Here is a 249,056-nt window from a genome sequence, read left to right on the forward strand (position 1 = left end):
CCCCACCAACATTGTCCTGCCTTTCTCCTCTAGTTGCATCTTCTGACTTCCATTCTTACACATTATTTTCTGAAAGTTTCATGATTACTTGTCAAGCAATTGCACATAAAATAGATATAAACCAGGTGTGATCGGGCACACTTGTAATTCCAGTTCTTCAGGAGGCTGACGCAGGAGGATTACAAATTTGACCCCAGCTGGGCAACTTAGAACCAATCTTAAAAATAAAAGACAAAGAAAGAGTTGTGGATATAGTTCAGTGTGAAGGTCCTGGGATCAACTCTCAATACAAAAACAAAATAAGGCCAGGAATTTAGCTCAGTGGCTTAAGCACCTGCCTGCTAGACACAAGGTCATGAGTTCGATCCCTGGTACCAAAAAACAAAACAAAAAAATCTAACCAAAATCAAACAAAATAGTTACATGTTCACACAGCTTTTTTTTTCCTGTATCATAAATATGGAAATACATTCAACAAAAATCACTTTTATTTTAGATCTCTTAAGTAGTATCTTCTTTTTTTTTTTTTTTGGTACCAGGGATCCAAACTCATAACCTCACATTTGCCAAGCAGGCACTTATGCTGCTAAACCCCTGTCCCTTAAGTAGAATCTTGACTACTTTTCTGTACTGAAAAATACTGATCTTGGTGCGTGCCTATACTCCCAGCACTCAGTAGGCTTGTTGTGAGTTTGAGACCAACCTGGGTTACAAAGTGAACTTAAGGCCAACCTTAATGAAATGCATAGCGAGGCCTTGTCTCAAAAACACAAAAAAGGAAAAGGAAAGAAAAGAAAAATACTGATCTGAGCCAGATGTGATGGCATATACCTATTAGCCCAGCTCAGGAGGCTGAGGCGGGAGGATCATCACAAGTTTGAGGCAGCCTGGGCTACCTAATGAGTTCAAGGCCATCCTTAACTACATAGTGAGACTGCTTTTCAAAAAAAAAGAAAGAAAGAAAAGATTCATTGATCCAAACTGCAATCAAATCCCAAAGGTAAAAAGCACAAAAATGTTCTTCAGTAGATAAGCTGCTAGGAGGAGAAAGGGTAGAGAAGGCTGCTTATGAGTCAAACTTAAATGGCAAGGAATGGGGCAAATTATGGCAAAAGCTGCACTCCTGGGAGAGAAAATTGTAGGAATTGTGGTTTCCAAAAAATCAGAATAGACTTCTGGGAAGACGGTGAAGTGGTGAGCAGCAGAAAAACAGCCTCTCCCAGATGTGGGGTCGACATTGCGAGGAAGAGATGGGCGGATGTAAGTCCCTGCGATCCCCCTCGGACCTCAAGCAAGAACTGACGCCCATAGGGAGAAGGAAGAGAGAGACTTAAACAAAGAGGAAGCAGGGGCAGGCAGTGCTTTCTCCGGAGCCCTGACTCCCTGCAAAGGAGGGGCAGCTCCCACCTGCACTTGCACGGTGACTACTGGCGCCCCCAGAGGCCTCCATGGAGAACGCACCAGTGGAACTGAGGAGCAGAGTGTACTGCAGGGGCCAGTGAGTTATTCCGGTTCAGCGTCCCCCAGGAGAGGACGATTGGTGGGAGTGGGACCCACTAAGCTCAGAACTCAGAGCAGCTGCGGCGGCCTGACCATCTAGCGGCTCCCAGTGTCAGGTGAGGTGGAGCTCGGTTCAATCGGCAGGAGGTCAAGAAGCCGAGTTCAAGCCAGCGGGGAACTGAATTCAGCCAGCATGAGGCACACAGAGCATTGCAGGCTCAACAAATCGGGCTCCGGCGTCACAGCCAGAAACCAGCCTGAACCTCCGTGGTACTAAAGGCGCCGGCTTGCTGGGCTGTCCACCACCCCGCTGTAAAGCTGCGGCTGGCTGGCTGGATGAACCACCGTGATCCGGACTCTGTCTGCCCAGGTTGTCTACCAGTGACAGCTGAGGCTGCCTTGAAGTGGAATTCTTTTTTTATTATTTCTCTTCTCCGTTTTGTTTCTTCTTGAGTGTTCTTGTTTTTATGTAAGTATGAATTGTTTCTAGTTTTTTGTTGTTTTTATTTCTCCCTTCTTTTCCCTCCTGACTTCTTCACCAGTTTCCCTAAGTTTCTGAGACCTTCCTTTGTCCTTCAGCCTTGCTTCTCATGTCTCCTTCTGTTTCTGTCTTCCCCCTTAACTCTTTTTAAATATCTCCGCATGCCAAGGGCATATTTGCTGTATACAATTTTCAGGTTTGTTTTAGATTTCTGTTACATAACCACAAATCTAGTTCTTATGGTTAAAGGTGGCAAATCAGTAGTTACCACAGTTTCTCATTCTCTAGGCTGTGTTTGATGCTACTGTTACTGCTGACTGCACTGCTTTAGCCAAGGTGACATAGCTGTTCTAAATCAGTTGTTCTTCCGGTGTACCAAAACTGAGATTGCTTAAGGGTCATAAATACTACTATAAACTAATGGAAAAGAACCAGAGCTAGGTCAAATTGGCAACAACTTCTCATTCCTAATAAATTGAAGCATTTAAAAAAAATTTTTTTTGAGACAGGGTCTCACTATAGTAGTCCAGGCTGGCCTTGAATTCACTTTTTTTTTGTCTTTTTGAGACAGGGTCTCGCTATGCAGTTCAGGCTGGCCTTGGGCTCACTTTGTAGCCCAGCCTGGCCTCAAACTCACTGTCATCCTCTTGCCTCAGCCTCCCCAGTGCTGTGATTATAGTGTGAGGCACCGTCCCCAGCAACCTGCTTGTTTTGTCCCATTCCCAAAGGATCTTTTGTCATTCTCAAACGTACCAGGCAGCAGTCTACCACAGAATGTTTGTGCCTACTGTTTTTAATCGAGTCAGGACCACTTAAAGAAAAACACATACAAATGTAATGTACCAAAAGAATTCATTTTAAATAAAAATGACAATCATGATTTCCTGTCTCCAAATATGTGCTGTCGCAGGTAGTCCATGCGAGCACCCCTGACTGACAGCGCCATGGAGTTCCACTCGAAGTGAGGAATCTGGAAGGTAAGCAAGGGAGCAGGAGTGAGCCTTTCACAGCAGCAACTAAACACATCAGGGGAGACCTAGGGACCTCGCACTGGGGAAGATGCGGAGCCCCGTGGAATCGCTTACCCAGCATGGCCTGCATCCGTCAGCAAACTGAGGGTCTTCCCTCCCCGCTTGCCCTGCACCATTTCCTAAGCCAGCTCCTCTAGCCCGGGGCTCTGCAGTAGCCAGGTGGACACAGCACCGCGCCCACACCCACACGTTAGCCTCCCCTCCCCAGCGGGTCCCTCTCACACTGCCTCACTACGCGTAAGGTGAGTACGCAAATCAGCAGCTCTTCTAAAGACAACAAAGGAAGTCAAGTTTTTGAAGGGGGTACTGGCAATCAAATCCAGGACCTCGCGCTTGTCAGAAAGGAACTGAGCTAAATTACCGCCCCCTAAAGGAAGTAAGTTTCACTTCTTATTCTACTAAGAATATGTTCTACATCAGATACCCTAATGTAACATTTTTAATATGAAAAATTTTCATATTAAATGTGAAATATTTAAATTTTCACGTTAAAAGGAAATACTTGTGTAGCCACTGTCTCTTTTTTATTTTTAATTAATTAATTAGAGACAGGGTCTTGCTAGATAGGTAAGGCTGGCCTTGAAACCACTATGGGCCCAGGCTGGCCTTAGATTTACATCTATCCTCCTGCCTCAGCCTCTGGAGTTCTGGGATTACAGGAGTGTACCACTGCACCTGGCCTCTGTGTTGTTTAGAGGATGGATTACATGAGTGTATCCTACCTGGATTAAACGATAGCCCAAAATTTCTAAATGTCGTTTTCTCATAGCAGATTTTCCTTGCAAGTGAGGAATGTTTGTACAAAAAGATTTTGAGTCCAAATATTTGATTACAATCCTAGATAAGAAAAAAATAAATACTATATTTCCAAAATTAAAGAGAGAAACTGAGTAATTATAAGCCTTTCAGGAACAAGAATGTATAAGCTAATGAAAACCACATCAATATAAATGAGTATACCATTTTATTTTTCTACTTAAGAAATTAGTAACTAGGGATGGGACCGTAGCTCAGTGGAAGAGTGCTTGCCTAGCATGCACAAAGCCCTGAGTTCAAGTCCCAGTGCCACCAAAAATAAAAAAGCAACAGATAACAATTAAACCTATTTGTTTAAACTGTATTATATTAAAATAGCTACCTGCTTTCATCCATTTCTCTGTCCAACAAACACTTACTTTTTTCAGTGTACATGTGTTACACACTCACTGTCCCTAAGGAGCTCACCCATGAAGACAAAGTGATGTGGCCTCGTCCAGTGAGCACACAGGGTGAGGGGGAGTGGCAAGGGCTCCGCCCAGCACAGGCATGGGAAGGCTGAGGGGGAAAACGCCACTGCCCCCAGTGGTGCCACTGCTCAGCACCCGAGGCTGTGGGCTCGGGCAGAGGAAGTAACAAGCAGGCGCTGGCAGAGAGGTGAAGGTTCACCGGGAAACTGCAAGTTACCACAGGCGCAGAGGCTACTACCACTGCACCTAGAAGGCCCAGGTCCTAATACAATGCCAAATTTTACATTTAGGTAAATCTGAAATTAAAAAAATACATCACCTTTCAGCTCCGGCAGGAAGACTTGGTCCAACTATTTGAATGTTTGAGTCTCCATACATTTTTGCTGGTTTTCCCAAAGTTGTATTATGGCCTCCATAAGAAAGAGGTTGTTTTCTTTTATCCAAGATACATTCAAAATCTTAGGGAAGTAGAGAAATCAACAGTATAGTTAGGTAACTTCTTACAGGCAAACGCTGAAGGTCTGTTTTTACTGCATAAACATATAGAGGTATATATACACATGGAGAGAGGAGGGAGCCAGAAGAACTCATCCAAAAAGAAGTAAACAGAAAGATTCAATTCTACTGTTTGTGGAGCTGCCATCCCAGGCCTGGCCGCTGCACATACGGGAGGGAACAGATGTGTAATTTAAGTATCTCCTCTTTGTGGGTTTTGGTTTCTCATGGCTAAGCCCAATCTTGACTAATACAAAAATAAACAGCAGCGTGCAATATATGTACCATTGTTGCCCCCTCATTGACATGTTTTGAAATTATTTTTTTCTCTTTGAAATAGATTTTTTAAAAAAGTAAATAGGAGAGGATGTGTCTTGTGCAAAATGAAAAAACTTAATGATTACTTAGTTCACCTGCCCAGTGTGGCGCGCACACACACACACACACACACCCCTCCATTGTCATCCGGCCTCTGCCCCCTTATTTGTTTACAAGGCAGCCCATTATTCTGTTCGTAATGCCTTAAAATCTGCTTCCATCATGTTTTGTTTTTGTTGAGACAGGGTTGCACTATGTAGTTCAGGCTGCCTTTGAGTTTACTGTGTACTCCACGTTGGCCTTGTGCTTGTGGTAACCCTCCTGTCTCAGCCTCCCAAGTGCTGGATTACAGTTGTTGGGATTAAGTGTTAACATTTTTTCATCCCTGAAATAGATACCATACCTACTCTTCTTCCACATACCAGTCCTTCAAAGGTCTTCTATTGTTGGATCTTGGGTTTTATTTGTTTGTTTGTTTGTTTGTTTGTAGAACAGGGGATCGAACTCTTGACCATGCGTTTGCCAGGCAGGCATTTATGTCACTGAGCTAAATCCCCAGCCTTTTTCTGCTTTTTTATACTGTGGTCCTGGGGCAAACATTTTAAAAGTTACCTTCCCGGGCTGGGGATTTAGCTCAGCGGCATAAGCGCCTGCCTTGCAAGCAAGCAGTCATGAGTTTGATCCCCGGTACCGAAAAAGACAAAAAAAAAAGTTATCTTCCCCATAAGTCTTCTGCTTTTCAGACTAATCATCCCTAGACTTTTTTCCACGTAAAATGTATTGAACACTTACTGTGTTCCTCTGCTAAATGCTTTACATTAAATGCTGGCTTGATCCCACACTAAACAGGCATTATTATCCTCATTTTACAGATAAAGAAACTAACAAGGAACCAGGAAGAGTGACACATACCCAAGGTCCCAGTTCCTCCAGAGGCTGAGACAAGACGATCACAAGACTGAGGCCACACTGGGTAACCTGGTGAGACCCTGACTCAAATAATATTTCCAGAAGGGCCGGGATGCAGCCCAGTGGAAGAGCACACTTGCCTAACAGGCGCACGGCCCTTGTCTTTGATCTCTAACACTGCCAAAAGAGAAAAACTAATAAAAAGAAGCTGCTCAAGGATTGAAATCCATGTCATCCCGCTCCTCTCTAATTCTAAGCCCTGATTTCTAGGTCTTTCCCCTCCTGTCATTTGTTTCTATTTGTCACTGTCTTTCATAAAGGGCATCGTGCCGAAAGGGCAAAAAATGTGAAGGACAGAACGCAGTGAGGTTACCAACTTGATTATTATTAGTATAGTAAAAATAGTTATTTGATTTTAGCAACCATTATATGAAGCAGATATTATCTAAAAAGTTTATGCAATTCTCTTAAAAATCTTTTCATTTAAGCCAAGCAAGCATCTCCCCTCCCTGGTAAGCGGTGGTGATCTGGCAAACTGCGGCCCTTCTAGGGGGACAACCAGCAGCAGCTCCTGAGATCCGCACCATGTTGGAACTTAGAATGCTGTGAAACTAAACAACCAGCCTGCCTCCTTGCTAAGCAATAGTGAACCTACTGATGCTGATGCACGGCCTAGAGCCAAATATCCCATTCCCCTATCCTCCTCCCCCCACCCCCCCGCCCATTAGCAAATGGGAACCAGAAATCTGAGTGTCTCCTGGGAGGTTGACATACCAAATAAGGGGGACTTCCTTCTACCATCTCTTTGAAGGCAAATATTTTTATTACTGTTTTGCTCTATTCTGATTAATGGTACTGCTCTATTCAATATTCTGTTTTAATAAATTCTATAGTGTTCTATATTTCATCTCATTTTGATATATGTGATTGAAAGAACAACTATTATAAAGATAACAAAATATGCTGTGATACCTATTACTGTTATCCCGGTAACCTGCTGTGAAGTTCTGTACCAATTTCACTGTACGATCTTAGTTGGCTTTATTCTGTCTTGTTCGGTTGTATACTTTCAAAATAAAATTAAAAAAAAAATCTTTTCATTTAAGGAACCAGTCAGGATCATGTGCACAGTATCTTTGGGAATCTTAGTCCAGGTTGATAATTCAAGTTAGTTTTTGAGATGAATTTAAAATAATGAATCATCAATACAAAAATTCATTTTCCTGACTTTAGCCCACTGATAGAGGATAAAAATCTCTGGCAATTTAGTCAGTCTTCTCTGTTTGTTTTGTCTTTTTTGAGACAGGGTATTGCTATGTTACTTAGGCTGGCTTTGAACCTGCTATATAGTCCAAACTGGCCTCACACTCACAGCAATCCTCCTGCCTCAGCTACTGAGTGATGGGATTACAGGTGTGCACCACCATGCCCAAGGATCCATGAGTCTTATTCTGGGTTTTACATACAACTGACTTTAAATTTTTTCCTGGAAAGCATCAAAATGCTAACGGTTATCCACACTGGGAGGATTAATTATATTCTTTCAGTTTGAGTCTGTTCGTAAATTTGTATAACAACTAGAAAAATCTTTTAAAACTTTTTTTTTCTTAAATTCCAACCACTGAGATGAGTCTTTTCAAATTAGTTTGGTCCTCAGAAGTAGGTAACTCCTGATCAGTGACTTACCTACTCTGTGGTAATAAGACGAAAGAACCAAGGCTTTTACAAAATTGGGTCCTCCTAGTACCTCTGACAGAACTTTATAAATCTGCTGTTGTGCTCCACTCATGTGGCCAGTACCTTTATGAAAACAAAAATAGACAGTTCACTTAAGTTAATCAGATTCTGAATGACCATTCCAATTCTACAAACAGAAAAATAAAGACTATTTCTAATACTCCAATAAGAACTTTGAGGTAATACCACCAAATACAAGTTCTTGCTCTCAAACAAAAGGTTTAGCATACTAATTAAGATTTTTATTTTATTTTTTTTGGTACTGGTGATCAAACTCATGACCTTGAGCTTGCCAGGCAGGCGCTTATGCCACTGAGCTAAACCCCCGACCCATTTTTGTTGTTTTTTGAAACAGGGTTTCAACATATAGTTAAGGCTTGCCTTGAACTTACTTTGTAGCCTGGGCTGGCCTTGAGCTCAGAGTGATCCTTCCTGCCTCAGCATCCCAAATGCTGGAATTACAGGCAGCACCACCATGCCCAGCAAGAAATTCTTTTTTTTTTTTCATACTGGGGATCAAACTCAGGACTTTGCTCTTGCCAGGAAGGCGCTTATGCTGCTGAGCTGTATCCCCAGCCTGAAATCCTTATAACATAAGGGTCACCTGCAGCATCTCACCTAGAACATAAATAGGTGATGGCCTTCTTGGAAATTCTAGTGTCATGTTTAGATTTAACAATAATAACAATGTCCTCCCTAAAAATTTACTTCATAATTAAATTTCACTATCTCACAAGAAGAAAACTCAAACCTTTGATAATCTGTTGTTGACAAAAGTCGTCATGAAACCATGGGATTTGAAGCTCAGGACATTCCAAGCAGACAGCTCTATTCAACTCCATCAGACGAAACTGGACGTTGGTACTCAGAGACGAAGGTAAGACTGAAATGAAAAATAAAACACTGATGGACTTTCATGGTTTGGGCCATGGTAAAAACAACTCATTTTTTCACACCATTTATCTCCACTATTTGGGAAATTTTTATTTCCATATTATATGAAATCACTTCATTGCACACAAATGCTTTATAGTTTAAAATTACTACATTCAGTAGCATGATCAGGTTGAACTTCTGCACTATTGTCACTAATTGTACATTTTAAAGCTACTTTTTTTTTGAGATGGTTTTGCTGTACAGTTCAGGCTGACCTGGACTCACTACACAGCCCAGGCTGGCCTCGACCTCATGGCGATCCTCCTGCCTCAGCTTTGCAAGTGTGGGGATTAGAGATGGAGCTATTTTTTGGTGGGGTTTTTTTTTTTTTGGTACTGGGAATTGAACTCACGACCTCAAGCTCGCTAGGCAGGCACTTGTGCCACTGAGCTGTACCACTACCCCCTCTTTTTTTAAAGAGAAAAAAGATAAAAACAACAATGAAACAGAGTTTCAAAACAGTTAATAGAACAGTTGCAGTAATTAATGCATTGCATATTACTGTCTTCATAGTAGTTATTCAAAGTACAAGATTTAGGCGCATCCTGTCCAAATAATATTAGCATACACCTTGCTTTTCAACTAAGAGAAATTAGTAGTATAAGTATCTTAACTATCTTGTGTGTGTATATTTTTTTCCTTCTTTTCTCCTGTCCCCCCATCTCAGATTCTCTTTCCTTTTGAACAGTTTCTTCCCATTTCACATTATCTATTGTACATTTTGGATCTTATTTACTCTTTCAGCTTCTCACACTAGGAGACAATATGTTTATATATCAGTCTGACTTATTTCACTTATAAGTATGGTCTTGAGCTGCATCTATTTATCTTTTTATGGCTGAGTAGTACTCCATTATATAAAGAAATCCACATCTTATCTATTCCTCAGTTGATGGGCATTTGGGTTGTTTCCAAGATTTAACTATTATAAATTGTGCTGCTATAAACATGGGTACACATATATCATTGTGGTATGATGTTTTTAATTCTTTGATAAGATATCTGGAAGGAGTCTGGTAATATATTTTATTCTTTTCTTTTCTTTTTTTAGTACTGGGGATTGAACTCACAAACTCAAGCTTGCCAAGCAGGCACTTCCACTGCTAAGCTAAAACTACATTTTAAAATATTAAAATATTAAAATGTAGTTTTAGCCAGGCATGGTGGTGTACATCTTTAATCCCACTGCTCAGGAGGCTGAGGCAGGAGGACTCCCGAGAGTTTGAGTCCAGCCTGGGCTATACAGTGAGTTCAGGCCAATGTGAACCACATAGTGGGACCCTGTCTGAAAAAACTTTCATTGACCTAATATTTTATACTCAGGAGTTTATCCTGAAGAAACAATGATTCATGTATAATGGTTCATTACATGTAATAATAAGAACTGAAAATAACCTATACCATAACAAGTACGTTTTTTATTTTTATTTATTATTTTGAGAGAGGGTCTCACTGTGCAGTTCAAGGTGACCTTGAACTCACTTATGTAGCCCAGGCTGGTGTCCAACAAGTAAATTTTATTACATCCATATAATAGTATATTATATATCCAATAAGAATGTAAAAAAACTTAATGACATGAAAAATTATTCAAAATGTAATTAGACAAAGAAGGCAATATTCAAAAGTGAATATGTAAATAATACAAATTTTTATATAAATACATGATACATGAGAACAGAAAAGAAATACTTCAAAAGATGGGGTGGTAGAATACATCCTTAGTATGTGGCGGGCTTGAACCCCTGCAGACAAACAAGTGGAGGAGACAGAGACAGGGACAATGGAGAAAGAAAGAAAAGGAACAGAAGGAAAAAGGAAAGGAAAGCAAAGGAAAGACGGCATAGTGTGTACTCCAGTAATTCTAGCACTCAGGAGGCTGAGGCAGGAGGATCACTGTGAGTTCAAGATCTGCGTGGGCTACATAGCAAGACCCTGTCAAAACACACACACACACACACAGACAGACACAAACACAGAGAGAGAGAGAGAGTAGAAAATAAAATAGAGAAATTAAGGGAGGAAGGAATTAAAAAAAAAAACCAAGAACTACTCTAAAACATTCAAAGTGGTGGCCGAGGATTTAGCTCAGTGGCACATCATCTGTCTGGTAAGTGTGAGGTCCTAAGTTCAATTCTTGGCACCCCCTCCGAAAAAACAAACTGAAAGCAGTTAGGCTGAGAATGCAGCTCAGTGGTAGAGCACTCACCAGCATGTGTGAGGCCCTGGGTTCAGTCCCCAGTAGCAATCAATCAATGAAGTAGTTTACTTCGTGGTAAAATTATGGTATTTCTGTCTTTCTTTCTTTCTTTCTTTCTTTCTTTCTTGTTTTCTAAGACAGGATCTCACTGTATAGTCCATCCTTGGCCTTTTCCTCAGTATGTAGTCAGGATATGTGCTCCCCTAGATTTGCAGTTCTCTTGCCTCACTCTCCTAAGTGCTGGGATTAGAGGCAGTTGCCACAACACCTGGCTTTTACTTTTTGTTTTATATTTCTGCATATTTCCCAAATTTTCTTTTTTTTTTTTTTTTAATCAGTACTGGGGATTGAACTCACGACCACACACTTGCAAGGCAAACGCTTATGCCACTGAGCTAAATCCTCAGCGTCAATTTCCCAAATTTTTTACAATAATCACGACAAGAAAAACTTTTTGGTGGTGCTTGAAATCAAACCCAGGACCTCACAAACATTAGGAAAGTTCTCTTCGCTGAGCTACAGTCCTAGCCACCATGAAATACTTTCATTAACAGAAATGCCCCTAAGATTTAAACGCTTCAGTATGAACTGGTGTATTGGCACACAGGTATAATCCCAGCACTCTGGGAGGCTGAGACAAGAGGACTGCAAGGTTAGACACAGTCTGGGCAACTTAGGAACTTGGGGAGATCCTGTCTTAAACTGTGGAAAAACTGAAAAAAGGGTTGGCAACAGTGACTGTGAAGGCCTTGGGTTTAATTACCAGGACAAGGAGGAAGAAAAGCTTTAATAGGAATTGAAATTTGGATATAAAATAGAAGGGATAGATGGGCAAACCAAACGTCATTGAGAGCAGGACTGGCAGGGAGCTCTGCATCGACCTGTGGTGAGTGAGAGAAATGGGGACCCTTTCATAGACTAGGAGGCTCCAACAGAGGACATTCTGGGAACGGGCAGACTAGCTGGAACAGGACGCTGCAGTGACTTTAGTCGCATATTCCCCTCTCAAGCGGGATTGGTGGGGAGCGCTTGGCCTGGTGACGCAGCAGACTAAGATCCAGTAGGCTAGCCCAAATCAGGTCCCTGTGCCTGGCGGTGCACCCTAGCAGTGAAGCCTTCAGTAGGTTGATCTGGAGGGACGGGCCCAGCAGAGGCTGCCCAGGTCTGTGTCTCCCTAGTACACTGCAGTAGGCGGGAACACCTAGCCAGCGGACTCAAACAAACTGTAACAGATAAAGAGAGAGAAAAAAAAAAAAAAAAAAAATAACTGGGCCTCCTACATATGCTTGTATGGAAGGAACAAAAAGTATGGGAAAAGGGAGCAACAAGAAAGGCTCCTCAGTCCCCAATCCTGAGAACACTGATCCAGGAAAGGTAAATGCAAAAAGAGAATGAAGACAGAAAACATGCAATATCAGACACAGCACCAATAGACATAAAGCAGTATCTCCAGAGCCTCATAGACGAATTAAAAAATGAAGTATTTAATGAAATAAAGCAAGAAATAAGTAGAATAGTTAGAGAAATGCTAAGCACCGCCCAACAAAAAACAGATGGTGGAATGGAAGAACAGAAAAAAAGGGGAGAATTGTTTGATGGAGATAGAGAAAAACAGAATACGTGAAGCAGATTACCATCAAAGAGATTACCAGGAAACTAAAAACTCTATTGAAAGCTGGCATAACAGCTTGAAAGAAACTAAGGATAGATTATCAGAACTGGAGGACAGATTTGTAAAGTGGGAGCATGAAATGAAAAACTTCTTAAAAATAACAAGAAAACAAACAGCAATAATACAAAGGCTAGAAGATGATAAGAGGATCTATAACTTAAGAATTAAGAACATAAAAGAAGAAGTAGGGACACAAACAAATGAACTACAAAAGCTATTCACAGAAATAATCCAGGAGAATTTCCCTAGTTTAGCAAAAGGTAAAGATACTCAGATGTATGAGGCATACAGAACCCCAGCCACCTACAACCCAAACAGAGCAACACCCAGGCATATAATAATCAAAATTCCAGAAATCCAATATAAGAACAGACTATTAAAAGCCGTCAGAGACAAGAAACAGATCACTTACAAGGGAACACCCATCCAAATTACAGCAGACTTCTCAGCACAAACCATCAAATCAAGAAGAGGATGGGGGGAAAAATTCAAGCTTTGAAAGATAATAACCTCTAGCCAAGATTGATATATCCTGCACAACTGTCCCTAGAAATTGATGGAAAAACAAGGTGCTTCCAGGATAAAGAGGAACTAGGGGAATTTGCAACCACCAATTCAACTCTACAGAGATTACTACAGGATATTCTAAAAATGAAAAATACCAAGATTCCAGAAACAGTGGCAGAGAGGCCACTATGAATGGAGCAGAAAGTGAAATGAAGAAGACAAACTGACAACTAACAACAGAAAAAGAGCTCAACAGAAATGAGGCAGAGAAGATTGGATGATAGGAACAGCTATTTTGGAGAAAACAAGACATTATAATAGCTAGTGCTGATTTAATATCCTCTTGTTTTGAAGTCCCATCAAGCTTTTGTTCTTCTGTCTCCATCAGTTTTAACCTGTTGTATCTTATTGGATTTTATTATATGTGATAATATAAACAAAAACTTTTATAGACAAGGAGATTATACAGAAACCATTGTTCATTTTCTGTTAGTTGATTCTAAATACCCTGTAATACTGTCATTCTCTTGAACAGTTTTACATTGTCTTGATATGTTTGATGCTATGGTATATGAAGTTATACCCAAAGATTTTAAGGGAAGAGACACTATGGTAACTACTATAATGTTGAGATTATCTTGTGGTGAAACACTATTTTGCTTAAATGGCTATGTTTTAACCTGCGCTGTTTTGTTGTTATGCCCTCTTTTTTATTTCAATCTCCTTTTTATTATCTACTTTTTCATTTTTATCCTTTTAATTAAGGAAAAAATAAATACAAAATAGCAGGATATATTATAGTAACCCACTTTGATTTCCTATTAACTTGATTTGAAACCCTGTATTGCTCTCACCATCTTGTTTTGACTGATTTTCCTCTATTCTATCTTGCTTGCTACTACCAAGTTCGAGAGTATAGGCAACAACTCTGAAGACAATAAGATTCATTATGACGCCCATTCTGGTTTGACTATTATCTTCTTTTGAAGTCCTGTAATGTCTCCAATATTTTGGTTTTATTGGTTTTGTTCTTTACTGTTTTGTTCAATTTTATTATAACTGATGATATAGGCAATTCTTTTTAAGATAGCAAGAGGCATTATGGTAACCAATGTAGATCACTTTGTATTTTGTTTTTACAGTATGTATTATGTCCATCCTTTTGTTTTGACTGACTCTGTTTTGTAACGTCACAGTTGGTTTTATTCTCTTCAAAAAAAATAATAAGAACTGTGGGAGTAATAAAACCCAAAATGTGTAATTGTCATTGTACAAAAGAAAGGAAAAGAAGGTGCTCTAAAGGATATAACTGCATGTATATATATATATATTTTTGTTTGTTTGTTTTTATCGGTACCAGGGATCAAACTCACGACTGCCTACTTGCAAGGCAGGCGCTTATGCCACTAAGTTAAATCCCCAGCTCCCAACTGCATGTATGTTTAAGTGTATAAGATAGATAACCATATTACTGAGTTTTGCTGGATCATTGAACAAAACTGTTTGCAGTCTCACTGTTTGAAAGTCTCCTCTATATGCTTTAATTTTGTAACTTGAACAACTATTTCAAAGATGACAATATGTAATTAACTAGTGGTTTCCTACTGTTTATTTTTTCTGAAATTCTGTATAACTTGTACCCTTTTCTGTTTTTTTTTTCTTTTTTCTCCTTAAATAAAATTTAAAAATAAATAAATAAATAAATACATTTAAAAAAAATAGAAGGGATAATTCAGTTTATACGTACTTTCAAGCTGAGAATCTAATCTGGCTAAGAACTGGATGTTAAAAATTGCCTTCAGCAGATCTTCTGGGAAACATTCTAGTATGGCCAAAGAGTGACCAAGATACACTAACATAAGCGGATCCAATGTATCTGAAAGAAAATTAAGATTGGAATAAAATTAGGATGTACAACTGCCCTGCAGACACATGGATCATTTATCCACATACAGTTAAGTTTCTAAAAAGTGATAAACATGAACAAAACTCATGCAGTCTGCTTTTGAGTCAGCAAGAGGTCAAGTGTCACCTTTGGGGGTGGCAGAGTAAGCACAGGAGACAAGATACTATGTAACGAGTCCCTGAATGATTCAATTTGTGAAAATTCAAACTATTACACTAAGTTAAGTGAATGTTACTGCTATTATTACACTTTAACTACAATTTTCAGAACTGCTTTGAAAAGACAAAAAGATCCCAAGGAGACGCGCTGGGGGCCCTGCGCCTGGTGACAGTGAGGTGCTCTGAACGCCTCAGGTCCTGCTCTAAGTCCCGGATCCGTCCTGAGGAGCTGCACATGGGAGTGGTGGCCACAGCCTCTGCTCGGAGTCTGCGCAGGCTGCAGAGTTTGCAAGCGGGTCAGACAATTCAGGAAGACCAACTCCACCACATACAGCTGCTCTCTGAGGACTCAGATCCAGGTTGAGCACAGGCTGAGGCTTGGGTTTTGGCTTAGGGTCTCCCCCTACCTGTCACCCACAGCATGGCAGCTGAGATGAATATATACTTCTCAGATAAAGAAATACAAACAGCAAATAAATACAGGGAAAATGTTCAACATCGCTGGTCATTCGAGACATGCAAGTTAAAACAACACTGAGATTTCACCTGACCCCAGAAAGAATGGCTGTTATCAAGAAATCAACCAACTGGGAAACCAAGCAACCAGACTGCTTCCCTGGTAAGCAGCTGTGAACCTATCAGCACGAGGGCTGAGAATCAAACATCCCATTACCCCCCCCCCCATATCCCACCCTGTTAGCAAATGGGAGCCAGAGGCCTGAGCATATGCAATATAGCAAATAGGGGATTTCCTTCTACCACCTCTTTGAAGGCAAATATTGTTATCACTGTTTTGCTTTATTCTGATTAATTGTATTGCTCTATTCAATATTGTTTTGATAAGTTCTATAATGTTCTGTATTTGGTTTGATTTTACTATACCTGATTGAAGAACAACTATTGTGAAGATAACGAGATATACTAGGGTACCTATTACTGTTATCTCGGTAACCTGTTGTGACGCAATTTCACTGCACTGTTTCAATTGGCTTTGTTCTGTCTTGTTCTGTTATATTTCACTAAGTTCAAAAATTTTTTTTAAATCCCTAAAAAAATACAAAAGAAATCAACCAATAACAAATGCTGCAGAAGCTGTGGAGGAAAAGGAACCTTTCTGCACTGTTGGTGGGAATGAAAACTGGTGTAACTACTATGGAAATCAGTGTGGAGATTCCTCAGAAAACTAGGATTAGAGAACCCGTGGGACCCATTTATTCCCCTTCTGAGTATCTTCCCAGAAGAATTAAAAACATCGTACCACAGCAATATATATGCACCTATGTTTATAACAGCATAATTTGTAATAGCTAGATCTTGGGAACAACCCAAATACACATCAACCCAAGAATGGATAAAAAAGATGTGGTATTTTTATACAATGAAGTGCTACACTGCCATAAAGAAGCATGAACCTGAAACATTTCTAGCTAAATGAACGTAACTTATAAGTTACATTATACATATATATATGTACTTATAAGTGAAATAAATCAGACTCACATGTGTAAACACTATATTGTCTCCCCAGTGTGAAAAGCTGAAAGAGTAAATAAGATCCAAAATGTACAATAAATAATGTGAAATGGGAAGAAACTGTTCAAAAGGAAAGAGAATCTGAGATGGGGGGAAAGGAGAAAAGAAGGGAAAAAATATACACATACAAGATAGTTAAGATACTTATACTACTAATTTCTCTTAGTTCACTGAAAAGAAAGGTTTGTGCTAATATTGTTTGGACAATTAAATGTCTATGTCTTATACTCTGAGTGATTAACTTAAAGTTAACAATATACATTGCATTAACTATTGTTACTCTCCTATTATCTTGTTTTGAGATTATTTTTTTCTCTTTAGAATAAAATTTTTAAAAATGAATCAATCAGACAAATCCATACTATGATACAATCTATAATAAATGATCAATTTCTATTATGAAAAATATCAGGAAAAAATGGGAAAAAGAACCATAAAAGAAAAAACTAACATAGACTATGGGCGACAAACAGGTAACAACCATAATGTGAATTTTGCCTGGAACCACTCTAAAAAGCATTTTGGGAAAAACTAGGCAGATTGACGCACAAGCAGTCTGTTAGATATCTGGGGATTATTAAGTTTCTGAGGGGTGCTGGTGGCACGTGGCTAGCACAGGAGTGTTATTCTTCACAGCTGTGTGCTACAGTCAGTAGTGGGGAGGGCTCATAATCCCTACCAGGCACTGAAATGGTAAAATGAGGGTATTACTGGACCTCCAGTGTGAGCACGCAGGTGTTCCCTGTGCAATTCTTCCATATAAGTTTATCACTTCCCATAATAGAAAAGCTCCTCCCACCCTCAATATAAAATACATTTATTTTGTCATGTTTTTTAGGGTTCAGAATCCATGGCTATCTCAGTCATTTGCTCATTGCTGAGACACAATACCCAACCCTCGGTTAAGAGGAGGAGAGGTCTATTTGGGCTCGAGGTTCAGTCCATAGTCAACTGTCCTCAAGGCACAAAGGCACAGTGGAGGGACCTGGTCCAGGCCAGGTCGGAACCACCTGCCGGGTCAGCAACCAGGAAGTGCAGAGTGAAGACAGGAGCCGGGAAGGGAGATGCACCTTCCAGGCCACACCCGCAGCAACTGCCTCTTCCAGCCAGACTCGCCTCCTCACAGCAAGCCTGCCCTCGGCCCAGAATCCCATCTTCTTCCAGTAGCCTCACCTCTGAGCTCAGGAGGCTCTAGGGGGCATCCAGGAATAAAGCACAACAACGGCTGCTATGGTTTCCCCGTGTTGAGGGACCTCTCTCTAGCTCAGTACCTGTGACCCACTAATTCAGTCCACTGCCCAACAACAACATACCTAAGTGAGAATGAAGGCACTGCACGCACAGTCCCAAAAACTTGTCCCTTTGAGGAGGGTCATAGTTCATGGTGCTGAATGGTAGAATAATAGCAAGGATTGAAAAAGGATGGATCTGCATAAAGAGAACAGAATTCTTAGCGTTTAAAGTTCAGCAAAAATAAAACCAAGTTTTAGCCTGATTATTATTTTATTATTATTATTTATTATTATTTCTAACAGGACTATAAGTGATAACTGAATCACTCTACTCATTAATTATTCCATCCTGTATAACTAATTATACCTATGACTAATTATTAGTAACTTAGAACATGTTAATGAAAAAAGATAATGTACAAATTAATTTGTTACATGAATTTCCAGAATATATTACTCATGAATTTAGGAAATGAAATATTACTTATTTCTGTGATATCAGTATATTTTATAGTGTCACCATACAATACAAAGTTTCTTAATTTATAATGATCACTGTTTATTTTTCTTTCATTTATTATTTTTTCATTATTCACTCACCAATTCAATACTTAAGGACTACCAAGTACTAAGCTAAGCAAATACTTTTCATTTTTGAGAAATACTGCCCTCTAAGAGTCTTATCCTGATATACATACAATAATGGTTTTGTAAGTGACCTGCTTCTCACGTAATCCATAAAGCAACATTTTGCAAGTTAGTTCCAGAAAGGAATCAGTAAAAGTATACACAGATGATTTAAGAATAACAATACCAGTAGATACCTTATCAATTTCTAAATTTTCATGCATATCTCGCAACTTTGTGGTTTTAAACACTGCTAGATTACAGAAAATAAGAAAAAGCAAACATACACCCTATCTTGCTACACCTCCTATCATAGTGGGTATTTCCTTCTTATTCAAGGAATTCTGATCCCTGATCAAGACAATATTACAGAGGCAACAGATGCCTGCTGACTCAGCCACACCTGCAGCATTGGAGGGAGAAAGGTGATTTAAGGCAAAGGCTGTAACAAACTGCTCAACCAGAAACCAGTTTCATTTTTAAACCTCAAATTCTTATTCAAGTTCCCAAAAGTACTTATGATAAAAAAAATTGTGCTTGTACAAGCTGGCAACTATATAAAACACAGAAAAAAATTTAAAAGGTAAGTAAATAATAAATAAAATTAATATATAACATTTAAATCTCACCTTTTCAATCTGCTGAACAACCACTGCTGCTATCCTATCAAGTAGCGAAGTACTAAGATAGTTAGTTTTAGAAATAAAACATGCAATCTTTGCAACATTTGTGTAATTAATTTCATCGATCAAACGCTGCAAAACCGCAATTGTTTCTTCCAGAATTGATTCTTGAAACCAGTCTCCTTTTACAAATTGGAGGTCCTCCAATAAAAGAGGTAAATTGTTGCTCTGACGTAAGCTCTGACGACTGTAGTGATTTAGTTTTTGAAGTAGATTCAGCTGTTTCCCAATAACTCTACCCAAATACATGTGATCATACTGAATCCATCTTAAAACAGATGAGGTGCAGTCAACGAGGTCCCTGAGATCACACTGTGGTATAAGTGCTTCAACCCGGGTCATTGTGGCTTGGTCCAGGCTAGTGGAAGGCAGCAGAGACAGGGCATAGAGCAGACTGACAGTCTCGCTCTTGCGGACGCTAACCTTGAAGGAACTGAAAAATAAGCAGAGGAAAGGAAAACAAAACTTAACGGACCAGCAGCAAACAATACATATTAAAATACGAATCTATCATTATCCTTATAATTAATAAGTGAGCTAGGCCTAAAATACAATTAAAGAAGATTTTGATGAATTCAAAAAGATGAAAGGTGACGAAAGAAAATCTAAGATGTCCTAAAGTATGCTCAAAACAGAATTCTTTTTTCTCCAAAATAAAACCATAGTCCCTGGCTAACAAAATGTCAGTGTTAGAACAATGTTCCCTGTGCTCTTTATTGCTGGAGCCAGAATCTCAGTCGAGTTTCTGACCTTCAAAAGCTGATACAACCTAGTTCAGGCCCTGGCACACAGTGGTCACTCAATAATTTTGTTTTTATCCCACGTCTAGTGTATAGAAAGCTCAACCTTAACACACACACACATATGTGCACACAACATACAACAGAGCCTATCTCTGTTATCCCCAAATCCCCATGTAATGGTTCTACCACCAGGACAACACTAGTCAAACCACAGCTTTAAACTAGCAGCTTTTGAAGAATCTTTATTAGTAGCAGATGGAATAATCCAATTTAAAACAAAATTAGGCTGGTATAGTGGCATATACCTGTAATTCCAGCACTCTAGGAGGCAGAGTCAGGAGCATTATAAATTCAAGACCAGCCTGGCCACTTTAGGACCCTGGAAGACCTTGTCTCAGAAGAAAAATTAAGGGATGTAGCTCAGTGCAAAGGCCCTGGATTCAATCCCTGGCAATGAAAAAAAACAAAAAAAACTGAATAAAATAATCATAATATTCAGTAGTAGGCCAGGTGTGGTAGTACACACTAAAATCTCTGCTCTCAGGAGGCTGAGGCAGGAGGATCGTCATGAGTTCAAGGCCAGCCTGGGCTACATAGCAAGACTGTATCTCAAAGAATTCAGTGCTAGAAAGATGCATTGATATAATGCTAGAAGGGCACATTGATATAGGCATTCTTATTTTCTATTAATAAGCTTAGAAGGGTGCTATAATGCTTCTTTAAACAGTATGGTTTAAGTATTTAAAAGTAATTATATAATTTACATGAAGAAGCCCAATCTAGGAAACAAATCTAGGGAAAAATATCTAAACTATACATAATCTGGACACAAAAATAAATCATACTGTATGATTCTGTTACAGGCAGCTGAGTTAGATAGAAATATTATAGGCAGTCAGACAGGGCTGGGCCCTCAAAGGAGCCAGTGCAGGAGACCAGATATCTTGCAACTGTGGGGGAGACAGACACCTCCACTGTAGGCCAGACCTGAAGACAAAAGATAAATCAAATGCACCCACATACTTCCCAAGGATAAGTACCAGGAACTGATATTCCAACTAGGTCTCTGTCATCCTGAGGAAGCCAGGAGTCACTATCCCAACCCCCTTCAGGAAGAGTCACTGTTCTTTAAGCCTGCCTGATTACTAAGTGACTCACTTCCCCATTTGTTCCCGATTTAATCAATTTCACCTGAGTAATTAATCTTATTGGTTGGCTATAGTTCTGTCCCACCTTATGCCCAACTTGTGAGTTCCTATGTTTTCCCCACCTTAGATCTGCCTCAGTTTGTGGTTTTACTCTATAAAGTCCTAGAAAAGAAGACAGAGCCTTTGGTAATCTACTTAGGATCCCATCTCTCTCAGACAGACATTTTCTTTCTCTCAATAAATATATTCTACTGTTAACCTCCGTTGTTCCTAAAATTCATTCTTCAATTGTAGAGAACACGAACTCATCCTGGACATCTAATAGGCTGGCAGTTTTGTTTCCTTATATCAATTCCACTTATATAAACATAGAGACATCCAGGCATGTTGGTGCACACCTACAATCCCAGATACTTGGGCAGCTGAGGCAGGAGGAGTCAGGGTAGGATGGGCAACTGAGAAAGTGTCTTAAATAAAATAAAAGGATGCAACTCAGAACTGTCTAGTTTAATTCCAAGGCCTGAAAAATCAATAAATACAAAGGCCAAGCTAATCCATACAGTTAGAACTGGAAATAGTAGTTAACCATAAAATGAGAGCAAAGTATTGAGACAAATGTACATTATAAGTAATTATACTTAAGTTAAAAAGAGATAAGCTGGGTGTGGTGGCGCAAGCACTAGTGGAAGATGGAGGGAAAATGCAAATCTGGTTTGAACCTCATTTCATCTCAGATAGTATTTTAGCTTTTGTTTCTTTATTTTGGGGAGAAGGGTGCTATGGATTGAAGCCAGGGTTTCAAGCATGATATGCAAGTTCTCTACCACTAAGCTATATCCTCAGCCTCATTCTAAATTTTTGGGTTTTTTTTTTTTTGTTTTTTTAAAGACAGGGTCTCAGGCTAGGGATTTAGCTCAGCTTGCCTGCCTGGCAAGTGTAAGGTCATGACTTTGATCCCAATACCAAAAAAACAAAACAAAACAAAAAAAAACTTATTTAAAAAAAAAAGTCTCACTATGCAGTTCAGGCAGGCCTCAAACTTGCGGCAGTCCTCCTGCTTCAGCCTCCTGATTGCTGGGCTTACAGGCATATGCCACCATGCCTGACTCATTCTAATTTTTTTTTTTCTTTTTTTCGGTACCGAGGATCGAACTCAGGAACTCCTGCTTGCAGGCAGGTGCTTATGCCGCTGAGCTAAATCCCCAGCCCCAACATTCTAATTTTTAAAATAGAAGTTTTCATGGGTGGGGCTGGGGGTGTAGCTCAGTGGCACAAGTACCTGCCTGGCAAGTATGAGATCCTGAGTTTGATCCCTGGTACCAAGAAACAAAATAAACCAACCAACAAACAAAAATTTCATGGAAAATTCCATTTCAGCCTAATAATAAAAGTCAATGAAATACTTGAATAGGGTCTGAGGATTTAGCTCAGTGGCACAAGCACCTGCCTGACAAACGCAAGGTCATGAGTTCAAACCCTAGTACAAAAACAAAAACAAAATAAAACCCCAACTGAATAACGTCTTAGTAAAAATAAAAATAAAATTGTTACCTCCTTAGGAAAAAATGATTTTACATTATAAAGGAAAAATTCTGCATGAATTCTGCATGGAAACCTTTTTCACTAACACCTCTGTTACTCAGTTATCTTACTGTAAAAGCGAGCTAATTAAGCTGAATGTGACGACACACGCCTGAAATCCCACTGAAGTCCCAACTACTCAGGAGGCAGAGGCACAGGGACCACAGGGTGAAGGCCATGTCCAGCAGGCAGCCAGATGCCCCTACCCACAAAGGAGCACTCACCAAAAGAAAAAGAAGTGAGCCAGATTGTGAGGTGCTGTCATTACTGAGCTTCTATGTGGAGTTTGGCCTTTCAGAGCAGCCTCCATCTTTTAGTTGTTATTCCATTCCTACAGCAAAGAAGAGCCTGGCTGTTCATTCACTGCTTCCCCCGACGGGGGACTCAGTCACCCAATAGGCTTAATTTCCAATTTTTCTTTCTTTTTTTAAGACAAGGTATCATTATGTAATGCAGCCTGGCCTTGCATTCTTTTATGTAGCCCAGCCTGGCCTCAAACTCACTGCAATCCTCCATCAATTCAATGGGTGGCAAGGCAAAGGTCACAGAGAGAGGTAATTGTCTTAGCATGTTTAATGGTTTGATGCTATCATTGTTTTGTTTTGTTTTTTGAAGTTTTGTGGTGGGGATGGAACCCAGGGTATCAAGCATGCTAAACAAGTGCTCTGCCATCCAGCCTGATACTCAGCCCTTCACATTTTAATAAGTGACCCAATTTTGACTCCAAAAGTTTCAGCAATTCTGCATATAATTAAATAAACAAATATTGCAGCTAGTTTATAAAAGGAAACATTAACTGGACACTTCTTTTTTAAAAAAAAATCTTACCTAAGTAGTAATTCTCTGAGTTTCGTGAAAACTTCTTTATTTTGAAACTGGAGAAAAATTAATGCTTGAGTTATCTTCGACAGCTCCATTGGACTATAGTTTTCCAAATTTTCATACAGAATTGAAGCAATTCTAAAACAGAATGACAAAACATATTAAAACAAACTCATTCTCTTATTCATTAAACATTGTGAAGTTTTTATGCCAGCCAATATTTCATGCTAGAGAAATTCAGTAAACGAGACAATGTTTTCTATTTTTTTGAGGCTATCTCAAAATTGAACACAAACATAAAGAAAATAAAATGGACATGGGTGTGGTGGTGCAAGCCTGGAATCCCAGCACTCCAAGGGCTGAGGCAGGAGGTCTGCTGTAAATTTGAGCCCAACTTGGGCTCTAAAGTAAGTTCAAGGCCAGACTGAACTACATAGTGAGATCCTATCTCAAAAAGACAAAAAGTAAATAAATAAATAAACAAAAAAATAAAATACAATGACGTAGGATCAATGAAGTACGAATGAAATATTCAATTATAACAGTAAGAGGAGAAAACAACATGTGAGTTCCAGACCAGTCTAGGCTACAAAGTGAGCCCAAGACCAGCCTGAACTTGAACAGTGAGACCCTATCTCAAAAAGACAAAAAAAAAAAAAAAAAAGGTGTAACAGTTTTTGTTTTGTTTTGGTACTGGGGATCGAATGGCAACCTGACGCTTGCCAGGCAGGCGCTTATACTGCTGAGCTAAAACCCCAGCATAAAAAGTGTAACAAAAGAAGAAAGCCCAGGATACGATAGCTTCATTGCTGAATTTTACTAAAGGTTAATGGAGAACTAATTTTAATGTTTCTCAACTATTCCAAATTATATGAAGCCAGCATTGCCCTGTTATCAAAACCTGACAAGCACACAACCAAAAAGAAAACCATAGAGCCAGGGATGTAGCTCAGTGGCATAAGCACCTGCCTGGCAAGTGCAAGGGCCTAAGGGGGGTTATCTCCAGTAACCCCCCCCCCCAAAAAAAAAAACCCAAAAGCCAAAATGCTATTGACCAGTGGTGGCAAACCTATGACACACGTGTTGCAACAGGCTGTTTGTGTCATTGAAAGCTCTAAAAAATGCTCCACCACAGTTACAGACTGATATCCTTGATGAACACAGATCAAAAATACTCAGCAAAATACAAATCACATTCAACAGCATTTTACAAAGATCATATACCATGCACAAGACAAAATATCTCTACAGTATTTGCAGATATACATGAAAAACCTAAAGACTACCAAAAGACTATTATGAACCCTATAAAGTAGCAGCAAACAAAAATCAGCATATATAAATTACTAGCTTTTTCTATACTTCAACAATGAACTTGTTGGGAAAGAAATTAGGAAAGTGCAATCCTACTCACAATAGCCACTAAAAAATACCACCCAGTAACAAACCTAAGGATGTGAAAGATCTCTACAATAAAAATCATAAAACACTGAAGAGTTCAACAAGACACTCAAATGTAAAAGGACCTCCCATGTTCATGAATTGGGAGAATTAATAGTATTAAAATACCCATACTACTCAAAGCAATCTACAGACTTGATATAATCCCCATCAAACTACAGCTAACATTTTTAACAGAACTAGGAAAAAATAATAGTAAACTTTATATTGAAGCACAAAAAATCCCATACAAAGAAATTTTGAACAAAAAGAATAAAACTGATTTTCTGATATACTACAGTCACAGCAAAAACAAAAAACAAAACAAAACCCCAGAATAACACAGTATTGACATAAAAACAAACATGTAAGCATTGGAAAAGAAGACCCAAAAATATATTTTACACATTTTAGGTCAACTGATTCTTGACAAAGATGCTAAAAATGTACACTGGAGAAAGAACAGACTTTTCAGCCAATGGCAATAGGAAAATTGGATACCCACATGAGTTCACTGCAACTCAATAATCTATACAGAAATCTACTCAAGGTGAGTGTGGTGGTGCATGCCCATAATCCCAACATTTTAGGAGGCTGATACAGGATGCTTACAAGTTCAACCCCAGCCTGGACAATATGGCACCTTAAGGAGATCCTGTCTCAAAATAAAAAAATTTTTAAAAACTATTAAGCATATATATAATTTAATTATATTTTTTCTTCTTAAGTCTCAAGTTACCAAAAAAACCAACATGTAACAATATGGATTTAAGGTAACAGTATGATCTGAGACAATGCAGATTCCACATATGGATGTTTTCTTTTTGAACAGAAAGGACCTTCCCACTATGCACTGCACTTCCAAAGGTCATCATGCACTGCTTGAGCATCAAAGCAGTAAAGGAAATGACAGAAGCATGTTCGGTGGTGTTTCCTCCTGCTGCCTCCTTTTGTCTTGCTTTTCCCCCTTTCACTGGCCCAAGCTCACTCTGCAGACCCATTTCTCTCTTACTTTTCTCCTGTACTTTATCAAATAAACTTTGCTACCATGAAAAGAAAGACAAATAAATAATTTCCTCAGCCCTCTATCGTGAAAGGAAATTAAAACATGAAACTAATGGCTCAACTGCTCAGTCCTTATTTTTCCAAAACAAGCTGGGGATGCAACTGCGGGCCTTGCCCGTGCTGGGCAGGCGTTCCACCACTGAGCTGCATCACTAGCCCTAATGCCACGGCTACAGAAAATCACCCTTTACTCAGAAAAGCAGCTACCTAACTTATAACGACAACTACATTTAACAACATGAATTTTAGGAAAGACTACTTTTTAATCAACTGTGAATTTCTGCTTTCCATTTCTTCCATTACTGTCACCACCGCCAGGGCTTGCTTGCTGGTCAGCTGCTCCGACATCAGTAATAGAGTTGACTTAAGTCTGGAAGCAAAGAAAAATAATTTTATGTTGAAAAACCGAAAATTAGTTTGTAATTTAAAAAAAAAAAATAACAGTTTCCTGTTAACAAGCAGAGAAGACACAGATAAAAATTGAATTCAGTATGTAATTCCAATTTTCTGCCCACATACTTGGGGATAATAGATAATTAATTCTAAAACTATGTATTTTCTTCAAAGCAAGTAAAGTCATATATAGGTCAATCCTTAACTGTTTCTTTAAAAAACACAAATAAAAGGTCTTTGATAGCTTTTCAAATAAGAAAGTTATAATGGTTATAAAACATTATTATTCCATTAAATTATACAGTATTAGTCAGCAAAGGAGTTAATAACATCCCAATGTTTTAAAATTCAGTGAGATCTAACCAGAAAGTCAATTTACCTTCATATTAACAAAATTAACATACTAAATATCTGCCAGAATGCTATGAACTGAAACTTAACAAGATGGTCCATTTTGAAACTGTAATCGAAGTGCTACAGTAATGAAAGGATCAGGATTGTCTTTTGGAACAATACAGAAGGTAAATCCAAAAGATGACATCTGAGGATACCAGGATAAGTGTTCTATTCATACTGGATATTTCCATGTAATCCTTTTCACCAGCCTGATCAGTATTTCAAACGCATCTTCTCACCAAAATTTTTCCTAACCACTTCAGTCTACATTTTTCTCTTGCTTTTGCTGCCCACAGCACTTATGATCTGTCACACTAATTTTAGTACTTGATCATACACCATGTTGTGATGTGATGGAATTTACATATTTCAATTATTTCTAATATTAGCAAATTAAATTAAATTAAAGTATTTAATTTCATTTCTTCCTAACTGAAATATAAATTCCGTAGACATAGGAACTTGATTAAATTTGATTTCTGTACTGCTTTAGCATGTATGAAATAAACAGTGCTTGGTGACAAAAAAAAAAAATGATTCCAATAAGGTCTTAAAATAATCACACGGTAGCCAGGGTACTGGCACACCTGTAATTCCAGCACTTGGGAGGCTAAGACAGGAAGATCACTGCGAATTCGAGGTCACTCTAAACAAGAGTGAGACCTGGTGTCAAAAATAATTTAAATAAAAGAATCATGTTGTTTTCATCTAGATACAATCTCTTAAAATGTGCTCTTAAATATTTTCATGTAATTCAAAGGACTCTTACAACTAAATCCTCCAAAAAGTCTTTCCTAATAGAGTAATGACGCAGATTCCTCTGTTGCACAAGTTCCTAGAAATGCTGCTTAACTGAATCTACTAACCCTAGTTATCTATAAGGACCACTCTAATTCTTATGGACCAGTCATAATAATCTTATGTATTAATTTAGTATTTGTCATTTTTACACCCTAGGAATTTCTTCTTCTTCTTTTTTTTTTTTTTAATCAGTACCGGGGATTGAACTCACGACCCCCTGCTTGCAAGGCAGGTGCTTATACCGCTAAGCTAAATCCCCAGCCCCCACCCTAGGAATTTCTATCTAAATCAGTATCTGGCAAAGCTGGAAACTCCTCAGAGAGATAATCTAGATAAATCCACTCAAACCTCACGTGGGGACAGATGGCCTAAGTACTGTGGGGATGAATGTGTTGAAGACAACAAAGTATAAACCGGTCCACGGTTAGGACTCCTACAGTTCTAAATATTCCATACAATCATGCTGGTAGGAGAGGGGCTTGCACAGGAGAATAAAAGAACTTCAGTGGTGTTTTATCTCATCTTTTTCTGTGTTGGTCCAGTACCATGGATTTCTTGGCCAACTTCAGACGAAGGGCAGAAGCTTTAAATGAGAATAACCAGATAGAGAACCAAGGAGCACAGCATGGTAGATTATTTACCTTTCAACAGTCTAGTGAGGTCATTTCTGTGCTTCCTGTCAGGGGGACAAAGTTGAAGACTCCATGTACTCCAAACAAGAAAAACAAAGCACTTTAAGCTGAACTTACTGTTTCTTTTCTCGAAGTCCCGCCACCGGTCCCAATGCCACAAACAATTTTACAAAGCTTTCAGGGTGACTGACCAAAGGAATCATCTCAGCAAGCCTCTTTTTAGCCACTGAAGTAAATTCAAAACTGTAAAAGTGCAGAAACTGGTATACAGCAAGTATGTTACTGATGCCATCCAAATCAAGGAGCGTCACATTGCTTAAAAACACTTTGTCACACCGCTGTAATAGTGGGTAATGGGCACATTTAACATTTCTAAGAAACTGTACTATTTGTCTTGCAGTGCTGACTTGAGAAGAATCTAGGGTGTCAAAAAGAAGTTCTGTTTTCTTTACTAATTTTTCTTGAAAATGTTGTGATATTAAAGAAGATATGCTGACCATCAAGACAGACAAAGACCTGAAAAAGGGAAAAGACACAAAAGATTTACATTACTAAAAAAAATGACCTAGTCTAAAACTAAATAGTTGGATACAGAAAAGAACTGATAAAAAGATTGTTTTATACCATAAAATCTTCCGGGTTTTTGTTTTTGTTTTTGAGACAGCGTCTTTCTACATAGTACATTATGTAGCCCAGGCTGGCAGTTCTCTTGCTTCAGCCTCCCAAGTGCTGGGATTATAAGCATGTGCCACCACACCTGGCCAAAAAAATTTTTTAATATTGGTAGAACTTAAACTCAGATTTCATAGTAATCAAACACTTGTAGACAGAAATAAGTAAAACAATCTTTTTCACTAACTGTGTTAAATGCCTTGTTTTATAGACAAACTGTCAATGGAAAAAAAATTTTAGTAAAATTTACAAAGCAACAACTTTGGGCCGATAGCCCATGAAAGTCTTGTTTTGTATTTTCGCAAGGTAACTTTTTTTTTGGCTGTTTGAGACACAGTCTCACTCTATAGTTCAGGCTGCCCCTTAACTCATTGTTTAGCCCAGGATGGCCTCAAACTTGTAGCCATCCTCCTGCCTCAGCCTCCTGAGTGCTGGGATTACAGACCTGCACCATCATGCCTGGTTTTTTGGTTAAAAGTTGACTTTTTTTTATTAATATTCAATCCAAGACCTCTGCATTGAGTTGCATTCCCAGTCCATTATATTTTTTACTTTGAGACAGGATGTTACTAAATTGTTAAATTGCCCAGGCTGGGCTTGAATTTGCAATCCAGGTCCTCCTTCAGCCTCCCAGTGTGCTGGAATTACAGGTATGTACCACCACACCCAACTTACTAATAAAACCTTCATGAATGATTTCATGTTTTAGTATTTCATGCCATACTGGTATTTATACAACAGTAAGACAGTACTGCACGTGGAGTGGCACTAAACATTCTTTCACTCGATAAACACTTAAAGAGCATGAGTCATTTTTCTAGGTACTATGAAAGACTTCAAAATTACTAAAGTGGTTACCAGTTAATGGGTCCCAGAGAAATTTTTTCCAGGTTTTTGGTGTCCTAAACAAAGACTTGGACGAGCCACACAGAAAAGGCTGCAGAGATGGGACCTTTAATGAAGAGAGAAACAAGCACACTCTGCTGTGAGAACAGACGCCAGCAGCCACAAGGACAAGGGATGGGGTTCTTTTGTACCTGAAATTCCTGGACTGGGTTTTCTCCCATGCAAATAAGGAAAGGGGACCACTGTCTCATCAAAAATTCACCTGGCCTGGCACTGTCCTACCAGAGACCTGCTTGGTTTTGCTCTCTGTGTAAATGAATGAAAATGCACTTTGCTAGTTGGTTGCATTTTCAGAGCTTGGGAATCCCAGAGGCATCATGGATCCTGTGTTTTGTGAATGTACCCTGTGTTTCCATGATTTTGACAAGATTATGCCAAGCTGTTTCACCAGTTTTGTCCCAGCCCTAATTCCTACCTCAGCATGGTTTGTATTTCAACAAATTATTTTACATAATAGGCTTACAAAACCCAGAAAACTATAAATACATGGCTGGATGATAATAAAGTATGCAAAAATGGAAAAGACATAAAGTAAATTCTTGGGAATCGTAATGAGGCAGGAGGATGGCAGGTTCAGGCCCAGCCTGTGCAACTTAGAAAGACTTTGTATGAACACAAAGCCTGAGTTTCCTATGCAGCAAATGAAGCTATAAATGCTGATCTCAAAAGGATGTTTACAGTCAAATATCTGCCCTCTTTTCTCCCCCTTTCCCTCCCCCTGCCCTCTCTCTCAGACATAAGAAACTAATGCCTTCTGCCCGCACACATGTTAATGTGGCAGATGGGGTGGGGATGTAGCTCACCGGTTATGCATTTGCCCAACATTCATTAAGCCCTAGATTCCAGCAGTGACAACAAAAAATTAAAAAATTAAAAATAAAAAGGAAGAGGAGGGAGAGGCAGAAAAAGAGGAAAAGAAGAAAAGAAAATGTGGCAGGCAAATCTGCTAGCATGTAAGATAAAAATCAACAGACCTTTCATAGATCCCTTTGAAAGAGTGTTATACTTTGTGTTATCTCTGAACCCAACCACAAAGCAGACATTACTGTTTTATAGATGAGGAGAATGAATTAGTCTTATGTCCCATAAATACAACTGGCAAATCTTATTTCTGCATCCAAAACTCGAGTAAGACCTTTTACCATAATAGCAGTCCCTAAATAAATTTACCTTAAGTCCTGTATAGACTCCAACTTCCTATTTACAACATCAGCTATTTTTCCCATTAATGGACTGCAGTGCAACTGTTGATCTGCTAGGCAAGCAGAAAACGTTGACAGTGCATTCATATCAAACCTAGTAAGAAAAACACATAAAAAATTAGAACATTAAAAGTATAAAAAGTAACCAACCAATAATAATAGTAGTAGTACAAATCTTTCTAAAATTTTGATTACTGATTATTAAAAAAGTAACAAAGTATAAACGGAAAATTATTCAAAATCATTTGAATCATTTACTTATCATTTTAAGATGGCAATTTTGAAACAACCACTGTAATAGTTCTGTGAAAAACTTCAGCCTGTACACCACACACAGACCCTGCCCCTAGCCAACTCCATGCCAGTGGATTTTACTCCCTGGTCGTGGCCATCCACCAACTCCAAGAGCACTTGTGTTTTGTTTCCCCTGGGAGCCTGTATCACGGAAGCATAGCCATCAACACACAAACAGATAAAGAAAAGGAGGTTATTTATACACAGTGGAATAAGTAAGCATCCAAGTTGCGAACTGTCACAGATGCGAAGGGACCTCACATTACAAAATTCACAGACGAGAACAAATTCTGGAAATAGCTCGCGTGTGAGCCTGCTGGACACTGTCACAGTGGTGCTGCTGGGTGCCTACCGCAGTGAGGAAGTGTACAGCACTGCAGTGCTGAGAGCCCCGGGTATGCATAAGTGAGAGGAAAAGCAGTGGTGATCCGCTGGTGGTGCTTCCTCAGGGCCCACCGCTGATTAAGCCAAGCTCACACAGAGTGAGTCAGCACTCTTCCGCAACAGTAATAAAATCAAAGGACCTAAATTTTTAGTAAATTCTGTGGCAGTTATTAAAGTTTAACTGCTATAGTCAAGTACTGGGCATTCTCAGTACTTGAACAATGGAACATGTACACAGGGAAAAGGTAACATTGTCCTTTGTAAGCACTGTACTACAAGTGGAAATGCAGTCTTCAATAAAACTATTTAAAATTGGCACCTAAAAAAAAAAGCAGCGATGATGTGGAAGGGCCTACTAGGAAGAACAAAACAAAACAATAAGCATGAAACAAAAGGGAAAATATCAAGAGATCGGACAAAGGTGAAAAGATCGTAGGTGATGATCATTTTTGTAACATGAATTGCTCAACCCTTGGCACAGTTCTAAAGCACAAGGACAAAATCATGGCACGTGCAAAGTCTGCTGTGCCACTGGAGTCAACACCAACATCCGAAAAGCATGACAATGTGATAGAGGAGATCCAGAAACTTCTCAGTGTGGATACAGGATCTGCAGCAGCATTGAGTTCCACTCAGCTTTACGTTTCCTCAAGAAAATGCTAAAAGCCTATTTGAAAACTTGAAGAAAAAAATGGGTATTCAGGTGCATCTTTCACTGGCAGCCAGCACTGGTTTAACAGATTCAAGGCCAGAACTGAGCTTTAAGACCGAAAGATATCCTAGCTACCCAGGAATTTCCTGCAACACTTACAGAAATTATTGATGAAGGTGCTTTTTTGCCCTAATAGGTTTTAAACATCAATGAGACGGGACTGTCTTCAAAGAGGACACACGAACAAAGTTACATCAGGAAAGAGGAAAAGTGATGCCAGGCTTCAAAGCAGTAAAGGACAGACTTCCTCTGCTGTTTGGCGGCAGTGCTCCTGACAGTACGAGACTAAAACCTCTTTTAGCTTCCCACTCAGAGAGCCCAAGAGCCCTCAGGAACTAGCCAAGAGCTCTCTATGTGCTGTATGGAAGAGTAACTCCCAAGTCTGGGTGACACAGGCCATCTTCCAGGACTGGTGTTTTTACCACATTATCCCAGACATAGAGAAACATTGTTTGGAGAAAGATATCCCTTTCAACATTCTTTTGCTACTTGACAAATGTGGCAAGTCACCCCCAATTCATGGATGACTTTCATCACAACCCCAAGTAGTGTAACTGCCTCCAAACACTATGGCATTCATCCAACCTATGGATCGACGAGTTATTGCGACTTCCAAGAAATATTATTTACATCATACTTTCTGCCAGGTAGTGAAAGTAACTAATGAAACAGGAACAACCCTGTAACAATTCAAAAAGGACTATAACATGTACAAGGCTATAACAAAAATTCACTTCGCTCGGCATGAGGTTTTAGCGCAGTGACGTAAAGCGCCTGCCTTGCAAGCGCACAGTCGTGAGTTTGATCCCTGGTACCAATTTAAAAAAAAGGTGATTGGACTATGTAAGCACCCTAATTAAACGTGATGTTAGAAGGCAAGGTCTGGTCAGAAGAGGTAAATCAGGGTAGGTGGGCCTGCTAGGGTGTGATTCCCTCCCTGGCTGATCCCTTCTCTCTCTGCTTCCTGAGCACCAGGACCTGAGCAGCATTGTCCGTGCCAGCCCCTTCCACCATGGCATCAACCCTGCGGAGTCTGAAGTATCTAAAACAAGCCGAAACAAACTTCTCCTCCCTGAAGTTGTTTATTATAGACAATCCTTTCTATTCTAACTCAGTTTCTCTTTGGTTTTGTAGAATTGTTCTGTGGTTTTTCAAGCCCTCCTTTCTCTTCTTCACATTGACTTTCCTTTTCCTCACTAATTTGCCTATTTCACTAATAATGGCCTTTAGCCACTGAGAATTCCTAGTGTAAAAAATAATTCAACTAAGTCCCATTTGATCCAGCTATTTTGTTTCTGGATATCTTCCCAGAAGAATTAAAAACATCACACCACAGCAATATATGTGCACTCATGTTCACAGTAGCACAATGTGTAACAGATTTTGGAATCAACCTAAATGCCCTTTGACTGAGAAATGGATAAAAAAGATGTGGTACTTTTACACAATGGAGTACTACTCAGCCATAGAGAAGGACAAATGAGACTTGGATGCAAGTTGAGACCATACTCATAAGTGAAATAAGTCAGACATGTACGTGTAAACATCGTATTGTCTCAGTGTGAGAAGCTGAAAGAAGCAATATATGTGTGTGTTTGTGTATATATATATATATATATATATATATATATATATAAAATAGTTAAGATAGTTATACTATTGATTTTTCTGAGTTCACTGAAGAGAAAATTTTGCAGTGGTATTGTTCAGAAAATTGAATACGGATGTCTTGTGCTCTGGGTGACTGATTTGGAGATGGCAATGTGCAATGTATGCACCATTGTCCCGAGTGTTGTGTTTTGAAATTTTTTTTTCCCTCTTTGAAATAAAATGGATTTGTAAAAAAAATTTTTTTTTAAATTTAAAGTTTTCAAAAATAGCTGAAGCTTTTCTAAAATAAGTTATTATCTCTGCTAGATCTTTCCATACAGACTTAAAGAATGTACTTCCCTATAGTGATACAAATACCCTCAATGAATTTCTCACTTTTCTAGATGATTATTGATTATGGCAACATGCTAAAAATATTAACGTGTATAGTACAAAAAATAGATCTCAATGAGTACGTCCACACTAGTGGATCTGAAACATAGTCTCTTTACTCCATTTATATTCTGATTATTTATGTGGAAAAGTACACTTTTGAAGTATTTTCCTTTATTTAAGAAAGAATGTACATGGGTTGGGGATTTAGCTTAGCGGGCCTGGCAAGTGCAAGGTCATGAGTTCCATCCCCAGTACCAAAAAAGAAAAAGAAAGAAAGCAAGCACAAGCTAAGCATGGTGGCACACACCTATATCTCAACATTCAGGAAGCTGAGGCAGAAGGATTACTGTGAGTTTGAGGTCAGCCTGGGCTACATAGTGAGGCCAGCCTGAACTATACTGCAAGACCATCTCAAAAATCAAAACAAAAGGGCTGGGGATTTAGCTCAGGGGCACAAGTACCTGCCTGGCAAGTATGAGGTTGTGAGTTCAATCCCCAGTACCAAAAAAAAAAAAGAAAAAAAATCAGCGAGACAGAGAGAGAAGGGAGAGAGAGCAAGAGAGAGGGAGAATAAATTGAACTTAAATAGGCAGGCAACAACTCCCCAGTATTTTCCTATTAAAGAGAAAATCTAAAGCCTAATGCCTCCAAACCCATCCAAACCCATTTCTACAAGTTTCTGCCTCCTGCCCCAAGTGCAACAGGAAATGTTCTGTTTGTTTAATATGTTCACAGGAATGTTCCTGTGAACTTCTGTCCTGTACCTAAGACCTCCCCTACCTGAAAAATGTAACCTCTGTAAAGTGATCCTGCAAAATTGCACTTACTTCCTCTTATACCCTCCCCAATTTAAACTACAATATAAAACTTCCCAGCCCCATGATTTTTGTTGCCATAATTTGGAGAACTTATCTCCTCTAGGTCAGAGCTGGCTTAATAAAGAGTTTGGTTTTCTCCATCTCTTCAAGTGCCCACTCGGTTTCTCCCGCCCCTGGAGACTTGCAATTCCTGATTCCACAACACTATAGGATTCACTTGTGTACCTTGAAAAGGATAAACCTGATTTTGGATGACGAACCCAGAATACTTGCCTTTCCACTCTTTTCCATGCTTCTGTCACTAGTGATTCAATCAGCGGATCATGGACTGCAACAGCAAACCTCAATAAAAACAAGAGAAAAGAACTCCACACATGCACACTTTAAATTGTAAAAAAGTCATGTAATAAGTTACAAAGAAAAAGCAAATTTCAACTTATTTTCCTTTTACACAGGCAGTCCTCATTTCTGCTCTACTCTTCGACACTCAGATTTCTTGACAGTTTAATTAATATCTATATTTTATCTCATTACCTGTTATACTTTATCTGCTCATTTCAATGCTTTCCTCTGAACAAACAAAATGTTCATCCAGGTATGGTGGCCTATAATACCAGCACTTAGGAGGCTGAGGAAAGAGGATCACTGCAAGTTCAAAACCAGCTTGAACTACATAGCAAAGACCATGTCTCACCAAAAAAAAAAAAAAAAAAAAAAAAAAAAAAAAAGTTCAATGGTTCATATTATGCTAAAAGAACATGTAACATGTATTACTTTATTCTGGTTATAATAAGAGAAAGTGCATAAAATACAGAAAAACGCTGATAGCCACGTGTTGACTTAATCATTAAGTATTCCCTTAATGTACCTTGGAGAATAAACTCTGTGATCTTAGAAAACCAAATAAAAAGAAATTTTTTATTTTTCAGTCTAAATCAATCCCCAATGGAGTAAGGCCTAAAGTCACTTCCCTATAAATACTGATCTTCTTCCCACCCATACCCCTAAAACGCATCTCTCTGACTTGTGTAATACCGACATTTACAACTACTTAAATAACTCTGGAAGGTTGGGCTGTTGTGTAGAAAACTGCTGTTCTTCCATCAATGAGATTAATACTTTCTTGTATGCCTTCTGACTCTTTATTTTCAGAGAGTCTAGAAAAAAGAATCCTGAAAACTCACATTTCTTTGCAAACAATGTAAAATTTCTCAATGCTTAATTTTAAGCTTTTTTTTCTAATAGGGAAACTTTTTTGTTTTGTTTTGCATGTAACACTGTCAATAAGCCACGGAACACAATTTGTGAAACACTTACCCAATATAAATGGGTCTACCAGTGGGGAGGGGAGCACTGAGGATTGAACTCAGAGCCTTCACACTGAGCTACCTCCTCAGACCTTTTTTAATTTTAAATTTTGAGACAGGGTCTTGCAGAATTACCTAGGCTGGGGTCCAACTTGCAATCCTCTTGCCTCAGCCTTCTAAATACTAGAATTACAGGTGTGTACCACCATGCTTAACAGGTAATTCATGTTCTCTTTCCCTCTATTGGCGGGAAGCAACTTATTGTACCCATAGCCCCTAAAATATATATATATATATATATATATATATATATATATATATATATATTTACCATCAATTTAATTGTGAGAAAGATACAATTTATTAACTGCTTGTCATATACTCTGGTTTCTCTTCAGATGATATAAATCTTTCACCTTTTACTAACTGCTTGTTTGTTATTTGACATTCATCTTAAGTTTGATTATCTATTATATTTCATTATCATTAGCCAATCATATTTCTACAAAGTTCTATAATTATCCAGTTTCATATATCCAAAGTTAATCATTTCCACTTTCATGATTATATTCTAATTTTTAAAACTATAAGACTACTGCTAGTCTCCAAAGAATATCTTCCAAATATCTTCTCTTTTTGTATGTTTTAGTTTTTCTTTTTTGTTTTTTTGAGACAGGGTCCTCTATGCAGTTCACACTGGCCTTGAACCTACTATGTAGCCCAGGTTGGCCTTGAACTTGTGTTGTTTTGTTTTTTTGAGACAGGGTCCCCTATGCAGTTCATGCTGGCCTTGAACCTACTATGTAGCTAAGATTGGCCTGGAACTTGTGGTGATCCTCCTGCCTCAGCCTCCCAAGTGCTAAGTTTAGAGGTATGGATTACCGTGACTGGCAAAACTATTTCTAGGAGAAAAAAAGTCACATTTTCAGCCCTCCTGGTAGCTGAGGACTATTATTCCAGCTAATCAGTAGACTGAGGCAGAAGGGTTGCAAGCTTAAAGTGAGCCTGAGCAATGTAGTGAGACCCTGTCTCAAAATAAAGGATTGAAGATGTAGCTCGGTATATATAAAGCACTCGCCTAACATGTGTGGGTTCCTGGATTCAATCTCCACTACTATAAGAAAAGAAAATACACATTTTTAGCTTAAAGACATTTTTAGGAAATTAAAACATAAGTTACAATCATTTCCATCAAACCCACAAGTAACTTACCGCTGGGCAATGTATAACACGTTCACCAGGGTATCATCACTCATTGATTCGATTTTATTTGTAGTTAAGTTACATAGAGTAGGAAACATGGGGTGGTGTCTGATATACTCAACATTTTGTAACGAGTTTGTTTTCTGCCTTTGAAGCCGCCAAAGTATATTAAATGCATGTCCTGCTTGCTGTGCCGAAAGTGTGGCTTTGTTTCTTTCAATGAGATCAAATATTTTCTCTTCATCTGTACACTTATTTATCTGAATAATTAGTCGTTCACAACTGAAGGGTTGAAATGGAAACACTTTGCAGAAGAATGGACAAGTAGCTCTTAGACGAAACATATTTACAACCAATGAGTCTAGTATCCTTAGGTAAAGAAAGCCATCTGCAACCAGCAATCTGCTGGCATTAAAGTAATTTCAGAATTTTGTTTCCTTTATGATGACTAAATTCATTCCAATATGTAGTTTCTGTAAAAGAAAAAAAAATTAGTTTGTCATCTTATCAGTACCGGGGATCGAACTCACCACTGCCTGCTTGCAAGGCAGGCGCTTATGCCACTGAGCTAAATCTCTAACTCCTAAAAAAAAAAAGGTTTAAGTCTGACTACTTAAAGTTTTCAAATTTGACCATAAAGAGGGGGAAGAAAAAACCCTAAACTTGGAAACTTGGAACAGTCTTCCTCACCCACCCATTTCATGGTGCTGGGGAATGAACCCACAGCCTTGTATATACTATGTAAGTGTGCTACCCTCAATCCCTGAGAGCTGACCCTTTAAGTAAAACTGTTGGAAAATATACTACCTTTAAAGATTCTAAAGAGTAGCCATTCAAGTTTTCCTTTGTTTTAATTTTGGGGGGAGAGTTGATACAGGGTCTCTCCATGTAATGCGGGTGGTCTTAAACTTGCAGCAATACTCCTGCCTCAGCCTTCCAAGTGCTGGGATCACAGGCATACACAACCACCATGCCTGGTTTAAAAAAAATTTTTTTTTAAAAGATGATCTCTGGTATTTAACTTTTGAAATACTTTCTTTTTCCTTTCTTCTTGTATCCTAAAAGAACTCAACAAACAATTTAATCATTATTGGGCGAACAAAGGAGACCCTTACAGCACCAATCAAGAAATATTTTAAAATCAAGTAATGTTTCATGATATGTAGAAACTATGTAAGAATCAAAGATTGAGGCTGGGGATTTAGCTCAGCGGCATAAGTGCCTGCCTTGCAAGCAGGCAGTCGTGAGTTCGATTCCTGGTACCGATAAAAACAAAAACAAACAAACAAAAAAAAAAAATCAAAGATTATGAAAAAAGAATTTATTTTAAAAATATATTCTATTTTGTTCCTTTATCAAAGTTGTTTACATTATTCTGAGTCTTTTGTATTTTTACAGAAATGTAAGAATCAAAATGTTAATCTTTAGGAAAAATGATATTGGCGTTTTGATATGGGATTGTGTTTTCTGATCTTTACTATTTTTCTTTTTTCTTTTTTGGTCTTTTTTTCTGAGACAGGGTTTCACTATTCCTGCCTCAGCCTCCAGAGTGCTAGGATTACAGGCATGAGCCACCACGCCCAGCTTATTATTTTCTTCTATTTGTAAAAGAAAAAAAAAAAAATATATATATATATATATATATATATATATATATATATATATTCAGCTAGGCGTGGTGGAGCATGCCTATAATCAAGCACTCAAGAGGCTGAGACAGGATTCAACTGAGCTACATAGTGAGTTTGAGGCCAGCCTGAACTACACAGTGTGATCGTGTCTTAAAAAACAAACTCTCTTTCTCTCCATGTATTTTCTAAATGTTTACATTTAGAAAAGCTGGTACTACAACCATAATACCTGATACATCTGCAACATGTTAGGACTTTCGTTTTTAGACCTGGTCTTACTGTATAGATCAGGCTGACCTTAAACTCATGCTCCTCCTGCCTCAGCCTCCTAAGTGCTGGGATTACAAACTTGCACCACCTTGACCCACAAAGAATTTCTAGAACACATTATCCGATTAAATTCTCTCAAACTTTCGGGTATATAATATTTTCATTTTACAAATAAGAAAAAGTTTTAAAAGTTTGAAAATGAAGTTTTTAAAGCACTCTAGTACTAAAAAAAGATGGGAACTGCAAGTCATTTCTTTCCACTTAACTCTTATTATATCACTAAAAATATACTTCAGACCCTCTCAGTGCCTGTGACTAGCTAAGTGTTCACAAGGCAAAAACTATACTTCGTATGTCATGGAAATCAGTACCTCCTGTCCCAAACTGACCTGAGTTGCACGCCTACATAAAAAATACTGCAGAAAGCAAAATAACATCTTCAAGATAGTACCCATTCACAAGTGAAAATAAAGGTTATAAAATAAAGGGGTATCTTCCGCTCTCCCCAAGCTGCGCGAGCTCAGCGAACTCACTTAACTAAAGGAGGGCGGGTAGGACAGTGAGACCCGGTAAGAGTTGTGAACAGGCATGGTGCAGGATACCCAATGGCGCGGTCTGCAACTGACAGATAACAGATCAATGCTCTCTAATGACTCCAGCACCGAATGGGATCAGCTCTGCCCCAGTCCTCTAGGCTTCAGAGAACTCAATACCCAAAAGGTGTCTCCATTTCTCGGCCGAACCCTCAATCCCAAACATGCCGAGGGGGAAAAGAAAATCCGCCGCCGCTCCCCGGCCCTGACTTGCCGGCAAATTCTCCCCTCCAGTGTCCGCCGACTTCTCCGCAGGAGTAGGTGGATTTTTATGGGTACGAAGTCGGGTTTACCCCTGGTGCCCTGCAAGGGAAAAACAGGGATGGTTCTATCGCTCACTTCCCACGTCTCGGGGTTCTTAACCTCTCCTTGAAAGCCATCACCTTCCCTGGGTCTCCGAGCTGCTGAAGCTTGAAGGCCGAGGGCAACGTGCAGAGCAAAGGCACATACTACATGTCCCAGAGGGCATCGCGCGGCGTAGGGGCGGGGTCACGGTGTTTACGCACCCCGGGGAACTCTGGGCTTCGGGTTTTCCAACGTGAGGGGTTGGGGCTGCGCTTACTGTACTGAAGAGAAAGATGTGAGGGTCATCCAGCTGCGACGTCTATTATCCTACTGATCGCTAGGGATAATTCAGCTGATGTAGCTGGCTAGACGGGTGTCCCCTTCCTCCCTTATCGCTCCATGCGCGTCCTTCCGGAAGCTACGCGCGCGCTCGGTCGATCACCCGGATGGAAGAGGAAGCGTTTCCTTAGTTAAGGGTACACCAGTAGCTGTGCTCCCCAGCTGAAACCTCCAAACAAGCCCTCAAGTTACTGGAAAGGATAGAGAGCCGTTAGGTCAGTCCCCCCCCTTCTAATTTTAGTATTGGGGGGACTTCCTACTACATCCTCAGCCCTTTAAATGTTCTATTTTAAAGTAAAATGTTCCTGAGTTACTAAACCGCCCAGGTTGGTGTCAACTTTTGATTCTCCTGCTATTTTCCAGTCTCACCCAGTATTGACTGCTGAACCCAGGGCCTCTGCTCTGAGCTTCACCCCTAGCCTTTTTTTTTTTTTTTTTTTTTTTTTTTTTTTTGAGTCGGCCAAGGTGGCACATGACCGTAAATCCCAGCGCTCAGGAGCCTAAGGTAAAACGATTGTCTCAAGTTGGAGGCAAACCTGGGGCTACTTTGTGAGTTCAAGGCCAGCCTGAATTACACAGCAAGACCTTGTCTCAAATATAATAATAATAATAATAATAATAATAATAATAATGAAGGAAACCAGACTCCCCCGGGGGTTTCCCTTACTTAGCAACCCATGACCACATTTTGCAAGAGGGCATAACCCCCCTGGAAAGTCCTGCCAGAAATTCTCGTGTCCCTTAAACGCTGTTTTGCTTCTGTATCCTCCGCCTGACATCTCCCACTAACAGTGTAAGGGAGAAAGCAAAACCCGGTTCGGATCTCACTGTGGGATACGAGTCCCACGCTGGGACAGCAATAAGGTTGCTGTTCGCTCCTACTCCACTCCTACTCCGTGTCCCGGAGTGCTATGCACGGGCGCCCCTTTTTCCTGCTTCATCTGACGACCCAGATGGGACTCTCGAGGTCCATCACGACCCACTCCCCCAAACTCCCGGCTCGCCCCTCCTAGAGCCCCCGTCTGACTGTCTGAGGAGGATGGGAGGGCCAAACGCATTTGGTAGACATCTGAATCAATGTAAGGTTCAAAGACCCCAATTCAGAGGAAAATCCAAGGTAGGATTTTCAGGGTGCTGATCATCCTCAGTGTCTCCTGAATAGCTACTGAGGTACAGTGAAACCGGACCGCTTTAGGCCACTGTTAGTGGATGGGAGTCTTGGACTGTGGCAGTGAGTGAGTGAGTGTGAATGAGAGGACAACTCACTGCAAACTCTGGTTTGGGTGAACCCGGCAAAAGCTAGTGTTCCAGGGCTACCTCATAGAGCTTAGAGCAGCACTAGAATAATAGTCAGGATCACTGGCTTGCCAGTACTAGGAGGGGCCTGAAATATCTCTGGGAGGGAGGGGACCAAATGCTTGGTGTATGTCTTTGTGGATGGTGAGGATCACCAGAGGGACTAAAGGGAGTCCTCCCACCTAGAGTCATGATCAAAAATTTCAAAAAGAGGGCCAGGGATATTGCTTAGAAGCATAGTGCACTTACCTGGCAAGCACAAGATACTGAGTTTGGCAGGTTGTGGCAGGGAATTCCAGACACCTAGATCAGTTTCCCTATGTGACTTCATGGTTGCCCCCTTTTCCAAGTTCTGCTTGCCACTGCAGCCTGCTCAACAAATGAGACCCCTATAAGACATGTCCCTCCTCTTAGGCAACTCAGAGGACCCCCGCTTCTAAATCATCCACCCCCTTTTCCCAGGGAACACTTCAGGATCCCCAGCATCTGGCCCTGAGGCCAGTCCAACACTTAAGTCAGGAAGTCTTCCCTCCAGTGCTTCCAGAGCCATCCTGTGTTCCCATTCCACCTCACACCCAGTTGGGAATGCATTTTGGGCCTAAGTTTCTACTGCCAAGTTCTCCTGCTTCCTTGGAATCAACTGAGACTTCTGGGTAGAATTCCCAAAATGGGACTTCATAAGAGGATAGAGCCTCCTGACAGTTGAGAATGATAGCTCTATGACTCCATGTTGCCTGGTCTTTGTTTACCAACCCTTTACTACCACTGACCATCATCAACAAGAAATCTGTTAAATGACACATGGAGTGCAGAGAGGCCAACAAACAAATGAGGAAAAAGGATGATCTTGTTGCTATGGCCCTGGCAGACAGGCTGATGGAAACTCATGATACAAATAGAAAGGGAACTAGTTTCGGTTTTTGTTTTTCGTACTGGGGATCAAACTCACAACCTTGTGCTTGCCAGGAGGTGCTTATACTGCTAGTTAAACCCCCAGCCCAAGGGAACTGTTCTTGAAAGCCACATCCACCCCTCGAAAAGTACCAGTGTAGGGGCTGGGGATTTAGCTCAGCAGCATAAGCACCTGACTTGCAAGCAGGCGGTCATGAGTTCGATCCCTGGTACCGATTAAAAAAAGAAAAGAAAAGTACCAGTGTGCCTATTGTAAGGGAGAAGTCTATTACAAGCACAAATGTCCCAAGTTAAAGAAAAAGATTGCTGAGTGATAGCAAAAGATAGGAAAGATAGCAGACGGCAACGTGCTCTGCTTCCACAGCAAGAGGAAATTCTTGCTTTGTGGATCAAGAAGGACTGCATTCAAGAGCACCCCACCACCACCATAGTCTACACGAAGATGGGAAACAAGCCAAATAAATTCCCGACAAAGGGGCAGATTCTTCACAGTTGTGACATCTGCTGGCCCTTCAGTCACAGCTCTGCTACTAGCAGTGGACCCACAAGGCAGTCAAAACTCAAGCTTTTTGTCATCTGCATTTTTAAGATAGGAGGCCATGAAGTGATGCACTGGTTCCTGTACATGCTAGATTGCCCATTTTCCCTCTTAGAAGGGATTTGTTGGCTAGCTTAAGAGCAAAAATTGACTTCAGGGACAGGGAAATGTACCTCAAGCTGCTGTTGCTGTGATTGATCTTGACACTAACTGTCCCTCAGGAAGAGGAATAGAGACTCCATGACTGGCAAACTGAGATGATCCCTGAGAGAAAGGAGGACTTGTTTAAGCAGAGATCCTAAATGTGGATGGAGGACAATCCTGCCTGCATAGCCACTGATCAACCTCTAGTCAAAGTGGAATTTAAAGCTGGGCCCAAACAGGTTTCCCAGTGACAGTACCAGATACCACTGGAGGTCCAGTGAGTAAATCAAACCCCCACTGAGAGACTGAAAAGCTATGATATCTACGTTCCTTGCCAGTCACCCTGGAACATGCTTCTTTCACAGTCAAGAAGGAAAACACTGAGGACTACCACCTAGTCCAGGACCTGCAAGCAATTAGTAAGGCTATAGAGACTCCATATCTACTATGCTGAACCCCCATACTCTCCTAGGACTGTTGCCAACCTCCGTGGAATGATTCACCAGCTTAGATATAAAAAATGCCTGCTTCTGCATTTGATTGGCCCCAAAGAGCCAGCCCACTTTCATTTTCCCATGGGGATCAACTGACACAGAACAACATGGCCAGTTCACTTAGACTAGATTACTGCAAGGTTTCAAAAACTTCTCTACCATTTTTGGGAAACCCTTGGCCCAAGAACTCCATTTGTTTCCACTATGAAACTTAGAATGTACTCTTTTTGCAGTATGTTGATGACCTTCTCTTGGGGCACCAGTTCCATGAGGATGCAAGAGAGATATGGAAGGGGCTGGGGATTTAGCTCAGCGGCATGAGCACCTGCCTTGCGAGCAGGCAGTTGTGAGTTCGACCCCTGGTACCGATAAAAAGGAAAAAGACAAAAAAAAAAAAAAAAAAAAAAAAAAGAGAGAGAGAGATAATGGAAGAACTTCTTGGATATCTGTGCCAGAAAAGATATAAGGTGTCTCCGAAAAAGGCACAGTTGTGCTGCACTGAATTCAAGTATTTGGGATTCCATCTGCACAAGGGAGAGAGGATATTGGAGGTTGCCTGAAAGACAGTGATTCAGAACATGCCTGAGTCCAGACTCAAAGGCAACTGTGAGAATTTGTGGGGGCCTCAGACTTCTGTAGAATATGGATCCCCAACTACGTCATTCTGGCCAGACCCCACCCCAAAGCTACAAAGGAGAAAAAGAACCTCTGAACTAGGAAATAGAACAACAGGTTGCTTTTAAGACCTTAAAGGATAAACTCTAAGAAGTGTCAGCACTGAGTCTCCCTGCCTTAACTCTTTACTCTTTGTGTAACTGATCAAAAAAAAGACAGCAGTCGGAGTATTTGTTCAGACTGTGGAGTCTTGGGAGAGACCAGTGGCCAACTGTCTAAACAACTGGATAGAGTTGCATAAGGCTGGCTCCCTTGATTGAGAGCTCTTGCTGCATCCCAGCAAGGGTCCAGAGAATGAGATCTGTATCATTTGAAGACAGGTCAATTTTCACCAAATACCGCAAATATGGGGGCTTTTGATCAAAAGAGGCCAACAAGCTAACCTGGGCCAAGACTTGCAGGTACAAGTCCCACATGCAGTAATTGCTTTTATGAATTGCTAAAGGTCACCACAGCTCACCAACTCATACTTCAGTACTGGAGTGTACTCTGTGGGAACCCCCACATCCAATAGAGGTTTCCAACAACCCAAACCCCACCACCTTCCTTCCCCAACCAGAAGGACCGCTACATAATTGTGAGGAGGTCATAGAGCTGGTCTGTTCCAGGCAACCGGACTTACATGACCAGCCTGTCCAGCAGCCTGATATACAACTGTTTGTGGATGGGAGCAGCCACGTGGTGGAGACAGGAAGGCAACAGGCTGGATATGCAGTCATTACCCTAAAAGAAGTCATAGAATCCGAACCATTGCCACAGGGAACCTTAGCATAAAAAGCAGAATTGATCACCCTAACCCGAGCATTGGAATTAGGAAAGGGAAAAATACTGAACGTTTACACTGACTCTTAAAAATGCCTTCCTAACCTTACAAGTACATAAGGCCCTGTATAGGGAAAGAGGCCGGCTTTCTGTGGGGTGCAAAGAAATCAAGTACTCCCAAGACATCCTTTGGCTTCTAAAAGCAATCTGGGTTCCCAGAGAAGTTGCTGTTGTTCACTGTCAAAGACATCAAAAAAAGAAGTCTAATGTGCAAATGGGAAATGAGAGAGCTGACTGGGTGGCAAAGACTGCTAGCATGAGGCCAAATGCCACACTTCTTGCTACCATCCCTTGGGAGACAGATAAAAACCAAGGTACACGCTGGAACAGATCCAATGGATGGAACTCAAAAAAGGAACCAAGGGGGCAAACAGATGGTATAGGCTCCTGGACAGTTGTAGTGCCAGCCCACTAGCACAGGCAGCTTATGAGACCACACACTTAGGAAGAGAAAAACTAGGAATCCTGCTTGCCCAGTTCTACATCCCCCTAAGACAGTCCAGACAAAATAGACTGTCCAATGTTGTGTCACTTGCACTCAACATAACCCTAAAGTGGGCCTGGGGATCCCAGCAATGATCCAGAGAGTGGGATCTGCATCATTTGAAAACAGGTCAATTTTCACCATATATCCCAAATGTGGGGGCTTCCATTACTTCTTGGTCATAATCTGCACCTATTCCAACAGGAGAGAGGCTTTCCCTTGCCAAATGGAAAAGACTCACGAAGCGACACAATGGCTGCTCCAAGAGATCATTCCCCACTATGGTCTCCTTCAGCAATGGGGTCTGATGATGGACTTAGCTTTGTGACATCAGTAATTCAGGGAGTGGCATGATCATTGGGAATTAATTGAAACCTGCATGTGACCTACCAGCCTTAGAGCTCAGGAAAGGTAAAGAAGATGAATAGGACCTTAAAGACAGGGCTAGAAAAACTTTGCCAAGGACTGGTCCAAGCTTTGCTAATTGTGCTCCTCCAGGCATGATGCATCCATCATAAGAATACCAGATATTCCCCTTATGAGACCCTGTACTGCAGGCTTCCTCCTGTCCTGAAGGGTTAGCACACCCAGTAAGAGTAATGGAGGAATCTTTAGAGAAATGTCCAATGCCTGGACATTAGAGAGAATAAACCCGCATTAGCACATCAAACGCTCTACAGCCCTTTTCTCCTGGAGATCCAGTGTGGATAAAGGCCTGGCATCAGGAGAGTCTTAAGCCAGAGTGGAAGGGACCACTAATAGATATTCTGACAACCCTCCCCAGCAGTTAGAGTGGAAAGAATTCCCACATGGATTCACCACAGTTGAGCAGAGTTCTGTGACTTAGGACACAACTTTGAACCCTTGTGTTTTGACCCCAGACCACCTACGATTTGGCAGTTCGAACACCACTCATAAGTCAAAGAAAACAACTAGCACAGAATCCTGTGGCAGTCCTGACCTTTGATACATGCAAGGCCCTTAGCTTTGCTTCTTGGAATCCCATGTATGACTTTTCATATAAGAACTTAATGGTGGAAAGACGATATACCTGTGAGGATAAATATATGTACTAGGAGACACTGATGTGGCATGAGTGTAGTTCCATATATAAAAGTTCTGTTCCTACTGGTCCTGTGTCACCTCAGGGACCTTGGAGAAAGGCATTCCCCTCCTGGGCTGCCCTACAGGGGAATATAAGTCACTCAAACTCGGCATCAACAATCCTGAAGACCCTAAATAGAAAACAGGCAGAGGATATAGACTCTGTGTTAATGGCCAGTGAAAGACCCTGAGGTGACTGACTTCCTCAAGAAATGGGCCTGCATCCCACATGCATCCAGTTTCCAGGTGTTCCACTCCTTTAACAAGCAGTAGACATGCCGGGGCGTGAAGACTCGCGCCTGTAATCCCAGCACTCAGGAGGTTGAGGCAGGAGGATTGTTGTGAGTTCGAGACCAGTCTGGGCTACAAAGTGAGCTCAAGGCCAGCCTGAACTGCATAGCAAGACCCCATCTCAAAAAAGACAAAAAACAAACAAACAAAAAACAAGCAGTAGACTCGGTTATTGCCTTAGATCCCACAAGTTTCTTGTAACCTTCTGAGGGAATTATGGGAAGCATAGCTCTTTCATTAAATATCACCTCATAATATATATGTGGGGAAATGTTTAGGGAAACTTAATGGCCATGGGAGACCAATGGCCATGGAAGGCTAAGGAATGGGACCCTAGAGACAACACAACCTTGGTGGTTAGGGGACAACAAAGATAAGGATGGTATAATGCTTGAATGATGGTGTCAACTTGAGAACTTTAGTTAAGGGAAGTTAATTAATTGACTCAGCAATTCTACACTCCAGGCAGCTTGTCACCTGGATGGCATAGAGGAAATTAGGAAGGACACTGCTGCTTCTACTCTTCAGTTTGGATACCACCCTCTGCCTTCCACCACAGACCGTCGGGCTTCCGTTGTAATCTACAACAGATTCTTTGGCTTCTGCTACAAAACCTTTAGCCTCCCACCGTAGACTCTTTAGCCTTCTATCACAGACCCATCAGCCTCCTGGTCCAGACTAGTATGGGACACTGCAGTGAACTCCAGACTGGACTGGCACCCCCTGCACACTTCCTCATCTGACTCTGTGGGTGACCATAGTAAACAGATCCTGTAAATTCGTATACATTTATATATTTGTGTTATATCTGTTTCTCTAGTAAAACACTGACTGATACAGACGGTGACAAAGAAAAGCTCTGCCAAAATGGTACTAACCCCTGGTCTTTGAAAACTAACAGTGTATGTGATCCAATAACCTCACTCCTGGCTAATTTATAAACATCAATGTAAGGATATATGGAAAATGATATTTATTATGGTTTCTGTGTAGTAACTCAAACTTGAAATAACTAAAATGCTTTCTAGGATAATGACTGGATAAATTATATCTATATGAAATGGTATTTGGATAGTAACAAAGATGTCAATTACATTTTTATATGAATAAAAGCAAATTGCAGGACAAGTTGTGTGATATAGCCTTATTTTTTGTCTGAGAAAGGAAGAAACAGAGGGAGGAAAAGAGGGATATTAAACAAGAATTTTTAATGGTAATACATATGGGTATTTGGAATCTCAAGAGAATGGAATTTGAAGGTATGTTAGCTTTCCTCTTGTTGGCCCACAAAAGCCACAACTTAAAGGAAGACAAATTTATTTTGTCTTAGAGTTTCAGTCTATGGTTGGCTGGCTCCAAGACAGAAACATCATGGCAGAAGAATGTGGCAGAGCAAACATTCTCAGTTCATGGCAGTCAGGAAGCACAGCAGAGGAACAGTGCCAGAGAGGAAGGGGTAAGGTCCTGGAGACAGACTCTCATACTTCCACGACGCACCATGCCTACTCCAAAGTATGCTTTACTAATCCCCTTGGTGGTTTCCAAGTCAATCAAGTTGCAAGCCAGTCAACCATCACAGAAGAAATTAGTGGCAATTATAGAATGCTCAGACTTTTACTATCAGCCTTCACTTCTTGGAATGCTGAAGTAGGAGGATCAGTTGGTCCCACAAAGTCCAAGATCAGCCTGAACAACACAATATGAACTTGTCTCAAACAAAACAAATTTTTGCAATAGTTCATACTATTATAAAAAAATATAAAAGATGCATTTTTAAAAAAAGTTAACCATACTATGGGTGATAAGGTAGACAACTGGTACAAATAATAGTTTGTTGAATAGTGGGGAGAAGTAAAACAAAAAAAAAATGACCTGGGTGTGGTGGTACATGCCTGTAATACTAGCACTCAAGAAGCTGAGACAGGAGAATCACTGTGAGTTGAAGGCCAATCTGGACTGCATAGCAAGACCCTGTCGCTAAAAAAAAAAAAAGTTCATTATTTTAAACTAAAGGTTAACTGGAGCACCCTGCCCACCTATATCTCTTCTTTGGTTCCAGATTCCTTCCTCATACTATAAGGACTACAATGATCTGGGCCAGGCCAAATCTAGTACTGCAAGTCCATAGGTTTTTAGATGGGTAGTGCTATCTACTTGAGTAAAGCCAAACATCAGTGTTTTTAACTCATAGCACTGGACTTACCTGCCACGCGGTATTCCAGTGTAGATACACCTGGCCAGTGAAGAAAACTCCACACAGAGATTCTGGTTTGAATACAGGTTGTTTCCTCCAAAATTCATATTACAGAAACTTACTCTGACTTAGGTGTTTAGGAGAGAAACCTTTGGAAGTGATTAGCATCAAATGGTTGTCAAGGTGTCTCTCATGAATGCATAGTGTGGAGTATCTTTGTATTGTGTTCCAGTAAGGGAAAAGCTAATACATCTTCTGCCTTACTTTCTCATTGCTGTAACAAAATACCTGACACCCACAAGTTAGAGGTGGAAAGTTTTATTTCAGCTCACAATTTGTAGAGGTTTTAGTCCACAGTGAGGCTGGCTTCAAGGCAGGTGGCATGTCAGAGAAGAAACAGGTCATGGCATAGACAGGAAGCAGTGAGCCTTCCTGTTCTCTTTTTATTCCACTCAAGCTGCAGTGGGTGTGCCACCCACATCCAGAATGTATCTTCCCTCTTCACTACATTCATTATCCACATACAGAACCATGCTAAACCAATTGGGTTTATGCAGTACCAGTGGGCTAATACAGTATCATGCACCTACAATCCAGGCACTTCCAAAAGCCTCACCTATAAGCATATAAAGCTTTAGGGGACATCTAGATATAAGCCAGAACACCTTCCAATTCCATTCCCTTGATATATCAAATTCCTATATGTATTACCACTAAAAATTCTTATTAACCTTACTGTCCCTTCCTTTCTTTCTTAGACAAAAAAAGAGACTAGCACAGACATATTACTTTGCAGATTGCTTTTGTTTACATAAAAATTCATTGGCATTTTTATGCTACCAAAATAATCTTTTTCCAAACTTCTGCAGATTTATTGTTGAGTAAACTTAACTTTATAGAATACATAACAACGCTAACCAAGTGCAATAGATAAATCTGCCAATACACTAAATACTATTTCATAGTATAGGTAGGCCATAAATTACCCAGCCATTCCTCTATTAGACATTTTTCTTTAAGAAATGATTAATATAAAGATACTATATCAGGTTGAAGCCTCATGAATGTGTACTGGGGACATTATTTTTTTTCTTTTTGTTGTATGTTTTGTTTTCTTTTTTCCTTTGTTCTGAGGTACTGGGATTGAACCTAGGGCCTTGTGCATGCTAAGCAAGTGCTCTTCATTGAGCTACCTTCTTCAGCCCATTAACTATAAGTGACATTTAAACAGGATGCCAGGCAGATACACATAAACTCTTTATCTGTCACCATAGGATAACCTGCATCACTTTGTACTCTTGGCAACATACATGGCCCCTGTACTTTGCACTTTCAAATAAGCCAAATGAGCCAAATGAGCCAAAATAAACTTTTCTTTGACAAATTTACCAGTGTATGGTAGTATGTTGATAGCAACATTATACAGACAAAGACATAGGCTTCTTCCATAATTGTTCAGGCCTTAAAAACCTCTGAATCCAGCATACATCTGTAATCCAAGGCTCTGGAAGGCTGAGGCAGGGGAAACAAAGTTGGAGCTCAGCTGGGGCAAATTAGTGGCTCAGTGACAACTTTTATGCAAATTAAAAAGAAGTATAAAGGCCCTGGGGTTGTTTCCACCCAGTACTCTTCCCCCGCCAAAAATCACTGAAAGCCCAAATTTTTCTTCATGTTGATCCAGTTGACAAAAAAAGACACAGCACACTTTATAAACATTCCTACCTCCATGTAATTCACAGCATTTCCATTCATTTTCCACTCACCAGAAGCATTTATATATCCTTACTTAGATGCAAGAAGTTTGCTAGAGGGGCTGGAGATTTAGCTCAGTGGCATAAGTGCCTGCCTTGCAAGCAGGCAGTTGTGAGTTCGATCCCTGGTACCGAAAAAAAAGACAAAAAAAAAAAAAAAAAAAAGAAGTTAGCTAGAAAACCATTCTTAGCCAGAGGAACATTTCCCAATGACATCCTCTCAATGTAAGTAGGAGCACAAATTTCTGGGCTGCCATTGCTATGCCAATCAAATAATGTTTTGACATTTTAATTTTTTTTTTCAGACTAGCCTTAAACTCACTTCATAGACCAGGCTGGCCTCAAACTCACAGTGATCATCCTGCCTCAGCTTACTAAGCACTGGGATGACTGGTGTACTCGTCACCTGGTTGACATTTTATTTACTGTGGTGCCTTATTGACCCCAGGGCTTTGAACCCAAGCTAGGCAAGAACTCTGCCACTGAGCGATTGATCTCCAACCTGGGCTCAGATTCTTTCTGTTGTTGTTGTTGTTTTTATACGTTTTTTTTTTTTTGAAAGTATACAACAGAACAAGTCAGAATAAAGCCAACTAAGATCGTACAATGAAATTGGTACAGAATTTCACAGCAGGTTACCGGGATAACAGTAATAGGTATCATAGTATATTTTGTTATCTTTATAATAGCTGTTCTTTCAATCATGTATATCAAAATGAGATGAAATATAGAACACTATAGAACTTATCAAAACAGAATATTGAATAGAACAGTACCATTAATCAGAAAAGAGCAAAACAGTAATAAAAATATTTGCCTTCAAAGAAATGGTAGAAGGAAGTCCCCCTAATTTGTTATGGTCAACCTCCCAGGCGATGCTCAGATTTCTGGTTTCCATTTGCTAATGGGCGGTGGGGGGGGGGGGGGAGAAGAAGGAGGATCAGGGAAGTGGGATATTTGACTCTAGGCCATGTAGCAGTAGGTTCACTATTGCTAAGCAGGGAGGCAGGATGATCATTTGCTTTCACAGCGTCTTCAGTTCCAACATGGCACGGATCTCAGGAGACACTGCTGGTTCTCTCCCTGGAAGGGCTACAGTCTGCCACCCTGTCTCCGCTTACCAGGGAAGGGAGGTGCTTGCTTGGCTTCCCAGAGTCCGAAGTTCCATCATGGCGCAGATCTCAGGAGACAGTGCTCTGAGCTCAGATTCTTAAGATGTGAATTATGCTTAGATAAATAAATCTGGGGAAAAAAAAGCTAAGTAGGATTAGGAAAGAGATTCTATAACATTATTATTTTCTGTATCAGTTATCCATTTTTTTTTAATAAGTCATCTAAAACTTAGTGACTTTAAACATTTCTTCCATAATTTCATGAGTCAGAAATTAGGAATTAGCTTAATTGAATGATCTTGGCTCAATTTTTGTTTCTTGTTCTGTTTTCTGTTTGTTTTGTTTTGTTTTTGAGCAGAATCTCAACTCTGTAATTCAGACTGGCCTTGAACTTACTGTGTACCCCAGACTGGCCTCAAACTTGTAGCAATCCTCCTGCCTCAGCTTCCTGAGTGCTAGGATTACAATTGTGTACCATCATGCCCAACTCAGTTTTTTCTTTTGGTTTTTGTTCCTGTGAATTTTATTGTGTTTAAAATTTTTTTGTTAGTATATGTTTGCAATATATAATATTTACATTCCTTTTCTAGAGTTGGTACATGTACATAATAAATTTTAGTTCCTGTTTTTATTCCCTACCCCTCCTTCCTCTATCTCTTGATCCCTTTCCATTTGAAAAATACCTGTTTCTCTACTTCCTATTATCTTTCATGCTGGGAGTGGTGTCATGCTAGCACTTGGGTGGCTGATGCAAGAAGACTGTCAGGAGTTTGATGCTACCCTGGGCTACGTAGCAAGTTCAAGGCCAGCCTGAACTACATAGTGAGACAGTCTCAAAAAATTAAGAATAAAAAGAAAATCCATACCTATTGTCTTTGTTTTGTTCTTTCTCAGATAGAAGAAACCATGTGGCCTCTATAAACTATGAGCCAAAATAAACCCCTGACCCTTTAAAAAAAGAGATATTTAAGCTTGTATGTCTGGTTTATTTCAGTTAACCTTTGGTCTCAAGGTACATTCATTTTTTTCCTACAAATGACCCAAGTATATCTTTCTTATGACAGAATAGTACCCCATTGTGTATGAACACCACATTTTCTTTATCAATTCATCTGTCAAGGGACATACAGACTGCTTCCAAGATTTAACTATTATGATCTGTGCTACTATAAACATGGGCATGCATGTATCACTGCAATATGAGGTCATTAACATTTTTGGGAACATTCCTAGAAGGGAAATAACCTGATCAAATGGAATTTCTAGTTTTAGTTTTCTGAGGAATCTTTACACTGATTTCCACAATGATTATACCAGTTTATACTCTTATAACAATGCTGAAGGGTTCTTTTCCCTATAGCCTCACTAGCATTTGTTACTATTGATTTCTTAATAATGGCCATTCTCAATTTCTCACTTGATTGCAGTCATGCCTACAGGTACTTCAACCTTAATTGAGGCTGGAGGATCTGTTTCCAACATAACTTGTTTACATGGCTGTTGGCTGGAAGCCTCTCTTCCTCTCTGGCTTTTTCAAGATTCCTTTTGAATGTCCTCACAACATGGCAGATTACTTCCTCTCATTTAGTAACCCAAGAGACAATAACACAGAAATAAGTGTCCTTGGGGCTGGGGATTTAGCTCAGTGGCATAAGCACCTGCCTTGCAAGCAGGCAGTCCTGAGTTCAATCCCCGGTACCGATAACAATGAAAAAGACAAAAAAAAAAAAAAAAAAAAAGAGTAGAAATAAGTGTCCTTTATGACCTAATCTCTGAAATAATACTGTCACTTCTGCCTCATTCCAGACATTAGAAGCAGGCCATAACAAAGCATTTGTGGGCAGGGGATATAGCTCAATAAGTAGAGACTTTCCTTAGCACATGTAAGACCCTGGGTTCTCTAGCACTTAAAAAAGTGAATTCATGGGCATATTTTCAAGCCATCACATTATCAGTTTTTGCTTATGAAGCAATATATCCCTTTTACCTAGGCTGATTGAAGCTGGGTTTTGTTTATTTGGAAATGAGATCTCTCACTAATACTGTCATCAGAAGATATGTACAACAAGAGTATAAATTGATAATCACGTTGGAAAACTCTTGGGTAGCATCTACCAAAGCTGAACCTAGCCAGACGTTAAGCTCTAGCAATTCCATTCTTGTTGTATTATGTATCTCCAACATGTGTGCAAAATATTTGTGCTCCAATACAGTAGGTTAAGAAAGTTCATGGAAGCTGGGCATGGTAGCTCACACCTGTAATCCTAGCATTCGGGAGCCTGAGGCAGGAGGATCATTTCGAGTTTGAGACCAGCGTAGGCTACAAAGCGAGCTCAAGGCCACCCTGAACTGCACAGAGAGACCCTGTGTCAAAAAGACAAAAAAATTCATGGAAGCTTAATTCATAATTAAAAACCTAAAGAACTGGAGTGGTGGTATAGGACTGCAATCCCAGCTACTTGGGAGGTTGAAGCAAGAGGATCACAAATTCAGAGCCAGTGTGATAGTCAACTGATTGTGTCAGTTTTAGTCAAAAAAAAAAAAAAAAAAAAGCCCAACTAAATTGGCTCAGCAGAGTTCTGGGTGTAGAAGACTCTCTCCCTAGTGAGAATTATCACCAGAATGGTATAAAACGGAAACGAAAGGATTGCTTCTGTTTCTTTAGAGGAGTTCTAGTCTTTGCTTTCAATTTGGACTTTGTCTTGTGGCTTGCAGTGCAGACTCTTCAGCAGCCAACACAGACCCGCTGGCCTCCTGACACAGTGTAATATTGCATGTGATAATACACTGAGCTCCAACTGGATCCTTTGGATCTCTAGTGTGCACAGAAACTTTTGCATTCTTCCACACCTGCCTCTCTGGAGTCCACTGTATGCCAGTCTTGTAAATTCTTACATATTTGTATATCTTTCATTAAGTCTTTTTCTTTTTTTTTGAGACATGGTCTCGCTCTGTAGTCCTGCATATCCTTGAGTTCAGTATGTAGCCCAAAGTGGACTTAAACTTGCAGCAGTCCTCTTGGCTTAGCCTCCTGAGTGCTGGGATTGCAGGCATGTACTACCACACCCAGTTATATCTGTTTCTCTAGTAAGCACTGGCTGACACAGACTTTGGTACCAGGAACGGCTCTAAAGAAACAAAATTGTAAAGATAAAATTCTTTAATGGCTTGCATACCAACTACCAGATGATGTTAGTCTGCTCAAGCAAGCACAGCACATCCAGTCACAAAAAAAAAAAAAAAAAGTAAAGGGCTGGTGAAGTGGTTTACATAGGATGCATAGGTTCTAAGTTCGATCTCCAGCACCATAAAAACAACAAATTTCCTGAAAGCAACAGTACAGACACATAAATCCATTTATATAAGGTTCAAAGCCAGGTGTAGTGGCACCCATAATCCCAGCACTGAGGAGGCTGAAGTAGGAGGATCACTAAGAGTTCAAGGCCAGTTTGGGATACATAGTGAGATCCCATCTCAAAACAGTAACAGCAAAACCAGGCTCAAAACTGGGCAAAACTCACACCTCTAGGCATAAGGATTGAAAGTCATAGGCTAGCATGAAAATTTTAGGATAACCTGCCTCAAAATAGGATATAAAAGGACTAGGTATATAACTCAGTGGGAGAGGACCCCTGGATTCAGTTCCACAGTAAAGCAAAATCAGTCAATAATCTAATATGCACTGCAGCTGAAAATTTGAACAGTTATCTTTAGTGGGGGTGGGAATGGGGTAGTGGCATTCGTAGGAGGGAACATAAAGAAGGCCTCTGGAATGTTGATACTGGTTTTGCTGTATGTCTTAATCTAGCAGAGCTTCAATCTGTATGTTCACTTAGTAAAAATGTATTGAACTATGCTCATGACTTATCCATACAGATTAAATTAGGCATGGTGGTGCATGCCTGTAAGCCCAGCACTCAGGAGGGTGACTGCCACAATTTCTAGGCCAGGCTGAGCTAGTGAGTTCAAGGCCAGCCCGAACTGTAGAGGGAGATCCTGTCTCAAAAAAACAAAAACTTACGTTTAAAAAGGCTCTTAAGGGCTGGGGGTTTAGCTGAGCAGCAAAAGCACCTTATTGCAAGCCTACAGTTGTGAGTTCAATCCCCGGTACCAAAAAAAAAAAAAAAAAAAAAAGGCTCTTAAACCACCATTTGAAAAACCAGGATTTGATGACCATAAAAATGTTTTTTTGTGCAAATATCTATTTATTAATGGGATCCTGTTAATCTTCCACTGAAATACCTTTATGTTTTCTTCGTACATGCTAAGCAACCAGAACTTTGCATTTGTGATTGCTTTTGTGAGTTAGTCTTTCTTATCAATGGAATGACAGCCAAAGTGGCATGAGCTACTTCTGGGTTTAGGTCTTGAGACACTGCCCCTTACTTTCTGTTCCTGCCAGCTGAAAACTAAAGCAACACAGTCATCATTCAATGACAAGACCCTGGGGCATGATGAAATAACATAATGGAAAGAATCCAAGTCCCTAAATAACTACCTGATCAGAGATGCCCTTTCAATTGTCCCAGTCTTCTAAGATCTCCATAAGAAACACATCCTTTAAAGCCATAGTATTTTTGGATATTACACTATTTCCTGTTACTGGGACAGCATCTTTCTTGACAATACACCCATGTCAAATCAATTTGGGAATGTTTGAGATTTCACAGACCAGTTAAATTTCAACATACAGTACTAAATATAATCTATATAGCGTGAGAACAGTAACAAACATTAATGCCTTTTGTAATTCTTTTCTCAAAGAGAACTTTATTGATTACTGGTTTTTAGACTTTGTGTTGTAGAGCTTACTATAAAAACTGAAATTGCAAGCGTCTTCTAGTAGACGGTCCTTCAAAACACCCTAAACAGCGCATCAGTACATGTTATGAAGTACTTTATTTCAGGAACGATATACTGACTGATCGTCAGGATCTCTCCAAATTGTCCAGGCTCGGTTAGAATTTGAGATTCTCCTACCTCATACCAGGCACGATATGGCATTCAGATGGCGACAAAGAAATCGGTCAACTCACAAAAAACATTAGGACACTAAATCCTACAATTCCAAGGAGGGCGTGGTGACACAAACCCGGAAGGCTGAGAGACGCCATCCACGAATCCGTGACGCATTTCCGGCGCGACGCTTTCCCTCCACGCCGGGACTGGGGTGTGGGGGAGGGAGGCGGTTAGTGGGCTTTAGCGCCTTTTCTGAGGGCGGTAGATTTGAAGCGCTTTGAAGGACCAGGCCGGGAGAAGAGGAGATTCTAGTGACACAGGTTGGTAGCGCGAGAAACATGTTGTTTTGGTGGCATCATTTGCTGCAGCCCCGGTACGAGAGCGGGAAGAGCCTGGGCGGAGGGGCGGAGCTGGTGCCTATGGCCGGCTTGAGTTAACAGCCTTTCCCTCGAGGTATATAGACTGCTTGGGCCCAGAGGGGGCCCCGAGGCCCGAGGAACTGTTTAGGCATCTGTAGGCGGCTTCCAGCCCAGCCTGCGGGGCCTAGGAAACGGCTCTTCCTCCGCCAGCCCCCGCCCTCTCCACTGGGGCGCGCACCTCGCTCCCTGACGCATTTTGCTGCACAAGCTGTAATATGGCGGCAGCGACGGCGGCCTGAACTCCGGGGAGCTAGGCCGATGTTTGATGCTTCAGAATCGTAAGACAGTACTGCAGCGGGGGAGGTTGGGATGGCTGGTGGGAAAGGAGGTGGCACAACCCAAGGTGCTGTCAAATTAGGGTCAGAGAGGGCGGGGAAGAGTCTGAATCGCAGGGATTAAAATTGAGTACAGTTTTCTCCTACCTGACCTTTTCCTCTCAGAGGACGGCTACCTTCGTGCATACTTAAGTGTAATAGGGCACATTGTTAGACATTCTTGTAAAAGTCAAGTTCAAAGCCTTACCTTAGCTCTTTCGAAGTTTTCCCACGTTTTCGAGGAGCTGCGAGCGGCGCAGGCCTGGTAGGACGACGATACTCTAGCAGGAAGGTGATGGTTTCCGAGCTCCATATGCCTTAAAGAAAAGTGAACAAATTTGGCCTATCTTTGGCCTTTTAAGGCCCAAAGTCTTTATTATACTGGCAAGAAGAATACCTACTCGTTCTGCAAACGTTATTAAAGGACCATTTTGTGTATTGAATTTTTCCACAAAGGTACATTCAGTGTAGCACTAAATTTTTCCATTAGTGATCACAAATACGTCTCAGGAACAACTAGATGTTTTGGAAATTTGTAAGGCCTTCTAACTTTTGGAAGTTAAACAAAAAGGCGAAAAATATGTGTGTTTATGTTTTTCCCATATTGTGGCCGAAGATAGTGATTAATTGCTAGTTTGTAACAGCATTTGGGGAGATGGGAGTGAACATTTTTAAAATATTGAACTCACATAAGATTCAGAAAAGAGGCGGCTTCTCTTTCATGTTTTTCATAAACTTGAAACTTTACCTGTTTAACCACCCGCCCTTCAACTATTTGAGATGCAATTATTTTTATAACAGTTTACATTTCTGTCTTTAACAGAGGTCATTGGGCATTGCTTACCAATTTCTTTATAATTTAGGGCTTTTCGTTAGTTTTTTTAAATAGGATCTCACTTTATAGTGCAGCTGGCCTCGAGCTCACTGTATAGACCAGGCTGGCCTCGAGCCCTTGGGGATTCTCCTGCCTCAGCTTAGAGCGCTGCAATTACAGGCGTGTGTCACCACAACTGGTTTATGAAAAATAAATATTTTGGTTTGTTAAAATTATAAAATCATCTTTAAGTGACAATTTGGTTTTCCTGGGTGGAGCGTTTTTTCCTCTATCTTTGGGAATTGATTTTCTGTCAGACAGCAAAAGAAAATTGGTAGCCATTCATAATACCGTAGAAGGATGGACTCTCAGTTCTATTAGTTATCATAACACTATCTGCACTTCTCTAAATTGTTGCCCCTTTTGGGAAATACATGTCCTCCCTCCACCTTGCTTTCTCAGTGGGATATTTCAACAAAATCATAACAATGTTTCTTTGTAGTATAGTAATGTGTTGAAATATCTCGGCATTTGTAGAAGAAATGACACATAATTATAGTGAAGCACTTGTTGCAAATCTTTTACATTGTAGTGTTGTGTGTAAAGAATTTTTAGTATTAGCTCTAAGCTTCCATTTTTATTTTGCTTACATGTCAGTGATCTTCCCCTAGTTTTACGTATATGCAACTACCATATTCTTACGCCATATTCTATATTTTTATTTCTGTAGGGCAAGACTTGGATCTTGACATTTTTTGCAGTATTATAAATGGAGAAGTTTTTGATGTAAGAATGATTAGATTTAGTAACATGGATGCAGCACCACATCCAACTACTATATTTTTATATCCCTGAGATCATAAATGTATATGTGTATAATGTTTGTATTTAACATTGAATTTAGCAGATTATATATTTTCTCTAGTTTTCCAGAAGATTTTAGAATTTTACAAGTACCTAAACAGGTTGCTGTTGCAATTGATTTTGTCTATTAAAAATAATAAAGGAAATCACATTAATTGAAGACCACAGTTGCTCTTCCTGACATCTCAAATACTAGCGCTTTTTTTTTTTGTTTTGTTTTTTTTTTGTTTTGTTCCTTTTTATCGGTACCAGGGATCGAACTCACGACCGCCTGCTTGCAAGGCAGGTGCTTGTGCCGCTGAGCTAAATCCCCAGCCCCATACTAGCGCTTTTTTTTAACTGATTTTATTAGCAATCTAGTTTTCATAAGTGTACTTTTTTTTTTTTTTTTTTTTTTTTATCGGTACCGAGGATCAAACTCATGACCGCCTGCTTGCAAGGCAGGTGCTTATGTCGCAAAGCTAAATCCCCAGCCCCAAATGTACTGTTATTGAAGCAGTCCATTCTCATTTCTCCTTTGATCTATGTGAACTATATCAGGAGTATATCAAAGAGGCTTGTGTTATTGAAAAAGTAATCTTTCCTTGCTTTCCTTGAAAAAGTAATCTTAAAGATCTGCTACATCATTAATTAGCTTATATGGCTACACTGAGAGGTGGCAATTTTGCATTTAAAAAAAATCACCTGTTGCCAGATGCCATGGCAAATGCCTATAATCCTACTGATTTAGGAAATTGAGACAGAAGGATCCCAAGTTTGAAGCCAGCATCAGCAATTTAGCAAGACCTTGTCTCAGAATTTAAAAAAAAAAAAAAAAAAATGTTAGGGTTGAAGCCCAGTAGTAAATGCCCCTGAGTTCCAGAGAGAGACCACTTTCTCAATAGAATGCATCCCCACAGAAAGATTTAGGAAATGAGCTTCGTTTTAGTGGTGGGTGATTACTGGCAGGCTCTGAGAGAATTTAGAAGCTGAAGGGATAAATGTTAGCAATACCTCGTGAGAGAAGCCCTACATATGACAGGGAAAACTCTGGAAAAGAGCTTATGCTCTCATTAACTAGCTGCTGCTTCTTTGTCTTTTTTGAGACAAGGTTTTGCTGTGTTGCTGTGCATTTTAGGCTGGTGTTAAACTCACTTTGTAGCCTGGGCTAGCCTGAAACTCACTGCGATCTTCCTGCCTCAGCCACCCAAGTGCTGGGCTTGCAGGCATGCACCACAACGCCTAGCTCCATTAACAAGCTTTAAACAAACAAACAAAAATCTGGTGATATAGTCCTGGACCAGGCACTGTGCTTAGTATAGAAGTTTATGATTGAAAGATTCAATGTGGAGCCAGTTCAATTAAGGTATGGAAATACACACTGGTAATCCTTGCACTGGAAAGGCTCAAGTAGGAGAATGGTTACTTTGAGCCTAGGCTACAGAATGAGACATTGTTTCAACAAAAGGAAAAAAAATCAGTGAGGGAGAATCTTTTAACCCTTAAAGAATCAGAGTAATGTTCTGAAAGCTGAAACTTAAAACACATGTAGGAATTAAACAAGGGAGTCAGAAGTGGCAGGCTCAGTGTATTAGTGGTTGAAAAGAATTTACTATCTGCCTTTTAAAGACTGAGTGCTGTGCTGACCATTGAAATTTTCAAATGACTATTTGAATATAACAAAGTTACTACCTTTTGCTGAATTACAAATACTATGTCATTTATCATATTTAATAATTGGTTACTGTATCCTTGTACACTTGCTAGGCATCCTTCAGTCTGCTTATTTTAGGGTATGGCAATTATTTTCTGTACAAGTTGAACCTGATACTTTTGAAATGTATTTGCTATAGTTTAGAAATCTTTGCATTTAATAATATAAAATGTTACTACAAAGTGACTGATAAACATTAAAGGCTAAATATAATCGTTTGCATAGAAAAAAGTTAATAAATAAGAGTATGAAAAAATTGCTTTTAGGATTTTGTGCATTTTCTTATGACCTGTTTCCTTATTTTGTGGAGCAGGAGATTGGAACCAGGGCCTTTGCACTGAGCTATACTGTGGGCCCTTTTTATTTTGAGAGTTGCCATATTACCCAGGCAGGTTTGAACATTATAGATGTGGGCCGTCATGCCAGCTTGTATGAACTAGTTTTTTAAGTGAGCTTGTTGACTATTTCATTAACTCAGTATTTTCATTATGAAAAAAGTAGATCAAATGCAGTGTCACATACTCAGATTTGTGAAATCAGCCAGATGAGTTCATGAGGTCAGAGGAGATGACAAATGGTAATAGTTACTAGGTAGTAGTGAGAACTAGGTCAAACCAGAATATACATACTTTATTTTATGGGAGCAGGCTATGCTTATTGCTATACCAAAATTGCACACAATACCAGGTGTTATAATTTTGTTTCAAGGAAAATTCAAATCTGGATTTTGTGTATCTAACTGTAGATCATTCAGATCAAATCAATCTGTAGTTACTGGGCATGATAGTAGGCATCTGTAATCCCAGCCCGTAGGAGATTGAGATAGGCAGCAAGTCTGAGGCCAGTGTGGGCTATTTAGTGAGGCTCTTTTCTTTTCTTTCTTTTTTTTCTTTTTTTGCTACCAGGAATTAAACTCAGGACCTCATACTTGCCACTGAGCCAGATCCCCAGCATGAGACCCTGACTTAAAAAAACAAAATGAGCCAGGGATTTAGCTCAGTGCCATAAGTGCCTGCTTGGCAAGCACAAGGTCACAAGTTCAATCCCCAGTACCAAAAAAAGAAAAAAGAAACAATTTGCTGTGGCTAACAGATCACCTACTGGTGACTGTCCAAAAGCTTTAGTTATATTCTATGTGTTTTTAGACAATTCATGATTTTATTATATTGAAAACGTTTTTTGTACTACTGTTTTGTCTCCTACTCTTTTGCTGGGAGTTGAGCTCAGCGTCTTGTACCTGCAAGTACTGTTCCATTGAGCTATTTATCCAGCTAATCTTATATTTAGGGTGGTTGAGGTAGGGTCTGGCCATGTAGTCCAGGCTGGCCTTAAACTCGGTTACTCCTGCCTCAGTGCAGGGATTGTAGGTGTGCTCCACCAAGCATACCTACCCTTGATTGATTAATTGATTGATTGACTTGGCTCATAGTCTCACTATGTAGTTGAGTCTGGCCTTGAACTCAATATGGAGCCCAGGCTGGCCTCGAATTTGTAGCAATCCTTCTGGCTCAGCCTCCTGAGTGTTGGGATAACAGGCCTGCACCACCACACACAGTGATTAGTTTTAGCAAAGCAATTTATAAATTAACCCTTGTCAGCGGTGCTTTAGTATGATATTTTGTTGAACCAAGAACCATAATTTAAATGATTTTTGTAATACGAGTGAGTAGTAGGTTGCTTCCGACATGGTATATATGCCACTAAAAACACATGAAGATTTTCTAAATTTAGGATAGTTCTTTATAATTTTTCTTCCACTGTAAGATTTGAACACAGGGCCTTCTACTTGCTAGGCAAGTCCTTTCACTGAGCTTTACTCCAACCCTTTTTGTTAATTTTTAATTTTGAAGTAGAGTCTTGCTAAATTGCTCAGGCTGGGCTCGAACCTGTGATCTTCTTGCCCCTTCTCAGAGTGCTAGAATATACCACTATGCCCACTTTGTTAGTTCCTTATGGTAGCTTCCCAGTTGTTGAATTTTATTGGTTCAAAGTTAAACTACTTAGGAATTTCCAATATTAAGTTTCCAGATGAGTTGAATACTGTCACTAGTAGTATTATCAATTTTTTCTCCATTTGTACATATATTAGATATTATCCTTGTAAGGGTATTTATCATTGGCAAACTATCTCTCTCTCTCTCTCTTTTTTTTTAGTAATCTGAAAATATATTTTTTCCTAAAAATAAGGGTATAATGTATAAGAAATTACTTTCAAACCCATGATCCAAAAATAATCTTTGTGTACCATTGTTGCCCCTTATTGATGTGTTTTGAAAATTTTAGTTTTTTTTCTTTTTTTTCCTTTTTCTCCTTGAAATGAATTTGGAAATTAAAAAATCATCATCATCATTATTGTTTTGGTGTAACTCCTGAGTTTTTTTTCCTCAATACTAGTAAGAATGAAAATGGAATTTTATAGTCATTACTGCTTATTAGATGACTTGCTTTTTTTACCTAATACAAATATCTTAAGCATAAATGATCTTCAGTTATTTCTTACTGTTTTATTCATTTTTCTCTTCCTTTTTTTTTCCTTGTCTTTTTGAGACAGGGTCTCACTATGCAGTTCAGGCTGACCTTGAGCTCACTTTGTAGCCCAGCTGGTCTTGAACTCCCAACAATCCTCCTGCCTCAGCCTCCTGAGTGCTGGGATTACAGGCATGATGAGTAATCACGCCCAGCTTCTCTTCCTTTATAATTTCACATTTTATCCATTTTAAAAATAACTTTTTATGGGTACTGTCTTTGTATGTTAAAAACTTGGAAAAGTATGAGGTTATAAAGTACAAAAGTTTTTTTCTAGCTACCCCCTTTTTTCTCACCAGATACTTCCCTATTAAATGAATATATATTATTTTGCTTCTTTGAAAAATAGACAAAGAACATATCTTATTGTTTCCTTGCCTTTTCTTTTTTTTAATCTAGGAGATAGCAGTACAGCTCCCTCAAGTGTGTACCTGCATATTTTACTGGTGATTGAATTTAGAGCCTTGAACATTCTAGCTGAGACATCTACTGCTTAGCTACCTCCTCAGACCTTAACAACAGTGTCTTGCTAAGTTGTCCAGGCTGACCTTGAATTTGTGATCCTTTTACTTGAGCCTAGAGTAGCTGGGGTTATAGGTGTGCATTTACCATGCCTAATTGTTTTTTAAGCTTTTTAAGTTGTATAGATATACAAGGATTTGTGTAGCCTATACATGTACATTGTATATTCTGTAAATACGATTTAAGTAATCTTCCTTGATGGACAGTTAGACTGTTGATATGCACAGTCTAGGTTGGCTTTTGGGGGAGGGGTACCAGGAATCAAATTTACAATCTTGTTCTTGTCAGGCAGTCTCTGTGCTGCTGAGCGGTATTCTTGGTCCTAGGTTGGCTTTTGAATTCAGTCCTGTGTCTGCTGCTAGAGTTTAGGGATTATAGATGTGACAACATGCCTGACAAAGACAGTTAAGATTAACAACCTTTCAGTACTACAGATGATGGTGCATTGAGTAACTTGTGCATACTTTATTTTAAAAATGTGTAAGAATGTACATAAAACATTTCTAGAAGTGTTGTTACTGAGTCAAAAGTTATTGATGCATTTCTAGTATTGATACACTATTAAATTGGCAGTGAAAAGAAAGATTCTATTATTTCTTTACTAGAAACAGCAGTGTATTAAAGTCAGTACTTTTGTTAACCTAATAGATAAAAATATTACTGATGCAATTATGATATGTAAGAAAAAAAGTTCTACTGGCTTATGAATATTTCATGAGATTATAATTTTTAAGCTGAATTCTTATTACTAGTATGCACTTTTTTTCTTTTCTTTTGGTCTTTTTGAGATAAGGTTTTACTATGCAGTTCAGGTTGCCCTTGAACTAACTGTGTGGCCCTGCTGGCCTGGAACTTTTAGCCATCCTTCTGCCTTACTTGGCCAAGTGCTGGGATTACAGGTATGTGCCGCCACATCCAGCCACTTTTTAAAATTTTTACTGGTGTGGAAAATTCTACAGTAACAATCTGTATATAGTATATGAGCTTTTAATACTTACAATTCTAAATATATGACACTGATGTATTTTATTTTTTATTTAGCATTTAATAGACATTTTTCTATGATGTTAAAAAAAAACTTGTACTAGGCATCATGATGCACAGGTGTAGTCCCAGCACTCAGGAGGCTGAGACAGAAGGATCACCACAAGTTTGAGGCTAACTACATAGTGAGTTCAAGACCAGCTTGTGCTGCATAGCAAGACCATCTCAGTCCCAAAATAAAACAAAATTAAATAAAAAATTTAAAATTTGTGTTTTCAGACATAGGTAGTCTGACATATGAATTGGTTTACTTTATATTGTTTCTAATTACTATTATCAAAACAAACTCAAATCTGTTTCATTTAATGTTACTTTTGTAGAAATTCCAATACATAAAGTCGGTACTCATAGTTCTTAGTTTGTAATGTCAAGTCGCTTAACAGAATTGCAGTTGCTATTTTGGTTATGCCACTTTTTTCTTATGGTAGCAAAGTTTTTATTAAAGATAGGAAAAGCAATAGGCTCTGTAGAAAGAATTTGGGCCAAGTAAAAGTAGAAAAATAGGTACACTTTACAGAAAAGAGCAAGCCACAGTGAAAGAACACAGTAGGGTAGTTATTTTAGTTTCAGTGAAAAGCTTTTGTACCCTTTTCATGACCATGCTGGGGATTAAACTCAAGGACTTTGTGATTATTTGGCAAGCTCTGTACCACTAAACTATATCCTGAACCTTATGTTATTCTTGAAATCAGATTTTGATAGATTTCCAAGGTGGACCTCAAACGTTCAAACCTCTTGCCTCAGCCTCCTGAATATCTAGGATTACAGGTATGTACCACCACACCTGCTGACCTTTGTGCTTTTAATGGTTCGATACATAGAACCTCCATCAAAGTGGGGGCAGAAAGACATTGAGAAATCTTTGGCTGACTGTTGATGCTTTGTTTTGTTTTGTTTTGTTTTGGAGACAGGATCTTGCTGTGTACTTTAGGTTGGGCTTGAACTTACTATGTAGCCTAGGCTGGCCCCTAACTGATGGTGATCTTCCTGCCTCAGCCTCCTGAATGTTGAGATTACAGGCATGTGCCACCATGCCTGGCTTTGACTCTTGATACTTAATAGATCTAGGATTGCATAATGTTTTAGTGTCCCTATTCCTATGCATTGTTCTATAGTAAGGAAATTAATACATTGATCTGTTTGTTTAAAATGTTTCCTTTTTTTTTTTTTTTTTTTGTGGTGCTGGTGGTAGATTAAACCTAGGACTTGGAGATTTCCAGTCTCTCTTTATGTTTTTTATTATGAAATTAGGTATCCCTTAAGTTGCCCCAGAATGGACTTGAACTTGTAATTTTCCTTCCTCACCTCCCAGATCCTAATTTCCTTTAGACATACAAATAATAAACTTTTCATTATTTCAACTTTTTATTTCCATTATTTGATTTTTAGTAAATATAAAATATTATTTAATATGTAGCATTTATGTAAATATTCACACATTTTTTTGACCCATTTGCAGGGTTGACAAGTTTTTTTGTTTTCCAAATCTATTTTATTTCAAGGAGAAAAAGAAAAACCTAAAAATTTCAAAACATGTCAGTCAGGGGGCAACACTGTGTATTGTTATCAGGGTGACAGTTTTGTGAAAAGAAAACAATCATATTCTAAGTTCTTGTAGACTTAAATTTTAAAATTTAAAAAGAAAGACTTGAAAAAAAAATTTTAGGATATGGGGGCTTAGTGGTAGAGCAGCTGCCTAACTGTCAGAAGCCCTAATTTCCATCCTAAGTACAAAAAAAAGGAAAGTGTAAATTACTGAATGTCTCTGTGTTGCCTAGGCCAGACCTAATTCCTGTCTTACACACACCCTCCTGTCTCAGACTCCCAAATAACTAGAACTACAGGTGTGTGTGACAGATCTAGGTTAAAGAATAGTAATCATGGAGAGTGGGATAGTTTTTTAAAAATGTATTATTTAAGATTTGTCTTTTTCCTTTTTATCAGTACCAGGGATCGAACTCATGACCGCCTGCATGCAAGGCAGGCGCTTATGCTGCTGAGCTAAATCCCCAGCCTCTAGATTTGTCTTTTTTTTTTTTAAGACAAGATTTCACTGTGTAACTACACAGCGAACTCACTATGTGGCCCAGGCTGGCCTTGAACTCACTGTGATCCTCCTAACTCAGCCTCCTAAGTGCTAAGACTATAGACATGTACCACCATGCCTATAGTGCATTTAGTGCTTTTTTTTTTGGAACCGGAGATCAAACTCAGGACCTTGTGCTTGCGAGGCAGGCACATAGGCCGTTGAACTAAATACCTGTTCTTGAGTGCTCTATTTAATTTTTAAAAATTTCTTTTGTAAGTCTGTTCTATTAAACCTGGGAAATTAAAAAACTAATGAACAAGGGGCCGGGGATTTAGCTCAGCAGCATACGCACCTGCCTTGCAAGTAGGCGGTCATGAGTTTGATCCCCGGTACCCATTTAAAAAACAAAACAAAACAAAAAAAACCCCTAAAGAACAATCACCTATAGCTTATACACAGAGGTAGGTTCTTCATATATTTTTGTATATTTCCTTTCTTGTTGGCTGTGTTTTTGTGTTTGTTGATACATTTTCTCGGTAGTTCGGGCTGGTTTAGAACCTTCAGCAGTCCTCTTGCCTCAGCCTCTTGAGTGCTGGGATTATAAGCCTGCATACCATGTCCAGCTTTCTTTTACTATTGACTAACTTTAAGTTGGGAAACTAATATATGAGCATATTCTCATTGGAAAAAATTCAAACTTGTTGTAATTAAAGCTGAATATGTTATTGACTTTTGTCTTTAATTTCTATTACCTTTGCAAATACACTGTTTAGAATATATATATATATTCCCTAGACTTTTTTCTTTTTTCTTTTTTTTTTTTTTGTCTTTTATCGGTACCAGGGATCGAACTCATGACTGTCTGCTTGCAAGGCAGGCGCTTATGCTGCTGAGCTAAATCCCCAGCCCCGCTCCGTAGACCTTTTTCTGTAGGGTGTTGGTGTTATTTTATCAGGTATGAGAAAAGAACTATGCACGGGGAGGGGATGTCAACTAAACAGATTTTCAATCCATTGCTTTCTGGTGCTGGGCATAAAACCCAGGGCCTCAAGCATACCATGTAAAGCTTTACCACTTAACATCCCCAGCTCTGAACTGTATGTGTGTATGTATGACTCTTTAAACACTTCTATAGTGTTAAATAATGTATGCCTTACTTTAAACTATTCTCCCACTAAGAGATATTTTGGGGATTTCCGTATGTTATTACTTCTGTGTTTCATTCATTTTTTCTTTTCTTTTTTCAGTGGTTTTTGTTTTTTTTAGTCAGTCGTGCTGTGTAGTTGAGGCTGTCTTGAACTCTGTATGTACCCAAGGCTGGCCTCAGACTTGGAGCAGGCTTTCCACCTCAACTTTCTGGTTGCTTGGATTATCAGGATGTACCACCACTTGGGGACAATATTATGTCCCCATCCTCTTACATATATTCATTCATTTGGTAAATTTTGATTACGTACCATATGCTAAGCATTGTCTGTAGCTTTAGGAATTAAGAAGGGAGCAAGGCTTGAAAACTGTCAGACCATGAAGCTAGTGAGACGAGATAGATATAAAGTGTTAGAGAATGTGGTTTGTTCTTAGTCAGAGATGGTCTCTGAACGGGAGGTGATATTTCAGTAGCGAGTTAAATGAGGAAATGATTGTGTGAAGATCTAGTGTCAAAAAGCATTCCACTTACAGGGAACAAAAAATGCAGAGAACATTAGGGAATGAGGGGGGGGGGTGAAGAACAGCAAGCTTTACAATGTAATTGAAGTAAAGTGCAAGAAAACAAGTAGTAGGGTTCAAAAGAAGGTAAAGTACTTCTGTTGGGCAGTACTAGTTCAGATCCTTAAGATCTGTGGTATGACATTTCAGTTAAATGTTGATGAGGACATTTTTTATTATTTAGAGACAGGATCTCACTATGTAGTGCAGGCTTGCCTTGAACTCACTTATGTAGACCAGGCTGGGCTGAAACTCATGGTGATCCTCCTGCCTCAGCCTCCCAAGTACTAGGATTCTAGGTATACACCACCATATTCAGCTGGTAAGTGCATTTTTAGGCAGGGTACTGAAACAGGTTTCATATTTTAAATGATTTACTTCTTTCTGGTTGTTTTGTGGAGAGTGGGCAGTAAGGAGTAAATAAAACCAGAAAAGTCATTTGGAAGGCTCTATAATAGTCCAGATACTAATGGTAGTAAAGTCTATTTGAGAAAACTTTGGAACCAGAGCTGTATACTTCCTAGTGTGGTTTGGATAATGGAGCCTTCTACTTGGTAAATGTTTGAATAATTGGGTGTGAGGGAGAGTAGAAAACAAAGATACTGTATTTCAAGTATTCAGCCATGGTGGTTTGGACAGGGATAATATTTACTGAGTACTTGAGAGCATGAAGGTAGAATAAAGAGTTTTATTTTTAATATTTTTAACAAAGCAAACCTTTTTTTTGGGCGGGGAGCAGTACCAGGGTTCAAACTCATGACCTGACACTTGCCAGGCAGTCACTTTCTCCATTGAGATAAGTCCCTGACCCAAAATGGAATACCTTTCAGGTGATTTATTTGTTTTTTTGTTTTGTACTGGGGATTGGTCCTGTGCTTGCCAGGCAGCCACTTATGCCACTGAGCTATATTTCCAGCAGCAAACCTTTTATTAAAATAAAACTATTCTGAAAAGTACCCTCATTCTTAAGTGTCGCTCAATCTTTTTTTCTAGTTAATTCACCTATCAGCAGCATACATCTAAAAGAAATAGAATAAACCTACTGGTAACTCTTAAGATTTTGTTTAAAAGCATATGGGTATTTAAGAATAATTTTTGTCAGCTTTTAATAACTTTTGCCAGGCTTTCAAAAACTCAGTATATAAGAAATGAACTATGATAGTAAATATTTTGTGTTTTTGGCAGTGCTGTACCTAAACACATATGAAGGAAGAGAAATCTCCATTTGGGACATTGTGATTAAGTAACTGTAGAAGTTTGTGTAGAAGAAAACAATGTAAATAATAAAATTTCTCTTTCTTCAATGTGGAGATTTTAAGAGAGCCTGTAGCAGTTATTTGGATAATAAAAGATGGTGATATACTAAGTATTGATTTAATGTTTTTCTTTAAAATAGGATAGTTTTCTGAATCACATTTGTGGATTCAGAGTATCCCCATCCAGATGGGTAGCAACTGAAATATTAGCAGTGTAACCAAGCTGGCAGAATATTAATGTTATAATTTTTCTTTTAAAAAATTTTAATTTTTTTGCAGTCCATAAAGATTACCTCATGAGGACTTGTTATATATGCATGACACATCTTAATTCTTCCTTCCGCTAGCTTTTTCTCAAGTAATTTTGTGTGTGTAATATGTTAGAGGATTGAAAGATATCTTTTCGGGGCTGCCTTGCGGTCGTGAATTTGATCCCTGGTACCGATTTAAAAAAAAAAAAAAAAGATATCCTCTCTAGCTTTGTTTTGTGCAAAACAAAATTCTATTTTTCATTACATTTAGAAATTTAAAATGGAAGAAGTTATGAGAAAATGGTACTTTTTTCATGTGATAATGCCAAAAGGGAATGTTACAACACTTGGGCTGATTTTTGAATACAACATAATCTTGTATAAATTTAATCCTTAATTCATATAAGCAGCATTAAACAAATGGATGAGTACATCTAATTTGTATTTTTCAAATTGTTGGTAATTTGGGCAAGGGGATTATTGTCACTCTCTCTCTTGCTTTTCTTCCATCCTTGGCATTCCTGTGTTGAGGATTTTAACCTGGGCCTTGCAAAAATGCTGTATCACTGCTCATCTCTGACCAGTTGTTGAGTGCTGTGTTTATCAAGTGGTCTGGCTTATATTTGTGGGGTTTGTAAGGGATAGTGGTAGATCTATGAACCCACATAAAAAATTATGTAGAGCTACCTGGCCATAGTCGTGCACATCTGTACTCCCAGCACTTGGGAGGATGAGACAGGAGGATTGCTTTTATTTACTAGGAGTAAAAATATTGGCTTGACTCAATTATCCTTGGTGTTTTTGTTTTAAAGGTAATCAACCTGTTCAGTTCACTAGTCATGTTGACTATAATATAATTTTGGTTGGGGTGATGGTCTCTATTTGGCTGATACAAAATTCGATTATATGAAAATGGCTGAGCCTCATGTTTCTTATTTTGTTCTTTTTTGTTTTTGGAAACAGTCCCCCTATGTAATCCAGGTTGGCCTTGAACTTACTGTTGTAGCTCAGGCTGCCCTCAAACTTGTGATCTTCCTATCTCAGCTTCTCAAGTGCTGGGATTCCAAGCATGCACTACCACGCCTGGTTTTTAAGCCTCATCTTTCACATTGTTTCTGTTTTCCTCACAAAATGCAATCTGATCTCTGCAAAGCAGGTGGTGATCATGTTTTACCTCATTGGAAATATAAATTTAAACTACATTTCTAGCTTATGTGCTATAGGACTTTTTTTTTTTTCAGGTATGCATGAAAAATCTTTACTGGTTTAGTCTGTTTGCCTGGAACTGTTTTCGCTCTCAGATTGAAGTATTGAAACCATGGGAATAAAGGTTCAGCGTCCTCGATGTTTTTTTGATATTGCCATTAACAATCAACCTGGTAAGACTATTAATGTTACTACTGCAGTTAACATTCATCAATTAATATTTAGTATTTTAAATTAGTAAAGAAACCTAAAACCAATTACTTTCTTTTACAGCTGGGAGAGTGGTCTTTGAATTGTTTTCTGATGTGTGCCCCAAAACATGCGAGAACTTTCGCTGTCTTTGTACAGGTTTGTTTAAATTTTCAACTGGCCTAATAATTCTTAGAAATATTGATTATAAGGGGATGTTAGCTGAAATTGATTTTTCCCCCAGATTTTATTGGTACATTTTACATACACATAGTGATCATATTCTTCATAGAGAATTTGTTCCTATACATGTTATAACTTGATTCTTTTTTCTCCATTATCCTACCCTCCCTTTCAGTCCCTCTTCCCCTCTGAAATTGCTTTCGATACTCTAGAAAAACCTCAAGATTTTTTTAATGAATTTTCAAAAAAATTCTGAAAAAGAATGAAAATTCTTTGATTTAAAGGTTTAGCCAGGCGTGGTGGTACATGCCTGTAATCCCAGCACTCAGGAGGCTGAAGCAGGAGGATCACTATTCAAGGCCAGCCTGGGCTACGAACTGAGTTCAAGACCAGTCTGAACTGTGTAGCAAAACCCTATCTCAAAAAGACAAAAGAAACATGAAGAAAAGAGAAAGGCGGGGAGATACAGCTCAGTGGCACGGTGCTTGACTGCAAGCAAGCGGGAGGTCTTGAGTTTCTGATTTTAAAAAAATGTTCAAAAGGAAGTCTGTTTTATAAAATAAAATCTTTCATGATTATGTTTTTACATATTGTATTAATTTCTTATTTACTGAATGCTGCACTAATTTTTTTCTCTACAGGAGAAAAGGGGACAGGAAAATCAACCCAGAAGCCATTACACTACAAGAGTTGTCTTTTCCACAGAGTTGTTAAGGATTTTATGGTTCAGGGTGGTGACTTCAGTGAAGGTGAGACTGAGTCAACAAAGGAAAATAGTATATTTATATTTTTATTAAATATTATAGATGGTAAAGATAGACAAGTCTTGAAAAGTCTCATTCCAGTTTTGTTCTCACTCTATGTAATCTTTGGTCAAACTCTTAGAATATATTTGGAAGTGTATGAAAGAAGAAAGCTCAAAGAAGGTAATTATACTTTTCGAAGGGGTAGTTTTGAGGATTTAACCCCGATCCTCTGTGTGTTACCCCATCCCTCTCCCATTGAGCTGCTTCCTAGCCCAGTTAAAACTTTGTTATATGAAGCACATTTTATTTTAGGAATGTGCTTCTGGATACAAAATACTCTAAATTGGTCACTGTATATGTTTGATTTTTGTTAAAACTAGTAATCTATACTGTGCCAGCATACTTGGTTTTTAAGCCTTATCTTTCAAGTCTTCAAGTTTCCTCACAGAATGCAATCTGAACTATGCAGAGCAGGTGATAATCATATGATTCACCTATGCCTTTTTATTATATAACTATTATCCTTATTAAAGACATTTTGAAACAAATACCATTCATTGCTGTTAAAATACTCATGACAAAGCTGAGCATGGTGGCTCACGCCTGTAATCTCAGCACTTGGGAGGCTGAGGCAAGAGGATCGTTGCAAGTTTGAGACCAGCCTGGGCTACAAAGTGAGCTCAAGGACAGCCTGAACAGCATAGCTAGATCCTGTCTCAAAAAGACAAAAAAAAACCCAAAACAAAAAAATACTTGTGACATAGTCATCATTACAATTCAAAAGCTCTTGTGCTGATGAGTGCTTAATAGGCCTTGTATTATTGCCATAGTATCATAAGAGCCAGGGTTGGTGCATATACCTGTCTTGGGAGGCTAAGACAGGAGGCTCACTTCACATTTGAGGCCAGCCTGGGATAAATAGCAAGATCCTGTCTCAAAAAAAAAAAAAAAATTGAGATCTTGTAATTATAGACATTAGATCATATCTTCGTGAGGGGAGCAGTGCTGGGAATTGATTGCACAACCACATATGTACTAGACAGGTGCTCATTGCTGAGCTGCATCCCGGTTGTTTCACTCATTCCCTCTGTTGTTATCTGTGTACTTCAGCCTCCCCAAGCCAGAATCACACTAAGGCAGTGCTACAACCTGTAAATTACATGGTTCACTGTGATTTTTATGAATCATTGGTTCAGAATCATTCGAAGTACTTTGTAGGCAATGTTTTGTTTGGGTAGGACCTTCAAGGAGTTTAGTACCTTGTGAGTTCTAAGAGTCTTGTGTTTTTCATTCTTAGGAAATGGACGAGGAGGAGAGTCTATTTATGGAGGATTTTTTGAAGGTAAGAATATTTACATTTAATTTATAATCTTAGTATTTTATTTATTTGATTACCCTTTATTAAATCAGGATTATTCACTAAATAGCATACTAATATCCAGTTACATTCTAATATGAAAGTTCTTTTTAGTTCATTTTTTAAGAGTTATATATATACTTTTCATACAGATGAGATTTATTTTGGTTTTAGGCCATTAGTACATCTTATTGTTTGTTTTTGTTTTTAGTGCCGGGGATCAAACAAACTGACCTTGTGCGTGCCAGACAGGTGCTAATGCCGCTAAGCTAAATCCCCGGCTACATCTTACTATTTGAAGATGAGTTTAATAATGTGTTCTGAAGTGTTAGAATTGTAGTTAGTCCCAGCATCCAGAAGACTGAGACAGAAGGATCTTAGCAAGTTGGACACCGGCCTGGGCTACAAAGTGAGTTCAAGGCCAGTCTGAACTGCACATCGAGACTATCAAAAAGACAAAAAAATAAAAAAAGAATTGTGATGCTAGCATAGGAGCTTCCATAGTGGTGTCTGAACCTTTATTAAAAAAGATTCACAGATATCTCTTAATAAAAATACTCGAATTGTTTAAGTGTTCTTGTTTTTGTTTTTTGTGGTTTGTTTGTTTTGAGACTGTCTTACTATGTATGTAGTTCAGGCTGGCCTTGAACTCACTTTGTAGCCCAGGCTGGCTTTCAGCTCACAGTAATCCTCTTGCCTTAGGCTTCCAAGTGCTGACATTACAGATGTGTACCACTACTCCCAGCCAGTGTACTTGTTTTCTGTGAAAAGTCTTACAAAATCTTTTTGATACTCTAAAATTTGGCCACTTCTTTTAAATTTTAAGTTTTCTGTGATGTGAATTTCATATGAAATTGTATAAGGATGTGCATGTGTGACTAATGGCTTCCATCTTTCCCATTTGGTATTCAGTGAAATTTTGTTTCAAATTTCACATGCCTTGTTCTCATATTCTAATCCTAGTTTGGAAGACAAGTCTCTGTCTTTCTAATGTATGATCCTATAGAGAGTTTAAAGAGTCCAGTTTTAAATAGTATTATGTGTGCTTCTCCCCTTTCACAAGTAGGTGAAAAATAAAGAATCGTATTGGATTCTGTCTTGCTTTGTGTATGTGTATGGTTCTGGGATCTAACCCCAAGGCCTTGAATGTGGTAGGCAAACAAGGAATAGACAGCTTTAAATAATATTTTAAAAAAGGAGAAAAAGTTGACTTATTTGGTTTTTTATAACCTATGTTATCTAACTTACATTTTGCACTAAAAAATACATCTGTTAAAAAATGATTTGAAAGCTGGGGGTTTAGCTCAGCGGCAATAAGCACCTGCCTTGAAAGCAGGCAGCCGTGAGTTCGATCCCCGGTACCGATAAAAAGGAAAAAGACAAAAAAAAAAAAAAAGATAAATAAATAAAAATTTTAAAAAAATGATTTGAAAATGAGTTTTTGGAGATGATACTCAAGTTTAACTGGAAATGTTGCATCCCTTTAGATGAGAGTTTTGCCGTTAAACACAACAAAGAATTTCTTTTGTCAATGGCCAACAGAGGGAAAGATACAAATGGATCACAATTCTTCATGTAAGTATTTATGATCTGATGACCAAGTACCTCAAGATTGTTATCCTTGTGCCCTCCATTGATCACTAATAAATAGGAGAGGATCCCTTAATTGGGGAAGTGTTTAATGGGGAGGAACAAAGAATTACTGAAGGGAGGAGAGAAGCTGTGCTGTTCCAAGTTTTCAAATGATGGAGCTTTACTCCATCTACAAAAACATGAGAGCTAGCTTAAAGACACAACTACTGGCCAAATTAGGACAGTTTGCCCGTCAAAATAAATAATATTAGATTATAATCAACAAAGTAAGAATCTTGGAATAGTCCTATCTTACATATGGGTTTACTTTTTGTAATTTATTTCCCATTGTCAGTTATGGTTGGTAAATACTAAATGGAAAATTCTAAAAATAAACAGTTCATAAGTTTTAAATTCTGCTTATTTAGGTTTTTGTTTTTGAGGCAGAGTCTTGCTAATATAGTTCAGGCTGACCTTGAGCTAACTAACTATGTAGCCCAGGCTGGCCTCAAACCTGTAGCTCCTGCGTCAGCCTCCAGAGTGCTGGGATTATAAGCATGCACCATGATGCCCAAGTAGTTTTAAATTCTAATGACTTCATGAAATAGCATACTGTTATACATAGGATGTAGATCATCCCTTTGTGCATTCTGTTAGTCCTGGTATTGACTACCTACCTACCTACCTGTTAGTTTCTTGGTAACCTTGGCTTTTCATTCATTTGTCAAGCTATTACAAACTTGTGTGTTTTAGTAGCCCTTACTGCTGCTCTAAGGCTGCATCATAATGCCTCTACATCATTTACTTCATTTCTTCTGAGCATGTAGGCATCTTATTACCTTACATTGTCACAAAAAAGATGAATACAGTAAAATATTTTGAGAAGCCATTATCTCAACAGTATATTACTATAATTTTTGTATTTTTATACTGTTAATGTCTGTCTGATTTATAAATTAAAATTTCTCTTAATGTCTACATACAGCAAAAAGTATTTTGTGTATATAGGATTTATGACTATCTGTAGTTCGTGGCATCCACTTGGAGTCTTGGAATATACCCCCTGTCATTAAGGGATTATTCATTAAATAAATGAATAAAGCAAAGTAAAAACCAGTCAGTCCTCATTCACAGATTCTATATTTGTAAATTTACCTGTGTACCAAAGTTTACTTGTGATTTCAAATTCAGTACTTTTCTAATTGTGATTATAAAAAAATTATGATCAGGGGACCTGTAATTGCTCTAGTATTTACTTAATTGTCATATATAGGTCTTAACTGATATTTTCAAATGCAAACAACTCTTCTGTATTTTTAAATGAAAGCAATACTTTCATTTCTCTTTGTTTTAGAAGAATTAGAAAGTGGAGATAAGGGAGTAAAAATCCTCTCTGCAGAACTCCTTTCTGTAGAATAAATAAGGTGTTTCTGTATAACAAAAAACTACTATCAAGTGTGGCACATGCCTGTAATTCAAGCACATGGGAGACTGAAGCAGCAGGATTGCAAATTTGAGGCTGGCATGGGCTACATAGTGAGACCCCTTCTCAGGAAACCAAAAAATACATTGTATTTCCACAACTGTTCCATTATTCCATAGACTCTGTTATCACTCTTCTCTCCCCATATCTGGTTAGTCTTATATCTATTTTCTGACTATCAATTTACCTATTCCAGGTAATCGATTTGGTGAAATCATATAATTAGTTGTCTTTATGTTTGGCTCATTTAACTTAGCAGGTTTCCAGGCGTCTTACTATTATAACATATAACGGAAGTTGTTCCTTTTTATGGTTGAGTAATACTTGACCTTTTGTTTGTCCGTTCAGTTGGTACTGTTTCAACCTGTTAGCTAGTCATGAATAATGCTGGAGTACTTGGGTCCTGTTTCAGTTCTTAGGTTATATAGCTAGGAGTGAAATTTCTGGGTCATATGGTAAAGTTTTTCAGGAACTACCAGTTGTTTTTTTACAGCAGCTGAACCATTTTACATTTCTACCAATAATGTACAGTATTTGTTTTTGGTACTGGCAATTGATCCAGGGCTTTCTCACTGAGCTACTGCCCAACCCTTTTTTTGAAACTTATTAAAGTTCTTATTAAATTGCCCAGCTTGGCATCAAACTTGTGATACACTCCTGTCTCAGCCTCCCAGAATGCTGGAGGCATGCACGGGCATGTACCCCCACTAGTACACCCAGGGCTTTTATAGTTGTAGATGATTATAAGAAAAGTTTGTAGTGTTGTAGTGAGTTAACTTCAAAGTTAAATAAACATAAAAATACACCTGTGCTATAATTTTCTTCAGTACTATTATTTGTTAAATGATGAAGTTACATTCCTTCCAAATTTTAATGCCTTTTGGCAGGGAGGGGTGGGGACAAGGTTTCAATGTGGTTCACAATGGCCTTGAACTCACTGTGTATCTCAGGCTGGCCTTAAACTCATGGTGATCCTCCTGCCTCAGCCTTCCAAGTGCAGGGACTGCAGGCATGCACTACCATGCCCACCCTGTAATGCCTTTTTGATGTGATTTCTTTTTGAAGCACTAATAAATCTTAACTCATACCTGTCTTATCTGTTGTTTTTAAGGACATAAACAAGTAGCAACCTTCTTTTGCATAGTTTTAAGATTGATGGGGGAAAATTACTAAAAATGCATTTGTCAAAACAATGTTTATTTTAAATTTTGTTAGATTTGGGGTTTTGTTTTGAGAAGAGGCTCTTGCTGTATTTAGCAGACTGGTTGAATGAACTCTGGGGCTCAAATGTCCTCTCACTTCAGCCAGTAGCTGGGATGTTAGGCATGTGCCTCTGCACTTTTGTTTTAGGTTTTGGCCCAAGTTCTAATGTGGGAGTCTTCAACATGAAATATACTTTATGTTAGAGTAATAACTCAAAGCCTAGACAAGGTATATAGCATAAATAATCCTATTGGGACAATAATTTCTGTGTTGAGACAGTGTAGACATGTCTGTAATATCAGTTACTCATGAGGCTGAGGCAAGTGTACAGCTAATGTGGACAACTTTGTGAGATACCCTTTAACAAAAAAAGGAGAAAGGGCTGTGGGCATAGCTCATTGGTTATGTGTCCTGGGGTTCAATAACACGATATCACCCCCTGGCACACACAAAACTGACTTCTATCAGTTAATTCCCATGTTACTGCTACCCGAAGTAAACATTCCAAAGAGATCTGAAACCTGGACTGTCATGTGAAAAGTTACATTTTTGTTTGAAATGGAGTTTCACTATGTTGTCCTTGTTGATCTTGAACGTGTGATATTCCTGCCTTAGTCCTCTAGGTTGCTGGGATTCCAAACATAGACTACTATATCTGGTGAAAATATCCAAGTGTTTTTTTCCTCAAGATTTTAAATGTTGGCAGCAAATTTTAAAATTTAAACACTATCTGTATCACTGTTCAGGATATGCGTGAAGGGCCATCAGAACATGACCAGTTTACTTCCCCCAATCTTCCCATTTTCTTCTCTGCAGCTTAGAAGGTTTAGAATGAAAAGTATTGATGCTGAACCCATTAGCTATTAGGGTGGTTTAATAAATTTAGTTATTACATAAGAATTTACAGATTGAAAAAAAAATTTAAAAAATAAATTTAGTTCTGTTTTTACTGCGAAACATTTTGCAAGTATGAATATTCCATAACAACTCAGCTATATGCAAGAAATACAAATGGACAATGGAAACACCAAAATGTCAGCTTTGCACCCAAGGTTTCAACGAGTAAGTTTTGCTTTTGTATTCAGAATAAGTTTTTAAAAATACATCATATCAGGGGCTGGGGTTTTAGCTCAGCGGCATAAGCACCTGCCTTGCAAGCAGGCAGTTGTGAGTTCCATCTCCGGTACTGATAAAAAGAGAACAAGAAAAAAAAAATTTAAAAAAAAATATATCATATCGAAAACATTTTTATTGTTTTACTTAAGATAATATGGTTCTGTTGTTAAGTGTAGTGTATAATTTATATTTTCAACTTTGTTTCCAATGCAGTTATTTTTTTTTCCTTTTTAGAGATGCTAACTTTGTTTTTCTCTGACTTTGTTTTTATTCTTCTGTCTGATGACTTCCAAAAGAACAACGAAACCAACTCCTCATTTAGATGGGTAAAGTTTATTTGAATATTTTATAACTTAATTTAATTAATATCAAAGCAGGAAGCCTTTATTTAATCATCATTGCTTTACTCTTTAGGCATCATGTTGTTTTTGGACAAGTGATCTCTGGTCAAGAAGTTGTGAGAGAGATAGAAAACCAGAAAACAGATGCAGCTAGCAAACCATTTGCTGAGGTACGGATACTCAGCTGTGGCGAACTAATCCCAAAATCTAAAGGTAAGAACAAGTATGTATTTCAGGAAATATTTACTCATATAAAGTAAGTAGAGAGGCTCTATATGTAGTTGGCGTGGAATCTGTAGTAAGGCTGATACAAATATGAGGTTTTTGCTATACATGGTACTGCACATCTGTAATCCCAGCACTTGGGAGGCAGAGGCGTGAGGATGGGCTAGCCTGGACTGCTAGCTCAAAGCCAGCCTGAACTGTATAGCAAGACCTTCTCTTTTCCCCATCCTTCTAAAACGAGTTTTTGTATATTTTGCCCTTCTGTTTTTTCAAATAATTTTTTAAATTGACAAATTATATATGTCATAGACAGTGTAATACTTTCAAATATGTAGAGATTGTGTATTACCTCTCATACTTTATTTTTGTGATGATTTCAGATTTATTCTTAGTGATTTTGAAAAATACAATATTTTGTTTTCACATCGGATTAATTAGGCTGGCTTCAGACTCATAATCCTCTTGCCTCAACCTGTGGAATAGTGGGATCACAGTTGCACACCATACCACCTGCCAGCTGTAATCATTGTTATATAATCACAGCCTCCATATTTTCAATAGGTCTTTTGAAATTACTCCTTTTGCTTGACTGAAATTTTATATCCTTTGACCAGTAGTGTCTCTTCAGCTCTTCTTCCCTAAGCTGCTGGTAACCACCAGCATTCTAATCTCTGTGTTGCTGAATAACTTTTTTAGATTCTATAGAGATGATGTGGTAGATGTCTTTCTCTTTTTGGCTTATTTTACCTAACATAATGCTTTCCAAGTTTGTCACTGACACCATAAATGACAGCATTTTTTTTCTTTTTTTGCTCAGACTAAATAAAATTCCTGTGTGTGTGTGCAAGAGAGAGAAAGAAAAAGAAAAGAGAATGTGTCAGATTTTTTTATCTACCGTTGAATACTTAAGTTGGTTAAGTATCATCCCTACTGTGAATAATGCGTTTTAAACAATAAAGTGCAGATTCTTTCAGCATACTGATACTTTTTCTTTTGGATATAAATCTGGTAGTATGATTTCTGGATCATAGAGTAGTTTTATTTTTAATTTTTTTTAGGAACTTTCACGCTGTTTTCTAGAATGTACTAGTTTATATTTCTACCAATATTGTTACAAGGGTTCCCTTTTCTTCATCCTCACCAGTACATATTTTTAGTTATTTTAATATCAATTGACAGAAATGAGAGCTGCTACCTCATTACGGTTTTAATTTGCATTTTCTCAGGATTAGTGATCCTAAAATTCATTGCACATGTTCTCTAGATATTTGTTAAGTCCATTTGCTGGAAGATTTGATTTCATTCTGATCTTTTTTTTGTCTAGTAGACCTAAATCTGATGGTGGGGTACTATAATTGTTTTATCTGAATTTTTTTGGTCTTTTTGATACTTATCTGACTTTTAATGTTTTGTGCTGTTTGTTTTATAAAGTTGGTGACAGCAATGTTTGTTGCATATGTTTATAATTACTATATCTTCCTGTTGAATTGTTCCCTTAACTAGTATATAGTGACCTGTAGTGACTTTCTGTGCCTCTTCTGATCATTTTTAGCATGACACACTTCACTCCAACACTCTTGACCTTTTAAGGTTTTTGTGACATCTGCTATAACTTGAATAGGTTTACACTTGTGGGTGATTCATTGTTCTCAACAGCCTTTAAGATTCTGTCCCTAAATTGGACTTCTGGTATTTAGACTATAGTGCTATGTGGAGAGGTTCTCTTTTGATCATGGTTGTTTGGGGTTGTATGTGCCTCACTTATGTGAATGTGTAATTCTTCCCCAGTATTTGGAAAGTTTTTTGCTATTTCTGTAAACAGAACTTTTTCCCCCTTTATGCTGTCTTTTTATTTTTTACTTCAGTTAATCTCAAATTAGTCTTCTTTGCATCATCTTGCAGCTGTCAAATTTATTTTTCATGTTCTCTTGTTTAATTTGTTTTCAAAAGTGTTCCTATCTTTTTTAAGTACATTTATTACAAAAGAAAAAAGTTATGAAATATCCTTGTATCTTTCCTTGAGAAATTAAAAAGACAAAATCAAAAACAAATAAAATAATAAAGATCAAAAAACGCAGTCCCTTATGAAACTGCCCACGTCTTTTTTCATGAAGATTAACATTTTGATTCTTACATTTTTGTAAAAATAAAAGACTCAGAATAGTCTAAACAGTTTGGATAAAGAAACAAAATTTGAGCTCCAACCCTCCCCAGTTCCACAACTTATCACAAAGTTATACTAATCATGACAGAATGGCATTGATATCAAGATACACAAACCACCAAATACCAATATAAAGTCCTAAAATAGATACAGAACAGACAAATGATTTCTGGCAAAGATGCAAAAGCAGTTAAGTGGAGAAAGGATTGTACCCTCAATAAATATACTGGAACAACTGGATATCCACATGCAAAAAGTCCAAACCTCATAGCACATCAAAAATTTCTTAAGACACCCGAAAGTCAACGCAAAATGGCTCACAGTGGGTTAGTTAAGAGTAGGTGTGGCCTGAGTCATTGATTGGCTGAAGTCATTTTCTAGGGAGAAATTACATTATTTGTTTCATAATGAAACAATATGATGTTTGTACATGTGTGACATTCATTTCACTAGTAAGTATATTCTCAGAGTGCATCCATTTACCTATAAAAATGTCAAGTTTAGGGCCAGGGTTTTAGCTCAGTGGTATAAGTGCCTGCCTGGAGAGTGTAAAGTTGTGAGTTTGATCCCCAGTACCAAAAAGGAAGGGGGTCCAGTTTATCATTCTTCATGGCTGAATAGTATTAGATTATATAGAAATACTACACATCTTTCTTATCCATTCGTCAGTCGATGGGCATTTAAGTTGTTTCCGATATCTGGCTGTTACAGACTGTGCTGCTATAAACATGGATGCACATATATCGCTGTGGTATTGTTTTTAATTCTTTTGGGAAGATATCCAAAAGGGAAATGGCTAGGTGGAATGAGACCTCCAGTCCTAGTTTTTTGAGAAATCATCACACTGATTTCTACAGTAGTTGCAGCAGTCTGCACTCCAACCAACAATAGAGAAGGGTTCCTTTTCCCCACAGCCCCTCCAGTATTTGTTATTGGTTGATGTCTTAATACTAGCCATTCTTTCTGGGATGAGGTAGAATCTCAGTGTTTTAATTTGCATCTCTCAAATGACCAGTCTTGGTGAACACTTTTGCATATATACTTCTTCATCTGAGAAGTATGTGTTCATCTGTGATGCTCATTTTTGGATTTGGTCTTTTAAATCTGGGAGCACTGATTTTTTTGAGTTCTTCATATGTTCTCAATAACAATCCTTTACCTGAGGAACAGCTGGCAAACATTATCTCCCACGTAGTGGATTGTCTCTTACTCTGTTGGTGATTTCTCTTGCTGTGCAAAAGCTTTTCAGTAGGATGAGATCCCATTTGTTGATGCTTTACGGTAAGTCTTATGCAATCTGTACACAATCCTGTGCAATCATAAAGTCTTTGCCTATACCAGTGTCTTAAAGAATTTTACCTACTCTATCCTTCCAGCAAATTTAATGTTTCTGTTTTAATATTAAGATCTTTAATCCATTCTGATTTTAGCTTAAAGATAAAAATACGGCTCCAGTTCTAATCATGTTTTTAATCAGTTTTCAGCACGTAAAGCCAGTTTTTCTAACACCATTTGTTAAAGAGAGTGTCCTGTCTCCAGTGAATGTGTTTGACAACTTTATCAAAGATAAGGTAGCTTAGTATGTCTGCAGTTATTTCTGCATCTTCTAATCTATTCCATTGATCTTCAGGTTTGGTCCCCCCCCCCCCGCCAGTACCACTGTTTTTATCACAGTAGCTTTAAAGTGGAATTTCAAGTCAGGGATTGTGGTGCTTCCTGTCTTGTCTTTGTTGCCCAGGATCGCCTTTGCTATCCTAACATCTCTTCTGATTCCAGATGAATTTTAGGATTGTTTTCTCTAATTCTGTAAGATATGCTATTGAAGGGGCTGGGGATTTAGCTCAGCGGCATAAGCGCCTGCCTTGCAAGCAGGCAGTCATGAGTTCGATCCCTGGTACCAATAAAAAAATAAAAAAGACAAAAAAGCAAGATATGCTATTGAAATTTTGATTGGAATTGCACTGAATCTGTATAACAGTTTTGGAAGTATGACCATTTTCACTGTATTGATTCTTCCTACCCAATAGCATGGGCTATCTCTTCATTTTCTAGTGGCCTCATCAGTCTCCTCTTTCAGAGTACTATAGTTGTCAGTGTAGAAGTCTTTTACTTTACATCTCACATTAGATTGATTCCTAGGTATTTCTTTTTTATTTTTGGGGTGCTATTATAAAGGGTATTGTTTCCCTGATTTCCCTCTCAGTAGGTTTGTTATTTGTGCACAAGAAGACTGTTGATTTTTGAGCACTGACTTTATAACCAGCTTCATTAATAAATTTGCTTATTAAATCTAGAAGTCTTTTGGTGGAGTATTTGGGGTCTTCTAAGTAGAGTATTCTGTCATCTGCAAATAATGATAATTTATTATTGTTTTTCTCTCTTTATTCCTTGTATTTCTTTCTCTTGTCTACTTGCCCTGGCTAAAGTTTCCAGGACTGTGTTGAATAGGAGTGGAGACTAGAGAGAAAGCTTTCTATTTTTGTCCATTTAGTAGGATGTTGGCTTTTGGTTTGTCAGAGATGATTTTTATCAGATTGAGATAAAGACTATCTATTCCAGTTTTCTGTAGGGCTTTTATCATGGATGGGTGCTGAACTTTGTCAGAAGCTTTTTCTTTATCATCATTCTTGGCTCTGTTAATATGATGTATTACATTTATGGGTTTACATATGTTGAACCATCCCTGCATCCCTGGGATGAATTCTACTTGATCATGGTGTACAGTCTTCTTGGCGATTTTCTACAGTCTGTTTGCCAGTATCTTACTGAGGACTTTTACATCAATGTTCATTAGGGAGATTGGCCTGTAATTCTCTTTCTTAGTTGGGTCCTTCTCTGGTTTTGGAATCAGGGTAATGCTTGCTTCTAGGAATGAATTTGGGAATATTGCTTCTCTTTCAATTTCATTAACGAGTTTGAGAAGTAGTGATATTAGGGCTTCACTACATTTCTTGCCGAATTCAGCAGTGAATCCATCAGGACCTGGGCTTTTCTTTGTTGATCGATTTTTAATTACATCTTTAATTTCATCTATCGACATTGGGTTATTAAGGATTTTTATATCTTCTTGATTCAGCTTTGGTAATTCATATGTATCTAGGAATCTCCATTTCTTCTGTATTTTCCATCTTATTAGAATACAGGTTTTCAAAGTAAGTATAGATGATTTTCTGGCTTTCTACAGGGTCTTGTAATTTCATACTTTTCATTCCTAATTGCGTAAATTTGAGTCTTTTCTTTTTTTGATAAGGTTGCCAAAACTTTGTCAAATTTTATTTAATCTTTCAAAGAACTAACTCTTGGATTTATTGATTCTTTATATTGTTCTTTTAGTTTCCAGTGTGTTAATTTGTGCTCTAATCCTTATAATTTCCTCCCTTGTATAAACCTTTGGCTTAGCCTGCTCTTCTTTTTCTACTAGTTTAAGTTTCATCATTAAGTTGTTTACATGTGCTTGCTGTTTTCCTGATGTGGCTATTTACTGCTATAAATTTCCCTCTTAAGACTGCTTCCATTGTATCCCACAAGTTCTGTTATGTTGTACTGTCATTATCATTCAACTGTAAAAACTGTCTAATTCTTTAATTTTATCTGTGACCCACTCAGTAGCATGCTGTATTAATTTCCATGTGTTGATGGAAGTTTTTGTGGGTTTTCTTTGGCGTGGATTTCCAATTTTCTTGCACTGTTTTGATATTATGCCTGGGATAATTTTAATTCCTTTACATTTACTTAAGCATGTTCTTTTTTGTGTGTGTGTAGCCTCGCTGTACAAGCATTTTGGGCTCTAATGTCTGCTATGGGTATCCCTGTCGATTTCTCAGTCTCAAATTATACCAAAACAAAAATGAAAACCAAGCAGGAAACATAAGCCTGGGCCAGAGTCATTTAATAACAGCTCACTTATAACAGCAGCTCACACCCACAGCAGTGCTGCTCACACCCACAGCAGTGCTAACGTTCTTTCTGCCTTCTACTTTCTGATTTGCAGGTGGGGTCTCACCATGTAGCTCAGACTGGCCTTGAGCTCGCAATCCTGCCTCTGCCTCCTGAAGAGCTGATGGCAGAGCTGTGCCAAGGCACTTGTCTTTTTGTTTGTTGCCTTTGAGCAGAACTTATCAAAGTGTCAAAGATGTCCCGTGCCTGGGGCCCTTGGGCCAAACTGCCGAATACACACACAAGGAGGCCTCACCAGGCTCTGTATGCACAACCATGACAGAACAGAGGCTGATGGGACCTCAGCAACCGGCACCCGAACACAGGGCCAGGGCCACGTGGCTGCTGGAGGTGCAGCAGACCCTTCCAGAAAGACAGACAGAAACCCAGGATGGGAGGGTCACAGAGGCCCTCAAGTCACCGGCGCTCTTGGAGTCTGCGGTGTCCCCTTTTACTGGGGTACACGGGGATCTGCTCACCTGTGCAGTACCCATAGGCCTCTGCAGATGGAGCCTACAGCTCACTGTCATCCTGTCTCAGTTTCCACAAGAGCTAGAAATTTACACAGTCAGGTTCCCCCCTAGTGAGCTGCCACAGGGCCCTCCTTGGGGTTCTCCCAGACTCCCATGCTCCTATCTACACTTGCTCAGTGAGTGCTGGGTGGTACAAGCTCCAAAAGGGGCCAGGCCAGTGGTGCACAACTCACAGACCCATGTCACTTACTTCTGAGCCACCTGTGTGTGCCGGCGAGGAACTGTACAGCTTGTCCTGTTTTATTTTATTTTTTTTCTGCCACTGAGGATTGAGCCCAGGGCCTCTTCCCTATGTTACACCCCCATCTCTCTTTACTTTTTGAGACGGGATCTCATTGACTCACTAAGCTACCTGTTCTGTTTGCAGTCTCCTGCCTCTGCCTCCCAGGGTGCTGGGAGGACGCCAGTGCATTACCATGCCCAGCTGAGTTTTTTCTTGAGACGGGTAGGGACACAGCAGCTGGGCCCTTACAAGACGCTGACACTAACAGAAAGGAGGATCAGGACCAGAGACTCACATCGGGGCCCTTGCTTATGCCCCTCCCTCAACCAGGCCTGGGACTGAGAGCCTCAAGGCAAGGCCTGGAGGAAATGGTGCAGTCCCAGGGGCTACACTGGGCAGAGAAGGGGGTGGAAGCCCCTGAGCAGCTGCACCCCCACCTCCCACCCAGTGAGTGGGGGCAGCTGGCCCTTGCATGTGGGGCACTTGAATCTCTAAGAGCAGGTGAGGTAGGCACCACTGGGACAGATCTTGGTCCCCTTGGGACTCTGGGTACCATATCATGAGGGGCCACAAGGATTACCCAGCTGGAGGAGCAAGGAACATAGAGCTGCTGTCTATTCCACAATGCCCATGTCTGAAGTAACAGGGGTATGGTCTAGGCCTTGTACGTCCTAAAACAACAGAATGTCAAACTGGAAGTCACTTCTCCTGGCACGAGGCCAGGGGCCATGCCCTGTGGGCTGGGGTCCTGCCCCAGGGGACAGGTACGGGGTGGGCAGGGTCCATGCACATGGAGTCCCTGCAGAAGGGTCCCTATGTACTCTACATCTATGAGCACTGCCAAGGAGCAGCGCGGAGTTCTCACCAGAACCCCAAAACCACGATGGGTGTTCTGAACACACACAACCTGTCAGGAGAGGGAGATTCAGATCCTCTTATCACAGAAGTTAAAGGAAAGCCCAATTCAGGGATTGTGGTTATTTGAAAAAGCCAGTTTTAGGGGCTGGGTATTTAGCTCAGTGGTATAAGCGCCTGCCTTGCAAGCAGGCAGTCGTGAGTTCGATCCCTGGTACCGATAAAAACGAAAAAGACCAAAAAAAGAAAAGAAAAAGCCAGTTTTGAGCCTGGCATGGTAGTACGCCTCAGTATTCCCAGCACTTGGAAGGCTAAGGCAGGACTACCATGAGCTGGCCTACTTAAGCATGTTCTATGAGCCAGTATATGATCTATTTTAGAGAATGTCCCATGTGTAGCTCAGAATGTGTATTCTGATATTGTGGAGGTGGATCACTAGACATCTAAGTCCATTTGCTCAAAAGTTTGATTTCTAGTATTTCATAACTGATTTTTTTGTCTAGTTGATCTTTTTGTGACTGGGTTCTCCCAAAATAATTGTATTAAGGCTTATTTGATTTTCATGTTTTATATAATTTGGTTCACTAATATTTGTTACATATGTATTTATGATTGTTATCTCTTCCTCTTGGATTATCCCCTTTACCACGATGTAGTGACCTTCTTTATCTCTCTTAATCAGTCTTGGCTTGAAATTCACTTTATCTGCAAATAAAATAGCGACCCCTACTTTTTTCTGGAGTCCTGTTGCATAGAATACTGTTTTCCATCCTTTAGCTTTCAGTCCATGAATTTCTTTTTAGATTAAATGTGTTTCTTGTATTTAGCTTTTTTGCTGGATCTTGCTTCTTGAACCATTCTGCCAGTCTGTGTCTTTTGATTGGTAAATCGAGACCATTAACATTTAATGGTTAAAACTGATATGTACTGATTTATCTTTGTCCTGTTATTTTCCTATTATCAGCTCTACCACCACCACCACCCCTTTTTTTTCTTTTTCCTTTCTAATTGTTTGCCTTTCCTGGTAGATTCCTTCTGTTGGGGTTCTGAAGTTGTAGTCCTTATTATCTCTTTATAGAATATTCTTCAGAACATTTTGGAATGCTGGTTTGATGGTCATAAATTTCCTCAGATGTTTGTTAGGAAAGTATCCTATTTGTCCCTCAGTTTTGCAAGATAATTTTGCAGGATACATCAATCTGGGTTAAAAGTTGTTTTTCTTGAGAACTTGGAGTACTTCATTCCAAGCTCTCCTTGACTTGAGAGTTTGTGCTGAGAAGTCAGCTGTAATTCTGATGGGCTTTCATTTATAGGTGATTTGTTTCCTTTCTCTAACAGCTTTAAAATTCTATTGTGTTGAATTTCTGGAATCTTGACTTACGCTATGCCTGGGTGTGGATTTTTTTTTTTATCATTGCTAATTGCAGTTCTATATGCCTCGCTTATTTGTGTGTCAACTTCTTTTTCTCTACCAGGAAAGTTCTCTATCACAATGTCTGTAAAGATGTTTTTAATGTCATTTGTGATTTCTCTTGTTTGTTCATAGACTCCAGTTAATCTTAAGTTGTTATTCTTTCTCTCATCTAGCAGCTACTGGATTGATTTCTCATGTTCTCTTGCTAGTTTTGAGAAATCTTTCTTTTCCTTGTCACTAAGTGCAATCCTGGCCAGGGATTTAGCTCAGTGGCTCAAGCACTTGCCTGGTAAGCATGTGGTCATGAGTTTGATCCTCAGTATTAAAAAAAAGAAAAACACCAAACTTATCTGCAATCCTGTCTTCAGTATCTGAGGTCCTGTCCTCACACTGGCCTAATCTGCTTCAAATACTTTCAGTAGAGTTTTTATTCTCCTGGGTATCTACTTGAATCTGCTTTATGGATTTCATTTGTTTCCTATATTGTGCTTTTATAATTTGCTTAACTTTGTCTATTTTTTTGTCTGTGTCTGCTCTAACATCACTAAGCATGGAATGTATTTTGGTAATCTCTGTAGTTATTTGAGAGATTATTTCTGATTTCATTTTTTCTAGAGCCTCATTCAGTTGTTTGTTCAGAAAGCCCTGATAGGGAGCTTTTGGATTTTCTAGCCTCATTGCCCCCTGAATTTGCCTGAGGTGAACTAGATGACTGCACTTGTGTCTTGTTTTAGTGTCTTGTGTCATATCCTTTCAATGAAATGCAAAGCAGTTATATGGCTGCAGTATATCAGTTCTGCTCTAAAGAGTTAAGATTCAAAATAGATTAAAGATGAAACAGAAAAGTGGGAAAAGAGAAAGAGATTATAAGTAGGTTATAGGACAAAGGTGGATCCCACCAACTTGGGAAAACTGATACAAAAAAGACTGAAGGAAAAGAGAGCTAGAAGAGATTTTTAAAAAAAAAAGAACAAAACCAAAACACACAAAATAAAAACCAAGAAAGAAATAACAAACTGAAGAAAACAAAGGCAAAAACAACAACAAGATAATCCAGACAGCCTGTGGAGACAATGTCCCAAATCATGTCCCAAATCAAAGCCAGAACTGGCTTTATGACAGAGTAACCGACAATGTTGGCAGGCCTGCCCCAAGACCAGACTCATTGGGCTCACCACAGTCCAAGCAATTTCCACAGGTCTGCGCCCAGGTAGGATCTGCTGGAAGAAGCTGGCAACAGTTCTGCTTCTGGGCTTAATCAGGCCCGATTCCAAAATGGCCAATTGTTCCCTCCTGTGGGAAGACCAAGTCCTCTGCACTCACCACCAGTCAGCACAGTCCTCCATGTCTACTGCTCCCCTTCACCACCGATTGTTTCCACAGAGGCCTCCAGGGTTGCCAGCCATCACAGTCACGGTGACCACAAGTTCCCCAGGTTCTAACAGCTCCCCTCATGCAGTGAGTCCAGCTTTGGGGAAGACACCACCAGCTACCACCTTCTTCATTGAAATTTTTCTTTTCTGGCCCTGAATCAAGGCTGGCAGCTTCCTGACGCCGTTGATTTCAAGCAGAAGCCTAAAGAGATGTCTTTCTGTGGTCTGTTGGCCATTTCAGAACTTGGGAAGTGAAATGGTCAATTCATCAGAAAGATACAGCTTGAAGCAAACACCCCACACACACCTCCCCACCCCCACATGAGCGGCTATGAGTGTGCCAGGTTGCTGCTGCCCAGGATGGGAGTAGGGAGCTGCCAGCATTTACTGGGACCTGCACCATGCTGGGACCTGGAGCACCTGAAACGAAGCACACCCGCCCGCACCCCTCCACCCCCACCCCTCTTACACCCACACACACCCACCCCCGTGAGCAGCTGTGACCCTGCCAGTGGTGCAGGCTGAGAATCAAACATCACATCTTCTCGCGTCTACCTCCCCCCCACCCCTGCCCCATTAGTGGGTGGGAGCCAGTGATCTGGACATCCCTAGAGAAATTGACTATAAGCAATGTAGCAAATAGGGGGGATTTCCTTCTACTATCTCTTTGAAGGCGAATACTTTTATCCCTGGTTTGCTTTGTTCTAATTGTGTTACTTTAGCCTGTTTTGTTTTGTTGAACTTCAATATGCATGAAAGTATGGACAGCTGTTTTGAACGAGAGACCCTACAACAGCCATTAGTGACTTCCCAGTTGTCTGGTTTTGAAGACCTAAAACGCCTTCTTCATTATGTTTGGATCAGTTTTATACTATGTTGTTTTGTATGAATTCTCTGTATGTGAAGACATGGACAACTATTTGGAAGAAAACAAGAGACAATATAAGAGTGAAGATCTCAGGTCATCTAGCTTTGAAATTTATCTCTCTTACATTGCTTTCTTATGTCCTATTTTGTTCTGTTATGTTGTGTTTAATTTTACCCCCTTTAAAAGAAAAAAGAAAAAAAAATTTTTTTTTCTTTTTACTCTCTCTGTGGGCTTCGATTCAGAATTCAGACCCTTCCCAGGTCCAAGAGATCCACTTTCTTTTCTTACCTTTCTCACAATGGTATATTTCCATGTCTAGATGGTATCTCTCAGAGAGGCTGTTTTCTCTGTTGCTTACTACTCCGCCATCTTCCCAAAAGTATCCCCATCTTCTGATCCTGTTTTGTTTTGTTTGAAAAGGTCTTGCTTTTTCAAGCAAATGGTGCATGCTAGGTCAGGCTGGTATGCACCACCACACCTGACCTAATTCTCATATTTTGTCTTCACCTCAGTCATGTCTGCTGCTTAATTTTTGATCTCCAGAATTTGTTTGGAACTTTTTCATGGACTCTGGTTCTGATTCTTTGCTAAAATGTTCATTCATGTTTTGTGTCATTATGTTTAGCTCAGCTAGCTTTTTATTGGTGTCTTCCATTGTATGTTCCCTATTTTATTACCTTCATTATCTCATGAGTCATAGTTCCTATGAGCCCTCCAAGCACCTCATTGATCTGTTCTTTTAATCTCCTCTGAATAGTTTTGCTTTTTTGTTTGACCCCCTGGTCCTCCATGGAGCTTTGAGAGAGGAGAAGTTTGAGGAGGCATTTGTTGTTTTGTCTTCTCATGTTTCTGTTGCTGTTTGATTGATTGATTGATTGATTGATATGTGCAGTCGCTTACAATAGATGGACTTTGCTAGTAGTGTGCAGAGCTCTTCAGTCTTGTTTTTTCTGTGACCCACTCAGGGTATGGCTTACTATGGTCCTCTGCCTCTGTCCAAAGGACTAATCACCTCTTATTAATATGGGAGAAGATACAGTGTAGTTCTCTGGGGATGAACCACAGTATTGCTAATATCACAAAGGTAATCCAGGTATTGGCATACAAAGAAACCTAATAATAGCAACAACTGTTGCAGAATCAAGTAGATTAATAACAGTAATAGCATCCAAGACAAACTGGATATTGATATGTCATAAGAATCAATATTGTACCACCCTTATCCTTACAAAAGAAGTCTGTAGTTACAGTATAAACACCCACAGCAACCAAATACTGACATATAGTGAATATCTACTACTATACTTCCACTAGTAACAGTAATAATGTAGAGGTAACAAACTAGAGTAATAAAGTTTAATGGCTATATTATTAAAGATACAGGTAGTTGGCAGTAGAAGAATACCAAAAGAAAAATTTGGAAAATTAAATAATGGCTGGGGGCTGGGGATTTTGCTTAGCAGTGTAAGCACCTATCTGGCAAGTGAGTTTGATCCCCAGTACCAAAACAAAAATTACTACGTAAATAATGGCTGATGAGAAGGAAGAGAGAAGAGTAAGACAGGTGATCTTATTATGGACTAGAAGGTTAACTGTTAACTTTATTTCTTTATAGAAATAAAGTTAACTGAAAAAAAATCTAAGAAATAGAAGGTAAAAGGAAAAAAGGGAGAAATATAATATGAAGAATAAAAAAAAAGGAAAAAGTTAAAACAAAGCAGGAAGAAAGAAGTAGAAGAAAAAAAGAGTCCAAAAACAATTTATTTATTTATTTAACATTTGTTCATTGACAAGGTCTTGCCATGTTCAGGCTGGTCTTGAACTCACTGTGTAATTCATGGGATCTCCTGCCTAAGTCCCCAAGTGCTGGGATTACAAGTGTGTACCACTATGCCCAGCTTTCCTCTGTACTTTTGAATGAGGAGTTTCCTTAGGGTTAGGAGTCTAAAAAGTCTTGGTTTTCTTCCTCCTAGCCTCTAGCCTATGGATTTGCGAGATGAACCGCTTGTTCCAAATGCATCTCTGTTTACTCCAGCCTGTGGCCGTGTCAATCATGTGAGATAACTTTCTAGAACAGGTTAACAGGTTACAAGAGTCATACATTTGTATGTTTGGTAGACAGTGGCATTAAAACATAAAATCGTATATAATAATGCTATATTATGTTTTAATGTTTGTATACATTATGTAATAATATCAGGTTAAACATCTGCAATGAAAGATACATCATTTATGCTGAGAAAACTGAAAATTCTGTCTTCTCTTTGAAATACATAGTGCACACTTGTTATGTGTAGTCACCCTAAGGCAGTGCAATACTGCACACCAAACCTTCTGACTTTTTAGTTTCTGTTGGTCATTACCTTGTTCCTTACTTCTGCTTCCCAGCCTCTAGTAACTACTGTTGTACTCTCAGTTTCTGTGAGTGAGATTATATTTTACGTGAGTGAGATTTTGTAATACTTGGTCTTTTGTGTCTGGCTTACTTCATGTAATATAATGATCTGCAGTTCCATCCATGTATTGGATATGACAGAGTTTCATTGTTTTATGGGTGTATAGCATTCCATTGTGTTTGTGTACCACATTATGTTTTTCAGTTCTTTGATCAATAGGCTTTTGTTTTCCACTTCTTGGCTATTGTAAATGCTACAGTGAATAAAATGATCCAACATATTTTGTTTGAGACGGAGACTTACTATACAGTGCAGATTACTCTTAACTCATTTATTTAGCTCAGGCTGGCCTTGAACTCATGGCAGTCCTCCTGCCTCTGTCTCTCGAGTTCAAGGCAACATGCATTTTCATTACCCACCTTCAACAATTCATGGCCAGTTTTGTTTTACCCATATCTCACTATCCCCCCTTCTGTGAGATGGGATGTTGCTGTGTTGCTCAGATTTTCCTCAGACTTGAGTATCAAATGATTCTCTCACTCTAGCTTCCTAGATTTGCTAAGACTGCAAGCATTTGTCACCAAATCTGGCCCCTTTCCTATTTTAAAGAAAACTCCAGGCATTATACTTTTTTCAATAAATAGTTCATTTACTTCTAAATAACCAGTACCCTAATCATATACATGTACTCCTAAATATCTGCCTGATAGTGTTCAAATTTCTAATTGTTTTATTAATGTTTGTGTTTTTTGTTGTTTAACTCTGGATCCAGATAAAGTTCAAACATTGAGATTGACCTTGTAAGTCACTTTGCATTAATTTATTTAAACCAGGCATAGTCATACATGCCATTCATCCCAATTAGGAGGCATAGTGGGACCATAGTATCTTAAAGAAAGTATTTATTTGGGACTGACCCCAGTACCTCATATGTGCTGTACAGTAAGTTCTTTACCACCAAGGTGCATTCTCAGCTATTTTAAAAAAATTTGGGGCTGGGGATTTAGCTCAGCGGCATACGCACCTGCCTTGCAAGCAGGCAGTCGTGAGTTCGATCCCCGGTACCAATAAAAAGAAAAAAGGAAAAAAAAAATTTTTTTTTTAAGATAGTCTCACTAAGTTTATCCAGACTGGATTCAAATTTGTTTTTCTTCTGCCTCAGCCTTCTAAGGAGCTGGGACTACAGAGATGTGCAGCCATGCTCAACTGTTTTTTAGTAGCTTCCCCCACTACCTACTTTTGTTTCCTTAAAATATATAGTTAATGAAAGTAGATCGTCTTGGGCTGGGGGTTTAGCTCAGCAGCATAAGCGCCTGCCTTGCAAGCAGGCAGTCGTGAGTTCGATCCCCGGTACCGATAAAAAGGAAAAAAGACCAAAAAAAAAAAGAAAGAAAGAAAGAAAGTAGATCGTCTTGTCATATAACAACATTTCCCATAATTAGTATCTTAGGTTTTACTAATTTACTCATTGTTGTACAATGTAATGTGTTCTCTCAGTGCTTCTATTTCAGATAACTTGGATAGATCTAGGAAACTTGGTCAGGTACAATTTTGTTCTCCTTGTTGTTCCTCTTAATGGGATGAGCAGTTATGCAGGGCAGATTGTCTCTGTGCTCCACAGCAACTATTGGTGTTAAAGGTCTCATTAATAGGTGCAAAATGGTGATGTGCTAACAGTAATCCCTTCTTCACTTAACTGTAGAAATATTTCTGATAAAAAGCAACTTCCCTTCATTTGGATAGCAATTGGTATAGTTCACATAGGAAAGGCAGAACAGATACTTGATATTTTGATGTCAATATAGTTGATGTATTCCATTGTATTGTGATAATTATACAACAGTATTGTTTTATCTTTGTCCTGAAATAGCCTTTTCAAAACACTGTGGTTTGAATTTAGCATACTTTAAGATGAGTCTATTTCTATTGTATTTGTTACTTTTCTTTCACGTAATACACTTTGTTATTTCCACTTATATTAATTGCCTGATTTTGACCACTGAGTTTTGAGACCTTTTAAACATTATTCTTGGGTCTAGGGATTTAGCTCAGTGGCATAAGTGCCTTCCTTGCAAGTGCACAGTCGTCAGTTTGATCTCCAGTACAAAAAAAAAATCACTATTCTTTCCTTAACACAAAATAAAATTTCAGTTTGAAATAACTTTCTGTGGGATTCCCAAAACATATTTATTCATCACGGCCAGTGATTTCCTTGTTACGAATCCATACTTCAACTGTAGTTATATTTCTTAGTCTTTAGAGGAACATTCAGGCATTAAAACATAAACCCTTGCTAATGAAAGCATGTTTTTATCTTTCTATGTTTGAGAATAGTATTTTTCTGTTACCACCCTACTATAGTTTTGCTTCCAGTGTTGACACTAAGAGAAAATGTGAGAAACTATAAGAAAATTAGAACCTGGAAGGCTTAAATGGTACTCTGTATCTCTGAAATTTTTTTATTCAAATGTTCTTTGACTTAGTTGATGCAGTTTTGATCCACAAATCTGAAGATCTGTATTCTAATCCTAAGTCTTGATTCCTTTTGTATACTCTCACTTCAGATAGGTAGATGAGCTAAGTGTTAAATACTGAACTTTGTGAAAATCTGCAGAGTATTTAAACTTGTGCTTACAAAGTTTGTCTAAAAATTACTGACACAAGTCGTGTTATTTTTATTAAAGTTAAAAAAGAAGAAAAGAAAAGGCATAAATCATCATCCTCTTCCTCCTCATCATCCAGTGATTCAGATAGCTCAAGTGATTCTCAGTCTTCTTCTGATTCTTCTGACTCTGAAAGTGCTTCTGAAGAGAAATCAAAAAAAAGAAAAAAGAAACACAGAAAAAATTCCCGAAAACACAAGAAAGAAAAGAAGAAGAGAAAGAAAAGCAAGAAAAGGTCTTTATTTTTATGCTATTAGCTTTATATTCTGATTCTTTGTTTATATATAAATCTATTAAGATTTTTAATCAATTATATGGAAGCACTAAAGTAGAAATATTTTAATAAAATTGAGTGTCAATTTTTTATTGTGCAGTCAATGAATTAAATTTGAGTATATTTCCATTTTTAACAAAACCTCTCCATTTTTTTTTATTCACTCAATAAAGTGATAGCTTTTGGATTTCTTTGTCCTTGGATTTGGGGTTTGTTTTGTTTTTTAGATAGGGTCTCAGTCACATAGACCAGCTTGGAGTTTGTGATCCGTCCTGCCTTACTTCCCAAGTAGTTGAGATTATAAGCATGAACCAGTGTGCCAGGTTAGGTTTATATATTTATGGAAGATTGTAGGATTACAAAGAACTACAGGAAGCCAATAATTGTGTTCATTTTCTATAATATTCTCCAGTGCTTTTTTGTCTTTTATTTCCTTTGCTCTTAAAGTAGCACAAAGCTAGAAAGCAAATAATGACTGTAGATTCACTCTCTTTTTCATTTTGCTTGAAATATTCCATGTGTGCCAAAAATTTTAACTGCCTGTTGCCTGAAAAGTAACTAATTTTTTTTTTTTTTTTTTTTTTTTCTGTTCTGAAGCTCACAGCAATCCTTCTGCCTCAGTCTGCTGAGTGCTGGGATTATAGGCACATGCTAGCACACCTGACCTTTACCTGTATTTTAAATTTAGAGGAGTCTGTTGCCCACAGAATAATATTTTTGAATCTATTTTATGGAAAAAATATTTGTGAGTGTGGTAATATATTTTGTTTAGCTTTTGGATTGGGTCTTTGGTTTGTTGGAGGAGTTAGAGGAAGATGTTCCCACATAGTCGTATCTTTGGGATGGATAAGATAGTGTGTATATATATTGTGACACAAAGGAAGGAAATACTGCAATTGGAAATATAGGGTAGGTACATAATAACCAAATATAATTTATTTTGTGCTTCCTGTGTGTTAAGTGCATCTAGTGAAAGTGAGGCTGAAAATCTTGAAGCACAACCCCAGTCTACTGTCCGTCCAGAAGAGATCCCTCCTATACCAGAAAATAGATTCCTCATGAGAAAGAGTCCTCCTAAAGCTGATGACAAGGAACGGAAAAACAGAGAGAGAGAACGAGAGAGAGAGTGGTATGTTAATGTGTGTATTTTGTACTATCCTGTATAGGATATTCTCCTTCAAAACTTTTATATTTCAGACGAGATTAAATCATGTCCTGGTCCCAAGATTGAAATTATCTTTTTTTTTTAAATTTCATCTTTTTTTAATAGAAGCAAGTGAAAACCTTTTTTAAAAGTTAGTTAGTATAATAGGGGGCTGGGGATTTAGCTCAGTGGCATAAGTACCTGCCTCGCAAGCAGGCGGTCGTGAGTTCGATCCCCGGTACCAATAAAAATGAAAAAGACAAGTTAGTATAATAGGAAAAAGTCTTTTATTCCTCACTTGATTTATAGTATTGCAGTAAACAGCATGTGAAAATATTTTGAATGTTTTTCTGCATAAATCCACATTATTAATGGCAGTAACTGTATTGATTTCTTGACTTATTTTAGTGATTATGTTCAAAATTTAAAAACTGAGGGCCGGGAATTTAGCTCAGGGGCTTTTAAGTGCCTGCCTGGCAAGCATGAGGTTGTGAGTTCAATCCCTGATACCAAGAAAAACCTAAAAAATTTAAAAACTGAAGTAGTTCTTAGTTATGATAACAGATGTATTGTTATAACACACAAAAAATAGAATTTTTAGTGATCCTCTTTCACAATACAACAAAAATACAAAAAATAAGAATTATTTGGAAAAAGAATTACTTGAAACTTGCAGTAATTTTGTTGGATGGGATTCAGCTTATTTTTCTGGAAAAGGCTGTTTCTAAGAAAGATTAAAGAGGAAAATTTGAACTATTCTTTAGTGAACTATACTTTCAGTGAACTTTTCAAATGTCATTTACCTAAGTGCCTGCCTGGCAAGTGCAAGGTCCTGAGTTCAATCCCCAGTACAAAAAAAAAAAAAAAAAAAAAAAAAAATTTATGGGTATTGTTAATGGCTAAATATCAATTTACTTGACCATAGTTTCAATTTTTGATATAAACCATGTTATAAAAATTCAGCTAATTCACACCAGCTTATCTCTGCTTTATTCACAATATTTACATATCTTTACTTCTTTTACTTCTGAACAATTGCTTATAGAGATGATCAGGGTCTTTGGAATAAGATAGTTCTAAAATCTGTACTTTTGGCTCCCTCTGAACTCTTCATTTTGATTTTCTTTAGCATTATCAAATTAGCTACTTTTTTTGTTTTGTTTTGCTTTGTTTTGTTGATTTTTGAGACAAGGTCTTGCTAAGTAGTGTAAACTAACCTTGATCTTGTTTATGTAGTCCAGGCTGCCCTCAAGGTTAACAGTGATCCTCCTGCCTCAATTTTCGAAATGCTGGATTACAGGTGTGCTTCACTATGCCTGGCCTTAGTTTTATCCTTTTTTTTTTTTTTAGTTGGGATGGGTACGAAGAATCAAACTCAAGACCTTGTGCTTGCCAGGCAGGTGCTGCTGAGCTATATCCCTGGCCCCACCCCCATTTTATCTTAATAATGAATGCTTAGCAGTGTTGCTGCACCTGACTGGCATTTTGGGACAGAAGAGACCATTTTGACACCTTATAAGATTCTAACATTTCTGACTCTTAGGAACTGACAACAAGTCGTTGGTTATTGAGCAGAAAAAAGCTCCCATGCATTTCCAGATACTTTCTAAGACCTGATAGCATTTTAAGTTTAAAAATACCACTTTTCCATTTAGAATTTTAAATTGATTAAGATCAGTACAGCTGTATTTCCACATTCACTTCCATAATAGTAATATGTTTTAACTTTCCTTTTGCTTTTCCTAGTAATGCACCTAACTCCCAGCCTGCTTCATACCAGAGACGACTCTTAGTTACTAGATCTGGCAGGAAAATTAAAGGAAGAGGACCAAGGGTAGGTAATTCTTCACCCAAAACTCTTAATTAATATTGATTTATCTTTCTTAAATAGAGTAAACTAGCCATGTAGTAGTTTCTTAAATAGAGTAAACTAGCCATGCCTAATATGTATAAGGCTCAAGAGTGAATCTACAGTACTACAATATATATATTTTATGTAAATTTTTAAAAAATATTATTCACAACATATGTTACAATTTCTTTCTTTTATTTTTTCATTTTGACATGAGAACTTGCTATGTAGTTCATGCTGGACTTGAACTCACTATGCAGCCCAAGCTGGCCTTGAACACATGGCAATCCTCCTGCCTCAGTCTCCAGATTCTGGAATTACAGGCTTGAGTCAGCTCACCTGGCTAAAATTTATTGTTTTAAAGAAAAGTTTGTGTGTTGGTGCAGCATTCAAACTGAAAAAATGGCGTAAGATTTAAATGGTTTATGTGTTTATATGGCATAAAGTGGGGTCAAGGTGTTTCGTTTTGTTTTGTTGAAGACAGAACCTCATTCTAGCTTGTGCTGGCCTTGAACTCACTGTGTAGCGCTAGGGTGGCCTCAAACTCACAGTGATCCTCTTACCTTATTCTTCTGATTAAATAGGTGTGTGCCACAGTGCCCAGCTAGTCTGAGGCCTTTGGTACTTCCTACCTGTCACAACTTAACTCTTATTAAAAAATAAATAATCTTATCTTATTCTTGCATTTCATTCTTTCTCTTTGTTGGATTTTCCCCATGCATTTAAATATATTCTTCTGTTTTCAGAACTTTTAGATACTTAGTTATATATCCTGTCTTCTCTACTTCTTTCTTCAAGTATTTTAACTTTTCTTCTATTCCCTCTATTCTACTGAAAAATGGTGTTTGCTTTGTGGTCACTGCCATCATACTGGATCTTTTTGGTCTTCATCTTGATAAATCTTCCTTATACTATCTCTGCCTATTGCTTTCACAAATCACACCTTTCCCCTATATCTTTGACTAATCACTATTAAAGTTCTGATGCTAGGTTATACTCCTGTAGCCAATCTTTAAATAATGTAATACCTCAAACTCACTCTCTTCACAGTATAAATGCTCCTTGGTCAGTGTCATTATTCTCACAGTTGATAACTCAAAATTTTCCTCTTAGCTGCTGAGGCTTATTTAATGAACTCCTTGGACTTGACATTACAAAGTTGAAGACAAGCATTTACTCGTCAGACCTCATCCTTTAGGTTCGTTGTCTTAGTGCCTGGCACTGCTGTCTCTACCGTTCCTTAAACCTAAAGCTCAAGGATCATTTTTTTTTTTTCACCACTATACTAAAGAGGATCAAGGATCATTTTAATTCTTCCTTTTATTCATATATATCTTACCTATCCCCAGATCCTATCCATTCTACCACCTCAGTACCCCAGAAACTATGTTTCAAGCTTCATTCCCACCTTGATCATTCAAATCATCATCATACTTGTTTTAGTTTCCTAACTTGTATTTTGGTAATCGTCAAACTCTTTTTATTTCTGTACTGCTTTACACTGTTAAGTTTTTGTAACTAGGCACTGTGGCATAGATCTATAATCTTCTGCTCTAGAGCCTAAGGCAGGAGGTTTGCAAGTTCTGGACCAGCCTCCGAAAATTGTAAGACCCTATCTCAAGATAACAATTTTGAAAAAAGCCGGGGATATAGTTATAGTTCAAGGATACAGCATTTGCCTTGCATGGGAAAATACTGGAATCAACCCCCCTTCACATGTGTGTGTGTGTGCAAGCATGTGTGCATATGTGGTGTTTTTTTTTTTTTTTAAATGAGTTAGAAGAGCTTTTGTTGATAAAGAGTATTTACTTTTTTAGAAGTTCAGTATCTTGTGCACTGGGTGAATGACTTGGGGATGACAATGTATATATCATTGTTGCTCTTTAATTGACGTGTTTTGAAATTTAGTTTTAGTTTAGTTTATTTGTTTGTTTGTTTTGTTTTTCTTTTTATCCTTGAAATAAAATGAATTGGGGGAGGGAGTTAAAACTAAGGACTGGGCAGGGGAGTTAGCTCAGTGGCAAAGTGCTTGCCTGACAAATGCAAGGTCCTGAGTTTGATTTCTGGTAACAACAACAAAAACTAAGGACTGTTTCTGTCACAAGAATATATAAGTTTACATTCCAGTAGCTATGAAAATAATGACAACAAAATATGTCATACAGTCCCTGAATAATTCTAGTGTATGATCTTAACAGGGCAAAAGTAAAAAATGGAAATAATAAGTTATTATGAAAATAGTTTTGACTAATTAGTTCCCCTTTGTCTTGAGATTTTTAGGTCACACTTTGAGAATTACTGAGCTCATTCTTATTCCTAACAGTAACCAGAATAGTAAATTAAAAATGAAACCTAATTATATTACTCCCTTACCATTGATGTTAGTGATAACCTTTTTGATTTTTCAAATTATGTTACAGCACTGAGAATTGAATCCAGAGCCTTCACACTGCACTGTATCCCCAACCCCTTTTTTACTTGAGATCTTGAGACAGGATTTGGCTAAGTTGTATAGGCTGGGCTTAAACTTCAGATTCTCCTACCTCAGCTTCCCACATTTTAGTATCCTAGGTGTATATCATCATGCTTGGCAAATACTATTGTGATCTGTAAGACCCAGTCCTGGGTTATGTCATCAGTATTATCTAATCTTTCCCTTGCAGTTTTTAAATTTAGCTGTAGTTGGTTTGTCTTCTGATCATTTCTAAAACATGCTGTTTCTGTCTCAGAACTTTTAACATTGTATTTTTTATGCTTTGCATGCTTTTTCTCATCTGTCCTTATCCCCTTTCCAGTTTTTATTTAATTGATCACACTGTATTAAGTCACCTCTTTTTGCTTATTCTGTTAACACCTTTTCTCTTTCTTTTTTTACTCGTTCAGTTATACTTGTACAGATGTTTTAGCATCTTAACTTAACCGTTATCTTTGTTGTGTGATAGAGTGGTTGGCCAATCCTAAGGACTAAGTAAATCTTGGTTGAATAAATGAACATCCTGTTCTTACTCTGCTTTTCTCATGATATTTGTTTTGAAACATCAAGTATAAATCATTGAATTTGGCAACTTGTAAGAGTTTATATACCTACTTTGCACTAGCATCCCTTAGGATAAGACTCTACCATGCGGGGGTGGTCCTAGAATTTCTGTGGTTAATGTTTCTTACTTGGAATTTGCAGTGTGACAACTTAAAGTTTCTCTGTCTTATTGATTTCTTACCTGAAAGAGAGGGAATTTTTAGTAGTTTTGTTTATTGATCAGTTAATTAATTGGTCCTGGTCATCAAAGGGCCTCATTATAACATGTTATTCTACTCACTGAGCACACCCTACAACAGTGGACACAGAAATACCATTTTTAAGCCTATAAATATATATGCTTTTGCTATTGTATTGTTTTTAAATTTTTATGTTAATTTTTTTCCCTTTCTTACCTTCTTAAGCGTTATCGAACTCCTTCCAGATCCAGATCAAGGGATCGTTTCAGACGTAGTGAGACTCCTCCACATTGGAGGCAAGAAATGCAGAGAGCTCAACGAATGAGGGTATCAAGTGGTGAAAGATGGATCAAAGGGGATAAGTAAGATCAACTATGGTTCCAAATGTAGTGATAAGTATTTTAACTGTTGTACATAAAATTACTTTACTGATAGCTGTATACCTAATTAAAGTTTCTTTTTAACTAGTAATTACATTGTTCTTTTACTAATAACATTTCCAAAAATCCTTTTTTTCTCTTATTTTTAGGAGTGAATTGAATGAAATGAAAGAAAATCAAAGGAGCCCAGTTAGAGTAAAAGAGAGAAAAATAACTGATCACAGGCATGTGTCTGAAAGTCCAAACAGAAAAAATGAAAAGGAAAAGAAAGTTAAAGACCATAAATCTGACAGCAAAGAAAGAGAAATCAGAAGAAATTCAGAAAAAGAAGATAAATATAATAAAACCAAAGTGAAGAAAAGAGCCAAATCTAAAAGTAGGAGTAAGAGCAAAGAGAAATCAAAGAGTAAGGAAAGAGATTCAAAACATAACAGACATGAAGAAAAGAGGTTGAGGTCGAGGAGTAAAGAACGGGATCATGAGAATGTTAAAGAAAAAGAAAAACAGTCTGATTCTAAAGGAAAAGATCAGGAAAGGAGCAGAAGTAAAGAAAAGTCTAAGCAAATAGAATCAAAAAGTAATGAGCATGATCATAGTAAAAGTAAAGAAAAGGATAGACGCGCACAGTCCAGGAGTAGAGAACGGGATGTAACTAAAGGTAAACACAGTTACAATAGTAGAACCAGGGAACGAAGCAGAAGTAGGGACCGAAGCAGAAGGGTGAGATCCAGAAGCCATGACAGAGATCGTAGCAGAAGCAAGGAATACCATAGATACAGGGAGGAGTACAGGAGGAGAGGAAGATCACGAAGCCGAGACAGAAGAGGAACACCAGGAAGATCACGAAGTAAAGAGAGGAGGAGAAGGAGGAGAGATTCTCGGAGCTCAGAGAGAGAAGAAAGTCAAAGCAGAAACAAGGAAAAACATAGAAACCAAGAAAGTAAGAGCTCACACAGAAAAGAAAATTCTGAGAGTGAAAAAAGAATGTACTCTAAAAATCGTGATAATAGCTCAAGTAGTAACAGGGAAAAAAAGGCTGATAGAGATCAAAGTCCATTCTCAAAAATAAAGCAAACTAGCCAAGACAGTGAATTAAAGTCCTCCATGTTGAAAAATAAGGAGGAGGAGAAGACCAGATCCTCAGTGGAAAATGAAAACCAAAAATCAAAGGCTCAAGAAAATGACCATGTACATGATAAAAACAAAAAATTTGATCATGAATCAAGCCCTGGAACAGATGAAGACAAAAGTGGATGAGTGAGTTGTATAAATTTATTTCCTTTCTGTCTCAAAATTTAAGTTTTAGAGACTTGGCTGGTGAATTGCCTTTATGTTTTCATTGTATTTTGGGTTATTCTGTGTCTTTTTGTTTTTGTTTTTAATGTGGACTTCATTGAGTTGATCTTTTGATAATCTGCAACCTGGATAATTTGTACTGCTAAAGTTTTAATAAACTTGAAATGAGAAAAACATCTTGGTGTAACACTGTGTGCTATGTTAAACTATTTTATGTATGAATTTTCCAGCAGTCAGCCAACAGCATCCTGATTTGTTTAATCAGCCATTTGAAAACACGCATAACTGATGGTTGCACTTAATTGTTACAAAAGCTTGTGTTTCTTGTGATTAAAGTAACTAGACATCACTAGAGGAAATTTTGTGTAGATTTTGATTGAATTCATAATACAGCCTTCTAGCAATTTATTTTAACTACAGAAGCAAGGTCTTAATAATTTGAGATATTAAATCATACCTTGATTTTATAGCTACTTGTATTTTAAGATAGGTGAAAATTTAGTTCTTTGTCTTGTGTTTCATACTGTCTTAGTAATATTATTCTGTCTAGTTGTGTTCTACTTACATGTCTAAAAGTCTTAGAGAATTTTTTTCAGTTGATGTGCTGGTCGAGCTTGAATTGCTGTTATACAGCATTTTATAGGAAGATCAGATTGTAATTCTCAGTTTTTTTGTTGGTTTTGGTCTGAAGAGTTGAAATTATTAATGAGAACATTATTATTTTTGCTTTCTTTTTCTAAAATTAAAAATATTTTCTCAGTAAAACATACAGCTAATTTCTCCAGGTCCTTAAGCTAGACAGATTCTAAAAATTGTTAGTTGATACAGTAACTTCTAAGATTTCTCTGTTTTGACCACCAATCTATATAGCATTGAGTGTTAACTCTGCATGGTTTTTGTTTTTTTTAAACTTAAAGTATCTTCTCCCATAGCTGTGAGTTTCAAATGGCAAAAAAAAAAAAAAAAAAAAAAAAAAAATTATAAATGTGTGATGATAGGATATAGCATGTTTATGACTCTGGTTTCTTTTTATTCAGATGGCTTTATGGCTTTATACCATTGTTAACATTATTTTAAATTGGCATGTGTAACATTGCCATGTAGAGTAAAATAGAAAGTTGCAAAATTTGGTAGCTCTCAGAGTTAATCACTAAACATATCCAGCGTCCATTCAGAATTTGATGTGTTTTGCCATTTTTGCCACATACGGCATTTTATTCTGTAACATCTCTTCCGAATAAAACATTGATAACAGCAAACACAAAACCTGCCTCATTTTAAAAGAAATTTCAAAATTCTAATCTATAGTGGATTCTGGAGTTTTGTACTTTAACATTTGTCAGTATAGTGTTAACTTTATTACCTAGGTAGAGTCTTGATAACTCCATTAGCTACCCAGTGCTATTTGTACTGAATAAAGTAATGCTTAGCATAATGCTTCCCATTATTGACTAATATAGTGATAATCATTTGGCATTGTAGCTGTTGCAGAATAGAGTAATGATTATAAATTTGTTTGAGATACTTGAAACAAATACCAAGAGAGGATTTTTTTCAAAATTTTATTTCCTAGTGGTAAAAGTAGTATATGTTTATTACAATTCAGGGTGATTCCTTAGGAACTGACCACAGACCCACATTAAGAATTATTGAGTCAGTATCTAAGCTCTATGATCTGTTATATATTTTAAATTGTTGTCTTAATTCAGTAAATTGCATTTTAAAATCTGTCAGATTATTTGAGCTTCAAGACAGGTACTATTTAAGAAAATTTCTGATAACACATACATATTTTTTAAAGTCCATGCTAAGATCCCAGAGCTTTATCTGTTAAGGATATTAACAAATACTTTCCAGATTTTGAGTTTCAAAAAGTAGCCATAGGAAGGAAAGATAATTCCATAAGTAGTGTTGTGCCCTGTTTGAGTTACCAAAAGAACAACCCCATGCTGAGCATTATATATAGGGACCTTTCTAAAAAAGCTTTGTTAGCTGTTTTCATAGAACAGATGTGAAGGAGTTTGGATGAAAAAGGACAATCAACTATATTTTATTTTCAGAGTACAAAAAAAAATTTAGAAAATGATTAGGCAGAATTATACCCCAAGATTTACACTGGTATCTGAATCGCACAAGGCTCATGGGGTCCTTTCCTTGTATTACATTTTTAGTAGTTGCTCCATCTTTATTGTTTTGGACATTGCCCAGAAATCAGTTATTTAATTTTTCCCATCACATTAATTTTATAGTTACATCTGAGGTTAAAGGTCATACATAGCTTTGACTTAATAACAGGTATTTTCATTTTTTATTGCTCAATTGGTCATAGCTGCAAAAAATTCAGTACCTAGAATTTTTATGATTATTATGTGAATTTTTTTTCTGTCTAAGTTGTATGCCCTGGAAACTGGTACTACAGAGAGATTAATGAATAGCAGAGAAGGCACTGGGTTGTTTAACATTTTTTAATTAGTTGGTAATTGGTGAATTCAGAGGTTATGTAGTATTAAATTAACTAATTGAAACCCTCAGAAATTGCTAAGAGTTTATGTGATAAATCCCTTTGCACTGATACTGATGCATGTTGAGTTTGCTGAATGGCCTTTGATTCATGTGATCAGTGGAAAATGAAACTAAAACAAGATTTTGTTATGTTGTGGACAAGCATTAATTGAGTTTCTAGTATCCTGGGTAATAGTAGTAGCTGATAATTCTAATTTATTTTTTAGTTTCTGGAGCAAATTAGTATTTTTTTTTAGTAGTTAGTTGTACTTTGCTCTAGGTGGTAATTTTCATCTTGCTGAGCTTTTTTGTAAATTTCTGTAGAAATTTTTTGGGCTTGCCTTCACTAGAAGGCACTTTAAATATATACCATACAGCTAATTGGTATGAAGACTAAATGGATATTTTTCTGTCTTGTTTTGCTTATGTTTACTATAATTATTCTCTTAGGATTCCTACATTTACAGTTTAAAAATTCTCCATGGATTGCAGGTTGATAAGTTGTTGTATTGTGTAAATTTGTGTTTTATTACAAATACTTATTTGGGGGAAAAAGGACCCAGGGAGTGCAGTGTTGGATGGCACACTGCCACGGTGGGCTTCCCAGTTGCCTTTAAGGGATTCAGGCAGGGGCAGACTCTGGCCTGTTGTGTGACAAAGAAATAAATATTAAAGAAAAGAAAAACCACAAATCACATGAAAAGAATTCCATCAGCAAGGTTAGGGAAGGGAGTTGGTGAAGGTTTTCCTGGTTTAGGTGTGGAAGGGAATGGTGGGATGGATTTATGTTTCTCCCCCTGCCTCAAGCAAATTCCATGTCATCAAAAGCACATGCTGTATATTTTCTTCCTCTTTTGTGTATTCATAGTATTTTCAAAGACTGACAAATGAATTGAGTATTACTGTGTGTGGTCATATTCAAAGTTGTGGCTGCTTTTTGTGAAAGGGGAAACGTAAGGAAGTTACTGCACTTCTTTTCCTGGCTCAGAAGTCACTGTGATGTATATTTTTTTAATGAAATTTAGAAATAAAATTGTTGTCTCAATTGTAAAATTAGTTTCAAGATGCTGCTTCTCCTATCATTAGTCTAGTAACTGTTGGACTGTTTTCTGCAAACTGCATTTTACAAAATTTAAACTTAAAATCTGTATTAACTTTTATAGTTAAACATTGTATTAAATAAACTATACTGTAACAAACAGTTTGGTTTTGTATTTTTTAAATTATTAACTACTTGACCTTTTTTCTTTTCATTAAAAGCTAAATAATGAAAATAAATCAATTGAAATGCACTTGCATTTTACCCTTGAGAATATAAAATCATTTGTATTGTGAGAAAACCAAAGTTTAACAGGATTAAGCTTCTTAAAGAATTTAGAGCCAAGTGTGGTAGCACACACCTGTAATCCCAGCACTTGGGAAGCTGATGCAGGAGGATCTCCATGAGTTTGAGGCCAGTCTGAGCTACATAGTGAGTTCAAGGCCTGCTAAACTATATAACGAGACCTGTCTTTAAAAAAAAAAGGCTAGCAATAATGATTTTCAGGTTTGGGTGTATATTCTGTAAACATTTAATCATGTTTCTGTTTGCATTGTGTCTTTTGACCCAGCAAACTTTCCTTTTCTACCATATCCTTTTGTATTTTAATTGTTTATTGGTATATAATGATCACATTCATCATAGGAAATTTGTACCTACCAGCAGACTTGTAGAATGAAACTTGGAACTTGCATTACTATCTACATTTGGGGGCTGGGGATTTAGCTCAGCAGCATAAGCACTTGCCTTGCAAGTGCGCAGTAGGAGGGGAAAAAAGGTGCTACCGTTCGCTTTTAATTCCTCCAGATTTCTCACCAGTAGGATTGCTGCAAGTGTATACTGTGTCTGTTGCTTTAATACAACGTTACTGTAAAGCCATATAAAAACTTTTGTAAAATGATGTCTAGTTTTTATTTGGTTCATTTTATTTTTACTTAATTTACACATTTAGAAAAATGAGCCTAGTCAACTTGAGGGTAATTGAAAATACATGCATAGGTGAAAACATTGGTGGACATTCAGTGATTTGTGTGTTAACAGAATATTAAAACTTGAAGTCTGCAGTGTTTTAAATGCATTAGCCAGAGGAATATGTAAAATACGCGTGCTCCATGTAAACTATGCCAATTGTGTATTAAAGCACTGTCAGCAATAATTAGCTCTATTTTCTGTATCTTTTGTTTTTTTTTAAAGACAGGGTTTCTGGCTCAAGCCTCTGCTCTCCTTTGAGCTCAGGATCTCCACGAGCCTCCTGAACGGATGGGATCATAGGCATGTACCACTGCGCTAAGCTTTTTTACTCTAGGTTTCACTCCTAAATATTCCCTTACTTAATACTACACTACCTTTTTAAGTGCCAGCTCATAATTTTTCCATCTTTCCCCCGCTCTTCTCAGTGCTCAAAATGCTTTAGTTTAAATTTATATCAATTTCTGGGCTAGGCATGGTGATGCACTGCTGTAATCTCAGCACTCGGGAGGCTGAGGCAGGAGAATCGCAAGTTCAAGAGCAGCCTGGGCTACAAAGCCAAGGCCAGCCTGAACTACATAGTGAGACCCTGCTTCAAACAGACAAAAACAAATTTATATCAATTTCTCTTCATTAAATTACAGCCACTTGTGTAGTATACAAGTTTTGACATTGTTTTGTGATTTGCATAACCTTATGTACTCTAGTCATGTATTACATTTTAAAAGTCCAGTCCAATTGAAAATAAAATTGTGTATTTATGGCAGAAAACTAGTAGGGCTGGTCCTTCCCTCAGCATAAGTTGGTTATACATCTCTTTTATGATTTGTTACACTTCTCATTTAATGACCAGGTTTATTCTATAACTGGGTTGTTGGCTTACTTGATTGCTAAGTGAGGATCTGTATATTATAATATTCAAAGCAGAAGTATTCAAGGAAAACTCCCAACTTGATGACTTTGCTTTTATTTGTTTAACATGACATTGTAATATACAATGTCATAAAATTAGTAGTATAGTGTACAGTATGGTCAGCAAAAACTACTGTATAAGCAACGATGTACTGTGCAAAAAAAAGGTTGAGGCTCTAAACTACAGAGAACTGCACAAAGAAGACAGGTCATAAGTCTGAATGGTGGGTTGTAAACTGACCCACATGATTCAGCTGTAATTATGAACTGTTAAGTGAGGAATATCTATTTTGTAGAAAACTTTGTTTTGCAATGTGAAGATAGTTTTACCTAAAATTTTTTGTTTTCTTTTTGGCAATGGTGCTATTGAACCCAGAGCCTTACCTATTTATTTTTTGTCATTTTGAGATAGGATTTCAGTTTGTAGGGCTGGCCTTGAACCCACTGTAGCCCAGGCTAGCCTTCAACTCACAGCTGTCCTGCTTCAACCTCACAAATACTGGGGCCACAGTCATGCACCAATATGCCCAGGTTTGTGAATCATTTCTTGATAAGGGTTCAATATCCAGAATATATTGAGAACTACAATACATTGTGATGTACAGTTGTAATCCCAGTGCTTGGGAGGCTGAGGCAGGATCTAAAAGTATAAGCCCACTCTGCAAATTAGTGACTTAAGACCCTGTTGCAAAATTTCAAAAAAATAGGAGATGGGGCCGGCAATGGCCCTGGGATGGGGAAGAAAAAATAGGCCTTGAATAGATATTAAAAAGTATGATTTTGTGTGCTTATTACTATATGCAGTGCCCTGGGTTAATCCCCATCCCTCCACTCTTATCTTCAGCTTGACTAGTGAAATACAAGTTGAAACTTAACAACTTAGGCTAGCTGTTAGGTGTTTGTGAGCATGTAAAACGGTGCAGCTGCTATTAAAAAAATAACAGTAGGGAAGGTCCTAAAATTTTAAGTAGCATTATGTGACTTAGCAATTCCACTTCTGGGTGTATATCCAAAAGGAGTAACATCTCGGTAATTTGTATAACGATATTCTCAACAGCATTATTCACAATAGCTAAAAGACGGAAACAAGGGTCCATCACAAAGGAATAGATAAAGTACATATAAAAAAGGATACACAACACAATGGAATTTTATCATCTGCCACACTGGATGAAATGACATTGTGCAAAGTAAAATACCAAAAAAAAAAAAATCTGTAATCACATGAAGTATATACACAGGCTAGATTTCTAGAAACAAAAAGAATGGTGATTCCCAAAAGTTGAGGGAAGGGGGAAATAGTAGTAGTGCTTGGTGGTGTGTCTGGAGTTCCACTTGAGTAGGATGACGAACTTCCAGAGTCACAGGTTTAACACTGGAATTGTACATTTAGAGCAGGCAAATGCAAGTAAGACCTGCTGAATCTATATGAAGTTGGCAAAACTAGAATTGTTTTATGTGACTTCAAAACAGTACTTTGAACACATCTGGTGAGATACACTCTAAAATAAATCACAAGTCAGTAATTCATTAGTAATAGCAGTAATTGATTCTGAAGTACTACAGGACAGAGCAAATAAGCATATGAAGTTCTGCTGCAGAGGAAGGAAATACGGAAAATAAGGAATGAAGCCTGATACTGTACATGGTACAACACGGATGAACCTTGAAAAATAAAGTCAGCCAGGCACCAGAGCACACGATATGATTCCATTTAAATAAAATACATAGATAAGTTCATAGAGACAAAGCAGATTACTGGTTGCAGGGGGCTGTTGGGATGGAGATGGGAGCAATTGCTTAATGGGTGCATGGTTCCATTTGGAGCAATGCATAGGCATAGCTGCAAAATGTGAATATTTAATGCCAATGAATGCACACTTTTAATAATGTTTTATCTCAAGTATTTAAAGAAAACTGAATCAGTTCATGGGTTTTATCTCAGTGGAAAAAGTGTGAAGAAGCAAATCGGGCATAAATATACTGAGATGAAAAGCAGCTTTATTAACTATATTTGTAGCTCATATTTGCTACAACTTAGTCTTCTCAATATTTAAAATTTTCTACCATGTAAAACCTAGCCTTCCCTTAGACTTTTGTAAATTATATTTTGATCCATGAGAATTATAAAAAGGGAGCTGGACTCCAGTAAAATCATTTGCTTGATAGCTTGGTTTTAATCCACCTCTGTCCACAAAAGCTGGTCCACGGCCACCTCCAGGTCCTTCCTGTACAGCTTTTACAAGAGGGTAAATATATTTACTTGTTGATTCAGATTCAAGTTCAATCACTTCTCTGGCATAATTCTGAAATTCTTTCTCCTTTTCAGTTGCAAGAGTTTCAGTATGTCTGCAATACTGTAATTCTGCTTCTTTTGCTTGTTGTGCATTATATTTATTTTTGGCCTATTTGGGAAAGAAAGGAAACAGTTTAGTGTTGGATTTTATAACTATATGATATGTTAGGATTTATTTCAGAAACTCCCATGGTTCTAGAATAGTATTCTGAAAGTGTGACTACAGACTAGCCTTATGTGAGATATCGTCATCAAGTGAGATAATGAAATAAAAGCAGGAAATTTAGATAAAAATCAGGTAACTAAGTTCAGAATCCTGTTTTAGCAATGAGGAGATAGGCACTTTTGGCCATTTAAAAGGCACATCTACTCAGCTGCACTGTCTCATGTCAGTCCAGTATCTCCAGCCATGTAAGGGTAAATTATCAGTGAATATTTGTAATTAAATTTGTAACTTGTAGTTAAGCTAATTATGTCCTGTGTTTCAAGAATTTGAAGTACAGAAAATGAGTAAATTGATCAGAAATTTAGTGGAATAAACTGGCTGCCAAAAGCCAACTTACCAATATTTTATAACATTTTTGCCTTGTAATGTTTATATTAATTTGCACTGCATGAATTGTTTTTAATGCCTTTAATGTGGAAATGTGGTCAGCAACTCATTTTGTCTTCTCTATAGCATTTTGAGAAATAATGCCGGGTGTGGTGGTGCACCCCTGTAATCCCAGCACTCAGGAGGCTGAGACGAGTAGCACCGTGAGTTCGAGCCAACCTGGGCAATGTGGTGAGTTCAAAATCAACCTGAACTACATTACAAGACCCTGACTTAAAAAACAAACGAAAAACAAAAAAACCTTGAATCTGCAAAAATAAGTTCATCTATATATGAACATACTTATATTCATGAAGTTTTTTTTTTTTTTGAAACCAGGCAGGTACCACTGCTGAGTTATACCCCCAGGCCCCATGAAAATATTTTTAAAAATCTAAAACTCCAGTACAAAACAGTCTAAACTGATACCATCAATGAATTGAAATTTATGGGAGAATAAAGCAACCACATAAATGTGAAACATCAATTTTTTCCTTTTACAATTCAAGTAAGGAATATATGCTAATTGCTGAATTGGTTCAACAAGGAAAACAGTCCAACTGAGAAATCTGGATACCCATATGCAAAAGCATAAGGCAAAACTTTTATCCAAAAGATCATAAATTTAAAATTAAAATGGCTCAAAGACATAAAACGTAAGAGCTAAAACTATAAATAAAAGCCTCAGAACAAAATACATAGGACATGTATGTCCAATACTTCATGACATCAGCTCTCAAAATATCTCAGATATGACATCAAAACCAAAAGACGGGCTGGGGATTTAGCTCAGCGGCATAAGCACCTTCCCTGCAAGTGTGCGGTCGTGAGTTCAAATCCTGGTACCGATAAAAATGAAGAAGACAAAAAAAAAAAAAAAAGCATAAGACAACAAAAGGAAAAAAATTTATGAACATAACCTTTTTTGTGCACCCAGGATACTATAAGAAGAGTAAAAGGCGCCCCATGGAATGGGAAACATTTGTAAACCATACTTCTGGTAAGGGATTAATATTCAGAATATAAAAGAACCAAGTCTCAACAACAAAAGCATCCCAACTCAAAAACAAGGACTAGAGCAAACATTTCTCCAAAGAAAATACACAAAAGGACCACTTCCAAAGGCTCAAAAATGCTGTTAAAGCTGAGTTTTGTTTTGTTTAGACAAGGTCTTGCCATGTGGCCCAGGCTAGCCTTGAATAGCCATCCTCCTCGCCTTGGCCTCCAGACTGCTGGCATTACAGCCATGATCACTGCACCCAGTGCCCTGGGGTTAGTATGGTACAAGAACCTGCCTAGGGCTTGCCTAACACCACCACCACGCCCCCGTGCTCTCTTGCAGTGCTGGGTACCTAAGGCCTTGCACAAAGGCTGGGCAAGTACTATACCAGTAAGCTACATCCCCAGTCCTTTCCCGCCCCCCCCCCCTTTTTTTTTCTTTGAGACAAGGTCTCACTGTATAGTTCAGGCTGGCCTTGAACTTGCAACAATCCTATGTCAGCTTCCCAGTGTGGTGATTACAGAAGTGTGTTGCCATGCCCAGCAGATACCCCCATCTTGTAGTTTCATTTTGAGTAGAATCTAATGGTAGAAAGATAACTTACAGAAAATTTACTTAAGATGTGACAGATGTTACCGCCAAAAGAAGGACATTCGTATTGGCAAAATATGCCATATATGCAGTTGGAACATGACAAGACGCTTCACATTCCAATTTAAAATGAAATGAGAAATGAGATAGCACTTTTTTTTTTTTTTTGAGATACCACTTTTAAGAGCTGTTGGGAGGAAATGGAACCCTTGTGCATTGCCAGTGGGAATTTTTGTAAAATGGTGCAGCTACTGTGAAAAAAGACTATGGTGGGTTCTTTCACAAATCAAACACAGAACTAACATCAGATTCAGTGATTCCACTCTGTTCTCAGAAGCTCAAAGACTGAGCAGAGACTCAAATAGGTATCCGTATGTCACTGTTCACAGAAGCATTGTTCATAGCAGTCAAAATAATCCCAAAGGGCATCGATGGTTAGATGGATAAACAAAATGTGATGTATATGTACGTACAACAGAGTAATATTCAGCTATCAAAAGGAATGGAATGTTTGGGCATGCTGGTGTAGGTCTATAATCCTAGCACTTTGAAAGCTGAGGCAAGAAGGATATGAGTTTGAGGCCAGCCTGAACTGTATAGCAAGACCTTGTTTCAAAAAAAAAAAGAATGAAACTGATACATTCCACCATATGGATGAGCCATGTGGACATTCTGCAGAGTGAGATAAGCCAGACACGAACAAATGTATTATTTTACCCAAAAATTAAATTAGTAGAGCCAGAAAATAAAATTGGTTACTAGGTCTAGAGGGAGGGAGGCAAAGGGAAGTTACAATGTAATGGGAAGAGTTTTAATATAAGGTGATGAATAAATTCCAGACATAAATAGTGGTGATAGTGTAACTGTCTTAATGCTCCTAAGCTCTGTACCTAAAAATGGGTAAGAGGGCACTTGCTGATAAATCGCAGCAATGAGGAGGCCAAGGCAGGAGGACTGCCATGAGTTCAAGGCCAGTCTGGGCTACATAATCTGTTCAAGGACATCCCAACCTACATAACAAGAATCTGTCTCAAAAAAATGCTACATTTATGTTGTGTATACTTTTAACAAAATAAAAATTCAAGTTTTAAAAACTCATCAGTAAGAAAATAGCCCAGTTAAATAGTTGGCAATAGGTTTAAACAGTCATTTTGTGAAAGAAGTCATACAAATGCTAACCAGGACATGAAAAAGAAATTAATCATCTTTAGTCATCAAGAAATGCAAAGGAGGGGCTGGAGATTTAGCTCAGCGGCATAAGCACCTGCCTTGCAAGCAGGCGGTCGTGAGTTCGATCCTTGGTACCGATAAAAATGAAAAAGACAAAAAAAAAAAAAAGAAATGCAAAGGAAAACATATCCTACATTAGAAAAGCTGAGGTTACAGGGTGTCAATAGCAAGCACTGATAAGGCTACAAAGCACCTTGTGCTGATAGGAATGGAAAATGGCATTGCCATTTTGGAAAACAGCTTTTAGAAATGACTGGATGCTGGCTCCTCTACTATCTATCACCCCCTCCAATCCCCTCCAACCTGAAACCCCTGAGGTCTCAATCAACATGGCTAAGATGCAACAATAGTGGGAAATAGTAAAACCAAGACGATGGTGGTAATAGCCTATCACAAGTATTTGCATTTTCTGTAATATTTACTAAAGCACAATAGAAACTAAAGAATAAACATTGTGTAAAAGAAAAGCCTCATATGGGAACCTCCATGCAGACATTAAATTCACATTTTTCACATACTGTGTAGTATCATAAACAAAATGACCATTTGTTCTTACCCAACAAAAGAAACTGCCTGGGAGACAGAAAACCAGCACAAATTCTGTGTTCCACATTTACCACCGCAGTAACAGTAAACATTTAGGATTATTACCATTTGCTGAATATGGGCATCTTGAACTCCTTGGCGTTCTATATCAGCTTTGCGGTTTTTCTCCTTTTCCTGCTCCCTGAAAATTTGATCTGCTTTTATGATAGCCAGCAGTTGCTGTTTAGATTCTATTTTCCTTTGTCTTTCTTCTTCCTCTTTTTTTTCCATCTAGATGTTTAAAAGCAAAGGGAAAATGAAAACTAGTTTTAGCAATAAACAGATCAAGTCAACAAAGTGCTATGAATGAATTCCAGGCAGGGTATTATCAGAAAATTTCATTAATTTTTTTCTTTTAGTGCTGGAGTTGAAGCCAGGGGAAATTAAAACTAGTTCTGACTGAAAAGGACAGAAAGCCAGGAGCAATGCAGGAGCAGAAAGTTGTAAGCATCTAGATTGATTCCACAACTTACTCTCTTTCTTGAATTAGCAGGAAATACCCAACACAAACCTAATATTAGGGTGATCTAGACAGGTCTCTTCTGATTTAAAAAAAAATTCAAGCTGGAGTTGGTGGCAGAACCCTACAGTCTCTGTACTGGGGAGGTTGATGCAGGAAGATGGCAAGTTTGAAGCCAACATGGGCAATTTAGCCTGTCTCAAAATAAAAATGTAAAAGGGCCAGGGATGTGGCTCAATGGTAGAGCACTTTCATAGCACATGCAAAGCTCTGGGTTCAGCCCCAGTATTGCAAAAGAAAGAAAATGTAGGGGGGGAAAAGCCTTTCAACATAGGAAGATATTTATAGGTAAAAATTTAAGGGTCATGTAGGGGAAATTTTAAAAAAGGTTAAGAAAGACAAATGTGGGGCTGGGGATTTAGCTCAGCAGCATAAGCGCCTGCCTGGCAAGCACCAGGTTGTGAGTTTGATCCTTGGTACCAGAAAAAAAAAAAAAAAGAAACACAAATGTTACTTGGTTATTTTTACTTGGTTAGTCTTTAAAACATTTGTATGAAAAGTAGGCTGAGTAGGGGGTGGGGGTGAAAAAAAAAGGGGGGCTGGGGATTTAGCTCAGTGGCATAAGCGCCTGCCTTGCAAGCAGGTAGTCGTGAGTTCGATCCCCGGTACCGATACAAAGGAAAGAGACAAAAACAAAACAAAAGAAGAAAAACCCTGTCTCAGAAAAGTAGGCTGAGTCAGGCCAGATGGCCTATGTCCACAGTCCTAGCTACTCCGGAGGCTGAGGCAGAAGGGCAGTAAGTCCAAGGCAAGCCTGGAAAGCTGAGGGAGACCAAGTCTCAGAAAGGGCAGAGCACGGAGCTCGGAGACACAGTGCTTGCCCAGTGTACACAAGAGTCTGGGCTTAGTCACCAGTACCACCAAAAAAACTATAAAGAGCATATTAAATAAAGAATATTATTTGTATATTAAGATGGTTCTGAAAGAGGAGTATTTGCATTTACAAAATATCTCATTTGTAACCAATTGTCATGTCATCTTCTGTTAGAAAGTTAATCACCATCAGATTTCAGGGTTATAGGAAGACAATTCATTCTTCGTTTTGCACATTTTGTTACATTTTGGGTCAAAGAGACAGAGTGGGTAGAAACCACAGTGGTAAAGTCTTAAATTTATCATCATTTCATTGTTTACCATAATGGCTCTATGTTCTGCAATTGCTTTTAAATCTGCTTTTGTTTTTTCAGACTTTTCTTTTTCTTTTTTCTCCCATTCAGCTTCTATTTCTGCAATATCTTTAGCAAAGATCAAATCTTCATTACCAAGTTTCTCTTTCATTAGTTCACTCAGGAAATTGTTTATTTTTTCTCTTCGTTCTTCCATTAACCTATAACAAAGTAACCATATTTGTTAAATCCCCATGAACAGATCTGTAATGGGGCCAATGTAATTTAATTAGGGAGCCGAGATATATTATCTTCTATAAAACTAAAAAAAGGCATTGTTCCCTTTATGCATTGATTGCTTGTAGAGAAAGTACTATTATAGCTATAAAGTAACATATGCTAAAAATCCAAAGAGAGTAATATGCTATATATCATATAATTATGAAAGTATAGGAAAAAAGGTGTTAAAATTCTCCACACTGAAAAAATTTTACAATGTTATTGGACTATCTGTTTTAACACTGGAGGATTAAGCCACAAAAGACTTTTCTTTAAATAAAACCTAGGAAATAACTAATGAAAGTTATCAAGATCAAGGTTTAGAGATGTAGCTAACTGGTAGTCTGCTTGTCTTGTATTTTTGAGGCCCCAGCTTCAACTCCAGCACTGAAAAAAAACATCTAAGTCCTCTCATCCTAGCCTGTCTGGAATTTAATCATAGCACTTTGTTGATTTGATCTGTTTATTGTCTCTTTCCCTTTCCACTGGGAGACTCCCAAGGCCAGGGACCAGATAGATCTCTTTATCCTCCAGAGCCAAGTGTGTGACTGCTACATCATAAACAATAGAAGTATTTTGTTAAAGGAACTGGGAAGCCAACTGGACAAAATATTTTAGTTATGACAAATCGCTAACTTACTGAATGAATTTGCAAAGCTGTGTGTGAGAAATGATCAAAAGAGGTCAATGCATGCCCCAGGTGAATTATGAAGTGGAAAAAAGACATTTATGCAAAGAACTGTGTAAAAAAGGAGTGATACACTCTGTGGGAATGCCAGAAAGTGACACACAGGAGGGAAAGCAAGAAAGCCTTGTGGGAAAGGTGCAGTTTCAGTTAGGATTTGAAAAACACTGTTTTATAACTTTTGCTTACAACATACCAGACGCTACTGCAGTTCAACTGGATGTAACAGTTGAACAAAACATTAAAACTCTGTGCCCACGGAGCTTTCATTATTGCTTGGGAGGATGGCCATAAACAAAATACTGCTACTGCCAAACACTGAAGGCCCTTAGTGATCAGTGACTGGGGAGAGGGTGCGATGGGGGCAGCAGAACTTTGCAGTCTGGGCTTCTGGGAGGAGGTCAGGTCCCTAGGGCTGTGGCCTTGAAGGACCCTTCCTCTCTCTGGTATCCTTGCTATCCTGTCTGGTGCTCCCACCATGCTATGCTGCCCAGACCCCTCCCCAAGCAACAGAGCCAACTGACTACGAAATGACACATCCAAAGCTTAGACCAAAATAAAACTCTTCTCTTTTGAGTTTACAATCTCAAGCATTTGTTTATGAGGACAGAAAGCTGATACAGAAAGTACAGCATTTTTTTCTTTTTGTTTGATCATTAATCTCAACAATGTTACTTGTTGATTGACTTTTATGGTTCTGGAGATTGAACTCAGATCCTCACCATGCCATGATTCTATAAAGGATGTGATGTTAAGCTTCCAAGAAAATTAACATTTGAGCAAACATTTAAAAGAGTTAGCCAGGTGTGGTGGTACACACCTGTAACCCCAGCACTTGGTAGGCTGAGGCATGAGGATCACTGTGGGTTCCATGCCAGCCTAAATTACAGAGCAAGACCCTGTCTCACAACAAAACAAACAAAATTAAAACAAAATTTAAAAAAAAAAAAACTTATTCCTAAGAGTTAATGGTGCCAGATACACATTCTTTGGAGATGAGCATTTCCCAGAGCCATGCAGAAGCCCAAGGCAGATGAGAAGAGGAAGAAGCAGCACACAGTGAGAGATGAGTTCAGAGAGGGACAGGTGCAGAGCCCCAGGGGCCACCGGGAGAGGACGCGGCAGGGGAGAAAAGCAGGAGGGAAACGTTCTGTGACGCTGTGGCCTCCGTACCCTTCCTTACCATCCCACCCCGCTCGCTGCGGCAGCGAAGACCTCCGGTTAGTGGGGCACTTCATTTATAAAACCTTAGCTAACCCCTGCATCTTCTTTGCCTTTCTTCTTTCTATGCAGTCTTTCTCTGCAGGGCTGGGAACGGGACACAGGGCCCCCGAGGCGCAGGGCGAGGCCCTAGGTGACCGCCCTGCACGCAGCCAGGCTCCTCCCGCGGCCCCGCCCCGCCCCGCCCCTTCTCACTCGCGTTCCGCTGCTTCTGGCCTTGCTCCAATCGCTGGAAGCTTCATTTTCCTTTTTCTCCTTTGGCCTTTCAGTGTGGAGTTCCCTTGGCACTAGGCCGCCTTCCTTTTTTAGCCAGCCGCCCCCTGTGCGCCCAGCGCCGTGCTCGAGCTGCCCGCCCTCCCTGCTCACAGCACCCGCAGGCCCTGGCCCCAAACAGGGCACCCTGCTGAGCACTGCCAGACCACATTATTCTTCGGGTTTTTTGTTGGTTTGTTTGGTTGTTTTGTCTTGGGTCAGATTCTCACGATGAGTGAGTTCAAAGCCAGCCTGAACTGCATAGCAAAACCTTGTCTCAAAAAAGACAAAAAATTAAAATAAAATAAAAATAAAAATCACTCATTGTCTCCTACCCCAAGAGAACTGTTAACATTCAACACGTCTCTTCCAATCATACATATATGATAAACTTGTACTTATTGCATTTATAAAATTGGAGCATATATTTTTATAGTCTATGCTTTCCCCTATTTACTGATTATTTGGGTTTGTGTGTGTGTTGGGCTTTTTTGTTTTTGTTTTGTTTGAGACAGGGTCTCTTTATGCAGTTCAGGCTGGCCTTGGGCTCAATTTGTAGCCCAGGGAGGTATCAAACTCACAATAATCCTCCTGCCTCAGCCTCTCGAATGTTGGGATTATAGAAGTGTGCTACCACACCTGGTTGATTTATTTGTATTTTTCCAGGGTGTTGAGATTATGAATTATTTAACCATTGTGTATTACTGAACCTTTAGTAGGGTTTTCTCTTTTTTTATCATAATTAAATTGAAATGAAGTACAAAATACCTAAAACTTAAATCACATGTCTGGGGGCTGGGGATTTAGCAAGCAGGCAGTCGTGAGTTCGATCCCTGGTACCGATAAAAAGGAAAAAGACAATAAATAAATAAATCACATATCTGATCATTTCAGTGGAACAAACTTCAGGCTGGCCTTGAATTCACTTTGTAAATCCAGGCTGGCCTTAAACTCACAGCAATCCTCCTGTCTCAGCCTTCCAAATGCTGGAATTGTAGGCACACACCACCACATCTGGCCCTGAGATCTCTGTTCCTAAACACACTCTTATACATTCTGTTTTATTAGAAAATAATCTCAGCAGGTGTTTTGTCTTTTTTTTTTTTTTTTTTTGTCTTTTTCCTTTTTATCAGTACAGGGGATACCACCTGCTTGCAAGGCAGGTGCTTATGCCGCTGAGCTAAATCCCCAGCCCCTTGTTTTGTATTTTGAGGCAACTGGCGCCAAACTAGCAGTGAGTCTCCTGCCTTAGCCTCCCAAATGCTGGGATTACAGATTACAGGGGTGTACCACTACGCCCAGTCTCAGCACTTTATTAATTATGCAAATTAATTAAAAGTCCTACCTGTATGTTTCAGCTTCTTTTTTTCTCCTCATTTGTGCCAGACGCTTTTTTGCTGTGACAAATATTCGAATCTTTTCATTTTCTTCCTCTTGCTGCTGCTGTTCAACAGCTTTGATGATCTTTTTATCATGCATATGGTCCTTCGGGAAATAAATATACATTACCCTATAATCCTAATACTGACAAATAAAAATATCTTTCGACATATCAGTATTTAACAAGAGCCTGTCCAAGATCATAGCTTCTGACCCAGTTATTCCTTTTTGGGAAATTTATGCCACTGAAATGATCAGATGATCTATTCTTTTTGGAATGGTTTTGGAGTTGGATGTTCTTACTCTGGATGGATGATTTAAGAATAAACACTAATTTTAAAGAAAAAATGTAAATAAATTGCAACAGCCATAAAATATTACCATTTACTAAAGAGGTATTAATAGCTCAACAGATAGCAAACATAACTCTCACCACTCTCATTTCGAAGTCAAAGAAACTCATTTGGAAAGAAAACTCCTCGTCTTCCTCCCCGCGTGAGTGCACGCATGGAGCGCGCACAACCGGGCAAGCAGCGCCCACCCCTCGGCAGCGCAAGTGCGTGGACACGTGTGGTCTGCTCCACTGTGTTGTTGTTTTTTTTTAATGTATTAAAAGTTAAACCCGACTTTATACACTTTTTTGAACTCTTGTATTTTAAACTTACAAAAAACAGCTTCCTTTTTTCATCTATCTCTTCTTTTTTCTTTTTTAGTTTTTTTCTCATTTCTATTTCATACAGCAAATTCTGTCGCTTTATCTCTTCGGCATCTTTTTCTTCAAGTTTTTTCATCCTTTCTTTTAACTCTTCATGCTCCTTTATTCTAAAGTGAAAACAGAAGACTCACTGAGAAGGAGTCCGACAGACAGGTTCTGCTTTACAGAAATACCTAGATTCACCCTGGGATGGTCTGAAACTTAAGGAAGAATTTGTGGTTTTTTCTGGGGAAAAGAACTGACGTTAAACAGCAGTGACTAGAATAAATCCCAATACATCGAGAATCATTAGCGCTTTACCCGCTTTCAGATTTGTTTCATTCATCACCGAAATGAGCTCTGCAAGTTCCCTTTCTCGAGAATGAGGCGGAGGGAGAATGGTGGCCTCGTCTCTAGTGGTCCTCGGGGGTGGCACCAGGCAGGGCTCTCGGAGGCCCCGGGGGAGGGAAGGAGAGCAGCAAGGGTCCGGCCGGCCTCGCTGCTGCCCCCCAGCGGGAGCCTCCAGACGCAGGCTCCTCTCCACGCACGCCCGGGAGCCCCGCGCCCGCGGGCTCCAGCCCCTCCGCTGGCTGCCCCCCAGCGCTTCCACCTGCACCGAAGGAACCCCACATCCCACCAGCCAGGCGCAGCGGGCAGGCGGCTCCCTGCCGCGCCCTCAGCTTTCCAATTTGTCCCCTCCTCCACAGGTAGGCACAGGCCAAATCAAGGACCTTAGCAAACTCAGCTTCAGGGAGAGGGAATTCCCTTCCCCTTGCAGTAAAATACTACATTTAAGTGAGCCGGTAAATCCCAGACAGGAGAGTTACCTCTAGTCAGGGTAACCAGGTTTGTGATTGTCGTTAAAAAAGCAAGTTTTGGCAACCCACTCAGTGCCCCTTCTGTTTCTCTCCCAGACAGAAGCTTTCTTTCCCTCAATAAATATATTCTGCTCTAATAAAAAATGTGTTCAGCTTATTTCCTTTGTTAACACTAATATTTTATACCTATCAATATTATAATAAATTCACAAGTATGCAATCAAAATTTAAGTTATTTTCTAAAAAGAGACATCCAGTTTTGTGAAAATAAGTTTTTGAAGTTTTAAAATTACTACTTTACGAGAAAACAAGATAGAAAAAATATACAAATTTAACATTTCTTAGTAAAACCAGAACTAACTCATGTCTATGCATCCACTGTATCTTTCCTTATTTTAGCAAAAAAATCTTACCTATTCTGTTGCATGGGTAAAATAAAAAACATTGGGCTGGGGATTTAGCTCAGTGGCTCAAGTGCTTGCCTGGTAGTGCAAAGTCATAAATTCAATCCCTAGTACAAAAAAATAAAAAATAAAAAAAATAAAAACCCTTGCTAGGGATGATGGCACACAGCTGTAATCCCAGCACTCTGGGGGCTGACAGAAGATGACTGCAAGTTCAAGCCCCACCTGGCCAACTGAGTGACTTAGAAAGACCCTCTTTCAAAAATAAAAATAAAAAGGTCTGAGGCTGTAGCTCAGTGCAAAGGCCCTGGGTTCAATCCCCAGAACCACACACACACACACAAATTTTTTTTAAAAAGGAAAAATTATAAAAATAGCTTAGTGTCAACGAAAAGATACTATTGCTAATATGCATAAAACTTCAAATAATTAAAATCTTAATTTCCTCTCAATAAAGGCTTTTACTTTACTGGGTAATTTGTCTTACTGCAAAGTTAACATGTTGCAGGCAATTTCAGATCCTCTGGTTCAAGGAAGAAATACATAACATTCACATCTTTATTTCCAACTCCTATGCCAGGAGAAGACATCAGTAATCACACATAACTGCTTGGTCCCTTCACTCCCTGATGCACTGGGCGATTTGTACCAACAAGCTCTCCTGTCAGAGCTGAAGATGTCAGGAAGCTCTGGGGCTTGATTCCTCAGAGCTAGCATACTAGGCGAGGCTACCTGGTTGTTCCATGGGTTCTTTCCACTCACTATGTCTAAAGGCAGATGCACTGTCTTCCTCTTCTAAAATGAGCTTTTTGGTCTCTTTTTCTTATTTTGGTGAAAAGACCATCTCTTCAGTTTCCCATGCCAGAGACCTAAGAATCACATTTAGCTCTTCTATAATCCTTGGACCACATATTCAATTATCTGATAACTATTGACGGACTTTTTACTAGAATGATGAAAGCAGACACAGTTCCTGTCAGGCCTGACCTGAAGAAACCCTCCCAGCAAACATGCCACCTTGGCAAACAACAGGAAACCACCAAAGGACCATGCTGCCCTCAGCAAACAGAACAGATGGCCATAAAGAAAATTGAGGACAGGACATATAATTTCCTTGGTGCCGGGAAGTCCAGTAGGATCTACACACCTGCACTGACCATCTTGGGAACTTTGACCTCAAACATTCCACCTGGATTCCTTGGGATTATAAACCCATCCCCAAAACCCAACAAAAACTTAACCTCTCCTCCGGCCAGCTGCTGAAATCATTCATGATCTCAGCCTGTCTGCACCCAGACAAAATAAGTCCAGCCTTTTGCTCACATAAAGCCTGTGGGTGGTTTTTCATGAGCCACTGAAGAATAGTTTCTGCATTCAAAAGGCTCTCTCTCTAGTGAGGGATACAGGCAATAGCAAACCAAGGAAATAGACAATTACAAATTGCGGTGTTACAGGAAAATAAGCTAAGAAAAATAATGACTGAGTGGTTTTGCTCACTATCAACAGAGCTATACCATAAGTCAAGGAAGGCCTCTCAGAGACAGGAAGAAGCCCACAAACAGCAAATAGGAAAACAAAGTTCCAGCATGGAGAAAAAAGTATGTTAGGAACACTGTGGCAAGGAAGTTCTTAGCACTGCTCAAGGTCCTAGAAGAACTGGGTGACAGGGGGATAATAAGCCAGGGGAAGGAGAAGCAGTTGAGAGTTGAGGCCAGATCACACAGGGCCTACAGGGCATGATCAAGTTTCCACTTTACTTTTATTTTAATTTATTTTACTTTAGAAACAGGATCTTGCTATATAGTATAGGTTGGTCTCAAACTCAAGGTGGTCCTCCTGCCTCAGCCTCCCAAACCCTAGGAATACAGGCTTATGGCGCCACACCCAGCTTCATTTTTTTGTTTGTTTGTTAGAGACACAGTCTCACTATGTAGTTCAGGCTGGCCTTGAACTCACTATGTAGCCCAGGTTGGTCTCAAACTCATGGCTATTCTCTTGCCTCAGCCTCCCAAGTGCTGGGATTACAGGTGTGCACTACCATGCCCACCCATTTTATTTTAAATGAACAAGAAGCCACTCCAGTGGTGAAGGTAGAAGTATATGATCAATTTTTAATTTTTTTTTTTTTTTTTGGCTTTTTCGTTTTTATCGGTACCGGGGATCGAACTCACGACTACCTGCTTCCAAGGCAGGTGCTTATGCCGCTGAGCTAAACCTCCAGCCCCCAATTTTTAATTTAATAGTATTTGTGTAGTTGATCAATAGCTAACATAATTGGGGAATAAGGAAGAACATGAGGCCAATTAAAAGGCCAAGGCATCTCTAGCACTACAAAACAAAAAAACACAAACAAAAAAGTGGATGCAATAATCCATGGAATATATGAAAGTGGCCTGGATAAGGTGATAGCAATAAACTCAAGATTTCAGTGAGAAAAACTGAATTCCTGATGGTCTGATAGGGTAGATAAAGGAAAATGAGGGGTGGAGGTGGAGCCCCAGGTTTCTGGCTTGGAGAGCTGGTGGGAATGGTGTCCCTGGGGAGTCACAGCAAGGTGGGCAAACAGTAACTGTGCTGCACATTTAAGTTTGAGCTACATGTGAGACACTGAGATGCAGACCTGGAGATTGCTGGGTGCTGAAGCTGGGGCTAGGGAATGGCCTAGGGGCAGATCCACGCTGGCCCTGACATCTGTACACTGCAGGAGGTCACCTAAGAGCCTCCCTCTTGCTCCTCTCTTTGAGATGATCTGACTTAGGGGGAGGGGGAAGTGGTACAAACTATCCTATGATGATTTTCCCTTTCAGGGGGAAGCTGATGGGATCAGCTGTCAGTATTTCTACAGGTTTCCACATATTTTTCCACATATAATTTCCAAGACATTTATCATCACATTCCAATGTATGTTTTCCATTTCTCTACCCCTAGATGGAGAATTTAAGGGAAAGGTTGCATTTTATTCATTCTCCAGCGAGGTGCAACAGTCTCTTTGGAGGGAAAGGCTAGCCACCTAGAGAAGGATGGAGAGCTTTGCAGTGTCAATAGATATTTTGCTACATTTCTTCCCAAAGTGTATTTTTTTTAATTTTTTTTTTGTCTTTTTCTTTTTCTTTTTTTATCTGTACCAGCGATCGAACTCACGACCACCTACTTGCAAGGCAGGTGCTTATGCCGCTGAGCTAAATTGCCAGCCCCCCAAAGTGTATTTTTATGGTTCTCAGTCAAATCTCTTTCCTGGGCGACTGTGGCATCAGTAGTGCCTTACTTCCCTGTCCCCAGCAGGTTGTCAGTCACAGTCAGACTCTTATAGACTGTGTGAGGGTGTGCTAGTGAGTTTTTTTTAATAAGTAATTTATTCTTTATTCTTTTTTTTTTTTTTTTTTTTTTTTTTTTGGTGTCAGGGATCAAACTCATGACCTCAAGCCTGCCAGGCAGGAGCTTATGCTGCTGAGCTAAATCCCCAGTTGTGCTAGTGAGTTTTAACCTCTTTCTTTATACTCTTTCTATTAATATGTTAGCATGAATTATTTCATAATTAGAAAGTACAGCTACATCCATTATGAGAAACTGAGGGAGATACAAAGAAGGTAGTTTATGTATACGTACTGTTTTAGATGCTCCTCGGCAAGAGCCATTCTTTCTCTGTGCTGTTTTTCTGCTTTTTCTCGCTCTTCTTTAAAAGCTTTTTCAATATTGAGTTTCAATTGCTCTTCCCATTTGGTATCTGGTTTTATCTTGCTCTTATGGAATTCAATCTGGGCATCACGTTCTTTCATAACTCTGCTGAGAAGCAGTCCTGACTACAAAAAAATTGCAGTATTTAAGAAAATAAAATCTACTTATATAGAGATTGTAATTAATTACACATGTTGAATATATAAAACTAGGAGAAAATCCAAATAGTACATGAAACTTTTTCACTCGTTCTGTCTGGTAAAACTGATACTGCTTTGCATATTCAATGGCCTTTTTTCTTTCTCCTTGTTTATGTATTTCCTCTTCCAGGTCAAGGATTTGTCTTTCAGCTTCAATTTCTTCATCACGCTTTTTTTTGGCTTTAAGTTTCTGTTCTTTCATCCCCTGTAAAAAGACAAGCCAGTTTTTTTTATCTTGCAGTGCTAGGGATCCAGGGTAGGGCCTCAAGCATGCGAAGTGAGTGCTTTGCCACTAGGCTGTACTCCCAGCCCAAAAGCAATCTTTTGTTTGCATGTTGCAATTTAATTTTACTAAAGTTTAGCATTCTGATAATGGAACTGTCATTATGAATTTTACTGCATTGGCATATTTACTAAATATGAAGTTCCAATTTTGAGGTAATTTTAGGAACTGAATTCTTCAGGTATTCTTTACCTGGCTCAAAACCCAAAAATGTTATGACCGGTACCAGGGACTGAACTCACGACCACGCACTTGCAAGGCAGGCACTTAGGCCGCTGAGCTAAATCCCCAGCCCTAAATATGTGTGTGTGTGTGTGTTTTCTTTTTTCTTTTTTTCAAAACCCAAAAATGTTATAGAGACACACTGTGAACTTCTCCCTCCAAACCTAATTTCCATCTGCAATCTCCTCTCACTCTAAGATAACCTTCAATATGAGTTTATATGTTTATTTCCAAAGTTCTTTCCTGGTTAAATAACACAGTTTTTACTGATTTTGCTCCTTTGGAAAACCAATAGTAGCATATTTCTACATGCTTTCTAGACACTGAGGAGCTTGCTGAAGGTCTCGTGTAGTGTGAGGTCTTTCTTCCCCTCTGGAGGCCACACTTTCTATGTCTGAAAAAGAAGTTACTTGTGATGACTACATTATACGAGTATGATTTATAACCCAAGAGTCTATAATTTATGTTAACATTTTGTTGTTTTGCCTTTTAAAACTGGAGCCTTTAATTCAGCTAAAATTCATTTTCTGTATTCTCTTCAATTGGTATGGAATTCAGTGTTTGCCATCTGCCAATTATCAGAGTTATCAGTTACCAAATTCCACCCATCCTTTCCTTTCTAATGTGCAGTGATGTTTCTGTCTTATGCTGAGTTTTTGTGTATAACACAGGTTTGTTTCTAGGCCAGTCATAACGACCCTTTTAGAGTTTTCAACGGCACAAACACCCTGTGTGGCACACAAACCACAGGTTGCCATCGCTGTTTTAGGGTGTGTCATCTGGACTACTGTATTTTGTCAATATCTGTGCCTATATCCCAGTTTTAACTACATATTATTGCTGGCAAGATGCATCTTCATGTATTCTTCTTCAACACCTATGGAGCTGTGTGTAGTGTGCTACTTTTATGTAAAAACAAAGCAGAGGGGATATATTAACTCTCTTATACTTTTATATGCCAAAGTTTTTTTAAATAAAGTTTTTTTTAGATTGTAATTTACATATGCCCTTAATATTTAGGTTTACAAATAAATGCAGAAGGATTCCATTCTCTGCAAAAGACATTTACCCAAGAAAAATGGGATCACATGTCCACATACAGACTTCTAAGTGAATGTTCACAGTAGCTTTATTTTTAATAGCCAAAAAAAGGAAAGCAACCAACTGTGAACATTTGATGGAGTCCAATCCATGAACAAGTGACCAAATATATAAACTGCAGCATACAATACAACAGAATGTTACTTATCAATAAAAATGAATGATTGATAGAACAAGGATGAATTTCAAACTAATTGTGCTAAATGAAACCTACAATAATAATAAGTCGGTCCGCTGTGACTCAGGGATAGGAAAGAGTAGAAAAAAGTAAAATAGGGCACAAGGAAATTTTGGAGTGATCACCCATTATCTCCATTGTAAGAGGGTTTGGGGTATACACACATGTCAAAACTTATCAAAATGTTCACCTTAAAATCTTATTGTATGTCACTTCCTGCCACCTAAAACAAAGCCAACAAAATGTGTTTCAATGCGTTTTATAACATTTTATGCGTAGAATTGTTCATAAAAATGTAAAGCGTTGGGAAACAAGAGTAATTCTTCAGTGCCATGTGAACTTCTAAAGGATTAACGCTTACCGCGTATGTGTTAGTCCAGTGTTTTACCACCTCTTGGGATCGGAGATGCATTTCTCGCTTTGCCTTTCTTTCTGCACGAAGAGCTGCTGCTTCTCTTGTCAAACCACCCAGGCTATCCTGAATCCTTTTCCACTCATCGTGTGGAATTATGGTGACCTGCCGGAGGTCCACCTTGCTAGGTAGAAGAGATGGGTAGGAAACTTCACCGTGTTTAGGGTTCCCCATTTCTAAAAAAAATATAAATTTTTATTAATGACTTTCAAGAAGACTGTAAGATATTTTCCCTCAGAAATGTCTAAATTGGCATGACACCTGAGTATTGTTTAAAATATTTAATTTACTCGTCTTAAAAACAGCTGAGATGAAGTGCGGAAAGAATATAAAGGTTTGCATTCACAAGACATCGATTTGAGTCTCTGGTCATCTGCTTACTATGTAAAATGGAGCACATCATTTAACTTCTCTCTTCATGCCCTCATCTTTAAATTGATATCAATAATTATTTCAATACGCTGCTATAAGTTTTTAATCATGTGAGAGTTCACAGATGGGTCATCTTTCTTTGTAAATGGGTGATCTTGAGGGTGTACACACTGTGTAATTGACTCTATTCAATTTCTTCCCCACTGATCAACAGCAATGCAACTTGGTGAACTGACTATAGTCTGGAGAGGTGGGACTAATTCATTTGCAGATTCCTGTATCTCCTTGCCAATGATCATTTCTCTATTACGCGAAGAAAGAGAATGAAAGGTTTATTTGTGATTTTTAAAAAGTTCCACATTTGTCTAGGAGACACCCAAGAGATTCTCAAGCTGGATATAAATGAGAAAGTAAGAAAGATGCATAGAGGCTATCCTATGACCACAGAAGGGACCAGCTATGGCTGAATCATAGTGTGAACAGCAAAGAAGAATCAGCGGAAGAACCTAGGATGGTGGTGGTGACCTTACCCCTAGGGCACACGCACCACAGCAAGGTGTTTGTGCCGTTGAAAACTCCTAGAAGGTTCCCCATCACTGATCTAGGATAGCGATGACCTCATTATGTTGCAAATCAGCCCAAATCAAAGCCTGGGGTACCTGTTATTTGAATCAATTTCCTTATTTTTGAAATTAGTATCAAGGACACAACACATTTTGATGTCTTTCTTTTTGTGTGTGTGGGGGCAGAGATCAAACTCACAACCTTGCGAGTGCCATGCAAGTGCTTGTGTCACTGAACTAAATCCTCAGCAATTTCCTTATTTTTGAACATGATTTGAGTTGAGGATTCTGTTATACAAACTCAAAAACATCCTAAATGACACAGAGTAACTCATTAACTGTTCTCTTTGAAGAAATGTTCCAATCCCTTCAATCAATTGAGCAACTAAACTCATTCCATGAATTTCAGCTAAAAAGGATTTCATTAAGGAATATAAGTACCCTGTTGAGTTTCCTAGAGAGCCAGAGAATCATCTTTGGAAGATATACATACCCTAAACCTCACACAAACCACATCATGAAGGTCCAGTGAAGGCCCACGGCAAATGACATTGGGTAAACAACTCACCTGGGCCCAGTTTATAAATTGTCCTGCTAGGTATCATATACCTGAATGTTCACTGCTGTTTGTTTCTGAAATTACTATGCATTTGCTGAAAATGTATTCTGCCTGCCATTTGTTTCTTTACTGGTCTTTTCAGAATATAACTCTGGCACATATACTATTGATTTGTTGAGTCTTAAGTCCATGCCTGTACCCTAGCTGCAAGGGAGGCTGAAAAAAATAAATTCTGCCTCTTGGCTTGAAGAATTAGCGCTAATAAGAAAGGAAATTCACAAAAATAGGAAAGACTTTTAAATAATGATAGGTGTGCCGGGTATACCAAAAGTAATGTAGCATACCGGAGTCAGAATACCTGGACATTTTCCTAATGTACTATATATCCAACCATGTAAATCTAGACAATCTTTTTTTAACTTTTCTGTTTCTTTAACAGGAAAATAATTTTTTTTGGGGGGGAGACAGGGTCTCACTACATAATTCAGGCTATCCTCGAACTCCCAGTGATCCTCTTGCCTCAGCCCTCCTGAATGCTGGGAACAAGCACCATTTTCAACTGAACTGCAAAATTATTAATAGCACTGTAGTAGAGCAAATGGCCTACACTGGCAGAAGCTACTCCCCGCAAAAGATGCAGTGGTAAGTGGGTGCTGGCAATGCAGGGAAAAAACAGGATGTCAGAAAGCTGTGTGAGCACAATGGGACCCTTCTCTTTGCCATCTTGAATTTCAGTGCAGTGACTGTACTCATAACACACTGTACGCAAGTAGACCTTTTCATGACTCTAAGCAGGAACAGAACAAAGAGAACCACCACAGAGGCAGGAATAGATCTGAGTAACCATAAAGAAAGAGTGGAAAAGTACTAATTATTTTGAGCCACTACAGATAGGCCTTGTCTCCCTACAATCTTGAGGACCAGGAAAGGCCTGGTTGGTATCAGAGCTCCAGGTGATTTCACACCCATGCTTCAGTCTGCTAGGTGGATGTAGAATTTAGTTGTCAGAGGCCAATCTTATTTCCTACATCCCCACCTCATAGTGGGTTTTGAACAATGCCAGTAAATACTGTAAAAAAACATTAAGGCAGGGCATTGAAAGATGAGACAGAAGAAAGATGGAAAAAAAGAGTGGAAAGTGAGCTAAAGGTATCTGAAGCCATGTACCTGTGATTTTGTTTATTTGGTTTTTCTTTTTGAGACAGGGTCTTATTCTGTAATTCAGGTTGGCCTTAAACTCACTATGTAGCTCAGGCTAGACTCAAAGTGACTGCCTCAGCCTCCCAAGTGCTGGGATTCCAGGTATGCACCATCATACCCAGCCCTGCATTAGTGACCTATTCTGTATAGATTACAAAACTGTGTGCGCGTGATATTGGGAACTGAACATAGGAAGCATTGAGCTACATTTCTACCCCTGTTTTTTATTTTGAATCAGTGTCTGCTAAGTTGGAAGGCTGCCTTTGAATTTGCAGTCCTCCTGCGTCAGCTACCTTAGTAGCTAGGACTACAAGCATATGCCACCATACCCAGCTAAAACTTTTTTAAAGATATAATGCACATTCACCACTAAAGAGGTTATCATTCTGTGCTTTTTTGACTTTTCATAAATTTGTGCAACTATCAATACCATTGAGTTCCCATTTGTATCAACCCATTAGCAGTCATTCCCTGTCAATCCGCTTTCCACAGGCCTTGGGAATCACCTACTTTCTGTCTCTGTGGATTTCACATACATAGAATCATTCAGTACATATGGCCTTTCCTATCTGGCTTTTTCCCATGTGTCATGTTTTTAAGGCTTCTTCATGGTGTAGTGTGTACCAATAATTGATTCCTTTTGTGTATGAATATTGCATTGTATGGATACAGCACATTTGATAGATCCATTTATTAGTGAACATTAGAATTGGCCCCACCATTTAGCTATCAGTGAATAATGGTGCTATGAACATTTACGTACAGGATTTTGTATGGACATATTTTAAGTTATCCTTGGTCTATACCTAGGACTGGGATTTTAACTCCATGTTTGACGTTTTGAGAAACAGTAAAGTTGCTTTTCTTTTTTAAATTTTATTTAATGAAAGACTAAACAAAACAAAATAGGTAGAAATAATACATACGTTCAGAGAAAAAATAAACAGTAAGAAATCACTAGTTGATGTTTACATATTGTCGTTTTACAAATAGTTGTTCAAGATACAAAAATGGAACATGTAAAGTGGGAATTCAAACAGCAAGAATGCAAACAGTTCTGTTCAACTGTCCAACAAAAACTTAGTAACATGGTTGTCAATCCTATACACTTAAACGTAAAGTTGTTTTTCAAAGTGGTCATTTTATATCCCTGCTAATATATGAATGTTTCGGTTTTTTTTTTTTTTTATTTAAGGAGAAAAGAAAAAAAATAGTGAAGGGGTACAAGTTATACAGATTTACAGAAGAAAAAAATGCGCAGTAGGAAATCACTAGTTAATGGATTACATATTGCCATCTTAGAAATAATTGTTCAAGTCACAAAATTAAAGCTTGTAGAGTGGACATTCCAACAATGATACTGCAAACAGTTCTGTTCAATGATCCAATAAAACTCTGTGATATCATTTTCTATCTTATACACTTAAATATACATGCAGTTATATAGTTTAGAGCACTTTCTTTTCCTCTCTTATGTACAATGACTATTACACATTTTGGGTTTCATTGCTCCCACGGTTCTTATTGCTTTTTTGGAAGAGAGTAAAACCAAATGTGACATAACAGAACAGAATCGGTCAAGTCAAAAGGGTGGACATAATAGATAATATAAAAACATAATACAAGGTGATCAACACTGGTTACCATAATGCCTCCCGCTATTTCTAATAGAATTGCCTATATCATTAGTTGTAATACAATTGAACAAAATAGTAAAGAACAAAACCGACAAAACCAAAACATTGGAGACATTGTAGGTCTTCAAAAGTAGATAAAAGTCAACGAGAATGGGCGTTATAATGAATCTCATTATCTTCTCAGCTGATGCCTAAACTTTTGAACCTGATACTATCCAGTAAAACAGAATAGAGGAACCTCAGTCAAAAACAAGATGGTGAGAGTAATACAGGGCTTCAAATCAAGATAATAGAAAGTCAAAGTGGGTTACTATATTATATCCTGCTATTTTTTTCCCTTTAATTAAACGGATAAAAATGAAAAAGTAAATAATGGAGTGGAGATTGAGAAAAAAAGAGGGCATAACAGCGAAACAGGGCAGATCAAAATATAACCATTTAAGCAGAATAGTGTTTCACCACCAGATAATTCCGACCCAAAAGTAGTTACCATATTGACTCTTTCCTTGAAGTCCTTGAGTACAACTTCATATACTGTAGCATTAAATATATCAAAACAATGTAAAACCATTTAAGAGAATGACAGCATTATAGAGTATTTAGAATCGACTAACAGAAAATGAACAATGGTTTCTGTATAATCTCCTTGTCTTTAAAAGGTTTTTGCTTATACTATTGTACATAATAAAATCCAATAAGATACAACCTGTTTAGACCATTGGAGACAGAAGAACAAAAGCTAGATGAGACTTCAAAACAAGATGGTACTAAATCAGTATTACCTATTAAGATGTCATTTTCTCCAAAATAGCTGTTCCTATCATCCAATCTTCTCTGTCTCATTTCTGTTGAGCTCTTTTTCTGTCAGTAGCTGTCAGTTTGTCTTCTTCATTTTGTTCTCTGCTCCATTCATTGTGGCCTCCCCGCCACTATTTCTGGGTTCTTTGTATTTTTCTTTCTTTAGAATATCCTGCAATACTTTCTGTAGGGTTGAATTGGTGGTTGCAAATTCCCCCAGTTCCTCTTTATCCTGGAAGCACCTCGTTTTTCCATCAATTTCCAGGGACAGTTGTGCAGGATATATCAATCTTGGCTGGAGATTATTATCTTTCAAAGCTTGAATTATTTCCCCCCATGCTCTTCGTGATTTGATGGTTTGTGCAGAGAAATCTGCTGTAATTCTGATGGGTGTTCCCTTGTAAGTGGTCTGTTTCTTGTCTCTTACAGCTTTTAATATTCTGTTCTTGTATTGAATTTCTGGAATTTTTATTATTATATGCCTGGGTGTTTCTCTGTTAGGGTTGTAGGTAGCTGGGGTCCTGTATGCCTCATACATCTGAGTATCTTTACCTTTTGCTAAATTAGGAAAATTCTCCTGGATTATTTCTGTGAGTAGCTTTTGTAGTTCACTTGTTTGTGTCCCTACTTCTTCTTTTATGTTCTTAATCCTTAAGTTATGGCTCCTCTTATCATCTTCTTGTCTTTGTATTATTGCTGTTTGTTTCTTTGTTATTTTTAAGAAGTTTTTCATTTCATTCTCCCATATTACAAGTCTGCCCTCCAGTTCAGATAGTCTGTCCTTAGTTTCTTTCAAGCTGTTATGCCAGTCTTGGATAGACTTCTTAATTTCTTGATAGTCCCTTTGAACCTGCTTCACATACTCAATGCTTTCTCTGTTTTCTCCATCAAGCAATTCTCTCCTCTTTTTCTGTTCTTCCATTCCACCATCTGTTTTTTCCTGGGTGGTGCTTAGCATTTCTCTAACTATTCTGCATACTTCTAGCTTCAGGTCATTGATAACTTCATTCCTGAATTGGTCTATGAGGCTCTCTATATGGCGCTTAATGTATATTGGTGCGGTGTCCACTATTGCCTGTTTCTCAGAATTGGGGGCCGAGGAGCCTTTCTTGTTGCTTCCCTTCCCCATATTTTCTGTTCCTTATAAAATGCAAGCTTACATAGGAGGCCCGGCTTCCCTGCCTGTCAGCCACAGCCTGATCAAATTGCGCTGGCTAGTTGTTCCCGCCCACTGCTGCGCACCAGGGATTTGCGGAGGAGGCAGCCTACGCGGGAGTCAGTCGCTCCTCCGGGCCACCGTCAGGCTCTGGGATCTGGCTTAGGCCAGTCTACCGAGTCCGCCAGCAGCGTCACGCAGGCCAGGCACTTTTCACCAATCCCGTCCGAGAGGGGGATGTGTGGCTGGAGTCGCCACCGCGCCCTGCTCTTACAGGACTGCCCGAGCCCAGAAAGTCCTCCGCTGGAGTCAAACTGTGGTAGGGGGTCAGTTTCTCTCACTCACCTCGTCACCAGTCAGTTTTCGTGTACGCCTCTTTGTCCGTCCTGTTTTCGACTCCGTTCTCAGACTCCCGTTCCCAGAGCTTCTGCACGTCTCTCCTTGCCGAGCCGCTGTGGAGGCAGCCAGCCGCCGGGCGGCGGGAAACCCAAATCGCGGTTTCCAATGGCGCGGGGTCGAGCCTCCACACCGAGTCTTTTCTGTTCCTATTTTAGCGCCAGGACTGTATTCTAAGTTGGTTTCTCTCAGCCCAGTTCGTTCCTGAGTCAGCAGAGCATATCTCTACCGGTTCATGTCTCCTTAGTCCGCATCATTCCTGGCCTCTGAGCCGAGCCTTTCAGAGAGCCTCCGGTAGTTGCTGTTATCTGTCCACCATGTTCTCCCGGAAGTCTGAATGTTTCGGTTTTTCTATATCCTCCCCAATATTGTTCCAATACTGTCCCTTTTCCCCCAGCCATCCTACTCAGTGTAAAATGATGTCTCCCTGGGGTTTTTATTTGCATTTCCCTAATGGATAATGGGATCGAGTGTCTTTTCATGTGCTTACTGGTCATCTATATAACTTATTTGGAGAAATATAAATTCCAATCACTTGTATATTTTTAAAATGAATTATCCTTTTACTGTTGAGCTCTAAGATTTTTTCCTAACCTGGATAAATGACCCTTACCATACGTACTATTTGGTAATATTTTCTTTCTTTTTGTAGGTTGTCCATTTCACCTTCTTAAAAGTGTTCTTCCATGGGCAAAGGCCAAAACTAGGGTTGACTGTTCCTTTGGTGATGTTAAGGATTAAAAGCTGGTGGTCAACTTAACACCAGCTGAATTAAATCAGCATGGTTCTGAGTATAGATGGCCCACCTGAGGAAAGTTGCTGTATAAAAGGAGATAGGGAGAGGAAGAATGTGGCACTCTAAGTTCTCCTAAGTGGTGTTGTTTGGAGCCATTGGTTCTCCTGGAAGAGCTTGACATGCTGGCTCCCCTGAAATAAACTCGGCCATTATCATCAGAGGAGCCTGAAACCTTTTCACTGAGAGTGGCTGCAGTTCACTTTTGGGGGGGCTCCAGTTCTTACTTTGAGTATCACTTCCCGGCTCCAGAGATGAGGATGTGTGCTGTTTAATCTGCAGAAGCTTGTCACGCTTGCTTCCTGATATGTACTCTACTGTTCTCATCATCAGAGGAGCTTGTTGTTACTGAGGATGGCTGTGGTACTTTTCAGGGGAGCACTGGTCCTTATTTGGAGTGTTGCTTCCTGGCTCCAGTGCAGAACCCTCAGCCTGCTGGTACAGATCCTTCATCTCACTGGCATGGACTTTCTAGCTTTCACCTCTGACCTTCGGGCCTTCCCAGCACAAGCCCTGACTATAACAGGTGATATATTTGAGAAACTGTAGCCTAATCCAATGCCATTAAGATTTATATCCAGATTATATCATTTGTTGTTGTAGCTATTCTGGTCCCTCCATGTCCACATAAGCTCTAAGATCAACTTTTCAATTACAACAAAAAAGACAGGTATTCTTGGTACCTATTCTTGGTACGTGTGTCAGCTGCTGTTTGCCCTCAGCTGTTATCTGTGCTCATCTTAGTCCATTTCGTTGGCTATATTAGAGGACCTGAAACTGGACCCCTCATAATGATCAGAAATTGGCTCCCTGCTCTTGGAGCTAGGATACCCAGGATAAAGGCACATGGAGCAAAGGCAGAGAGAGGGAAACAGAAAAGGGGGCCAAGCTTCCCTTTTCATAAGCAGTCTGCTCAAGATGATGGCACCGATCCCAGTTCCTCTCTGTAGGCCCCACCTTCCAACACTACTGCATAGGACTTAGTTTTAAATCACAGCACTGCCTCAGATAGCTATGTTAACAACTGCCATGGACTGCCAGGCATGGTGGCACACACCTGTGATCCCAGTACTTGGGAAGCCGAGACACGAGGATCGCCATGATCTGGAGGCCAGCCTGGTCTACATAGTCAAGATCAGCCTGGAATACAATAACCCTCTGTCTCCAAAAACCAAAAGATAACTACAACTTTTTTAAAAAGCAGTTGCTACACATCATTTTAACAAACACATCCAGTGAGACCTGAGTCAGTGAAATAATAACTTCATAACTGAGATTTTAAAAACCTGAGATTTTCCAAAGGTGTTTGTCAGCTTTGCATTATTATGAAATACCCAAAGTGCTGAACTGAGAAAGGTACTTTGGCTCAAGGTTTCCAGAGGTTCTGATTCACAATCAGGGAGCTCCACTGCTTTGAGTCATTCACTAGGACAGAAAATCTTGGCAGAAGTGTGTGTCGTGCACTGGCACCGGGAGGGGGGATATTGCTAACAGAAGCTCAGGGAAAGACATGAAAATACTTCACATTCCCAAGATTCTAGGTGTTACCATGGCAACAATATACTCAGGAACTGACAGACTTAAGAAACTATTATAGTTGGAATTAATAAAAAGTTCTTTAGCAGTCCCACTTATTTTTATTGCAAAAATAATTTTACAATATTCTCTGAATTGCGATATGTTAAATAGTAGTAGTAGTATTTACAATCTACCAGAGCGTCTGATTTAGGGAGAGCCTTTCCCTTGCCTTCACTTTAGGGTGAAGAGAAGTGAAAGGCTGGGTGCGGTGGCACACAACTGTAATCCCAGCGCTCGGGAGGCTGAGGCAGGAGGCTCGCCACAAGTTCAAGACCAGCATGAACTACAAAGCAAGACCCTATCAAAAAAAAAAAAAAATTGGAGGTAACTGGAACTGAGACATTTCCTTCGCTGCAGAGTTATGTAGGTGCTGGTATTTCCTAAACATATTCTAATTCACTGAGTAAATAATCAGGCCTAAGAGACCAGGGACTCCTCAGGAGCCCGACTCCAGGGCCTGCAACTGGCTGAGCAATCTGGCCAGTAAGCGGAGAGTTCTATGATTTCTCCATTTCTATTTACGTGAACTTTCTTCTATCCACCCACGGGTCCCCTTTCTCTCTTCCACTCATTCACACAAGGCTAAACGGTCTAAGTTCCTGAGTCCAACACGCTAATTGAGGTTGCTTTCCGAGTCGGTGGAGCTCATATCAAAAAAGTAATTGAAGGCTTAGCTTGGCACCCTCACCTCTCACCACATCCCTGAGTGCCAGAAACAACCCCCGTGCCAGAATGGGCCACTCTAACGCACCCTTGCTTTCTCTCGCCTGTCCAGAGCGCCGTCCAAACCGCACCAGCATCTCTGCTACTTGCCCGCAGCGCGCCAAGACCTGGAGATAAGCGGTGAGTAAAATCCAGCCTGCAGTGTTTTCTAGGCCTTCTGGTTGCTTAGCAACAGACACCGGAAGTGACGAAGGCGGTCGCCGAGGAACCAGGAACGCGCTCCAGTCAGCAGTGTGCCGGAGAACAGAGACTGCGCCTGCGCGGGAAGCGGGGGCGGGACGGGCGGTGGGGTGGGGCTTGTGGGCAGGCATAGTCTCGCGGCCCCAGAGCAGTAGCTGTGCGAGCGGGTCAGGCGCTGGTCACGAGTCAGACTGCTGAAGCCCTGTCGCTGGGCTGTAGGTCAGTGAGGAGTCCTGGGCCCTGGCTTGGCCTGCTGCTCCCATTCCCACCTGGTGTGCGCCTCCTGGTTGCGGTCGACCCCAACTAGGCCCCTGCGTCTACCTCGGGGCTGGGCCTGGCAGGTGTGTGAGTGAGGCCTAGGCTTGGTGTGTGCGGCCCACGGACCTCCTCGCGGGTGGAATGTGAAGAGCAGAGCCCTCTCTTGACTGTAGAAACCCAGGGAACAATGGACATGAGTTGTTTTTTAAGTTACTTATTTCCGAGGTATGATCAGGGTGCAGTGATCTAATTATTTTTAATAAAATAAGAACGTTTAAACTTGGATGTTGTTCCCAAAACATTCATGTCAGTTCCTTTGAGAAATTTTAAATCTGAGTGTATTGGCGTAATCCCAACACTCAGGAGGTGGAAGCAGAAGAATTGAGGTGAGTTCAAGGCCAGCCACAGCTACATAGTGAGTTGAAGGTCAGCCAGAACTGTATAGGAAAACCTTGTCTCAAAAAAATATTTTAAACAATACATAAATTAAGTATGGCGAATTGTATGTGTTTTGGGGACCCCTCATTTTCTTAATAACAACAATCTGTTGAGCGTTCTGACATATAATTGTGCTATTTTTCTGCAGGGTTTCTGTCAGATTCTCCACAGTAGTAAAGCTGGTAAGTATGGAAAGGTCAATACAATATCTATGGTAGAATTCTCTTCACATTCAACACCTGGCTTTTTTTTTTCAAACTGGGGGCCAAGGGTGCTGCGGATTTAGCTCAGCGGCATAAGTGCCTGCCTTGCAAGCAGGCAGTCATGCGTTCAATCCCCGGTACCGATAAAAAGGAAAAAGACCAAAAAAAAGGGGGGGGGGGGATCAAACTCACAATTTTCATTACATGGTTACAAATAAATTTCAGTTTATACATTTTTAAAACCACAATTTTTTTGTTGTTTTATTTTTAAATGGTAAAAAAGGGGCCAGGGATTTAGCTCAGTGGCTCAGGTGCTTGCCTGGTAAGTGTGAGGTCTTGAGTTCGATCCCCAGCACCAAAAATAAAATAAAATAACAAAGTTTTATATTTATTAAAGATACGGAAAAAAACAGTCTGAAGAATAAATTTGGCCCACATAAAAGTAGGAAAATGGGTATGCTATACAGGAGCGAGCAAGCTGTTGTGAGAATATGCAGGAGCCTTTTTTTTTCCCTTTGTTTTTTTTTTGAGACAGGAGCTGACTACATAGTCCACGCTGCCCTCGAAAGCTCTGTGATCACCGCCTCAGTCTCCCAAGTAGTGAGATTACAGGCATGCACCACCATGTTCCACAACATGTGCTGCAGTATATGCTAATTTAAAAAAAATATATGATAAAGATTGTGAAGTTCTTAGTCCAGAGTTTGAAATATAGTCATTTCTCAAGAATATTTGTGATACTGTAAACTTTTTTTTTTTTTTTTTTTTTTTTTACACATAACAGTTCTGGTCTTTCCTGGGTATTTTGTATTATTACTTTTTTTCAAATGATAATTTTCATCCATACCATTTGTTGAGCACCTTAATTTCTCTTTTTCGCTTGAGATCTGTAATTAATGACCTTCATTATCTTTTCTTTGAGGTGCTGGGGATTCAACCCATGACCTGATGCTTGCAAGCCAAGTGTTATGCTGCTGAATTAACAACCCCAGGTCTCTCTATCTTTTAATGAAAACAGTTCTTTGTCACATCATAAGCAGTGATTACTCAAAACACATTCAGATTATTTGGCACCTCTATCAAGAGAACAGATAAAATGTTAGCAAAAGTTATTCTAGTTTGAATGGTTGAATTAACTCCTCATTTTCAAGTAATTCTTTAGAATTCAAGTACACCATTAAATCAGTTAGTTATAACATTAGCACTTAAAAATTGATTTTGAGCCAAATAACTTTTTTAAAAAATTACATTTTACGGGGTTGGGGATTTAGCTCAGCAGCATAAGCACCTGCCTTGCAAGCAGGCAGTCATGAGTTCCATCCCCGGTACGGATGAAAAAGAAAAAGACAAAAAAATTTATATTTTACAAGACATATTCTATATTAAATTTGTTTAGAGTGTTGGTTAGTATACAGTGAATCCATATTATATGTAATGTATAATACGGGGATTATCATAAACATACACTGATACATGAGGCTATAATTAACTTTGAGATAGTAACAATGATTAATGCATTTTTGGCTCTTATAACCTTTATATATTTGACTATAAAAGATTGTTTCATTACTTCTCTTTCTGTATGGCTCTGTAGTTTCATTCTGTGTGCCTAAACAGTCATCCACAGGAACACAATAATGAGTGTCCTCTTTAAATATTTTGTTTTCCATTCACATAAAATACTCAAATATGAATTTTGTTTTTTAGGAAAAAGTGGTTAAGTGATCATCTTAGTGTTTGATCATGTACTTATATTACTTGTTTTAGCAAACTAATATTTATTTGTGTTTTTAAATGAGTATAATAGTCATATATATAAACACTGTATTTAAGGAAGAATATTTTTTCCTTTTTCAAGGTGACCTAAATCTGGAATCATGAAAATTTTGTTGGTGTTTGACTTTGACAATACAATCATAGATGACAATAGTGATACCTGGATTGTACAATGTGCTCCAGACAAAAAGCTTCCTATTGAACTACAAGAATCTTACCAAAAAGGATTTTGGACAGAATTTATGGGCAGAGTCTTTAAATACTTAGGAGATGAAGGTGTACAAGAAGATGAAATGAGAAGAGCAATGACGTCAATGCCTTTCTCCCCTGGGATGGTGGAACTTTTCAACTACATAAGAAAAAATAAGGAGACATTTGACTGCATCATTATTTCAGATTCAAATTCAGTCTTCATAGAATGGATTTTAGAAGCTGCCAATTTTCATGATATGTTTGATAAAGTGTTTACAAATCCTGCAGCGTTCAATAGCCACGGCTATCTCACTGTGGAAAATTATCATGCACATTCTTGCAAGAGGTGCCCAAAGAATCTTTGTAAAAATGTAGTTTTGGAAGATTTTGTAGATAAACAGCTACAAGAGGGAGTGAATTATACTCGAATTGTTTATATAGGTGATGGCGGAAATGATGTCTGTCCAGTGACCTTTTTAAAGAAGGATGACGTTGCCATGCCGCGGAAAGGATACACTTTACAGAAGACACTTTCCAGAATGTCTCAAAATCTTGAGCCCATGGAATCTTCTATTGTAATTTGGTCTTCAGGTGTTGAAATAATTTCTTATTTACAATTTCTAATAAAGGAATAATACACCAACAGTTGAAATATGTAACAGTTAAGATTAGGTTCAGCAGCATAAAACTAAAACCAGAAGTGAAAAAGAAAGAGAAATACAGAAAAAAGAAAGGGTTTTACCTCTCACTTTAGAGAATTCAGAGGTATCTCAAGGCTGTCGTGTCTTACTGTCAACCTCAGGACTTCGTGTCCAGCTCATGATTCAAACTGCAGCCTTCATAGCAACCTTCTGGCTAGAAAGAACGAGGGAAGTGAGATGGTTGCAGCCCCTTATTTAAGGAAACTTCCCAGAAGTTATGCCCAGCACTTCAGTTTAAAAACTGTTGGCCAAAATGTACTCATAACACTCCACTAATTTCTGGGAAAGTATAGAAAGTATAGCTTTCATTTCAAATGGTCACATGTCCAGGAAATTTTGGAAAAAAGAGGAATATATACTTAAGGTAGGCACAGTGAGTGGTGTTATATTAAATCTACCCTAGAGGTAGTTAATAGGTAGATTATATTTTAAATTTATGCCTGGAGAAAGTGGCCATATTTTTAGTCTCTTAGAAAATTATTTCAAAAATATAATCAGTAATTACAGATCTTAAAAATAAGCCCGATGCTTTACTTATGTAAGAATAAAAGACACAGCCAAGCATGCTTTCAAGGCAAGTGTTATGCCAAATGATTTGAATGTGCTCTGAGTATTCACTGCATATAATGTGACAAAGACGTCTCTGTTTTCATTAAAGATAATTAAGAGGCCTAGAGATGTAACTCTGCAGCATAGTCCTTGCCTGAAAAGCATGGGCACCTGGAATTCCAGTACTCTGGAGGCTGAGGCAGGAAGATTGCATTGAGTTCAAGACTGGCCTGAACTACATAGCAAGAGCGTGTCTCTAACATAAAGAAATAAAGGACAAAAAGCACATATATATACAATAACCTCCCAAACCAGTATACTTATTGTTAAGGTTTTCATCAACTAAAGCTTTCCTTTTGAAATGAAAACCAGGCATAGTAGTACACACCTGCAATCCCAGCATTTGAGAGGCTGAGGCAGGAGGATAGCACAAGTTCAAGGCCAGCCTTAAGTATACAGTGAGACCTGGTCTCAAAATAACAACAAAAAACCTGTTTGTAAAAAACAAGCCCATTTGTAAAATGAAAAGTATGCTAATATTCTTGAAATATCTTAGCATCGTAGAAATTAACTATGCTGATTTAATGAGTATGTTTTCCATTTGGCAATCCAGTCTTGAGCAATCCAGTATACAATTCGTAGGAACGGAATATTAGCAGAATACCAACCAATCCAGAAATTTTTATAAATCCATAATTATAGGCTCATATTTTACTCAAATATTTAATCTGTAATGCTAGGATTTTCTTTCCCAAGCTATGGAAAGCTCCAACAATGAAATTATTAGCATAATTTATGGGAAAAATTGATACTCTGTAATATTTTTTCTAAGCTGACAGTATTTTGCTTAAACAGGTAAGGCTGTATTGAAATATATCTTACAAATTTCGTCTACATGTGAAAACTACTAAATTATAGAACTAGAAAAAAGACTATCAGTAATGATTGACCAAGCAATTTGGACCAAGTCTTCTGTGAAGTGTATCTAAAAAACCAAATAGTGGAACAAAATATTAAAAACATTTACTTAAAGACATCAGAGAGTGACCGCAATAAAAAATTTCTAAAAAAACGGAATCTCTAAAAGGCAACTGAGATGTTGAGTGGTTATGCTGATAATCTCACAGGACCATAAGGGTTCTGCAGGCTACCCATTGAGGGAAGGATGATGTAGAAGTAAAAGGCCTTTAAAGGGCTGGAAGCTCAGCCCTGAGTATTCTCTGTCTCTGAAATTAGACTGAAGGTATTTTAAGATTTTTAGAGCTTCCAAGTGCCTTGGAGAAGCAAATCTCAATCTACTTCTCAAGAGGAAAGACAGATCTTAGCTATAGTAGACTCTTAAAGACCCTATGGTTCTTGTCTTTTTTATATTCCTCGTTTGTGTGTGAGATCTGTGAACATGCAGATTATGGAACAGACATGATTATATACACATGGCTACACTGAATTCTGATGCCCACGTTAATGACTTCCATGTTGGTCCTGGGCAGGCAAGCTGCCATGTTGTGAACTGGCCTTTTGGAGGGACCATTCCTCTAATAGTCTACAAGGAACTGACCACTGCGAACAATCAGTTGATTTTGGAAGTGGATCCTCCTCACAGTGGCGCCCCAGTTGAGACCATTCATACCATGATTCCAACCTTAAACCATGAAGCATAGGACCCAGCTAAACTGTGCTTGGACTCCTGACCCATAGAGCATGTGAGAGTTTGTGAGAATGTTGTTGTACAGCAGTGGGAAACCAGTATAGTAGGCTTCAAAATAAATCGAAACAGTTCTGCAGGGACCTTGTAGGTTAAGTAATAGAATGTAACCATACAAAGAGGTGGGTGAAAACTAGCAGAAACATCCATCTGAACAGATATGTGGGGCCTCCAGATTCTGGGGTTTTCAGAAAAAGTTATGAGGATTTTGCAAAGATATGAAGTTACATTAAAAACAAAATGAAACAAATTACAATTACGATGGACTGGAATTAAGATATTAAGGACAACAGAACAGGCATAGCTGAAAAAAGGGAATGAATACAAGTTAGAAGATGTATTGGTTACTTTTCTCTTGTTATTGAGACAAAATATTTGGCACCCAAAATGAAGGAAAGAAAGATTTATTTAGCTCACAGTTCATGGAGGTTTCAGTCTATACTCAGATGACTCCAAGTCAGGGTGGCATGGCTGAGAGGCAACATGGCAGCTGCAGCAGATAGCAAAAGTGACAAGGGCAAAAGGGTAAAACTTGCCTCCTTCCATCCCTTGTATGGTATGCTGGATACCTGCCCCTGGGGCGCGGGGTGCAGTACTCACAGCACCAATCCCAGTGCTAGATAACCAATCACAAACGTTAGACTCGGCCATCTGCATGACTGCATGAGGCTTTGGGACATTTAAACAAACCATAACAGAAGAAAATATCCAAAATGGTGCATAGAGAGATAAAACAAAGAAAAACTGAAACATGGAAGATACAATAAGAAGCTAGAACAGGAAATTAGTATACCAGGACAGAGAAAAGAAAATGAAACATAAGTAGTAGTTTATAAGATGATTAAAGAACTTTGCACAACTGATAAAAGGCCTCAAATTACAGATTCAAGAACCCTTATAAGCTAACAGGTGATGTGTGCTGTAGTTAAGCAGCATAGGAGGCTGAGGCCTGAGGAGGCTTGAATTCTGGAGTTGGGGGTCAGTTTAGGAACAGGGCTGGAAAAAAGTGGAGGAGGGAGGAGCAAGGATCATAATCAGCCCCAACAAGATAAATGAAAACAAGGGCTGGAGGTGTAGTTAAGTGGGAAAGCATATGCTTAGCATGCATGAGGCCCTGGGTTCAATCCCCAGCACTAAAAAAAAAAGAAAACCATGATATCATATACTGCTTTCCCTTGCTTCTGTCAAATCTCTGTCTTAGGATAATGTTTGTAATTGCATTTAGGCCCACCTGGACAATCCAAAATATAAGAAAAATAATTATAAGATGTCCTAAATTTAATTACAGGATACTAGGGTAGAAGGGAGGGAGAACTGGAGAGAGGTTAATAAGTTAGCAGCTACCACCCAAAAGCAAGACCATTTCACTTTTTTTTTTTTTTTGAGACAGTGTCTTGCTATGTAGTTCAGGCTGGCCTCGAACTCATAGCAATCCTCCTGCTTCACTCTCCCAAGTGCTGGGATTACAGTTGTGTAACACCAGCCTATCTGTTTCACATTTTTGAGTGTATGTTAAAATATTAAATGCCTTCAAGACCTCCTGTGTGCTGCCATGAAATCACTCCATAGCTCAGGCTCATTTGAATTTGTAGGGATCGTCCTGCCTCAGCCTCCCAAGTGCTAGGATTACAGGTGTGTGCTTTCACACGTGGCTCAGATTTTTGTTATAAAAATCTTCGCTGTAGGTTTAGCAGACACTTTTCTGAATGTTGTCTAGCTTGGCTGCTGGACAGTTATAGGAACTTGTCCCAAGAAGTTAACATCAGAAACAGCTCAACAAACCCTTTTACCTCAGAGCTCCCTCAGTCCCAAGAGTTTTGATTTAACAAGGACAGTCTCTCCATTTTAAGATTCTTAATTACATCTGCAAAGCCCCATTTTTTTTGCAGTGTAGATTTACAAGTTCGGGGCCAAGGACCTGGTATCTTTGGGGGGCCATTATTCAGCCTACTATAAGGTAGTAAAGCATTTGGCACACATTGAATAGTAATCAAAATATTTAATCAGCAACACAAGCACCAACCAATAAAACCAGTAAGCATGGATAGCTCATATAAACACCCATAATGGAGGCTGCCTCTGGAAAGCAGCCAAACACTTGCTGTAGCCAGCACCCTACACACAGAGGATGCAATGAATAAGTGCTACTTCACTGGGCCCCAACTTGACTGTTTCAGTCTCCTCTTTTGAAATGCCAGGGCACGTCTTTGCCCATTTATCTGTAGGGTCTTGTATGATACTCTGTTATCTATTTGAATATGTCATATATGGAAGATACTAACTTTGCCATACTGTGACAAAGTTGAAATTTTATTCCTTTCCCTGTGGAGGAAAAGGAGTAACTTTAGTTTGCAATAAACCAACAACAGATGTAAGGAAAAAAAAAACATACGAATTATATTGCATATGTAAAGCATGGGAGCATGAGACTCAAAGAGAGCCAAGTGGCTGAACCTTACACAGATCCTAACAAAGGAATAGGAGCTTGGGAATTTTTTTTCTTTTTCTTTTTTCTTCTTCTTCTTCTTTTTTTTTTTTTTGCTACTGGGGATTGAACTCACAACCTCAAGCTTGCCAGGCAGGCGCTTATGCTGCTGAGCTAAATCCCCAGCCTGGGAATTTTTTAAAGATAGAGCTTTGCTGTGTAGTTCAGGTTGGCCTTAAACTCTTTGATACTCCTGCCTCAGTCTCTTGTATACTGGAATTGCAAACTTGCATCACCACACCTGGCTAGGATCTTGGGCTTCTGAGAGGAGCATTGTTGGTCCAGGCTGAGGTGTGGAGAGAGGATGTGTACTGGGAATGAGGGTTGTCACATTATACAGAGGGTTCCCCTCTGTCCTCTCCATGAGGGCCAGGTGTCGGGCCACCCAACCTCTTCTTCCTGTGGAAAGAGCATTCCTAGGCAGGAGGGGAGGGACGTAATCGGATAAGAAAAGCCTCTACATCTGCTCTTGACTTTACTAGTGTAGATAGATGTAAATTCCCCTTAAAAAATGGAAATGGCCAGCTTTTCAGAGCCATCCCACTCTGAGTAACCAACTCAAAATATGCCAAAGAAATGTATCAGGGCCGGATATTTTACTGTCTCACAGGGTTATATTGTGTTGATCTTTTCTAAATTTTATGCTTATTTATAGATCATTTGATCTTTATCTTCATTTTGAAATAACGTGTCTAATTGAGTATGTGGCTTTTACTCAGATTGCATGAAACAATGAAACAAATTGACACACACTAAACAGGCTCTTTTTCTTTACATTTTTTCTTTCACAAATGAAAAAGCCTCTTTTTCTCCTAAAGATAAGTACATTCTTCATGGCCAGTTTTTACTGGGGCTAAAGGCACGTACATAAAGTTCAGAATTAGAGTTCACTATGAATTCAAGAGACTGCTATTAATTTCAGGACACAGTTGGAGAGAAAAGTAGAGTCGGGTAACTTCCTGTTTGTCACCAGTTGCTCTAAGATAGTTGCAATCAACAGAGTTGTAAAATGGTCCCCACATTTCCCTTCCCGGCAAATATGCCCTGCATAATTCCTGCAGTTTGATGAATATATTACCATGATTAGGGACATTATCCAGGGGGCCTGACCTCATCACATGAGGCTTTAAGCCAGAGTTTTCTTGGTTGTTGCTCAAGAGGAACTAGTGAATTGTAGCACAAGAGGGTTCAACATGCCAGTGCTGACTTAAAGTTGAAGGGAGAGATGTGGTAAGGAATAAAGACAACTTGTACAAGCTGAGACCAGCGGCAGGAAAACAGGACCTCAGTCATGCAACCAAATGTAAAGGAATGAATTCTGCCAACAATCATGTGACCTCGGCAGAAGACCAAAGCCCCAGATCAAAAATAGCCCAGGTTGACACCTTGATTTCTGCCAGGTAAAAACCCTGAACAGAGAACCTCCTTATCCTGAGATGGGATAAAAGAAAAAAAGATAAGTAGAAAGAAGACAAGGAAAATCATAATTTAAGAATTGTTCTTAAATTCAGGACACAAAGTTACTCAAGGATACAACACTTTTATCCCTTCCAGGCAATTGTCTAAAAAAATCCTAAAAGTCATAAAGATTCAGTAAGTCTGTAAAATTTTCTACTACTACTGTAGATTTGCAGATCTCACAGACTTCCATTCTTAAGAAAGCAGTGCTGCTAGGTGGTAGCATATCGTTAAACTCAAAATACTGCAAGTGGTTTGCATTATAGCACACAGTAGCAGAAAATGCTCCAGCCAGTCTGTGACTTGCTAAGGTAATAATTTCTGTTATAGTTCTCGTTACTGCTGTGTCCTAAAAATGGCCAGTCACTGTAATGCATAGCTGATGACTATAATGCATATTATAAAAATCCATCAAAGACAGCCAAGTACTCTACCTTTGTATTTCCTCTTTGCAAACCAAAAAAAAAAAAAAAAAAAAAAAAAAAAAAAAAAAAATTCCTCTGGCCTGGGGACCTTAAATAAATCTGCCTCAAATGTTGGGTCTTCTTTCAGTGCTTCTGTTTGCTGTTGCATTTGGTGCATCAGCTGGGAAGACTGACCATGCTTTTTGGTCACTGGCTATGGCCCTCACATATGAAGCAAGGACCTCTCCAGATCCTGATGGGAAGGCATGCCCTTGGGATTTCTCGAGTCTCCTGGAGGGGATTCTTGGCTTTCCCCTGAACAGTTCACATTGTACCCAAAAGGAAGGAGAATGCAATCTGGTCTAGTCATTGGACTAAGATGACAACCTCAGGGACACCCCAGTTAGTCTGTCAGTCTTGCTTAGCTTGAGGAGAAAGAGAGTTTTATCACATGTCATTAGTCAGGACCACCCTGGAGGGAAGGGTGTTGGAATGTTTAACCTCTAAGTGCCTGTTGAATGAATATGTGAGTGAATGGAATGGCCAGCATAAGCAATAGGCTGCTCTGTCTGTGCTCCAAGAAGGAGAAGCACTGGTCGTGGTGGATGATTGGGCCCTCACTGGCAGTTCAGTGGTGATTGACATATGGCATAATGGAAGACTCGTACCCTCCTTCACTGAGTTGTGCCTAAATCCTTGCAAGGAGCACTGGCCAGGCAAGCATTTGAATAGTCAGTCTCTCTGAAGGGTACCCACCCTTTGTCTGTTGTGCCATCATTCAAGAGTACACTATAGGGAGCCTGACATTTAGCTCAGTGGTGTAAGTGCCTGCCTGGCAAGCACAAGGTCATGAGTACCAAAAAATAAAATAAAATAAAATACACACATGTAGGAAGTCAGCAATGGGTTTCAGTCAGTTCAAACCTATGGGCCCTGGCTGTAGTTTCTTGCCCAAATTTTTTTTTTTAAAAAGTGGGGAGTCTTTTCTGATGATTATGGAGTTAAAAGAAAACCAAACTGTTCCAAGAGTCCCTAAAACTGCTATTCCCTGCATCTGAATTTAAAAAAAGATCTATTTTTCTTGAGAATTACACCTTTGCAACCTTGTCAGCTGCCACAGTTGCTGCCAACAGTTTCTCTCCCTGCTCCCTACCCATCTATTTCTAGCCAGCTGAACTGGTTCCAGCTGTCCATTGCCCGCATTTGGCCACAGAGGCCCTCCCTCCAGAGATTTCTGCTCCCTATCCTGGTCAGATGGCATCATCTAGTGCTTTTCTGAGATGACTGTCAGCAATTTCTTCTGAGTCTTTGCAGCACAGAACTATTGCCACATTTTGACTAAGGAAAAATTGGACTGCCCACCCTTATGAATAAGTTTACATGGCCTTTCCCAAAGGCTTTCCCACCTAAAAGCATAAAATCAATCTAGCATTTCTCAAAGACATCAAAGAGGGGAGACAAAAAGCCCATCAATCACTATTATCCAGAAACCTGATTAAAAATAAAAATAGCACCTGACATCCATAAAAAAATCCAGTCTGATAGACAACCATACCCTCTGTCTAAAGACCAATATGCAAGTATAAGGACTTTGGACACTAAAAAATAAATGCCTCTTAAGATTAAAAGACAAGAACTCTCAAAATCTTCCACATCCATACTGAGGACCAATCCTGACTTTGCTAGAAGACAATGGAACAAAATTCTCTGCCTTCAAAAGTCAGGTATTTTGTCAGGTATTTTGTACCAGCAACAAGAGAAAAGTAAACAAGACAGATGATCTTCCATTTAAATGACTATCTTCAAACAAACAAAAGTTAACTTAGGGAGAAACCCTATAATAAAGGAAACAAACCACTAACTCCTAGGGCCCGTCCTAGGACCACTGAATATTACTGCTTCTATCTGGGCCTTGTCTCAGAAGATCACACATAAGGTACCCAGCAAAGATGGGCTGAAAAAACTAAGGTGGGAGAAATGTAGCAAAGTGTCCCCCGGCCAGTCTGTTCCTTGCCCTGGTAATGGTTCCCACTACTGTTTCTGTTACTACCGTCTCCTAGGAACGACTGTCACTGTGATACATAGCTGGTCACTATGATGTGTTAGAACCAATCAAAGACAACCAAGTACTAGGGCTGGAGGTTTAGCTCAGCAGGCATAAGCACCTGCCTTGCAAGCAGGCAGTCGTGAGTTTGATCCCCGGTACTGATTAAAAGGAAAAAGACAAAAAAAAAAAAAGACAACCAAGTACCCTACCTCTGTACTTCCCCTCTCTAATCCCCCAAAAACCTCTGTCCTTGGGCCTTTGAGGCCTGACATTTTGAGGTTCAGTTGATTCCCTGTCAGTGCCTGCTTGACATTAAATAAACCTGCCTCCACATCCTGGGTGTTGACACTCCTACCTTCTCTGAGTGTGCACATTTTTAACTGCTGAGTAAAATGCTTCTCACTGATGCAACCCAAAACGTATTTTCCTGTGACCAGTGCTGGAGTGGATGAGTCGAGGACCTGAGTTCCTCTTTGCGGGGGGGCTGCCTCAGAACCCATCCAGGGACGACACCATGCCCCACTTTGCTACCACAGGAGTCCAAAGTGTGAACAAAGAGCAAAATAAAAGACACATAAAAGGAAACAGGGAGATAGATCTTTTGTAAACGGGAAGGGGACCAAGAGATGGAGAGAGGGACACTGAAAAGGGACGTGAAAAGGAATTACGATGTGTTAGGTACAAACCCCAACGCCCTATGATGAATGTAATCATTATGTGCAGCACACATATGCTAATAAAAATATTTTTAAAAAGAAACTTTTTTGAAATGGTCCCAGGACATGTTTAACTTCTGCATGGTTACTACAAGTGCTGCATACTGAGATTCCCCTCAACTGCCTGTTGTGTTGAATCTAGCACCAGTTCCAATTAAGGCACTAACAACACAGCAATAATCAGAAACTCTGTTCAACCCCTGAAAGTCCACTGTTGACACTCTAAATAAATGGTCAAGGGTGATGACATTCAAGTTTATTTGTGATTTTAAAATTCTGACATGTGCTAATTACAAAGCACCAGGGATGGGAAGGAAGACAGATGCAGGTGGGATATAATTAGTAACAAGCTACAAGCTGAAAATAGCAACAAATAATTTGTCTTCTTGAATTTTATTTATGTATTTATTTATTTAGCTAGCAATCAAAATCGGGGCCTCGTGCCTGCTAGCTAAGTACTCTGCCACTGAGTTATATCCCTGGCTCCCTAAAATGCATTTTAAAACCTTGGCTCAAGTGCTATCATGACCCCAGGAGTCCTGGCACCTTAATTGCAGCACCCAAACAATCCAGAGACACAGCCACTGCTCCTGGTAGGCTCCCCTTGTATCCCAAAGCCTTCTACCTTGGGGTAATCCTGCCCCTCTTACCTATAGCCAGTGTAAATTCAATATAGATAGTATAATAACCTCCACCTCCAAGTTTTCGTTATGATGTACTTCACTTTTTTATGTCCAACTGCTGGATACTGTAGAAACTTGTCCCGGGACTGATCCTTTCTGGCTAACATCTGTGATGACTCAATAAACTTTATTTCAAAGATTTTTCAATCTCATGAGCTTTGGTTTAACAACTGCCAAGAACAATCACCTCTAGCTCCTCTGAACTTGTTCACCAAAGAGGAATTAATAGACACAAAAATAAACTGTTAGAATGACTTAATGCAGGCGTTCTCAGTTTTCGGACTATGGACATTTTGGACCAGAATCGTTCATCTCATGAGTTTTGGCTTAATGACTGCCAAGAATAATCTCCTCCAGCTCCTATGAACTTGATCACCGAAGAGGAATTACTAGACACAAAAATAAACTGCTGGAGTGATTTAATGCAGGCTTCCTCAGTTTTTGGACTATGGACATTTTGGACCAGATCATTTCTTTAGCGAGGAGGCAGCTCCTTTGCCGCGTAGAATGTTTAGCAGCACTTCTGACCTCCACCCACTAGACATGAGTAGTAGCTCCTCCTTTCGAACCAAGTTGTGACAACACACACACACACACACACACACACACACACACACACACAAAATGGTTTAAAGCCACTATCTTTATTCATTTACTTTTTTTGTGGCACCAGGGATTAAACCAAGGACCTTGCAAAAGCTACACAAGTGCTCTATTACTGAGCTACTCTTCCAGCCCTTAGGCTATATCTTTATTTGTAGATCAAATGAAGCTAGAGCAATTGTACATACTAAATGTGTATACTAGGGGCTGGGGATTTAGCTCAGTGGCATAAGCACCTGCCTTGCAAGTGTGCAGTCGTGAGTTTGATCCCTGGTACCGATTTAAAAAAAAAAAGATCTAAAAAAAAAACGTGTATAATAAATACTGACTTCTTGTAAAGCCATATTTTTCATAAGAAGTTCCTTATCATAGCCTTGCAGTAGCATGGCAATCTTTGACTGAGTGTTTAATGAATATCTTGGATGCCTAAGTCAATCACTTATTTCTTGTGCTACATACCTATTATGTTTTTTTTCCTACTCATGTATTATATGTTTTGTGGCTATTAACTTAAATTGGTTCCTAAAGGTCTTTTGTAGGGCAAACTATAATTACATCTCTGATGTATGTTTTAAAAAATGTTATCTCAGGTGTTCCTGTATATCCATTTATTTTTATAGCATATGAACTTTCATCTCCTGATTGAAACTCACCCTACAGGCCCTGAAGGGTTAGAGATTTCCCTTTACCATCTCACAGGCTACTCTAAGGGACAGCTGATAGACTAATAGGGTTACTTCAAGCAAGCACTCAGTGGGGCCCTGTGGCTGTTTATACCTGTAGTGTTAAGATAGGATTGGAATTTACAGCAAGATCTCTACTCCATATGAGATACACATTTTTTTAGAGCATGAGAGGATCTTTAATGATCTAAAGTTTTTTTTTTAATGTAGAAAATGTAATAATTTTGTTGTAGGCAGATTTTTAGATGCACTCTGTAAAAACTAGAATAGTATATTCTAGGCCAAGAGCTAACCCTTTTCTATTTGTTTCTGACAAAATTGATGTCTGTGTGATGATGGTTCATATGGAAACAAAATATTAACATAGATGTTTCCTAATGGAGAAATTTTTAGACACTCTCATTGTTTATGGAAGATGTTACTTAGCAAAAATTGTTTCTCTTTTATATTGAAATGATAGATTTACAGTTGTATGTGTAAACAACTGGCAAAAAATATTTACAATTAAACTAAATACTGGTTGTCACATTGAGTTTTATAATCAGTATACAATGAAAACCTTACTTATTCACATTTTCCTCCCACTCTACAGTCACCCTCTGGATTTCGCTGCACACCAAAATTCACGTTCTTAAAAACCAGGACCTAGCAGAATTTGTTATCCTCAAATCAATATGAAAGTATTTTCTTTGAGAGATTCAATCACACTTGAACCATTTACATTTAAATCCATAAAAATATCATACTATATAATTTTGGTGCTAAAAATACTTCACCAAATATTTTGGGGGATATCTACTATGTATAATTAGTGAAACAGCAATTTATAGAATATAAGGAATGCAGAACTGTGTCTTAGAAAAACTGACCTTCAAATAGTTTACTGTTTGAGCGAAGTCGATGTGTATGTGTGTAATATGCTTTAACTAATTAATTAGCATAAGCAAAAGTGCTTGTGTTGGGAGTGTAACTCAGGGGCAGAGCAGTCACATAGCTTGTGCGAGGCCCTGGGGTCAATCTTTGACACTGAAGAAACAGTTTTAAAAACTAAAAAATAAAATAATTGCTTTTATGCATTACATTCTAGTGGGAGACATCACATAATAAAATGCTAGTATGGAAGTTATATATTGTCACAGATGGTAATAAGTAACATGGTTTAGAAGAAAGAAATGAAAATAGCAAATTATGGTAGAGAAATCATTTTAAATAGGTTGCTAAAAGCAGGCCTCACTGAGAAGTGGCATTTGAGTAAAATCCTAATGGAACAAGTGAACCAGTCAGAGGAGCAAGGGGAAATGAAGAGCCCCAGGGCAGCATCTTTCCTGGTGAGGACCAAGCTGGGCTCGATGTGGGCATCCAGGAGGCCATTGTAAGTACTTTTACTGAATGAGGTAGAAATTCTTAATCAGTACTCCATTTAATATTGTCCATCTATCTTGGTGCCATAGTTTGAAGGTCTCCTCTGAAACTCATGCTGACACTTAATTGCCAGATTTGTGGTGATGGTATTTGGAGGCTGAGTCTTTGAGTAATAATTAGGATTTGGTAAAGTCATTAGCATAAGGCCCCAGTGGTGCTGTTGGCTTTATAAAACAAGGAAGAGAGACCTGATTTGACACTCACTCACTTTGTTTGTGAAATGATACCCTCTTACATGTCATGATGTAGTAGCAATGCTCACACACTGTCAATAATACCAGGCTCTTAGAGTTCCTGACCTCTAGAACCAGGAGCTAAATAAACCTCTATGCTTCATAAATTACCCAATCTATGATGTTCACTTATAGCAACAGAAGACACACTGAAACACTTGGTTTACTGAGCCAATATCCTTGTATTCTTTTTCTAGTTAGAAGAATTGAATTACTGTTGCTTGTAATAGAAAAACCTACTATATTATCTTTCTGTCTTGTTTTAATTTTGTCAAAATTTGTTCTTAACTTTGGCACAGAAAAACATATATTCTCAAATAAACTGATATCTTTTAAATGACTATTCTCTCCAAGTAGTAATAAACAGTTCCTGTTTGGAGACTAGATTGGTGGTCTTTTAAATTATTTTGCATAAGTACCCCAAAAATAACTTTGAAAAACTATGTACTCCCACATTCTTAGACTGATATTGAAACGTTCTCATGAGAAATCTAAATATTTGTCAAGTTGTAAGTTGTGATGTTTTAGTAGACTTTGTAAATCCTTTTAAATCTGTTTAGTAACAAACCAAGTTTAGCAATTTGAATTCTACTCTTATTCATTTAAAAAGCACATAAACAACTTCTTTAATACTGAGAAATTTTTCCCTTCTGCGCTCATATTATCATCTCACTTAAATGAGACGGTCTCTTTCACTTAAATGAAATTGGCAGGCCTCCTTTCACACCATACAGAAGGACCGTAGAAACATCTCTGTAAGTTAAAATTGTGCAAAGTGATCCTAAGGATCAATAGGAAAAATTATGATTGTCCTGTGATCTTTACATTTTTTTGTCAGAACATTAAAAACTCTTACTGTCTCTTACAAATGTATAGGGAAGTGGTCTGGCATGTTAGCAAATGCCTGTAATCCCAGCACTTGGGTGACTGAGGTAGAATGATCACCATGAGTTCAAGGCCAGCCTGAACAACAAAGTGAGACTCTGTCTCAAAAAAACAAACATTTTTTTAATGTATAGATAAATTAAACCATACTAAGACTAACATTTACTTAATATGGTTCAATTTGTTTTTTAAAAAGTTTATTGGTAGCTGGGTATGGTGGCACATGCTTGTAATTCCAGCACGTAGGAGGCTGAGGCAGGAGGATCATTGTGAGTTTGAAATCAGCGTGGGCTACAAAGTGAGCTCAAGGCCAGCCTGAACTGCATAACAAGACCCTGTCACAAAAAGACCAAAAAAAAGTTTATTGATATATTTTAGGCATACATAATGAACATATTCATCATACGGAATTTGTCTCTACATGATGTAAGTTGATTCTTTTTTCCCCATTCCTCTCCCTTCCCTTTAATCCCTTTCCCCTCCTTATTTACAAAAGCTTTGCTTCCGTTTTTCCTTCCTTCCCCCTCCTCCTTCCCTTGTTCCTCTTCCCATGTGAACATTTTCTTTCATTTCACAATATTTATTAGTACAGTACACATAAAATGTTAGAAACATTAAGCATTTAAGTATTTTATTTCTTTGTAAAAACAAAACAAAACAACAACAAAAACTTACCTAGAGAGGTTTGGGCTGAGGGTGTCTCTTGGTGAATTCCAACCTGTTACCTGCTGCATGTCGGTAATGTGAGTTATCTCCAAGAGTTTCTCCAGTGTGGCGTTCTTGGCCAGCGTCCCTTCCTCTGGGGCACCTTTGCTGGAATCGGTTTCCCGGGTGTCACAGTGCGCACCTGCGCTAAGTTCCCCAGCTGCTGCCTATCTCAGTGTTGGCAGTGTCCACATGCCCAAGGCCAGATGTTTCTGCTACATCTCCATGTTTGATTCTAATGGGGAGAGGGAAAAGAAAGAAGGAAAAAGTGAAAAATAAAAGACAGGAAAGGAAAACACAAAAACAAAGCTTTGTCAGTGGGCAAGGCAGGAGGGGTTGAAGGGAAGGTAGGGGATTGGGGGAAAAATAAGTTATACCACATCCAGGTACAAATTCTCTACAGTGAATGTGATTGTTGTGCATATCTAAAATGTACCAAGGAACTCTAATGCAGAAAAAATAAAAATAAGATTCTAGTTTCATTTGAAGCATTATTTCTTTTTTTGCTACACTTGCATCTTTGTTGGCAAACACCCTCTCGCAATAAATTACCATTGCAGACAGTCAGTAAGGCAAGTACAAGTTTTTCCATCTCTGTGTGAGCTGAAAAGCAGAACCCCAGTGGCCAATCACTGGCAGACTTTGAAAGAAGACATTTGCTTGGTCACCGATCCTGAGGGACATCTGTTATTTATGTGTACTTCACAGACTAAAGACCTATCAGAGAAGTGTGCATCTTATGTTGTTACTACCTACAGTAACTGAAGATTGGACCCTGTTCTTAGGTGACTAGTGTTATTTAACTAACTTATGGTAGCTAAAATTCATACATATTGGAACCTTTAAAAGAAAGGATTGTTTATATAACACTTGAAAACCTTGTATTCATCACCTCAATATCTGTAGCAAAAATAAATATAAATTAAATTTCAAATGTTGTATGTCCTTGAGTATTTTTAAACTTCTGGACTAACATTATAATTACTACTATGTTCAAGGAAATAACTGGTAAAATTAAAAGGAAAAATTTATCAAAAATTATTTCAAGTTGCCTGGCATGGTCCAAATACCTATAATCCCAGCTCCTTGGGAGGCTGAGGCAGGAGAACAGCAAATCTGAGCACAGCCTAAGAAACATGTGAGACCCTGTTTCAAAATTTTAAAAAGGAGCTGGATGTGGTGGCACACACCTGTAATCCCAGCACTTGGAATGCTGAGGCAGGAAAATTACTATGAGTTCAAGGCAGGTTGAGCTACAAAGTGAGTTCAAGGCCAGCCAGAACTGTATAGTAAAGCCCTGTCTCCAAAAATAAAAAAGGTCTGGGGATACAGCTCAGTGATAAAGCATTTGCCTAATTTGCAGCAAGTCCCTGGGTTCAGTCCCCAGCACCACAACAAACAACCAAAAAACAGTTGGATGAATGGGGCATTTTCCACTTAGAGCACAATCTCAATATCTCTGTCTGTCTGTCTCTCTTTGTCTCTTTCTCCTTGGGAATCAAGCCCACAGCCCCTCACATACTAGCCAAATGCTCTTCCGCTGAGCCCCAGAATGTGTAACCTTGGGTATTGCAAAAATCTTCTTTAATGTTTGTTGAAGACCAGGATTTGGACAAGTATGTGCAAAACTACTTGTCATTGGAAGGTTCACTTTCTTGTTACTCAGAAGGTCTGATCCAGAAACGTCAGCTCTAGAGCAGCCAAGTACCCCTGTGCTGGTTGGGTGTTTTGCAGTTTAGGGCGGTGCTCTCTTTAAGAGCAGTCCATTGGAGTGACACTGGAACTAAACAGCGCCAACTCACCTGGCTCTTTGTGACCTTATAAATTACTCCCTCTTACTTTTTACCAGTAGCAGCCTTTTTAACTCAGTATATAAAATTTTCTATTTATACCTGACATCTGTGCCTATCAATAACATCACAAATGCATGTCAAACATTTTATGCATGGCATAGCTGTATTTAGTGGAGACGTATCAATAAGGTAATGGTTTTATTATTATTTTATTAGAAACCAGAATTGTTATTTTTAGAAGCTAGAAGTCCTTTGAAATGTAAAATGTCAGGTCAACAAGGTGCCAGTTCAATGCCAAGTACCTGCCAAGAGTCATTTACATCCCATTCTGTGATGGCTTTTCATTTCTTTAAGGCCTGGAGTCTCAGATAGCACATCTGTTTTCTTAACAGTGTCATTAATTTGTTGAACTTATAAATGTGAATCACAGCCACCCCCACACTTCAATGACTAAAAGGGAGACTCTTGCATCTTTAGTCAGCCACACTTCTGTCCGTGAGGGGCAACACTGACAATAGCAATATTTTCAATGGCTAAGAATTCATATTTCTCTAGAATTTAATGATGAATAAACTTTAGTTTGAGTAGAACATTTAAAAAAAAAATAGGGTCTTGCTATGTAGTGCAGGCTGGCCTTGAACTCAATTATGTAACCCAGGCTGGCCTCCAACTCATGGCAATCCTCCTGCCTCAGCCTCCATGCCTGGTTGAGGAGAACTTTTAATGGAACTCCTGGTTAGGTTGCTGTACATGGCTGTCGGTACGATGTGTTTCAAAGGAAGTATCATCTGGGCATTTTCAAAAAACTGCCCAGTTTGTAGATTGGTATTGTCCTTTATAAGCATCAGAGCACTCAAAAATTGCCTGGAAATCCCTAAGAGGTTAGTAGGACATGGTCAGACCTGAGATTCTGCATGCTAAGGAGTTTCCAGGAGGTGCTGATTCTCCTGAGGTGGGAACAACACATCTTCAGACAGCAGGGGTGGATTCTCTGCCTGAGGGACAGCAGGGAACTGGAAGGCCCCCCTTTTAGTTCTGTAATTTTCAATCTTGTTCAGCTCAGCGGTGACTCTAGAAAGACATTTCAAGGATTCCTGAAAGTTCTCCCTTAATAAGAGTTACATACTTCATTTGTCTCTGCTATGAAAAAAATCCAGCCCAATTTGGGGTGACATAAGCAAATAAATGTACTAACTGTGCAGCTTTTTTTTTTTCTTTTTGTAGTTCTTTTCCTCCAGAGTGCTACCTAGGTTATTGCCAGAGATAGCTATGCACATTTCATAACGTGCTAGTGAGGTACTAATTCCCCAAGTGAGGTAATGATGAAGAATTAAGTATATTTTTTTTAACTGTGATAACTAACATTTATATACTCTGTCCTGAGTCCTCATTTTATCTTCAATAACTGTTAGGTTGAAAAAGTACCAATAACATCTGTTTTACAGATTAAAAAAAAAAACAACTCAGGATCAGAGCTGCTCAGTGAATTATTCAAGGCTACACATTAGACAAGTGGCTGGGATGAACCCTAGGCCTGAATCTAAACCTCATGCTTTCTTTCCTATTTTTAAACTGTTAAAACTTTTCATTTTTCTCCAGTTTGGGTCCAACACACATTCTCCAATCATGCATGAAAATAAACTGTGCTATCCTTGATTAGAATGTAGATTCTTAGGTCCCCAGCCCAGAGAAGTCAGGGAGAGGGTATCACAAGGTTCTGCATAATCAGCGTCCCATATAATTCAAATTAAGACGGTCTGATAAAGTAGAATTCAATTTAAACCGCTCAAAGGAGCACAATGCTATTAAATCAGAACTTCCTATAGCAAGAGTCAATCACCCTCTTGCTTTTGGCAGAGGCTCAAAGGCAGGCAGGGAAGTGAAAAGCTTTGATGAAAGGGGAGAGCCCTACGCACCCTCTGATTGGAAGATGTTGGCCTGGGAAAGTTGGGGGCGACTAGTAGATGCAAGGGTATTTGATGTGATTGGTTTGGAGGACATATTCGGCTTTCTCTGTTGGTCCTGAGGTGGAAGCAGGGGTAAAAACAAAGAAGCTGGCAGTAATTGACCTCAACCTGACTGTCCTGGTCCAACCGTTGCAGGCCATGGGTGGACTTGCTGGGACCTTAGGGGGCTCAGAGTTCCACTGTCCTGTAGAGTACGGGTGTTCTCTGTTGAAGGGTTCTGTCTCCGGGACTTGAGAAACACACTGTGACCTAGGAGTGGCTCCACCCTGACCTTCCTCTCTGCAGCTGGTGAACTGTAAGCTCCAAGAGAGCTATGAACTTTCTTCCCACGCTTAACCAATTCCCAGCCCTAAGGCGCTCAGAAGGCACTTAATAAAATCTTGCTACTGAAGGATAAATGTAGATACTTGAAACTAGCTTTTGTTGGAACAAGAAAATGGAACTTTTTGGTGTGGCACATGGGCATCTTCATGTGAAGGAGCTGGCTGTCATCAGACCAGGTGGCCCTTGCTCCTCGAAGCTACTGGTGCTCTAGTCCAGGAACCTGAACCCCAGTCCTCGGACTCCCCTTGGCGCTGGCTGCCCCGAGGTCCCTCCAGGCTTGCAGGTTACCCCGGGTTCCCCTCACAGCCCAGGCTCCTTCAGCTTGGCCGCAGTCTGTCCCAGTCTTCCCGCGCGCCCCCGGCCCTCGTTCCCTCTTCAGCGCCGTAGGTGGTCTTTCAGGACTCACAGATTTTAGCCCAGGGGAGGCTGTCCAGGGAGACCGGCGCCCCGGCAGGATTGGGCGGGCGCGGCGCGGAGTCGCCCCGGGAAGCCGCCCCACCTGCGCGGGTTGTTCCCGCGCCCCGGCTGCGCGGGGGGCTGTCCGGGCGGAGGCGGGGGAGCAGCCGGGGCACCAAAATAGGAGCCGCTGTGAGCTGGAGCCGCACTCAGGCAGCCTCGCCGCGCGCTTCCAAAGATGGTCAGAGGGTCCCGCGGCGCCGCCGCCCCCGCTCGCCGCTAGCAGGGCCGCACAGCGTCCCCGAGCCGCCGCCGGAGGTAGGTGCGCCGCGGGCCCGGGCCGGCGGGGGGCGGCAGTGCGGGGCCGCGGGGAGGGCGAGGCCGCGCCGCCTCCGAGCCCAGCAGCCTGGGCGCCGCGCAGACAAAGGCCGCGTGGGCTCCGGGCCGGGCCGAGCGCGTGGGGCCGCCCGCCGCGCGCTCCACACCTGCGCTCCTCGCGGCGCGGACGCCGGCCGGTGTGGCGCCCTGGAGCCGAGCCGCGGCAGGCCCGAGCGCGCGGCCTCCGGGCGGGAGGTGGCCCGGGCCCAGGCGGGCGCCGAAGCCCCTGCGACGGGCGCGGGGAGGGGCGCGGGCTGCCGGCCGGCCTCGGCGTCTCCCCTTCCCGAAGCAGAGGCCCAGCGTTTCCCTTTTCCGAGATTTTTTTCCTCCACTTATATTTCGACGATCCCTTTCGTGGCATCCCGATGTGACTTGAAGGGGAGAAGGAGCTAGGGGAAAAGGTTGACTTGGGACCGAGCTGAGGCGTCCAAGGTCCGGCGGCCAATGTGGTGGCCGCTCCGACTCTTGGCTTGTCAAGCATGAGATCTTCTTTGGGACCGCCAGCCTAGCACAGATCAATATTTCTGCTTAAATGTGCAACTGAAATACCCGGGGGTGGGGGGCTCATTTCCGCCCCTGAGCGACCCTGAATTTAAATGGATCACTGTATGAATTGTGAAACAGCCCAACCACATTTTGCATTTGCTGCTTAGAATGCTGAACTTGGTCTAGCTTTACAGTATCCCCAATGCTAATCTGATTCAAGTGATTGGAATATATAGAGTTGATTGAAGTAATGTGTAAAATTGAAAAGACATTTATTATTTCATATTTATTACAGCCATGGCTTTAAAAGGACAAGAAGATTATATTTATCTTTTCAAGGATTCTGCACATCCGGTGGATTTTCTTGATGCATTCAGAACATTTTATTTGGATGGATTGTTTACTGATATTACCCTTCAGTGTCCTTCAGGCATAATCTTTCATTGTCATAGAGCTGTTTTAGCTGCTTGTAGCAATTATTTCAAGGCAATGTTCACAGCCGACATGAAAGAAAAATTTAAAAATAAAATAAAACTCTCTGGCATCCATCATGATATTCTGGAAGGCCTTGTGAATTATGCATATACTTCTCAAATTGAAATAACTAAAAGAAATGTTCAAAGCCTACTTGAAGCAGCAGATCTACTACAGTTCCTTTCAGTAAAGAAGGCGTGTGAGCAGTTCTTGGTGAGACACCTGGATATTGATAATTGCATTGGCATGCACTCTTTTGCAGAATTTCATGTGTGTCCAGAACTAGAGAAGGAATCTCGAAGAATTCTATGTTCGAGATTTAAAGAGGTATGGCAGCAAGAAGAGTTTCTGGAAATCAGCCTTGAGAAGTTTCTCTTTATCTTGTCCAGAAAGAATCTCAATGTTTGGAAAGAAGAAGCTATCATAGAGCCAGTTATTAAGTGGACTGCTCATGATGTGGAAAATCGAATCGAATGCCTGTACAATCTACTAAGCTATATCAACATAGATATAGATCAAATGTATTTAAAAACCGCATTAGGCCTTCAAAGAAGCTGCTTACTAACAGAAAACAAGATCCGCTCTCTAATATGCAATGCCTTGAATCCCATGCGTAAAGAAATTTCCCAGCGGTCCACTGCCACAATGTATATCATTGGAGGCTATTACTGGCATCCTTTATCAGAGGTTCACATATGGGATCCTTTGACAAATGTTTGGATTCAGGGAGCAGAAATACCAGATTACACCAGAGAGAGCTACGGTGTTGCATGTTTAGGACCCAACATTTATGTAACTGGAGGCTATAGGACGGATAACATAGAAGCTCTTGACACAGTGTGGATCTATAACAGTGAAAGCGATGAGTGGGTAGAGGGTTTGCCGATGCTCAATGCCAGGTATTACCACTGTGCGGTCAGCTTGGGTGGCTGTGTCTATGCACTCGGTGGTTACAGAAAAGGGGCTCCAGCAGAAGAGGCTGAGTTCTATGATCCATTAAAAGAGAAATGGATTCCTATTGCAAATATGATCAAAGGTAAGTGTGGGTTTTGTTTTATCCTGTGTTTTTTAGATGCCTAGGTTTAGGCCAGCAGTCTCATTTCTCTTGCAAGTAACTTTAAATAGGATTTATCACTTTGGGATACTCTCCAAAACTATAGTAGGTTATACAAACAGGATTGAACAGAATGTTCCAGGTAAAAACAGTAGCGTAGTCCTTAACTTGTTGTGAATTTTTTAATTAAAGTATACTACTCAGGCTAGAAAAAAAAATCAGGAAACAGAAATGTAAGAAAACAGGTTAATTCATTTTGTTTACTCTGATTATACCTCTCTCTAAGTGAGGATCTTGCTTCAAATCTTCAGATTTTTTTTTTGAGTCTGTCCCACTATGTAGTTTAGGCTAGTTTTGAACTCACTATGTAGCCCAGGCTATCCTTGAACTCTTGGTAAGACTCCTGCCTCAGCCTTCTGAGGCCTAGGATTACAAGTGTGCGCCCACCACACCCACCTAAATCTTCAGAATTTATACTTCAATCGAAGGCTAAATGAAGAAACAGACCTGCATAGTTTTATTAATTTATGTTTTAGTTATTTTTAACAATTTATTTTTGAACTCAAACCCTTTTCAGTTCTGCTTTTTTTTTTTTTTTAATATTTACCTTTTTTTTCCTTCTCAAAATATACTGATCATCTTTCAAAAGGTCCTTCATTAAAGCTTTGGAATGTTTGGTCCCTATAAGATATAAAAAAAGTAAATTGTCCCAAGAACTGAAGACAAAAAAATCTCTGCACTATGTGGTAACAGGCTTGTCTCAGAATAAAGAAGAGGAGCAGATCCTACAGCCTTTCTTTTGTGGCCCACAGAGCCAGGCACACTGCTGGGTCTCAGTGTCTGTCTGATAAACTCTGTTTTCTGCTGTGCTTGGTAATGTACTAGCCTTGTTCTCCTTTTCTCCCACTGAGAAAAAACTGAACTGGAATCTGATTTCACTACATTTATTCACTGTTGCTGGGGAGTTCCAAAAACAGCTGGTAGGTTGTTACCAAACTTGTGTCATTTTGTCCCAAATGTTTCTTCCCAGGCCCTTCTGTTTCTTTTTTTAATGCTGATGAGGCTGTGGGAATTTGACCTGGTCTGGAAATCTGAACTGGTGCAATCTTCGGACGACCAGCAGGAAGTTTGAGAGGCAACGTGGTCTTGTGATCAGGCAGCTACACTGCAGGGGCAGCTGCACTGCCGAGGTCCAAATCCCTACTTTCTACTTCCTGGGGAGCTTGGGAAAATTGCTCAGTCTCTTCTTGCACCGGCTTTGGAGTCTGCATGATGAGAATGAAACAGTACATAGTTTAGGATCGTGGGAGGATTAAGTAAATTTATGCTGGTGGAAAGACCGATTGTCACGGATGTCAGTACTGAAGAACCATCAGTTTAAGAGGGCAAGAACACTATTCCTGTTAAATCAGAACCGATCCTGCCCATGCCCATAGGTACGGCAGTAGCTGGAAGGGTGAGAGAACTGAGCCTAAAGCCCACTGCAGCTGATCGGTTGGGTTTTTGCTTTGTCCTCACCTTCCCCACTACTTAACTTTCCAGTATGGTCCTGACGCCTATCCTACAAAAAAACAAGAAAAGTCCAACTATTTTAGCAGCTATTGCCAGCCTGAGTATGCTTCTGCTTGTTTCTTAATGGTGAGATAATGGGTTCAGTAGTACAGACTGTATTTCTCTGAGGATGGATGTTACGACTACCAGAATTTTAAAAAGTTGCATTTGAAATGAGGCTTGCTGAAGAGAAAATGCTGCACTGCTTTATCAGTGAGAAAGAAAGGAAGCCATGTGTGTGCTTGCCTTACCTTTGAGTAGAATGGGAGATGCCACCGTATGTCCCCAAAACCTCCCACACCTGCCACCTGGGCCTAAATTTCAGAGATTAATTCTTTTTAACTTTTGAGGTTTTGATTCTTGATTATGTCTAGTTAACCCAAGGAAGTTTGGGTTGCCAGTTTTGTGCAGCCTTGACTAGTACTTCTGATGGAGACATTCCAAAATTTTAGTTACTCAGTTTTCTATAGAGAGGATAACGTTTATCTCTGTTTTATTTGTAGTCACGAGGTGAACTAGCAGCTTTCTCCAGTAATTTGTACAGGGTGAAATTCCAATTTCATTTCCTTTTTCGGTTTAGGGATGTGATATACAGAGAAGAAATAAAAATTTGGTTATGAACCCCTAAGATTTTTTTATCATAGCTACTGTACTTTTAAACCCATTTTTATTTTGCAGTGCAAATGAACTGAAATTAAACTACATCGAGCACATAGCAATGCTAAATAATAATTGGCTGAAAGACTAAATTCAGTATTTTCAACTGAATTGAACCTTAGCATCTTTCTTTTCTTTTCTTCTCTCATTGAACCAGTTTCCTCTTCCTCCTGACAATTCTGTGGCATAAGTGTCCCCCAGTTGGCCCACTCGGGACCTCAGAACTGGCTGACTGGTCTGGGACTCAGTCATCAAGGCCTGCTGGACCTGCCTCTCACCTCTGCACCCTTCCCTCCAGAGCCAGACCCCTTCTAAATCAGGCCCTCTCCACTTAGGCCAACAGTACCTACATCTTCCTGACTCCTTTCCATCTTCCTTTCTTCGTTCCTTTCATGCTCTCTTTAAGAACTCAGCTGAATTAAGTCCAGATTTTTAGCTGGGCATCAGGACTCTTGACCATAAATGCCACTTGTTCTGGTCAACAGGCTTTTTGACGTTGCCCAGTAAACCTTTGCCTCCTTTTTATGGAACTTCTTCTGGCCTATACCTGTTCTGTGTGTCTCACCCTGTCTTAAAGAACATATGGAACCTTCCTTTTTCATTTTTTTTATCCTGTATATCACCTAGCACATTGCCTCACATCTACCATCAGTAGTAACAAAACCCCTAATAAACTTAGCTGGTTATTCACTGCAAAAAGGATAAACACTCAATCTAACAGTCTGATTTCTGTTGACACACAGGCGTGGGAAATGCTACTGCCTGTGTCTTACACGAAGTTATCTACGTCATTGGCGGCCACTGTGGGTACAGAGGAAGCTGCACCTATGACAAGGTCCAGAGCTACAATTCGGATATCAATGAATGGAGCCTCATCACCTCCAGTCCACACCCAGGTAAACAGATACTCCCCCAAATACTGCCCCGAGCGGTTTATCCGCATCAGACATGGCTAAAAATGAGTGGAAATGGAAAATACTAGGTTTGTGGTAGACTACACATGGGTATAATTTAAAAGCTCAGAATATCCACATATCCATCTAATAATCATTAAATCAGGTATTTTCCTGATTAAATCAGGTATTTTCCCTAATGTGTATGTATAACACATACTAAGGCTGTGTGGTTAAAAGTGATAGGTTCTTTTTAAATTTTTTCACTTATGTTCTTTTTTGTTGTTTGTTTCCTGTTCCTTTATTATGTGTTTTCTTTCATTTACTACATGCAATATTTAAAACAAAGTTTTTATAGACAGTTAAAAAGGCACTAGTGCGTCAGATGGTCCAGAGGGTACCTGCAGATTGAAGTTCAGAGTCCAGAAGCCTGTTCTGTGTGGGTTTCGAGTACCATGAAGTACTCATTGCTGTGATACCAGAGCCCTGTGTTGTTGGCACCTAACAGTCTTAAAGGGGCATTGCTGTTCTGCATGGGGAATGAAGGGCCTTCTCCTGTGACGTCTCTTTTTGTGATGAACTCAGGGGTATATTTTTAGCCTATTTGGGGAGTGGGGCTGGAGCTTAGTGATAAGAGAACCTACTTAGCGTGCATGAAGCCCTGGGTTCAATCTCAGGACCAGAAAAAAAAGGAAGTTTTAACCTTTTTCTTTTTTCTTTTTCCTTTTTATCGGTACTGGGGATCGAACTCAGAACCACCTGCTTGCAAGGCAGGTGCTTATGCTGCTGAACTAAATCCCCAGCCCTGAAGTTGTAATCTTTTAACAATTGTGTCACATATTTAACTTCCTTTCACAAGAAAAAAATTATATTGTCATATCACTGTAATTACTTTGAATCATCTTCCATAGCATGTCAGACCTCTATGTGTGCTACTGGAGAGGGCAGTTAGCACCCACAAGCTTGAACTGTCTGAGACTAACAGTAATAACTAACCTTACTAAGCACGTACTGTAGATCACTTACTGGCTAAGCATTTTGCATGTAGCATTAGCCAAATTCTCACTGCTATTCTATGGGTGCATACTTTTTTAAAAACTTGTACATGTTTATAGCACATTATGTTTACATTCCTTTTTTCATCCCTTTTTCTCTATCTCTTGATCTCTTCATTTGAGAAAATCTGTCTTCCAACTTCCTATCATCTTTTATTTTGCTCTTTATTTATAATTTGAGTTTCTCATATAAAAGGAATCATGCTATATTTAAACTTGTGTGTCTGGTTTATGTCACCTTATAATCTCAAGGTGCATCCATTTTCCTACAAATGCCTCAGTTTATCCTTTATGGCAGAGTAGTACTCCATCGTCATATTTTATAAATATCATATTTTCTTTCTTCATATTCACCTGTTGATGAACTTATATGCTGCTTCCAAGATTTAGCATATTTGGAAATAAAATCCTAGAAAGTACAAGTAACTTTCCCAACGTCATACAATTTGAAAGTGGTGCTCCAGGAGCCACATTCTGGCAATCTGATTCCACACTGTGCTCCAAACACTAAGCAATCCGCCTCTCCTGAGGCGTTCCCGCTTTTGATCTGTGCTTCATCCATTATATGTCTCATCTTTCAGTTTATGTGCAGCACACCTGAATTGGGTGCTGCATCTCCGTATGCCACAGGCTTTGCATAATAAGAAAGTTGGCCTGCAGATGGCCTGACACTGAAGACACCATAGACTGGGCAGACTTCAGTCTCTTAATCATTCAGCTCATTCTAGACTCCCCACCACTCTGTTGTGACCAATGCACTTCTAATGGAAAGTAATGATAATACGTCATACTGAGTTGCAGCTACTTTACTTAGTTTGTGCCAGGTACTACTTTTCCAGTAATTATACAGATATGAATCTCTTTGTATTTGTCTGCTTCGTGTTACTATGATAGAGTACGTATGGCAACTAAATTATAAAGAGAAAAGGTTTGTTTAGCTTACAGTTTGGAGGCTCATATTCAAGATTGGAGGCCCACACTTATTCAAGTCTCTAATGAGGGGAGTAGGAAGCAAGGTAGAAGCATTTGTCAGAGAAGGTGCTCACTTCACAAGCCCAGAAGCGAGGAGAGGGACAGAGAACTGGTTTCTAGGACCTGCTCGTGGTGACCTAAGGACATCCAAGAAGACTCACCCCTTGAAGGTCCACAGCATCTTCCAGTACCACCATGCTGGGGACCAAGTCTTTGCAGGTGGTCCTTTGGATGAGATGACTCGTATTCAACCACAGCACTATCTAAACTTTTTAATAATCCTGTAAGCTAGGTAGGTACTGTTAGCTCTTTTCCCATCCACTGAGAGCAGAGACATTAAATGCAGTAAATTTCCCATGGCCAGCCAGCTAGTGCTCATTAAGAGGTGAGGTTCAACCCCAGACAGTCTGGCTTGGAGCCCGTGCTCTTAACTTTGTGTGTGTTTTTTTTTTTTTTTTTTTTTTGGTCTTTTTGAGACAGGGTCTCACTATGCAGTTCAGGCTGACCTTGAGCTCACTTTGTAGCCCAGGCTGGTGTCGAACTCACAGTGATCCTCCTGCCTCAGCCTCCCGAGTCCTGGGATTACAGACGTGAGCCACTACGCCCAGCTCGTGCTCTTAATTTTGCTGTTACCTCATTTGACCCTCGTGTCAACCTTATGAATTAGATAATTACTCTCCCTATTTTGTGTTTAGACCTATCTTTCTAATAAAATCCAATATATAGAAAAGTCAGATTAACAAATTACCAGGAGATATAGTATAAATTTAATATAACTTCATAGAGGAGGTCTTTAAAATTAAGTGTTTCATAGCATATACAGCTTATTAGCTACATGAAAAAGAGTCTAAAAGCACTGTAACTTAAGCCTTATATTAAAAACCAAGGAAAATTGAAAATTAATCCCAAAAATTACAGTCTAAATCAATAAGAAATACAATTCCACATGTAAAGTTTTGGTTTACGTTGAACTTTTTCCTGGTCAGAGGTGAAAAACATTAAATTAGCACCATGCATGATGTATTCTATTTGACTTTCGCAGTACTTAAAATATTTTCGAACTGACTTGCTACTGAAATTTACAATTGAGGATTTCACATGAAACTCATGGTTTCTTGCTTTTAGAGAAGTTGGAAGGTCCGGCAACCAGGCAGTGTCCTTCCCGGGGGCAGTCGCTGGAGCCCCTCGTAGCTGTTCCGTCAGGGCTCCTTTCCTCCAGTGCACCCCACCCATCCAGTGCTGCCACATCGCGGAGGGAGGAGGGCGGCAGTGTCACTCTTTTTTTTTTTTTTTTTTTTTTTTTTGTCTTTTTCCTTTTCATCGGTACCAGGGATCGAACTCACGACTGTCTGCTTGCAGGGCAGGCGCTTATGCCACTGAGCTAAATCCCCAGCCCCTGGCAATGTCACTCTTGACTTGCTTCTGTCAGCCTGGCGGTTGTCTCCTTAAGCTCTTGAAGTCATTTGCATGTGCATCCACTGAGTTACAGCAACGCATACCCTTACACACCTCCCAGATGCCTCCTGAAGAATTAAGGTAGATCAGTCATCAGATCCAGGTCTGCATCATACAGTTACATGGCTTAGACTGGGAAGAAATGACTACTATTATTTTCCTAAAGGGTAAGACAAATACTGTATTTTATCTTAGCCCCTTTAATAGGGTAGCTTTGTATAATTGAAGAGCTTTGTCTAATGAAACTAAGTTCATTAAATTCAAGATAGCAATTATTAAGACCCTTCTTTGGGAAAAGTGATCCTCTAATAATTATGTAAAGACACAAAGATAATTAAGTCCTAGTCTTTGCTGCCATAGGAACTAGAATCTAGTAGCAAATACACATACTTTATAGGAATAGATGACAATATTTAGCTAAGTTCTTTTGGTTTTTTTTTTTGGTACTGAGGTATCCTTGCACTTGCCAGGTAGGCGCTTGTGCCACTGAGCTAAATCCCCAGCCCCTACTTTAAGTTCTGTATAAATGAGTGCTGTGGTGATTGAGAATACTGAGAACTTATTATCAAGAAATCAACCAATAGCAAATGCTGGGCTGTGGGGAAAAGGGAACCTTTCTCCACTGCCGGTGGGAGTATACACGGGTGCAGCCACTGTGGAAATCAGTGTGGGGATTCCTCAAAAAACTAGGATTAGAGGTTCCATTCAATCCAGCTGTTCCTCTTCTGGGGATCTTTCCAGAAGAATTAAAAACACCATACCACAGCAATATATGTGAATCTGTGTTTATAGCAGCACAATTTGTAATAGCTAAATCTTGGAAACAGCCTAAATGCCCATTAACTGAGCAATGGATTAAAAAAGATGTTTTATACAATGGAATACTACTCAGTCATAAAGAAGGACAAACTTCAAATTTTTATAGGTAAATGGATGCACCTATGAGACCATACATAGAAGTGAAATAAATCATACTTGCATGTGTAAACATCGTATTGTCTCACTAGTGTGAGAAGCTGAAAGAAACTACATACATACATACATACATACACACACACATACACATACACACACACACATATACAGTATAAGATAGTTATACTCCCAATTTCTCTGAGTACATCAAAGAGAAATATTTTGCTGATAGTGTTTAGACAATTGAATGCAGACATCTTATGCTCTGGGTGACAGATTTGGGGATGGCAATGCACAATGTTTGTACCATTGTTGTCCCAATTGTTGTTTCCAAAATTTTGGTTTTTGTTTTTTCTCTTTGAAATAAAATGAATTTTTTTAAAATGTGGTATTTTTATACAATAGAGTTCTACTCAGCCATAAAGAAAGATAAACTTGAGACTTTGTAGGTAAATGGATTCAACTAGAGATCATACTCTTAAGTGAAATAAATTAGACTCACATATGTAAACATCATATTGTCTACCTAGTGTGAGAGAAATAATAGATATGTGTATGTAATGTATATCTAAATATTCATTAAGATAGTTGTACTACTAATTTCTCTTAGTTCATTGGAAAGAATAGATTGGGCTAATATTGTTTGGACAGTTAAAGCAGATATCTTGTACTGTAAGTAACTAATTTAAAGATAACAATACACATTGGGTGTGGTGGTGCACACTTGTAACCCCAGCACTTGAGAGGCTGAGGCAGGAGGATTGCTGTGAGTTTGCGGCCAGCCTGGGCTACAAAGTGAGTTCAAGGCCAGCCTACACTGCATACAGTAAGCAATATATTAACCATTGTTACCCTCCAATTATTGTGATCTGAAATTTTGTTATTTTTTTCTCTTTAAAATTAAAAAGAAAAGAAAAGAATACTGAGAGCCTGAGTCTGAGTAAAGGAAACATGGCTGAGTTACAGTGCAGCCTGGGTGGGTGTACGTGAGGTGGGCCTTAAAGATTGGGCACAGTTATCCAAGGTGGTTTTTGAGGAAGAGTGTTTCTACAGGAGATGAGTCCAATGCAGGAAGACAAGAAGGGAACTTCAGGTGTGTCCTGTTCTCTGGGTGTGGACATGAATGAGGGAGTAGAAGAGGGTAGACTGAGACAGTTAGAGAGTTCAGCTGGGCAGCCTGGAGGATTTTGGGGGGTCAGTTAGAGAATTTTAATCATGAAACACCATCAAAGTTTTCAGATCCAGAGTACGGTGCATGATTAGTTCTTGTTTGTGTGTGTATGTGTTTATAGAAAGAACCTTTTGCATGGTAGCCTTGCACTATACCACTGATCTACATCCTAAGCTCCTTCAGCTCCCATTTCAAGAAGAGTTTCTTTTAGGAGAAAGACAGGAAATCTAAGACTATTAAAATTAACCCCGTGTGAAATGCCTACAGTCTGGAGAGTGGTGGGGACAGAAAGGACTTCACAGCCTGTGACCAGTGGCCTGCAAAGTTGGAGAGTGCTGAAGGAGCCCCCAGGGAGAGGAGGAAAATGATGAGCTCCTTGTGTAGTGCAGGTTGAAGAACAGGCTGCGTGACCTGAAGGGTGCTCAGCAGTCAGTGGGAAGCCAGCCAAGAGGAAGGATGTAGCGGCACGTAGAGAGCTGGGCTTGCTTGTTTGGCTGAGGGCGGGGGATGTGGGAGTGAGCAAGATGCCCTGCAGGCTGGGAGCAGCAAGAAGCAGCGGGCCTTGGCACTCTTGGGAGCCAGGATGAGCCGAGGGATGAGCTGAGGAAGGAGAGGGGTGAAGAACGGGGAGGAGCAGTGCCTGGCCGCGCAGAAGCACCTGTGGGCAGGGGTCTGTGCTGGTTGCCACTTACTTGCCTGCCTAACCTTGAGTAAGTGGCTTTGGCTCTTGGACTTACTTTCCAGTAAAATAAGGAAGTTAGACACATGAGCCGGAAAGGTCCTTTCAATGAGGAAAGCGCTTAGGAGAAAGTTTAACTCAATTCAGTGGATATGGTATTTGCTTCTGAGTCCTGTATCATTTTGTTCCTGTCGCTTGTGTCACACTAAACACGGATTGCCGTGTATTTGTGGCCCATATTTGTGCATAAATTCTTGGCACTGTGGCAGTTAGCACTGTTCCCGTGCTTGACATTGATGAGCATTTGGGTTGTTTCCAAGATCTGGCTATTACAAGTTGTGCTGCTATAAACATGGGTGCACATATATCACTGTGGTATGATGTTTTCAGTTCTGGGAAAATGTCCAGAAGTGGGATAGCTGGGTTAAATGGTATCTCTAATCCTAACTTTTTGAGAATCTCCACACTGATTTCCACAGTGGTTACACCAGTCTACACCCCTACCAAGAGTGGAGAAGGGTTCTTTTCCCCAATACCCCATCAGCGTTTGTTTTTGGTTGATTTCTTGATGTGTTTGTAGTTGTGGCTGTATCTTCTAATCTGTTCTGTTGATCTTCAGGTCTATATTCCAGTGCCATACTGATATTATCACAGTAGCTTTGTGGTATAATTTCAAGTTAAAGATTGTGATTCCTCTTGCCTTGTCTTTGTTGCCCAGAACTGCCTTTGCTCTTCTAGGTCTCTTCTGGTTCCAAATGAATTTTAGGATTATTTTCTCTAATTCTGTGAGATATGCTGTTGTAATTTTGATTGGAATTGTGTTAAATCTGTATCATAGTTTTGGAAGTATGGCCATTTTCACTATATTGTTTCTTGCTACCCAAGAGCGAGCTATGTCTTTCCGTTGTCTGATATCTCTTCCATCTCCTTTTTCAAAGTGCTGTAATTTTCAATGTAGAAGTCTTTTATCTTTTATCTTTCATTGGATTGATTCCTAGGTATTTCATTTTTTTGGATGCTATTGTGAAAAGTATTGCTTCCCTAATTTCTCTCTCATTGAGTTTGTTATTCATGTACAAGAGAGCTATGATTTTGAATCCAGCTACACTACTGAATTTGTTTATTAAATTTAGCAGTTTTTAGCGGACTTTTTAGGGGTCTTTTATGCAGCACATCATGTAATCCATGAATAATGATAATTTAACTTCTTCCTTTCCTATTGTTATTCCTTTTATTTATTTATTTGTCTAGTAAACTCTGGCTAAAGTTTAAAAAACTATATTGAGTGAGAGTGGTGACAGTGGACATCTTTGTGTTGTTCCTGATTTTAGAGTGAAAACTTTCAGTTTTGTCCATTTAGTATAATGTTAGTTGCTCAGTTGTCAGAGACAGCTCTCATCAGATTGAGATAAAGATCATCTATTCCAGTTTTCTGTAGGGTTTTTATCTTGAATGGGTGAAAAGCTTTTTCTGCATCCATTGAGATGATCGTATAGTTTTTGTCCTTTGTTCTGTTAATACAGTGTATTAAGTTTATTGATTTTCATGTGTTGAAGCATCTTTAAATCCCTGAGATGAATCCAACTTGATCATGATATATGAGAAGTATTTTCTTGGGTAAAAGTTTCCCACAAAAACCTGAGAACTCAATACTCAGGAGGCTGAAGCAGGAGAAGCTCTGTGAGTTTGAGGCCAACCTGGCTACATAGTGGGTTCTAAGCCAGCCTGAACTACATAGTGAGACCCTGTCTCAAAAAAAAGAAAAGAAAAAAAAAAAGATAGAAAAAAGCAACCTGGGAGCCAAAAGGGGACCTAGGGATGTGGGAGGGGAGAGAATGAAAAAAGAATTGAGATGTGTTATGCACATGTACCAACTCCCCATGGGGAATGTGATCATTATGTACTACAAATATATACTAATAAAAATAACATAAAAAAGAAACGAGAACATTATGTGGAATCAAAGTAAAGTTGCCTGTCTTCTGAGACTTTAGTCTTCAAAACTTAAATAGCAAGAACTTTACTGATCAGACATTGTCTTCCATTCTTAAAAAAGGAATCACATTTCTTTAAAAAATAAAATAAAGTTATGTAGCCGGGGATTTAGCCCAGTGGTATAAGCGCTGGACTGGCAAGCATGAGGTCATGAGTTTGATCCCTGGTACCAAAATAAATAAATAAAGTAAAATAGAATTACATTTCTGACCATGCATTCTTTCCAGCCTAGAAGCTTTTCTTTCACCTAGTAGTGGACCCAGGATATGTATCGAGTCTGTTCAGAGTGCCACACACTTCTAGTCTGCAGCTTGGGTTGGGTGGTGGTCAGGACACGCTCCTGCACTGCGAGAAGAGAGCTAATAAGCCAGATGACACGTGGTGCTAGGGACAGAGTGAAAATACAGGTGTGTGCAGACGCCTGGCTGGCTACCACAGGGTGGATGGCCAGGGAAGCCCTCTGAGGGAGATAAGATCCGAAGGCAGAGACAGCCATGCCAGGAAAAGCACCACTGAGGCAGAAGAACAGCAGTGCTTTGGCAAGTGAAGCTTTGTTGGCAATACTGAGCACTGCGACAGATCCCTGCTTCCTGCAAGACTATAAGTAGGTGCATTTGAGTGTAATTTTACGACTGATAATTCCCAGAGAATAACTCTTACTTGGAGTGATGGTAAAAGAGGAGGCCTGGGAGAGACACTGAGACGAAGTGAACATGTAAGATGCTTGAGGTGCAGTGTTCAAAGTCACTCAGAGTGACCAGAGAGTGAGCCTGCCTGCACCTTGGCCCTGCCTAACTGGACTCATGCTCATCAGAGTCCTGGGAGGGAAGGAAGGAGGGAGAGAGAAGAATTCCGGTTGTGAAATACTCTAGTGGGAGCAGGCTGAGAAGATACATGAGATGAGAAACACTGAACGAGCCCGGAAGCTGGGATGGTGCTGCATACCTATCAACCAGCACCCAAGGTGGCTGAGACAGGAGGATCAGTGGCAAGTTCAAGCCCAGGCTGGGCACTTTAGCAACTTAGTGAGGCTGTGTCTCAGAATGTAAAAAATAGCAAGGCTGGGGATAGAGCTCAGTGCTAAGGAAAGGCAGGCGTTCAATTGCTTTTTTAGTTGCTTTTTTGAGACAGGGTCTCGCTGTATAGTTCAGGCTGGCTTGGACTCGCCCTAAGCCCAGGCTGGCCTCAAACCTGTGACACTCTTCCAGTCTCAGCCTCCCATGGTACCAAGTGTGTGTGTGGGTGTGGGTGTGTGTGTGTGTGTGTGTACACACGCACGGGGCGGCGCAAGTGTCCACACACACACAGCCTGGGAGATAGTCCCCCAAGGCACACTCTAAGCCCCAGGCCAGCACCACCCCATCCTACATAGCCTGAGGCCACCTCTCACAGTGTCTGAGCATAGTGGCTGTGGTGTCCGAGGAATCTGGCTGTCTGCTTTTCTCATTCTTTTTTTTTTTTGGTACCGGGAATCAAACCTACAACCCTGCACTTGCAGCAGGCGCTTATGCCGCTGAGCTAAATTCTCATTCTTACATTGCCGTCCACCAGCCACTCGTCCTGCATCCTACGTGGCCCCTGTGGCAGCAGGCATTGCAGGTTTCCTGTCCCTGGGGACTTGTAGGGACCTGCCACCTTCTGTAAGGAGGACTTTCCTGCTACCAATTTGTACAGATTAAAATGTTAAGTAACAGCTGTGTTGATATTTCTCAGAAGGGTGATGTCCGAGGAGTGAGTTCCTTCTCATCATCTTGCAGAACCAGTTTGAGAATAATCTGAAGGAGCTGGGCATGATGGAGCATGCCTGTAATCCCAGCTACACTGGAAGCTGAGGCATGAGGCTTGCAGATTCAAGGCCAAACTGAGTAACTTACTAAGCCCCTAACCCATAATAGAATTAAAAAGGGCCAGAAATGTATCTTAGTGGTAAGAACAGTTGCATACTAGCACATGGGGTTCAATTCCTAGTAATGAAAAAACAACAACACCAAAAAACAATGCCTGAGGGATAATGGCCAAGGAGCAGGGAAAAGATCATTTGAATCAGTAGTGGGGATTGGATTTTAAGTGCCAGTATCAGAATGTCACCGCTCTTGTATTTGTGTGTGCTAAATTGTAAAACATTATTACATTACACACTGTGATAGCTCTTTTTGTTTTTGTTACCCTAATAACAAAGTGGCTCTTTTTTTTTTTTTTTCTCTTAAAAAGAATATGGATTGTGCTCAGTGACGTTTGAAAATAAGCTCTATCTCGTTGGGGGACAAACTACAATCGCAGAGTGCTATGACCAGGAGCAAAACGAATGGAGAGAGATAGCGCCCATGATGGAGAGGAGGATGGAGTGTGGGGCGGTCATCATGAATGGGTGCATCTACGTCACTGGAGGGTACTCCTACTCCAAGGGAACCTATCTTCAGAGCATTGAGAAGTACGACCCGGACCTCAATAAGTGGGAAATAGTGGGTAATCTTCCAAGTGCCATGCGGTCCCACGGATGTGTTTGTGTGTATAATGTCTGATTGGACCCACAAAACTGATACAGTAATCATTGTTGGGGGGCATAGTAAAAGGAATGCAAGGTTTGGAGTCCTTACCCGTTATTTGGTCTGGCACATGATAGGAAATGGTTTGATTTTAATTGCTAACCAGGGCTGGGGATTTAGCTCAGTGGCATAAGTGCCTGCCTGGCAAGTGTGAGGTTGGTACCACACACACACACACACACACACACACAATTTTAATTGCTAATGCTACATGACTCCTACACCCAGTAACTAATGATCAAGAAAAATTGTGTGTATCTATACACTTGAATCAGCGGGGTTAACTCGTATAACGTCTGTTTTTCAAAGATAATATGGACTATTTGGCACTTGGTAAAAGGAGATTCATAGTGAATCTTTGCCTCCTGGTAGCATCAACACTGGGAATGTTGTTTTATGTAATGAGGTGTCTCTTCAGAGCCATTCACGTAATAGTACACAGGTTCTGTTTAGCTAACAGGAATTTGAAATTTAAGGAGGGAATCTTCTCTACCTCTGTAAAATGATCACTTAAATTTTTTTCCATTTAAAATTATTTAGAATGTGGACTTAAACTTTAAGTGTATTTTTCCATTATAGTGTATGTATATAATTTATTGCTAGTATTCTTTACTTACAGACTGTCAGATATATACAAAATACTGTGTAAAAGATTGTTCTAAGAGTTTATAAGCTAAAGTTAAAAGAATACCAAGTCTGAAAAATCGCAGAGAAAATAGTCAAATACTTGTTGATGCTAAGGGCTATTTTTAATTCTTAGCCTTGATGTAAATTGCTAGTTTAGGTGTCTTCTTATTAAGCATGTCAGAGAATCATCTTCTTGAGATACAGATGTGTGTCTACAGATAAAGTTGAATTTGTGAGCAAGAAAGCATGTGGAACAGGTGTGATATCATAGAAAATGCATTGATGAGAAGAAATTTACCTTTACTTCCCAGCTCTGCCACTAACTAGAGTTTGGAACTTGAGTCACAAACCTTCCTGACCCGTACACACTGTCACTAGGGGTCGTAGGTGCCTTAGTACAGTACAGGTCTCTCGACCCTTGCAGCCAGAGGAGTCCTGGGTGTCGGGGCCCTTGGGCTGCAAACACCCTGTCACCTTCCCCTTGCGCTTCCAGACTCACTTCCCATGGGGGCCCTAGCTGGAGACAAGACCTAAGCACTGCTGCCCTTTCTGCAGCTGTCCTCTTCGATGCCTGTGAGGCCGGCTGTTCACACCTTATTTTCTCTTTTTGAAGAGACAGTAATTACTTTTCACTTTAAATACTGAAGTTTAAAACTACTCCTGGGTGCTGAACATGGTGGTAGCACACACCTGTAATCCCAGCACCCAGGAGGCTGAGGCAGGAGTATCATTTCGAGTTTGAAACCGACCTGGGCTACAAAGTGAGCTCAAGGCCACCCTGAACTATGCAGAGAGACTCTCAAAAACAAATAAATAAAATAGAACTACTTCTGTCTTGAAAACTTTTAGGAAGACACTGTTTTTAACACATACATTTCAGATTGCATTTTAAATAGATAAACTCCTTTGGAGAACATATGGTACTATATAGCAAGAGTCATAAAAATGATCATATCCTTTGCCCCGTAAATTCCACTCATGTTTTTAAACTAAAGAACAATACCCCATAAAAATAAATGCATGAAGATGTTTCTGTCTATATTTTTATAATAGTAAAAAAATTGGAAAACGTTGACATGTTGAAGAGAGGAAGCTAATGAACATATGGAATACACTAGCATGGAAATAATTATTTGGAGGTCTGTGTAGAAAAATGGACATGTCTTTGATATGGAAACTAAAGCAAGCATAGTGCAAAACTGTATGCACACCAAGAATGCAACTATAAAGTCTGTGCATGTGGGAGGTAATATGCAAAATAAACTTGTATTAGTTTGGGGATATAGAATGATTTTTAATTTATTTTTTTTTTTCATTATTTGTATTTTCAATAAAAACAAATCATTTGTGTTCATTGTTATGACTACTTGAATTTGGGCCAGTTTGGTATGAGGACAGTCTGAATTGGTGAAACAACTAAATTATAAACTATTTCATTGTTCTCAAGAACATTTAGCAATTATTGCTGGTATGTTGCCCAGTATTGTTTTAGAGATCTTCATAATGGAAGAGAAGAGCAGCTGTAACAGGCATGGCGGGGTGGCATGCCTGTGCTCCTGGCACTAGAGCCAGGAGGATCACAGGCTTGAGGCCAGCCTGGGGGGTCGATCTGAGCTACACAGAGACCTTGTCTCAAATGAAAAGAAAGGAAGGAAGGAAGGAAGAAAATTGCAATCACCTTCCTCTCATTTGCCAATGATCTGGGTCCTATAAAATACCAACTCCATTTCAACCCTTTCTGGGAATTCTTTCCTGAATGTTTCAGCAATAGTAAAACTTACTGTCACAGAGAACGTTAGCATTATGAGTGCTCAGTAGATCTCTTGGCCAGGTTTGAAACTGGGCCACATCTTAGTATTCTCCAGGTCCAGTCATTTCATGTGTGTATCTATCATACTTTGTAAAAGGATAGTAGTATCAGTTATTTGTTCAGAAAACATTCTAGAGGTGCTTGAAAGATCTAGAAAATACTATCTGAGACATTTAATTCACAGTTTCTAAAATATTAGTATTTGCTACTGATTTGTAGTTAGAAGAAAGGATTAGGGAAAATATGAAGTTTTTTGTCAGTCATCCACAATTTAAAATCACTGTAGTATGAATAAAAAAAAACTTTCAAATTTAAAAGCCAGTGCTTTGTAAGAACAAGCACTGTTTTTTTAAAATTTTATATAAAGAAAGACAAAACAAAACAGAAAATGGGTAGAAAAAATACATACTTTCAAAGAAAAAAAAAACTAATAAATCACTAGTTGATGTTTACATATTGTTCTCTTACAAATAATTGTTCAAGATACAAAAGCAGAACATATAAATGGGAATTCAAACAGTGAGACTGCAAATAGTTCTGTTCAGCTATCTAATAAAAACAGTAATATGGTTATCAATCCTATACACGAAAACATACATGCATTTATCCATATCTTCATTATGTTGAGATTAAATAAACCAAAGCAGACTAAAATCACTCTGAACAAAGAATAATAGTATTGCTGAGTTTCATATCATGACACTCCAGAATCAGCACTGGGTACTGTAGTGCCTTTTTTTCCTTCAAAGTATTTGTTCATTTCATCATGTATCATAAGATCAGTTCTTGTAAACTGCTTATAGATTTCACGCAAGCATGAGTCTTAACATGTATTTCTATCCTTTCTATATTAGAGGGAGAAACAGAACAAAGCAGGACAGAACAAAACATATTCCTATAGACACAAAAACTAAAACATATAAAACTGCTGTACAAGGAGTTCTACCATGGTTACTGTGTTGTCTCTTGTCATCATCAATAGAATTGGCCAAATCATCAGATATAGCATAATTGAATATATCAGTACATAGCAGTATTAATAGAAATACAACTTTGTAGATAGTGTAGAACTACAAAAACGTAGTAATCAAATCAGAATGGGTATCGAAGTGAATCATTGTCATTTTCAGTATAGTTGTCTATACTCTCAGACTTTATACTATCAACCTTAACAATTTTGAATAAAATCTGTCAATACCAAACAGCAATCAAACAAATCAGATTTAAGATCAGTCATGATAAAACAGTATAAGTCATACAGGGCTCCAGATAAGTTAATAGGAAATTAAAGATGATACTGTGCTATATCCTGATGTTTTTGGGATTGCTGTCTGTGCCCTCAGATCTAGAGAACAAGCACTATTAAGGAAACGAGATGGTTCTAAGCATGACAATGGAAGTAACCTTATCCAAATTTTAAAAGTTGCTGTTTCTCATAGGTTTGATTTGTAGTTTTTTTAGCTGAAACTAAAGGAGGATCAACATCGAAGGAGCTTGCTTAAAGGCATATTACCCTTTATTTTCCATCTCATGTAAATATATGCCTGTATCATGGACTAAATAGTGTTCTCCCAAAGCTTGTGAGTTGAAACCCTAAGCCGAATGTCATTGTAATTGAAGAGGGGAGAGAGGGCAAATACTTCATGGAAGTAATTAAAGTAAAAAGTCCCGAGGATGAGGCCTCCAGCTAATAGGCTGTGTCCTACAGGAAGAGACTCTGGGGAGCCTGTTCATGTCTGCTCTTGCTCTCATCCTGCCATCCTCCAGCCCCTGAAACTCAGCCACTGCAGACTAACAGCTGCGAGAACTGTGAAAAAGTACCTGCCTCTTGCTTAAGCCTTTCAGTCTATGATATGCAGCCTGAGCTCACCAATAAAGCAGATGACTGACAGTCATCTGACAACAGATGACTCTTTAGTGGTACTGGGATCTAACACAGGGTCTTCACACTGAGCTACATCCCCAGCACCCCACCACCACCTTGAGACAAGGGTCTTGCTAGTTCACTAAATTGCCAGAAAGGGCTCAAACTTGAACTCCTCTTGCCTCAGCCACCTAGAGTGCTGGGATTACAGTTGTGTGCTACCATGCTTGGCAGGAAGATACCTTACCTGATACAGTTGAGGTATTGGGTCAGCCAGCCATAGTCTATCCCCTAGATAGCCTTCCCCCTCCCATCACATATGCAAAGCAACCAAAACCACTTTATTAGTCAGAAAAGGTCTGAAACTGTAGCAATCCAGTTTCATTTCTTAGGTCACACTAGACACTTGGAGTTTCTGTCTGCCTCACAGCAATGCTCCCAAAGACCATGTGTGCTGAAGCTCTTAACTCCTTGCCTACGCAACTGGCACTGGACTGTCATGCCATCTCATGTCGTGCCACAGTGACAGGTGACAAGAACTGACAGAGAAGCCGTGGTGACCAGGAATAGGGATGGCGTAGGTGTCTTGTTTTTAAGCCTTCTTGAAGGTCTATCTGATAGAATTTTCAGCATGGCTAAAAAGATAAGAAGTATAAAATAAAAGTGGCCTTTATTTTAAGAATGTGGAGAGGGACTCCATGACCTCTGGGGTCTGGCATTTTCTCTGCCCGGCATGTGGTGTGGTGCATACATGTAGCTTAGGTTTGGGGTGGAGCCTAAAGGGCATTACTGATGCACAGGTAGCTCATTGGAATTCATTTCGCACCACAGGCAAATTGCTGAGGGGCGGGGAAGATGACCTCAAGAGAGAGCCTCTTGGTTCCACCTCCCAGCCTCCCACCACTGCAGCTTCCCATCCAGGGCACAAAATCGCTTCACTATCCTGTCTTTCCAACAGTTTGGTTATCTGAACCTTTTTAATTTTGAGTTGTGATTTTGGCTTTTGCAACCAAACAAAGCAGAGACTAATATCAAACAAGCTGGCTGCAATTTCCAGCTCAGTTACAGAGCACTTCCCTAGCATTTGTGAGGCCCTGGGTTTGATCCCCAGCACTGTAAAGAAATAACAAAGAATATAATTCAGTGATTTTTAGTATATAAAAAACAAAAAACCATAGGCTTGTCCTGTGTTAAAATGTAAATAGCTTTAGAAAGTATATTGGTTTTCATGCTATAACAAATTGCCAGATTAATTTAGTAACAATAGAAATTTAGTATAATTCTGTAGGGTGGAAGTATGGCATAAGTTTCATTATATCAGTGGTAGCAAATTTAATTTCATCTGGAACTTTAATGCCCTTTCACCATGTAAGATAATATAGTCACAGGTTCCAGGGATCAGGATGTGGACATCATTAGGTGGGCCTTATTCTCCCTACACAGATGGTATATGAAGTCTTAACCTTTTAAGGCTCCATTTGGTTGAATTTATCCTAGGCTTTCCTGAGAGGAGATTTGCACAGAAGAGGAAAATAAAACAAGATGGGTCCCAAGAGTTCCTGAGGGCTACAAGGTAGAAAATAGTTTGAAAAAGAGGAGGGGGAGGAGGAGAAATCGAAATTGTTGCTGAAGGGTTAACAGACGAAAGCCTGAAAACCGAACAGTTCAAGAAAAGTCACTGCAATTACCACCCCTATAAACCTTCTTTGCTAGAAGGCCCCAAGTCATTTTATATGCTAGATTCCATGCACTGTGACATTTAGTGAGTCTGAGCCAATCATGATTATTCTGTTTCTTGCCAACATTTGATTTAGGAAGAATGTGAAGCATTTTTAATTTTTATGACACCAGAAGAGGGAACTGGAGTTCTTTGAGCCAAAACAAAACAAACTTTGCTCCTGGGAGCTGGGTAGACTCACCATGGTAAAGATGTCATCTTTCTTTGTTTTTTTTTTTTTTTTTTTTTTTTTTTTTTTTTTTTTTTTTAATCGGTACCGGAGATCGAACTCACAACCGCCTGCTTGCAAGGCAGGTGCTTATGCCACTGAGCTAAATCCCCAGCCCGATGTCATCTTTCTTGAGGTTAATACACAATGTTTTTCTTGTAATTTCTTTGCCAATTATCAAATGTCAGTATATACAGACAACCTAAAGTACTTCATAAAATCAAATATGTCATAGCAATAACCATTTAACAACTAACAAGTAGAACAATACAAGATTATTTTTATAAAAAATTACCACCACAGGGGCTGGGGATTTAGCTCAGCGGCATAAGCGCCTGCCTTGCAAGCAGGCAGTCGTGAGTTCAATCTCTGGTACCGATAAAAAGGAAAAAGACAAAAAAAAAATACCACCACAGTTATTAAAGCTTTGTTAATTATTACAGCAGCAAAGAATATGTTACCAATGCTTCACATTTGAATGGCTCAATATTAAATTAATTCCACTAAGAAATTAATATTAGAAATTAAATATTTTAATTTTTGGAAGGTAATGTAGCATCACCTAATTACTACTCTTTAGGAAAATCATGGATATCTATTATAAAAACACAAGAAGAGGCCCAGTGTGGTGGCACATACCTGTTGTCCCAGCACTCGGAAGCAGAGGCATGAGGATCACTGAGTTTGAGGCCAGCCTGAGCTACACAGTGAAATTCTGTCTCAAAAAAGACAAAAAAACCCAACCAACCAACCAAACAAACAAACAAAAACACCCAAAAACAAAAGCACAAGAAGAAACAGTTTATGACAAATTTCTTGGGTTATAGAGGAGTGAATATTTTAAAGTTCAATAAAAATGTCTCCTTGGGGCTGGGGATTTAGCTCAGCGGCATAAGCACCTGCCTTGCAGGCAGGCGGCCATGAGTTCAATCCTTGGTACCGATTTAAAAAAAAAAGTCTCCTCATAAACTAGAGGCATTATTATGTAGTCTTTGATGCTGAACCTGAGTTTTGATAGAATTATGAAATTAGGAGTTATGAACTGTTAATTTTACTTTAGCCCTCTGAGTTAAAACCTGAGGTTCTCTTTTGAATTCACTAAAGAATCTTGGTCAAACTGCTGGTGAGTATCAGAGATTCCAATTGGCCACATCCTGAGAGTGTTTGTATTTGTTTAGGAAGTCACATAAATTGTGCTTGCTGTACACTCAGATTGCCAACATTTCAACTTTGAAATTCAAACCAGACCACAAGAATGTCCATCTACAAGTGCCTACAGATGTGAAATATATCTTTCATTAGAAAGTCCACAAATTCTTTTTCCGAGGTACACAAGACTTGTATTTGTGGTTTTCCAAATGTACGTTTCTGTAGCCCTACTCTGTCTCTTTAGCATTTTCCTCCTCATTCCTTCCTCATGAAAACAAGGCCCATCTTATTCCCAGGCAAAGATTAGATTATAAGACTTTATGCACAGGCAAACATTTGCAATAAAACCTTCATTAGTTTTGGTATGACTTTAAAAAACAGCTTTGCCGTTAAATATAATACAGATACAGAAATTCTGTGAAACAAATGTGCAATTTAGTGGGTTATTAAAGGGCAGACACCTTTGTAACTGCATTCATTTTAGGAGGGAACACTGCCAACCACCTGGGTCACCCTCAGGTACCTTTGTATTCACTACGGTCATTATTTTCTTTCTCCTTTTCACCGTCATGACCTGTATTTCTAGATTCCTTTAGCTATTGCAAAACATGTACTGCAAACCAGGTGCTAAGACCACAGAAATCTGTTGTCTTAAAGTTCGGGAGGCCTGAAGCCAAGTTTTGGCAGCGCTCAGCTCAGGGAGGCTCGAGGGCAGACTCCATTCTTTTCTTCTTCTGGTGGCCTTCATGTTCCTTATGTGTGGCTCCTGTCTCCCCCTTTTCTTTCTGAGTCAAATTGTCTTCTGCCTATTATAAGGACAATTGTCATTGGGCTTATGGCCATCTGGATAATGTGGGATGATTTTCTTATATCAAGATCTTTAATTGTATTTGCAAAGATCCTTTTTCCAATTTAGTGTCATTCGTAGGTTCCAGAGGACACATGGAGGTGGGGGAGTCACATCACCCAGGTGTAATCCCTAAACGCCGTGTTCAATTTTGCCTTGTTTTCATTCTTAGCTTTCTTACCATAGCTTTCTACCCATCTCTTTTTTCAGCCTCTATCAATGTATTTTGGAAGAAGCAGGATTATGTATCCTACTTTCCCAATACTGGGTTTTTCTCTGAGAATGTTCCTTTCTTCTGCACCTTCTATGAGTTGGCAGTTAGATGTAGAGATTTATTTAGATTCAGGTTTGGTCTTTTTTTTTTTGTCTTTTTCCTTTCCATCGGTACCAGGGATCGAACTCACGACTGTCTGCTTGTAAGGCAGGCGCTTATGCCGCTGAGCTAAATCCCCAGCCCCAGGTTTGGTCTTTTTGTCAGGACCACTTCCTAGCTGGTAGTGGTGTGTTTGTCTCTGTGACGCTGGGGGCCGTAGATGCTCAGTACCTAGGTCCTTGATTCCCTGAGGGTTACAAAATGCTGATCTCCTGCCATCATCTCTTCTTGGTGTGTGTGCTGAAATGCTTCTATAAAGAAAAACTTACCCTCAATTATTAGTCGGTTAACCAGAGGTACAATTTGTATCGGAAAGGCAGAATGATATTTGACTCTTATCTTTGCTTACCAGTTTGGAAAAGCGCTTACACTGCTGAGCTAAATCCCCAGCTAAAATCAAGTTATTAACATTGTCCATAGGTGATTTGTTAGACTGTTCGTTTTTAAAGACACTGTGAACTTTTGAATTTGAAATCAATTAGCATTTTTCAGTTCATTGCAGTTATACGTATTGATGAGTCTGTTCCATCCTGAGGCACTAGATGCCTCTGCAGAATCTTTTCCTTTGGTTACAACTTTAAAAGTTGGTGACAGAGATGACAAGATGTTCCTCTATCATTTTGCATTTTTGTTACCTGAAACCTGGAGTAAACTATTTATATCATAGGCTTGGTTTCTGAAGCTATATCCCCACGCTTCTTTTTTGTTTTTCTTTTGAGACAGAGTAAGTTAGTAAATTGCCCAGGCTGGCCTTGAACTTGAAATTCTGCCTCAGCTTCCAGAGTAATTGGGATTAGATACATGCCACTGAGCTGGGCTGGCAGGTTAGACTAACTTTTAGGTTTTCGAGAGAAGTTAGAAAAACAAAAAGATTGTTGCATAAATTTCTTGGAAAGACGTAAAAAAAAAATATTTCCCTCCAAACTAAGAGTGGGTGACAGTCCAGACCACAACTTGGACAAGTCCATCTTGGCAAGTACCTGAGTTTATTGGAGGTTACTTTCAGAGCAGTGGACACTGGAGGGCTGCAGCACTTAGCAAGTCCTTAACCCGCTGTGTTCATCTACTGGTTTTACAGAGCACTAATTAAAACAGCAAGAGCAGGAACAAATCTTTGGGAGAAGTGATGTGTGCTCCACTTCCATTTCATCCGTAGCAGAATTCACCAGTCCAGCCACCGTGATGGGTGGATGAGGGTGTCCAGTTGGTACCTCTCCAGGACATCCCAACAGCTAGACGGCTGGGGTGCGGGGCACTGCAAGATGGAGTTACTTTGCTGTGGTTCAGAGGACAATTCTCACCAGAGCTGGAGCCCATAATCTTTGTCTTCTTGAACAGGAAGCTTTTCTAAGAAGGCTTAGAGCAGGAATTGCATGCCCTTCAGAAGCCCCATGAATTCAGACATTCCCTCAGCTTCACCAAACACAACTGGTTTATGAAATTGATAGAAAATTTAAACCAGGGCCAGGGATTTAGCTCAGTGGAATAATCACCGAGCTAAGCAAGCATGAGGTTGTGAGTTCAGTCCCCAGTACTTAAAAAAAAAAAGAAAGAAAGAAAGAAAAAAAAAGTTTAAACCTAAGTTCTGCCTGATCAAAGTGACCATTACTTTCTCGGCTGGTATGACTTCAGTTTTCGAGTGTATTTTGTGGCTTCCCAGTCTCCATTTGTTTGCCATCTTGCATACCTGTGAGACTCTGAAAAGTAATTCTAACTGGGCATCTTTCCACAGCGACATCCGGCTTCTGTGAGCCTCTGTGCTTTTTTAGTTTATGAGTTATAAATAAAGATGTTCTTGGCCATTGCAATGGATGAGCTGAAACTTTGAAATGTTTTTTCATTGAGGAAGCTGAAAGTTTAATGAGAAAACAACTGCAAAATGTAACAAAACATCTGCGGAAGTAGAGCACCATCCAGTAGAGCACCATCCTGTCTGGTAAATGGGGGTCAGAAACCACCAGGCTTCTTCTCTGTTTCACCTGATTCTTTGGCTGTAAAAACCAAATATTTAAGACAGTCCTGGAGCTGCATGCTTGTAATTCCAGCTACCGTGGTGGCTGAAATGATAGGATCAGGAGAACAAGGCCAGCCTGGAGGATGTATAGAGACTTTGTCTCAAAATAAAAAATAAAAACTGAAGATGCAGCTCCGTGGTTGAGCACTCACCTAAGATGTGCGAGGCCCTAGGTTCACTACTTAACATTGCTAAACAAAAACAAAAAACCAAACATTTAGAAAAATGTAAGGGAAAGGAGAGCCACCCACCCGACCAGTTCTCCGGCCCCCTAGTGTAACAGGAATTAGAGACAAGAGTTAGGACTATTAGGCGGTAAGGACAGCAGCCCCAAAACAGAGTCAGGAAACTCAAAATGGTGTCTGCTGAATCACAACCCTCAGGGATCTCATGGAAACATCCGCCAGGAGGCGTTTGGCTGTCAGTAACCACCTCAGAGCGTGATCATGTGGGCCACTGGCTCAGGGACACATAGGCCCCACATGGACACTGCACGAACACTGCAAAACTGGACCATGAAAGATACCTACTCTCCTATAGTGCAGAGTGTTGGTACAGTGGCCCAAGCTCCCTCAAAGGGCCCTCTTCTGGGTACCTTCTCGGAACAACTTCTGGCTAGCAGGAGCTTTACTTTCTGAACTTTACATCTTTCAGATAAACTTGCTTGCACCCTAACTCCTCTGTTTAGTTTTCACAGTGAAACATGACCCCAGTGTTCCCCATTGCATAGTCTCCTCAACTTGCAGAGCAGGTTCACTTCTGGCCTTGGAGAATACCTTGCAGTCAGTTCTTTGATTGGAGAAGTGCCTCTCACATTACTAGGCTTTTTGTGCAAACAGGTAAATAAAGTACTAATGTAGTCTACAAGATGCTGTGCTCGTGTCATTCTTCTCACACTCCTGCATGGACTCCCGAGGTATTCCATGGAGCAGAGTTAAAGTCCTTCCACAAGTGTGTCCACCTACTGATCCAGGTGGCAGCCACATGCCCAGGTGAAAACTCTGGGGTCTGTCATAGATGGAAGATGGGGCTCATAGACACTGAAACAATTGACAGTCTCTGCCTGATAGTAAAATTCTGCATGGCTACAATAATTAAAATTCTGGCATGTTATATTTCAAAATATAGAAGGGAAGTTAAAGAGAAACCTTTGAAGTACTGAGAGATGAACAGAGAAACAGGTAATTGGAAACCTTTATCTTCTCCTACATTTTAAAAATGCATCTGGGCCTATCCTATATTTGTGCTCACCTAGAAGGACTATAATTGGCACATTTCTAATGGACAATTAAGAAAACTGCACAAAAGTGTTAGGTCTGAGAAGAGGAGGATGGAGAAGGAGGAGGAAGGAAGGAGTTGGGTGGAAAGAGTGGAGTGGAGTGGAAGTGGACGGCCGTGGAAGGAGTGGGCGGTGGTGGCTGCAAAGATAAGAAATATAAAATATAAGTAACCTTTATTTTGGGAATGCGGGGAGAGACACCCCCCTCCGGCCCCCGGGGCGCAGCATCTCCACCCCGGGGCCGGGGGTCTCTCTCTGAAACACACACACACACTCTAACACGTGGAGTGAGGCCCATAAGTAGCCTCTGTCTGGGGTGGACCCTAAGGGGCATTAGGGATGCACAGGTAGCCCACTAGCACACGGTTGGCGCCAGAGGCAGGTTCTTAGGGATGGGGGTATAGGGTTACAGGTAAATCTCTAAGGGGCGGGGGAGGCGGGAGCTCCTTAATTTGGCTGAGGCTTCTCCTGGTTAAAGTGTCCGGTCTAGGCCAGCAACTCTTTCAAAAAGCACAAGTGAAAAAAAGCCTTTAAAACTGGATAGGAACTTTGTTAGGGTGGAACTGTTTTTTCCCACTTCCTGATGTCTCTCCAGGTCAAAGTAACACTCTGCTTGTCTCTCTTGGTCTCTCTCCACATCCACACTTACTTCTCCTTAGTGGAGAATTTGGAGGAATTTGTAAAGAATAAGCTGATAAGTGTACACTTAGGTGCTCTTTATCCTGAGTCCACCCAAGGAGGATTATGGCTGACCCATACTGCCTGTGATGAGAAGCAAAAAGATCCGGGCAAAGGCAACTCTCTTATCTTCAAGGTAAGCCACATTCCGCAACATCGCTGTCATCAGAAATATAAAGGGGGTATTTTGATCATCTGTCTGCCTAATTCCTTTTTATTGTTTCCTACTTGGCTCAGCATTGGGTGAGGATGAAGAATCTTATTGTTCTCAGATCTGAACACACCTAGGAATTTATCCTGCAAATATACTTAAATACGTGTGAAGTGATATTATATAATATCACGCATTATAGCGTCATGGTGTTTTTGTTTTTTGTTATTGGAGATTGAACCCTGGGCATTTACATTGAACTACATCTCCAGCAATTATTTACTTAAGTAATTAACTTTATTTTCAGATGGGTCTAATTAACTTGCCCAGCTTGGGTCTAAACTTGTGGTCTCCCTGCCTCAGCCTCCAAGATTGCTGGAATTACAGACATGTGCTGCCATGCCCAGATCCAGCACTGTGTGTAATAGTAAAACACAATCAGTATCTCCGTGTAGATGATTTAAATAAATTAAGGCCCAATTGCACAGTGGACTACTATGCAACTATGAGTTGAGTAAGCACACAATTTCTTAAAAAAAAAAAAAGCCAGACTGACAAGACAAACAACATACAGAACTGTGAGTACAATATGCTATTGTGTAAGAAAATTTAAAATGTATAAATATTTGCTAGTACATTCATAGAGTATTTCAGAAGGGATATATAAGAAACTAGTGACTTCATTTTGCCTGGGGTAAACAAATCTGATAACGTTTTCTGCTTGTTGCTCCTTAAATGTGTGAGTGCAAATTCAAAATAGAAATCATACATCTCAGGTAGTATAAAGTCCATACACCATTTTAAATCCCTTTTTGTTAGTAGATCATAAATTAATGGCCTAACTTAGTCAATCCAAATGCAACTGTGCTTACTTGGTTGCATAAAGTGAAATGATTGTCACAATTTTACCCTTTCAAATTTAATTACATTTGATTAAATCAGCATGTAAGTGTGTACCTAATGAAAATTTTTAAATTGAATAAAAACAGGTATAAGGAGAGTTGCAGTAAATGGCAAATTTCATATTAAAAAACTATTTGTCTGTCTTATAGTCACAGATTGTACTAAAACATACTTATTGAGTGCTGCCTCTATACCAGACCCTGCTCCCAACTCAGGAAATGGAGTGAGACTCTGTTCTTGTCCTTTATAGAGCCCCATCCTGGCAGTGCACACAGCTGAGTTCAACAGCTTACTTACTCTTTTTGTTTTGTTTTTGGAGACAGGATCTTACTTCGTAGTTCAGATGCCCTTGAACTCACTATGGAGCCCAGGCTGGCCTTGAACTCAAAGCAATCCTTCTGCCTCAGCTTCCTGAGTACCAGGATTGTAGGTGTGTGCCACCATGCCTAGCTATATTAGCTAATTTTTAAAAGATAATAGAGCTAAAAAAAAAAATCTGAGTTAAGAGAATAGAGGAGTACAGTGTAGAGGAGAAGCATTTATTTTTCCAACTGAATTTTTTTGGTGGTGGGATAAAATTTTTTAAACAAATGTGTATAGTTTTCTGGCTCTCTGTGTCTAGTACTATTTTGGGCCCGCGCCATAAAGCAATGAGCATAAGGATAAAGTCTCTTCTCTCAAGAAGCTTGAGACATTCTATTGGCACCATTCACAATAAACAGATCAATATATAATACGGGGATCACATTTCCTGTGATTCCTAGGGAGGGCTGGGAATTTTTTTTTCTTTTTTTAAAATTTTATTTAAGGAGAAAAAGAAAAAAATCAGAGAAAGGGTACAAGTTATACAGATTTACAGAAAAAAATAAACAGTAGGAAATCACTAGTTAATGGATTACATATTGTCATCTTAGAAATAATTGTTCAAGTTACAAAATTAAAGCTTATAAAGTGGACATTCCAACCGTGAGACTGTAAACAGTTCTGTTCAATGATCCAACAAAACTCAGTAATATCATTATCTATCTTATACACTTAAATATACATGCAGTTATATCATTTAGAGCACTTTATTTTCCTCTCTTTTGTACAATGACAATTACTCATTTTGGGTTTTGTTGCTCCCACAGTTCTTATTACTTTTTTGGAAGAGAGTAGAACCAAATGTGACATAACAGAACAGAGTCAGTCAAATCAAAAGGGTGGATATAATAGATAATGTAAAAACATAATACTAGGTGATCAACAATCGTTACCAGAATGCCTCTCACTATCTCTAATAGAATTGCCTATATCATCAGTTATAATAAAATTGAACAAAACAGTAAAGAACAAAACCGGCAAAACCAAAACATTGGAGACATTATAGGTCTTCAAAAGTAGATAATAGTCAACCAGAATGGGTGTCATAATGAATCCCACTATCTTCACAGCTGTTGCCTAAACTTTCAAACCTGGTACTATCAAGCAAAACAGAATAGAAGAACATCAGTCAAAACAAGATGGTGAGAGCAATACAGGGCTTTAAATCAAGATAATGGAGAATCAAAGTGGGTTACTATAATATATCCTGCTATTTTAAAATTTATTTTTCCCTTAATTAAAAGGATAAAAATAAAAAAGTAAATAATAAAATGGAGATTGAGATAAAAGAGGGCATAACAGCAAAACAGTGCAGATCAAAACATAACCATTTAAGCAAAATAGTGTTTCACCACAAGATAATCCCAACATAAAAGTAGTTACCATATTGTCTCTTTCCTTGAAATCTTTGAGTATAACTTCATATACTGTAGCATCAAATATATCAAAACAATGTAAAACCATTTAAGAGAATGACAGTATTACAGGGTATTTAGAATCAACTAACAGAAAATGAACAATGGTTTCGGTATAATCTCCTTGTCTATAAAAGTTTTTGCTTATACGATCATACATAATAAAATCCAATAAGATACAACCTGTTTAGACCAATGGAGACAGAAGAACAAAAGCTTGATGAGACTTCAAAACAAGATGATACTAAATCAGTATTACCTATTAAGATGTCATTTTCTCCAAAATAGCTGTTCCTATCATCCAATCTTCTCTGCCTCATTTCTGTTGAGCTCTTTTTCTGTCATTAGTTGTCAGTTTGTCCTCTTCATTTTGTTTTCTGGTCCATTCATTGTGGCCTCTCTGCTACTATTTCTGGATTCTTCGTATTTTTCTTTTTTAGAATATCCTGCAGTATTCTCTGTAGAGTTGAACTGGTGGTTGCATATTCCCCTAGTTCCTCTTTATCCTGGAAGCACCTTGTTTTTCCATCAATTTCCAGGGATAGTTGTGCAGGATATATCAATCTTGGCTGGAGATTATTATCTTTCAAAGCTTGAATTATTTCCCCCCATGCTCTTTGTGATTTAATGGTTTGCGCCGAGAAATCTGCTGTAATTCTGATGGGTGTTCCCTTGTAAGTGATCTGTTTTTTGTGTCTGACAGCTTTTAATATTCTGTTCTTGTATTGGATTTCTGGAATTTTAATTATTATATGCCTGGGTGTTGCCCTGTTTGGGTTGTAGGTGGCTGTGGTCCTGTATGCTTCATACAACTGAGTATCTTTACCTTTTGCTAAATTAGGAAAATTCTCCTGGATTATTTCTGTGAGTAGCTTTTGTAGTTCATTTGTTTGTGTCCCTACTTCTTCTTTTATGTTCTTAATTCTTAAGTTATAGACCCTCTTATCATCTTCTAGTCTTTCTATTATTGCTGTTTGTTTCTTTGTAATTTTTAAGAAGTTTTTCATTTCATGCTCCTATATTACAACTCTGCTCTCCAGTTCAGATAATCTGTCCTTAGTTTCTTTCAAGCTCTTATGCCAGTTTTTGATAGAGTTTTTAGTTTCCTGGTAATCTCTTTGAACCTGCTTCACGTATTCTATGCTTTCTCTATTTTCTCCATCAAACAATTCTTCCCTCTTTTTCTGTTCTTCCATTCCACCATCTGTTTTTTCTTGGGTGGTGCTTAGCATTTCTCTAACTATTCTGCTTATTTCTAGCTTCAGGTCATTAATAACTTCATTCCTGAACTCATCTATGAGGCTCTGGAGATAGCGTTTTATGTCTATTGGTGCAGTGTCCGCTATTGCCTGTTTCTCAGGATTGGGGGCTGAGGGGCCTTTCTTGTTGCTCCCTCTTCCCATATTCTTTGTTCCTTATATATGCAAGCATATATAGGAAGCCCAGCTTCCTTCCCTGTCAGCCACAGTCTGATTGAATTGCGCTGCATAGGTGTTCCCACCCACGGCAGCGCACCAGGGAGTTATGGACCAGGCAGCCTATGCGGGCCCACCCCTCCAGGTCACCTTCAGGCGCTGGGACCTGGGTTGTGCTAGCCTACTGCCAGCAGCGTCACATAGGCTAGGCACTGCTCACCAGTCCCGCTTGAGAGGGGGATATGTGACTGAAGTCACTGCAGCGCCCTGTTCCCGCAAGTCTACCCGGTCCCAGAATGTCCTCTGTTGGAGCCTCCTAGACCGTGGAAGAGTCCCAGTTTCTCTGACTCACACAGGTTGATGCACGGCTCCCCGCCCATCCTGCTCTCAACTCCGTTCACCGATTCCCTTCTCAGAGATTTCGCGCGTCTCTCTCCCTGCCGAGCCGATTCAGACGCAGCTGTGGCAGCAGGAAACCCAAATCGCGGTTTCCAATGGCGCGAGCTCCAGCTTCCATGCTGAGGCTTTATCTGTTCCTGTTATAGCACCAGGATTGCATTCCCAGTTGGTTTCTCTCAGCCCAGTTTGTTCTTGGGTCAGCAGGGCATATCTCCTCTCTTGCTTGGATTCCTCACTCTGCACCATTCCTGGATTCTAAGCTGGGTCTTTCAGAGAGCCTCCGTAGCTGCTGCTATCTGTCCGCCATGTTCCCCTGGAAGTCCGTGGGCTGGGAATTGCTAAGAGTTGCAGAACATTCTAGCTGCCAGATGGAACCCAGGGTGCAACAACAACTGCACATTCTTACACAAGGATTTCTGACAAACTGTCTAAAAAAGCCTTAGAGTAAAGAACAGAACCACTGAGCCTCCAACAATTTGTTGCAATTTCTTTCCATATTCTAAATAAGTATTCATTTTTATACCAAATATTTTAATTTTAATTTTTATATTTTATTTCTTGAGGAAGCTCCAGTCCTTAAAACTTCACATGAGGCATGGTGGTATAGGCCTGTATTCCTAGCACTCTGGGAGGCTGAGACAGGAGGATCACAAGTGTTCTGCTCTGCCTGTGTGACTTAGTGACTTAGTGACTTAGTGAGACCCTGCCTCAAAATCAAAGTAAAATAAAACCATAAAGAGAACTGGAAATGTAGCTCAGTGCAAAGGCCCTCAGCTCAATGTTGGAAAGATATGTATATTGAGGTTTAGACCCTACAAACCTGGATATGCCTACAAGATGTCAGGTGACAACAGAGTTATAAAGATAAATGAATCAGGATGACCACTGTGGGGAGGTATTATATACATGGGTTGGTGAGCAAAAGCCCCTCTGATAAAATGATATCTGTGCTGAGGCCTGACTAGAACCTTGGAAACATTCCAGCATACATACTGTGAAGTCTTCTGAATGCTTGTTATCCAAAGGAATTTTTCCTAATTAAAAAAACCTTTTTTTTTTTTTTTTTTGAGCCAGGGCCTCACTTTGCAGTTCAAGCTGATTTTCAACTCACCAGGCTGACCTCAAACTCATGGCAATACTCCTGCCTCAGCCTCCTGAGTGAAGAGATTATAGACATGCACCATTGTCTTGGTTAATTTTCTCTCATTGCTGAGACAAAATACAAGATGCCCAAAAATCAGGGGTGAAAAAGGTTTTAGCTCACAGTTTGTGGAGGTTTCAGTCCATAGTCAACTGGCTCCAAGGTAGGGGCATGGCACAGGAGCAACACTTCAAGATGGCAGAGGACAGTAAAAGCAGCAAGAGCAAAAAGGGGGAGGGGAAAGCAAGCCTCTTCTCCTCCTTTATATTGTATTCAGGCACCCAGATCTAGGGCAAGTGTAGCATTCACATCATCTCCCTGTCCCCTCGCACATGGTGAGGATGTTTACAAAGTTAGGGCCCTAACTTAAATGTTTAAACTTCTCAAGTTGATACAATATATCAATCATGAGAGCCACCATGGCCAGCTTTAAATCAATTCTTTCAGAATTACAAAATGATAGAGTGTTTATATTAATAAATGTATGCACTCATTAAGCAGTTAATTCATCAGAAAGGCAAAGGGTGAATTTTCATGATAATAACTACTTTTTTCGGATGAATCTGATGCAAGGGCTGTACAGGGGCTCCTAACTGACCCAGTCGCACTTGATCTTCCACAGTGAGGCTCCTAGGATTCTGGAATGAACAGGTCCTTTTTCTTTCCATCAGCAGTCCCATTTCCAACTCTGAGAATCAGAACACACCTCTTTACACTTTGCAAATAGAAAAATTTGCATTGTCCAGAGACAAAGGAGGCTGGGGCAGGAAGACTCTCCCCCATGGGTAACTCTTAGCTCTGTTTTTACAGTAAACACATCTATTTAGCAGTACAGATGGGAGGGAAGATGGAATCCCAAAGAGATCAAAGCTTATTAAACAATCTGACATTAATAATAACATTCTTTTGAAAAAGTTTTAAGCCAGTATATCCTGTTTGTTTCCTGTCTCCCTTCTATAAAGAAATCTCATCAGAAAAAGGCCTGATGACTTTAACTGGACTATGAGCTTACCTGAGGCCAAGGACACAGGCTAAATATTTTTGGATCTTCAAAGCCAAGTGCACGTTTGCAGAATTAAAAGTGAATGTTAAACTGAGCAATAGCAACCATAATTCTACAGGACTTGGTGATACTTGAGTTCACTTATTGGTTTCTCTTTGTATTTCCAGGGCCTGTCAAAAACAACAACAGAAAAAACCACCAGAGAAAAAGCCAGATGTGGTAGCACATACATAATATACAGGGAGAGGGAAAACCAGCAGAGACAACTAGGCTTGTGTAAAGGCACATGGTGTGGAATTTATTGTGTCTGGGTGCAGGCAGGCAGAGAGCTTGATAAAGCTGTCTCCCCCGAACAAAGAGCAGTAAGTTCCTTTTACAGAGATGGAGAGAATGCAGGGGACATTAGGCGACAGGATCCCAATAAACATCTGTGGTCAAAATTCTCTGGCAGTCTTGCATCTCAATGGGCAGAGTCCTTGAAGTGTCCTGTATAAATTCTTGGGTGTCTCCAGATGTCTCCAGAAGTCCCAGGACCTGCAAAATTCCTTGTCCTATCTTATCTCCTGCTGCCTTCCTGGCCTGGCTAATGACAGCTTTGGTGCTGAGCTGAGTTCCCTGCAGAGAGCAGTGTCTCTGCTGGCAGGCAGGTTGGGGGCTGGGAGGGTCAAGCCAGATTCCGACCTCACAGCACACACCTGGAATCCCAGCACTTGGGACACTGAGGCTGGAGGATCACTTAGGACTCAAGACCAGCCTGGGCTACACAGTGAGCTCAAGGACAGTCTGAACTGCATAGTGAGGCTCTGTCTCAAATAAATAAATAATATATAAATAACTAACTAGTGAGGGAGACAAAATGTATAAAACCATCAGCACTTAAAGTGACATCAAAGTGTCATTACCCGGTCACTTGCCCATTTGTTTGTTGTGTAGGACCCTAGGACCTGCAGTAGACCCAGAGGACATTCCCGCCATTTAATGTACTAGTGTAGAGCTGGCCTTCCAAATGACTTAGGTTTTTATAGAATCTTAAAACATAATAGAAGATTGCCCAGTATGGCATTGTTTACCCCACCTGAAGCAGACTTTCTGTGCTAGGACATCTCCATGCCACGCACAGATGTTTTGAGGTAGGGGTGGAAGGCTGCAGTCCTTTAATTTCTTGGTGGCGTCTGTGATGGCACATTAGTCACCTTGTAGATGTGGATGTTTTACTTTCACAGTGGCTGCCTGGGTGTGGAGTGAGGCATCTCATCCAGGTGTGGCCCAGAGCCCTGGGCCTCCTAGTGTGAGGAGCTTGAAGAGACAGGTGTGTGCCCTGCCCTTGGAGCAATCTTTACTGACCTGTGAAAGCTTGAGGGATACTGGTGACCCCTAACTGCAGATGTAGAAAACACTTGTGAGTTTGTTCTAATAAAACATGGAAGCCAGCCAGGGGTGGCCCATAATCCTAGCACTAGGGGAGGCTGAAGCAGGAGGATTGCTGCAGGCTTGAGGCCAGCCTGGGCTACATAGCAAGATCATGTCTCTAAATAAATAAATAGATAAATAAGATATGGAGGCCAGAACTGGTAAGAACAGTCTTACTTTTTACACAAAAACCGTAATAAGAGTTCTAACTGGGGAAGCAGGGGACACTATAAGCACACAAGAGAGGCGTGACTTTCCCCAAGAAATGATCTCTGAACTAAGACTGAAAATGACTGGCCTGACTTGTTTCCCACCCATCTACTACCACGATGCCTCGCGCCTCCCTCATTCCCACAATCAGGAGAAACGCAGACCTCCACAGTGCATCCTTCTCAGTCTCATCCTGTTCCACATCGATCCCAATCTGGCCACGCACCCCCAGAGGGCCACAAGGCTCTTCTGTGAGCCCCCGGTGGGAGTTGTGGAGTCCAGGGTTGCTGGGTGTGGTGTGCTTCCCTTTCACCTCTGTCTCCCCTGACCCTAGATCTCACTGCGCGTGGCCTATCAGTGTGCAGAGCGCCGCTGGTCCCCTAATTATTCCTCCTAACCCCGTGCCTCCTCCAGAAGGAGGAGTGCTGATTTTCTTCTCCTTGAGCCACCATCACTGTCATATTTCTATTGGCTTCTTCCTTCTTCCTGACAGTCATTACCCGGTCACTTGCCCATTTGTTTGTTGTGTTTCTGTTCATCCTAACTGGCTGTCATTTTTATCTAGATGCTCTCCCTTCCAACCTCTGGAGGTCTCCAATCCAATTCATTGAAGTACTTTCATTTATTTACTTTACCTCTCCCTGTGTGTATCCTGTCTTCATTCCCTCCCTCATCCACCTGTGATCTCCTCGTCTAATGAAAAACAACTCCTTGAGCTGTGTAGTGGTGCATGCCTATAATGCCAGCAGTGGAGAGGCTGAGGCAGGAGGATCCTCAGGAGTTCAAGGACAATCTGGGCTACATAATGTGTTCAAGGCCAGCCTGAAATGCATAGTGAGACTCTGTTCCTGCCAAGTGTGATTCTGGACCTTCCCTGACCCCCACCACAGCAAACTGGGGCCTTACATTCATGAACATAGAGAAAGAAGCACTCACTATCTGCTCCATATTCCTAAGAAGCTCAAGGAAGATCCCTCTGCAAATCAACCATTTATGTATAGTATTCTCCACTTTTCCCCTAAACATTTCAACTCTCCCTCTTTGAGCCCTGCTGTCACATACTTTATTGAAAAAAACACACGCAGCCAACTCTGTTCTTCTGGCCACTCAATCTTCCTGCACCTGTGTCAGTATTTGCCTTCCCACTTCCTACAGTGTAAATACACTGCACTGTCAGAGGCCCAGCTTTCCGTGCTCTGGAGACTCTCTCTCTTTTGTTTTCTAAAGGACTTGGATCTTGTGATTGCCCCGTTTCTCATGGACTATTAACATCTCCCTTTATTACATGTACTTTATTATTCTCAAACCGTATCTTTAAAAATCTTATGAATAGTTAGACATGGTGGTAAATGCCTATAATCTAAGCACTCTGAGAAGCTGAGGCAGGATTGCAAGCCTGAGCAATTTAGCAAGATACTGTATCCAAATAAAAAATAAAAACATCTAGGGATGTAGTTCCACATGAAAACCCTTGGTTCAACCCTTGGTGCTGAAAAAATTCTTTTTTTTGTTGTTTTGGGCACTGGGGATTGAACTCATGATCTCACATTTGCCAGACAAGCGCTTCTGCCGCTGAGCTAAACCCCTGGCCTCTGAAAAAAAAAAAACAGTAAAAAAATTCTTCAGTTGATTTTAAATCCCCTTCTGGGAGTGTTCCATTTCTATGCTATTTTCACAGAAAACTTCTCAGAGGAATTATCAGCCCTTCTCTGTTATCAATTCATCACCTCTGGTTGCTGCTTAACCTACTCCAGGGCTGTCATCCGTAGCCCAGCACGGACACTACCATTATCAAGTCCCCTGGGACTCTGACGTCATTGAATTCCATGGGAACTCTTTCCTCCTTTTTTGTGAGGTTACATGCAAACTGACCTAAGCCTGCTGGGTCCTTTTGTGTTACTAGGTTGTTTTTTTAGATCTTAGCAGCTAACAATAAACCGCAGTTGTAGATCTACTCCTAAAACCCTGGATTTCTATTTTGTGATTTTTCTGTACAAGTTTAGGGTTTCCCAGAAGTGTTGCCACTTGGGATTTACGATGATCCAGGTGATAGGATTAAAAGATGATTCATTTTGATGATTTTTTTCAAGATTGAATAGGAGAGTGTGTGGACGCTTGTACTCCACTGGCTAAGTAGCCCCGGAGCCTCCAGGAGAAAAGAGCAGTTCCATCAGTTCAGGGTACTTTATCAGATGGCGTCTTCAGTAGCATCCTCAGCATTGCTGGATTTACAGCCAATGTCATTAGTCACTTGAGAAGAATAGTAAGAAACCGGGGCTGGGGATTTAGCTCAGCGGCATAAGCGCCTGCCTTGCAAGCAGGGAGTTGTGAGTTCGATCCCCGGTACTGATAAAAAGGAAAGAAGAAAAAAAAAAAAAAAAAAAAGAATAGTAAGAAACCGACTCATTATTTAGAAAATTGGTGAAGAGGAAAAACAAAAAAGAAGCAAGCAACTATCTTCTCTTCCCAGTATGTACATCAAGAAAAACAAAGCATGAATGTGCGAGTGTGTGCACGTGTGCATGTGTGTGTAAGAATGCTAGCTCATACCTGCATAAGGGATGATAGACCATCACCATTTGACAACCTTACTGGAAGGAAATAATTAACTTCTAAAGTCATTAGGTAAGAGACTGACAGTAAATTTTATATTGATAGATCAAGCAAATAATGATTTGTTTCTTTTTTTCCCCTTCCTTCCTCACAGATTCCATGCTGGGGATGGAACTCTGGGTCTTGCACATGCTGGACACACTTCCTACCACTGAACTACACCCCTTGGCCCAGGCTGACAACATTTGGATCCACTGATTAATTTCCAAAAAAGAAAGCAAACCATTACATGTCTGTTGATGTGATGCAGTGAGAACACAGCACCACACACGATGTATTCCTTCCTAAATATTTAGTCTAAACCTTATCAGGCCTCTGGACCTAAGTTTTAGTTTGCCTGAAATGCAGAGGCTTAGAGAACACATTAAGTATCACTTTGGGATACAGCTGACCAAATCCAGAAAGCAACAAATTCTGAAGAAAAAAGAGTTTGGTTTCATCAACAAATGGAGGAAAAACAAAAGGTCCCATAGATTAGAAGAAATTTGGGAGCTATAGTAACTGTATAATATATAAGAAGGATTTATATCTAGATTGGAATAAACCAACTAAAAAGAAACTTATGACAATCAGAAAATTTGAATGCTAATTGATGAAATTAAATAATTTTTGTTAAATTTTAGTTTTCAAGTTTGATAATGGTAAATATGAAAAACAAGTAAATATTAAATGTGGTATTTAAAAACCTAATTTAAAGACATGTACCCAAAACTTATGGATTAAATCATGAAATTGGAGTATGTAAGGGCTTTGGGGGGGGGGCATGGGTAACACACAGGTGAAGCTGGGTTGGTAATTTGCTCACATGTGAAATCTGGTTTGCAGATATTCAGGGGCTTTTACCTTACACTTTATGCTTTCATTGTATGCTTGAAATTTTTCCATCATAAAAAAGAAAACAAAAAAAAATCAAATAAAAATATTACAGTTCTCCTTACAGGGTCTCCTTATAGGGTCTCACTGAGTAGCTCAGGCTGGCCTAGAACTCTGGGCAATCCTCCTGCCTCAGCTCACTGTTTTCTAGGATTACAGCTGTGGGCCACCACATCCAGCAGAGTTCTCCTTTGGAGAAATCTTTCCAAAGCATAGAGTAGGTTTTGTTTTTGTCTTTTTGAGACAGGGTCTTGCTATGCAGTTCAGGCTGGCCTTTAAGTAGCCCAGGCTGGCCTCAAATTCACAACGATCCTCCCACTTCAGCCTCCTGTGTGCTGGGATTACAAGTGTGCACCACCACACCTGGTTTAGTAATATCTATAATACTTCATCTGATTTTTTTCCTTCAAGACCTCTGGGATTATTTCAAATTTACCTATGGCTCTTTCAAATTAATGTGTTGCTTCATTTTTGTTTTTGAAAGACTAGAGTTGTATCTTACCTCAGATTTTCCTGAAAACTGCAGTCAGTTAACTCAATCATGTGTGGGTTTACTGTAGAGGCTCTGTCTTCAAAGGAGACTTCCATCATGTCTGTTGGACTAGCTCGGCCAGTCTTTCTACACGATCCTGGGAGACCTCTGCATCATAGCAAGTTTCTTAAAGTAAATTTGCAATCCCAGCACTTGGGAGACTGAGATAGGAGGGAGGAATACTGCAAGTTTGAGGACAGTCTGGACTATATAGTGAGTTTAAAGCCAGCCTGAATTACATAGTGAGACTCCATCTAAAAAAAAAAACGTAATCACAAACAAAGTAAATTGGTTTCAGATTTCCTACCTTTGTGCTGCCATAGTTGTGTGGGCCAGTACTTCCTCCACACTGCAACCTGCCCATCTCAGCTTGTTTTTGCTTTATTTTCCTCTTTCCTTAATGAGATTCCTAAACTCTTTCCTTCTTTGATCCCTCCCTCCTTCCTTCCTACTTCTTTCACAGTACTGAAGATTGAAACCTGGGTCTTCACACTGAGCTAAACCCCCAAGCCCCTTTTAATTTTTAGATTTATTTATTCATTTATGCACTAATGGGGATTGAATTCAGATCCTTCACACTGAGCTACATCCCCCAGTCCTTTTTTTATTTTTTATTTTGGGTCGAGGTCTTGCTGAATCTCTAAGTTGCCCAGGCTAGACTTGAACTTGTGATCCTCCAGCCTCAGTCTCCAAAAGTGTAGGGATTACAAACATGTACTTTCACGTCCAGATGCTGCCTTCTTTTTATTCAAGTTCACTTAGTACCTGTTTCTTTTTGTGTGTGTGTGGTTTTTTGTTTGTTTGTTTTTTGGTGTATATTCTGAACAGGGTAATATCTGAATTTGGGGTGCATGTTGCTAAATGCAATTTGAAGAATCTTTTTTAAGAAAATTAATATAGGGACTGGGGATTTAGCTCAGCAGCATAAGCGCCTGCCTTGCAAGCAGGCAGTTGTGAGTTCGATCCCCGGTACCGATAAAAAAGAAAAGACAAAAAAAAAAAAAAAAAAAAAAAGAAAAGAAAATTAATATAAAATTTGATAGGAAAGTAAATATCTATTGCAAACATAATAAAAAGCTGGAAAAATGCCTTTTTTACCCTTTTTTGGTTCTCAGGCTCAATCCTAGGCCTCTAGCATGTGTGTTCTACCACTAAGTCACATGTTCAGCTCCCCAAACCTTGTTTTAAATGAACTGCCAGAAACATCTCTGCAATACCTTTTTCCTGGATTTTAAGTTGCAAAGATTTGAATCCCTCTTTATATAAGAATAATTTTGTAGCATTTTCTACATCGAGGATATACAGATATTCCAGTCTTTAGAATAGTTAAAATTCCTCTAAAAAGCTGTTATGGGTTGCTTAGAAAAGTGTCTGCTTCAAGATAATATATAAATATGGTCTCCCCTAAAAGACAAAAACAAGAAAAAAAATGATTTCCCTTTTACAAATTCTACACAGCTGTGACCATTTTTAATACTACCAAGTTTGCATAGTTATGAAATACTAACAAGTAGTATAGTATTATAGTTACCAGAATCTTAAAATACCTACCACATGGAAAAAAAAATACATACCACATGGTGTTAAATATAAGATGTACTGATGAAAGGGAAAAACTGTACAAGAGAAATTGTTCTTCTTAAAACTTTGTTCTTTTAAAATTGCCTAGCCCTGTAACTGCTTCATGGCTTTGTAATTATTTTCTTGACCCCTGTAGCCACAAGAGTATAAGCGAACATGCAGGATGCCTGATTGTACCATTGTGCCAAGCTTCATAAACTGTTGATCATCAATCTACCTTTGTAACCAATGATCTCACCCTGCTAGCTAACCTGAAGAGCTGCCAATCTGTCCTCTCTCGCCTTTGTACCCCCTTTATATCTTGTGCTTGTGCACCACCAGTGAGCAGTGCCTGATAGTCTGGGAATTATCCCAATCAGTGCCGATTGATGTAAACAAACCAGCCTCCAAATCCTGGGTGTTGTTTGGTGTTTCTGCTTGTTGTTGCACTGAAATACTGGGCTCCTACAGTTTTTACCATAATCTTTTTTTCATAATCTTTATTTTAGATTTTACTTATCAAAATAGTTAAAGGAAGCATAAATGACTACCAACAAAATACTGAATTTGTCTAGATAGTCTAGAACTTGTGTTTAAAAAAAATGATGTCATTGATAGTTGAAAATTTAATATTTTCACCAATACATCACCAAAATATTTTTAGGGTACTCCAAGTGTGACAATCATAAGTATTAGGATTATATGAGGCAGTAGGGACAGATGACTCAGAATGGAGCCAGGAAGCCCAAAATAGTCAGCTGAGTCATGCCCTTCGGGGATCTCACAAAAACATCATTCAGGGGTCCTTTGGCTGTCAGGGACTTCCTCAGAGCATGATCATGTGGGCCACTGGCTTAAGGGCACAAGGGCTCAGATGGACACTGCATGGATTGGACCCTGAGAAGTATGTAGACTCTATAGGGTAGAGATTGCATTGCTTACGTGATGACCCAAGCCACCATCTGCATCACTTAAAAATCCATAGACAAAGATTCCTTGCATGCATCCTATTCAGATCCTCCTCTTAGCTCGGGGGAGCTTTACTTCCTGGCCTTTCTACATTTTACTTTCTTGCCTTCTTCCATTCAAGATTTCATTCTTTGTTGTTATGGGATACAGCACTAGTGTTCTAGTAACACAATTCCCTTGAGTGTTAGGTCTCCATTTTCATTCCAGTTTTAGTTGTCTGGGCTGGGTTTCAACTCCTGATCTTTTTGAGTCAGCCTTCAGAGTGCTGGGATTACTGGCATGCACCACCAGGCCCAAATTTAGTGGATTTTCAAAATCTTTGAACCATGCTGGTATGAATACTGTTGAACATGTTTCCTGACCAGCTTGGAAAATTTCCAAAGAATATATTTTTAAGAGTAGATTACCGGGGGCTGGAGATTTAGCGCAGCGGCATAAGTGCCTGCTTGCAAGGTCTTGAGTTCGATCCCCTGTACCGATAAAAAGGAAAAAGACCAAAAAAAAAAAGAGTAGATTACCGCCGGGGATTTAGCGTAAGCGGCATAAGCGCCTGCCTTGCAAGCACGACGTCGTAAATTTGATTCCCGGTACAAAAAAAAAAATAAAAAGGTTAAGAGTAAATTCACCAGGCTACCAACTGTGCAAATCTTAAACATTAGCAGATATTATCAATCAATTTGTTCTATGAGACGATTGTGTGGAATGGATGAGAAGAATGGATTTTAGTTTACTGACCTACAAAGTGATGCCACCAACAAGAAAGGCATCTAAGTGAGAATCTTCTCCTTGGTGCTTTCACTGAAACAAGGAGCCTTCTGAGGTGCTACTGGGTGTCCATCTCCTACCCCCAAGGGTGAAAGTGGCAGGGATTGTGGCCCTAGCAGGCTAAGACAAGAAAAGACAAGAGATCGAGAACAAAGGCCAAGAGACCGAGAGACCCTAAATGTTCCTCTGCAAGTGTGGTTTCTCATAACAGACTACATTCTACCCAGACACTGTGAGCCTCGAAGGAGCTTTATTTGATTAGGTGGGTCTGTCTCCAGGTAGTCTGGGTTTTTTTCCTGTTCCCAATGTCAGCTCCACACCAGGATATAGAACATGCGACCAACAGTTTGCTTTGGCTGACTGCCCCGACACTTGGGTTTAATTGTTAAATATCTATATACTCACTGACGTGGTCAAAAGGAGAAATGAAGTTTTACAAGGTAAGACTAAATACGTAGTTGAGTGAATAAAATATAACTTAATTTGAATTTAAACTACCCGAGCATAATGCTACTCTTTTTTCAATCTTTGGCCTGACGCAAACTGTATATTCAAACTATAACTTTTTTTCAGAATAATAGTGTTTGATCTGTTTTGCCAATAGCCGCGAGATAATTTAACAAGCCATTTCACCATCATTTAAATTTTTCAAGAAAACTAACGGGAAACAAAGACTGTCTCACCAGGGGAGGGAAAGCCTACTGTAAACAATGAGGAAGACTGCTGCATAAAAATACAGTACTAACAGGGAGGGGCTCGAGCAGAGACAGTAGTAGATTTGTACACTAGATGGCGCTTTAGTCTTCTGAAGTCACTTTTTTGTTTGCTGTAAATGAACACGTGCTACTTTTCTCGTTTCTTAGCGGTGTACGGACTGCATCACGTTTAACGCTCAGAACATCTAACTGGGTGATCGTGATTATTCGATGAGGTTAGACATAAGTTCAGTAACTTGCTCAAGTCACAGTTTGTACGCAGGAGAAACGGTGTTTGAATAGTTTTGATTCCAGAGTCCCAGCTCTTAAACACTCTGTTGTATTGTTTTCTCAATTTTAAGGTTACACGAATCTTTTTAAAAATTTTGCTTGCGTTTGTGTTTTTTTAGAACTATTACAAAACGATATAGATTACATATACACTTTTAAAAAGCCTTTCTGGAATAAAAGCCAAACACTTCACAGGGATGAAACGTCAGGGGAAAGACTGGGCTACAAATGCGGCCCACAAATACTTAAAAATGTTTATCCTAACACAAATCACCAGCCATGCCCCAACACTGCAGAACATTTTAACCCAATCTCCTGGCATCGAGGGCGGGACTCAGCGGGTCGTGGGAGCCTGCGGCCAAGGCGCATGCTCCGAGCGCGCCGCTGGCTCCGGCTCTCCCGCAACCACGCCCACTGGGCCCGCAAGGACTGCCGGGAGGGCGCCCATCTTCTTTGAGCGCGTTAGTTAGGCCCGTGGCGCTGGAATTGGGGAGGTCTCTGTCGCTATTTGTGAACCTGTGGTGCGCGTGCGGGACCACGGCCTTAGAGGTGAGCCTGTCGGTGGTTAATAAAAGGGCACAGAGATCCTGCTTCGCGTGGGGGCGCGGCGGCGCGTTTTCGGGTCGGTGCAGGCGCGGGCGCGTTCCCCCGGCCCCTGGTCTGGCCGGCGCCGCGTGGGCCGCATCGGAGGCGGCCTGCAAGGCTGGAGCGGTCCGCGGAGGACTGACGGGGCTCTAGGGGTGCCCCACGTGCCGGGGCCCAAGAGAGCGAGCGCAGCTGCAGGACGCGGTTTTAGTATGGTCTTTGCCCTTACTGTCACGGCAGCCTGTCGGTTTCTGAGCTCCACTGCTTTCCGGAGCAGGTATTTTGGGCCACCTCCGAGTTCCTCGGGGCATAAGGCATGAGGTGGACGTGGAGGAGTCCGTGGGGACCCCCAGGAGGCGGGGCCGCAGGAGGACTTCCTGCATCACTCTGAGGCTTTTTGGGTCCGTCACCCCCATCGGGCTGGTTCTCTATGAACCTGGAGAGCATGGGTGATATCTCACTTCTAGTTGTACACTCTGGGAAAATATGTGATGGAGCAAAATTTTAAAAGTGATAGGGCTAAGGAGTCTTCTAGGAATTAACTAGTCCTTTTATCTAGTTGGCTTATAAGGGGTCCTCTGTCGCGGAAGTAATTTAGGGTTACAGATAACATGGTAGACAAACCGGTGTGTGAGATTGAACCCAGGTGAATCCCCGTTGCAAGAACTTCAGTGGGCGTTCAGGTTGTTGAGCAGCAATTGCAGTGTCAGGCGATGCCTCCGAGAAGTGTACTAATGGCAGCTTATTCTTGATGAGTTCCTCTTGATACACATCGTACAGTACAGATGACCAGAGGGTCTAATAGATCACGGGAAGCAACTAATTTAAATCCGAAAACTTCGTTTGTGATTTCTAGCAAACTAACATCGCAGCCTGCTTTGTTTCCCCTGTAGCGGAACCTGGCTATAATCTAACCAATGTGTTAATGAATTAGGCACACTTTCCCCAGTTTAAATGGTTTTAGTGTTTCCATACTTTCACATTTTCATTTTCTTGTGTTTCTGAACATACAGCGTCTAATCTAACCCCATAAACTTTAATGTTGAAATTTTTTAAAATTTTAGAGTTACGACTTGTAACGTGGCCCATACCAAGTTTTTTGTAAGGCAGCTGTGACTAATTTTTTTTAAAACAATACCATCCACACCAAATAACACCGGGAGCTATAGTTATATGCTGACATACATATTGTATATATCAATCTGTTGAGAAGTTTCCCTAAAGCTTGCTGGGGCAGCTAAATGAAGAGTTCTTTTGTTGCAAAAGGAGACAGTCGTTTATTGAAAGAGAAGGCAGATTGTTCACTGTTCCTCACTTTTGCATTACTAAAGAGTATTGCTTTGTTGAGAAGTGAGTGCAGAAACTGAACCTTTGGTATTAGAATTTCCTGACTTTCATGAGGATAAAAAAAGGCATATTAATAATTTTAAAGAATTTTTTTTTCTAGTTGGTCTTGAATTTTATGTGAAACAGTAATAACGTTTTCCTGCCAATTTGGGAAAATTTACAGATTAGCCACAATGGCCGAAAATGGTGATAATGAAAAAATGGCTGCCCTGGAGGCCAAAATCTGTCATCAAATTGAGGTATGATTCTTGTGCTATTAAACTGTGAAAACAAGTTTTTTGAAATTTAGGGGCCTCAAAACAAGTAACAAAGAGCGTTCAATTTCAGTATGTAGACTTGTTAAACATTTGGTTTATCTTCTTAGAAGAGGTATAAATATTTAATTTCTTAGTCCAAAAAATGATACTAGTAGTACCTTTCTCATAACATGGTTTGGAGAAATAAATTAGTTAATAGGATGTAAAACACTTAGAAGAATGTTTGGCACATAATAGATTAATCTAAAAATCCATGATAAGTACTTTCCCCAGTAAATACCTTTGAAGATCCTAGTAGTTTATTCATCCCAGTTCTTGGCTATTTTAGAAACTCTCTTAGCATTTTTTTTTTTAATGTAGGTATTATGTTTAGGGTGAAGTTTTACAGTGTTAGTGACGATTATGTTGGCAAACTATCCCTAAAATGACGTTCTTAGTGAGGAACACTTTTTTTTCAGATCTCTGAACTTACACATCTTTGCCATTTAATTTCCAATCTTGTTTTGTATTTGTTTCTTTATAATTGTGGAGAAAATTGACATATTATTTATTCTTTGATAATCTGAGGACAATATAAAGACTATATAGAAAAGGTTAATAAGACCCCATCACAACCTGACACTTCTCAAATCCCACCATTTTTTGAGGTGTGGGGTGGGGTTGAGACAGGATCTCACTGTGTAGTCCATCCGGGCTGGCCTTGAACTCAAAGCAGTCCTCTGTGAGAGCCTTAGCCTCCCAAGTGCTGAGATTACAGGTATGCGTCACCATACCTGGCAAATCCCACTCTCGAGTAAGCAAGGTTAAAAGCTTTTTACCATTTTGCTCCATGCTCACACTAATATAGTAGTTTTTAATGGCCAGTGTTTTGTTTTGTTAGATTGTTTCTTTGAGACAGGATCTTGCAATGTAGTTTAAGTTGGCCTGGAATTTGTGGCAATCCTCCTACATCAGTCTCCTGAGTACTGGAATTATAGGTGTGCTCCCTCACACCCAGCTTCTGGGCTTTGTATTGAGAGCACTGTGAAAATCATAGCAAAATTGTGGGAAGAAAGAGATTTTTAAAACATTCCCCCATAGAATGGTATATATCTAATGTAATTTTTATTTCCTTCCCTTTCCCTCACCAAGTATGGGCTGTGTTTTGGAGAAGCAGAGTTTTGTGTCATCAGTGATGGTTCATTCTCCTTAGCATGTACAATCTGATTTTTATCCATAATAGTTCTGTGCATGTATGGATGAAGTGGTTTATTTGCTGGGGGTTGGTTTTTGTTCTTTTTGTTTTTCGTATTACTGGGAATAGGACCCAGAAAGCACTGTACTACATCCCTAGCTCTTTTTAAATTTTGAGACAGAGTCTTGCTAAGTTGCCTAGGCTGGCTTCAACCTACGATCCTCCTGCCTCAACCTAAGAGGCATCTGTGTGGCTTTTTATATATAAATCCTAACAAACATTTCTAATTAGTCTTTTAAGATTCCTAAAAGAGACTATTAACTTAATAGTTAACACACATTTTAAAACAACTTTTGACATCGTTACCAGTTCTTTACTTGTATGATTATTATCTGTTCAGGTCAATGCTAGGTACTCTAGTTTTTTATAGAATTTCAGTGAGGTAGATGAAAATACCATCTTGTATTCTTTCCATTGTTTCTTTTAATTTTTGTACTTCTTAAAGTGTCCTTTATGTGTTTTTGTGACTGTTTACTGTGTTTTTTTCCTTCCTTGTTAATCTGAATCCTGACAAAGTTGTTTGTCTTTTTCTTCATAAGCTAGTTTTGACATTCCAAGTAGTCATAATTGGTCTTCTTTTTTGTTGTTCTCTCCATTCCATTTTGTTTTTGTGGTGCTGAGATTAGGCAGGGCATACACCTACCCCTGAACTACATCTTTGATCCTTTTTTTTGCTTTTAAACCAAGTGCTTCTATGATTGAATTAGATATTCACTTTCTTTGTTTTGTTTTGTGTTGTTTTATTTTAAAAATCAAGAGCACTTAAAGTTGGACGTGGTAGCACATGCATATAATTCCAGCACTGTGGAGGGTGAGGCAAGAGGATTACCATGAGTTCAAGGCCAGCCTGAACTACACAGGGAGACTCTGTCTCAACCTTTCTACCACCACCCCATCAAAGCAATTAGTTTCTTCCATTTTTAAATTTAACAATCTAATCTTTCTACACTGAATAGAAACAAAAGTGATGATACATATTTTCAGGGAGTAGAGCTTATACTATAACGGTTTTAAAAAGTTCCAAGATGGGATTCAATACTATATAATGCTCTGAAATGTGAACTATATTGAATTATCTTACAGTATTATTTTGGAGACTTCAATTTGCCACGGGACAAATTTTTAAAGGAACAGATCAAATTGGATGAAGGCTGGGTACCCTTGGAAATAATGATAAAATTCAATAGGTAAAAACTGTTTTTGTTTGTTTGCATTCTGGAGAGCAAATTGAGGGTCTTGTGCATGCTAGGCAAGCACTCTACTACTGAGCTATATCCACAGACGTTTAGTAACCTTTATGAACTGTTTAGGCTTTTTATTAATAATAAGTGCTAGTACTGAGTTTTAAAATGTCCGTTTATAATCTCTTCAGGCTCAACCGTCTAACAACAGACTTTAATGTAATAGTGGAAGCACTAAGCAAATCTAAAGCAGAACTCATGGAAATCAGTGAAGATAAAACTAAAATCAGAAGATCTCCAAACAAACCCCTTCCTGAAGTGACTGATGAATATAAAAATGATGTAAAAAACAGATCCGTTTATATTGTAAGTTTTAATGCATTTAATGTCTTATATTTCTTTAGAAAGAAAATATACTGGAATAAGAATATATGCTCAGGGATCACAATGTCAGTACTTCCTATATGTCTTCAAGCAGTGTTTTTAACCTCTGTAAGCCTTGTTTTCATAAATATGATAATATTGCCTGATTAAAATATGAGAGTGAACTGGGCATGGTGGTGCACTCCTGTAATCCTAGCACCCAGAAGGCTGAGGCAGGAGGATTATTGCAAGTTCGAGACCAGCTTGGGCTCCAAAGTGAACCCAACGCCAGCCTGAACTGCATAGCGGGACCATCTCAAAAAGACCAAAAAAAAAAGAGAGACTTAAAAGGAAAAAAAACCATACCATTTATGACAAAATCTTTGACATATTTCAAGCACCCAGTGTGTATCAGGCATTCTTGTTTATCAATAGCTAAACTCTAGTAATTTTTATTAGCATGTTTTAAGAAGTTTTATTATAAAAGGTTTGAGATACAAAAGTAGATTAAACAGTATAATATACTTTCAAATTTTAATTGTTTTTAACATGTGAATAATGTTTTGTCTCTACCCAATGGAATTATTTTGAGGTCTGTCTTCCCACTTTTCACAGAAAGGCTTCCCAACGGATGCAACACTTGATGATATTAAAGAGTGGCTAGAAGATAAAGGTCAAGTACTAAATATCCAGATGAGACGAACATTGCACAAAGCATTTAAGGTACGAGTATATGATGGTAGAGGTTATCTATAGTTGTAAGATATGTGGAATGTAACTTAACGCCCCTCCTTCCTTTTTTTAAAATAGGGATCAATATTTGCTGTGTTTGATAGCATTGAATCTGCTAAGAAATTTGTAGAAACTCCAGGCCAGAAGTATAAAGACACAGATTTACTAATACTTTTTAAGTAAGTTTTTTACTGTTTCTCCTAAAGATTTAAATTATAATATACATACCATATTTTGAGATTTTTAGGTGGTAATTTTGATAGACAGTGTAACATTTCTTGCTTTGTTGTGCTTAAATCAAAATAATTTAGTCTTTGTTCTCATTACATTAGCCTTCCTATTTTGTGTTGCTTAGGGAAGATTATTTTGCAAAGAAAAATGAAGAAAGAAAGCAAAATAAAGTAGAAGCTAAATTAAGAGCTAAACAGTAAGTATATTGAATTAATCACGACACACTTGAATTCCTTAAAGCTTTTATAAGGTTGAAGTTAATGGTTCTTGAAGGAGCTAATGATGAGCTTTGAAATAAATAGTAACAAGCCTTTCTTATTGGTAGTGAAATGTTGAGTTCAAGTTGGCTTGCTGTGTTGAAGCCACATTCCACTGCAATCTAGGGTTGGTTAAACTAAGGACTGGCTTATTAAGGAGTTTGAATGGTATGACCAAAGTTATTTGTTATGATTTAATTTTCTTATATAAGAAGCAGAAACATTGTAATTAAAACATGTTCATTTGTAGAGAGCAAGAAGAAAAACAGAAATTAGCAGAAGATGCTGAAATGGTAAGTATGCAATACTGGTATTTAATGTATCATTTAAGTTAGAATATCTTCAGAAAGTCTGAGAACTGTGGTGGGTGTGGGTGAGTATTTGGGTGGGTAAGTGCTATGGAGTGAGTCGAGGGCCTTGCACATGCTGTACCACTGACTGACACCCACAGCCATGTTTAGGACATTTCAAAAAACAGTAAACAGACATAAGGTTAGCTTTGTGCTAAAGTGATACACAAATAATACTGCCTAAAACATTTATTTGGATATCTTAATAGGTTTATATAGTTTAGGACTAATTACATATTGTTTATAAAGAAATTAAGATAAATTAGATCTAGTGTAGAGTAAAAGATGACAAAGGTGGGGCTGGGGATTTAGCTCACTGGCATAAGTACCTGCCTTGCAAGCAGGAAGTCATGAGTTCGATCCCTGGTACCGATAAAAATGAAAAAGACCAAAAAAAAGATGACAAAGGAGAATACACCATTGAATTACTTTGAAATAGCATTTTCTTGCTAACTTTTCCCTGTATAGGTAGAGTGAGATGAGCCATTTCTGGTTATATGATTGTTTTTAAAAATTTTTTGATTGCCTCATATTTTCATAGAAATCTCTAGAAGAAAAGATTGGATGCCTGCTGAAGTTTTCAGGTGATTTAGATGATCAGACCTGTAGAGAAGATTTGCACGCCCTTTTCTCAAATCATGGTGAAATAAAATGGATAGACTTTGTCAGAGGAGCAAAAGAGGTTTGGAAACTTTCAAATACTTTTTAGCAATCAATTTAAATCCATAGAAACTTATTTTTTAGATGGTAAAGTTAATAGAAAGCAGTTTTTAAATTATGTCAGTTAAAATAGTCTCTGCTTGATCACTTGCATTCCATTTTGTCATTCTTGTCACTGGATACAATGTTCGGTGTTTTGTGAAATACACTATAAATAACTTGATATTGGTAACTGTAGTTTATTTTACTTCCATGAGTTCCTTTTCTAATGTTCAGTAAAATTCACTGAAACTAGTAATGGCATAGGAAATTTACATGGTATAAAAACAGTGCCTTAAGCATAGAAATTAACTGTGAGGCCAGAAACTAAATGCCCTTCATTTTCTGTCCTTGGTTTAGGGAATAATTCTATTTAAAGAAAAAGCCAAGGAAGCACTGGAGAAAGCCAAAGATGCCAATAACGGCAGCCTACAATTAAGGAACAAAGAAGTAACGTGGGAAGTCCTGGAAGGAGAGGTGGAAAAAGAAGCTTTGAAAAAAATCATAGAAGATCAACAAGAATCCCTAAACAAATGGAAATCAAAAGGTCTTTTATTTTGATTTTTATTATCAGTTCGATTATTTTATATCTTTTAAGTAAAAATTTTAATCGGTGTTCAAAAATGATGATAACAGACTTGAAATACTTTCTTTACTAAATCCTCAACAATGTCTCTGCAGGTCGCAGATTTAAAGGAAAAGGAAAAGGAAATAAAGCTGCCCAGCCTGGGTCTGCTAAAGGGAAAGTACAGTTTCAGGGCAAGAAAACAAAATTTGATAGTGATGAAGAACGTGGTGAAAATGGTGCAGCTGGTAAGTTTTTTCTAGGTACTGGGGTAGTTCTGAGAAATTGCTTGCCACAGAGAACAGGCATATAGTTTTTACTTTAGTGGAAGTGACAATGCCTGGATTATTATTATTTACTTTGGTTATGCTGTTGTACAAGTGGGAGATAGGACATTTGATAAGTAAGTTTGGCACTCAGAAGAACCGTAATAAAAGACAAAATTTTCTTCTTGTTTTAATGGAAGTTGCATTAAAGCGTAATTATTAATAATTGAGCTAGGGATTTAGCTCAGTGGCACAAGTGCCTTCCTGCAAAGTGCAAGGTCATGAGTTCCATTTCTGGACATAAAAAAAAAATTGTCCTCAATAATAAAATAAAGCAGTATGTAAACTGAATTAACAAAAATTCCATTATTTCTTAGGACCAGTGAAAAGAGCAAGAGAAGAAACAGACAAAGAAGAACCTGCATCAAAACAACAGAAAACAGAAAATGGTGCTGGAGACCAGTAATTTAGTAAACAATATTTTTTATTCATCTTAGGTTTTAAGCTGCTTTTTGTCTTTGGAAGCTTTTAAAAAGAAAACCGAATTAGATCCACTTCAATGTCCACCTGTAAAAAAGGGTGATTATTATTTTTGTTGTTTTAACTTGTCTTTTTGTTGTTATCCAAATACATTTTTTTAAATGTATAGTTCTGTTTGTGTTCAGAAGAACCTAAGGAAGGTTCTTCCACTAAATTGCCTTTGTAATATGAGAATGTATTAGTATAAAATAACAAAATATATACTATATAAAAAGAACTTGCTTGTTCCCTTTTTGTTATGATCTTCAGTCATAGAGTATTGGTTATTAATTATAAGCCCTTCTTACAGTTTGTCTTGGTTTTTTGAGATGGTCTCACTGTGTAGTTCAGGCTGGTCTTGTTATATAGCCTACGCTGGCCTCAAACTTGTAATGATTTTCCTGCCTCAACCTCCCAAGTGCTGGGGTTACAGGCATGCACCACCATACCCAGCTTCTCAGACTTAATAATAGCTAATCTCTGAGACTGACTTTTTTATATTTTCTCAGCCAAGTTGATAATTGTGGGAATAATTATTTATTGAAGAGTTTTTCAGTGCTGAATGCTAGACAGGCTTGAATCAAGATACTTACTGATTTCTTTTTATGAAAGTTATATAATGCTGGCAGGTCATATCGAAGCTCTGTAAAACAAAAGCCAAATAAAGATAATTACATTTCTAAACATTTACTGCTGGGGCTGGGGACATGGCTTAGCAGCTCAGCAACTGCCTAACAGGTACAAGGTCCTGAGTTCAATTCCTGACAAAACACACAAATTACTGCTGTTAACTAAAGATAAAACTAAGGAAACACTAAATTCTTATAAATTTATCAGCTTACACTTGTCAGTTCAACATTTTCTCCAAGTACTGACCTGATAACTGCTCCAAGATTGGCTGTGACTTCTAGTATTCTTTTTAATCTTTTTGAGACAAGTTCTCACTATGCAGTTCAGGCTGGCATTGAAACTTACTTTGTAGCTCAAGATTACCTCAAACTCAAAATGATCCTTTTGCCTCAGCATCCCAAATTTTGGGATTACAGGCGTGTACCACGTGCCCTGTTTTTCTGCTGTTTTGACCATTTGTACCAAAATTTAAGAAAGATGGCAGTCAATTACCTATCCTTTGTATTTCCCAACCCAAATTACAACCATGTAAGCTACTGCTTTGAAGTATTATTGTGCATTCTAAGCACTAAGATCTTATTTTAATAAATTTGAATGAAGGCTGAAATTCTGGATCTTTAACAAGCTTCCAAAGATGTCAGTATTGATGATCTGGAGACTATATGCCTTGATATCCTACTGGGACTGTTCTAATAAAATGTTCCATAGTACTTTAAGCTGTAGGAAGAATGACAACACTGAATATAATAGGGGAACCAACAGATCTTCAAATATATGATTACTAATTATAATGAATATTAATATATCTAGTTAAGCCAATTCATGTAACCTTTTTATTGTTTAAAAGTATGCTCCCCTCCTTGTACTCTTTAATTCAGGCTTTTCAAAAGCATTTGCATTAGCCAGATGTACATGGCTGTAGTTTAGACACTTGAGAAAGAGTTTGATGCCAACCAAGACTATGTAGCTAGACTATAACTTAGGTATTATGAAAAAAGTATTTGTATTATAGTTCCTTGTTTTTTCCATTCTGATGTTTGTTACTATTACCCAACTTAATAAAAAATGTATCAAATAAAATTTAGTCATAATGAGAATATTGATACCCTGTCTACCACCAAAAATAAAAAGCTCAGTGTTACTTGGTAGACAGTGAGAAAATGAGTCATAACCTGGTGGCATTTTCCATGAATGAATTTTAAATCAAGGTCTTAACTATGAGCCATGCTTATTCACTGATTTTTTTTTTTTTTTTTTTTTTTTTTTTGAGATGGTTTCACTTTGTAGCTCAGGCTGGCTTTAAACTTGCAGTGATCCTCCTGCCTCAGCCTCCTCCACTGTGCTGGGATTACAGACATGTACCACCACACTTGGCTTCCTGTGATGATATACAGCTGGAGTAACCAAATCTTGCGTGCAATTAGAAATTTTCAGCAAGCCAGGTGTGGTGACACACAACTGTAATTCCTGCACTCTGGGAGGCTACACAACTGTAATTCCTGCACTCTGGGAGGCTGAGGTAGGAGAATTCAAAGTTTCAGCCCAGCCTGAGCAGTTTAATGATTTAGTGAGACCCTATCTTGAAATAAAACATAAAAAAAGGGTTACCCAGGGTTCAATCCTTAGTACTGCCAAAAGCAGTAAAATGCATACATTGAGTGTTTGCTTTGCATTTCCTCTATGTCCAGTTCATTACCAATCAGACACATTTACCACAATAAAAAACATTCTATAGAAAATTTATTTTATTCTATAAACATTTTGGTTTGGTTCATATATATTGATGTTTTTAGTAATTAAGTACAGAGTTATCTTACCTGCGATAATATCTATCTTGATTTTCCATTCTGCAGCTTTTTTCTGAACATGCTAAACACAAATAATATTTTCACATGAACTGATTTTTTAATGGTTTTTAAAACTACTTTTTACTAATATTTGAGATTAACTTTTCAAACTTTAAATTTCATTGAAAATTAAATTCTTAATAGAGGTTTCAGCTAGTTGGATAGTACTTTGAAAATCGGAAATCTCATCACTTCACGCACACATGCCTGTAATTCTAGCACTCAGGAGGCTAAGGCAGGATTGCCATGTCAGGCTAGCCTGAACAACATAGCAAGACCCTGTCTCCAAACAATACATTTAATGAATTACATAATTAAATTTAAGCAATAACACTATTTCAGAGCTATTTCACAGCTCAGTAGCATAGCACCTGCCTGGCAAGCATAAGGTCGTGAGTTCGATTTCCAGTACCAAAAAAGCAACTTTCAGAAATCTATTAAAACATATAATGGTTTTGCAGCATAATGTATCATGGTCTGGAGCATTATTAAATTAACACAAATACAGCTAGCTAACCTGGTAACTATGGTATTTTGCAGAGATATGTCCATGGACTTGGTGTCTGGCACCAGATTGCATGCGTTTCAACTATAGATCTGCTTATTAGCTATGTAAACTAGAGAAAATTACTCATTCTGTTCCATGATTTCCTCCAGTCAGAATAAATCCCACTGGATTTTTGCAGGCTGGAAAGCATTTTGAACTGTGCTATCATACATAGCACTCAAATATTTTAGTTTGAAATTGTTGAACTACTTTACAAAGTATTGCTAAATTTTAGTTACTAACTTGCTACTTACAATTGCTTTATTGTTGGGTGTGGTGGTATATGTTCATAATTCTAGCAGTCAGGAAGCTGAGGCAATGAGGGTCACCATGAGTTTCCTGGGCCACACAGTAAGTTCAAGGCTAGTATGGACTACATATTGATACCTTGCCTCAGAAAAGCCCTAAATAAATTAATAGTAAAATTGCTTTATTAAAAACTATATACAGCATTTCCAGAATTAATGGAAATAAAGCAAGTTGACCATAGTCCCTTAAATAATGCAAAAATTTCTAGAAATACCGTAGTATGGATATCTTAGTTTTTATATATTTGTTATAAGCATCTTGTCTGTTTTGATAATCTTACTAATATTTAATTGGCATTAAGTTGAGTCATAAAATACTTAAATTTTTCCAATTTTTAGGTTCCAGTATTTCCAGTGTTATAAATAATACATTAATGTTTGTACTTGTGGGTTTCCTGATTTTAATCTCAGTGTCATATTATTTGAGATCTAGAATTTCCATATAAGGATGTAGATTTTAATGTAAATTATAATGGGAGCATGGATTTTTTTTTTGGTACCAGGGATTGAACTCATGACTTTGAACTTGCCAGGTGGGTGCTTGTGCTGCTGAGCTATATCCCCAGTCCTATCATAGAATTCTTGATAAATTTGGGAGAAATTATGACATTTCTTTGCCTCCTAAATCCTAAGGGAAAGGATTTAGAGGTTAGATTATATAATGGGATATAGTTCTGCCAGAGACAGAAGGAGCTACTGGCTGAACTTTGGATAAACTGGAAGAAGAGCACCAGGCTTACCTACTGTGCTACTGTCTAAAGTCTAACTAAGCCAAGAACTGACTTGAGAATGCTCGATGAGGTAAAATAGCAGCTTTGAGAGTGAGGATATTTTTGTTTGCCAGTACACACTTTTTTTTTGCCTAAATATTTCTATTAAACAGTTATCCGATGCAAGTCAAGCATTTTTTGAAAAAGGCCTACTGTTAAGGGGCTTGGGGTAAATTTCATTATCAATGTTACTAATTAAATAGAAACCTGAAATAAGCAAAATTATAAATTTATATAGCAGATTACGGCATAAAACAGGGACTGTCATAAGAAGGAAGTTTATCCCATATCACACCTTCTTAGTATGTATGATATCACCAGATTAATTTCTTACTTATTTATTATGCTGATGGAAACAAGTACGCTATGTGAGTAAAAAGAACTTCATGAAATAGTTTTAGAATGCAGCCCCTAAGCCTTCCAAGGTGATAATGCTGCCACCTAATGGTGAAACATGGAATTCTGGTAATGTGAGGAACTCACTCAACTAGATTTTCCTGCTTAATTGCACTTTCTTTACTGTCGTATTTTACTGCATGAATTTTATATGAGGGGCTGGGGATTTAGCTCAGCAGCATAAGTGCCTGTCTTGCAAGCGCACAGATGGGAGTTTGATCCCTGGTACCCCCAAAAAAGAATTTTATATGGGTTAGGTAAAATGCATGTTATGCCAAGTTATTCAGAAAAAGAGTTTGTAACAGTACAGGACTGCTTAGCCTTAAAAAGGTCTGCTTGCAATTTTGGTCATTGGCTGGAGCATGAAAATTTAAACTCTGGGAGAGTTTCCACTCCCACTCCCCTGATAAAAGTGGCTCACTGTGCCTGAGCTGTTTATGCTGAACACCTGTATTCTAACTAGGAGTTCAGAATTTGAGTGTCATAAAGGGGGATACTTGCATGATTTGTGCCCAGTAAAAAATACAGGAGGAGTCTAATGGGAGCTTCTGTGGTTGGCAGTACTTCACATGTGTTGTCATTCACGCTGGAAGAACTGTATCCTGTGTTAGTACACTAAAAGACTGGAAGCTTGCACCTGGATTTCCCCAGACTTTGCCCCATGTGCCTTTCCCTTTGCTGATTTGATGCCGAAACCTTTTGTAATAAGTCACAGTTAGATGTATAATCATATAGTGGGTCCTGTGAGATTTCCAATTAATTAACTGGCTTAATTAATTAATTAACTGGCCCCCTCACCCAATTTTTTGGATACCATGGTATTTGCTTTCATATGAATGAAGATTTACCGGTAGATAATTTGCTTTCTGTTGCCTGCCAACATAAACTAGTACACATTGTTAGCAGTATTTTTTGTTTTTTTTCCTTTTTTTATCGGTACCAGGGATCGAACTCACAACTGCCTGCTTGCAAGGCAGGTACTTACACCGCTGAGCTAAATCCCCAGGTCCTAGTAGTATATTTTTAATTACTTGATTTAATACTTTGAAGTTATTAGGTTGCTGTATAGAATATATTATTTCCAACAGATTATTTTATTTTCATGAATATTTTTCCTTCAAAATCACTTTAAAATTTCTTTATGTGTTAAAATAATAATAGCCAACACATAACAATTGAGTATGTCACATACTAACCTAAGTGCTTTGTAAATACTAACTCAGCCCTTACAATGGTATAAAGGTTCTTACACCAAGAGTACTGTACAAGTTAGTACAGTATAGGTGAAGGAATTTAAGCTCAAATGTCTTGACCAGCCTAGCACAGTTCTTAATCACTGTTATGCTACGACTTCTCCCCTCCCCCAATTTCCTTGAATATATCTTATGTACATGTGCATGCACCTCCCCTGTGGTATGTTTTGGCAAAAAGAATAATGGAGCCGGGTGTGGTGGCTCACGCCTGTAATCCCAGCACTCGGTAGGCTGAGCTGGGAGGAGCGTTGCGAGTTTGAGACCAGCCTGGGCTACAAAGTGAGCTCAAGACCAGCCTGAACTGCATAGCGAGACCCTGTCTCAAAAAAGACAAAAAAAAAAAAAAAAAAAGGAATAGGTAGTTTCTGATCTTTGCTGAAGGTCCAATATTTTAAATAGCCAGGCCTTAGTATCTCCTTTAAGCACATGAGGCCACACTGACATTGAGACAGAAAGTGAATATTCATCACCCTTTGACTTACCTAGCAAAATTAAAAGATATGGAAAGTAGTTTTAGTGCTCTTTTTTATTTTGAATTATAGTCCCTTTCCTGGCAACAGTTTTGTCTGCACAAATCTTTGACAAAAGAAGTTGATCATGTAGAATAAGGAAAAAGCTAATTACAGGTATAGCTGGTTAAAGATAAAATTCAGTTTGTAAGTCTTAGGTATCAAAAAGGACAGGAGAAACAAGACACTGTGGTAGCTAGCATTCACAGAAAATTCTAAAAGTAGTGTCAGAAATTTAAAAATCAGTGACAATAACAAGATGATTTAAACTTACTTCTCTAGTGGAGGATTTATGTAAAGAATACACTGCTGTTCTTGCCATTTCCAAAGCAGTCTTAAGAAAAGTCATATCTATCCCTGTGAGAGAAAAAAAATCAAACAGCCCCTACTTATGTATGTATTATCAAGGTAGAAGATTAAATGAATAGGATTTAGAAAAATTTCCCCCAAAGCCCAAAATAGCCACTTCAAATACTTTCTGTAATAAGTCATGATGCAAATAAATAAAATTAAGTAAATTCAGTACAGCCTGAACTACATGAGACCCTGTCTCAAAATACAAACAAGCAAATAGTATAAAATCCTTCATAGTTTCATTATCATTCATAAGAACTTGTCAAGTAATTAGGTATACAAATCATAAACAATGTTTTCACAAATTTGTGAATGAAAAATTCAATTCCCTAATCATATTACACAAATTGAAATTTAAATTCAGGAAACATATGAATATGAGACTGGTTTATTCGGTGAACAGTGATAAAATCACTTAACCCAGTCGATGATAATTTTATTTGTTTGTAGTCCTGGGGATTGAACTGGGGATTAGCACTAGGTACTGAGACAAGGTCTCAATAAATTGCCTAGGCTAGTCTCAAATTTGTGATCTTCTGCCTCAGAGTGCTCAGAGTGTACTGGGGTTACAGAGGGCACCACACTATCTGAGAAAGTGATTTTTAAAATTTGCTTTTCTATAAATACATTAATACAGCTGGTTCTCATTACTAACCTTTATTATTTTTGGTTCCAAAGGGAGGATTCATAATCACTGTATCAAATGACTTGGCCATTCTGTTAGATAATGAGCATACATCACACTGAACCATATCAACATTCGTTAATTCAAACTCTTCCACATTCCTGTTAAATATTTCGAGTGCATCTTCATCTATGTCGAATCCAACACACAGTCTACAAATAAAACATACAGAGTAGCAACTTACCTAGAGCTACCAAGTTAAAACAAAACCAAAAATAAGTTATTTTACCATTTACTTTTTAACCCATTAACAAAGTAAGAGTGAGTGTTGCTTTTCCATAGCATGATTTCCCTCATGGGAAGGGATGGAGATTCAAGTTTATGTACAAAGAATCTGCTCTCATCACTGTAATTTATTTTTCATAAGTTTTTGATCTGCTCATTCAAAATGTACTCAGATCAGATTATTTTCTGTTCATCTCATCCTGTAGAATCTCATGAATATAATTCAGTTGGTGCTATTTAAACTGTTTTTACACATTTACTTTTTTAAATTAAAAATAAAAGAATGAAACCAAAAATGAAAGAAGAAAATAAAAAATAATCCCTTAACAAGCTGTTAACATTATTTTTCATGAAGATTAACATTTTGATTCTTACATTTCTGTCAAAATAAAAACTCAGAATAGTCTAAACAATTTTGATAAAGGAACAAAATTAGAGCAACTCTCCCCAATCCCACAATTTATCACAAATTTACACCAATCATGACAAAATGGCATTGTGCAAACCACCAAAGTACGAATATAAAATCCCAAAATAGATACCCACATAATAGACATTTGATTTCTGGCAAAGATGCAAAAGCGATTTAAGTGGAGAGAGGATTGTACCCTCAATAAATGTACTGGAACAACTGGATATCCACATGCAAAAAGCCCAAACCTTATAATAAACTTGTTATTAAGGCCAGCCACTCCATACCCAAATAGTATCAACTGGATCACCTACCCTGCTCCTAACATTGCAGTTCCAATGCTAAGCATTCCACAACCACATCCTAGATCTGCAACCACTTTATTTTCAATGTCATCATATGTGTTATGGATTGTATACAGCATACAAGCTAAAAAAACAAACAAAAACATATTAGAAAATAATAAAGCTGACTGCTAAAATCCAATTTGTGCAAATCACTTCTAAAATAATTTATTTTGTAGTACTTAGTCCTCTAATTGATGGTCTAGATTAAAAAAGTAATTGGTATATAGTAAAATGCACCATAAAGGAGAATTAACACATCAGTGGGTCTCAAAATCTAGACTCTGCTGACTATAAAAGAATAACAAAACTGACCAGTCTCTAAATTAAAGCAGAAAAGAATCAAGAAGTTACAGTGTATTCAAAATATTGCCTTCCCTCTCTACTCTCACTCCAAATATAGCTCTTTTCCTTTGATACTGAAATATCTTTATGCCAGAAAACTTATTCACTAAGAGGGAATACAGAGTAAAATACTCCTTGTCAAAATAGAAATTTGACAACCCTGTATCAGTGTCCCAAACTTTTGAAATTTTATTGATCTGTGAAATCTGCCAAGTCTAGGCACCACTGATGTCAAACAAGCATTAGCTTTACAAAAACATAGGACTTGCCAGACGTGGTGGCTCACGCCTGTAATCCCAGCACTGGGGAGGCTGAGACAGGATTGCAAGTTCGAGACTAGCCTGGGCTACAAAGTGAGCTCAAGGCCAGCCTGAACTGCATAGTGAGACCCTGTCTCAAAAAGACAACAAAACAAAACAAGACTAAAACCATAGGACTTGTTTTGCAACAAGTTTATCACCAGAACACAGGTATCATGAGCTCCTATAGTACAGACTTTAAACACATACGCATGATTTACAGACACACAATTCATCTACAAACAAGAGCTGATAAGAATTTAGGAGCAGGGTTGCTGAGATTACATTTTCAAACCCAAGGCTCTTGCATATACCGTAAGTATGAGTGATACCAGTACGTCTTCCTGTAGATATCAGAATTCCTGTGAATACCAGACCATCAAGGATACCCCAAGACCCACAGTTTTTATTTAAAATTACAGGGACATTTCATACTGACCATGCTATCCTAATTACTGCTACAGCTGATTTTTAGTTTTTATAAAACTGGACACTTGGGCCGGGCATGGTAATGCATGCCTGTAATCCCAGCCCTCAAAAGGTTGAGGCAGTAGGATCGCAGCGAGTTTGCCAGCCTGGACTATTGAGTGAGTTCAAGGCCAGCTTGAACTGCATAATCAAATCCTGTGTCAAAAAGACAAAAGAAAAGAAAAAAGAAAACGAACCCTAGAACTTTGGGATACTTAAAGATTTTTAAAATTTTTATTTTGGGACAAGGACACTAAATTGCTCAGGCTGTGATCACACGCGCGATTCTCTTTTGCCTCAGCCTATCAGAAGCAGCGACCCTTTTAGGCAATTCAAGAATGAAGAACAGTAACGAATTCCTAGCTTTCAAGGATTTTATAGTGCGATGAGAGAAACAGATTAAAAAGATGCCAAGAAAGTATGTAAAGAAAACTATGCATAAAACCAATCTGTAAAACGATAAAAGTGTGCGTTGGAATGAGTGGAGGGTTTGTCTTTAGTTGCGATTTCAAAAAGACCTCTCTAATGTGACACAGCATCTTAAGACATAATTTCTCTAGACAGTCTTTGTATTCAAGTAACTGTCTCATTTTCATCACGAAGCGAGTGGACAGCACCAGTCAGAAGCCAGGGCACGATGAGCCAGCCGCCCTACCTGCAATGTGCGGCCGGGTCGGATACTGTTCTAGACGTAGCTTGGGTTTTTCGAATCCATCCACTTGTTGCAGACGACTCTCTAGTTCTTTAAGCTTTAACTTCATTTTCTTTCTTTCTTTCTTCTTTTTTTTCTACGTGCTCACAGGGATTAACCTCACTGTATCTGCACAGCAATCTGACCGGATCTTTTTTCCTACTCCCTTTTCCCACCCTTTTTCAGTGCCACTTCCCGGGGACCGGACAGGAAAGGCGGGGACACACAAGCAGCCTCGGGCCCGCCTCCAAAGTGTCCCGCGCTGCCCTCATACCCCCGGGGAGCTCGCGGCGGCGCGGGGAGGGGATGCTGCAGAGTCCCTCGCTCAGAGGCCCTGAGGACCGGGAAACCAGTAGTACCGCCAGGCGTGCCGGAAGCGCCCCTAGGCGTGCGCGCAGGCTTCTGCCCATCGAAGCCGGGCGCCGAGCAGCAACCTCTGCCCAGAGCTCAGGTTCCGCTAGTGACTCGGGCGCTTTATTGTCCGCATGCGCAGCACTGACGGAGCCAGTGCTTACAGACTCGGTGTCAGTATTTGGTTCCTTGTCGCGTACCCAGTCACCTCTACTTTCACTTTGACTACACAAACCCTAAGAGGATGGAGAAAAAAAAAAAAAAAAATGAAAGACTCATTATTTTGTTGTATGACCCAGTGTGACCTTTTTACTTTTCTCCCACATCCCTCAAAAGTGTCGCTGTCCAGTCACCTTTTTTCCTTTGCCATTTGCACCCATCGCTTTATTATAACTTCGTTTTTGTCTTCCTAGGTCACCCGGAGTCAGAGGCGGGTCAGACAAGCCCAAGTAGAAGCTGGTTTAGATGTGGGAACAGGTCAAGCTGCCACGTGGGCAAAGGAGGTCAGGTTTCTTAGGTCGAGTCCTAGTGGATCATGAGAGAACAGAAGTTCAGGAAATAGAAATAGTAAATGGAAATGATTCTTGAGTGTAAGTATGAAAAGAAGAGTAAAATGACAGTAATGCTGGGGAAAGTGATAGTTATAGTGATTATCTATTTTGGAGGGAGTCCGAGGACTGAACTCAAAGCCTTACCCATTGTAGGCAGGATCTATCAGTGAGTTACATTGCCAAACCTGTTACTATTTTTCAAAATAGGAAGACACAACATATTTAAATTCCAATGATATGCGGGCAATGGTGGCACACGCCCGTAATCCCAGCACTCTGGAAGCTGAGGCAGGAGTGCTTTGAGTTCAAGGCTAGTTTGGGATACATAGGACATATATCCCAAGGCTAGTTTGGGATAAATTCAAGGCTATCCTGAACTACAGAGCTAGACTCTGTTACAAAACAAAATAAGACAAGACAAAACGAAAAAAAGTCGTGTTTAATAACAAATGAAATAGTCAAAGGATAATTGGACCATTAGAGGTTGAAGACTTTTTTTCTATTTAAAAATTAGCTAGTTGGTTGCACAATCATGTAATCCCAGTATCCTGGGAGGCTGAGTCAGGAGGATCACAAATTAGAGCACAGCCTGGATTAAAAAAATGTGTTTTTTAAAAATATATGGGAGTACTAGTCAGCCATAAAGAAGGATAAACTGGAGACTTTTAAAGGTAAATAGATGCAACTTGAGACCACAATCATAAGTGAAATAAATCAGACACACATATGTAAACATTGTATTGTCTCACTAGTGTGAGAAGCTGAAAGAAACAACATATGTATATGTATATATATGTATATGAGAAGTTAAGATACTATACTACTGATTTCTCTGAGGTCATTGAAGAGAAAGATTGGTGCTAGTATTGTTTGGACAGTTGAATGCAGATGTCATGTGCTCTGGGTGAATGATTTGGGGATGACATTGTACAAAGTATATACCATTGTTGCCCACGATTGATGTGTTTTTGAAATTTTGTTTTCTTTTTTATCTATTCTTTCATTTTTTTTCTCTTTGCAATAAAATGGCTTTTAAAAAAAAAACCCCAGACTGGCAATTAGTGACACAGGAAGACGCCATCTTTAAGTAAATAAAAATGGGTGGGGGAGAGGGGTTTGGGATTTAGCACAGTAGCACAGCACCTGCCTGGCAAGCAAGTCCTGAATTCAATTCTCAAACACCCCCCCCCAAAAAAAAGAATGGGGATGTAGGTCAGTGAGAGGGTCTTTGGTTTAATCCCCAGTATTGCCAATAATAAGTAACAAAATAAATTGAATTTATTTTGAGATAAGTATAGATTCATATGTAATCACTAAAATGATAAGGAAGTGCAGTGGTAGAAGGCTTGCTTGTGAAAGTCACTGGATTGAACTAGCCTTACAAAAAAACAGATATACATAGAGATTCTACTAAAATATTATGAACATGAATTTTAAAAATCATATTGGTATATGTTTCAGTTCCAAGAGCAAATGCTACAAATGAGGCCAGAACAATGGTGACTGCAGGGGAGGATTTTATCCACAGTGTCTGGTGGGTTTTATCCACAGTGAAATCTCCATGATGATAATGAGATTCAAGTGCAGGCTAAAACTGCTTTTCTTTTGCCAAATCTTTAAAAAATGTAGGGGCAAAATCACGTGGCGTGCACAGTCAACACTGATTTCTTTAACAAGGCTTAAGTAGTGATTTATATGGGTACCATAATCTTGGGCAATTGCTTTCCCCAACATCATCAAAAGACTCTTAAACTTGAATCGAATTAGCAGTTTACTGTTAGTTCTATGTAACGGTAATAGACATTGATCTAATGGCAACTGGAGGCTACACTGGATATATATCCCTTTACTAGAAAATTATCTACTTGATAAAAACATTTGCGAAATAAGGTTAGCATGGCAATACACAACTATAACCCCAGTACTCAGTAGGCTGTGTCATGCAGGTAGGAAGATTGCTATGAGTTTGAGGCCATCCTGAGCTACATAGTTAAGTTCAAAACCAGTCTGAAATCAGCAAGATCCTGACTCAACAAACAAAACAGTGCAAACAAAGAAGGAGGAGAAACTGAGAATTCGGAGTGTCGAGAGGATGTGGCACACCTGGAATTCCTCTATGCTGTTTGTGGAAAACAAAGTGATTTGTCCTCCTTAGAAAATAGCATCTGTGGGGCTGGGGATTTAGCTCACCGGCATAAGCGCCTGCCTTGCAAGTGTGTGGTTGTGAGTTTGATCCCTGATACTAGTAAAAAAAAAAAAAGAAAGAAAATGGCATCTGTATGTTGTCATTCTTTCCCTCCAAGGTGACGGTAATGGGGCGGGGCCTTTTAGAATGTAACAGATGAGGACAGAGCCCTTCATAAATGGGATTTATATCTTTATAAAAATAGACCCTGCAGACTTCCGTTTGTCTTTTTTCACCTTGTGAAGACACAGAAGTCACAATCTGTAAACGAAAATATGGGGCCCTCATCGTACACTGAATCTGCCTCTGTCTTGGGCTTCCAGACTCTAGAACTGTGTAAGCAAAACATTTCTGTCATTTATAATCTTCATTTTCTGTGTGTCAGTCAACCAGTGTAAAGTTGCCCAAATGGATTAGGACAAACAGCTTTATTCAAAAATCTTCAAAAACTAAACAGTCCAAATGTCCATCACTTGACAAATCAAAAACTATGCATCCACCCATCCCTAAGTTAAATACTACCCAGCCATTAAAAAGAAGAAGCCATTAAAAATAACTCATGACTCACAAGGTTATGAGTTCAATCCAGTACCAAAACAAACAAACAAACAAACAAACAAAACATAACTGGTAAAATCAGCAACAGAGATGATCAAAAACACTGTATTAAGTAGAAGAAGTCAAATTTAAAAAGCTGTGTACTGAGTACTGTCCTTTATATGATGCCCCGGGAAAGGTATCAAAAGAGAACACAAATTAGCAGATGTCAGGACCTTGGTGATGGAAGCCTTCACTGCGAAAAAGGTCTGAAGAAACCTTGTATAGCTGACTTCAGAAGTTACATGACTATGCATTTGTTAAAATTCACAGAATGTACCTCAAAAGACAAATTTTATTGTATGGAGATGATATATTAGTAAACTCAATTTAACAAAACAATAACAAAGCAAATTGATAACTCATTAATCTGACATTTCAAAAACTTTGTGGTCTCAAGACAGTTTTATTCCCTTTAAAATTACTGAGAACCCAAAAAGCTTTTGTTTGTGTGGGTTTATCTGCTGCTGTTTATTTTTACTGGAAATTAACACAAAGAAAAAAAATTAAATCTATTAATTTAGCAAGTAGTAATCCAAATACAATACATGATAATATAACTTATATGGAAAATAACTATTTTTCCCAGGGCAAAAATCATTAATGTGAAGGAGAGTATTGCTTTTGAAAATCTCTTCAAAGTCTGGCTTAATAGAAGACAAATTAATTATCATACTTGTGTTTGCAATTATTTGTTGTGTGATGTTGTTTTGGTCAAAATGTTTGAAGATAATCCAGCCTCATACCGTTATTTAGTTGGGAAAAGAAGGAGTATTATTGCAGGAAAATTTCCAAGTCAAATAGAAAAGAAGACTCCTTGCACCACAGACTGTTGTGGGATAGTTTCTCAAAAGCAACAGCCCTGAGTTTACAGAGAGCTTAGTTTATATAGAATTTAGAAGTGGGTGATACAAAGCAAGTGACGATATGTTACATAATTGGTTGCACTAATTGAGTCATATATTGACTGGCAGGTTAGTCTTGAACAGATTTGTTTAAACAAAGGACTATTTATCATAATATTGAAGCATTCTGGAAACAAGGGGAGGGAACCCTTAGAGGAGGAGCATAGTTAAAGGTGTCCGTCACTTGACCAGGGTGCCTTAAGGTATATAAAATTACTCTGACTCAATGTTCATGCAGCTGGGCTTTAGGTTCACTGAATTCAAGAGCATATACCTGTCAGAGACCTCTAATTTGTGTCATGACATACCTACAAATTTACTATTTTATAAATGTATTCTTACATTATAACTGTGCCCCAACAATATTTTTGTAATTGTGAGTACTCTTTGAAATGACACTACTCTACAAGATAACAAGTGATCATTTCTTTTTGTCTGTTTTCTTTTGTTTTTTTGTTTAGCTGGGGCTTAAACTAGGAGCCTCTTGCAACAAGTGATAGTTTCTTGAGGGTTAGTTTCAATGTGGACTCTCAAAATACATTAATTAACAACTCATTTTGTTGCATCTTTAGTCTGTCTTGGGCTTTGAATTGGCATTTTACTTGTACATGATTTTGTAACATTATATATTAGGGACAATCAGTTCACTGAGGTTTCTTTCACTTTTTAAAAATTGGCTATTCTTCTTTATGGCTGAATAATACTTCTTTGTGTAAATATACCACTTTTTTTTTTTTAATCCATTCACCTAAGCTGGTAGCATATCTTGGTTAATGGAGCCACAATAAACACAGGTGTGCAGGTAACATTGTAGCATGTTGATTTTAATTGCTTCTGGTAAATACCAAGGAGTAACATAGCTGGATCAAGTGGTGATGAAAGAGAAATTAAAATTTTAAACAAAAGCTTGCCAAGAAAGCTTTCCAACAATGCCTGCCAAAACCAAGCCTGTTAGTGACATTCTTATTTTATGTAACCCATGCTTGGTTCACTGATGACCTTGCAATGTAACTTGAGATGTTTAAACTCCCTAAGTGACCTATGATGTAAACCAGTCCTCCAACCACGTCCAAAATCTGCCTTTTTATTTCCTGCTTCCTTTCCAATAAAAGTGCTGAAACCCCACTGGGAATGGGTGGGCCTCTAATTTTTTTTAATTAAAAAATTCTTCAAGGGAATAAAACAATAAAATGGAACAAAACAAAATAATGACAATATTGGGTTTCAAAAACAAGACAGAAGGAAATCTCCCAGAGTTGCTATATTGCATATTGTTATCCTCTAAATACATGCTCAGGCTTTAGGCTTGCAAAGTCAATCAAACAACACAAGCATTAAGTTGTTTTCTTACCTCAGTTGTTATCATCTCAGCCTGTGTTCCTCTGAATCAGCCGGTTGCTTACGGTGTGGGTGGTGGGGATGCTCTTCTAGTCTGTGCACCAGCTGGCTTCTTGGTTCCCCTCCCAGCCCACAACCCAGGCAGGGCTCTGACTCTTTGGGAAAGATCCTAGTCAGGCCCACCAGTGTAATAAACTGCTCCTTATACTTCGTTGGTGCTGTTTCTTCCTGTGTTTGGTCTGTTTTGCCATAATAGTGGCTTTATCTTCAGTTTTATGAGGAGTCTCCATAATGATTTCCAGAGTGACTGTACTGCTTTATTTATATTCCCACCAGCACTGTAGAAGGGTCCACTTTCCCTTGCATTGTTGCTAGCATTTAATTTTTGTATTCTTGATGATAGCCATTCTGACTGGGTTGAGATGGAATCTCAGTGCAGATTTGTTTTTTTTGTACTAAAGATTGAACCAAGGCTTGAGTTGGACTATGTTTTCAGTCCTTTTTATTATTTTAATTTTGATAGTCTTGCTAAGTTACCCAGACTACACTCAAACTGAGGATTCTCCTACCTCAGCCAGAGTGCTAAGAATACAGGCATGCACTATCATACCTAGTTTCAGTGTAGTTTCGGTTTGCATTTCCCTAATGGATAAAGATGTTGAACATTTTTTTCATATACCTACTATCCATTTGTATTTCTTTTGCTAAGTCTGTTCAATTCATTTGCCCATTTAGTTTTTTTAAAACAATTGTTTAGTTCTTTATGTATTTTAATATTAATATTCTGTTGGAAGAGTAGCTGGCAAATATTTTCTTCCATTCTGTGGTCTGTCTCTTCACTTTGGTAGTTGTTTATCTTGCTTTTTAATTTGATATAGTCCCCTTTGTTGATTTTTGATATTTCCTCTGCTATTGGAGTGTTATTTAGGAAATATTTGCCTGCAGTTGTCACTTCAAGTGTTTCTCTTATGTTTTCTTTTAACAGTTTCAAAGTTTTAGATCTTATATCTAGATCTTTTATCCTTTTTGAGTTGAATTTTGTATAGGATGTGAGATAGGGATCTTGTTTCAATCGTCTACAATTTTGCACTACTATGAAACACTTTTCTCTAACACATAGTTTTGGCTTCTTTGTCCAAGAGATGACTGTAGTTGTGTTAATTTGTTTCTGTGCCTAGTGGTCTACTCCCTTCTTCTCTATCGCTGCTTTGTGCCGGAGCCATGCTGTTTCTATTCTATTCTTTCTTTTTTTTTTTTTTTTTTTTCTTTTTTCCGGTACCAGGGATCGAACTCACAACCGCCTTAGGGTTAGGGTTAGGGATCAAACTCAGGACTGCCTGCTTGCAAGGCAGGCGCTTATTCCGCTGAGCTAAATCCCCAGCCCCAACTCATTCTGACAACGTTAATTCTGCCAGTTTATGAACATGGGAGATATTTCATTCTTTTTTTTTTTTTTTTTTTTTTTTTTTGTCTTTTTCGTTTTTATCGGTACCAGGGATCGAACTCACGACTGCCTGCTTGCAAGGCAGGCGCTTATGCCACTAAGCTAAATCCCCAGCCCCGAGATATTTCATTCTTGTGGTGTGTTCTTCAATTTCTTTTCCTAGTGTTCTGAGATTTTCATTGTAGATGTTTTTCACCTTCTTGGTTAGATTGACCTCTAGGTATTATTCCTGAAGCTATTGTGTGTAGAATTTATTTCTAATTTCTTGGTCAACTGGTCCATTATTGGTACACAGTAAAGTTACTGAATTTTAATGTTGCTTTTATATTCTACTCTTTTTTCTGAATTCATGTATTAACTGTAAAAATCTTTTGGTGTATTATTTAGGGTTTTACAAATATACAATCATATCATCTGCAAACAAGGATACTTTGGCTTTTTCTTTTTTATTTGTATCCTTTTAATTTTTTCTCTTGGGTAATTGCTGTAGCTAAAATTTCAAGAATTAGATTGAGAGCTGAGGATACAGCTCAGTGGCATAAGTGTCTACCTGGCAAGTGCAAGGTCCTAAGTTTGGTTCTTGATACTATATATATGGTAAAACTAGACATACATGCTTGTTTCTTATTTGAGATGAATGCTTTTAATTTTTCACATTCAGAATGATATTAGTTGTGGGTTTCTTGTATATGGCTTTTACTGCATTGAGGAATGATCCTTTTACACCTAGTTTCTTTAGTGTTTTTGATTGAGAGGAATATTGAAATTTATTGAATACTTTTGTGTGTAAGTTGAGATGATTGTATGATTTTTATCTTTCTTTCTATTTATACTGTGTCTTACATTTGTTGATTCATGTATGTTGACCCATCCTTGCATTCCTGGAATAAAATCAATTTAATCATAATAATGTCTTTACTGTGTTGTTGAATTCAGTTTGTAAGTATTTGACTAAGGATTTTTGCATCTATGTTCATTATGGATATTAATCTGAAGTTTCCTTTTCTGGTTCTGTCTTTGTCCAGTTTAGGGTAATGTTAGATTCATAGAATGAATTTAGAAGCATTCTTTTCCTCTCTATTCCATTGAATAATTGAGGAAGATTGGTTCTTTAAATGTATATAAAATTCAGTTATGAACTTATCTAGTCCTAGGATTTTCTTTATTGGGAAACTTTTAATCACTGTGTTAATTTCATTGTTTGTTATCTATCTATTTAGTTTCTTTTTAATATCCTCTTGGTTCAATTTTATTAAGTCATGTATATATAGAAGCTTATCCAGTTCTTGATTCTCCAATTTATTGGATTATAGGTATTCAGAGTAGTTCCTAATAATCTTCTGGATTTAAACTCTGTCTGCTTTAGCAACCCCTTTTCATCTCTGATTGTTCATTTGGGTCTTCTCTCTTACTGTTGGTATGGGTAAGGGCTTATCGATCTTGTTACCTTTTCAAAGCAACAAACTCTTTGTTTCACTGGTTCTGTGTATTGTTCTTTTAGTTGCTATCCCATTAATTTAGGCTCTGATATTTATTCTTTCTTTCCTTTTGTGGTTATTGGAGGTCCCTGCAATGAGCTCCAATTTCCTGCCAGTTGTTACAGTGTATGGCAAGAGAGAAACTAAAAAAGAACAAGAGACAAATGTCAGCACAGTGGGAATCTGGGATGACCAGTTGTTCACGAGGAATAAAAGGCCACAAGGTGTCCAGAATCTTGGCATTTATTGATTGAAGAGGGGATTGTCGATGTCTCAGAAGGCAGCAATGGTCTTATACTAAGAAGGATCTTGCCCTGCCATGTCTTTTTTTTTAAATTTTATTTAAGGAGAAAAAGAAACAAGAACAGAAAAAGGGTACAAGTTATACAGAATTTCAGAAAAAATAAACAGTAGGAAATCACTAGTTAATAGATTACATATTGTTATCTTAGAAATAGTTGTTCAAGTTACAAAATTAAAGCATATAAAGTGGACTTTCAAACAGTGAGACTGCAAACAGTTCTGTTCAATGATCCAACAAAACTCAGTAATATGGTTATCTATCTTATACACTTAAATATATATGCAGTTACATTCTTTAGAGCACTTTCTTTTCCTTTCTTTTGTACAATGACAATTACACATTTTGGGTTTTATTACTTCCACAGTTCTTATTACTTTTTTTTGAAGAGAGTAGAACCAAATGTGACATAACAGAACAGAGTCAGTCAATCAAAAGAATGGACATAATACATAATGTAAAAACAAAATACAAGGTGATCAACAATGGTTACCATACTGCCTCTTGCTGTCTTAAAAAGAATTGCGTATATCATCAGTTATAATAAAACTGAACAAAACATTAAAAATAAAACCAAAACATTGGAGACATTACAGGATTTTAAAAGAAGATAATAGTCAACCAGGACGGGCGTCATAATGAATCTTATTGTCTTCACAGTTGTTGCCTATACTTTCCAACTTGGTACTATCAAGCAAAGCAGAATAGAGGAAAATCAGTCAAAACAAGATGGTGAGGGCAACACAGGGTTTCAAATCAAGTTAATAGGAAATCAAAGTGGGTTACTATAATACATCCTGCTATTTTTTATTTTTCCCTTAATTAAAAAGATAAAAATAAAAAGTAAATAATTAAAAAAAGGAGATTGAGATAAAAGAGGGCATAACAACAAAACAGCGCAGGTCAAAACATAACCATTTAAGCGAAATAGTGTTTCACCACAAGATATCCTGACATAAAATTAGTTACTATAGTGTCTCTTTCCTTGAAATCTTTGAGTATAACTTCGTTTACTGTAGCACCAAAACACATCAAGACAATGTAAAACCATTCAAGAGAATGACAGTATTACAGGGTATTTAGAACCAACTATCAGAAAATGAACAATGGTTTCTGTATAATCCCCTTGTCTATAAAAGTTTTTGTTTATATTATCACATATAATAAAATCCAATAAGATACAACCTGTTTAGACTGATGGAGACAGAAGAATAAAAGCTTGATGGGACTTCAAAACAAGATGATACTAAATCAGCACTAGCTATTATGATGTCTTGTTTTCTCCAAAATAGCTGTTCCTACCATCCAACCTTCTCTGCCTCATTTCTGTTGAGCTCTTTTTCTGTTGTTAGTTGTCAGTTTGTCTTCTTCATTTCACTTTCTGCTCCATTCATTGTGGCCTCTTTGCCACTGTTTCTGGAATCTTGGTATTTTCCTTTTTTAGAATATCCTGCAGTATTCTCTGTAGACTTGAATTGGTGGTTGCAAATTCCCCTAGTTCCTCTTTATCCTGGAAGCACCTTGTTTCTCCATCAATTTCGAGGGACAGTTGTGCAGGATATATCAATCTTGGCCCTGCTATGTCTTGAGTCTTAGTGGTCTTGGTCTTAAGTCTTGGATGGAAAAGCATAGCCTGTCTCTAAAGAGATAATGAGAAATCTCAAAAGAGCAATACCGATAATCCCAAACCACCATTTATCACAAAAGTAGTCATTGTAAATTTGTGATCCTTAATGTGTGATGTTTATTTTTGGTTTGTTCTTATTTCTCTAAGACCTTGAGATGCATCACTAGGTTATTTGAGGTCTCTCTCTCTCTCTTTTTTTTTTTTTTTTTTTTTTTTGGTGGAATAGGGGATCAGACTCATGACCTCACGTTTAGCAGGCAGGCGCTTATGCCGCTGAGCTGAATCCCCGGCCCACTCTGACTTATTTTAGGCACTCATAACTAGAAACTTTGTGCTAGGCGTGGTGGCGCACACCTGCAAGCCCAGCTTTCCAGAGGCTGAAGCAGGAGGATCACCGTGTGTTTGAGACCAGCCTGGGACTCACAGTGAGTTGAAGCCCAGCCTGAAATGCATAACGACCTTGTCTTAAAAAAACAAAATAAAACAATACAAAAGCAAACAACAAAAGCAAGATTTCCCTCTCAGAACTGCCTTGGGTTTATCTCAGAGATTCACATGTGCGGTATTTTCACTTTTATTTGACTCTAGGGATTTTTAAAATTTCTCTTTGATTTCTTCAGTGATCCACTGGTTGTTCAAAAGTTTAATCTCCATGTGTTGGTTTTAGTGATCATAAATTTCTTTTCTTTTCTTTTTTTGTTACCAGAAATCAAACTCAGGACCTTGCACTTGCGAGGCAGAAACTGTTTTGCTGAGCTATATCCCTGGCCCAATCACGAATTTCTTTAGATTATAGTAGTCTTTGTTTCTTTCCTTCAATTTTGAAAGATAGCTTTCCTAGATATAGTAATCTAGGTTGGCAACTGTTTTCTTTTAGGGCTTAAAATACATCATTTCATGTCCTCCTGCAGAGGGTTTCTGCAGAGAAGTTTGAAGTTATTCTGAAGGGTTTCCCTCTCCATATGCCTGACTGTTACTCTCTTGCAGTTTTCAATATTCTTTCCTTGTTCTGTATTCTTCCTATTTTAACCATAATGTGATGTGGAGAGGTTTTTTTTCTACACACATCTGTTTGAGATTCTAAATCCTTTCTATACTTGAATGTTTGTTTCCCAATATTCAAGAAATCTTCCATTATTGTTTCATTAAAAAGCATTTCTAAGCCATTAGTCTGTACTTTGACACCCCTTGTCTGCACTAAAATTGTAAGCTTGACCTCTGTGTCCTAGAGTTCTTGGATTTTTTGTTTTGCTTTGTTTTTAAAAATTTTTTTATTTTTTTGAATGTAGTGAAATACAACAGAACAAGAGAGAACAAAGCCAATTGAGACAGTGCAGTGAAACTAGCACAGAACGTCACAACAGGTTACTGGGGTAACAGTAATAGGTGCCATAGTATACCTTGTTATCTTTACAATAGTTGTTCTTCAATCAGGTATAGCAAAAATCAAACCAAATACAGAATATTTTAGAACTTATCAAAACAGAATATTGAATAGAGCAATACAATTAATCTGAACAAAGCAAAACAGTGATAACATTATTGCTTTCAAAGAGATGGTAGAAGGAAATCCCCCCTATTTGCTATATTGTATATGGTCAACCTCCCAAGGGGTGCTCAGACCTCTGGCTCCCATTTGCTAATGGGGGTGGGGGATGTTTGATTGCTGATCCACCTGCTGGTAGGCTTACAGCTGCTTATCAGGGAGGTGAGCAGGTTGCTTGGTTTCCCAGCTCCCTTAGATCCAGCATGGCATGGATCTTGGGAGACGCTGACTGGTGGTGGCTACTGCTTGCTTGAGCCATGGCTGCTTACCAGAGAGGTGGGCTGGTTGCTTGGTTGTGGATATTTTATTCATCATTTCTTTTTTCTTTATAAGTACCTTGTGTATTAATTTCTCAATCTTATATTCAAGTTCTGGAATTCTGTCTTCTGTTTTGTCCTGTCAAATGGTGAGGTTTCCACTGATTTGATTTGCTGCATTATTCACATTTTGGGTTTTGTTGCTCCCACAGTCCTTATTACTTTTTTGGAAGAGAGTAGAACCAAATGTGACATAACAGAACAGAGTCAGTCAAATCAAAAGGGTGGACGTAATAGATAATGTAGAAGCATAATACAAGGTGATCAACAATGGTTACTATAATGCCTCCTGCTATGTCTAATAGAATTGCCTATATCATCAGTTATAATAAAACTGAACAAAACAGTAAAGAACAAAACCGACAAAACCAAAACATTGGAGACATTATAGGTCTTCAAAAGTAGATAATAGCCAACCAGAATGGGCGTCATAATGAATCCTACTATCTTCACAGCTGTTGCCTAAACTTTCGAACCTGGTACTATCAAGCAAAATAGAATAGAGGAACATCAGTCAAAACAAGATGGTGAGAGCAATACAGGGCTTTAAATCAAGATAATGGAAAGTCAAAGTGGGTTAATATAATATATCCTGCTATTTTAAAATTTATTTTTCCCTTAATTAAAAGGATAAAAAAAGATAATAAAATGGAGATTGAGATAAAAGAGGGCATAATAGCAAAACAGTGCAGATCAAAACATAACCATTTAAGCAAAATAGTGTTTCACCACAAGATAATCCCAACATAAAAGTAGTTACCATATTGTCTCTTTCCTTGAAATCTTTGAGTATAACTTCATATACTGTAGCATCAAATATATCAAAACAATGTAAAACTATTTAAGAAAATGACAGTATTACAGGGTATTTAGAATCAACTAACAGAAAATGAACAATGGTTTCTGTATAATCTCCTTGTCTATAGAAGTTTTTGCTTATACTATCACATATAATAAAATCCAATAAGTTACAATCTGTTTAGAACAATGGAGACAGAAGAACAAAAGCTTGATGAGACTTCAAAACAAGATGATATTAAATCAGTATTACCTATTAAGATGTCATTTTCTCCAAAATAGCTGTTCCTATCATCCAATCTTTTCATTTCTGTTGAGCTCTTTTTCTGTCATTAGTTGTCAGTTTGTCTTCTTCATTTTGTTTTCTGGTCCATTCATTGTGGCCTTTCTGCCACTATTTCTGGATCCTTTATATTTTTCTTTTTTAGAATATCCTGCAGTATTCTCTGTAGAGTTGAATTGGTGGTTGCATATTCCCCTAGTTCCTCTTTATCCTGGAAGCACCTTGTTTTTCCATCAATTTCCAGGGATAATTGTGCAGGATATATCAATCTTGGCTGGTGATTATTATCTTTCAAAGCCTGAATTATTTCCCCCCACGCTCTTTGTGATTTAATGGTTTGTGCCGAGAAATCTGCTGTAATTCTGATGGGTGTTCCCTTGTAAGTGATCCGTTTCTTGTCTCTGACGGCTTTTAATATTCTGTTCTTGTATTGGATTTCTGGAATTTTAATTATTATATGCCTGGGTGTTGCTCTGTTTGGGTTGTAGGTGGCTGGGGTCCTGTATGCTTCATACAACTGAGTATCTTTACCTTTTGCTAAATTAGGAAAATTCTCCTGGATTATTTCTGTGAGTAGCTTTTGTAGTTCACTTGTTTGTGTCCCTACTTCTTCTTTTATGTTCTTAATCCTTAAGTTATGGCTCCTCTTATCATCTTCTTGTCTTTGTATTATTGCTGTTTGTTTCTTTGTTATTTTTAAGAAGTTTTTCATTTCATTCTCCCATATTACAAGTCTGCCCTCCAGTTCAGATAGTCTGTCCTTAGTTTCTTTCAAGCTGTTATGCCAGTCTTCGATAGACTTCTTAGTATCTTGGTAGTCCCTTTGAACCTGCTTCACATACTCAATGCTTTCTCTGTTTTCTCCATCAAGCAATTCTCTCCTCTTTTTCTGTTCTTCCATTCCACCATCTGTTTTTTCCTGGGTGGTGCTTAGCATTTCTCTAAATATTCTGCATACTTCTAGCTTCAGGTCATTGATAACTTCATTCCTGAATTGGTCTATGAGGCTCTCTATATGGCGCTTAATGTATATTGGTGCGGTGTCCACTATTGCCTGTTTCTCAGAATTGGGGGCCGAGGAGCCTTTCTTGTTGCTTCCCTTCCCCATATTTTCTGTTCCTTATATATGTGCAAGCGTATATAGGAGGCCCAGCTTCCTTCCCCATTGGCCACAGTCTGATTGAATTGTGCTGGCTAGGTGTTCCTGCCCACCGTAGCGCACCAGGAAGTTGCAGACCAGGCAGCCTATGCGGGGCCGCCCCTCCAGGTCAATCTACCTTCAGGCGCTGGGACCTGGGTTGTGCTTGCCTACTGGGTCTCAGCCAGGAGTGTCACATAGGCTAGGCGCTGCTCACCAATCCCGCTTGAGAGGGGGATATGTGACTGAAGTCACTGTAGCACCCTGTTCCTGCAAGTCTGCCCGGTCCCAGAATGTCAGCTGTTGGGAATCTCCTAGACCGTGGAAGAGTCCCAGTTTCTCTCACTCTCCGCAGGTCAATGCACAGCTCCCCGCCTGTCCTGCTTTCAACTCCGTTCACCGATTCCCATTCTCAGAGCTTTTATGCATCTGTCTCCCTGCCGAGCTGATGTAGATGCAGCAGCAGCGGCGGGAAACCCAAATTGTGGCTTCCAATGCTGCGGGCTCCAACTTCCACACTGAGGCTTTTCTGTTCCTGTTATAGCACCAGGATTGCATTCCCAGTTGGTTTCTCTCAGCCCAGTTCATTCTTGGGTCAGCAGGGCATATCTCCACTTGCTTATGATTCCTTACTCCGCACCATTCCTGAATTCTAAGCTGGGTCTTTCAGAGAGCCTCCGTAGCTGCTGCTATCTGTCCGCCATGTTCTCCCGGACCAAACTCAGCTTTCTTTTAAGGGCTTTATCTCCAGCACTACTTGGAGAAAAGAGACAAATCATAGTGATGGCAGCAACACAAAAACAAACCAGATACTGACATACAATAAAAGTCAAATAAAATAAACTGGTTCATCATTAACAATAGAAAAGAGCTTGGCCTGGTGGTACATTCCTGTAATCCCAATACTATCGTGGATGCAGCAGAATGATCATGAACTGGAGCCTAGCTTGGACAATTTAGCAACTTTATCCCTGTATCAGAAAGAATAAAAATAAAAAAGGGCCGGGGGAATGTAGATTACTGCAGTGGCCCTGGGTTCAATCACAAGTACCATGAAATAAATAATAGGAAAGAAATTGGTCAGGCATGGTGGTGCATGCCTGTAATCCCAGCACTTGGGAGACTGAGGCAAGAAGATTGCCATGAGTTTGAGACCAGCTTGGGCTACATGGTAAGGCTCTGTCTCAAAAATCAAAAAACAGACAGACAAAAAAAAAATCAGTAGTAATAACAGACAACACACAATGAATAGATATTGGAATATAGTAAAGATGAATTAAAAGCAGCAACCACATGATTATTAATGATTGAAAGAAATCAGCAAAATAGGGGCTGGGGATTTAGCTCAGCGGCATAAGCACCTGCCTTGTAAGCAAGGAGTCGTGAGTTCGATCCCTGGTACCAATTAAAAAAAGAAAAAGAAAAGAAATCAGCAAAATAACATAAAGTAAATTGAAAGAGTGAAAGTTAATAAAAGTTAATGGTAATAATGAGTTGAGGGGATTGGGAAAGGGAAAAATGGAACTAGTAAAATGTTATAAAGATGAGAAGGATCAGAGAAAATTAGTATCAAAAATCTAAAGAATAAAAACTAGGTAAAAGTAGTATAAAAATAGTAAAAAAAAAGAAAAATATTGAACTAAGAAAAAAGAAAAAGAAAACTCTAAAAAAATGAAAGCAAGATACATAGCAGAACATCAGAGTTGTGTCCCCCATTGATGGAGATTGAAACCATGGATGGAGGAGGTAGAGTGTAAGCAAATTTATTTTGAAAATTAAAGGCAAAGAAGAAAAAGTGGTAAGGGCAAGTCAAGAGAGCTCCTGCTAGCTGGCATGGGGTCCTGATCAAAATGCCCAGAAGACTCTTTGTCAAGGAGCTTTAAAGTGGCGTACAAGGCAGTTTGACCCATTATTTAAGCAATATCATCTTTTCCCTATGGGAGGCTACATATTTTTCAGGGCCCAACCTATGCAATGTTTATGATGTGTTCATGTAGGGCCCACATGACTGTGAGCCAATGGCCTGCCTACTCATGCTCTGGGTGATAGAATTGTGGTGCGGCTGAAAAGATAAAAAGTATGAAATATAAATGACCTTTATTTTAAGAATGCGGGGAGAGACCCCCGACCCACCCGGGTCCGGTATTCTCTCTGGGGTCTGGAAATCTCTCCCCAGGGGTGGTGATCTCTCTGTTGGACACGTGGAGTGGGGGCATACATGTAGCTTAGGTTTGGGGTGGTGCCTGAGGGGCACTGGTGATGCGCAGGTATCTCATTGGTATTAATTTCGCACCACAGGTAAATTCCTAGGGGCGTGGAAGATGGAGCCCCTTGGTTCTGCCTCTAAGGCTTGACTGGCTACAATGTTTTCTTTCAGATCCAGATGTATGCTTAGATGTTTCACAAATTTCTTCAGCTTTCAAATGTTAAAATGCTCATGGTTAATAGCCATTTAATGTTTTAATTTTAAGCTTACTGCCTATATTATACTGTACTGTTACCAATCTTCTACATGTTTAACAACTAAAATTAAGAGGTAATTATAAATTCCTTTTGCTGTAAACCACTAGTAATGTTCTATGTTAAGCTTACTGCCTATATTTTAATGTACTTTTCCCAATCTCCTACATGTTTAATAACTAAAATTAAGAGATAATTATAAATTCCTTTTGCTGGGAACCACTAGCTCTTTTCCAAAACAAGGGTTATATGATACATACAAACAAAACCAACACTGCGGCAGAAGCCAAACTTAAACCTTTCCAAGCCTGTCTGCCTTCCCTGGCTCAGCCCTTCACCAAGCCATATTTAACTGATATTAAATGACACCATAGCTGATTTCTCTCCTAAATAAAATGATAAAAATTAAACAGGCCATCCTCCAAAAATCAGATGGCATTAGACATTTTATTAACGTAAAGAGATACTTATATATGACATAAATGACATGTCAGTTCCTAAAATTCCCTGGACTTTGTGCTCCTTATGAGATGCCATTACTAAAGTCATAAATAACCTGTTGATTATATTTGACTCCTGCATACTTACTTAATTCTATAGATACCTTCTACTATAGACCAGATCCCAAAACAAAAAGGCAAAACTTGACCTTGAAAACTCACAGACCTCCTTAATATGGTTTTTCATGTTTTCAACAACAGAGATAACAGTGACACTTGGAGTTCTGAGACAGGTAAACCAACACAAGGTGGAGCTGCCTGGGCCCCGCCATGGACCATGCCTCAAATGCAGCAGAAGGACATTGGGCAAGAGAGTGCCCAATCCTGGCATTCCTTTGAGACCTTACCCCCGGGCTACTGGACTATCCTAGCCACCAGAGAGTGAGTGGGTAAGCCATCCTAACTTCCAGCCCTCAAAGGAAATGCCAACACTACCAGATTCATCACCAACAGATCTACTTAAACTTGCAGTTGAAGACTGACGGGGCTCAGGGCCAACAACAGCCCCCGTTAAGATGTCCGTCTCAGAGTCCAAGTCCCACTAAAAGTCTCAGGTAAGACATTCTCTATATTTGTGGACATAGAGGTCATATATACAGAGTTCCTGAGTTTTCAGGCTGCTATATTAAGTCCTCAGTCTCTATAAGGGGTATTGATGCCAACTTATGCCACTTACAAACAAGACCTATTTCATGCAGGTTCCAGACTGCTTCTTCCCAGTCCACCTAGTGGTGCCAAATCTTCCTTCCACCACTCACTCTACAGTCCTAAATCTTAAAAATTCTTTTTATTCCCTTGTGTTTATACAGACTGACCCAGACACTGAGGCCTCAACAGTTTACACCTGTTATTGCTAGTAAACCTCTCCTCAGGGATATAGATATATCACCCCCTTCTTTTCTTATTCACCAATAACTCAGACAACCCTGGTCAAGACTGACAGATAAATTTTGTCTTCTCACTTTGTTTATACTTTTTTGGGATACATAAAAGCTTTTCATACAACCAGGGAGACTGCTGATATGCTAACTAAAGTCCTGTTACAGCAAATCATTCCAAGGACTACAACCAGGTTAGAGTGACCCATACCTGGTATTCTTGGAAACCTCAACAGTGATAAAAGTTGCTAGACTGCCATCTTGGTTTCACATCACTCAGGCTAAGTGGTGCCCTTCTAGCCCTAAATCTAACCATCCTTTTGCCTACTCATCTCCATCTCACCAAGGCCTCACAACCACAACTCTCAGGCTGTCATGTTTTGTTATCCAATTTGGTTTCTAATTTCTTATCCTTTTTTACAGCAGGACTCTTTACAGTATTTCCTAAAGACTCCCATGTCATGCATACCAGAGACAAGCCTTATCTACCTACCTTCTTAACTTTTACCCTTTCAGATGGGGGAGTAATCACCTCTCATAACTTCACTCCTCCTAACCCCACATTTATTTTTCAGAATTCTACCTTACTGTGGCAATGATCCTACCTCAACATGGTCCTGATATAATGACATGTCTAAATCAAAGGCACCTTTCCTTTTATCTCACCTGGGCCCTTAAATATGATAGTGCCATGCCTCCTCATAATATCTCGTCTCTTTGTTTTTCCAGTCTAACATATGTGCATTCATCAGTGATAAAGTTGTCCTGGCTAAAACACCTGGCACCAGCTCCTACCTGGGCATCAACTGTCATCCCGTCAACTCCCCTAAACCCCAACACAGTGCCCCCTTCCAGCAGGAAGCAGTAAAAGAAAGAAATCTCCACCCTTTTTCCAAATAATCATAAGACAGGAATGAAAGAATCTTGCCCTAGGCTGGACACTGTAGCCGGTCAAGCCTTAGAGGCAGAACCAAGGGGCTCCATCTTCCCTGCCCCTAGGAATTTACCTGTGGCTTTACCTTCCCCACCCTTAGGAATTTACCTGTGGCGCAAAGTGAATACCAATGAGATGCCTGCGCATCGCTAATGCCCCTCAGGCACCACCCCAAACCTAAGCTACTTGTATGCTCCCACTCCACGTGTCCAATGGAGAGATCGCCAAACCTGGGGAGAGGTTGCCAGACCCCAGAGAGAATGCCGGGCCCTGGTGGGTCAGGGATCTCTCCCCGCATTCTTAAAATAAAGGTCATTTATATTTCATACTTCTTATCTTTTTGGCCGTTCTATCATTGGGGAGGTCCCTGACAGCTGAAGGACACTTGACAGAAGTTTTTGTGAGATTTCTGAAGGTTATGACTCTGCAGCCTCCATTTTGGACTTTCCAACTCCATTTTAGGGCATCTCAACTTACTTCCTAGCCGAATCCTAACTCCTGTTTTACTAGTTCCTGTGACAAGATGAGTTCAAAAGCTTTCTCCAGGTTTAGGTATTTGGGTGAGTAGTTTCTTTTGAGGACCTGTAATATTAGAATCCACCAGATATGGAGGAGGCACAGTGAATCAGGACTGGGGACTGTTGTGTTTCCATACCCATTTTTTGCTGTATGAATCTTGTCCCATCTTTCCCATGGGGCAAGGTTAGTCACGGGATGTTTCCAGGCTCAGATCCTCCAGAGTCCTTTAGTCTTTGTTTCATGCCCTTTTGGGTTCCCTGAGTCACCGCTATCCCCCATTACCTTTGCTGCCTGTGGGCTTGCAAGGTGCCTTGCTTGCCCCGGATGCCCCTCTGTCCATATGCCCAGGGACAAGGCAAACATCCAGGCAAAGGCAAATCCCTGATCCTGTTGGTGCATGGGTAAAGCAAACAGACAACTGACTGCCATGCTGGAAATAGGCGAAGGGAGTAGAACAATGAACAGGAGCAATTCCAGCACTTACAAACCAAGCCTCCTCAGAAAGCCACAGATACCTGGCCTAGCTTCCTACTGTAAGGAGCAGCACCACTGTATCCTCCACAGCCTGAGCTCACTATGCTCAAACTTTTCAGTGGTTCTGCAACTAAACCTTCTCTGATCTATGACTGTGTCTTTTGGCCATCTACCCCTAGTCACTCTGGTAAGGTGATTCAAGAAACCTGAAGTGTGCTTGTTCTGACTTCTGATTCTTGAAGTAACTCAGTTTTAAACAATAAACCTGTTTCTCTCTCTCTCTCTCTCTCTCTCTCTCTCTCTCTCTCTCTCCAGTCTTTGCATGTAGTTCTGGCTGGCCTTGAACTCATTATATAGCCCAGGTTGGCCTTGAACTGTAGTGATCCTCCCGTCTCAGCTTTCTGGGTGCTGGGATTGCCTAGCAACAATAAAATCATACCCAGAAACAATAAAACTTTTCTCAGACTGGCTCCTGATTTTGCTAAACATGGCAGGCACTGCAGTGGATTTCTTCTCCATAGCTAGCCAGCATGTAGAAGCAGTCACTTTCAGAGTAATACCCACTCTGTATCTGCAGCTTACAATAAGTGTGGGTTTTTCCTGAGCTATGCCACCCATGTGTTGGTCGTCGCTGGGACTGCTGACCCTGTCCAATCCTACCTTTGACTGCAGAGTCACATTCTCTTCTCCACTGGGGGCAGGGTTAACATTCCAGACTGCTTGCTTCTTTTCTCTCCATTGTCTTTTGTTTTTCTGTGAGTTTAGTTTTCCTATTGGCTCTTTTTTGATTCCCAGAGCTCCTCTTTTTCTCCTTGCTAAAGAGTTGTTTTCTAGGCATCTCCATTCCAGGTCCCAGTGAAGCTGTGATTTGTTTCTGGCTTTGCCTACCATCTTGAAGCTCTGGTTCATTGAGTTTTTAAAGTCTTCCATCATATTTCATTTTACAATCCCAGAAAGTCACATTTATTGATATCACCACCAACCTACCCAGAAAAGCTTTTAAGTGTTGGAAAGCCTGCCAAGCTCAAGATGCCAGACACAAGTTTTCCAAAATATTAATTATGCTTGAAAATCTGAAATTATTTTTCTCTGGCACAAAATACTATGTGGTATTTTCCTTGAAGTTGCAGATTTATTTATTCCAGAAAGTATCTGTCAGACACTAAATCTAACCATAGTTTTTCTTTCAGCCATGATTTCAAGTAAAATTGTGTTTCCTTAAAAAAAAAAACAACAAAATTCCCAGTAAACTCTAAAAAATAC

General features: G+C 39.1%; 7 protein-coding genes, 1 long non-coding RNA gene and 1 other non-coding gene across 30 annotated transcripts; 5 read left to right on the plus strand and 4 right to left on the minus strand.

The window, feature by feature from the left end:
- Positions 1-2,816: 2,816 nt before the first annotated feature.
- Fastkd1 (FAST kinase domains 1) lies at positions 2,817-42,385 on the minus strand. Of its 7 annotated transcripts, XM_063259228.1 has the most exons (17): positions 42,320-42,385; positions 40,713-40,965; positions 40,365-40,453; positions 37,666-38,129; positions 35,420-35,488; positions 30,921-31,046; positions 28,290-28,688; positions 26,210-26,320; positions 23,452-23,583; positions 19,098-19,584; positions 17,923-18,037; positions 14,760-14,888; positions 8,449-8,580; positions 7,647-7,760; positions 4,558-4,696; positions 3,735-3,849; positions 2,817-2,951 (listed from the first exon to the last, which is right to left on the minus strand). In XM_063259228.1, exons 4-17 carry the CDS (start codon positions 37,998-38,000, stop codon positions 2,856-2,858), a joined length of 2,499 nt encoding a protein of 832 aa, XP_063115298.1. In that variant the 5' UTR covers positions 38,001-38,129; positions 40,365-40,453; positions 40,713-40,965; positions 42,320-42,385; the 3' UTR covers positions 2,817-2,855. The 7 variants fall into 7 exon arrangements, with proteins under 7 accessions (XP_063115298.1, XP_063115297.1, XP_063115299.1 ...); XM_063259227.1 differs by lacking the exon at positions 42,320-42,385 and having other exon boundaries at positions 40,713-41,140; XM_063259229.1 differs by lacking the exons at positions 40,713-40,965; positions 42,320-42,385 and adding an exon at positions 40,534-40,573.
- Positions 42,386-48,723: 6,338 nt separating this feature from the next.
- On the minus strand, positions 48,724-57,724 carry LOC106025418 (uncharacterized). Of its 4 annotated transcripts, XR_010050854.1 has the most exons (5): positions 57,572-57,724; positions 52,601-52,721; positions 51,492-51,604; positions 49,407-49,511; positions 48,724-49,220 (listed from the first exon to the last, which is right to left on the minus strand). It is a non-coding gene; the product is annotated as an uncharacterized LOC106025418 (long non-coding RNA). The 4 variants fall into 4 exon arrangements; XR_010050853.1 differs by having other exon boundaries at positions 48,724-49,511; positions 57,572-57,722; XR_001198992.2 differs by lacking the exons at positions 48,724-49,220; positions 49,407-49,511 and adding an exon at positions 50,031-51,240 and having other exon boundaries at positions 57,572-57,722.
- An 8-nt stretch (positions 57,725-57,732) lies between these two features.
- On the plus strand, positions 57,733-108,900 carry Ppig (peptidylprolyl isomerase G). 6 transcript variants are annotated; one of them, XM_013142450.3, is made up of 14 exons: positions 57,733-57,870; positions 66,439-66,514; positions 72,231-72,368; positions 72,469-72,543; positions 73,209-73,316; positions 74,611-74,655; positions 76,158-76,245; positions 80,341-80,370; positions 80,459-80,598; positions 97,057-97,270; positions 98,271-98,438; positions 100,200-100,287; positions 103,747-103,883; positions 104,051-108,900. In XM_013142450.3, exons 3-14 carry the CDS (start codon positions 72,308-72,310, stop codon positions 105,156-105,158), a joined length of 2,262 nt encoding a protein of 753 aa, XP_012997904.1. In that variant the 5' UTR covers positions 57,733-57,870; positions 66,439-66,514; positions 72,231-72,307; the 3' UTR covers positions 105,159-108,900. The 6 variants fall into 6 exon arrangements, with proteins under 6 accessions (XP_012997904.1, XP_003478697.1, XP_023416916.1 ...); XM_013142451.3 differs by lacking the exon at positions 57,733-57,870 and adding an exon at positions 58,074-58,247; XM_003478649.5 differs by lacking the exon at positions 66,439-66,514 and having other exon boundaries at positions 57,736-57,870.
- Positions 91,256-91,392, plus strand: LOC111754173 (small nucleolar RNA SNORA2/SNORA34 family). Its single transcript, XR_002788888.1, has one exon. It is a non-coding gene; the product is annotated as a small nucleolar RNA SNORA2/SNORA34 family (small nucleolar RNA).
- Positions 108,901-112,600: 3,700 nt separating the features above from the next.
- Cfap210 (cilia and flagella associated protein 210) lies at positions 112,601-140,302 on the minus strand. 5 transcript variants are annotated; one of them, XM_003478648.5, is made up of 9 exons: positions 140,147-140,302; positions 130,293-130,519; positions 128,179-128,352; positions 127,879-128,072; positions 123,022-123,178; positions 122,322-122,461; positions 118,568-118,760; positions 116,980-117,144; positions 112,601-113,024 (listed from the first exon to the last, which is right to left on the minus strand). In XM_003478648.5, exons 1-9 carry the CDS (start codon positions 140,193-140,195, stop codon positions 112,683-112,685), a joined length of 1,641 nt encoding a protein of 546 aa, XP_003478696.2. In that variant the 5' UTR covers positions 140,196-140,302; the 3' UTR covers positions 112,601-112,682. The 5 variants fall into 5 exon arrangements, 3 of the variants coding, with proteins under 3 accessions (XP_003478696.2, XP_063115305.1, XP_063115306.1); XR_010050850.1 differs by having other exon boundaries at positions 112,774-113,024; positions 118,696-118,760; XR_010050851.1 differs by lacking the exon at positions 118,568-118,760 and having other exon boundaries at positions 112,774-113,024.
- Positions 140,303-143,074: 2,772 nt separating this feature from the next.
- On the plus strand, positions 143,075-143,808 carry Phospho2 (phosphatase, orphan 2). Its single transcript, XM_013142545.3, has one exon. It carries the CDS (start codon positions 143,075-143,077, stop codon positions 143,798-143,800), a length of 726 nt encoding a protein of 241 aa, XP_012997999.1. The 3' UTR covers positions 143,801-143,808.
- A 19,299-nt stretch (positions 143,809-163,107) lies between these two features.
- Positions 163,108-206,305, plus strand: Klhl23 (kelch like family member 23). Of its 2 annotated transcripts, none has more exons than XM_063259238.1 (4): positions 163,108-163,242; positions 164,084-165,298; positions 168,268-168,420; positions 202,910-206,305. In XM_063259238.1, the coding sequence occupies exons 2-4, from the start codon at positions 164,086-164,088 to the stop codon at positions 203,011-203,013; spliced, it is 1,470 nt and encodes a 489-aa protein (XP_063115308.1). In that variant the 5' UTR covers positions 163,108-163,242; positions 164,084-164,085; the 3' UTR covers positions 203,014-206,305. The 2 variants fall into 2 exon arrangements, with proteins under 2 accessions (XP_063115308.1, XP_063115307.1); XM_063259237.1 differs by lacking the exon at positions 202,910-206,305 and adding an exon at positions 178,871-181,186.
- Positions 206,306-208,883: 2,578 nt separating this feature from the next.
- On the plus strand, positions 208,884-217,324 carry Ssb (small RNA binding exonuclease protection factor La). Of its 2 annotated transcripts, XM_003478645.5 has the most exons (12): positions 208,884-209,049; positions 210,596-210,671; positions 213,007-213,110; positions 213,296-213,470; positions 214,083-214,190; positions 214,278-214,378; positions 214,555-214,626; positions 214,938-214,980; positions 215,579-215,719; positions 216,097-216,283; positions 216,418-216,549; positions 216,945-217,324. In XM_003478645.5, exons 2-12 carry the CDS (start codon positions 210,606-210,608, stop codon positions 217,031-217,033), a joined length of 1,218 nt encoding a protein of 405 aa, XP_003478693.1. In that variant the 5' UTR covers positions 208,884-209,049; positions 210,596-210,605; the 3' UTR covers positions 217,034-217,324. The 2 variants fall into 2 exon arrangements, with proteins under 2 accessions (XP_003478693.1, XP_012998003.1); XM_013142549.3 differs by lacking the exon at positions 213,007-213,110.
- On the minus strand, positions 217,034-227,566 carry Mettl5 (methyltransferase 5, N6-adenosine). Of its 2 annotated transcripts, XM_003478546.5 has the most exons (7): positions 227,134-227,566; positions 225,337-225,451; positions 224,356-224,537; positions 223,621-223,703; positions 219,534-219,585; positions 217,680-217,729; positions 217,034-217,134 (listed from the first exon to the last, which is right to left on the minus strand). In XM_003478546.5, the coding sequence occupies exons 1-7, from the start codon at positions 227,237-227,239 to the stop codon at positions 217,096-217,098; spliced, it is 627 nt and encodes a 208-aa protein (XP_003478594.1). In that variant the 5' UTR covers positions 227,240-227,566; the 3' UTR covers positions 217,034-217,095. The 2 variants fall into 2 exon arrangements, with proteins under 2 accessions (XP_003478594.1, XP_012998005.1); XM_013142551.3 differs by lacking the exon at positions 219,534-219,585 and having other exon boundaries at positions 227,134-227,565.
- Between the last annotated feature and the right edge of the window lie 21,490 nt (positions 227,567-249,056).

The sequence above is a fragment of the Cavia porcellus genome, unplaced genomic scaffold (assembly GCF_034190915.1).
Source record: "Cavia porcellus strain 051 isolate PalLab524CR breed Dunkin Hartley unplaced genomic scaffold, mCavPor4.1 scaffold_12, whole genome shotgun sequence".
Taxonomy (NCBI): Eukaryota; Metazoa; Chordata; class Mammalia; order Rodentia; family Caviidae; genus Cavia; species Cavia porcellus.

Coding starts and splice junctions, on each gene's coding strand:
- Cfap210 (XM_003478648.5), bottom strand. CDS start 140,195: ATGCTGGTGCGGTTTGGACGGCGCTCTGGACAGGCGAGAGAAAGCAAG. Junction 122,462..123,021: donor AAAAAAGGAAGCTGTTTTTT/GTAAGTTTAAAA, acceptor TATTTCCCGAAG/GACCATATGCATGATAAAAA. Junction 118,761..122,321: donor AAAGAAGCTGAAACATACAG/GTAGGACTTTTA, acceptor ACTTTGTTATAG/GTTAATGGAAGAACGAAGAG.
- Ssb (XM_003478645.5), top strand. CDS start 210,606: ATGGCCGAAAATGGTGATAATGAAAAAATGGCTGCCCTGGAGGCCAAA. Junction 214,379..214,554: donor GATTTACTAATACTTTTTAA/GTAAGTTTTTTA, acceptor TGTGTTGCTTAG/GGAAGATTATTTTGCAAAGA. Junction 214,627..214,937: donor GCTAAATTAAGAGCTAAACA/GTAAGTATATTG, acceptor GTTCATTTGTAG/AGAGCAAGAAGAAAAACAGA.
- Fastkd1 (XM_063259228.1), bottom strand. CDS start 38,000: ATGTTTCGTCTAAGAGCTACTTGTCCATTCTTCTGCAAAGTGTTTCCA. Junction 35,489..37,665: donor GTGTTATACATTGCCCAGCG/GTAAGTTACTTG, acceptor GTTTTTATTGAG/GTTTGCTGTTGCAGTCCATG. Junction 4,697..7,646: donor GTCTTATTACCACAGAGTAG/GTAAGTCACTGA, acceptor TACTTCCCTAAG/ATTTTGAATGTATCTTGGAT.
- Mettl5 (XM_003478546.5), bottom strand. CDS start 227,239: ATGAAGTTAAAGCTTAAAGAACTAGAGAGTCGTCTGCAACAAGTGGAT. Junction 217,730..219,533: donor CAAGATAGATATTATCGCAG/GTAAGATAACTC, acceptor TTTGTTTTACAG/AGCTTCGATATGACCTGCCA. Junction 217,135..217,679: donor ACTTTCATAAAAAGAAATCA/GTAAGTATCTTG, acceptor CCTTTTTTACAG/GTGGACATTGAAGTGGATCT.
- Phospho2 (XM_013142545.3), top strand. CDS start 143,075: ATGAAAATTTTGTTGGTGTTTGACTTTGACAATACAATCATAGATGAC.
- Ppig (XM_013142450.3), top strand. CDS start 72,308: ATGGGAATAAAGGTTCAGCGTCCTCGATGTTTTTTTGATATTGCCATT. Junction 80,371..80,458: donor CCAACTCCTCATTTAGATGG/GTAAAGTTTATT, acceptor TTTACTCTTTAG/GCATCATGTTGTTTTTGGAC. Junction 80,599..97,056: donor ACTAATCCCAAAATCTAAAG/GTAAGAACAAGT, acceptor TTTTTATTAAAG/TTAAAAAAGAAGAAAAGAAA.
- Klhl23 (XM_063259237.1), top strand. CDS start 164,086: ATGGCTTTAAAAGGACAAGAAGATTATATTTATCTTTTCAAGGATTCT. Junction 165,299..168,267: donor TATTGCAAATATGATCAAAG/GTAAGTGTGGGT, acceptor GTTGACACACAG/GCGTGGGAAATGCTACTGCC. Junction 168,421..178,870: donor CACCTCCAGTCCACACCCAG/GTAAACAGATAC, acceptor TCTCTTAAAAAG/AATATGGATTGTGCTCAGTG.